At 43.5% G+C, this 275,680-nt stretch overlaps 29 protein-coding genes, 3 long non-coding RNA genes, 1 other non-coding gene and 1 pseudogene across 59 annotated transcripts; 17 read left to right on the forward strand and 17 right to left on the reverse strand.

The window, feature by feature from the left end:
- The first annotated feature begins 589 nt into the window (after positions 1-589).
- On the forward strand, positions 590-10,755 carry LOC100845902 (dymeclin). Of its 2 annotated transcripts, XM_003569882.4 has the most exons (18): positions 593-1,009; positions 2,474-2,713; positions 2,876-2,939; positions 3,051-3,180; positions 3,282-3,423; positions 3,776-4,033; positions 4,113-4,197; positions 4,627-4,729; positions 7,152-7,277; positions 7,359-7,472; positions 7,661-7,779; positions 7,857-7,944; positions 8,031-8,123; positions 8,205-8,294; positions 8,404-8,523; positions 8,919-9,010; positions 9,426-9,480; positions 10,349-10,755. In XM_003569882.4, the coding sequence occupies exons 1-18, from the start codon at positions 814-816 to the stop codon at positions 10,376-10,378; spliced, it is 2,145 nt and encodes a 714-aa protein (XP_003569930.1). In that variant the 5' UTR covers positions 593-813; the 3' UTR covers positions 10,379-10,755. The 2 variants fall into 2 exon arrangements, with proteins under 2 accessions (XP_010232409.1, XP_003569930.1); XM_010234107.3 differs by lacking the exon at positions 8,919-9,010 and having other exon boundaries at positions 590-1,009.
- A 7,048-nt stretch (positions 10,756-17,803) lies between these two features.
- LOC100839601 (subtilisin-like protease SBT1.4) lies at positions 17,804-20,458 on the forward strand. The gene has a single exon (XM_010234109.3). It carries the CDS (start codon positions 17,817-17,819, stop codon positions 20,262-20,264), a length of 2,448 nt encoding a protein of 815 aa, XP_010232411.1. The 5' UTR covers positions 17,804-17,816; the 3' UTR covers positions 20,265-20,458.
- A 70-nt stretch (positions 20,459-20,528) lies between these two features.
- Positions 20,529-25,883, reverse strand: LOC100846207. Of its 3 annotated transcripts, none has more exons than XM_003569883.4 (15): positions 25,590-25,883; positions 25,394-25,471; positions 25,192-25,278; positions 24,924-25,091; positions 24,768-24,836; positions 24,532-24,658; positions 24,161-24,233; positions 23,921-24,037; positions 23,481-23,600; positions 22,681-22,699; positions 22,349-22,427; positions 21,747-22,066; positions 21,329-21,444; positions 21,161-21,254; positions 20,529-20,782 (listed from the first exon to the last, which is right to left on the reverse strand). In XM_003569883.4, exons 1-15 carry the CDS (start codon positions 25,881-25,883, stop codon positions 20,726-20,728), a joined length of 1,818 nt encoding a protein of 605 aa, XP_003569931.2. In that variant the 3' UTR covers positions 20,529-20,725. The 3 variants fall into 3 exon arrangements, with proteins under 3 accessions (XP_003569931.2, XP_010232410.2, XP_024313966.1); XM_010234108.3 differs by having other exon boundaries at positions 20,562-20,782; positions 21,747-22,063; XM_024458198.1 differs by lacking the exon at positions 20,529-20,782 and having other exon boundaries at positions 21,329-21,389.
- Positions 25,884-30,080: 4,197 nt separating this feature from the next.
- Positions 30,081-33,160, forward strand: LOC112270547. 2 transcript variants are annotated; one of them, XM_024458195.1, is made up of 4 exons: positions 30,081-30,236; positions 30,313-30,390; positions 30,511-30,720; positions 31,097-33,160. In XM_024458195.1, exons 1-4 carry the CDS (start codon positions 30,206-30,208, stop codon positions 32,992-32,994), a joined length of 2,217 nt encoding a protein of 738 aa, XP_024313963.1. In that variant the 5' UTR covers positions 30,081-30,205; the 3' UTR covers positions 32,995-33,160. The 2 variants fall into 2 exon arrangements, with proteins under 2 accessions (XP_024313963.1, XP_024313964.1); XM_024458196.1 differs by having other exon boundaries at positions 30,319-30,390.
- Positions 33,161-34,338: 1,178 nt separating this feature from the next.
- Positions 34,339-36,193, forward strand: LOC112270548. The gene is made up of 2 exons (XM_024458199.1): positions 34,339-34,440; positions 34,539-36,193. Exons 1-2 carry the CDS (start codon positions 34,392-34,394, stop codon positions 35,474-35,476), a joined length of 987 nt encoding a protein of 328 aa, XP_024313967.1. The 5' UTR covers positions 34,339-34,391; the 3' UTR covers positions 35,477-36,193.
- A 1,540-nt stretch (positions 36,194-37,733) lies between these two features.
- LOC112270549 lies at positions 37,734-38,953 on the reverse strand. The gene is made up of 2 exons (XR_002962789.1): positions 38,357-38,953; positions 37,734-38,191 (listed from the first exon to the last, which is right to left on the reverse strand). It is a non-coding gene; the product is annotated as an uncharacterized LOC112270549 (long non-coding RNA).
- Positions 38,954-40,673: 1,720 nt separating this feature from the next.
- LOC100846508 (alpha-mannosidase I MNS4) lies at positions 40,674-52,556 on the forward strand. Of its 2 annotated transcripts, none has more exons than XM_010234110.3 (17): positions 40,674-40,961; positions 42,124-42,243; positions 42,368-42,406; positions 42,706-42,792; positions 43,203-43,293; positions 46,867-46,922; positions 47,394-47,466; positions 48,175-48,284; positions 48,669-48,719; positions 48,900-48,988; positions 49,242-49,323; positions 49,406-49,519; positions 49,784-49,863; positions 50,206-50,341; positions 50,910-50,980; positions 51,061-51,298; positions 51,778-52,556. In XM_010234110.3, exons 1-17 carry the CDS (start codon positions 40,833-40,835, stop codon positions 52,180-52,182), a joined length of 1,971 nt encoding a protein of 656 aa, XP_010232412.1. In that variant the 5' UTR covers positions 40,674-40,832; the 3' UTR covers positions 52,183-52,556. The 2 variants fall into 2 exon arrangements, with proteins under 2 accessions (XP_010232412.1, XP_003569932.1); XM_003569884.4 differs by having other exon boundaries at positions 40,675-40,961; positions 42,337-42,429.
- Positions 52,557-52,579: 23 nt separating this feature from the next.
- On the reverse strand, positions 52,580-53,411 carry LOC100846816 (photosystem II reaction center W protein, chloroplastic). Its single transcript, XM_003569885.3, has 2 exons — positions 53,239-53,411; positions 52,580-53,124 (listed from the first exon to the last, which is right to left on the reverse strand). The coding sequence occupies exons 1-2, from the start codon at positions 53,309-53,311 to the stop codon at positions 52,802-52,804; spliced, it is 396 nt and encodes a 131-aa protein (XP_003569933.1). The 5' UTR covers positions 53,312-53,411; the 3' UTR covers positions 52,580-52,801.
- Positions 53,412-55,736: 2,325 nt separating this feature from the next.
- LOC100839909 lies at positions 55,737-58,729 on the reverse strand. Its single transcript, XM_003567119.3, has 8 exons — positions 58,687-58,729; positions 57,876-58,099; positions 57,380-57,438; positions 57,073-57,306; positions 56,862-56,994; positions 56,398-56,744; positions 56,154-56,295; positions 55,737-56,081 (listed from the first exon to the last, which is right to left on the reverse strand). Exons 1-8 carry the CDS (start codon positions 58,703-58,705, stop codon positions 55,833-55,835), a joined length of 1,407 nt encoding a protein of 468 aa, XP_003567167.2. The 5' UTR covers positions 58,706-58,729; the 3' UTR covers positions 55,737-55,832.
- A 2,038-nt stretch (positions 58,730-60,767) lies between these two features.
- Positions 60,768-67,177, reverse strand: LOC100821007. 2 transcript variants are annotated; one of them, XM_003569886.4, is made up of 7 exons: positions 66,858-67,177; positions 65,169-65,525; positions 64,660-64,785; positions 62,494-64,576; positions 61,685-61,800; positions 61,458-61,549; positions 60,768-61,153 (listed from the first exon to the last, which is right to left on the reverse strand). In XM_003569886.4, exons 2-7 carry the CDS (start codon positions 65,491-65,493, stop codon positions 61,016-61,018), a joined length of 2,880 nt encoding a protein of 959 aa, XP_003569934.1. In that variant the 5' UTR covers positions 65,494-65,525; positions 66,858-67,177; the 3' UTR covers positions 60,768-61,015. The 2 variants fall into 2 exon arrangements, with proteins under 2 accessions (XP_003569934.1, XP_010232414.1); XM_010234112.3 differs by lacking the exon at positions 65,169-65,525.
- MIR5182 (microRNA MIR5182) lies at positions 66,181-66,395 on the reverse strand. The gene has a single exon (NR_126930.1). It is a non-coding gene; the product is annotated as a microRNA MIR5182 (primary transcript).
- Positions 67,178-71,905: 4,728 nt separating the features above from the next.
- On the forward strand, positions 71,906-76,536 carry LOC100821308 (probable myosin-binding protein 6). 3 transcript variants are annotated; one of them, XM_010234113.3, is made up of 6 exons: positions 71,906-72,254; positions 73,065-74,138; positions 74,223-74,390; positions 74,474-74,623; positions 74,710-74,874; positions 74,947-76,536. In XM_010234113.3, the coding sequence occupies exons 2-6, from the start codon at positions 73,151-73,153 to the stop codon at positions 76,182-76,184; spliced, it is 2,709 nt and encodes a 902-aa protein (XP_010232415.1). In that variant the 5' UTR covers positions 71,906-72,254; positions 73,065-73,150; the 3' UTR covers positions 76,185-76,536. The 3 variants fall into 3 exon arrangements, with proteins under 3 accessions (XP_010232415.1, XP_003569935.1, XP_010232416.1); XM_003569887.4 differs by lacking the exon at positions 74,474-74,623 and having other exon boundaries at positions 71,907-72,254; XM_010234114.3 differs by lacking the exons at positions 74,223-74,390; positions 74,474-74,623 and having other exon boundaries at positions 71,908-72,254.
- Positions 76,537-76,685: 149 nt separating this feature from the next.
- On the reverse strand, positions 76,686-89,472 carry LOC100840211 (TNF receptor-associated factor homolog 1b). 4 transcript variants are annotated; one of them, XM_024459014.1, is made up of 14 exons: positions 89,331-89,472; positions 88,510-88,740; positions 86,919-87,030; positions 85,443-85,531; positions 85,291-85,359; positions 85,090-85,219; positions 84,410-84,568; positions 83,515-83,878; positions 82,519-82,625; positions 81,912-82,062; positions 80,193-80,587; positions 79,917-80,106; positions 79,404-79,454; positions 76,686-78,748 (listed from the first exon to the last, which is right to left on the reverse strand). In XM_024459014.1, the coding sequence occupies exons 2-14, from the start codon at positions 88,673-88,675 to the stop codon at positions 76,955-76,957; spliced, it is 3,777 nt and encodes a 1,258-aa protein (XP_024314782.1). In that variant the 5' UTR covers positions 88,676-88,740; positions 89,331-89,472; the 3' UTR covers positions 76,686-76,954. The 4 variants fall into 4 exon arrangements, with proteins under 4 accessions (XP_024314782.1, XP_024314781.1, XP_010232417.1 ...); XM_024459013.1 differs by lacking the exon at positions 89,331-89,472 and adding an exon at positions 89,142-89,315; XM_010234115.3 differs by lacking the exons at positions 79,404-79,454; positions 89,331-89,472 and adding an exon at positions 89,142-89,314.
- A 5,209-nt stretch (positions 89,473-94,681) lies between these two features.
- Positions 94,682-98,881, reverse strand: LOC100821608 (cytokinin dehydrogenase 5). The gene is made up of 5 exons (XM_003569888.3): positions 98,089-98,881; positions 97,880-98,007; positions 96,766-97,035; positions 96,058-96,323; positions 94,682-95,236 (listed from the first exon to the last, which is right to left on the reverse strand). Exons 1-5 carry the CDS (start codon positions 98,726-98,728, stop codon positions 94,891-94,893), a joined length of 1,650 nt encoding a protein of 549 aa, XP_003569936.1. The 5' UTR covers positions 98,729-98,881; the 3' UTR covers positions 94,682-94,890.
- Positions 98,882-111,660: 12,779 nt separating this feature from the next.
- Positions 111,661-114,754, reverse strand: LOC100840519 (jacalin-related lectin 3). Its single transcript, XM_003567120.4, has 6 exons — positions 114,301-114,754; positions 113,548-113,730; positions 113,198-113,440; positions 112,802-113,125; positions 112,475-112,690; positions 111,661-112,375 (listed from the first exon to the last, which is right to left on the reverse strand). Exons 1-6 carry the CDS (start codon positions 114,301-114,303, stop codon positions 112,025-112,027), a joined length of 1,320 nt encoding a protein of 439 aa, XP_003567168.1. The 5' UTR covers positions 114,304-114,754; the 3' UTR covers positions 111,661-112,024.
- Positions 114,755-114,904: 150 nt separating this feature from the next.
- On the reverse strand, positions 114,905-119,135 carry LOC100821925 (glucose-induced degradation protein 8 homolog). Of its 3 annotated transcripts, none has more exons than XM_010234117.3 (7): positions 118,964-119,135; positions 117,592-117,733; positions 116,541-116,688; positions 116,388-116,463; positions 115,707-115,818; positions 115,525-115,616; positions 114,905-115,248 (listed from the first exon to the last, which is right to left on the reverse strand). In XM_010234117.3, exons 1-7 carry the CDS (start codon positions 118,997-118,999, stop codon positions 115,231-115,233), a joined length of 624 nt encoding a protein of 207 aa, XP_010232419.1. In that variant the 5' UTR covers positions 119,000-119,135; the 3' UTR covers positions 114,905-115,230. The 3 variants fall into 3 exon arrangements, with proteins under 3 accessions (XP_010232419.1, XP_003569937.1, XP_024315499.1); XM_003569889.4 differs by having other exon boundaries at positions 114,905-115,275; positions 118,964-119,134; XM_024459731.1 differs by lacking the exon at positions 118,964-119,135 and having other exon boundaries at positions 114,905-115,275; positions 116,541-116,701; positions 117,592-117,714.
- A 2,421-nt stretch (positions 119,136-121,556) lies between these two features.
- Positions 121,557-132,370, forward strand: LOC100840819. Its single transcript, XM_014899696.2, has 16 exons — positions 121,557-122,728; positions 122,997-123,128; positions 123,209-123,339; positions 123,441-123,651; positions 123,739-123,985; positions 124,100-124,250; positions 124,338-124,639; positions 125,040-125,170; positions 126,549-126,607; positions 127,598-128,519; positions 128,855-128,971; positions 129,823-129,935; positions 130,434-130,638; positions 130,748-130,985; positions 131,433-131,583; positions 131,670-132,370. Exons 1-16 carry the CDS (start codon positions 121,813-121,815, stop codon positions 132,027-132,029), a joined length of 4,386 nt encoding a protein of 1,461 aa, XP_014755182.2. The 5' UTR covers positions 121,557-121,812; the 3' UTR covers positions 132,030-132,370.
- A 68-nt stretch (positions 132,371-132,438) lies between these two features.
- On the reverse strand, positions 132,439-136,637 carry LOC100841429 (WD repeat-containing protein 13). Its single transcript, XM_003567123.4, has 12 exons — positions 136,330-136,637; positions 136,116-136,222; positions 135,817-135,877; positions 135,566-135,710; positions 135,316-135,453; positions 134,515-134,654; positions 134,311-134,358; positions 133,948-134,058; positions 133,689-133,867; positions 133,489-133,610; positions 132,958-133,034; positions 132,439-132,875 (listed from the first exon to the last, which is right to left on the reverse strand). The coding sequence occupies exons 1-12, from the start codon at positions 136,525-136,527 to the stop codon at positions 132,765-132,767; spliced, it is 1,437 nt and encodes a 478-aa protein (XP_003567171.1). The 5' UTR covers positions 136,528-136,637; the 3' UTR covers positions 132,439-132,764.
- A 2,197-nt stretch (positions 136,638-138,834) lies between these two features.
- On the reverse strand, positions 138,835-139,558 carry LOC104583335 (extensin-like). The gene is made up of 2 exons (XM_010235218.1): positions 139,474-139,558; positions 138,835-139,280 (listed from the first exon to the last, which is right to left on the reverse strand). The coding sequence occupies exons 1-2, from the start codon at positions 139,556-139,558 to the stop codon at positions 138,835-138,837; spliced, it is 531 nt and encodes a 176-aa protein (XP_010233520.1).
- A 1,375-nt stretch (positions 139,559-140,933) lies between these two features.
- LOC100843855 (red chlorophyll catabolite reductase) lies at positions 140,934-148,918 on the reverse strand. Of its 4 annotated transcripts, none has more exons than XM_024459740.1 (3): positions 148,400-148,918; positions 147,468-148,103; positions 140,934-141,396 (listed from the first exon to the last, which is right to left on the reverse strand). In XM_024459740.1, exons 1-2 carry the CDS (start codon positions 148,772-148,774, stop codon positions 147,474-147,476), a joined length of 1,005 nt encoding a protein of 334 aa, XP_024315508.1. In that variant the 5' UTR covers positions 148,775-148,918; the 3' UTR covers positions 140,934-141,396; positions 147,468-147,473. The 4 variants fall into 4 exon arrangements, with proteins under 4 accessions (XP_024315508.1, XP_014755212.1, XP_003564341.1 ...); XM_014899726.2 differs by lacking the exon at positions 140,934-141,396 and adding an exon at positions 142,576-143,317; XM_003567124.4 differs by lacking the exon at positions 140,934-141,396 and adding an exon at positions 144,336-144,473 and having other exon boundaries at positions 148,400-148,917.
- A 3,354-nt stretch (positions 148,919-152,272) lies between these two features.
- On the reverse strand, positions 152,273-157,464 carry LOC100844155 (purple acid phosphatase 2). Of its 2 annotated transcripts, XM_010234119.3 has the most exons (9): positions 157,307-157,464; positions 156,925-157,192; positions 154,521-154,721; positions 154,324-154,435; positions 153,938-154,164; positions 153,617-153,755; positions 153,187-153,407; positions 152,749-152,870; positions 152,273-152,670 (listed from the first exon to the last, which is right to left on the reverse strand). In XM_010234119.3, exons 2-9 carry the CDS (start codon positions 157,108-157,110, stop codon positions 152,472-152,474), a joined length of 1,407 nt encoding a protein of 468 aa, XP_010232421.1. In that variant the 5' UTR covers positions 157,111-157,192; positions 157,307-157,464; the 3' UTR covers positions 152,273-152,471. The 2 variants fall into 2 exon arrangements, with proteins under 2 accessions (XP_010232421.1, XP_003564342.1); XM_003564294.4 differs by having other exon boundaries at positions 156,925-157,455.
- Positions 157,465-160,747: 3,283 nt separating this feature from the next.
- LOC100844447 lies at positions 160,748-163,900 on the reverse strand. Its single transcript, XM_003564295.4, has 4 exons — positions 163,516-163,900; positions 163,312-163,422; positions 162,347-162,415; positions 160,748-161,154 (listed from the first exon to the last, which is right to left on the reverse strand). The coding sequence occupies exons 1-4, from the start codon at positions 163,762-163,764 to the stop codon at positions 161,101-161,103; spliced, it is 483 nt and encodes a 160-aa protein (XP_003564343.1). The 5' UTR covers positions 163,765-163,900; the 3' UTR covers positions 160,748-161,100.
- A 3,481-nt stretch (positions 163,901-167,381) lies between these two features.
- LOC100844755 (conserved oligomeric Golgi complex subunit 1) lies at positions 167,382-173,930 on the forward strand. The gene is made up of 6 exons (XM_003564296.4): positions 167,382-169,686; positions 170,180-170,374; positions 171,118-171,422; positions 171,524-171,709; positions 172,441-172,618; positions 173,093-173,930. Exons 1-6 carry the CDS (start codon positions 167,473-167,475, stop codon positions 173,234-173,236), a joined length of 3,222 nt encoding a protein of 1,073 aa, XP_003564344.1. The 5' UTR covers positions 167,382-167,472; the 3' UTR covers positions 173,237-173,930.
- Positions 173,931-180,786: 6,856 nt separating this feature from the next.
- LOC100845063 (aspartic proteinase-like protein 2) lies at positions 180,787-186,430 on the forward strand. Its single transcript, XM_003564297.4, has 10 exons — positions 180,787-181,334; positions 182,762-182,891; positions 183,024-183,283; positions 183,963-184,190; positions 184,620-184,782; positions 184,901-184,974; positions 185,057-185,153; positions 185,262-185,322; positions 185,874-185,945; positions 186,062-186,430. The coding sequence occupies exons 1-10, from the start codon at positions 181,075-181,077 to the stop codon at positions 186,235-186,237; spliced, it is 1,521 nt and encodes a 506-aa protein (XP_003564345.1). The 5' UTR covers positions 180,787-181,074; the 3' UTR covers positions 186,238-186,430.
- Positions 186,431-187,899: 1,469 nt separating this feature from the next.
- On the forward strand, positions 187,900-195,286 carry LOC100842034 (exonuclease 1). Its single transcript, XM_003567125.3, has 14 exons — positions 187,900-188,245; positions 188,931-189,050; positions 189,291-189,414; positions 189,537-189,674; positions 189,846-190,055; positions 190,677-190,849; positions 191,103-191,175; positions 191,744-191,870; positions 192,230-192,582; positions 192,665-192,716; positions 192,851-193,140; positions 193,247-193,295; positions 193,798-194,005; positions 194,147-195,286. Exons 1-14 carry the CDS (start codon positions 188,085-188,087, stop codon positions 194,748-194,750), a joined length of 2,682 nt encoding a protein of 893 aa, XP_003567173.1. The 5' UTR covers positions 187,900-188,084; the 3' UTR covers positions 194,751-195,286.
- Positions 195,287-195,415: 129 nt separating this feature from the next.
- On the forward strand, positions 195,416-196,821 carry LOC104582879 (uncharacterized protein At1g27050). Its single transcript, XM_010234120.3, has 2 exons — positions 195,416-195,869; positions 196,462-196,821. The coding sequence occupies exons 1-2, from the start codon at positions 195,507-195,509 to the stop codon at positions 196,636-196,638; spliced, it is 540 nt and encodes a 179-aa protein (XP_010232422.1). The 5' UTR covers positions 195,416-195,506; the 3' UTR covers positions 196,639-196,821.
- Positions 196,822-196,961: 140 nt separating this feature from the next.
- Positions 196,962-218,890, reverse strand: LOC100842336 (inositol hexakisphosphate and diphosphoinositol-pentakisphosphate kinase VIP1). 2 transcript variants are annotated; one of them, XM_014899260.2, is made up of 31 exons: positions 218,634-218,890; positions 218,430-218,489; positions 217,762-217,808; positions 217,211-217,294; positions 216,546-216,609; positions 215,225-215,378; positions 214,212-214,282; positions 213,476-213,580; positions 211,225-211,317; positions 211,012-211,086; positions 210,146-210,240; positions 209,840-210,046; positions 209,668-209,767; positions 209,508-209,578; positions 208,930-209,038; positions 208,119-208,277; positions 206,655-206,697; positions 205,791-205,873; positions 203,800-203,862; positions 203,649-203,723; positions 203,133-203,255; positions 202,224-202,462; positions 202,071-202,115; positions 201,306-201,372; positions 200,814-200,885; positions 200,358-200,596; positions 200,224-200,281; positions 199,837-200,004; positions 199,050-199,124; positions 198,746-198,964; positions 196,962-197,519 (listed from the first exon to the last, which is right to left on the reverse strand). In XM_014899260.2, exons 1-31 carry the CDS (start codon positions 218,703-218,705, stop codon positions 197,499-197,501), a joined length of 3,156 nt encoding a protein of 1,051 aa, XP_014754746.1. In that variant the 5' UTR covers positions 218,706-218,890; the 3' UTR covers positions 196,962-197,498. The 2 variants fall into 2 exon arrangements, with proteins under 2 accessions (XP_014754746.1, XP_003567174.2); XM_003567126.3 differs by having other exon boundaries at positions 208,930-209,008; positions 218,634-218,889.
- On the forward strand, positions 198,748-200,848 carry LOC112270787. The gene is made up of 2 exons (XR_002963139.1): positions 198,748-198,872; positions 200,561-200,848. It is a non-coding gene; the product is annotated as an uncharacterized LOC112270787 (long non-coding RNA).
- Positions 218,891-221,172: 2,282 nt separating the features above from the next.
- LOC100845672 (ultraviolet-B receptor UVR8) lies at positions 221,173-225,267 on the reverse strand. The gene is made up of 8 exons (XM_003564299.4): positions 225,011-225,267; positions 224,070-224,225; positions 223,681-223,839; positions 222,972-223,133; positions 222,759-222,890; positions 222,569-222,682; positions 221,657-221,755; positions 221,173-221,570 (listed from the first exon to the last, which is right to left on the reverse strand). The coding sequence occupies exons 1-8, from the start codon at positions 225,213-225,215 to the stop codon at positions 221,395-221,397; spliced, it is 1,203 nt and encodes a 400-aa protein (XP_003564347.1). The 5' UTR covers positions 225,216-225,267; the 3' UTR covers positions 221,173-221,394.
- Positions 225,268-231,448: 6,181 nt separating this feature from the next.
- Positions 231,449-232,727, forward strand: LOC100845978. The gene is made up of 3 exons (XR_730930.3): positions 231,449-231,685; positions 232,104-232,191; positions 232,284-232,727. It is a non-coding gene; the product is annotated as an uncharacterized LOC100845978 (long non-coding RNA).
- A 2,183-nt stretch (positions 232,728-234,910) lies between these two features.
- Positions 234,911-237,843, forward strand: LOC100842645. Of its 2 annotated transcripts, none has more exons than XM_014898836.2 (6): positions 234,911-235,367; positions 235,469-235,538; positions 235,663-235,814; positions 235,903-236,356; positions 236,477-236,581; positions 237,313-237,843. In XM_014898836.2, the coding sequence occupies exons 1-6, from the start codon at positions 235,220-235,222 to the stop codon at positions 237,512-237,514; spliced, it is 1,131 nt and encodes a 376-aa protein (XP_014754322.1). In that variant the 5' UTR covers positions 234,911-235,219; the 3' UTR covers positions 237,515-237,843. The 2 variants fall into 2 exon arrangements, with proteins under 2 accessions (XP_014754322.1, XP_014754323.1); XM_014898837.2 differs by having other exon boundaries at positions 236,480-236,581.
- Positions 237,844-254,386: 16,543 nt separating this feature from the next.
- LOC100843257 lies at positions 254,387-255,304 on the forward strand (annotated as a pseudogene).
- Positions 255,305-255,756: 452 nt separating this feature from the next.
- On the forward strand, positions 255,757-261,864 carry LOC100846586 (vacuole membrane protein KMS1). The gene is made up of 8 exons (XM_003564302.4): positions 255,757-256,128; positions 257,898-258,109; positions 258,247-258,325; positions 259,218-259,520; positions 260,035-260,192; positions 260,484-260,600; positions 260,959-261,144; positions 261,239-261,864. The coding sequence occupies exons 1-8, from the start codon at positions 256,044-256,046 to the stop codon at positions 261,416-261,418; spliced, it is 1,320 nt and encodes a 439-aa protein (XP_003564350.1). The 5' UTR covers positions 255,757-256,043; the 3' UTR covers positions 261,419-261,864.
- Positions 261,865-262,860: 996 nt separating this feature from the next.
- Positions 262,861-275,669, forward strand: LOC100846895 (insulin-degrading enzyme-like 1, peroxisomal). Of its 8 annotated transcripts, XM_003564303.4 has the most exons (26): positions 262,861-263,262; positions 263,425-263,500; positions 265,625-265,692; positions 266,382-266,473; positions 266,601-266,674; positions 267,131-267,174; positions 267,479-267,530; positions 268,012-268,131; positions 268,209-268,321; positions 268,412-268,574; positions 268,702-268,794; positions 268,915-269,000; positions 269,493-269,579; positions 269,809-269,912; positions 270,608-270,710; positions 270,806-270,901; positions 271,032-271,221; positions 271,350-271,411; positions 271,596-271,700; positions 272,615-272,816; positions 272,912-273,120; positions 274,152-274,276; positions 274,395-274,446; positions 274,525-274,611; positions 274,826-274,948; positions 275,127-275,669. In XM_003564303.4, the coding sequence occupies exons 1-26, from the start codon at positions 263,140-263,142 to the stop codon at positions 275,379-275,381; spliced, it is 2,904 nt and encodes a 967-aa protein (XP_003564351.1). In that variant the 5' UTR covers positions 262,861-263,139; the 3' UTR covers positions 275,382-275,669. The 8 variants fall into 8 exon arrangements, with proteins under 8 accessions (XP_003564351.1, XP_014754910.1, XP_010232429.1 ...); XM_014899424.2 differs by lacking the exon at positions 266,382-266,473 and having other exon boundaries at positions 262,862-263,262; XM_010234127.3 differs by lacking the exon at positions 265,625-265,692 and having other exon boundaries at positions 262,862-263,262.
- Positions 275,670-275,680: the final 11 nt, after the last annotated feature.

Below are 275,680 nucleotides of genomic sequence, written 5' to 3' on the forward strand. Positions count from 1 at the left end.
AAGACAAAATAAGAAAAATAGACAAATTGTTGCCTGACTTTCCTCTCCTACTTCTCGTATCTACATTGCCTGTAAACATGATTCAAATATATAAACAATTTGAATCAACCTGCTGGAGCTGCATGTTTACATATATAAATATAAATAAAGGGGTGGAGGGAGTAAACAAATATTTTGGTTAGGTTTAGGGCTGCTGAACTTATTAATCCATCGAAATCCCATGCAAGAAACAAAAGCAATCTAACGGATACAGAACGGACGAAGTCAAAGGTGGTGAGGTGCACGGCCAAGAATCCGGTGGAGAGGCGCCCGAACAAGATTGGAGCCAAGCGAGTGCCGAAGTGCGACACGGCCCAAGCGGCCGTCCTCGTCGTCATCTGACCTGAACGCGACTATGCAAGTCGCCCACCCCGTTCCCTTCTCCCTATCGCGAATGCTCCACCACCAAACCACCATTTCTTCCACCGACGGCAGGCAACCCAGCAACAACGACAGCACCCGCGAGAACCCAGAAAAGACCACATAGCCCCTGCCGTTCCTTCCTAACCCGAACGCATACCACTGGGCAATTTAGTCCTTCCCCATCAAAACCTCTCAAACGCACCGCCGAACTCAACCGGCTAGTCGCATCCGCTCCTCCTCCTCCCTCCCTCCCCTCTCCTCTCCTACCTTCCGCCCGAAGTCTCCACGCTTTCCGTCCATTTAAAACCTTCGCTTCGTCTCGACTCCACTTGGCCATTTTCCCTCGCCAAATCTCCGCGCGCGTCAAACCCTAGGGGTCCTGCTGACTCCCACGCGCCCCCTCCAGATCCAATGGGAGCGGCGCCGTCGACGCCGAGGCTTGGCGAGGTGGGCGCCGCGCCGCCGGGCGCGGCGGAGCAGATGTTCGCGGCGCTGGTCGGCGACAAGGCCTACCCGATCTCCTCCGAGTTCTGGAAGCAGCTGTTCGAGCTGCCCCTCACCCTGCAGTGGCCGCGGGAGCGCGTGCTGCAGGCGTGCCACGCGTTCGGTGAGGACGACTCGAGATCCGCGCCCCCCCCCCGCCGTTGCTCTGATCGCTTCCGTTTCCCCCCTCTTGCTGTTGCTTCGGATAATGATTATTTTCGTTTTACGAGTTTTGATATGTGTGGGAAATGCGGATCATATGAGCTCTGCGTTTGCGGTCGTGGGTCGCAACTCGCACCTCCGAGGGTTTATGTAGCGCTTTGAGGTGAGAGAGCGAGATTGACGTGGTATTCTGGCACTTTTGGCGCGTTTATTGTGTCGTTGGGATGTTTCGGGTGTTGATTTCTGTCGATTGCAAGCTGCATTGATGCTTAGGATGGGAAATTGGGAATTTAGGGGGTATTCAGTTGCCGTTCTTGAGAATTTGATGGGCCCCCTTGGTAGAATGGCCATGGCAACAAGGCATAAGTTTACATGCGTTCCCAAAGAAGGTTGACTGAGCTTACTGTGTTGCTAATGCACAGTGTTTGTCCCTGATTTGTTTTGATGGAGTATACTGGACTACTTTGGTGGACAAGAGAATAAAACGCCATTTACCTTTTCAATTAATTAAGAAAGAGGGACCAAGTGATATCTCGAGTGGTACTGTGACTAATGTCGCTGCTACGGGCTGGGCGCCTCATTGAAAAGAGCCGAGGGGCTTCTCCCCCTTATGTCATTCAGTTAGGTTGCTTGGGAGAAGTAAGAATTGGAGTGAGGATTGGACTGATATGAGTGAAGGATGTATGGTGCTAATCCATAATTTTATGGAAGGTTGCAATATTGACTCTATTGTACGATCACTTGATTTTGGAGTTCAACTACCAGGTGCAGCGTTGAACGCGTGTGAAATTAGGGACTTGGTACTTTTGTCCTTTATGTGTCACCAGTGAGGGACCTAATTGATGCTCTAGGCTCTAGCCGATTGGTCTGTGTGGTGGAATCGATGATGTTCTTTCAACTCTTTCTGGTTGGTTAAGTGGGGGTATGGTTGAGCTTACCTTTTTCTTTAATGATTATGATCATCTAGGGATACTCAGCGTTAGTTTTTCCAGATTTTTATATGACTTGCTTTGCATGAATAACAAAAAAAATCAGATTTTCCTGACATTTGCATGAGATAGTCTATTGTTTTAATCTCTGACCACAAGGTACTTTCATATGTACTGTTAGCAGTTATCATAGAACTAGTGCTGTTCTGCAACATTATCTTCTATACTGTAATAAGAGAGAACACATACGTGATACCAAGAATTAGATGATATCGTGACACCAAAATTAATCTATCATGTGCCATAATAAAAATATTTGACAACAGCAATACAAAATTAATGTATCACACGACATAATTGCAAGCTCATGTTATTGAAGCCACTTTCAGGATGTAAATATTTTACTAAATTATATCAGTTGTATACTTGATGCTCCAAATGTTTTTGCAGATTGTTTATGGTTAGTGTGAAGGTCTGACTGTCTTTGTTATGTGCAGCCCAGAACAACTACAATACGAAGCATCTCACAAAGATCTTGATCCATTTGGTTTGGTGTTTGCAAGAGTGCACGTCAGCTTCTTCAGTGTCTTATGGCGTTTATAGAAAGGCCATCAATGCTGCCTATATATCATCCATATTTCTCAAGTTTATTATTGAGAACGCCAAGGCAGATAATTGGCAAGAGCTATGCCTTCACATTGACAAGGATGAGAAGGGGCTGGAGAATTTTCCTTCTGGTAAATGATTATTCAAATTTCCAAATGTGGCTTGTGCATGTCTGATATGCAAAACATGAGAATGCACTACACCAGTCTTGAACTGTTCTATTGTTCTCATGAAAATCGTGTGTTAACTTTAAGCAACTCTAATCATATTTTGTGCTTGCCTGCTCTTTGTAGATCAAACAGTGGAGTATTTTCTGATGAAAGGGGTGCTGAACTACATTGGTAGTGTAGATGTAAGGTATCTTGATGGATGACTTGTATCTATTTAGGTTTTCCCTATTTATGTTATTTTCCCCATTTGCATCTCACTGCATTTGCATCTCATTGTTTTACCATGTTTTGTATGTAGCCCAGAGTCGTGCTACCTACATCATGAGCTTCTAAACTTGATGTTAGTTCTTATGTCGACTCAGTTATGTTCTGGACCATCTCCAGAACCAAAAGATGTGCATCCTTTTATTGATGCAGCTATGCTTCAGGTAAAAATGATATCTGTTAATGCTTTATGTATGGTGGTTTATTTACAGATATATTGATTTAAACTTAGTAAGTGATTTCATTCCACATCTTTATTCTTCAGGAGAGTACCACAGTGGGCTCTGTAGTTCAAAAGTTACTTCTAAATTTCGTGAGACGACCACAGATTCCTTTAAATGGTTCACACCCTGTTTTCTCTGATAATGGTGGGCCTGGTGTTCTGCAACGAGTTGGCTCAGCAGCTGGTAATGCGGTTTAGTTCTTTCCGCATCAAATCCATCCTAGTTACTGTATTATCTTCATGATTCACATCATGTCAATTGATTCGTTGATGTCATGTCAATGTGCTAAACATTTTCATCTTGTACGTTCAGTTTTCATTTAGAATGCTTTTATGGATTGTTATTATTATCTACTATGCTGGTTAAAAATCTGACATTTTATATATGTTAGATGATGCCAGGCCATTTTACACCTTTTCTATGACCCATCATAATATCTTACTTATGAAGTTGTCATATAGACGTGACTCATGTTCCCTACTAAGGAAATGTTTCAATTACAAAAAATCTTGACTTAATTAAGCTGGTTTTGCAGCAAATTTGGTACTGCTGCCATATTATACTTTCAACTATCTTGTAAATGCAAGTGCTGAAGGGGCAACAAGTCAATTGGCAGATAACAGTTTGCTTGTTCTGCTTATTCTGATTCACTACCGAAAGTGCATTTCAATGACCGAGTCCATTCCAATCGACAATATCTACATGAGCGATTCAAATACCAATATTAAGGATGCGCCATCTTTTCATGAGAACCCTTATTGCAAGGCATTAAATAATGCCAAGGACATTCAATGTAAGATGCATCTGCACTACAGAGAAACTATGTCACTTGTATAAATCACTAACTGTGACATAGATGAATTATGCTGCAGTTGATCGTGCTGATGTTGAGGGAAATGCTCAAAATGGACCTGTTGTCAGGTTGTCTTTTGCGTCGCTGTTTGATGCTCTCGGCACGTAAGTAACACATCATGCTAATTCATGCATATGCTCATGTTTTTGTTCATTAGATTCTTGCAATTGCACCAATTGTTTCTTGCCATTCACCGAAAACTAGAAGATTGTTTCCTTTTTCCTCACAAATGGAAGTGTAGCAATGAGTTTGGTCATCTGTAGATTATGGTTTACACTGAACACTGCACTTATGTTATCTAAAGAAACACTAAACCCCACTCCAGATGGACTCAGGTATCAGGCTTTGATGATTAAAAATGAGAATGCGCTGCAGAATATTTTGAAAGCGATGTTTGGAATTAGATATTCTGGCATCTTCCGTGGGCCCATTATCTAGGACCTGTCATTTTTAGTCAAGGGCTCAACCTCAAGCATTATGTATAAAAGGAGCTTAGTGGTGTATTTCGTTTGTTTTTTCCACTATACATGCAGATGCTTAAAAGACGAGAGCTCAGTTTTGTTGCTCTATTCTTTGGTCCATGGGAATTGCGACTTTCAGGAGTATGTTCTGGTTCGAACAGACTTGGATACTTTGGTATGTTTCTCGTAACAATGTTTGCAACCCTTCTTGTTAGACGATGTTGGCATTTAATATTTGGACAGAATGTGCTTTGGATTAATTAGTAACATCTGCACCATGACTTGTTTTTCATCCCTACGCCTTCATAAATTAGCTTATTGTGTCACTTTGTAAAACAGATACGTAAACCTGTGACTCCACTCAGTCAGCATCATGGTTTTTAAAACGGTACGGTGAGCTGTGGCGACTGACCCCTTTCACAATATTATACTCCCTCCTTTTCACAAAGAATGGCACCCGCACATTTTGAGATTTTAATTTGACCAACAGTAAGACTAATAATGTGACGATACATGCTACAAAAATTATATCATTGAATTCGTATTTCAAAAACGTTTCCAACAGTATAAAATTATAACATATAATGTACATATTATTGGTCTAAGCATTGGTCAAAGTTTGACTTCGAAATGCATGCGAGCCCTTTGTGAAAATGAGGGAGTAACACTTATGGCGCGTGGCGAGACGACTTCATAGACACATATGAACTTAGTATGGCAGTCAAATTAAATCACAATACCAACTTAGTATGATGGCAGATTGAATCACATCATACACCCACTACCAAATTATGTCACAACACACTACTTAGTAAGTGTATAACCCCATGCAGATACATAGTAAATAGCCACAGAAAGTCTCGATCTCACACAAAATGGAAAGAAAAAACAAAAATAAATGAAAGACATAGGATGCTGCAAAGAACAGCCCGTGAACTCTTCCTAGTTGTAAAGTCTCAGGGCATGTTTGATTTCTAGACGAAGCAAGCCTTACCAAAAAATTGGTGCGCCCACAACTTTAGGCCACCGTTTGGATCTCGACGATAATTTGGTGAGCCAATCCTTGCCCGAGCATGCCTGTGCTTTTTTCACCAACTTGCGGGCGAGTTCAGGGCGTTGAAATCCTCCACCAAATAATTGGCAGCCCGTTTTCTCCTCTCATTCTCCTCTAATAACCTTCCGCTAATTCCTCCTCTCTGCTATCTTTCCCGTTTCTATTCAATGATGGAGGCCAGAGGCAGTCATCGGCTTGGCGGCCGGGGGTGATGGATGGGCACAAAAACGGAATCAGAGGAACTCCAGGAACACGGTGCTGGCATCGGCTTGTCCGGCTGTGCACATTACAGCCAGTGGAGGCGGTGGCCGACGGCGACATTGCGGTGAATGGCGCTACGGGTTCCAAAACCCAAAATCGATTTATGGGAATTGTAGATTATGTGTCGAGTTCAGATGCCTAAGGAATTCGTTTATACCTTGCCGGAAACAGAGAAATCGATGCGGTGGGCGTTGGCCGGAGTTGGAGAACTCGTCGAAATTCCTACACCGTGATCAATGGAACTCTAAATTGATGGAGGCGTACTGCTCCTAGTGGTTTGGAGATGCTCCAGTGCGAGGGAATTTGGTGCAGGTTATGCATGCTTCAGTGCTCTGAGTTGATTGAGGTGCTCATGAAGCCATGCTTCCTTTTCTGCTCGTTTGGGAACTGGAAGTTTGCAGAGACCATTCTTCGATGAAATAGTTGAACAGATGTAGATCTGCTTGCCCAGATTGTAAGGTAAATGATTTAAACCAAATAGAGGTCTAATCATTTTGCAAAGAATTGGTATTCTGCCATTTTTCTGACCCTCACCCCGTGCCTTTCCAGAGATAGGATGCCTTTCGAGAACAGAGAGAGATCAGCTCGAGGGGATGGAGAGGAGAAGCTGAAGGGGAGGTGGAAGAGGAATATCTGGTGTTGAGGGGGGGCGAGCGTTCCCGTGCTCACGCAGATCTGGAGGCGATGGAGCTTGGAGCAGCAGAAGTGCTCTCCCCTACGCATTCATGGGAGAAGCAGGAGTGTGACTGCTTTTCCCTCCCGCCTGCTGTTCCCTCCCGCCTTCTGCACATGCTGCTTTTCCCTCCGTGCACCTTGCTTTTCCTTCCCTCGCCCGCTGCTTTTTCCTTCCCGAGCGTGCCTTCTGCTCTGCTGTGGCGTCGCGTTTTCTCTGTGGCAGAGCTCGATTCATCGAGACGACGACTTAGCTAACTATCGTGAGGCTAGATGCAATGGCCTGGTGGGGCGCCATGACATTCATTATGGCGACGATATCTCGATGTATTAAAAACCATGGTCAGCGTGACAAACAGAAACTAAATTCTGTATTTAAATAGTAAATAGTAAATAGATAATAAAAGAGAGAAGTGATAACTAAGGTAATAAGCAAACAGACACTTGTGTAAGGTTGCCTTTGACAACATTTATTAGAAACTAATAAGCAAACAGACACTTGTGTTAGGTAACATTGCCTTTGACTATGTTTATTAGAAACCTCGGCCTGAGTTGTTTTTTCTCCCAAATATTAGAGTATTTTGAATTCTAATAGTTTGTCTGTTGACAGCTGATGCCTATCTTGGAAATGCTTTACAATGCATCAAGGAAGACTTCCAATCAGATCTACATGTTGTTGATAATTCTCCTGATACTGAGTCAAGACTCAACCTTCAATGCTAGTGTGCACAAATTGGTAAAAGAACTAACTAACTATTACTGTAGTTTATTACTTTATTTAATGGAAATTTGTTGACTATTTTATTTATACTTTTAGGTGCTTCCTAGCGTTCCTTGGTACCAGGAGCGCCTCATGCACCAAACATCTCTGGGATCTTTGATGGTTGTGATACTAATTCGAACCATCAAGTACAACCTCTCCAAGCTGCGAGTACGTATCAGAATCTTTGTTATTCCAGGGAACTTGACACATGTTGCGCTATATTATTGATCTTACCTCATTAGAAGTTTCCTTTTGCTTCTTACTGTTATCTAAGGACCAATTCTACAGTACACCACATGCCAGCTAACTACTTTTGGCTCATAACTGGCCAATGACAAGCTTATCTATACTCACAGGATGTCTACCTTCACACAAACTGTCTCGCTATTCTAGCAAACATGGGCCCTCATGTGCATAGGCTGAGCGCATATGCATCTCAAAGGCTGGTTAGCCTCTTCGACATGCTTTCTCGCAAGTATGCTAGCTCAATCTACCTCTGTTTATTATAATTGTTTACACCTAAAGCTAATTTGTCATTTTGCTTATATGCAGGTATGCCAAATTAGCTGAGTTAAAAAATGACAAGGCTTCAAAAATTATATCCGATCAAATTGAACCAGACAACATCTCAGATGATACGGTACTCTCTACAATTATTGTATTTCATAAATACCATCTTTGTTTGTGTTTCCTGTTTTATTCGTAAATAGTGGTTTACTTTTGCAGTCAACAGAGCTTCACATATACACTGACTTCTTAAGAATTGTTCTGGAAATCGTCAACGCAATCCTTACGTATGCACTGCCCAGAAATCCTGAGGTGTGTTAGTTACTAATGCAGTCTAGTAGTTTACCTGATAGGCAGAACAGTACTGCATCGATCTAACATCTTATTTAACAGGTTGTGTATGCTATTTTGCACCGGCAAGAGGTTTTTCAGCCCTTTAAGAACCATCCACGTTTCAATGAATTGCTTGAGAATATATACACAGTTTGTGCTTTCTTTTTGACTTTATGATCTCATCAGACTACGCAACATGATAATTGTTTTGTCCTTTCCAGATTCTGAACACATGATATCTTATGAATTTGTCTGTTAGGTATTGGATTTCTTCAATAGCCGGATGGACATGCAACAGTTAGATGGGGAATGGTCTGTGGACAAAGTTCTTGAGCTCATTAACAAAAATTGCCGTTCATGGCGTGGAGAAGGAATGAAGGTGAGACTTGTATTGTGACATCACTGCAACCATATTTGATACTTCCTCTGTTCCTAAATATAAGAGTTCTAGCTTTGTCCTAAGTCAAACTTTTTAAAGTTAGACCAAGTCTGTAGAAAAAATATACTAATATCTATAATATCAATTAAGTATACTATGAAGATATATATCATGGCCGGATTTAAGAAAACTAATTTAGAGTTGTAGAAGTTGGTGTGTTTTCCTATAGCATGGTCACACTTTGAGAAAGTCTGACTTGGACAAAGCTAGAACATCTTGTATTTAGGAATGGAGGAATTCGATCTTATTGTTGGTTTACATTTTTCATGCTCTACGCCTAAAAGTTCCTCTGGAAGTCAGAGCAGCAAAATAATATTGAATTACACATTTTTCAGATGTTTACGCAGTTACGATTTACATATGAGCAAGAAAGTCATCCTGAGGAATTCTTTATTCCATATGCATGGCGGCTTATCCTATCACGGGGGTAAATATTTCATATTCGATTATCACATATAAGATGCAATCATTATAATATGCAAGTGATGTAGATGAAGATGTCCCATAGCATGCAGCTAGTGATGCCCATGGTGATGCCACAGAAGTGCCTCAGAACCGTTCATTTTGATTTATAACATGTTTATCCACATGCTTGTCGTAAACTTTCACATGTTTCCATGCAATTGCCTAGTTTAGCCCATTTAAATGCTGGCTTTGTCCTCGTTCTGGAACGAAATTGAAATCAAAGTATAATCAAAATTTTCCCATCTTTGTTGCCAACTAGAGTCATTATTTTACCATGGACAAGTGTGGTTACCTATTTCAAAATCGAAACTAAACACCCCTTTTGTTTATGTCCTATATTTAGCAGATTTCCCCTAACTGTTTCCTGCATTTAGCAGATTTTCTTTCAATCCTGGTGCCATAAATTTGTTCCCTGTGGAGATTCATGTTGATGTAAGTTGCTCTCTGTTTGCTAAAAGTACAGGCTTATGCTTAGGTCTCAGTTTCAGCACAGTATTCAGAACATCAAAGAGTAACTATTAGATATTACATACTCCCTCCGTCCCTAAATGCTTGTCGTGGTTTTAGTGCAAATTTACACTAAAACCAAAGTAAAATACACCACTAGTCCATGAACTCGACAAAAATGAACACTTTAGTCCACGAACTCGGAAAACGCACACTTAAACCCTTAAATTGGGACTACAATGTCACTTTAGTCCAAAAATGGTTCGACGAGGCTTAAACACGCCACGTGGCCGCCACGTCGGCTTCGGCCAGGACCGCAGACTGCTAGTCGATTTTCTCAGGGTTTTTTTTTTGGCAAAATAACCATGCTGAGCCGCCCGCGAGGGGCAAGGCGGCCGCGCCCAGACGGGGATCCTGGGCCCTTGAGAACCACGGCGTTGCCGCCGCCGCCTCGCCTAAGGTTGCTGTCAAGTCCACAACGCTCAATTTTGACGAGAGAACGCTGGTGAAGGAGCTGCCGAAGCCGACATGGTGACCACGTGGCGTGTTTAATCCTCGCCGAACCATTTTTGTACTAAAGTGACACACTAGTTCCAGTTCAGGGGTTTAAGTGTGTGGTTTCGAGTTCGTGGACTAAAGTGTTCATTTTTGCTGAGTTCATGGACTAGTGGTGTATTTTACTCCTAAAACCACGACAAGTATTTAGGAACGGAGCGAGTACATGTTATGATGTTGAACATCCTTTTTGGTGTTTCTGACAACAGTTTACCCTTAAGCCTTAAGAATTCTTAGCGCAACCACCAATTTAGTGTGTTTTTGTTTAATAACGTTTCTGTCTGCCAAAATGAATCAGGATGCACAACCGGGTGAACAAAAAGTTTAGGGACAATCTGGAACCGTTGGGGTTCTGACAAGTGACACCAACACAGAAATATTTGACCTGTTTCATAGGTTGTGGCGAAGAGCTCGTTGTATATAGGCGGCATATACCAGATAATCAAAGTGTATTCTCATTCTTTTTGTGTTAATATTTCCATTGTCCCATGATGTAATGCGACAAGATAGGGGTGGGGGAAATTGCAAGGGATTGTATCTGGTTAAAAATGGGTAGAGTGTAGGATATCATAGACAATTCTTTCATAAGTTATTGCTGGACTTCAAGCTGAAGGTCTCTGCTGTCTATTGTACTGACAGTCTTAGGCTGTGTTTGGCATTGAGGTGGATTATGATAATCCAGCTTTTCCAACCGGCTTTTGGCTATTTTCGTGTTTGGCTAACCAACTTTTTACTCATTTCGTTTGTATTTTTCATCAACAGATTATAAAATAAGTTCAGCGTAGCTCAACAATGCCAAACTAAGCCTTACCCGTAGAAGAATCGTGAGCCCCCTACAGGCTACATGATCACAGGTTTTTTAGGGGAAAACTGTGCTTAGGTTATTAAAGATTTACAATCAGACATTTTTTAGATGGAAGAGTGAAGGTAGAGATGAAGTCTCGGTGCTCCACCTGTGCCCTGTTATCCAGGAGGCTATAAGATCATATTTGAGTGAAGCCAGGAGGTACTGGAAGGTTGGATGTCCTCAGCATTCTCGGTTCCTTTCTTTCCAAATATTCCAGTCTCAAAGCCATGATTTCTTGAAAGAGGGGGACTCTGCAATGTTCTACTGGCACTCAATCATAGCCAACATGTCATCAGAGTTACTCCCCATGGATAACAAGCATCGTGCGCTGAAGCTGCAACGGAAGAAGAGGTGCATAATGGTTTCATCCACGGTCATTTGACAGAGGAGGCAACTGAAATCATTCCATTCTAGTCGCTTTAGCATGTCTCAAGTGCTCAGTCTATGAATCAGCATGAGCCAACAAAGGCTTTGTGCATCATTGCGCTTTTGGTTTTCCAAATCGCTTAGATAAAGCGAGGGGTCTCCATCTTTCTAAAGCAGAACTCAGAATTTGTTTAGGCGCTCCCCAAATATAGCTCCACTGATAAGGTGGATACTGCCGGCTGTAGTAGTTGACTTCCATGAGGTGAGCAAGTTCAGAGCTAGCTTCAGTAGAAAGAGGAAATTAAGATTATGGGGTTGGTCCTCTAAAAGCTACGAAACGAAATGTCTTCACATTTTTTTTTGACAGGAGAAATGTCTTCATTTTCAGCGAAGGAAAAGACACTGGCCACCTGAACTTCCAAAGGTTCTCCCATCCAGAGTCTTTTAAAGGAGATGGTATCCCTGGTCATGACCGAACATTGCGAGAGCCGAGACACCTCTGAAAATGTCGCTGAGGTTCATGATGTCCCACCAGAATGATCAGCACGCTGCAATCTTATGCGTGGCTTGGTCCTGGTAGTATCAGTGCCAAACATTTCTTACCCAAGGGATATCTTCCTAGACTTCCTTGTTGGCAAACCAAACCTTGGTTCTGTATATGCATGTTGCTTATGCCTAGACCGTACAAACCATGTCCGAGGCAAGAGTTGGTGTTCTCCCCACTGACTCGTCGCTCGATCAATAATTCAATATTGATCACAGATGCTATACATATATTGATCACTAGGATATGATCTTTCCAGGGAGCTGCAAAACGTGCACATCCTATACGTTAATACGTACGTGATCACAGATTGCAGACGAGACTCTTCTTCCTGTTTTTATTGCCTCCTCATTTCCTTTAATTTTTTGAGAGCGGTGAGAGAGATAGCAAAGAGCGAAACACATAGTGTCTGTGCACGTGACCAGAGAGTATTTGGGTTCATCTTGGTTGCCGGCATGCTCTCGTGTTACGTCTGGGCAGTCTCGTGAAAGTGAAATAAGTTGCCTATATGGAACTTCCAATCGTTCTCTTCGTTTTTAACAAAAAAGGTACTCCGGAGTAAATATTCGTTTAATACGTTCTGAATTTCCTGTACAGGAGAGGGAGGAACACTGCTTCACCCGAACTTCCTGTCTCAACCACGCCAAACGTCATGGTGACTCCCACTGATTTACACCCACGATGTTTGCCAACCACGTGTCCCCGTCTATTTCTTAATCTTTTTGCAATCACGTAAAGGCTATGTTAATCTATCTGCTTCACACCATCGCTTTTAATTACTCCCCCCTCCCCTTCATCTCTCTCCCCCTCTGGTCTCGCCCATGGGCCCCCCATGCCTCGCGGCCATGGGGAGCAGCCCAGATGCGGAGGAGAAGGAGGAGGAGTAGCGGATGAAGGAGGCTAGATCTCCACTTGCTCTCTCGCGGCTGGCCACCACCATCACGACCAACCTCCACCTCCATCTCGAGTACTTCTCCCCCAATTCATGGTACCATGACGGAGACTAGATCTTATTGTTTTGCTTTTGGATATTGTGGTTTCTTCTTGAATTGAGTGCACATGCAAGAAGAAATGTGCAGACATTTTCAGGATACCTAGTGCTTTGGGTAGAGTCTAAAATTTGTTTGATCTATGTACTGTTATTTGTTTCTAAAAAAATTCTAATGTACGCAATTAGATAAACATGTAGTGTGGGTATATGACGAGATACTAAGTTTTGTCGAGTGCTCGTACTAATGTACTTACAGAGGAGGTACTAAATATTTGCCTGGATAGATGCTTGTATTGTGTTTCTTTCTTGGTACATGAGGTTGATGTATAGAGTTTTAATATTTTGATGAGGTACCATCATGTACTCTCATTAGTACCGATGAGTGAATTGATAAACGAGCAATGTACTGTCGTTTGGTGCACATGTATCTGACGCACTGTAATATGTACTGGCGAGTAAATTTAGTACAAAAGAACCAAGTGCCCCTATAAATTACATGTACAAAAGAAACAAAATATATTAGGCAAAAATTGAGAAAGAAAATGTGAGTGGTAAAGAAAAACTCAATGCGTGATGCATAGGGAGAGAGAGAGAAGATAGGAAAAATACAAAAGGTTGTCAGGTGGTCACATCCAAAAAGAACGGAGAGAAGCCACACAGGCAATGCTTTTTTTTGCTAATCATCTCTCTCTAATATAGGATAAAGTATCGTCTCTCTTTGTGAAACATGTGGTTGCTATGATGGGGCCCCGGTAGATACCATGGGGTGGAGTGTGTGTGTGTTGGGGGGGGTGTTATAGCCTACGTTTTATCTAGACCACGCATCGCCTTGCGTTACATTACGCATGGGACGCTGTAGCACATATAAGTTGTGAAGCAAATTTGAATCCACATGCAGGCTACTGTTTTCCCTCTACTTTTTTTTCGTCCGCCATCGTGGATCAGATTTAGAGCATTGACATCTCTATCTTTGACAAGACAATTTGCATTTTTGTATGACTTTTATTAAGGAAATTATTTATGTGAATTTTTACTTCTTGAAATAGTTATAGCGTGTTATTTGGTTTCGTTAAGACAAGACTTTTAGTAATAACTTTATTAATATGCAATTTATATGGTAGGAAACCAAAATTATTAGCAAGAACTTTTGAGAACGAATCCGTTGATATAAATTTCATGTCTTAAAAACACATATTAATAGAGTAATTCTTGATCAAAACTTTGTCTTAACAAAACCAAATACACCGAACATTTATGAAAATGATGGAATATATAACATCACTAGGGTTCCATATAGCCTCAATGGGGAGGAAAATACAAGCCTAGCCACAATCATTGTCATGTTGATGTACACATCCGACGTTTCTTATATTCGATGTCATTAATTAAGACATCAGACTGACAAGCCAACCACCAAAACGTGAGTCATGAGTAGCTCTCATTATCATAGAAATACGACAAGAGGATTGGAAAAGACTGTGCATGCATGAGACCTTTAATTCTCAGCAGCTAGATAGCTAGACCTCATTTTCCATAGCTACAGGCCTGCAGCCCCAACAGATGTACAATCTCTTTTCCAATCAGTGGTGATGTTACATGTAGTTAGTGGCGATGCTATATATATGCAACCTAGTTTCCATAGATCATACATAATTAAAAATCTACAACTGCCTGAGGTTGACTCGTATCGTTTTGTACACACATACCTATGCATGACGCTGAAAAATCATTAGTTTCTTTAAGATTTATACTGATTAGTATATATTAACAAAAAAGTACACGTGTGAAGTAGAAAAAATAATTGATCATGCATGTCGAAAACAAATGGAGTGATCTTTTAAAGAAAGACCAGTACAACATGCACACGTGTGCATGCACGCACGTACGCATACATGAGTTGTGGGGTGGAAGATTGATTAAGTATGGTATTATATATGATATTATTTGGTCATCAAAGATACATAGTCCTATATATTTAGTTTGAAAGATACAGTCTCTAGAACGAAACCCCAAAAGAACGGTGGAAGGTTCTGACTGATTTTTACTCCATTTCGGTTTGATTATGCAGCTCAGACACTCCATTTCTTTGGGGTGTGCCGTGGTGTCAGTGTTGGAACAATTTCGTAACTCCTTAGGTGATTGGAAAGTCATGACTCAAATATTCACCCCAAAGACCGGATCCTAGACTTTACATGACACGGTCTACCCTGATGAAGGAAATGGACCGGTAGGAGCAATTTCTGACACGAGCGAGTCATGCATGTGCTACATTATTAGCCTGCTCACAGATCAATAATAAATCATAAAACCAACACAAAAGTTGATCAATCAACTGTGCAAAAACGGATCTAAAAAATATCAGCCACGCCGCAAATATCACCATATGCAATCTAACCGTACCTGCAACTACGCGGTCATGCTCTAATACCAATGGTAGGTCATAGATATATTTTCAACATCTTCATTGTAGCACATTCTTGTTTCACACCTTAATAAAGTCAATTATGCAGTGCTGCCACCTGCCACATCTAAAACAAAGTTAACATGGTCTTGATTTGACTACCACTTAATCATCAATTCATTTTCATGCATATAAATTGATCAGTACATGCTAAATATTATTTAGTTTATTATGGGCTGTACAATGTCGCATGTGTAGAGATATAAAATATGCAAATCTCAATGAACGATTTGACAATAGATAGTACGGCGTTATAGCCCACCGGTGGTAAAAAATTCCACTTGGAAATTTGGAGCTTTGAGTATTCATTGACACGTACATGTCCGTCGACATATATATTCAAGGTCCTATTTTTTTAAAAGATGTCAATTAGTACCTAAACTTCGAAAAAATGCACATTCATATCTAATATTTTTTATTCTGATATTGATTCTGACGGAGGATGAAGAGATTGTCAGCACATATCTAGTACTTCTCAGCACAGAGGGAAATGCAAGCCCAGGCCGCACTCATTGACACTTGCACGTTCGTCAACATCCTTATATTCAAGGTCATTAAGACATTAAGACATCAAAACCGACAAGCCACCCACTAAGAAAAACGTGGGTCATAACTCATGAGTGCATGATCAACAATAACAACAATAATAGATAGCTCTCACGATCATAGATATGAGGAGGATTGGAAACGAGTGTGCATGCAACCTTCCATTAATTCTCAGCAGCTAGCTAGCTAGACCTCATTTTCCATATCAATGCAGCATGCAGCCCCAGTACCAACAGATATACGATCTCTTCTCCAATCAGTGGTGATGCTACATGCAACCTTCCATTGCGCATACTCCCTCCATTCCATAATATAAGGCGTCCACGTATTTCGAGGTGCAACTTTGACCATCAATTAGACTAACAAAATGTGAATTATGTGTTATAAAAATTATACCACTAGAATTATATCTGAAAGAAGTTTCGGACGGTATAATTTTTATAATACATAATTCACATTTCGTTGGTTTAATTGGTGGTCAAAGCAAAATTTTGAAATGCGTGCTTGTCTTATATCGTGGAACGGAGGGAGTACATAATTAAGAATCTACAGCTACCAGAGGTGGACCGGTCTCGTATTTTACATACACGCATACCGGCGCACGACGCATGAAAAATCGTTAGTATCTTACAATATATACTCCCTCCATACCATATTAAGTGACTCAAATTAGCTCAAACATGGATGTATCTATGTCTAAAAAGCGTCTAAATACATGTAATAGAAAGTCACTTAATATGGGACAGAGAGAGTACTGATTAGTAAAATTAACACAAAAGTATACATGTGAAGTAGGGAAAAAAAATAGCATGCATGCCGAATACAAAAAGGAAGTTTTGTTTAAAAGAAAAGACCGATCACAAATTACAACCGTTTGCTACATACATAGCATCCACTAGTTGGTTAGGAATTCAAGTTTATTACTCCCTCCGTCCCATATTTAGGCAAATCTGAGTCACTTGATATGGGATTGAGGGAGTATCTCGTGATGGTTGTTAAGCCATGGATCTCATCCACATGATTCCAACTGAAACTAGTTAATCAAAGTCTTTTGCAGACAACATGACATGTTTAAACTGGATCGAATAGGACGAAAAAAACTTTAACATCTGGCCGCGAATAGACTGACAAAGGATAACACATAGATGAGTATGATCAAGAATAATATCATTGGGTCGATTGTATTGATATGGCTTCCAATCTGTGTTGTATGTGATGACAATATACTCTTTCCGTTTCATAATTCTTGTCGAAATATTACATGTATCTAAACGTTTTTTAAGAATAGATATGTCTATTTTTGAAAAAATTTAAGACAAGAAATCTGGAACGGAGGAAGTATGTCTTAAGTGACACGGTCTACCCCACCGACAGAAATCGACCAGTATAAATAATTTGTGTCACGACCAAGTCACACCATGTATGACAACTTGACAAGGGTTTACGTGGCACGGTCTACCCCAATAGTGAAAAATTGACTGGTAGAAGTAATTTGTGTCACGATCAAGTCATGCGTGTGCCACATTCCACGCTCCTAGTTTCCCAAAAATGGACGTTTATAAAAAATGGATCATAAAATCGATGCAAAAATTGGTGAAATCAACCATATAAAAACCAAATCAAAAAATTGTTTGACCAAGGAAAACAGTACTAGATCCAATCTCCTAGTTCCTCTGTTCCTAAACATAAGATGTTCTAGGTTTGTCCTAAGTCAAACTTATTTAAGTTTGACAAAGTTTATAGAAAACTCTACCAGCATCTATAACTTCAAATTAGTTTTTTGTAGAAGGACTAGCAGCAATAAATTAAATCGAACAGGCCAAATCGTATACATGTAAAGAAAACAATGTCATCTGTTGGTTAATGATCAGTGGTGCTAGTCATCAGCTTCTTCAAGAAATTCATCTAAAAAAAGCTTCTTCAAAAAATTGCTAGTCATTACCAACAACAAACGCTAGTCTGCTTTGCTTCATGCCGTTGCTTCATTCTTTGTCCGATCCTAGCTATATATATGCCACCTATGTCTCCCAACTCAATCAGTCTCACTGCTAGAGCTCAAAGCAGAAACCACAGCGCAATGGACAACCGCAGACCATCCGTAATAGTCATGTTCGGCTGCTTGCTTGCCGTGGCCGCGGCGACGCCGACCGTAGAGCTGGAACTGGAAGCACCACCGGACGGGGCCAATATCTCTACCTACATCGTGCACGTCGCCAACTCCCATGCGCCGCGCTCCACGCTAAGCGCAGCCCGCCTCACCAGCGTCTACACCTCCTTCCTACGTGACGCCCTCCCCCCGCACATCAGCGAGCCCGCGCCGAGCATCCTTTACGCCTACGCGCACGCCATGACGGGCTTCGCGGCGCGTCTCACGGAGCGCCAGGCCGCGCACCTGGAGACCCAGCCCTCCGTCCTCCGCGTCACCCCCGACAAGCTCTACGAGCTCCAAACCACACTGTCACCCACCTTCCTCGGCCTCACGCCATCCTCGCCGCTCATGGCCGCGTCGAACGGTGCCACGGACGTGGTGATCGCCGTCCTGGACACTGGCATCTACCCCAAGGACCGTGCGTCCTTCTACCCGTCGGTGAATTTGCCTCCTCCAGCAAGGTTCCGAGGAGGCTGTGTCTCTACCCCCAATTTCGACGCCGCCGCCTACTGCAACAGCAAGCTCGTGGGCGCCAAGTTCTTCACTAAAGGGTCCACGGCTTGGTGCTCTGAGGCGTCGCCGCTCGACGTCAACGGCCACGGCACCCACTGTGCCTCCATTGCCGCCGGTTCCCCGGTCCCAAACGCCAACCTCTTCGGCTACGCCACGGGCACCGCCCAGGGTGCAGCCCCGGGTGCGCGCATTGCCTCCTACAAGGTATGCACGGGCTGCGCGGCTAAATCCACGTGCCCGTCGTCCGACGTACTGGCGGGTTTGAATGAGGCCATCGCCGACAAAGTTGACGTCATATCCCTCTCTCTTGGTGGTCAACATCCAAATCTGTACGATGATCTCACGGCCGTCGGTGCATTCAGTGCCGTCCGTGAAGGCATACCTGTGATCGCTGCCGGCGGGAATTCTGGTCCTGACAGGGCCACCCTATACAACGTCGCGCCATGGTTCTTGACCGTTGGCGCATCCAACATGAACCGTGAGTTCAGGGCACCCGTCAAACTCGGCAACGGAAAAACCTTCCGTGGGGTCTCGCTTTACGACGTCAACAGTGATCCATCATATGATGGTACCAAGATGAAGCCGCTAGTCTATGGCCTCGATGTCGGCTCTGACGGGTGCATGGCTGGGAAACTTGACCCCATCAAAGTCGCCGGCAAAATCGTCGTGTGCAGCCCAGGTGTCAACCTAGACACGGAAAAAGGTGCTGCCGTCAAGCAAGCCGGTGGTGTTGGTGCCATAATCGCAAGTGGCGTCAATTACGGCGAGTATGTCAAGGCCGAAGCCCACGTCCTCCCAGCCGTGTCGGTCACGTTCGCGGATGCCATAGAGATCGCAAAATACTCCCAGACTCCAAACCCAGTCGCGACAATCTCCTCCTTCAGCAGCTTCACCGGACAGCTAAGTCTGTCTCCCCCCAGGGTCGCGGCGTTCTCCAGCCGCGGGCCGAACCACCTCGCCCCGGAGATCCTCAAGCCCGACGTGGTCGCGCCCGGCGTCGAAATCCTCGCCGCGTGGACAGGCGAGCGAGCGCCTTCGCAAGTCGTCACCGACACGAGGCGTGTCAAGTTCAACGTCCTGTCCGGTACGTCCATGGCCTGCCCACACGTGAGCGGCATCGCCGCTATGCTCAAGGCGGCGCGGTCAGCGTGGAGCCCAGCGGCGATCAAGTCAGCCCTGATGACGACGGCCTACAACATGGACAGATCCGGCGGCGCCATCAAGGACACAAACACCAGCATGGAAGCCGGGCCGTTCGACCTTGGCGCCGGCCATGTCGACCCCAACAGCGCCCTCGACCCGGGCCTAGTGTTCGACGCCGGCGAAGACGACTACATCTCCTTCCTGTGTGCTCTAGGCTACACGCCCCGGCAGATCGCCATATTCACAAAGGCCAGCCCGGTGGTGGACGTCTGCTCGAAGCACAAGGGCGCCTCAGTGGGTGACCTCAACTACCCAGCCTTCTCGGTGGCGTTCAAGTCATACACGGACAAGGTCACGCAGCGCCGCGTGGTGCGCAACGTCGGGAGCAACGTGAATGCGGTGTACACGATCAGCCGTCGTGGCCCCGTCGGGAACGTGGGAGTCACCGTGACGCCCGATAGATTGGTGTTCGACGCGCAGCACCAGACACGGGAGTACACGGTCACCTTCTCGACGCTGAACCCGAGCGTCAAGTCCACGGAGGAGCACGGTGCCCTCGTGTGGTCCGACGGGAAGCACGAGGTGGCCAGCCCCATGGTCTTCACCTGGCCGGCTCCCAAGCCGGGTCCCAAACCTGCCGTGGCTGCGATGTGAGTGTGAGCCGCACCCATGCATCTCCTAGTTCTTGTTGTCATATACGTATCATGTATTCATAAGGTTTGTGCGCCTAGTGCCGTGTGCAACCATGCTGCGGAAACTATATGTATTGTACTACGTGAATAAGGTGCATGTCGCCAAACCTATATCATACGTGAATAAGAACTGTGTGGATTATTTGTTCGACCGTTTTTCTGGTTGTTGTTATCAGTCAAATCTTTGTTTCTTTTTACCGTGGGATCGTGTTGTTGCCTGTATTGATGATTGACAAAATACTCGCGTTGTGTTGGAAGCTCAATGAATCCTCAGATCCCATTCGAAACTGCAAGTTCTGAACATCAAGCTTTGACCACCCAACGAACCAGAGCAAGAGAATTTCGAATACAACGCCAGGCACTACTACTACACGCTGCGTACCAGCTCCATGACGCATGGTCCATATACACGTCCGTAGCACATTAGCTCGGCCGGACAACATGCACCCTCAGATATTGGTCCAGCACATTCTGGAATACCTACATCAGAAAGAAAAGAAAAAACATTCCGAAGGAGATTAGTTGGTATTAGCAAAAAAAAAAAGAGTAAACCTAAATTTATTTACTGTACATAACAATTTTGATGCCAGTTCGCACTATTATAAGCCAAATTTACAGCCATGTAAGCAAATTCAGTATGATACCAGTAAAAGCAGAGCATGCCTCCTATGAAGAGAAAGGAAGGCAGCGCTAGCTAGTTAATTCCATGAAACGTTGGGAATTTGGGTTGATGAAGGAACAAAATAAGCTGGTACATTCTAAATGTATTGTTTCTCCAGTCACAAATCTAAATACAAAACATATTGATTTTTCACTGTTCTACCTTATAAAATGGACAATTTCCTGAAACATAAGTACCTGAAAAGAAAATGACTCCTTCCTATTGAGAAGTGCATCCATTGCAGCATAGTGATCATCGAACGCACTGTAGAATATCTTGTAGAACTCAGTCCTGAATCATACCAGTCAACAGTTAGAAGTGTAAGTACAGACTGCATTAAGAAAATGACATGAGAAGCCACTAACTGTTCTTCTCTCGTGGTTCGTTGATCCATCTCATCAAACTTCCTAGTCAGCATCTCTGCTCCTGTTGGTCCAAGTATGTTGAGGATTAAAGCTTCTAATGTCCGTGGGAAAGTATGCTGAAGAGCATGGAAATTTAAGGGTCCTCAGAAGAAGAAAAAAGAGAACAAAAACATGGTTCGGTGCTGAATAACCCAGATGCTGAAAAGATTATAAACCATAATGGTTGTGTGTATGTTAATCCAAGCACAGTGATGAAGGTTTTGTGCATGTTACTTATATATTGTGCATAAAAGCATGCGCAACTTTTTTGCTACTTCTTTTTCACAGATGAGGTTCCAAAAGTACCAACACAGTTTGATTGGGAAAGAGGGGAATGCTATGGTATCAGTTGATTAAATTTTAAATACATGGTACATACCGCCATTGCTAGTAGCATACTCCGCAATTCAAGTGGTTCAACTGGCAAAATGATTTTTGCAACAGGATCTTTCTCCAAGAGAGATGAATCATCTTTTGCAGTCTTGTTTCTTTCATTGTCTTGGATGGAAAATGCATCCTGCGATGTGGATTCTGCTATGTCATTTTGGCCAACCGCTTCAATACTGTCATGAACCAATGACATGAGTTCATAAAGCGCTTGGAGAGTGCAGGGTTCCAAAGATTGCAATGGTGAATCTTTCTTCTCGGATGTACCAGAATTGTTAACCTGGTTGAGCAAATTGAATTGCTGGGAGCCTGCTAAATGATTAACAGAACGTCTTGAATCTTGATTGTTTGAGAATCAAAAGGGCACTAGATTCAAATAAAAATGACGAAAATAAAATGAAGGGGTAAGATTGCTTTGTTCCTAAATGGATACAATGTCAGAAGAGAGGAGCAAGCAGTTCATATAACACTATAAAGTTTCATCAACTGCCAATAAATTTTTGGAGAGCACTTCATTGTATCACTGAATATAATTAAAAATAAGAAATATTACAGAAAGCTTCAGGTGCCTCTAAAGTGGCATAAATTACTGACCTCTCGATTCTTCATCTGTAGGCTGAAAATTAGCGCTGCCTTTTGAATGCCTAAAGGAACCCTTTTGCACTACTTTGTTCTGGCTCGTGAAAGAGGAACAAAGTTACTACACAAGTTGTTCATCTGAGAACTCGAGGAGAAAAGACATTGCTAACTAGCGCATGCAAAGACGACAACTCATCAAAAGTTTATAAGCCCAGATTAGGGCAAGGAGCCAAGGAGAGAGCAGGTGCATACTAGAAACCAATACCGTAGCCATAGTATTTTAAAACAATGAAATGAAATTCTTGTCCTATCAAGATTAAAAAAAAACAGAGAGTACTTGGACATACCATCTCCTTATCCACCAATCTTCACTACAAATCATTTTAGATGTAGACACCACACCAGCGAGATAGTGCCAAAAGAAGTGAGAAACCAGTCAGATATTGGATAAAAATAGGTACTGAAAAACAAAAAATAAAACAGAAACTAGGCATCAGAAAACGAAACATTCTAGATGTCCTTAAGTAAAGTGACGTATAGTGTAAATTGCTGCTGCAGCTGAAACGAGGAATTTGGTACTGATTAAACTGAAAATATTTGTACGGAATTTTATTAGTGTACCGCATGAACCAAGGATTTGGGTGGCCAGCAATTTCATCAATATCCTTCCAAATGTAAAGTCAATCCAGGATCTGATGCCTCATGATATTGAATTACATCCTATTTACAAGGGATAGCACCCATTGAACATGAACCCATTGTTTACAGCACCATTAGCACTTCATCTTATGGGTTTCTAGACTTTCAATTTTTTCTAATATCCTATTATTATCACTAGACACTAGTGCCTTGAAGAGATGAGCATCCTCTACAAATTGAGGATTAAATGGAAGCAGCTTCTCATCCATACATGATATGAAAAAACTGAAATGTCAATTATGCTTGTGTTGTCCCCCATGTTACTACCTACTTAATACACAATTACACATGTGCAGCATGATGCTTACTTGCTTAAGACTAGCATTGGCAAACTGACGAGAACTAGGAACTACATCACATTCCACTTAAATACACTACAGACAATCAATCTGGGGAAAGTGCAATACATATTAAAGGAAATGTGTATGACTAAAATGTAATAAAATACCTCCTCAGGATTCGGCGCAGATAGTAAGCATCCATATGTTCTAACATTTCAGTCATTATTTTTGACCTCCACCAAAAGTTAATTGCTATGGTCAAATCATCACTGTCAACTTGGTGGTACCTGTTTAAATTAACTCTTAAAGCGTAAGCTGTATCAATTATCCTACAGTTGGTTTTGTTGGAGAATAATTAACACACAAAAAAACAAAGAAACAAAGCTTGCTATGCAGGCAACACATGAACTTGCATGTATATTGGGTGTATTAAAACCAAATCACCATTTTTTATTTAGTAGGATGGGAAAAAAGGTCAGCTTCAAGACGCAGATTTAAGATGGCTTGTTATCTTTTCTAGCACCAATCAGAATTTCCAAAATTGATATGTTCATTAAACAGAATGAAGTACAATATAAATTAGTTCAAAAAATAAATAAAGAAGTACCATCCTTCAGGTATGAAAAGAGCATCACCACAACTTAGGATGACTCTTTCAGAATATTCCTTCATGTAATTTGCTCTTGTGTAGCTTGAATAGTCTGGTTCCTCGATGCTGACACAACTGCCAAGAAAGGTGGGGGACATCAGAGGAAAGCATTTCGGATCTGCTAAATTTCGATTATTCAAGTGAACTGAATAAATGAAAATAGCTCCTGTGGGGAGCTACTATTCAAGAGGTTTTTACCTATGGTTGGAGGCCTCTCCATATACAGGCATTGGATACAAAAAAGGTGATGCTGAAGGAGACCACAAAGTAACTGTACCAAATTTTCAGGAGAAATAAATAACTTAGGTTTCTCTAGAAAATCATCATGGGCGCTCAAAAATCAATATGCCAAACAGCTACAAGGATAAGGATCTTTTATAATGTGATAAAGTCATGAAGTTAAAGTTGAAAAAAAATCAAAGGAGCAGCAATAGAAGCCTTGCAGTAAAATGAACATATTCCTATGTTGCTGCCAAAGACATTACCAACACATGGAACTCGAAGAACTTGCAAATTAACATCCAAAAGGACACCCGACCATAATACACTGCTTAAAACATGAAAGGCACCTTTTTTGCATCCAGCAACCACGCAGAGAAGATTATGGTGGGGATCATAATGGGTACTTGATCTCATGTGAGCTCTACTCATCCAAAAGTTTATTGACGAAATAGACTTTCCTTTCAGAAATAGAGGCTGCATACATTAAGAGGAAACAAATTAACGGAAGAATCAACTCGAATATGAAGCTTAAAAGTCATAAAAGGAGATGCTTTAAATGAAAGAAAAAAAAGTTAAGCCAGACCTCCTGAATATCCTCTTTTAAAACTTCTAATGGGCATCTCTCTTTGTTTTCAGTGTTCATAACTGATACCTGGTGTAGGTAAGATTTATGTTATGGTAAATAAATGACAGTTTAACACACACCATGTTGTTAGAAGGGTGCAAAACGTAAACTTGCCTGTGCTAAATAGAGTTGCTGAGAATCCTGTGAGTTGGCTGAACACATTTCCTCTGAACAAGTTGGATCCTTCACAATACCCTTATCTTTGGAAGAGTCACTAGCAGCCTTTAGATGCTCGAGGTAAGATTTGCACGAGTGAATGAATGTAGAGAATGGGATAGCCACCTTCATGGAGAAACAACATACTTAGCGTCAGCGCCCCAATGTGAATGGAGCAATGACATAGCTACAACTTCCAAGCAGTAAAATGGGAGTGAAAACTAACCCTCTCATGGCTTCTGAGATCCCCATAGAACACGTGCCCAGTGCTGGACATCATGGCTTCCACGGGAACATCAGGTCCCACCTTCTCCTGAAGAACGACCAGGGAAATATTTGCATCGGCGACAGCAAGGTGGAAAGAACAAGGATATGCGTATTTCCGTTGTCTCATCTTATGAATTGGATATAGGGGGGTTGATCCGAACCAGCAAGTAGTCGAGGCCGCCGTTGAGAGGATCCCACCGAGAGGAGGCCGCTGACCCCTTAAGCACGCCGCGGAATACCTATATTGGGGGCTTCCCCGAACGAGAAAGCACGGGAACACATGACGAATCGATGGGGGCAAAAGGAGGGGGGCAAGGAAGGAAGTAGACGAGAGCTTCGAGAAGTTGGAGGAGTTACGGCGGGGACGTTCTTGGGCTCGACGGCGGCTGCGAACTCCTCCGAAGACGGCGGCGACAAGAAGCAGGCGACGCGGAGGCCGGCGTCCAGCCGCGCGCCCACGAATCCGCCGTCTTCCTCGCCTTGCATTGTTTCGCCGTTTGCGAGCAGAAAGCAGTTCGGCTGAAGACTGAAGTGCGGAAAGGCCCGCAGAGGCCAGAGGCAACGCATCGGTGGGCCTTGCCTCTCGTTGTCCAAGTAAACCTCGTACCAGGCCCATGGGCCAAGAAAATTATCCATTCTTATTTTTTTCATATGTACTCCGTAACTTGTAACCTCGCACCAGGCAACACCGCACAGATTGCGAGAGAGAATGATGGCGGCGCCTAGGGCATAGTAGAGAGAATAAGAGATGATGGCCAAGTGTACGTAGAATGGGAGATGGAAGAAAGCGCCTCGATGCCTTTCTTCTGTGAGCCTGCTGAGCGAGAGAGATGGCCAAACATGCCAAGTTGATGGGTCATCGAGTCAGGGTTACTGGGCCAATTTTGCACTTGGTCTTTATTTATTTATTTACAGCAGGTTTCATCCGTTAATTCTTATTGCATCAAAGAGTCCACATATTATATAATAAAATGCATCAGAGGTCCTAATTCTTTCGTAAAGGTCTCAAGTTGGTCCTAATTTTTTGAAACTGCACGTTTGAGTCCCAATTGTTTCATAAGTGATTCATCACAGGTCTTACGGTGGTTTGGACGCGTGACTTCTGCCGACGTGGCTATTTGGGCCCAAATGTCAGGTGCCAAGATGGACTTTTTTTTTTTGCAAAAAAACCACTGCCTCCTTCCTTGCTCTTCCACGTGCCCCCTCTCCTCTCCTTCCTATCTCCCCGAAGCTCTCTCCCCCTCTGCTCTTCTCCTCCCCAAGCCATGAACTCCGGCGAGCTCCTCTCGCCGCTCTGTCCCGCCCTCGCGTTCTACGCAGCCCCAAGTAGATCCAACGCACCACACCGCGCCCTACTCTGCAGTTCTAGACAGCCGCGTGCGCCCGAGAAGCCTCACGCCGCTCGTCTTCCCAAAGTCCAGTGGAAAAGCGCTACCATCTTTGATCCGCGCAACCACGGCCTCCATCACCCTTCCGCCTTCACCGAGAGCACCGTAGCGCCGCCGCACGTCCTCTGGTGCGCTCACCCGAGTCTCCTGCGCCCTGCATCTCCCCCGCATCGAACACCCCGCCGGCCGCCTCCAGTTCGCAGCAACGGATCCGTGACGTCCTTGGCGCCATCCGGCTCCTCGTGTTGGAGCGCACATCACGAGCCCCCTAGAGCGCGACCTCAACCACCGGAAGCTTCTTCATGCTGCCTTCTTCTCCGAGCACACCGAGATCCGCCGCTCGCTGTCCCTGCTCATGGTGGCCAGCACCCGGTGAGCGAGCTTCAATTCGACACCAGGATGCTATTGCGGGGGGTCATGAGCACGAGGTGGTGGAACTTGGCGGCGGAACCGGGCGAGGCGAGGTCGTCGGCGAATGCATGGACGGTCGGGGTGAGCGCGACGGCGAGGGTGGAGAGGGATGGGGAGAGGGGGCAGGGTATGGGGGAGTGGAAGAGGCAGAAGATGGGGGTATCGGAGCATGAAGGGCACGAGCCAGCCGCGGCGCGGGACGCTGAGGAAGCGGCGGCAGCGGCGGAGCACGCTGAGCAGGAGGAAGCGGCGCGTCTTGGAGATTAGCAGGGGAGGAACTTGCGGGCGAAGCAGAGACAGTTGGCCTGGGACGCGTGGCGGTCCAGCGCCGGGCAGCGGACCAGCTTCGGCAACGGGAGGGGCCTCGCTCTCGCTGCCGTTGTTGGCGCCGTTGTGGAGCAGCGGATGGCACGGGGAAGAGGAGGAGAATGAGGTGGGGCTCAAAGGTGAGAAGAAATGAAGGGGCGGGGGTTATTTGCAAAAAAACATTCCATGTTGGCACCTGACGAGTGGGCCCTAATAGTCACATGGGCACTAGGCACGTGCTAGAACCACCATAGGACCCGTGATGAACCACTTATGAAACAATTAAGACTAAAATATGCAGTTTCAAAGATTTAGGACTAACTTGATACATTTGCGAAAAAATTAGGACCTCCGGTGCATTTTACTCTTAAAATATTAACTGGGCGACCCATCGGGTATCCATGGGTATAAACCTATACCCATACCCTACCCATCACTAATCGCGCGAGTCATCGGGTATACACATGGGCGTAAACGTCGACCCATATCCAACCCACTTGGGTCGGATATCCGCGGGCGAGTTGACACATTTAATACTTGCCGACCATATAAGACGGAGTCTAGCCGCCACGCAGAGACAGGACTACGAGCAGTTAGATAGCCGAGAGGCCAACGACGTCAAGTCGTCTGAACTGACCACAAGCCAGATCCGCCTAACAACTCGATCAAATAATTGGAAAAAATTTACACGTGCACTGCCAGTTTATTAATTAGGCTTGATTTAATCTAATATTGATAAACTCCTTCAGAAAGTAAGGAAAATCAGAATAGACATACTCGACAAAATAATCAAATGTTTATACTCATAAACGAACATCGAGTTGCCAAAACATAAATTTGTTGCCGCTTCTAACTCTTTGTTTTAATGGCTGAAGTGAGATAGTGGAGAGAACTAAAAAAATTAAGTGATTCCGTCTCAAAACTTCTTTGACCGAGTGATGTTATATAATTTTCAGAAGGAAGTGTATTGTTTTATTTTGAGAGATTAAAGTATAGAGACACAATCTTCGGAAGAAATCTTTTTTAAAGGGATATTTGGAGATCGTTACAGAAGAACGAAGAGAGGTTTTGATGCATGTTTTGAATGTATCATTTTATTTTGTTGTTTCGTTGCAACGCACGGACATTTCAGTCACTTTAAATATATTTGTGTATTATTTCTAAGATACCCAAAAAAGGACTATATGAAGCAGCGATTCAACAACTCGATTTGTAAGAAGTTGTACGTTCAACGATGTCATTGTTTCTACTCTTTAGGATCGGATTATCACTTTATCAGAGATCTTTGTTGGTATGGTAGCGTTTGTTCAATCTGTATAACGTTACCTTACACCATCTCTGCTTGATCAACAAGTTCACCCATCTAGGAGCTGAGCCGCGGCCTTGAGCGAAAGCTACCTCACGCACGCCATATCTCACGCTCCTCCGGCAGCGCTGGCCTTGAAGGCTTGAACCCCAAATTTTCTTCACCATTTTGTAACAAACTTTATTTTGGGAATTTCATGAACATATCATCTTTTTCAAGGATGCATCCCATATTCACTTAGGTGCATGAACCTGCTCAGTCCACATCTCAACAGGGAATTCTAAATCAATTCGTGTGAAACTTTCTTTTCCTACTCACAACATCGCAGGGGTATGATCAGAAGGTTAGAGAAAGGAGCTCTAAGATTAGGGTTTACAAGAACCAGTCAACAACTACATGACCCAAAGCTGGCCACACATAAACATAGATTTTCTAGGCTTAGTGAGGTGGGCCGTGGACGCCATGCACTTCCACTCTGTCCAGGGAACAAACAACTCACAAGGCCCTGTGAGAGTCTCGGCAGCAACAAAAAGGGAGGTGTAGGCCATGATTACACGGAAAAACTTAACAAGACCAAATGCTCATGTCCCCCTCCAACTCAACTGGATCCACACTTTAGATCCAAAAAAAAAAGTACAGGACATAGTGCTTGAAAAAGAAAGCCCTGAGACAAGGAGCATGACTCACTCGAGTAGGCTAGAATATATAAACATGCGCCGAAAGCTTGACTGGTTGAAAGAAATGCAGCTCTAGCCCGTTATATTTTGTTTATAAGGCAAATCCAGGATATATGTTCCCCACACCGAGGTTTTAATCCACCAAAAAAATTGAATTTCTATGGAAGGACATAACTACTACTCGTATAACAGAATGAAAATAAATTATCATCTCAGTAGACGTACATATTTGTCTTAAACTGTAAGTGACAGCCTTCATATTTGACGAGCACATCCATTCCTGAGAACAGATTGACATATAAATGGTTAAAATCATGCAGCCAAAATACAAAGCACATAGTGTACATATTTTCTTGTATCAGCCAAAGCTTAGAGCCATCAAACCATGACTCAGTTTGACTCATATGGTATTCGTGGATGCATCTTGTATGCAGAGGCAGGGGTAATAAAAGCTTCCATTTTATAACAAAATTTATGATATTCGTGGAGAAGTGTTCGGGACTTGTACTGCATTGCAGAAAACAACTCCGGTCATTGATGAAAGATGTAATTCAGTGATCGCTGACCCACATGACCAGGCCTTCCAAGTTCCCTCGGCTCTTCTTCAATGACAAGAGCAAACAATGACCCAGAATGCATGTGTGTTCCTATGATGTGCTCCTTGGATTACAAATATTGGGAGGCTCACAGGAAACCTGTGCTGTCTTGTTGCACCCTTTCTAGCTAATATTGAAGTGGCCACCACCACGACAGTGTGTACTGCTCACCTGCACCTCCCGATGTCTTTTAGTAGCCAATAATTCTGTTTCAGATTGGGCCTGACCTGACTTAAATCTGATTGGTCTTAGTACTTAAAGAGCTTGAGCTAAGAGTAAGTGGTAAGAGATGGGAAACAACAACGTTACCGGTCAACAAGGTATGCATCTTGCTAAACATTTATGTTATCTATTGAGTCTAAATATTTGGGTGACTAGCTTCATATGCAATTCTAGTATCAGAGGAAAGTGCTAAGGGCTTCGAGGAAACCATAGATGGTACGGATTGGTTACCTGGGCTCGACAACATAAACGGTTAGAAAAGTATTGCTGTTAGCATACAAGTTAATTTGTAGTTACAATTTAGTGCAATTTAATTTGGAGTCGAATCACCACCATAAAGCTATAGTTACTCATTTGTATGAATATGTTTAGATAAGGAGAAGGATCACAGGGAGTATGCAGATGTGTCAGAGTCCTTAAAGGGCACCATCATCTCTAATGGTGGAGGTGAACAAATGGCTTTAGATCAAAGCAATTTGTCTACCAAGAACAAAGACTTGGATGAAAAGAACAGGTGCTCACATCAGGATCACACATCAATGCAAGATGATGATCAAAATATTAACTTGCCTACAGAACAAGGTTAGTTCAGCCTTCTGATTTGGTTCCTAGCTAGCTTGTTTTGTTGTCTTTTTACCGTTATTGTTTTATTGTCTCCAAACAATCTTTTTTTTATGTGCTTAAATATAAGTCATTTAAGAAGCATGATTTACTATGAAATGCCCATATGTAGTGCTCCAGTATGAAATATAAATATAAATAATGTGGATTTCTTTTCTGAAGAAAGTAACGGGGATTTCAGTAAGAGTGCTATGTAGATGCTAGCTACCAATCGTGGTACTTACCTGCTTCACGAAAGTACATTACACTTCAATGACCAACTATGGTTGAACTTAAAAATATATAACTAATGCTCAACATATAAGTTGTTCTAATAGAAGCAAGCAATCTGTCACAGGTGATGAAACACAAGAGGACAACGAAACTGAAACAACCACAAATTCTACAGAAAAATATATTCATGTCAGCACCACAATTGAGGATATGGCAAGCAGCAAGGATACTTCACCATCTAATGAGAAACTCAAACAACTTGTACATGAAACTGCAGAGGGAAGTGAACAAAGCACCTTAGCAAATCCCCACAGGTTGTTACAAGAAAATATTGAAGGTCCGCCAGGAGATGAGAAGGAATCTTGGAGTCAAGAAGTTGCAGTGATGTGTGGTAATCTACCAGCAGATACAGTTGAAAGCCTACAAGAAACAAAAATTGGGGTGTCAACAGTAGATAATCTATTGACACCATGGCCAATACAAGGAGAAAGTACATCACTAACTGAATCAATTATCAGTGGTTATCTTGATGCTGAGACTAAGGAGATTGTCATCAAAGATGAACCTGGAGAAAGAGATAATTCATCGTATGTGCGAGCAGAAGATGGCACCAACCAAGAAAAGTCCAAGAAACATAATGCTGGAATACCAGAAGAGAAGCAAGCAATCTGTGAAATGAGAAAAAGCTGTGAAACTATAACATCAGAGACTGTGATTGAAATGCTAGAAGAAGACAAGAAGATCCATGGATTAGAAAATCATGAGGAAGAATTTCCAAAATGTAGTGCATTTGGTGCTCTCGATATTGGTCAAGTTGTTTCCATATTTCAGTCATCTTTAACAGATCCAAGTGCAACGAATGGCAAAGAATTTCAGAATCATGAACTAAAGAAGAGTATAGCTGCCACAGGACAGATGACAGATTCTGTAAGTGCAAGAATGGAGCACAATTTAATTGAAAAAACAAACACAGAGCAAGATGGAACAGTTGACAAAGCTGCTGTAGTGAAGAATCTAGCAGAAGATCTTGAGCCAAGTAAGAAATTTGATGGTGTCCCTGACCTTGTCAGCCTTCTTGAGGTCAATGGAAAAGATTTTACAAGCTTATACCCACCTTTATCTGACCCTTTTCCTATTTTGAATGAAGAAAAGGTACAAAAAGATGTCATGGCAGAAGAATTAGCTGTACCTATGACTGCATCTGCTCTTCAGTTAGTACAAGATTCAGTCAAGAAGGGATATATGAAACATGATAGCTCAGATAACAATGAAGCCAAGACTACAGATACACAAGATACTGTGAACATCTCACAATGTGCTGAGCCACAACAGATACTGCTTGAAGAACCTGAAGTAGTCAAATTTGAGGACAGTGAGACCCTTAGCATTTGCACGAAGTTGTACAGATCAACAACAGGTTTAACCTCTTGCAGGGAATACAACATGGAGAGAGAAGGAGCGTATGCTACAGCCGAGTGTTTTACTTCTGAATCTAGTCAAGAGAAAGTCACAGGGACTGCAGGCTTTACTCCTGAATCCAAACAAATGAAAGTCATCACACATGCTGACAAGGCTACTGAGGAATGGTGCTTGTTTCAGAAACCATCTCTAGGAAGAGCTGCCAGTGAAGAGATTCCATTACTTCAAAATGCAGAAAACTTCAATTCTTTAAGCTATTCTAGTGAACAACATATCAAAGTTGCAGAGGACATCCCCATGAAAGACATCACTCTGATGCAATCCAAAGATGAAGCCGAGGAAGAACCAGAGAATAGTCCACTGTTGGGCCCCAGGGAGCCATCAGAAGGAACCTTCAGAGCACTAAATCACTCTGCAAGAAACAATAAACCTCTTACTAGCTTAATGACGGAGGACCAGGTTGGTACATTGCCTCTATTGAAGGAACAAGAACACGTTCAAAAGAAAATCACCACAGTTAGTTCTCCCAGAAGCAAGGAAAGAAAGAAGTCACAATCTTCCATTTTTGCCAGTTGCATTTGTTGCGCCTCAAATACAAACTGAAGCATCACTCCATGTGCTTTATTTTTCTTAATTTTACTGCTTGAGTGGTTTGTTCTAAAGGTTTGATGCTTGAGTATGCTTGGTGAAGAGTGTCCTGCAGTTGTCGGAATATTTCAGGTACCACAACTTGTATTTCATCAAAAGTTTTGAATTGTCTTTGGCTTTACATTAGTGTATCTGGTGAGACCACGAGAGCAATGAATACCTTGGAGTTTACATGGGCAATGGATGCATAGTGTTGCAAAGGGTTGTCAAGTTACAAACATCATTTGCATACTGCACCGTGACACTAAATGACTCCACGATCACTTTTCTATACCCAAACAAAGACACGTATTGCATGCCAGAAACTTCCAATCATCAAAAACAGGTTAAGTTAATCAATTTATTATTTTGTTGACATAATCACATTAAATTGATTATTTCAAGTACATCCTTAAAATATAGAAAGAAACAGAGCTGTCCCTTTCAAGATAATCCAAACCAAATTTCCAATATGGGAATCAAACCTGGACATCTCATGGTAGTTAGTAGAACAAAATAGTTAGCCACTGAACATGGTATCAGATGATAACCTTATTCCAAAGCAGTTTTCAAACCAAAGTGAAACAAGGGAATTTCCCAAACATGTTGTTTATGCTAGCCAAAAATTAGTACCCCATTCCATTTGTTATCGAAAATTCTGAAGCTTAAAATAATTATTGCTCAAATTCACACACTGAACAAAACCATGTTTCACATTTAAAATAATAAAAATAAAAATATATGTAATTGTCACAAAATGATGTGTTAAAGAATGATCTATTATATCCAGGGGCGGAGCCAGGCCCGGTGCTACCGGTGCTGTAGCACCGGCCTGGCAAGGATGCTCACAAGAGGTTTTGACAAGTATTTAGTTCATAAGTATGTCAAATCCACAATTATAGCACCATTAGTCCCATCGTAGCACCATTCTTTTCCGGTTTCTGGCTCCGCCACTGATTATATCTATTGTCAATGTTCACGATAAAATACCAAAAGTGTTTTTACTAAACACTACAAATATCAGACAACATAAGAACTATTGATTTAACAAGTTATGGACGCCCAACCTTTCGCCCTTTACGTCAAGCTCACTTCGAAACTCTCTTCGGACATCATACATCTGGTTAATGTTTATGGTCCCTGTTCTGAGCCTAACAGATCTGCCTTCATCAATTGGTTGCTTGCTTTGGAGATCGATGATCAGGAGAATTGGTTGTTACTTGGTGATTTTAATTTCTACCGGTCCTTGGAGGATAGGAATAAAGAAGGTGGTAACATTCAGGACATACTCACTTTCAACAATGTGATTGGTGCGTTGGAGCTTGTGGAAATTCCTCTCATCGGAAGGATGTTCACTTGGAGCAATATGCAGGATGACCCGCTCCTTGAAAAGGTGGATTGGTTCTTTGGTTCTAGCGCTTGGTACTTGAACTTCCCTAATACTTCGGCTCATGCGCTATCTAAATACACTTCTGACCACACCCCTTGTTTGATTTCTGTTGGCACCTCGATCCCCAAAGCTTCAATATTTAGATTCGAGAATTTTTGGGTCAATCATCCCGGCTTCTTTGAAGTTGTGCAATCTATTTGGAATGCTCCTTGTCATGCGTCTTCAAGTGTGAGTGTCATCTCCAAGAAGCTCAAGCGGCTTAGAAAATGCCTCAAATCCTGGAGCAAGAAGTTATCGCGCATTGAGCTTCTAATCAGGAAAAGTTCTGCTGTTGTTTCCCTTCTGGACAGATTAGAAGAGTGCAGACCTCTCACCTCGGTTGAGAGCAATTTCAGAGGAATAATGAAGAGGCATATCATCAGACTTCTATCCCATAAGACTGAATATTGGAGAAAAAGATGCACCATCAGATGGGTCATTTTCGGGGATGAAAATTCCAGGTTTTTTCACTCTGTTGCCACTAGGAATCATAAGAGGAATGCTATCCCTCAGCTCAGAGATGCTGCTGGTAACCTGGCTGATAGTCACTCAGATAAGGCTGCTATTCTTTGGTCAGTCTTTAAGTCTAGAATGGGTTCCTCCTTTTCTTTGAGTATGCATTTCGATCTGTCTCAACTCTTCCGAAGGTCCCATGGTCTGAATGAACTCTGTGCTCCTTTCACAGAGGAAGAGATTGATAAAATTGTGATGGATATGCCCAATGATAGAGCCCCTGGACCGGATGGCTTCAATGGTCTTTTTATGAAGAAATGTTGGCATATTATCAAATGGGATTATTACAAACTCTGCAATGATTTCTTCAATGGTCTCATTGACATTAAAGGAATTAATTCTTCTTTCATTACCTTAGTGCCTAAGGTCCACTGCCCGAAGACTGTTAATGACTTCCGCCCCATATCTCTTCTCAATTCTTGCCTTAAGCTAATCACCTTCAGAAGCTTATCCTTCAGCTCATACACCCCAATCAATATGGTTTCATCAAAGGGCGCTCTATTCAGGACTGCTTAGCTTGGGCTTTCGAGTACCTCCATCAGCGTAAGCAGTCCAGGAAGGAAATTGTGGTTCTCAAGCTTGATTTTGCAAAGGCTTTTGACACGATCGAGCACGATGCTATCCTCCAGGTGCTTCATCATATGGGCTTCAATGAAAAGTGATCGGCTGGATGAAATCTATTCTTTCTTCTGGCACTTCTGCGGTCCTTCTTAATGGCGTTCTTGGGAAATTCTTTCATTGCAAGTGTGGAGTTCGGCAAGGCGATCCTCTCTCGCCCCTTCTCTTTGTCCTTGGGCTGAACTCCTGCAGGTCGTTATCAACAAGGGCTGCGACTTGGGTTTGTTCAACCTCCCCCTGCAGACACATGATCCAAATTTCCCAGTTATTCAGTACGCGGATGACACTTTGATCATTCTTGAAGCCTCTGGTCGTCAACTCCTCTGCCTCAAGGGACTTTTGGAGACCTTCGGTCAAGCTATGGGCCTTAGGGTCAATTATGCTAAATCTTGCTTAGTCCCCATCAACACCTCTCGCGAAAAGGCAGAGCACCTTGCGGGTGTTCTTGGATGTCAAGTTGGGAGTTTTCCTTTCACTTACCTGGGTCTTCCCCTTGGCATTGTCAAACCTAATCTGCAGCATTTTATGCCTTTGATTGACTATATCGACCGTCGATTAGCTATTTGTTCGTCGGCTCTTTCTTTTGGGGGAAGACTGCAGGTGGTCAATTCAGTTCTTTCGGCTCTTCCTACTTATACAATGGGAGTTCTTTCCCTCCCTGAGGGTACTAAGGCGGCAATCGAGAAGAGATTAAAAATCTGCTTACGGCAAAAGTCTGAATTTACTGGCCGCTGCAAAGCTCTTGGTAGATGGGACTTGGTTTGTCTGCCTAAGTTCAAAGGAGGGCTGGGTATCATGAATCTTACTGCCTTCAATGACGCTCTTCTTCTGAAGCATTTGTATAAGTTTTTCAATAGACAAAACCTCCCGTGGGTTCAGCTCATCTGGCACTCTTACTATGCCGGCCTGGTGCCACATGCTCTAGGCACTAGAGGCTCCTTTTGGTGGCGGGATATCATGAAGTTAGAGGGGAAGTTCAGAGATTTTGCTAAAGTGATTCTTGGGGATGGTGGATCTGTTCGCTTCTGGGAGGACGATTGGGGCCATGGTGTTCTGGCTTCTCGGTTTTCAAGATGTTATTCGTTCTTCAAGGACAGAAACCTCGCGGTCAAGAATGTTGTTGATTCGGATAATCTCCTCTCGCTTCTTCATCTGCCAGTTTCTGTCCAAGCTTTTAATGAGTTACGTGAGGTGCAGGGTATCATCTATGCCACTAACTTGGATGCATCGATTCCTGACGCCTGGAGATGCGCCGGGGGGAGTTCTTCCTTTTCTTCCCAGAAATATTATGCTTCCTGTTTTGATGGTCTTCAATCTGATCTGGTCATGGGTTGGGTTTGGAAGAGCAAGTGTGTTCTGAAACTTAAAGTATTTGCTTGGCTCCTGCTCAACGATAAGCTCAACACTTTTGCAATGATGAACAGAAGACATTGTAACAGATCTGACAATTCTTCTTGTAAGCTCTGTCTTCTGAACGTGTTGGAGGATTGTGACCATCTCTTCTTTACGTGCCCTTTTAGCGTCTCTTGCTGGGGCAGTTTGGATATCTATTGGGACATGTCAATGGACATTAGGGATAGAGTTAGGGCTGCCAAAGCTTCTTTCAGTGGTCCTAGTTTCATCATGATTTTCCTTTGTGCAGCCTGGCACATTTGGAAGCAGAGGAATAGCTTTATCTTTGATAGGTCTCCTCCCTCCTTGTCTAGTTGGTTTGCAGGTTTCAAGCAAGAGCTGTTCCTGTTGAGTCATAGAATTAAGGAGAACCATAGGTCCATCTTGTTGGCCTGGTTGTAGTCTCTTGTCATTCCTTCTTAGTGTGAGGTAGTCTGTCGCTTGTTGGTTCAGTTCGTTGGTGTGTCCTTGTGTTGGGGGGGTTCTCCCCCCTGTATATCTGTACATTCTGTTTTTTTCTATTAATAAAATTATACTGTCGGAGTCTCTCCTACAGTTTTACTTCAAAAAACAAATTACCTATCTGGATTTATCCTGCAGAGAGAACATTATTATGCAAGATTTATTTATAGGCATGTAAGGCAATCAAGCAAGTTTTTCTAAAGCAACTTACAGGAGGAGTTTCTCCTCTTCTCGGTACGTCGACAACTTGACACTCAACAATCTTGGCAAGTCGACAGGTCCTCCTAACAAATTAAAGGAGTAGCTGCAAGCCCAGACCTTTTATCAACAAAATGACATTGCACATGCAAAATTGTGCAGAATACATCAATGTTTCTACCAAAAGCACGGAGGGAGCTAGCTTCATATTTTCACCGAACATTGACAATTCGCATGTCCAGAATGCAAGGCCATTCACATGGTTTAATCAACGTAATGCATGACTGCATGTCGAGAAGGCCACTTAATTCATCATGAAAAAAAAAGATAAATCGAAATGAGTTTTTTGGAGTAACACCCTGAGCCTTTAGAATAGTTAGCAATTGCTATCATGGAAGCATTTTTCATCAGGTAAGAGTTCCTTGCAACCGAAAAATATAGCTCAGCATTAGAGGAAATCAATCAGCATTAGAGCATAACTGATTTCCTATGGTTATTTTCAGCTATCCCAATTTTCCAGGTCATTCGCATAAATGACAAATAAGCCATATATGGTCACCTCTGCAATTGAAACGAAAGTGTCAGCGACGTCGTATCAAAGGCTGCAAAGGAAAATGATCGAGAGTACCGGTCTTGATGTATAAACAGAAAAACACATCACTAATTAGTTAAGTGAGTCAAATTGTATGAAATGTGCCTTTGAACCAGTGAATGGAGAATACAAACCATTGTGTAACTCTTAACACATTGCCATTGCCTTACTCGACGTCGTCGACCCATCTGGCCTCCTCTTCGTCTGCCCAGGCACAGTATTGTCGATAAGATAATAACTATCCTCCTGCCGGCGACCGACGTCAACCGTTCCTTAGGCCTTCGAGACCACATCCCCCTGCCTCGCGCCCAAGGGGCGCCAGACGCTTCCATGTGGCCGGCATCACCCCCGAACTTCCACTTCCTGGGCTGGGCCCCCTCGTGGGGCGGCGCCTCCCCTACGGTCGACCTCGCCCTCGCCTGGATGCCGTGCCAACAGCCGCCATCGCAGCCGAGTAATGGCGAATCTGCGCCTGTGCGCCGTTGGCATCAAACACGGTGACAGAAATGATGAAGGCGAAGAACTGAAGATGACTGGCCGGATGAGAAAGGAGTGTGGTGCTTTGAGATCCGCGATGGTATATCGCCAATTGTAAAAAAAACATTACAGCAAAGACCTCTTTCTCAAATAGGTTACATCTTGAATCAGAAGAGGGACAAATGATACTAGGGGGACAATCAACCCATATAGAAGGTTTAGAAAACTTGGCCAGATTAGCAAGCTCGTCAGCAACCAAGTTCGTCTGCTCCTAACAATGTTCGCCAAAAGTTAAACAATTATGCTATATCTAAGGCGACTCAGAAATAACTATTTCTAAGTCAATGCTAACAACCGTCTGATCAAATCATTGAGATTTGTGTAGGATTGATGTAAGTATAAATGATGAGAAAATATTCGGATGTCTATGATTGTTGATTGAGAAATAACTATTTTTAAGTCAACCGAGAAATAGACTAGGGTTTTCTTTTCTAAAGGAAATTAAAAGAATGTTGTACAATGTTTTCTTTTCAAAAGGAAAGAGAAAACACAAAAATATAAAAAAATGAAGTTGTAAACCAAATGATCGAAAAACAGCACAAACTAGATGTTTGTATTCCTATGAAATCATAGAAAACCAAACGTATCCCAATGCATGCAACAGTATTTCTAATGATTAATTCATGTGAACCAAACAATGCTACATTACTCATTACCATGGAATGGTTGTTCCTCTAGTTTTCCTACCCAAATCCTTTGTTCGAAATAGAGCATAAATCTTCATTGCACAAGGCAAATATTACGAAATAAATAAAATTATATGATGATATTCATGTAACCATGTATCTACTATATTGCATATTTTGAAGTCAAAATTGATCAACGAGCAACAAAGACAAATCCAAAAATTAAATGTAATTCCTCTGACCCATATTTCTTGTCACATATTTAGTCCAAAGTTACACTAAATCAACGACAAGTAATATGGGTCAGAGTGAGTACTAAATTTGCTCGATTTGGATTTGCATTTGGTACAATTTGCAGCAGAATTTGTCATTTTAATCAATGATCTAATTTGTAAATGTATTTGAAGTTCGGAAAGATAGATTTTTTTCTTGAGAAACCTGTAACTTTATTCAAACACGAGAACTATTACAGGTACAATGCTTTGGATCATAGACTTTAGAAACTAGAAGGTAACTTCTATAATTAAGAATTACAATGAAATTTCTTAAAGCAATCTTCTCCGTGATTTCATACTTTGCAACATAAAATTCTGCTGAGGCTTCAGCATAGAGACTGCAATCAGATTGTAGCAGCAACAACGTTACTGGTATCCCTGCACGAACTTGACTACCTTCAAAGGTTTCGAAAAGCCTCTTGAGTCGCTCATCCAAAAAGATGAGAAACCATGAGCTACTTGGGCCGGGGATGATCCCCTAAACGTGCAGGTCGTCGAAACGCAAGATCTTCATCAGAACGCCAGAGAAGTATTCCAAAATTACAAAAGATAAAACCAACAAAAGCACCATGACAACTAACAAAAACTCAACAGATAATACGTATAAACGTATCTGCGAGTACACAAACACAAGATCGGGTACACTAAACTCACGGGGATTAAAAATCTCTGGCTCCGCAGCAACGTCCGTTGAGGCACCACCACAACAGAGGAAGAACCAGGGTACCTTTATTCGCGACGGCATCGCAATCTCTGCCATTGTGTTGTCGATCAGAACCAAACAATTGAAATATGCAAACACTCTGAATAATGTTAGGAGAAACCGAGGTTTCCCCCCACCTCCCCACGCCAAGACGGCGGCCGGAGGTGAGGGAAACGCTAACTTGAATGGTGACGGCGGCGGCACAGCTCTCGTGGAGACAACAGAAGCGATCGATCTGTCAAAGCTATGTAGGTTGTTCGGAAAGATAGATGGATACCGTGCTTTATACCGGAGAAGTTTTATTGGGTTTTCTTTGTGTGGCGAGACACGTCTCCTTGAATCGTGTTTGTACGCTGGAGCCTGGAAGCAAGAAATTTGGAACCCCTTTGATCCTATCCCTGCCTCCCGGCTCCCGCACACCCCTGGTCTCTCGGGCTCGTCCCAGCTCAGAGCCCCAGACCCGAACACGATGCGGCTGCGGCGCCAAGGCTCCCCCCTCCTATGCCTATCCGCGGCCCTCCTCGCGGTCGCCCTGCTCACCGGCGCCGCCGTAGCCGATGGCGTCACGCCCTCCGAGGCGCGCCGGCTACGGGACGAGGTATCCCCGCCCCTCAGATCCGCCACTCCTAGCTGCAGTTTCTTCAGCTTAATACGTAGTAGCTAGTTCCATAATTCTGCTTCCGCCGAGTGTGGTACACTTCGGCTCGATGCGAGTTGCTGAGTGGTGTCGTTTTCTTCAGTTCGATTGCAAGCAACGGTGCAGTGCTTGCTGTGCGAGTTGGTACTGTAATCTGGTGTTTGGCTCATCGGATCGATCAGTTTACTTGGTTTCACTGGTTAGAAGCAGTTTACAAGGTGGTCGGATTGACTTTCGAGAATTCAATACTTGGAGCATTTGGTTTCTCATGCCTAGCGTGAGATGATCATAAGGCATTATTAGTGTTCCTGTTGGAGCGCATCTGTTTGATTCATGGATGCTTCTGGCGGTTTTACTGAAAGTTTCCATTTATTTTACTTCTAATTGTCGATTATGCTTGTGGGGAATGTGTACTATCCAGGGTTATTTTAGTGGAAAAAAACTACCACAGCGCAGGTTTGAATTTGGCATTTTCGTTAGTTATAAGATTGCGTTAGCAGAGCTACTGCCTCGGACTTGAAGCAACTATTATTGATGTTGAGGTGGCAATCCCCATGAGGGGTAAGAGTCATCCCTAAATGGAATCTAAAATGCCTACGAAGGCATTTGGTGAACATTTGCTGTTGAATTGGCTTATACTGAATCATTTTGGGCTCAACTTGATAATGCTGTTTTTGAGGATCAGATTTGGGGCCATTGTATGGCTTTTCAAAGGTAGATATATATGTTTTCTTTCTATAGGGCTGTTCCGAGGCATGCCTCATTGTCTGAAGTCACCAACTTTGCTTTCTTTTCTCCGAATTTCTCATACTATTTTTTCTTCTTAAAATTAGCTTTTGATGAAGCATTTATCAAGCAAGAGTCTTGTTTGGTCCACATTTTGGTGATGTTCTTGATGGTAGGATAAAATAAGCGAGACAACACATGCCGTGTGTGAACTCAATAAGAAATCATGTTTGTAACATAGCCTTGGCTTGACTGACAGCAGTGGCAATAAACACTCCTAATCTACAAATGGCTTAAGAACAGGCTTGTCGACTTGTTAATGCTCCCTCTTAACATAATTTGTGTTTAGATGCTAAAGATACACTGATACAGTAGTATATGCCCATCATTTATGTAGGTGAAAGATATGTTCTATCATGCATTTGATGGGTACATGCAACATGCTTTTCCACTTGATGAACTGCGACCATTGAGTTGCAAAGGAGAAGACTCCCTTGGTGGTTATGCACTTACTCTTGTAAGAAATCAAGCAACCTATTCCTCATATATATTTTTAACATATGTTACCTTAGTGGATTATCATCATTTATGAGTAAACTTTATTGAACAGATTGACTCTTTGGATACCTTGGCTTTACTAGGTGATAAGGAGAAATTTGGTGCTGGTGTGGAGTGGGTTGGTAAGAACGTCCGCTTTGATATTGTAAGTAAACATGTGTGATATTTAGTGAATCTCGTTTCACCAATTACAAATCTAATTAATGTTAACCCATATCTGCTGTGTAGATACGTCACCAATTCATGATATTTGATCTTTTTCTACTTCTACTTAGTGAACTTGTTGTATTTGTCTGAAGGTTAATGTGTACAATTCAGAATGCTTTCTTCGGTTACAGCATTTATGAGTCAGTTTATTAACAATTGATTGTTGTTTAGAGCGCTCACCATTTGTGTAATCATTTTTCCTCTGTGCATGCAGAACAAAACCGTTTCAGTTTTTGAAACCAATATTCGTATCCTTGGGGGTCTGTTATCAGCTCACTTGATTGCCAGTGATTATGCCACCGTATGTCTGATTAATCCTATCTCATTTTTGGTGTGATATTTATTTATTTGTATTTATTTCTTGGTAACAGTATTTTTAGTATGAAATGAAAAGTATGTACTAATAGATATTGCTGCAAACTGTGAATTGAATACTAAAGTACGACTTGAAAATCTGACTGAAGCAGCAGCCGCGCTGCAAAGCTGATCTTGTTCTGTAAGACCATCTTAATATATGCATACCTAGTTACCTACTATTGACACCATTGTTAGCGTGTCTGTGGCTTTGCATGGGCACATGGTTTGCAAGTGCTACTATCTTGTAATGTATATCTGAATTAGTTTTGATTAATTGAAGTTTATTTTTCTGGTAAAATTTGAAGTTTTTTATGGTTCAAGTGTTCAGTATTTGATTTAGCTTCTCATTGACAGGGTATGAGAATCCAATCTTACGATGACCAGTTGCTTCATTTGGCTGTTGACTTAGCCCAGAGGTTGTTACCTGCATTTGACACTCCTACAGGTTCAGTACTTTCTCTATTTGTAAAATTTTGGAGTGGGTTATGTTATATCACACCACTATGTCAGACATCTTGATCCCTTTATTTAAACTGTTCATGCAACATAACTATGTTCACGTTTTGGAGGTGGTGGTACTAGACCTAGTTGCAGGGGAAATCATGTTTCATCACACACACTCTCAGTTTGCAATATCTTGGCCACCTGAGTTTGCCAGCTGTTGTCTTTGCCACTGGAAACCTGTGCTACTGATGTCCAATTCCACTTTTGATGGCCAGAGCAAGGTTTTTGAATCGCGGAGTTGAGTCAGACTAGTTGGCAACTAGTCATGACTCGTGACCAATCGACCCGAGTCGAGCACACCAGTCATGAGGGGATTTAGGAAGGCCGGCTACAGGTTTCAAGTCATCTAGTGTATTGTTTGTACTATTTGCAGCGGGCCTTACGCATAAGCATACAACAAAGAAATAATTTGTATTGATGCAAAACAAATAATTTGTGTTAGGAGTGATTATATCTTGTAAGAATCGAAGATAGATGAGCAGAATCAGTACATCAAGAGTCAAGACAGAGCAGAAGCAGAAGGAGGAGCAGATTACCAAGCATCAGTCCAAACTGCAAAGCAGAGCATACCAGAGGCAGACGGAGCAGAGGAAAACAGACAGAGGCAGAAGAGTCAAGTACTTGAGTTACTGACATGGGGTGGGAGGCCCTGGCGCTGGTTAGGGGTGGCAGTGGTAACAGGCAGAGGTGGATGAGGCACTCGTTGGAGAGATGGAGATATGCAGATGTGGAAGCGGAGAAGGCAGAAAGGGCATCTCCAAGGGTGAGCCCCCATTTGTCCTCCCCATTTGTCCATTTGAGGGGTCTTTGGACAAATGGGGGTGGGCAAAATATCAAGTTGTCCAATGGTAACCCCCCATTTATCTCTTCATGAGTCTTTGACATGTGGGCCAAGAAGACAAGTGGACAAGTTTTGGATGAGTTTTGCACAAATGGGAACTCCCCATATTCTCCCCAAATTTGGGGAAGAAATGGGGGGTGTGGACCACTTTTGGACAAATGGGGGTTCCCATTGGGTTCTGTATTTGGCTCATGAATCCCCATATATACAGATTTGGACAAATGGGGAGAATTTGGGGGTTTCCCTTGGAGATGCCCTTGGCCCATATGGACAGAGTATCTCTAGCCGCGCCCCCCATTTGGCGTCCGGCGCAGCCGTTTTTTAGGCCGTTTGGGGGGGGGGGGGGGGTGTCGGCGGACTTTTGTTTTAGGGTTCCGCCATAATCCAGCCGCGCCCCCAATACCAACTCCCCCAAAAATTGAATTTCGGCAAAATTTAAATGAAGTACGTGAAATTTAACTAAACTCGATGAAATTTAATTAAACATAAAGTTTTTTATTACATAATTCTAAAATAAATAAAAACGGCCGCCTAGTCGAGGTCACTGAAGTAGGCGAGGTAGGCCTCGTCGAAGTTGTCAGAGTCGATGTTGATCGGCTCCACCTTCACCTCCGGCGCCGGCCTCTTCCCCGCCTTCTTCTTCTCGGCCTCCTCCCTCGCCGCCTCCTTGGCGCTCCACGCCTCGGCCTCGGCATCCGTCATGGCGAGGCCGAGGCGTTTTGCCTCCTTGGCCTCGCGCTGGCTGGTGCGCTCCGCTGCCCGCTGGCCCGAGAAGTCCTCGGGGTCGCCGTCCTGGCGCCATTCGAGCGCCAAGCGCTTGTAATCTGGCGCCGGCGCCCACTCCGGCTCCGGCTTTGGCGCCGGAACAGGCGAAGATGACTGCGAGGCAAGCACCGCCGCCACGGAGCGCCCGCGACAGAACTGGCGCCGGCCGTCGATGTTGAAGCGGCCTGGCGGCGGGCGCTCGCCTTGGCCCTCATAGCGGGCGATGTCGATGGCGTGCCGGTCGGCGAAGAACGGCGCCCAGTTCGACCCGGTGGCGCGGTTCCACCCAGGGTCCTAATGGCCGGGATATGAGGAGGCAAGGCAACGGCCGGATTTCAAAAGGTGGGCTCTTAATGGCCTGACCAGTCGCCTATCCGACGAGACAACATGCACGCCTAAAAAGACATGCCAACAGTGTGGCGTGCCTTATCTTCACACAGTTAGCGAGGCAACTCGCAGAGCAAGTGTGACATGTGACATAAATGCCGGTGAGGTCTTAACTTCTCGCGTAGCTCGAGTTTGGCAAGAAAGCCTCAATTCGAGTTGGAAATGCTCCACCGACTAGCAAATGTCGGCAGTTGTAAATTCTGGTTAGGAGTGAGATCGAAGTTCTACCGGCATAAGGTAAAGGTGAATCCGTCTTAGCGCCAAGTGGTTATTTGTTTCGGAAACTGTCGTGGCCCGACATCAATTCCTGCCAGACCGCAACAACGTCGGGGACTAGTGTCGGGGGAATGACCCCGGGTAGGGTCATGGCGACATACAACTGCCGAGTTAGCAAAAGCCGGGCCGGCATATGAAAATAGGCCGGCACTCGTAAGCCGACTTCTAACAGGCCGACACATATAAGGTATGTCGGCATCACTACTTTGTCTTATGCAAATGCAAGATGGGCAGAGGCTGTCTTATCTCGGCTGGAGCCGGGATATGCCAACGGTCATATCCCGGTCCTTCGGTCAAAAGTAAAGTTGTGTCCCTTCAATCACGGAAAAGCAACCGGCGCTCACGTCGCCATGCCGGACGACTGCACAGTGACGCGCCGTAGAAGGACGATGACCAAGCCGGAGCATAGCTACAGTGCGCGCCACGTCACTGTACTTAAAGTACAAAGCTGCATTGTCCCCTCCCGGACAATCCGGAGGGGACCACAGGCAGTACCCGACGGGCCCGGGAACGTGGCTACAGTGGCGAGCTGCCCCACCTGGCAGGGAGACACCTGTGATACTATAAAAGTATAAATAGAGACCCAAGCCCTCCATAGAGAGGGGTTCCCAGATTGAAGTCTTAGCTAGTTCTTCTTCTTCCTCTCAACACAGCTCAAGGAGCACCATTGTAACTCTTGTACACCTCAAGCAATACAACTCAAGGCAGGAGTAGGAGCTTTACCTCAGCTAGAGGGCTCCGAACTTTACTTTTGTGTGTTCTTTACTTTTGTGCGTTGTTTCACTGCGCCATCCCTCCTCCGGATCCTCCATCGTCCATCGGCCCCAACTCAAGCCATCCTATGGCATCTGCCGTGATTCCACCACGACAATCGTTGTTTCAGACTTTAAGCATTAATCTGATTGCTGATATACTGCATCATTGAATTTCATCGTGTGAGGAAAGATTTATGTAGGAAAGGTGGTTTGCAAAGTGGAAATTACAAAAGATCATCTGTTGGAACTTGTGGGCACTGGAACCATTTCGCACTCTTTAGTCTGGAGCATATATGTGCTGGATGTTGTCCATTATCATAGATAATGTGCTTACCTATGTCCCTTCATTGATTGTGTTGGAATTTTCTGTTGCCTGATGTTAACATTTTGAACAGAAAAGGCACTCTTCTAGCTTGTATTGTGTTCTGATTTCCTACTGTAGTGCAATGTACCTTGTACTTGTGCCTAACTAGTGCTACTTAACTTGTAGGTATTCCATTTGGATCTGTTAATTTATTGTATGGTGTCGACGATGATGAAAGCAAGGCAAGCTTCTTCTGTTGGCTCTAAAGTTTTGCAAACAGAAGGTCCAGACACATGTTAATTATTGATAATGTAGAGATTAGCTGAGAGGTCCCATGTGCTCGTGCAGTATTGTTTCAGTAACTTTGGGATGATTTTCCTTGAAATATTGCACTGATTTTGTAACCACTAAAAATAGTACTCTCTCCGATTCTTGTCGTGGTTTTAGTTCAAATTTGTACTAAAACCACGACAAGAATTTAGGATCGGAGGGAGTATCTCGTTGGCATATAAATTTCTGTATCACTTAAAATTTTCTTCTGCTGATGTAGATTATTTTGTAAGACATATCATCACATCTGTCCCTAATTTCCCATATTCATGATTGGTAATCAGTACAAGTAGTTTTTTCAAACTTCACAATTTGTACCTGCCTATTGAAAGGACATAAACAGTTTATGAGATTTGGTGCTGAAACTCTGGATGTTACTCCAGATAACATCGACAGCTGGTGGTGGCACTTTGGCATTGGAATTTGGTATCTTAAGTCGATTGACTAATAACACTGGTTAGTATTGGCAATATAATTATTGTTGCACTCTTTTCTTGTAGGCCTCTGTATCTTGTTGTGTATGTTTCTTACATTAAGATGGCAAACCTGTAGGAATCTAGTAACTCGTATTAATTTCATGTTGGTAGTATGGCATACTGCATGCAACCAGTAATTAGTTACAGCTCTAGGAAAGTAGCTTACCTATCTAGCAGCAATCCCCACCAATCATTGTTTCCTCCCTTTCGCAAGGACAAAAAATTAACTTGTATGGTTTGTGATTATATTGTTTTTTCAGAGAACATGTGGATACTTTGCACACATTTTCGTTACATGGTTCGCGATTATCATAACTGAGTAATTCCGAAATCTTAGCATGCATTTGTAGTCTTAAATTGAATCATGATATCAGGAAAAGAATTAGGGATGTATGTGTTCAGCATTCAGTTTTAGCTGTTTAGAACAAAAAAAATACTGTATGATTGTATATCATGAACTACGAACATATTGTCATTTGGAGGTAAATAAAATATGGTTAAGATAATATGTCCTTCTTAGTCTGTATTCTGATTTTTCTTATTGTTGCCTTCTGTTATTTATTTACATTAGTTTTGTTCATTTTGTCATTATAGATGGCGATGCCATCCAATGACCATTTGTACTTACTATTAGTGTGTTGTATACTTGTATCATTCATTGTTAAATTTGGTACTCTTCTCATGGCAGTTTTTGAGGAAGTTACAAAAAATGCAGTGCGTGGGATATGGTCACGCAGGTCGAAACTCAACCTTGTTGGTGCCCATATAAATGTCTTTACTGGTGAATGGACACAGAAGGTATTAACCATTCTCATCTCAGTGATAGTTATCGAACTACTGAATGTATCAGGCCTAGCATTTGTATAGGCATGCAGCATTGTCGGAGACAAGTTTCACGTCTACATAGCCACCCTTGGTTCTACAGTAGTATTTTATTAAATTGATATATGAGTATATGACTGGTCCTTCAGTAGACTGTAAGGATGTTCGTTCTGCCATTGTATCATCACTTTTTGCTTCTTGAGTAACTGTGCTAACAAGTACACCAATGTAATTACCATTACATGATACAGAAATCTTCCTAATGTGCTTTTAACTTTGTTCTTCTCTGTAATCTTTAGTTTTGTTGGTGATATTCCATGGCTACCATAAACTTGTTAGTTAAACTTCCCCTCGTTGCAGGATGCTGGAATCGGCACAAGCATCGACTCATTCTATGAATATCTTCTGAAGGTATCCAGAACAGTAAATCAAATGTTTTTGGGGAACAGTACTATACCATCGAATTGAATATAATTCATTTATCAAATGGTCTTTGATACATGTTTGTCATAGAGCATAAACAAAACTAGGCTCATCATTTTTCTTGACCTTTCCATATTATGTATTTTAACAAAATTTTCATATCAACAGGCATATTTATTGTTCGGAGACGAGGAGTACTTGTATATATTTCAAGAGGCTTACAAAGCTGCCATGCACTATCTCCATCTTGATCCTTGGTAAAAATCCTATTTTTGTTTTTGTTCTCTGGTAAATATCTTATTCAACCTACTGCTGAATTACAGTAGGCCTGTCATGTTTGAGGACATATCTAGTTCGCAAGGTCGTGTTATTTAGAGGTCGAAAGTTGGAATTAATATGCATTGACACGTTAATGTGGAGCAACTTTATCTGTATTTATATATCAGATAGTTTATCTGCTTCCGGTTGAACATTAAATTTTGAAATATAATTTCTAAAATTCCATCCTAGGTATGTCGAGGTAAATATGAATACTGGAGTGACCGTTTGGCCACTATTCAATAGTCTGCAGGCATTCTGGCCAGGACTTCAGGTTTGGATTCGTCATATATCAGAAAGTATACTAACTCTGCAACACATACTTTAGATGATTGCTTATGCTTCTTAGATTTAAGGTTTTAGCTGGAGATGTTGATCCTGCCATTCGAACACACGCTGCCTTCTTCAGCGTCTGGAAAAAATATGGGTTCACTCCAGAAGGATTTAATCTTGCTACCTCCACTGTTCAGGTAACAGAACAATTTTTGTACCTTCTATGGGTTAATACATTTGTTTGGTCCTCAAACCTTCAGACACTGCAAGCCTTTAACTTCAGTGGAATGGAATTATCAACACTGAAAGACATATAATGCCCTTAGCATAATTGTATGAGTTGGTGAAGGGTTAATTGTTCTCTCTTCTTTATGAGTTTGTGGCACAGAGTTAGAAGTACAGATGATGGTATTTGCCACCTAATTAAATTTAGTAATCTCACCATTTACTATGTTTCATAGAATGGACAAAGGAGCTATCCGCTGCGGCCTGAGTTGATTGAAAGCACGTATTGGCTATTCAAGGCTACCAGAGACTATAAGTACGTCTTTCTTTACGAAGTGAAGATTAATCCTGTAGATGCAGCTGCTCTCATCAATAAAAAAGATGGGAGACTTGAGTGAGGCTTTTGCATATATTGGCTTTTTATGGATGCTGATGTGAATAATAGAAGTCTCCACCTTTGATAGTATTGATGGTTGAGCCAGTTCATGTCTAGCTACAAGTGCAAAACCATCACTTCATTACCACGAAAAGAATTGCAGGATCTAATACCTCTAACTGATACCTGCAAGCTATAAATCATTTTTAGTCAATTTTATTGTACTTGTGTGAATGGTACTTCCCCCCCTATAATATGTTTTGCCTTCCATATTTATCACAGGTACCTTGATGTTGGAAGGGATATACTAGCAAGCCTTCAATATGGTGCTAGATGTCCTTGCGGGTACTGCCACATATCAGATGTGGAAACTCACAAGCAGGATGACCACATGGAGAGTTTTTTCCTTGCAGAAACGGTGAGTGATTCTATATCAAAATATGCAGTATATTCTTTGGTGATAAAATGCTGTCATGCTCATAATGTTTTTTGTGGACTACATACGACATTAACATGTGCTGGTAAAAATGCATATAATTACCTAGTATACGAGTTCTAATCATTTAGTCATTTGTCTTGTAGTCTACTAACACGAGAGTGAACTGTAAAACCTTATAACAATCTCTTCTCATAAATCCTAATATTATGAATAGATTTAGGTTCTGACAAGAAATATAATCATTTACCTCATGTATCCTAAATCTTATGTGGATGTTATATTTTCTCGAGTTAACCTCTGAGTATGACAGTAGTCCGCTACTAAACATTTACAGTCTGATCTTGTAGGATATCTTAAGCTATTAAACTAAGAGTGAACTGGAAATCCTTAAAACAAAATTTCCTGAATCCAAAAAATGTATCAGTAGGTTTAGCTTTTGACCTGAATTTAAAAACAACAATTACATACTCCATGCCTGCATCTTATATTTCTTCCAAGTTATCCTCTACCAGTTAAATCAAATTATCTAACTACCAGCACATTGCAGGTCAAATATCTCTGGCTTCTTTTTGATTTAGCCGTAGGCCCTGATAACATTGTTGAAAATGGGCCTTACAAGTAAGTATGATACTGTGGATTCGGTAAGTTCAGTTGCTTATGACCTAACAATCCAACTTACTGTGTATCCTTGACTGCAGATACATATTTAGCACAGAAGGCCATTTGTTACCTGCTACTCCTGAGATAGCGTTGGTAGATGAGCACTGCTCTTATTTTGGAGCATTCTGTAATGGCAGTACAGACCGTGGCTACAGTAAGAGTGATAGTTCTAGTAAGCACCAAAGTGCGAACAACACTCAGTTTGATGACAGACAAACTGCTTCCAGTAAATATTCAATGTCCAATGTTTTGTTTACAACAAGAGGTTACATTAAGGTATGCTCTACTGCATTTCTGATTAGCAATTTTCTTAAGCAATGCGTATCTCTACCTTAAAGAAAGGAATTGGGATGATTATTGTATTATGTTGCCTAAAGTGATCATTTTTGAGAAGATATTAACTGTTAACATGGATTATATAAAATGGTTTTGTTAGCACCCCTCACATTTTTGCCAATCCTTAATGGAAGGTCGGAGGGGTTGACAACGGTGCAACTTAAGACTTTTTCTTAGTTAGAAGTGTCATGCATGCTTTATGTCAACCTTATGCCTGTGTTGGTTATGTAAATTAAGATGAGTGACTTGATTTTTCTGTTTATAGTACTACTATTGTATATTGATAATATGAATACCATATTTACTAAGAGGATCTTCTATGTCTTTATGACTTTGATCGTCTAACACAGACACATTGGTTGGAAGGTGCATCCTTTATTGTTAGTCTTTTTCCTGACCTAAATGCATAATTTTGTTAGGGAGTTTGTCCTGGATTGACTCATGCACAGAAACTTGGCATATCGTTCTACGATGAAGGTGATAACTCCGTGGAACAGAACTCTAAAAGTCCCGAGAACCCTGATGAATCTCATGTGGTCGAATCCAGTGTCCACGCTCAATCAAGTGCTGTTATATTGATGTCTCATCATGTCACGAGCCAACCCGATGAACCTTTGAAGACAAAGTTGATAAATTGGCATCATGAAACTATTGTGGTAACTGCTGATTCTGATCCCATGAGGACTGATGCTACCGGTGGCTTGTCTGAAGGAAGCACTGAAGAACTTTCTGAGGAAACCATAAGCATCTCTGAACAGACAGAAGTCACTGAAGAAGATATTGCTTCTCAGGACATTCAACCGAATGAAGATAGTACGAGTTGACCCCTAGACCATGTAGGCACCAATTCTTTGACTTTACTGGAGCACCTTCATGCATGATCAGAGCTGTCCGTTTTACACTACACAATGTGCCCGGAAGCAAGCGACAATGAGCCAGGTCGGTCAATCAGTATCTAACCCCTGCTTGAGTTGGGAATCGATGGTTGTAATGGGGGTCGTTCTGGAGTCGGTATTTACCACAGGAAACCCGATGGCAAAGGAACTAAAGAATAAGCATTCATTAATTTATTCTGTTTGTAGCAATTAGATAGGCAATTGAATGGTTTCAATCGAATAGCAGATGTGAAGTTTTGTATACTAGAAGCAAACAAAGAACTATATGGGCATATGGCCAACTAGGTGCATGCAACATACTATTGCAAATCAGAAACAACTCGGCTGAAAACTCGAACCTGTGCTTGAAATTGTCCTTTACCGTTTCAATCCGATTAACTGCTAGATGCACGATACATATCCAGGGATGCAAGCACTTCATCTGACCGCCTAAACATTTCTCAGAATGGAAACACTTAAATACAAATATCCATGTCTGGAATTACATCACACCAATCATCGCCATGCTCACACGGGGATTATTACATGGGAACGAGGAAGGCTAGCTTTAGAGCGAGAGGCCACCGGACTCCTCGTCCTCGTCGAGGCCAGAGGTGTAGACAGTGTAGAGGGACCAGATGAGGCCGAAGACACCCAGGAGGATCCACCCCAGCAGGTTGTTGCTCAGGCCGAGGCTCAGCCCGGTGCCCTCCGTGGACATCCGGTCGTCCACGAGCGCCAGCGCCGGCGCCGCGGACGCGGTCACCGCGCCCGCCGCCGCGAGCAGGGACGCGCCGGCGCCGCGCACGCTGGTGGTCGGGGTCGCCTCCTTGGCGTCCTTGGAGTAGCTGCACCTCACCCTCTCGCTCCTCGCCCTCAGCTGTGGCAGCCCTGCATGATCAATTGACAGTGTTTTTCTTTACTTCTTTATGCTCCCAGCTCAGCCATTGCGCATCGGCGTCCGTGCAAATGAAACACAGTTGTTACTCTGTGAAAGGCACGTACCTAGAGCCTGCGGCCGGGTGGTCACGGCACGGGCGACGACGGTGGTCGCCGCGGCGGCGCTGATGGTGGCCATTGTTGTTGTTGTGCTTTGCTCTGCCGGTGCTGGAGAGTGTGTCTGACTCAGGTCTGGGCTCGCGTGTGCCGGTCCGCCGGGGTTTCCCTTTTAAGGCGATATGCGAAAATATCGAGAATAAGGGAGGCTGCAAATCGTTTAGCGCCACATGGATTGGGTGAGGCACGGGATAGGCTATCCTGCATCCATGGTCTATCTGTTCCTGGCCAATCGGCTTGTGCCATATGGACCCCGCCGATTCTCTGATGAAAATAAGTGGACGTCTGCCCAGCGACTTTGGTTTAGTTCAGTGGTACTAGTAATTCCAGCGAGAAAATCGCAGCCTCGAAGGCCGTCTGACGGTTAAATTCAGTAGTCCTTCTCTTTATTAAAGGGTCGCGGTAGGGATCGGCGATATTTTCAGCTGTCCGGCGTCCGATCTACATAAAGACGAAATCTTGTCCATTTCGATATCGTAATGTCAAATTTTAGTATGCGGCATTCGGCACGATAGTCGCGGGCTGCGGCAGAATAGCTTTAGTAGACGTTTACCATAAAAACGAATATTCATTTTAAAGTAAAGGTTTACGGGATCTATTACATCGCAGCCCGCGTGATACCAACCTGCTTTTGCATTTTAGCGCATATTTATGACTTTTGGACAACAAAATCTTAATAGAATAACAATATAAATCAAATTCATGAATGTGCAAACATCACGTGATACAACAATAATAGTACAAATCCAAATAAATTAACAAATAATGAATGTCCCGCACCATGAAGGGGAACCGACGGCCGGAGCGAGCTTCGCAGGAATTCGGGTCGAACAAGTCAGGGTCCGAAAAGGCAGCGGCGGCTGCTCCCACGACGGCGCGGACGAATACAACGGCTACTGCGACGGTGCGGCTGAATTGGAGCTGCGCTCCGGATCCATGATGGCCGCGAGCTCGAATCAACTCAAGGCGAAAGAGACTCGACGAGCCGTGAGCTCCCAGTGGTGCTGGATGGGCGCGGCAGAAGGCAAAAGACCTTGTGCTAACGCGGAATCGAAGGCGATGGTGGGAGGCGACGGGGGCGGGGACAGGTGGAAGCGTGGGACCGAAACTTCGGCGCACCAAGGGTTTCCAAGCAAATGTGGTTTACCGAGAAATTCCGCGCAGAAACTTACCGTGGTGGGAAGGTTTTTTTATGGGGAGTTTTTAGAAGGTTCTCGTAAATACGAGGGATTCACTTGGGTCGTTTTTCCTACCAAATCCATAAAACCAACATTTATTCTAAGGACCGGGTCTATATCAGGGATCTGCTAAAGAGATGCTGTAAAGAAGAGAACGACTACGGCTCAGTCGACGCCGTTTCTCAGTCGGGGAGTATTACGTATGTTCCGTCTACTCGATCGATCGATCGATGGACTGTACGCGTGCATGTGCATCTCCGGCCGAGACCCATCCATGCAATCGATCAGCCGTACAGTAAGCATGCATTAGTCCATGTACAAGCTGTACCAACTCACAACGCATAAAAAGGAAAACTCTAGCGCTAATATTAAGCAAGCTTCACACCCATGTACAAGTCGGGTCGGTTCTCCACGACGCACACCCATGTACCTGAAACTTAATTTTCTGTTAAAAAAAACTTGAAACATGTGAAACTTAATTTCAACTGCAATTTTCAAAAACACCTGAAATTAAGTTAAATTGATTTTCAGGTGCAAATTTAACTTAATTTCAGGTGCAATTTTTTCGGCTAGTATCATATTAAAAAATTACAGATGAAACATTTTATAGTTGCACCCATTTTGCATCTGAAAATTTTTAGAAGTTAGCATGTAATTAACCCTAACTACTCGCTCTAAACACTAGAGTTGTGTATGGAAAAAAGGAATACAAAAATAGAAGTCACCATGAAAACAAAAGGCAAGTCAAAGGAAAACAAAAAAAATAAAACAAACGAAGCAAATGAAAAAATGTAAACAGAAAACATTTTTTAAATTAGAGTTGTATATAAAGACAAGAAAAATCAAGAGATAAAAAAATATAAAAGAAAAAACCAAAACGAGTCCGTTAGGATTTGAACATGGAACCACTAGGCTCTACCCAACACACACAAGACCACCACTAGACCAATCCATCAACACTGTTGTGGTACAGCTGTTAGGCTACATATACTCTTCTTAAACGCCCGCACGGATCTTGTCCGGTCTGACAGCTTAGAACATCGACTGAGAAAACCAATTTTTCAGGCGACTGAGGATTAGCAATTTCGAAAGAACAATCTTTACCAGTGGCAAACCTTTTTCCTTTTCTGCGTTGAAATTAAAGACGCTGGTGATGTAACTAAGAAACTAGGAAGCACTAGCGAGAAAGGATCACAGCCCATCGATTTGATGGATCCATCTCTTATTCCGTAGTCCGTACTACAACTTGTCAATTTAATTACAGCTAGTTCACCAAATGTACGTACCAAAATAAAACCCCTGAGAAGTCGTGATGATCGATCTCAAACACAGCAACTCGATCGCGCGCGTGTGGGTATGCGGGGGCTACGGCGACGGGAAGCAGGCCTCGCTGTCGAGGATGGCGGCCTTGAGCTCCCGCTGTATGGACGCCCGCAGCGGCGACGCCACCAGGTCCTCCCATACGGACCCCGCGCCGCCCGTGGGGTGCCCGTCCGGGTACAGCTCGTGCACGCAGTCCGCTTCCTCGTTGATCCTGCTCACCCGGTCCAGCAGCTCGATCTCCTCCACGTCCACCAGCAGCCTGCTGCAGCTCCCGTCCTTCCACCCTATCAACTGCATGCACGGGAGCGCAAATTAACCAATCTCTCTAGCTAGCTAGCTTTAGATCGGCAGCTTAATTTTTACCTTGGCGGCGCCGATGGCGTTGGTGCTGTAGAGCCTGGCATTGTCGACGAGGTCGCAGTACTTCCGGAATGCCCCGGCGAACCGCTTGTGGGACTTGAGCTGCGAGTTCACCCGCACGGCTCTTCCGGAGATGATGGCTCGCCTGCACGCACGTCCCACACACATATATAGTCGAATTGAATGGCCCGTGTCAGATGTGTACGTGCGTGCGTGCTTGATTAATTGTTTCCAAGTTGAGTAGTACCTGATCCCCCTGACGACGGCGAGGTAGGCGTCGCAGATGATGCCGACGAGCTCGATGCGGTAGGGCTTGGTGGCCCTGGCGCCGACCGCGCCGTGCTGCTGCTCGTGCTCGTGCTCGGCCTCGGCCTCCTCCACGGGCTCCCAGTACTGCTCCGTGGTGGCCCCGTCGGCGCCGACCTTGTAGCCGACCCCCATGCGGTACCGCTGCCGGTGCACGGCCCGCGCCATGGCCACCGTCTGCAGCACGAACGGCTCCCACGACAGCGTCCCGTCCATGATCACGTCCCGCCCCTCGTTCAGCGCCGTCACCAGCAGCGACGCCGCCGCGTCCGTCGACGACTGGTGCACCTGCAAGAAATGCGTGCACCCGGGCACCCGGCCGCGCCGTGTCGTGTCACTCGACTTATGTTGTGTACAGACTGCAAACACAAGAGAGTTCTTTTGACAGTGCAGCACGGGACGTACCAGCTCGGCGGTCTGCAGCATGTCGTTGTGGTGGCCGCGGGAGCTGATGGCCTGGTAGATCACGTCCGACTCCTTGAACGCGTCGGCCTCCACCACCACCGCGTTCGCCGACGCGCCGGAGGACCAGAACACCCTGTGCACGCACACATTCCCATCAGTGTTCAACGAGCTTGATTCTGCTGGGATCGACGTACTCCGGAGGACGACTCACTCCTTCATGATCTGTTTGAGCACGGTGCTCTTGCCGGCGCCCATGCCGCCGCCCATGAGCAGCAACACGGGGCTGCGGTCGCTGTGCGCCGCCGGAACCATCACGTCCGTGAGAGGGCTGTGCGGCTGGTTCTCGTGGCAGCAGCTTACCCCGATCACCTTCAGCTCCTCCATCAGCGTCGAGAAGAGCCGAGTCACCTTCAGCTCCCTCGTCACCCTCTCGAACCTCATCTTCCTGCAGAATATGTAGTGCCGGATCGGGGATCAGCGAATAGTCGTCATTTTGTAGTACAAGTCAAAATGGTCACCTGGTGGCCTCCAATACCATGCTCTTGAGCTTTCTTCTAGGTTGCTCTGCTGTTAGAACCTGATCGATTAAGCAAGTTCCCATATGTGAATGACAAAGGCAGCAAGACGCGTCAGCTGTTTCAAAATAAACGTCTGCACGAACAAACGACGCAAGTTTTTCGTGAACCTAACTTAGGTGGTCTGATTCCTTGTGGTGGAACCAGCCCACCCAGATTTAAATACTAAATTTGACATGAGTGTCACATTTTCTTGGGTTATTTCAGGATTTAACCGGCGCTATGCTTTCAGTGATAGGTGACGTACCCGTCAGCAGCGAGACGTCTGAGGTGACCTCGTCAATTTCTCAAAATTTGCCGGCTCAGTCTTTCGGAGGTGCTCGTAGGGATAGGACGTGCGTGTGTGCGTTCATAGGGGTGAGTGTACGCGCGTGTTGTGAGCGTTTGCGTTTATACTGTGTTTCTAAAAAAACAAAAACAAACGCAAGTTTTTAGTTACCTGCGTGATTACTTGAGTCGCACATTTCCAGTGGAAGGAGAAGTAGCCGAGTATGCATCTGTCCAGCTCCTCGATGAACTTCACGAGCAGGGCGTCTGGGTTCATGTTGTTATGGAAGAAGGCGAGAAGATTTTGCTCGTAGCCCTCGCTCTTCTTCAGGTAATAGTAAGCCATTGTACAGAGGTGGGGGCACTCGTTCGGATCGTCGAACCCGATCTGCTTTGCTGAATTGAGCAAGAGATGGAGATAAATGCAGAAACCGGTTTCAATCATTCTTCTTGGTTACATTGCTTGTATTGCTCGGAATGAAAAGTGATGTACAATCCCCTTAAGAAAAAAAGAGTGATGTACAAAATTGATGTACTCCAGTATAAATGTGTTTAACGAAACGGCTGTAAGATGAACCGTTAAATTACGTCTGCGAAATGTTAAGATAAAACAGGTCAATCTGCAGAGAAATTGCTGAAACGCAGAGATCCGTTCATCAAATCGGAGATATCAGTTCTGACTACACGTTGCAATGCATCAAAATGATATTTTAGTTGTACTGCACATGCTACGTTTCCATTCTGATTTTCAGAAAAAATAAATCATACTGTATTAAATAAACTGCGCGCGTTTGTCTCGCTGAATAAGAATGCTCGTAAAACTCAATTCGTCGTCACAGTTGGCCTGAATTGAAAACAACGACGAGTACATTGGCCTCCGATAACGCAATTCGGAACCTATTCCTTTCGTTTTATAATTTATACATGTAATATTTTAACAAGAATTATTTATGTGTAGCCAGGAAGAATATAAAATAACGTACCGACGTAGTGCGAGAACATCTCGATCTCGTGGGCGTGGGGCGCCACCAGCCGCGGCACCACGGCCGCCACGTCATCCTTCATCTTCCTCTAATTAGCGCCTCGGACTCGATCGGTCTTTCCCCGTCCGGCCGGCCGGAACAATAACGGCGCAGAGCAGCTGCCCATGCAATGTGTGCATCGACGCGGCCTTGGGCGAAGAACAAGTGAACAACTCGATTCGATTGGGGGAAGGGCAGGGCGAGACGGAGAGTCCGGGAGATCCAAGGTGTGCGGAGGTGGAAACGGATGCATGCATGCATGCAGGCGGGCCGTGGTTAGTACTGAAAGGAAAACGTATGTAATCATGGACTAATGGCCCTTTTTTTATTTGGGGAAAATCGAATTTCTCAGTCGATCGAATTTCTCAGTGTGTCTGCTGTGCCCGTGTGTGTGCATGTGCGTGTGTGTGCGCGCGCGCGGGTGTGTCTGCGTGTGTGTCTGGGTGGGGGTGCCCGTGTGTGTGCATGGTGTGGGTGTGCGTGGATTCCCGTGTTTGTGCATTTGTGTGTGTGCGTGGGTGCCCGTGTGTGTTGGTTTTGTTTGTAGGTAGCCTAGTTTTTGTTTTTTTTGTTTTTCTTGTTGAATTCATTAATAACAACAGGTTTCGGATTATCAAATTTTAAACCTTGCACGTGAAACTTTATGCGCGATTTTAAAAAATTGCAAGTGAAATTTTATGCCTGATTTTAAAAATTGCACGAGCAATTTTATGTCTGATTTTAAAACTTGCACGTGAATTTTGCGTGATTCCAGTTGCACGTGAAATTTTGTACACGATTCTAAAAATTGCACGTGTTTGTGCGCGATTTTAAAAATTACACTTGAAATTTTATCCGCGATTCTAATTGCACGTCAAAATTTGTGGGCAATTCAAAAAATGGCACGCGAATTTTGTGTGTGTCTTAAAATTGCACGTGAAATTTTATCCACGATTCTAATTGCACGTGAATTTGTGCACGATTCAAAATTTTGTGCACAATCCTAAAAATTTGCACCTGAAATTTTATGCACGATTATAAAAGGATAATGAAAACAAAAAATATCAAGAGACAAAAAACAAAGTATAAATAAGAAAAGAAAATAATAAAGAAGAAAAAACAAATGGAAGAAAAAAAAATGAAAAAAAAAACGACGGCGGCCACAGGACTCAAACTTACAACCTCATGAATCCGACAAAGGACTCCGCTGATAGCCACAGAACCAATTAGTTGGTACTACTCTAGTGGAATTATTATGTTATATATACAGTGATCTATCTCAGATCGACTGAGAAATATCAATTCTCAGGCGACTGAGGACTAGCAATTCTCTTTTTATTTTTCAAAAAAGAAGGAATACCCGCGGCCTCTGCAGGACTAATGGTGTCACCTCAAGCGCTTGCTCTGGAGTTCTGCTTGCGACGCTGTGGTATGTGGTTCCAGGATTTCAATTAAGTTTGTTAAAGTAGTGTGGTTTTATGAAAATTTTAGAACCTTTGACCATATGCTTAAACTCTTTTCTTTAAAATAAAAATAAAAACAGGTTGAGAGTTTTTTCCTTTTAGAATACACCAAAATTGGTGTATCACTATCATCAGTTAAAGAAGATGTTGCAGAGCAGCTACATGTCCATTACGGGCCGGGATTAGAAAGCGAAATTAAGTGTTGTCTCTCCACTCTACTCTACGCAGCCCGGGATACACCCGAAACCAGCTCTAATCGCTCGGATGATGCAGTCTCACTGTCGAGAGTTTCCTTGTAGTTAAGTTGAGACATCATGAGTCCACGGTATTTATTTTTATGCGTCTTTTTCTGACAAAAATTAACTTCAATTGTTTTTCCTTTCTATCAGAACATCTGGTTTATTTTGAAATGCAAAGTCAAACAGAAAAAAGGACAATCGCCCTTCACTTGAAATATTGTGATTTTCCGATTTTTCTGCTTTGGTTAGATCATACCGTATGAGGAATGACACTGCTGAATACTCCCTCCATTCCATAATTCTTGTCTCAAGTTTTACCAAAAAGTGTCTAAATACATGTAATATTTCGACAAGAATCATGAAACCGAGGGAGTACTTAACATACATCTTATTTTAGGGAAGTATAGTTAACAGTTTTTTGTACCATTCTGTTAGTAGCTTCCTGTTCACCTATAGGATTTTCATACAATAGTCGATCCCATCGTAATAAAACCATGTATTATTACAGGTTTACAACCTCATTCTGTCAATATACCAAGGATGGTGAATCTATCACTACACCAAGGACGGTGAAAATAGAACACAGAAACCACATCCAGATTACTGCCATCAGGTGTCGTTGTGCTGACCCGTTCTATTTTGAGGATGAAGTAGCTCTCTTTCTCTTAGCTTCTTGCTAAGTTCTTCGTTCGATGGTAGCTTCCAGCCACCCTTCATGGCAGCAGACCACCATGCCTTCAACTCATCCTAAAAAATATAACGAAATCAGTCATCTCCATAAATAGCTCCAGCTGATGGACTAGACCAAAACAAATTTATATTAGTGGGGACTGTAAATAAGGACTGTAGAAAATCAGGGTAGAACCTGAAGGCCTCTACCAAACTAAAGTGCACATTGGCATCTGAATCTGCAATAGTAGCAGGACACCTTTGATATTGAAAATAAGACCGCTATTTTTTTTTTGACAAAGTTAAACCTCGAAATGCATGGGCGCCATTCTTTGAGAAACAGATAGCAGAACTGATAAGAGTACTGCTTTTTGCACATTACCTCATGGAATTCATGGTTGGATACAAAGCGAGAATCTACTTGGCAAGTTGAATTCCTGATTGTTACAGAGAGGCGATTCCTATCCAGTGCTCCTGTAAGAGAAATCCATATTACTACATGTCACATTTCAGATATTCTTTACTTTCTAAGAAAATATATTGTCACTATGCAACCTGGGCAATTTATTCAGCCAATCGCTAAAGTACACATAATTGTACAGTAATTACCATTTATCCTGGCGACATGGTATCCGGTGCCACCCAATGCTTCCTCCCATTTACCAAATCGTAGACGCAAGAAAAAGCCATCTAAAGTAGTGTGCCTGACTGGTGACGTCAACCATCTGTCAAGGATCACCAATGTAAATAACAGAGCAAACATCAATTCTTAGAATCTTCCCAATTTAAGCACAACTTTCCAGTCAGAAACACGAGATATCCTTCTGCACATCAATAGGATCAACGGATAAAACTCCAGAACCCGCTCATAGTATACGAAGTAGTACTCCCTCCGTCCCATATTAAGTGACTCAATTTGTTCAAATATGGGCGTATCTATGTACTAAAATATGTCTAGATACATGCAATAGAAAGTCACTTAACATGGGATGGAGGGAGTATTAAATTAGAGAAAATGTGGCAATTATATTTGAGAAGTTATAGCAGTTGAAAGGCAAATGTATCAGCTATGATAGCCCTCCAAAATATAAATAGATGTATGATGTTACTATTTTCTATCAGTATAGATAAAGCAGATGCAGTTTGGCATACGTCCTTTAGCTAATAAGATGAGTCCTCCCAGTAATTTTCTATGGTACAGTCAAATCTAAGAACTTCCAGGTAGCAGAGAAGAGCAGACAACCCATACAAAGCTATATGCCATAGTCCAATGAAATCTTCGTTCACATGTGTGCCCACCTTACATAGATAACATGTCATGCAATCCCTGAATGCAGCCATGCATGCCACAGATAGAAGGTACAAAGATAAAATGCTGAAAGGAATTCAGAGGTGGTTCAAAAAATCCAGTAGAGTACCTTATGATATCCGAGCGAGACAAACGAAGCCTCTCCAAGGCTCCAAAAACAGCACTTGATCGATCATATTCATCGCTGGACATAATACCATAAGGAACAATTTGCTTGTTATCTGGCAGACTCTCCATGGAATTTGACAGCACCTCCTTAATTTTTACTCCTCTTCTCTGAACATATTCAGCAGATGTGTTGGCCTCTAAATTGTCATGAGGAGCTGCAGCCTTTCCAGCCATACTCCCTCCACAATGCTGACGATCACCTCCAGACAAGAATTTTACTCTTACTTCCTCGTCACTGCCAGTACATAATTGTCCTTTACCTTTGTCACCTAACCACAAAACTAGCTTTCCATCTCCACTCGACGATTTTTGGGTTTCATGCCTCGCCTCTTGTACATCATGACCACTGTAACTAACAACAAAAGGACTCTTTCCATGATTACACTCTTTAGATATTGTTTGATCACATGAGTTACCCAACCTTACTGCTGAGGTCTTTGCATGTCTAAGTGCATCCAATCTCTTCGCAAGAATGGAAGCCATTGTTTCTGACTGCTTATTTTCCTCTGGAGGAATTGCTGGACATTTGCTACTGGTTGTCCCATTGTCACTTCCTGTGCTAGTATAGTATTGTGAATTATTGAATTCCTTCTCCACGCTAAAATTCTGCTGCGATGAACAATACAACTTATCAGCTGCACCTTTTGGATTGACAGCACAAAAATCACTTTTTATGTTGCACGGTGTTGCATCTGTCAACTTCATTGATGTTTTTGGCAAAAGACGACTTACCCACAAGCTTTCTCTGAAACCACCTTTATTTCCCACTGAAGCTTTCAAAGAACCGGCATGGGCCTCATTTTGTTTTTCTTCAAGAGATCTAGAACATGATTTACTAGAGTTGGGCATCATCAAGTTCCTTCCGGCTCTCAAAGGGAAAACTCCAATTTGATTTTGAAAATTCCCTCTACCACCACCAAAGTCCATTAGAAGGCTGTCAGCAGCTAAGGTCTCAGTAGGCACGTCAAGAGTTTTTCTGCTCGTGCCGATTTGTTTGCCAAGCATAGAATTGCTGTCATTTAAAGCAAGTGCTACTCTGTCAGCTTCATGCTCAGTGCATTTTTTTTCCGATTGGTGACAAGTATCTGTTGAAGTTATCATGACATTATGACGATAAAGAGATTGAAAAAGAGAATTGAAGCCAACAGACTGCACAGGAACGCTGCTGTTGTTTTGAAGTGGCCCAGACTGTTCTGCAAATTCATGAACTGTAGACACTGAAAACTTCTGATCAAGTGAAACATCAGTGGTACTTTTATCAAATACAGTTAACCCATTAGTGAGAGATGACACCCAGTTAAAGAAAGAGCTACCATTTCTTTGCAAAAATCCTGAGCAAGAGCTCTCATTGAATTCCCTTCTACATCTTTTAGTTCGGGAAGACATCTCGGCAATCGAGCATTGTGCATGCTCTCGCTTTTGAGCTTTCATACTTTGGCAGCTCTCCATACTCTCATTGCTATCATCGCCCTCTTTGATGTTGCTGACACAGTTGCTCTGATCATGCATAACCTTTTCTTTGCCCTTCTCGAGCTTTGTAGGATTAACACCAGATGATGACTCATATCTTGCAGCAGAATTAACACCGGATGCTGACTCACATCTGGAAACAGGATTACCACCAGATGCTGACCCACATCGGCCAAGAACAGGCTCATCCATATGGTTTTCCTGCATAACATGATATTGGTGACTATCATTATGGTTTTCCTGCACAATCCGATCCTGGTGATTACCATGATGGTTTTCCTGCATAACCTGATCTTGGTGATTATCATTTTCTTTACCTAGAAAACCTGCCAACTTGCCAGCGACCTTTTCTGCATTACCAAATTTCTCAAAGGATGAAGCTGACTGTGCATTCATTGCATTGTTTGGCAAAACATAGTCCTTCTGACTAATTGCCTTTACTAATCGAGCTCGCCAGGCATTATCTGCCCAAGGTCTTTCATTATGGACAGTTGTTGCACAGTACACCTGTTTTTCTGAAATACTAGGTATAACACCTTTTCTGGAAGCCGAACCTGTAAAATACCATGCTAAATTATTTATTGTTGGGAACAAAAAAAAGGGCTTAGAGTTGATTAGCCTAAAGATGGTATATTACCGTCAGAAACATCCTTGCAGCATCTTGTGGGACAACTACCCACTTCCCCTTTATCTGCATTATATACAAAGCAGCTTTGAGACACTTCTTTCCCTTTGTTCATCACACTGATCCCTCCACAGCATTCTACAAGCATTAATCACGAAATAAGACAAGGTGATCACCAAGGAAATGACCGTCAGATGATAAAAGTATAATATTAATTGGGGCTCCTTTTTTATTTGGACGGGTACCCAGCTATCAAAGACATGGTAGATGGAAAAAACTGTGAAAAAATTAATGTAACAGATGATTGGTAAAATATTTCCTTGGGAAAAGCATTAATTTAACTACATTTCGTAGATTTTAAACTTGAACCCGTTATGTTCATACAGTTTGGTCTCTTCTGGCTAAACAGCTAAAAGGACCAAAAATTGTTGCTAAATGCAGATATCTATGCCAAAAGCCAAGCATCAGCGTTTCTGAACTACTCGAAGTCACTGAATTGGATTTGTGTCTTTTAAACTTACTTGAATCTTGTTCCTGTGATCTTACAGAAGTAGATTGTTGCGCATCAAGGTTTCGTATTCTATTTGGACTAGCCATGGATAGTCTCACTGAACTGTCACAACGAGTCCGTGGCTGTGATGGCATTTCTCCTGCATCTGCTATGGTGGCATCTATGTTATCACCACTCTTCCCGCGACCGCTACTTTGCTGAGGCGAAGATATCACTATGTTCAAAGTATCTGCATTCCAGCGAAGAGAAGCTTTTCTTGTGCTTAGGCTGGACGCTGCAATTTTAATGCTCAGACCATCATCCGGAGACCACACCAGCTCAGACAGAGGGCACATGCCGGATATTTTGATTGCATTTACACCTGCACCTGAATATCCACCATAGGCCTTCAGAAGACTATAAGATAAGAGGATGTTTGCAAGGAATATAACAACTCTGCTTGTGTTCACTAGAGCATATCAAATAGGACTGTTTTCAAATATTAAAAAGAGAAAGATCCATGTGTGAAAAATAACAGGAAAGCAAGATAGCTAGTAATTTAAACCTTCAAAATCAAGAATAACGTGTTCCATCTGCTCTCAAACACATGACATTCTAACCACCAAATTTTGTTCCTGAACACATGTTATTCTACGATTTTGAGACATTGGATATAATCTGATGTCATTTATTATTATATGGTTACAGTAAGGTTTAGTTTGTCATTGCTGATATGTGTTGCGCTGAACTTATTTCATAATATATTGTGAAAAAAATATACATGAAAACAGGAATAGTTAGCCAAACAATAAAATAGACAAAAGCGGATATGATAAATGGGATTATGAGAATTCACCACAATACCAAGCGCAGCATAAGTCAGTAACACACATCACACGGGAGTATTTAGTGACCTAATATCTAATGAACAAGTCGTGATGTGGACTCTCCCTCCCTGCATCTCGGTTATGTGGAAAATATTAAATGTCATCTCGGAGGGAATACACTCTACATATAGGGCTTCTATTTTACATGTGACTAAGGTAGTACCTCGGTACGGATATATAAGGCATGCACGTGTTCCAAGATCATCAATTTAACCAACAAAATATGTATTATATTACACAAAAAAGTACATCATTAGATTTGTAGTCAAATGAACTTTTGAATTATTTTGCTAGTTACATCGATGATCTTGGAACACACACGTGCCTTATAAATCCGGACGGAGGTAATACATGCTTAGGGGGTGCCTATTATGAAAAATCCTAAACTAAGGCTCTTGTTGCATCGACTGGACTGATAAGGAAGTTGTAGCCCCCAAGAACTTCCAAGGTTTATATCACCATTACAAGAAGCAAACTATTGCTAATGAATCAGATGCAGATATCTATATCTTTCTGGTGTGTGTGTTTTCCAACAAAAGAGCAAATATTCCCCTGTTTCCCCAATCATCACTTCAACAAGAAAAAAATACTTGGGGTCCTAGCTAGGATCCCAGTCGAATCCATACATGGATCATGACACACAAGGCAACACACAACTCACCTAAATTAGAAGAAGAAGAAAAATACATTTGCTGTTTGTGGTTCATAGAAAACGAAAAGGTTAACATGAAAGCGGAATAATAAACAACATAAAGGACGGTATCACCAACAAAAGCAACATGGATAAATAAATAAAAAGTACAGAAACAGCGATCGCTGATGCAACAGCCGACCTCTGGGAGCAGCGAACCACTAGCATCTCATCTCACTGCAATGCTCCCCGCGCTGCCCACGAACGGTCGGTCCTCGGAAAAACAACACACGCGCCGGCGCGCATCCGAACAACACCACGCAGACGCAGGCGAAGCTAGGAGGGGGGTGGAGGAGGAAGAGGGATTTAACAGCAGGCGTAGAGCAGCACGGCGGCGGAGGTGGTGCTAAGGCCTGCAGCTACAGTAGCACCTACAGCTCCTAGATGGGTGGAACGGAGAATTTTGGGTCGGGAGCGGGTCTAGGAGGGCAGCATTCGCCGCACGGTGGTGGGCAGGGAGATGCCTTTGTTTGTGTTGTGTGTGCGGTGCATGCGGCGGAGGAGCGCCGGAACGGGAGGCGGAGGTTGCGCCACGTAGAGGACGCCTGGGACACATGATTGGTTCGGTTGCTTTGCCTTGGCTTCCCCCTTCTCTCCTCCCTCTGCTCCTCGGGCCCCCACTGGTTGGCTGCGGGAATCGAGACGCGCCGTCAAGCCACCGGGGCACCGGGCTGGAAGAAGAGAACGACGACTGCCGCCCGATGAGGCCGTGGTAGGGCAAGGGCAGCGGCCCCCCGCCTGTAGGTGACAGCCTGACAGCAATGGAGATAATGCAGTGCAGGTCCGAAAGTGAACAGTAGACACGAGAAGATAAGTGGAATCTCGTCCGTCCCCGTCAAAGAAAAAGCGGAATATCTTTGCTTTTCCAGAGGACAGATTAACGACGTGCCACTAAATAAAGCTGTATTCACTGCATACAACCGAGCATCATATTCTTTTCGGAAAAACATCCCCCTCAACTTCTCAAGAGACAGGAAGGCCCGGCCAGAAGCCTAGCGTCCCAGGCTGGGCCCGGGCCTCATTGTTCCGCTGAAGCCAGGCCCGATATTGATTAAAATCAATATTTTTTCGTAAGAAAATATTAATTTTATTTTTTATCCTGAAAATAATTGTGCTGTAGTAAAATAAAACCCTTATATGAACTGGACCGTAAATTCTACGTGGCGACGACCAAATCAACATTTCGCTAACACAAGTCAAGACGCTTACGTGGCACGGTCAATCCCACGTGGCAAAAAAAGACTAGTCAACGAGTCAAGTCTCTCATGCCATGGTCAAAGAGTCAAATGAGCTTGAGTGGGGGGCAAGAAATGTAAGAGGAAGGGGCCTTTAATCCATGGTGGACCATGGACCAAGCTCTACCTTTCTCACATGGTGCACACAAAAGATATGGACCAAAGAAGCTACTTTTACCACTTTGCCCCCACTTTTCTCTCTCCCTCAAGGATAGCCATGGTCATTTGTCATGAACCCCTAAGGTATAAATACCCTCCCATGGGGGCATGTATCATTCACTCTCAACTTGAATAAACTCAAAGGAAGAGGGGTAGAGCCACTTGCAAAGCTCTAGTTTTGAGATCCGGGAAGACGCGTTCGGCCCGGACTCAGTTCCGAGAGTATCCTAACCTCGATACTTGGAAAGACGCTTTCGGTCCAAGTACGAGGCGGCCCCGACGAACCTCTCGCCAAAAAGCGTCTTGGGAAGATCCGCTCGGCCCAAGCCCTCGGCTAACAACCCTCTCGAAGCCTTTCCTAACATAGGATTAAGTCGCACCCGCAGGGTCGACCGAACCTATTCAAAAAATATCGACGTGTCAACTTGTCCAAGTGTACGGCGACCTTTGCTATAAGGCCGGCGTACACGCTCTACATTTATACCCGTACTTGTGCCATCAAGCATTGGCACTCCTTACTCTAATTGTTGTCGAGAACAACAACAAATTGTTTTTAATATTATAAAGACATTTTTTTGCCTCCTGGTGGGCCTGTGCTTGGGGTTTTCTCACTGGCTTTACGAAGCTCGGCCCTATTGAAATCATGTATTCTTCTAAAAAACAGGAATCATGTACTATAGTACGCTATGAAATAAAAGGGGCCCTATTTCTATTCAAAAATCCAGAACTTCATTGTGACATATTTTGACGACATAGAAGGTTCCAAACCGCTTGTTGGCTTTTCCAAACGATCCAGCACACGATCTCCGTGTATGCACATCCCAACCTAGTCATATACAAACTCGCGGCACGATTTCATTTTTCCAATGTAAACTCGCTTGACCAGAACGCACAAACATGAACGTAGCATATTGAGATTGACCATAACCCTCTTGTTTTTTTTATGAGTTTGTGATGACCTACATAGCCTGCACAAACAACAACTTAACTTCCTAAGGAAACTCTGATATGAATCTTGGAACTATTCAACAAACCTACTTACACTACTCCGACACAAGTAGGGTTGTTTGGTTCTTGGCAAAATTTGCCCTACCAAAAAATTGCAACTTATACTATTTTGGCATTTGTTTGGTTGCCAAAAAAATATTGCTAACTTCTTAATGTCTCCCTTTACAAAACTTGACAACTTTTTGGCAAACCATGGGCCGACAAATCCTTACCAATAATTCGGCTAACCAATAGTTGACAAAAAGTGTTAAGACACAAATAGTCAAGAACCAAATAGCCCCTAAGTTCCAACATGTGGAACCAGAAGGCACCCTCGAATACATGGGATGGAACAATGCCTTAGGCTTGGTTGGTGGAGTTTCTATGTAGGCACTGTTGAAGATTAAAAAAAGGACCCGAAACAAATGGAGCTGAAGAAGAGAATGTTCGACCAATTCCTAAGTTCTCGAGTTCTACATCTGAGAGGCAAACTCACCACAAAGGTTGTAGATACATCATATATGAATTATAGACATAAAAAATAGTCAAGTGATGATTATTAATGTAGTCATCGCTACAAAGTATCATGGGCTGAAACAACACAGCACCGGAGCCAATGGGTTGGCTGATCTTATGGCGGCTCCCTCGGTGTCGAGAATCCATCCAGGATTATGTCTTACATCGATCGTGCAAACAAGTGTTGCGTGAAGAGTATAGAGGTCGAGGGTGACTGAAGGATACCATGTGCAACTTTGGAGACACATCGTATTATAAATATGCCCTAGCCAAGCCACTGTGATGTGGGGTGGTGGTGAAAACCTACCTCTCCTTTGGGAATAATATGGAGTAAGTTGGAATCCTAATCATACCCTAGAAGAAATCTTGTTCTGTAGTAAAGTTGTGAGTCATCTTTCTCCAATAGCTGGTTGGAGATAATTACAAGAAATCGGCTTCTGACATGGTTCTCTCCAATCGAGATAGCGTGGAATGACTATTTATGTTTGCTCAACCTCATTATCAATGGCTTTCGTACATCCTCTCTTCGGGAGGAGTAGGGCAGGGGGAGGGGGCTTTCATCGTGTTGTTTAACACAGTAAGACTGTAGTTATGTGTCATGGCTGGCAAATGACAATAATCCTACTCCAAACCTCTATCATGAGTTGAATGGTTCCGAGTTGATCAGACATAGTTATCAAACTATATCTATGGTTTTGTCAATGAAACCGGAGAGATTCCCTTTAAAAAAACATGGTTATCCATCACCAGAGGGAAGGAGCAGAGGAGCCTATCCGTCCTTTTCCTACCGCCTGTGGCCGCCTCACTACAATCAACTAAACAATTGCTCCGACTAGTAAAATACTCTTAGCTTGCAACGGGCCACCACACTCTCTCCTGCAAATGTACGATGACGAAACTATGTAGAAATCGACATGAATGCTCAAAGTCAATAGAATTTGTGTCACTACGAAGAATATATCCCACACAAACAAGATAATCTTATTATTATGCACACGATGTCTCTTTCACTTTGACTACATGTGCTCGCAAAAACTTGATCATAAATAAAAAAAATAGAAAATGTTGCGCTACCCCATGACTATAGGTGGCCAATTGATCGGGCCAAACAACCCGTGAGCCCGCGGGGCCAAAAAGCATGGAACTAAACAGGTTGTGTTGGCCCGCAAGTCTGGATCTCAAGCCTACGTGCCGGTGCGGTGCGGCACGGCCCATTTAACTTTTTTCAATTTGTTACACAGGCAACCCATGTCATTCTCGATCTGGCGGCCCACTCTGCCACTTCCCTCATTCGTTGCGGGCCTGCCCCCTCCCCAACTACTCCCGACCTGGCGGCCCAGTGCCTGTTCTTCCCTTCTCCCTATCTACATCCAGGACCACCAGTAGGCAGGAGCTAGATCTCCCCAATTCCCCAATCCCATTGATCTGGACGACGAAGCCCCTTCCTCGTCCCTGATCTGGTAGTGGTGCACTGCACGGTCTTGTGGTGGTACAACACGCTTGGTGGCGAAGCACGTGTACGCGGCGCACGGGGGGGGGGGGGGGGGCCGGATCGGAACTTCTGGCAGGGAGAGGATGGATGGATGGATCGTATCAGGAATGCTCACCGCTAACCGCCTGGAGATGCCATCGTGACGTGGCCGTCTGGAGGATTCCCTCGCAAGTTGCAACGGGGATGGATCCCGACCTGTTCCACGGCCGCGCGGGAAACGAGCTAGGGCACAGTGGCCTCGGGCGCGGAGGAGGGAAAGAGAATCGGGACAGGACGAGCGCACACGATGTTGACGCGGGAAACGAGCTAGGGCACGGTGGCCTCGGGCGCGGAGGAGGGAAAGAGAATTGGGGCGAGACGGGCGCACACGATGTTGACGTACGACCGGCGACGCAAGACAGACGTTCTGTTTTCGTTTTCTTGTTAGGGTGCGTGGGACGGCCGGAACAAACGTTTCGTTTTTTACGATTTTTTCCGGTGGCATATGAAGCGTAATTTCGGTGAAGTAACATATCGCCGCGACCGTACTATCACCACCAACTCCAATTTAATATATTGATATAAAAATAATTGACTCCTAATCCAGCGTAGACCCGGTCAAACCACTAAACGACCTTGCTTTAAACCGTCAAAAAAAAACTCGCTTTGAACATGGATCAGCCTCAGCAATCTATGCAGCAGACAGTGGGCCCGGCCTGGTCATCCGCGAGCGTGAACAATCCCGGTCAGACCAGTCTATTATTGATTTCTCCATTCACATCAAGACGTCATTTTCTGCGGGCCAAGCTAATAAGCTCAACCACCGCACGCCTTTCGGCTGGCTCGTCCTCGGGTCGCTGTCCGGCCAGCGGAGATCGGCCGGCTCCTCTCGCTTTTGGTAGGCCGCCTCCACCTCCACCGGCCACCGGCCACCGGCCACCGCCGCCACTCACTTGCTCCCGCTTTCGGTTTTGGCTCGTTTCTACGGATGGGAATATATTGTTCCGCTGCCACCTTTCATTTGTTTTTGCTCCTCCAAGCTGCTACTGCTAGCCTAGCCAGCAGCCCCTTTTGGTGTCCGTTCCTGACGAATCCGCCCATCATACCGCGATCGTAGATCGGCGGATCTCCCCCGGCGTGCGCGCTCGCTAATTCTCCGATCGAACGCAAGGTTCTGATTATATCCTTTCTTTGCCTTTTTCCTGTCCTGGATAACTCGTGATCTGAGCTTAATTAGCTTGTTGGGACAGTTCCGTTGTCTATGCTTCTTTTATGAGATTCTTGCTCGATTATGTGATCATCCTAGTAATCTCGTGGGGTGCTTGATTTTGTGGGGATGGTAGAATTTCACCCCAGATTTCAGGGAAAGAGGGGACTCTTGTTACTCCATAATGGTTATCCCGATATGCTGAATAGAATAGTGCTAGCTTGCTTTGGGTTTTCTTGCCCGATTTTGTTGCGCTGTTGGCAGGGTTTGTTTGGTGAGCTTTGGACAAATTTCAACTTACACCTGGGATCACTCATCCTGCATAACCGTGCTCATGCTTATTGGATTCCTCCCCCTTTTTTTGTCATTTTCGTTTGGTTTCTGTTCATGTGGATGCCCTTTTCAGACTAATTATTTCAACATTCTCATGGTCCTGGGTATCTGCCAGTTGCTAGTTAGCAATTATGGTTGGTGCAGGACACTTTCTTTTCTGTTACTTATAGTGCTTTTCCAACCTGGTGTTCGGGCTTCCTGTCTTTTCTCCAGCTAAGCTTGGGTTTAGTTCGCCAAACCTGTATATATCTCTGCAATAACACTGCCATCATTATTTCTCGTTCATCTTCTCAATGATAGCTTAAAGGCGTACTGATCTGGTGTCTCTAGGCTATGGCTCCAATGAAATTATGTTAATTCTATGACTTGGCAGATTTTTTTTATTAAATATAACAGTGAACTCACACTTTGTTGATTTAACTTTGCTTCGACTCCTTGTAGCAATCCTACTTCAAAGTCAACCACCTTTGACCAATATAAATAGCTTTGGAGCAACTGCTGTGAAGACTTGAGTATATTACTAGACCATGGGGACAAGAATGACAATCCCACAGCGATTACCAGTGGCACTGTCCTCGGCATTCCTCGAGTGGATCTTGATGCTGCTGCTATTCATTGATGCAGTTTATTCCTTCCTGGTCACCAAATTTGCCCGTCTCTGCAAATTACCTGTACCTTGCCCATTCTGCTCAAGACTAGATCATGTTCTGGGTAACGAGGAACCATGCTTCTATAGGGAATTGATCTGCAAAACTCATAAGTCAGAGATCTCATCTTTGGCCTTCTGCCGCCTCCACCAGAAACTTGCAGGTGTGGAAAGTATGTGCGAAGGATGCAGCAGTAGCTCACTTGCTGCAGACGAGAAGCCAAACAACGATGATAACACAGATGAACCCAAGGACGCTGGCGATGCATTTGATAGTAATCGAGGAGATAATGATGTAATTCATTCCCCTCTTACTAGAATTTGTTCATGTTGTGCGGAGAGATTTGAACAACGGAGCATATCGCTGTTTTCTCGAAAGATTGGAGAACTAAAACCTGCTGAACCTGCTAACTCACCTATGATTTGCACAGATTATTCTGTATCAGGTCGGCTGGATGAATCTTTGGAAGCCAAAGACATTTACCACCAGAGTGATCATACATCTCATGAGAGATACAGTGGTCTACAGACGACATCTGACTCCAAGGTCGAGGTTCCTTGTGCTGATGATGGCAGTCATTCACACCCTCATGAAGCCTATGATATGGAAACTGACTTGCTGGTAGATTCAGTTGTTGAGAAACCAGTTCTTCCATGCCCTGAGGTGATCAAGTCATCTCAAGGGAATGTGCAGAAAGAAGACAAAGTTACTTACACCGGTGATATATCTTCAGCATATCCTGTTCTGGATGATCATGATCCTGACAATGTGATTAGTGCGAGTGAAATGGAAGCAAAGCACAGGTCACCTGAAAGACGGGCATCACTGCATGACCCCCCAATTGCTATTGAAGAGTTGTGTTTAGAAGGTAAATTCAATTTCCCAGACAGGGATAACTCACCCACTTCTTTTCAGTTGACGCATCTATAATATGGCATATACAATTGTGCAGATGCCACAATTCCCCAAATTCCAGTTGTATCAATTGGTGTGTTGCCTAAAATTATTGGTGAAACTGAAACATGTGTGAGGAAGAGTGAAAGAAGCGTTGATCCATATATATCTCAACTCGCAATACCAGAACAACACTATGCTTTTTCAGGGGACAAAAACATAAAAGGTAAGATATCTTGATTATAATTCATAACCAAATGAGAATGGCATCAGGTTTCTGTTCTTCTAAAACACATGAAACATTGTTAGATAATCTGGAAGAAGCTTGCGGTTCAGAAATCACTGTTATATCAAGTGGTGTGTTTCACCAGAGAAGCGCATTAACTAATGATCTAGATACAAGTGAACCAGTAGACCAGGACTCCCAACATAGTGCTTCAGAAGATAGATATCTAAAAGGTTTCTTAGTTTTGACTATTTTACTGTAGCATTCTTGTACCATATTTTGCTGGACCTCAGTATTTTTGTTATGTTTTCTCTTTCAGATAATGTCGGGGATAACCACGTTTTACAGGTTAGTGCCGACTTAGAAACTCTTGTTGAAGTTGAAGGTCATCCTAAGGAAGCTGAACCCATTGGTGATACAGGAATGCATGTACTGACATCTCAAGACCCTTCCAATGCAGATTTCGAAGATATGATAACAAAAGGTTTGTTACTTTGTAAATTCTATCCAGAACAATGATTAAAATGTTGTCCTTATGTTTAACCATTTTGCTTAGATTTTACGGAAGAGGCTCATATTCCCCCTGTAGCTGCTAGATCAAGTGGTGAAGTATCTCAGGGTCTTGATGCTATTGAGGAAAATCCCCAAACAAGCGAAACCATTGATGAAAGAAGACCATCTCTTAGCACTCAGATTAGCATGAACGAAGCCTACAATCTTGCCATTGGTATCAAGGGTAGCTTGCCATCCCCTACCTTGACAGATGTGATTCTTGGGAAGGGCTCTTGTTCTAGTGTAAATGAAGAATTAAGGCTACTACTATCACAGCTCTCAGCTTCCAGGGGGCTTGAGGCAACTTGGGTTGACCCGGGCCCTAGTCCACGGGCATATGGGCGTGGTGATGATTTGATAGTGCAGAACATAACAAAAAGAATTTCGATCGAGAGAAATGTTTCTGGTTTGGAATCGCTAGATGGAAGCATCATTAGTGAGATGGAAGGGGAAAGCACCATCGACCGGTTGAGACGACAGATTGATCTAGACAGGAAGTCCATACACCTTCTCTGCAGGGAGCTGGAAGAAGAGAGGAATGCTGCAGCGATTGCTGCGAGTCAAGCATTGGCCATGATCACCAGGCTTCAGGATGAGAAGGCAGCAATGCAGATGGAAGCTTCGCATTACCAGCGGATGATGGACGAGCAAGCAGAGTACGATAGCCAAGCTCTTGTGGAAGCCAACGAGCTGCTTGCTCAAAGAGAACAACAAGTAGAGGAATTGGAAGCTGAGCTTGAAAACTACAGGACAAAGTTTGGAGATGGAGGACCAACAGAGAAACAAGACACTCAAGTTCCCTTAAAAGAACAAAACACAACTACATCGTTCCTTGAACATGAGAGGTCATACATAGCAGAATGTTTAAGGAAACTGGAGCACAAACTTCAGTTGTACTCCAACAGTACTTTTACAGATCTATCAAATTCAGATGCTATAGAGTACGACCTTTCCGACAAAATGCTCGACACTCTACAATGTCAAAAGAGCTCAAGGGAGACACGAGATCCCGTTCCCTTGGTCAAGGAAAGTCAGTCACCAACAATGAATGGGGAGATTGATGTATCCACATTTCAAGAGGAAATCTCCAACTTGCATAAAAGATTGAAGACACTAGAAGGAGACCGCGACTTTCTTGAGCACAGCATAAACTCCCTTCGGAATGGCAAAGAAGGTGTATTGTTCATAAGGGAAATTGCCTGCAACCTCAGACAACTAAGAGGGATTGCAATTGACAGATAGCACGCTCCCACTTGGTTTTTATCTGTTCATGCAAAACATCTTTGTGCAGCAAATTATCACCTACCTTGTACATTCCATATTTCTGTACCCTCTGAAATCGTTGTTAGGCTGCCACACACCAAGCTTTGTTTTTAACTAACGGAAAATTTACACACAAAAATACTTGTAAGCATGAAAGGCAGAACGTACTTGTAGGCAGAGCTCTATGTTTTTTTATTAGAGGAGTGGGTTTGTTTTACATATTGAGATGGTAGTGACAAAATACCAAGTGGTCGTCTCTTTATTATTCTTTCGACAAACAAGTGATACATACTTGAGAAATATACATGTATAACCTGGTTGAGTTGTGACATCTGCGGTATCTTCCAATTTTCATTACATTTTCATTACCTTTGGGTCCAGTTATCCAACACGGTGCTGCAAAATCTCATCACTTCCTTTCCTGTATTCCTAACAGCTCTCTGCCCATAACAAAAATCCAAAGCACATCTAGCTTTAGCATTGCAAGCAAAATCTAAAAATTTCCCATAATGGGGGATGGGGTAGCCATACAACCTGCACGGTTGACATGTTAGCTGCAGTTCCCAACACCAAAAAAATAGCAAAAAAGATAGTCAAGGAAACACAGCAGCACTCAACATGCAATAGAACAGACTAACCACGGCAATTTACATGATGAACCTTTCTTTTGCCCTTTTCAAATGAGAAATTACAAATCAAAGGCCATGGCGAACCTTCGACCTGGCATTATTCTGGATTGTGTACATGCATTACCATTGCCCGTTGGCACGGCGATAGAGGTATTCCTCATTCACCCTCCCACTCGCATGATTGGTGTAATCTCCTACCTGCTGTGGAAATGCATTCGGGTTAACTCCAGGATGCACCATTGGATTAGGATAGCTATAAAGCCAAGGCTTAGATGAAACAGAGTCCACCCTTCCATTGGAATAAGCGTCCGATGTGGAAAAATGTCCCTCTCTCAGCCTGTGTAGAGCATTCATCCTGTCATAAGCCCCCAGGTAACCCTCGTCATAGTAATGGTCGGTTAGGTTCAACCGGCCAGAACTACTTAAAGAAGCCATGTCAGCCTCTGCTAAGTTGCCTCTTGGAGAAAATGGCAAGCCAAATGTACGGTATTCCTGGAGGGGAGATTGTGCCATGCTCACATTGCTTTGTTCCTCCTCAAGTAAGTCGTTGATTATATCAAGATGCGGAAATTCTTCACCCACTGAACCCTGCAGCTGATGATGTGAGACCAAATTTGTAGGGATATCCCTCTGGAACCGCCTATGTGGAATTCCCCCAAACCTGCCTTCTTCTGTCTTACTGTTGCTTGTTGGATGATAAGAATTATCATTCCAAGGGTGTATGCGTGCATCAGCATTGATTATCTGTTGGTATGGAGTAGAGGCACCATCCCTCCACATGTGTTTGCTAGCATCACCGCCACCTTTCCACGGGTGCCAATTATCAAGAACTTCCAACTTGCCCAGCCCAGACATGAATCCTTGATTACCAGGTAACTGGACATTCCGTCCAAGAGGAGGCACCATAACAGATGTTGCCGATGGATATGTTGATAGTGGTTGCGAAAGTGCATTGCTTTGGCCTAGAGAAGATGAGTTATCAACACTTGACAAGGTCGTATCAAGATTACCCTTACCGATCATGGCATTTCGGTAGGTCTGTGGTACATAACTTGGGACAGGGGAGGAGGGCTCAATGCGGGATTGTCTAGACACACTCAGCGAACGTGACAGCAATGGGGGAACTTGAACTGCAGATGTAGGTGTTAAAGTTGCTCTTGGTGCCTGGAACAGAGGAGCACTTGAAGGCCTTGATGCTGAAGTTGGAGTTTGTGGAACAGAAGAGACAGCAGTCCTTTTAGAAACAATACTTTTTCGAGCTTCTGAATTAGACTGTGATACCGCGTTAACTGGCACAACCTTATCAACCTGAGGTGCAGGTGATTTTGGCAGAGCTGGAATAGCTTTAGCAACTCTTTCAACCTGTGGTGCAGGTGACCTTGGAGGAGCTGTGATAGCTTTAGTAGCCTTGTCAGCCTGACATTTAGATGATTTGGGGGGAGCTGGAATAGCATTAGTGGCCTTAGCAACCCGTGGTGCAGGTGATTCAGGGGGAGCTTGGGTAGCTTTATTAACCAGTAGCAAGCTTGAAGGAAGTGTAGCAGCTTTATCAACTGGCAGCAATCTTGAGGTGACTGGAGTAGCTCCATCAACTTTCAGGTTCGAACTTGACACATGTTCTTTGGACAAGACTGGTTCAGCCTTACTTGGAGTGGGAGCGACAATAGGTCCAGATTCTGTGCTTCTGGTGGTGTTTGGCGCTGCTGGAGTGACTCCATTGGCACCATTGGTGTCTACAGGTAGGGACTTAGGAGGCCGTGCACACATACTTGCATCAGAACTAGTTACTGGGGGTCGCACTGGGCTCTTCACAACATTATGGATCTTTTCCAAAGAGCTTGATGAGGATGCTGCGTCAGCTGCTGCTTTCTTTTCCAAATGAGCCTTGAGTAGTTTCCTGCCCTCAACTTCCTTCTGAAACATGCACGAATGAAAATAGACTAATCAACATTTTAGCACGCAAAAACAAATAAATAAACAAGTGAACAGATAGTTGACCAATTGAAATGTTACAAACCAATTTTGGTTAATATTTACTAAATTGTTATAATGCTAATATGAAATGAGTAGCAAAATATTAGACGAAATTCTAATTCGCGAAGTGAATCCCAACAAAGCATTCCTCCATCTTTCTAATTGAAGACCAACATTTGAAGTCAGATCCTTAAACTTAAACCAAACTTTGTGTTTAGTTCCAATAACAAGCTAAATCAATCCCCGTAACTGTTGTTTCCTCCTGCAGCAGGTTGATTTTATTAGAATGCTCACCACTAGATTTCTTATACTCCCTCCGTCCCATATTAAGTGACTTTCTATTACATGTATCTAGACGCTTTTTAGGCATAGATACATCCATATTTGGACAAATTTGAGTCACTTAATATGGGACGGAGGGAGTATTAGTGGTCTGTTGAATAAAACTTCATGTCCTGTGAAATTCTGTAACTTTTTAGTGACATGAGCACCTACTAGTTTTGTTTGAAGATCTGGAGGCAGTCCATGCTATCTCTATCCATACAGCAAAAGGAGGACAAATTCCAAGAGTACTACAAGCCTAGGTAACACATACCCCGCAATATAATAGCAACAGCAGTTCCGGTGTTTGCTGCTGCATTGAATTCTGTAGCAATTTAACTCCGAACCAATAGTTAGTCACAGCAAAACTACTACTCCAGATAACAGAAGTACTCCCTCCGTTACATGATATAAAGCATATTAAGTCTCGTTAAGACAAGGCTTTGACCAAGAATTACTCTTTTAATACGTGGCTTGTAAGATATGAAACCACAACAATTATTACGTACTTTGATAAGGAATCTAGCAATACTAATTTCATGTTATATAAACGAAATCTTAACATAGTAATTTGTGGTCAAAGCCTTGTCTTGATGAAGCCTTATATGCCTTTTCAAATAGAACGGAGGGAGTACAAATTTATCATTAATAACCATCGTTTAATTCAAAAGTAAGGATAACGATCAAATTCTTGAGATGACCGTTTTCACAGCTAGGATGAGGCCAATGAATAATAAAAAACTGATCGGAAAGCCAAGCTCAATACTATATGAAAGAGTAACCTGACCTCATGTAGACGTTGCCCAAGCTTCTCAAGCCTATCTTTTAAGGTGAGTATAACAGTCTCCTGGTCAAGCTTTGGAGCCGGTCCACAGTCCGATGCATTGCGGTCTGAACTGGCAGTGCTTGAGGGAAGATCATCCTCATCTTCGGCATTGTTCATGCTGCTTGTGGCCCTGCTGCGCTGAGTTCTCCCTCTGTACATGGATTAAATTAAAGACGTTCTAGATGGCATGCAAATAGAAATGGTACAAACTTAACCCGAGACAAAGTGCTAACCAACCTATTAGGTGATACCAAGGTAGTTCTTTTGCCTTTTATAATGTTCATAGTACCAGATTCCGATGAACATGACAATGAGTTGTTCTCCGTAACAGAGTTCTTCAGAGTGTGGACATTTTCCGTCTCAATGCCAACATCATTCATTGCATTCACAGGTTGTGAAATTTTGTCACCTACATTAGTTTGACATACCTCAACTATCCCATCTAAATTGTCTGATACATCTGAAGCACCTTCCTCGGAGGTATCAACTTTCATGGCTACTTGTCCTGCCTGCTTAGAATCATCCATATCCTGAATTGTGCATTCATCTTCATCCTTCTCAGGAAAATTTGAATCAGATTTTTCGCCTCTATCCTTATCTTTAACCTTCCGATTGTTCTTCTTTTGTTTGGCCTAAAATTGGTAATTCAAGATTGTGTAAGTAAGAGAGTCCAACACTGCGTAAACACTCAAAACAAATTAAGCTTAATATATCATAGTACTCTGAACAGTGATACTGACGTGCAACACATCCAGCAATATGCACATTACCATGCACATGATAACTGACTGAACAGTAAGACAGCTCACTTGCTATGTTGACTATGAAGTGGTACTCCCTCCGGTTCGGTATACAAGGCACATCCAAAAAACGCTATAACCAAGGAGAACTAAGTGAGTGTTCGACACGTATAAACCATACCTCTCCTTCATGCATTGGCTGGTCAAAAGCGTGGCTGAATGTGCATTGGCTCGTTTGGTTTAATCTATTTCTTTTTTTGAACGGGGATTTAATCTAATTAATTTCAGCATGGATGGGAGATTGGGATTTCGAGATTTTGGAGATAGGCTTTGTATAACTGGAGGGAGTGAAGTATAGTAATGGAACGATAAAATGAATAAAAATCACCAACAGACTAGCTGATCGGAGATGCTAATTCCTATCCTAATAACTTGTTCACCACAAGAACAACTACCATCAACAACTTGATTATCTCAACAAAAGGCACAAGAATATCAAAAGTAAACAATACTTGTAGCATCAAGAGGTCATTAAAACTAGAAAGGAGTTACTAGTCAAACTGTGACATTCAAGTTTAGGTTCAGCAAAGCAGTTTGCACTTGATCTATTATGCATGAGTTGATGCCAGAATTCAGATGTCCTTACGGGCTACGGAGGTTTAAGGCCATTAGCTCATAATGCACAATGACGATTTAATGATTTTTAAAAAGGGAAATAGTATGAATGTATGATGCCAGAATGAAGCGGTGAGATTTAGAACAGAAATCAGGACAGCTTGTTTTTTCAGTTCAATATTCAAGTGAGTAAATCTGTTGATTTGGAACAGTTCCCACCCACCACAATACACTACTGGACGCTCATCAGTAACAGGGCAGAAAATGAGAATGAGAGCTCAACCAAAGCTCAGAACTCTGGAAATTTGACAGGCATCAAGCCAATCAAACGAGTGTACAGTAGACATTAGTCAATACTCGATAAGAAGAATCATCAAGAAAACCCTAGAAGCAAATTCTCTTCCAATATACTCCAGCAGTTAAACATTTCGCTAGTTCGCCATGTTCAAGTAAAAACCAAAGGAAAGCTATCATCATATCACCCTGCTAGCTAACAGCATCCAGCTACAGGTCATTTAATGCAAGGATATGTTTTTTAACAATTTCAATGCAACAAATTAAAAGAGAGGGAGGATGTGCTGAACCGCATCAAGAATGTGACCTGTTTTTTCTTTGCACGCTTCTCCTTATCAGTGGTACTGCTACGCCTCCCCTTCATCTCATTTTCAAGGAGCCCAGCTTCTTCCTCTTCACGAATAAGCTCCTCTTGCCTCTTCAAAGCAACAGCTTCTTGATAAGCGACCTCAATCCCACTAACATAAGCAATAGGAAACATGTGAGTTATCTAGTACAAATATCAAATGTATCAGACAACGCCAGTACGCCATTATATTTCTAACTTCTAAGCAGAACTGAGGGACAAGCTCAAAATTGGTGTAAAAAATCACTTGTTCAGTTTTCTAAGATATATTCGAAAGGTACACGCTTCAATTCAAAACAGCAGGAAAACATTGAAAAAATGTGAGATACGCAGTTATGTAAAAATCTTAAATACAGGGACCACATGAATCATCTGATTGATCAAGGACTGAACAGAACCACATGAATCATCTGATTGATCACGGACTGAACAGAAAATGGACTAAAAATTCCAAAAAGAAAGAGTGGAGGACACAGTCGAGGCCATAAATGTTGGCCAAATTAATAATATATCGACCCAGTAAACTAATCACACAGAGGTAACAAGATGAAATAAATAAATAATTTACCTAAATATATGAGAGAGAACAAATGTTTCAAGTATCTTCTGACTGAACTCAGTTAGGCGCTTTTCTTCATGCTCAATTGAGACTTTAACTTCTCCAGAACTACCATCCTAGAAAAATGATAATAACGAAAAGTGAGCAGCACAACAATAATCATACTGCAGAAAAATAATCATAATGCTTGCAACCACCAGACTTTAAGAATTCAAGACTACTAATAATCATACTGCAGAAAAACTGAGCCTAATATTGTAGTAATAATAAGATATATTGGTATCCCTGAAAAAAAAAAGTAAGAATATATTGGGTACGTAGTCTCTGCTAGGAGTCTAGGAGTGATATAAAAGAATCCAAGAAGGACCTAGCTATTGCAACCTGAGGTTCTAGCATGATAGTTCAAATGTACGAGGCTATAAATTCTTTATGCTGATCCCTCACCAGATGGGTTACCATGGGATATCAACATAAGCTAGCCTAGGCAACCATGCAAGAAGCTAAATGATATACAAGCTAGCAAATAAAACCATGCAAGAACTATGAATGGCAGTAAAAGCAGAGGCACTTGGTGATAATCTTTTTTTTAAAACAAAGACCGCTGATTGCAGCTTGAATTTATCTGGCCAGGTAAACCAAATTACAGAATAAGATCAACTAGCATTTATATAGGTCATCCAATGGTTCTGTTTGGTCCAAAAATATTCAATGATTCTGTGACCAGTTTCAACCAGGAGCATCCATCAAAAATGGCAAATTCAAGAAAATGAAAACTCTGCAATAGGAAGCTTTATTATTCAAAACACAACAATCCAATAGAAACAATTAAGAAGGATGTAAATATGAAAATAATTAAGTTAAATAATTGAAGGAACTGGGAGATATGAAAAGGAGCTCGATATAGGACACAGACCAGACAAGTTTTTAGCCAGGATAAGTTAATTCCTATCAAGATGACCAAACAAAAGAAATATTAATGTACAGTAAATCATATACCAATACTACCTTAGTGCGACTCTGGGAGCATTTGTCATCCTTTGGAGACAGCGGTTGACAAGGCAGGGGTTCTAAAGCTGCCCTCTCAAGCAAAGCTAGGACATCGCCAGATAAAACAAACATGTCCATATCAACATGGATCATAGACGTTGACAACTCCTCTGAGTCCATTAATCTTCCTCTACCGTTCATCCCCTTGCTCTGGTGCTCGAGTGCCTTCAATCCTGTATGCAGGGAGTCCATAACTAATGTTGAAGTTACTTCTTTCTCTACAAAGAAATGCTTCACAATTATTTTCAATACAATGTCGCTCTTCTCTCTGGACATGCGACGTCTTGTGCTTGGGTCAATTGCAAGCCAGAAAGCACGGAAACTGCAACAGCAAGAAAAACATGCATTATAATTAAAATTACACATGCGCCCTCCGGTCCAAAATATAAGTATGAACTTTGTTGACCATCAAACTTTCTAAAGTTTGACCAAACTTTTAACAAAAGATATTAACATCTTCTATACAAAATCAATACACTATGCAAGCAAATTTCATGATGGATCTAGTGATCTTTATTTAGCACTGCAGTTGTTGATAAAAAATTCACAAACTTGGTCAAACTTTAGAAAGCTTGACTTAAGAGTTCAGACAAAATTTATACACCTTATATTTTGGAAGATATTAACATCTACTGTACCAAATCAATAGTATGCAAACAAATTTCAAGATGGATCTAGTGATCTTCATTTAGCACTGTAGCTGTTGATAAAAAAAAAAATCTATGAACTTGGTGTCAAACCTTAGAAAGTTTTACTTCAGACAATATTTATACGCCTTATATTTTGGACCATGGGGAGTATTTCTGCTGTTTAAGGGTCACGTCATATGGCATTCAAAAACTAATTGACTAACCTGGACCATCCCATTTTATCCTCAATGAGCTTGGTAAGTTTATTTCTGCGTTCTTCAACAAAGCGCCGGTAAATTTGCTCTATATTTGTCATATAGACACGGAGTAATTCTCGGCGATATGGGCGATTAAGGCAACGAAAAGGGCGGTCAACTTTCTCCCTCCAATATTGAAATAAGACAGAAAAAAAAGTTACATAAGGTCTTTGCAACCAATTAATGAGAATTAAGTACAATGAAGAATATAGACAATGAGCAAAGTATAGTTCTCAAATATATCCAAATAACCGAGTGCATAATAGGTCGTGCACATTGACACACTGAAGACAGAAAAAGCTCAATTTTAAACAACATAAGAGTGAAATAACGGCCTCAACATAAGAACGAACGCTGGATATTGCAATCAGAAACTGTCCAAAGAAGGTTTCCTCATACATGAGCAATGTGCACATCTTGCAACAGGATAAAATTAGGATATACAGGATCACAAATGTAAGCTTTAAGATTGGAATTATCTAGGAAAGCATAAAATACTAACAAAATACCTAATCTCAAGTGCATAGTATGAACAATCAAATTAAAAGAGTTTCCATACTACAGAAGCAATGGAGATTATCTTTAATAATAGGGAGCCTAAGTGCAGTAAAAATCTTTGAATTAACAATTGTGAAAATCAATACTACCTAATAACTTGAACTTGAGCTATGATTTCAAGAACATCATCAACAAGAAAACCATCTTGAATCTTTGACAACTCCATGAACTTCTTCCATCCCCAGTCATGCTCCTTTTTCCAGAATTTGTGCAAGGTGTCTGAAAAAGGTACTTGGTTAACCTCTATTGTCTGTTTATCTCAAAAGGGAAAAACTGTCAATTGATTTTACCGGAATATTTAACTTTCTTAGGATCAAGATTGCCCACAGCTATGGTGAACTGTGCAAACTGGCTCCATCCTGAAAGTGTCAAGGGAATGATTAAAAAAAATACTTTGAGGACAAGAGATTATTTATGCAACATGTTATCACTGAAACCAAACCTGGGAGGTGTTTGTCATGATCTGCGACACATAGAAACAATGACAAGTGATTGGAGACATCACATCCTTGAGGGTAAACTAGAATATACCTGCAAAAAGGAACAACTGCAGATGGGAAAGGTGCCAAACAAATGATAATAAAATAGCATGTCATGAGGGAGAAAAGGCTAGTTTACAACTTCGCATTGACTAACTATCTCAGGGGCCTTGGAAGTATGAAAAGAACTACGACCTCCATTTCTGAATTAAGAAGTCCTAGTTTTGTCCTAAGTCAAACTTTTAAAAGTTTGACGAAATTTATAGAAAAACCTACTAACGTCTACAATATCAAATAAGTATACCGTGAAAAAAAATATCATAATAGTTTAAATAAAACTAATTTAGAGTTATGGATGTTGATAGATTTTCCTATAAACTTGGTCAAACTTACGAAGTCTGACTTAGGACAAAGATAGGACTTCTTATATACTCCCTCTGTTTCTTAAATTAAGGCCTATATTGTTTGCTTTGACCGAGCCTTTGACCAAGAATTAGTCTATTAATATATAATTTTTGTGTAATAAAATTGATAACATTGTATTCATATTCACAAATACTTGTTTGTAGTTATGATTTGTATCACATAAGTCACACGTCGATAGAGTAATCTTTGGTCAAAGGCTCGGTCAAAGAAAACAATATACATCCTAATTTAAGGAACGGAGGGAGTATTTAGGAACGGAGGAAGTAGAATACAGAAGAAAATTATAGAAAATAAATTTGGCCAGCTAGCACTCTATAAGCACCGACCTGCCTTTGGAAGAGGTGAAATAAAATGAACAACACTCGTTAAATGCTCATTTGAATTCAAAAATAGTTGCACTGATAGTAGGTTAGGCCCATTGATTAATGCATCAATCAGCAGTGCCTAATGTTAGCAAAGATGGTACCAACTCAAAGAAATTGATCAAACAGAAACTACTTGATATACAGGACAGCTTTGACATCTTACAGAGATATTCAAGTTATGTACGGCAAGTTGGCCCAGTTCCATATAGGGACACAAAGCTTTCTTTTCAGGATCCAGAAAACAGCATGTGTAAAATTGAAGTGAACAATCTAGCATCATGCTGAAACATGATAAAGACTAACCCAGCTGTTGAACAATTAAATTTGCATATATTAGGAATGTCCACGTGCATTTACCACTAACAACGATGGCACTAGAGTTCAACACCATTATGAAAAGATTCTCTTACTTGCAACACTGCCGAACAAAATGGAGAAAGACATGAGCTGGAAAGCATAGTAATACCAGCAATCATTCATACATGATAGGCTAAAGGGAATGCTGGTCAATCTATAATGGCACATAACACAGAATACTAAACCAGACACATTTTGATGTAGGTTCATCACTGGACCAAAATAAACGGAAGCAGAAAAGAGAAAGGACAGAACACCATCATTTCAGATAATTATCATTGGGCACCCTACCACTTAAAACCACCAGCTTCAAATGGTTCACTTTTCATTTCTCTCTTCTTCTCCTTTGAAAAGTTTTTGATTTTCCAGGTATGTCCTCCGAATAAATTTGAAGGACCGGGTCCTGAGATAATAACAGTCAGAGATTAGCAAAATGAAACGGACCACAATTACCACTGAACTAAGTACTATCATAAGTTCCAGAGAAAAAGAAAAACACATGTTAATTTGGAAAAGCTGACCAGTCAATATACTGTCATGATCTGCCCTGAAACAAGTGCCAGGTTTAGTTCTTCAATTAAATCAACCATAAATGATGATACAAAAATATAAAAGTAGCCACACACATGGTTAGTGTGCACTTTTCAATTCAAAACTGTACGAATCAAAACAACAGAATGAAGAATTACATTCTACAAGGATAAGTTTTAAATAATCAAATTGTACAGGGTCATGGGCAAACAATGCCTTGGAATTAAGTTTACATTGCAAGCTTTTGAAAGCGTTGAAAATGCAGCACATTGCACAGACCTAGAAATATTACGACTACTGCAAATATCCACTTGGGTGTAACTGTGCATGTGCACATGCAGTACATATGATGAACCTAAAATTACATCAACTACCGCGTTAGTTACTTCTGGTTGCAACAGTGCAAGTGCCCATGTGTTAATAATTTCCGGACAAAACATTATGTATATTATAGACCAGCCAATAATACCATACAAAATCCATATGGCTACAGTTCTCTGCTATTTCAAGGTGTAAAAGCAATCTCCATGTTCTAATGAAAGAGTGGCCACTTAAATATCAGTGTTCATGGATTAGAGAATGCATGCATGTAGTATTGTACAAAGATCCTTAAGTTGGAGAGTATATAAAGTAACCCAAACAGCCAAAGCATTTCAGACCACTTAAGTCCTCACCCAAGATTAAGCCGAATCACCAATAAGGTTAATAACCTAACCCAGCAAAATTGATTCTGTTTTAACTGTTAACCCAGCTAAACCATCTAGCCAAACAGTATTTTATATACTAACTACCTTCACTGTCAAACACAAATTGTGTGCTAACTTAGTTATTTTAACCCCTACAAAAACACAACCTTAAAAGCAGAGATAGTACAGGAACCCAAAGCCAAAGGCGCGATACTCGGAAGAAGAATTGTATTGACTGTGGCATATATTCAACATTTTAATGTGTACCAAAGAAACAGATTATAGGAGTAAGTAAACCAATCAAGTTTATTTTGGTATCGCTTTCTCCAGAAAACACATCAAAGAAATGGCCTTCTATTTATTTTGTATTGGGTTGCTAATACTGAACGATTTTTCTTATCTAGTCCTTTCACATCTTCATATGATTTCTGCTTGGAATATGAATAACACTCAGCAACCATAATTACTCTCCAGCACTCGTCTACCAGCCTCATATATTTGAGTATAACATTTGTCCTTGAAAGAAACTACTGCTAGCACTTAGTTAAGGAAAGGCTATCTGTTTTTTGTTTCTGCAAAGGCCATTTAACTTGAGCACTACTGATATCTTTGGCCTTAGCTTATAATAATAAACATCACATTAGACAAAGAACGTATTTGCGCACCTGGATCATCATCTTCGCCATCAGTGTCCCAAAAAGGAGGAGATGTAGAAGGGCTATCATTATCTACCTGGTCACAGGCTCGCCATTCAGACAGGGAATCACCGGACACACTGTGATCCTCATCTCCCAACTCAGTAGTGCTTCCAGCAGAATCATCAGTTAACATGGCCCCAGAATTCACCAACTTGGCCAATTCGAGAGTCAGCTGGGCAGCGTGGACTGAACTTAGAGCTGCAACAGAAACAGTAGAAGGATGAATATATGCTGAATTCAAACACTCCTCATTCCTCAAAACGACAAATTCTAACGAAATGTGAATGCTAAACCATCAAAGCTCCTGCTAAAGCGAAAGCACCCCGTTGGGGCACCCCCCATGGAATTCCAATGACAGATAGACAGGTGAAGCTATAAGCAGGTAGGGGAAACCTAACACGTCTTCCCACCAGCAAACGTAGAATTTATTTTCACAGTTGGCAATCCCCAATCGCGACCAAACAGGTCGGAACCTAACCCTCAAACCCTAGTCCCCAGTCCCCACGAGCACCCGCCGCTGGCATCGCAACTGCGCCCCGGCGACCGGTGGGCGTGGGGCACCCGATCCAGTGGCCTGTGGGGAGAGCCTAGGTGTTCACCTGCGTCGGCAACGGCAACGGCAACGGCAACTGAACACAACGGCGGACAGAGTCAGAGAGAGCTGCGGCGGCGGCGAGACGAAATGGGCAGACAAACAGGGGAGAGAGCGAGAGAGAAAAGGGGCGAGAATATTTGTTTCGGGGAATTTATACTAGCCACGAGAGATGAGATGTGTGATGAGCTTTTACCCTCCTCGCAATCACAAAGGCAAGGTCCGATACTCTCTTTTCTGACCCGAGAGATGCGCGCACCCGTGCGGCGAACCACGCGTCGGTGGGGAATTTTGGGGACCGAGCCGCAAATCGGAGGTGCACACAGTCGCGCGGATCTGCTCGAATGGGTATCACATAAACGCAAAGATAAGCCTAAATCACGTGCATCAAACGACAGTCACGAAGACGAGTGTAGATCACATTTATCGAACGACACCGATGTAAAGCGTAGATCACGTTTATGTTCGCGTTGAGTAGTACCCACACAAGAAACATTAAACTTCTGAATCACATACGAGGGAATTGCAACTAGCGATTTGAAGAATTCCCATCTACGATTCGCTTATCTTGAACTTAAATTATTCAAATCGAACTTACCTTTTTTGTTTGCGTAGACGTAATATCGATGGGAGCCACGTGTGGAGCCGCCACGCGAAGTCGATAACACCTCGAACCAATTTGACCGGCGACGGACCTCGTCGGAGGAACGCCGAAGCGACCCCATCATAGACGCTCCGATGGATCCAAAGGGTAGCGGCGGCGGGGGCTCAAACCCTAGATGCAGGGGAGAGAGACAGTCGATGTGATCGGTGGGGGCGGGGGGGGGGGGGAGATGTGTTCGGGTGCAAGGAGGGGTCGAGGTCGGCAGTGGCATTCAAGACGTAATTTCGACGCAAAGGAAGGGTGTTTGTTTAAACTAGAAAATGAGCGTGTGGCTGACGAGGTGAGAAGTTCGTCTGATAGGATTGGGGGTTATTTTGGGGACTGAGCAGCAAAACAAAGGTGCCCGCGGTATATGTGTGCACTGGGCTCGCTGGTCATCGAATTTCCCTTTTTCAGATATTACTAGTCATCGGATTTATTTTTGAGATTCACATTTAATATGTTACAAACAAAAAAACGAAAAGTTGTGCACGTTAGTCTCAATCTACTTGCATGTGTATCGCACGGACATGAAGATAAACCTAAACCAATTTATCAGACAATCACGAAGACAAGTGGGGATCACGTTTGTCGGACTAACATGGATATAATTGTACATTTACGTTAGCATTGAGTAGAAGTGAAAGCCAAAGGACCTAAACAAGCAAATTGAACTTCTAAATCACATAGAAGAGGCAATTGCAACCAATGGTTTGAAGAAGTCCCAAAAACGATTCACATATCGTGAACTTAAGTGTAAAACTTTTTGTGTTTTCGTAGAGGTAATATCGATAGGACTCATGACATGAAGTTGGTAACACATTTGGCCGATTTGACTGATGATGGGCCGCATGAAAGAAACACTGAAGCGCCCCCATCAAAGGTGTTCCGAGACGCGTGACATTCATTGGATATCTTGAGTATTCTTGCAACCAACGCTTGAAACTTTAGTATATCTTGTTGAATTTCTATCGCAGCATGTGTTATTTCAAGGTCCTGGAGATTTTGGTGGGCGAGATCTAGATCTAGCCATGGCATCGAACGAGAAATGTAATGGTGTGCAGGAGGATATGATTTGTTGTTAGAGCTAAATTGAGCACGATAGAAGCGACTGTGCTATAGATTGTGTTTAGGAGGGAGGAGGGTTGCTTAATGCAGAAGAATTAAACAGAGTGTGAGGGAAGGGATTGAATGGGTTCACATGAGGTTTGTCCAGATGGGCATGGTATAAACAGAGCAAAACGTAACTGAAGATGGGAACGGAGGATGGTTCGCTCGGAAGACCACAAATACCCTTTCGTGACATTTCTTAGCATATACAGATAACGAAAATATGTGTGAAAGATTGAGGAATATTATTAATTTAATGCATCTGCAAATAGGCACATGTGGTTCTTCATTGAAAGTGCATAGACAATTACAGTAAAACGATGCATTGCATTTCTTCCTTTTCTATAAGGTGTAATCCATTTTTAAACGTTATTCATCATGCCCACAATTATGCTAATACGATTAATTGGACTGGTTAAGAAAGCCAAAGCCAGATCATCCAACAAGCAAACGGACATGTTACCAATTTAGGATACAATGGGAAAAAAAATACAAGCTACGAATAGGGAGGAAGTAAGTGTGAATTTGCAATGCGTACTTTCAAAAAAGTACACACCGCGTGACAAGGTAAAGAAATACAGTTTTGGTTGAAACAAATGGCCATGTGTGTATGTTGTAGAATCATTTGTAGAACACATATTGCCAACAATCCACTTTTTATATGTGTGTACGACACACTAGTTTATCATATCTTACGTCTTATCTCATGATGTGAATTTTTCTGTATTTGTAAATAAAAAGTTGAAGTGTGTTTTTGTGTGTGTACATAAAAGACAATTTTGTGGTATGCATGTGTTATAAAATAATGTGTGCAGCACATTTTTTGGAATGTACAACGCAAGCCTTCTCATATTTCACTTTCAAGCAACACCATTGTTTCATTAGGCACCAGAATAACATGGAGATTAGGTGTTACCTTTCCATACTTTGAGCATGCCTTGTATAGCACAATCAACTTGACAAGATCATTGTGATTCTGATTTGGTTAATCGGAATGGGTTTGTTTACTTGAATATCTCATGTTATCACCTATGTGCATATGAGACGGGGGAACCTGCCATCACCACGAGCACCAACTCGTAAATGGTAAAGATTGGTGAGACTGTTTTTTAGCTCTCGAGTTCCATAAAGCTATTTATTAAAAAAATTCAAAAGATTATTATAAGTTTCAAAAATCCTAAAAGTTATTTATAAATTCGCATAAGAATGTTTACACCTAAATTCTTATTAAGAATAATGTGTCGTGTGAGTTGCAAAAGAAAAGACAAACATGAGGAGGTACAGTTGATAAGTAGTACATCCGGTGTAGATTCACATTTATCTCTTCCATTTAGCCTACAAATTAAAGTGTTTCCATCCAAACTTTACATATACGTAGTATCCATTTATATGTATATGTAGATATTTTTTGAAAAAAAATGATACTTGCAAATATAATTTTTGGAATTTTCACAATTTCAGACTTGTGTAGATGCACACATTTATCTTTTTAATTTAGCCCACAAATAAAAGTATATATTTTATTTTTGAAAGTTTACAGATATGTCATATACATTTATTCATATGTATATGTGGATTTTTTTGGCACTTCCAATTATGAGTTTTCAACACGATTCCAGGTTCACTAGAGCCCGAGCTCTAAAAGCAATAGATAGCTCATCTTTACAAAATTGCCTTTTGAGCTTGGAGCCTTAAATTGCCAATTTTGTCTGAACCATATGTCTATCTTTTGATCAAAGCTTGGAGAACACTGTCATGAGCGGTCCGAGTAAACTTTTTAAAAAGTGTTAATTTGATACGCACCATTGCAAAATCAGCCTATTTGAGAAACGTCACTGCAATTTTGCAACTTAAAAAAAATTCAAATTTGATGACTAGATTAATGTTACGATGTTGCAAGATCGCAATGGCGTTTCTCGAATAGGCTAATTTTGCAATGGCGTATGTCAAATTAACCTTTTAAAAAGTAAGTTAGGGGTGTTCCAAAACGGTTTCAACTGAAACAGTCGTGAATTTTTTTCTATATTGTACAGATTTTGTCCCGGTGGTTGGAGCTAACAAAGGGAAATAAAATTAGGCCAAACCTTTTTTTTTCTAGCGAAACTAAGACAGACCTGAACGTTTTTCCATGATTTGTATCCAGACCGATTTTGAAACCACTAAAATGTGCTGTTGAAGTGCTGGAGCAGCCCGTGGGCCTCTTGGTTGGGCTGTACGGCGATAACTGCACGAGGGACATAGCTCATCCAGCTTGCTAGCATGGGCCCGTGGCCTGTCTGACTGCCACTGACTTCCACCCTTTGGGTGTGCGTTGCGATCATCCTCGGGACGCGAGGAATCGAGATTTCTAATGGATGGATGGATGAATTGCACAAGGTTTTTATCCAAGCGTAACCCCTTCCAATTCTTCCTGTAGATGCATCATGTGTGTGCAGTGATCTACTTTTGGAGAGTTACAGGTACCAACCATACGAGTTCATATCTTAGTTTCTCTGTCACTGCACTCACCAACCCCGAAGCAGCGCTTCCGGCAGAAGCTGCCACGTGGTGTTGGGCCGACTCACCATATTTATTATATTTTATTACTGGATGGTACGATCAATGGTGCATGGTATTGTTCAATGTATATGGTATTGGTACATGGTTTTAGTCAATGAAATATGATACGAGTATATTTTATTGGTATATAATATAAGATGCCACATGTCAGCACATGACTAGTTGCATGCAGCACATGGTTGATGCCATATACAAAAATAATATTGGGGGCAGCCTTTGCAGACTCCGCTGCATAACGGAGCCGGTACAAAAGAGTTTCCGTCGCCGGTTCTTCAAGGTTTCAGTCATCAATCACAACCACCATCCGACTAGTGCAGCATCAAACATCAGAATGACGCTACCTAATTAACAAGGATCGCACCACAAGTCCGGGGGGAAAGCATGAGCACCCCCTTTCGTTCACTTACGACGGAATCGCATTATACCTGGATGCATTGCCACATGATATGTAGCTTCAGGTATAGATTAATAGATCGGGCGAACGTCTTGTTCTTGGCTCGTCAGATTTGGAAGCCCCCTGTGTCATTCGTGCTCCCCTAGCAGTACGGCCCGCGGCTCCTGGAGATATCAAGCAGCCAACCGAAGATATCAAAATGGAATGCGTGGCTGGACGGCATGCATGCACGTACGTACGTGCGTCAAGGACTGAAAAAGATGAGGCCCGCCGCGGTCTACACGGTCTGGTTTCTGAAACGACACATTTGCGGCTGGAGGGAGGACCACGGCGCCGGTGCGCGGTGGAGGATTGGATGAACCTGGCCGCGTTAGTTCGTTCGTGCGTGCGTCCTCTGCGCGGCCAAAGTCGTCCTTGTCTGGCACCAGATTGCGTGGCCTTTGGCATTTATGTGTCATCTTCCCATTATGCCCCACCGATGCTTAGGAGTGGGCCATCTCATGTTTCGCTTGGAGCCATGGCCACTTTTCTCAAACGGCTCTCCGTGGCCACTTGCCTGCATGTGTGTGTAGCTGCATGAATTCTTATCTCTAGGGATATTGATATTGCAATGTCACTGATCGGTTGCCTGATTGACGAAATATCGCATGAACTCCATCGGCCAATGATCAGCGGTTCTTGTACAGAGTTGTAGCACAGGGTCGTGTAGTAGTACAGCTTAGGAGTAGCATGCTTGCAGCAAAAAGGAAGTACTGCAGCTTATTAGCTTCGGTGCATCGTGTGATTCACTTGCACGCAGGAGCTTATATCACTTGCACGCACACACCAACCGACGAAAACCTGGAGGCTGGAACTGATTTTTACCAGCAAAATGATCTGCATATATCTAGTTGCATGAACAGGACGACACATCCTCTTCCTCTGTACATAACGAACCAATTGGGGTAAGTTAAAGTAGCTATACATGGTCAAACTAACTAATCTTCCTATTTCGCCAATTACATACTCCTAGCTAGCTAGCTACATATAGCTATTTTAGTCGTGGCCTTCTCAAGAATCGGACAAGAGAGGCGGCGGGGAGCCGGCCGGCGTGAAGATCCCCTGCCCGGTGGCCAGCATGGCCCTCGGGTCGAACTCGGCCTTGAGCCGCGCGAACCGCGCCCATCTCTTGGCGCCGAAATGGGCCTCCCACTCGGGCTCCGCCTTGTGGTTCGCCAAGTACTGCCTGGCCTCGATCCCGGCTTCCGCGCAGAAGTCAAGGATCTGCCGGTTCTGCCGCGCCAGCGCCTCGAGGCTCTTCGACGGGTCGTCCACGCCCGGCACCGCCGACCGCAGGAACGCCACCAGGTAGAACACGTCCTCGTCCGGGGTCACCACCGAACTCCTCGGGTCCCACCTGCACGATCCAAAGTAAACCGATCAGTATTTTTTACAAGCAACAGCAGATCATCAGATCGGCTCGAAAGGGTTGGAAGTGCAGCGTAGGAAAAGCAACAGTTTTCAGTAAAGAGATAGGGGCGCCGCTCGCTAGCTGCTGCTGATTCTGATGCGTCGTCCCTTTTTGGGTTAAGCATGTGAAAAGCGACAACGCATCGGGCATTCGGCCACTAACCACAAAAGGGGGATAGCAAAACAAATTTCTGACTGTGCCGTCCGTTCCCGTCGTGCTTTGGAAAGAAAAAGAAAAAGAAAAAGGCTTAAAATAACCGGTCGGCGCAGGCCGGAGAACTGATGTCCGGTTAATTGCTGGCATTGGCATGGCGCCACTGAAGCCAGAGAGAATTAGAAATTCAGGAAATAGGCTGTGTCACCCAAGTGCGCGGTATGTCTGCAGCCATTCAACAATCACCAGATCCCGGCGAAAGGCGATGGCAATCCGGAAACTAATTAAGCAAGCAATAGTCTAGTATTGTTCGCGTGGCACCACTCATGCTACAATGAGTGGCCACCTGTGCTGTGCTGTGTCGAATGCAGGTGAGATCGGTTGTTTCGGGAGGACGGCGCCCGCCCTGGAACGTGAGCGGCTCGTGCGCGCGCGCGCGCGTGCTGTCGCATGTGCAAATGGCGGGTGGAAGGGCGGTGATGAGCCGCCCTTGCGTGGACGGTGACGAGCCGGTCAACTGGAGCCCGAGCACGAACAGGTAGTAGGATACAGCTGCTAGGTTGACTTAAACTGTTCCCTTCGAACAAATTAACAATATTGGCAGGTTGACTTACTTGTGCTTGTTCATGGGGTAGATGAGGATGGGCCCGCCGGAGGTGCGGCTGCCGAGGATGCCGCGGAAGACGGCGCGGTCGAAGTCGGCGATGCGGGACGCCGGCACGAAGAGGTTCAGCCACGGGTGCGGCACCTCCCACATCCCCTTGCCGCGCAGCTTCAGCTCCGCCTTGTGCACGCGGTCCAGGAAGTCCACGTACGGCAGGTCCGTGGTGAACACGGTGCCCGGCATGAAACTCAGCTCGCCCAGCAGAGCATCCACCTCCTGCAAAATTAATGGACAAAGCCAGTTTTAGTACAATTCAGATTTAATTAATTAAACCAAGTGTGGTTGGTTAAAAAAAATTAGTGCGTGCTTCGCTAACGACGGAATGAAGATCTCGGAGTACGTATGGCAAGATCTATGTATCCAGTTTGCTCTGCATGTGGGTGTCACCAATCACCATATACTAAATCAACAGGTCATACAGCGCCTCCCCTCCAATATACTACTACGGGCTAAACCGCCCGTAATTAAAATGAAAACATTAGCCCAATGATTGGCTAGGGGCCCTGAACAGCAGCAATACTAAACTCCTAGTAGGAATTAAGAAGGGCATTAAGAAATGTAAGTACTACCATCGACATAAACAAATGGGGCGGTCAGGGAGGCGGCAGTATTATTGATTCGATCAGGAAAGGCGGCGGCGACAGATAGACTGACAGACCTGATCAACATTCCCAGCGGTGGAGGCGTCGTAGTTCTTGGTGACCTCGAGGCAGTAGAGCACGCCGGTGTGGTGCTTGAGCGAGCTGAGCTTGACCGGGTTCTGCGGCGAGAAGAAGGAAGATCTCCAGTTGTTGATGAGACCCTCGGCGGCCACCACGAAGCCCTCCACGTAGTCGAACCGCCGCCGGCCGCCGTGCTGGGAGATGAGCTTCTCCTGGTCCGCCGTGAACTCGGTGAAGTTGGAGTAGAGCGCCCGGATCCAGCGAACCTATAGAAAACAAACGACCGTGCGCGTAATAATTAGACCAGCCGCCCGGACGTCGTGCTCAAGAGGAAATCAGCTTGTATAGATCGCAGCCTGATTAACTAAACGTGGATTAGTCAGCTAGTTAAGCTGCACGGGAGAATAAAATCTTGTGAAAGATCGCGCGACCTAAACAAAATACAAGACGACCACCAAATTCGGTCAGCAGGGACAAATTGGTTGATCGATCGATCCCAACCAACCTGGGCGACCGGACCACACCTGATCGACCCGACACACAAAACTAATATCTTATCGCCAGACTTTTCCTGGGGTTTAGCGAGACTTTGAAAGTTTGAACACAAGACTGTCAACGGAAAAAGGAATTTACATACGTGTCGTACAGGCTGCAGCTCCGTAAGTTCGATCGGCCGGCTATAATTAGCAAACACGTTTTGGGCTTCCTATCGGTATCTTTATCGGGGGTTGACGTGTGGTTAATTTCCGTACCTAACAATGGGTCGCGCGCTTAACTTTCCCCCTCTCGCAAATTAGCGGCATGCCTGCCACTTGCACGGCTGGTGTTTAGTTCCCCATTGGGCCACTAGTTGGGCGGTGACACACAAAAGAACAAGAAGGATATCGCGTCCCCTCCGCCGCGCGCCTCGCCACACGGAAAGGCGCACGAGGCTATTCCATCTTCTACTAGCTAGCTCGCACAGGCAGCGGCAGGTGGATTAACGGCATCAGCTAATTAAACAAAGAATTCAGGGGAGGAGCGGGCCGGGGGAGTAAAGAATAGAAGAATTGATGCGTGTATGCGTATGGGGAGGGGAAGGGGAGGGAGGATGCATGGGCAGTGTGTTACCCTCCGGGGAGCAGGCTCGAGGGCGATGCGCGCCCGCGTGATGATCCCGAGCTGCCCCAGCCCGCCGAGCGCGCCAAAGAAGAGGTCCGGGTTCTTCGCCGCCGAGCACGTCACGGCCTCTCCTTTCCCTGCCATGGATAGGGTCGATCAGTACCCGCAACGGCCGGAGAACGCGCGTAACTGATCACTGGTTAAGCTCACGCACGTACCGGTGACGATGTCGAGCTCGTAGACATTACTGATCTGGGGCCCGTGGTGGAAAGCCTGGCCGCTGATGCCGGCGTTGGAGAGGGTGCCGCCCACGGACAGGTAGAGGTAGTCCGTCCAGGAGCGCGGCGCGAGCCCGCCGTGCGCCAGCGTCCAGTTGAGCACGTCGATCCACAGCTCGCCGCCCCACACGTCCACGTAGTGCCCGCCCAGCGCCGCCGAGTACACGGGCAATGCCCGCGCCTGCGAGTTCCTCCTCCTCCCATGGACGTCGTCGGCCGCGCGCCACCCGTGGCTCATGTCCACGACGACGCCGCCTGGCACCTGCGCTTGCCCGCTGATGGAATGGCCGTGGCCGCGGGCCGAGACGCGGATGCCGCTGGCGGACTCGTACGCCGCACGGACCAGCGACGCCACGTCGTCGGTGCCGCGCGGGTGGTACACGGCCAGGGGCTCGCCCCGGGTGAAGCCGCCGAAGTCACGGGACGCCTCCTGGATGTCGGCCGGGTCGACGCTTAGCCGGCCGCCGCCCACGGTTCCGCCGCCGAGCTGCAGCAGCTCGGCTGGCGGCTCCAGCGGCAGCCCGACGGTCGAGATGAGGCAGTAGATTTGGAACACCATGAACACAAGGCATCGCGCCATTGCCACTGCAACTAATTTCTCTGCCTATCAGTGATCTCTCGGTTTGGTAGTGCGATTCCTTGGCCTCGTTATGAGTAGCTGCTATGCACTTGAAGAAGAAGAAGAGGGAGGAAGGGATGAGAGGAGCTGTGTGATGCGTTGCGCTGAGCGGGAGGCTGGTATTTATAGAGAGAGGGCGGTGATGGAATGTTTGGGCTTAGACAAAGTGAGAAAGGGGGGAGACCGAGGAGGATAGGAGAGAGAAAATCGGAAGATGGGAAGGAAGAGGATTGATTGACATGCCGCGGGCGGGAGCAGAACACGACCGATGGGGCCGCCCAAAGGATTAAACAACTCCCGGAGGCGCGTCACGACTCATGCACCATCTTCTCGTCTTAATTTCTGTGTCAGATTAGTGGATCGTGTGGCCGCCCAAATATTGGGCTTGCACTTGCACAGACCCAACTGGACAACTCTGGTATCCTCCTGGTACTACTATACTCCCAAACAAAAAGGACATGGAATGTATGTGGAGAACAGAGTCCCCTGTTCAGAGCTTCTCTCTCTCTCTCTTTTTGACAGCAAAAATCCCCCTTTTATTCATTCATAATTAGAGTTACATCTTTCACAAGAAAGGGATTATGCTCGGAGGAGGGAGGTGAAACCAAGAGGAGGGCAGGGATGATTTAGCTAAATCCGCTAGCTCATGAGCCACCTTGTTCGCTTTCCTTGGACAGTGTCTGAAGGTGATCTTCACAAAATCTGAGCACCGAACAGTCATCGAAAATATTAGTACTCCTAGCTATAGCTTGTTTCGCTTTGATCTGAATTCTAAAATGAAAAGTGATCCTGGTTTTTCATCCTGCGCGCCATGTGCGGTGAACTTTGGCGTGGAATTCTTTAGGCTTGCTGGAAGAAGGAATGCGCAATCTTATGGAAGCTCTAGCTTGGCTTTGAGGGGAGATCAACGCTGAACCAAAAGAAAGATGATCCCCTTCCGTATCTTGACCGGCTTTTAAGGGTGCGGACACCCTCTCATGAGTCTCCCATCTCACTGCCGCTCGACGCATATGCAGCAGATGGTGAGAATCTACGGCAGCGCCAACCTTTAAAACCAGAATCCCAATCAAACACCCCGCCTAAAGTACACATATCCGCCAGCTTTCTGATCAGGCATTTACCAAAGTACGCGCTGCCCAAATATCTTCAATAAAGAAGGCGCAGGTGCTACTGTAGCTGCAGATGTCCACGAGATATGGATTCAGTGTTATACAAATCAAAGGCACATATACTCTGATTAGGCGCAGGTGCTACTGTAGCTTTCTGATCAGGACCATACGCTGGCCGCTGGTACTGTTCTCCCACGTCGGCCAAGCGTATCTAGGCTGCAATGCTGATGGCTGCGTGCGTAGCTGTAGTTCCCATCCTAGCTAGGCTGTATAGTAGCAGTAGTACCTGATGGCAAAGAAGGAGGAGGGGGAAATCGTTAAAGCGTCGCGGGCGTCCACGTGACTGATTGCACAGGATCGCACGAAGATACGCTGATTTATTTTGCTTTCTGCTCGTCTCGGACGTACAGGAAATTTCCAGCGGCCATGGTTTTCGAGACGCGAGGACATGGTTTTACGCTTTGGGATGATGAGCATGTGAGGCCTCACAACGCACCGCCACCGGTGGCAGGTCTAGAACTCCTACTCCCTCCTAGCACACCTCCTAGTCCTAGCACTAGCTTCTTGACGATCCACGGTAACGTACGTAAAGAGGATGAGCTAGTGTGTCCGGCCGCCTTCCCACGCGTGTGCGAAATCTGTGAGATCGGCTGGTCGAGTTTTGTCGACAAGAATTATGCTAACTGGGATACACGCGAAAACCTGCCCCCACGTCACATCACTATTAAAACCATTTCTTAACGGGGGAAAAGACCAGCACTACAAATCTAGAAAGTTTTTTCTCAAAGATTTCTGCAAATTTTCATTCAAAATAAAATTTTATGTATCCAAATTAAAAGATCAAACTTAGACTATGACGATAGTAAACGCACAAGAAATGTTTTATTTTCTTTGTTGAAAAAATAAAAAGTTTATCCAAGACCTTTTTGATCTGTGAGATTTTAAAACGAATGAACAACGGAAACAAAGAATTCCAAATGTTATGACATCATATTTTCTAAAGGAATAGAATACAAACAAAAAAAGCAAGACAAGTTGTTTTATTGTGGCGCAAGGAAAACACGGATATTTCCATTGTGGATTAAGAGCATGGCATAGTTGTAATAGAAGTAAAAAAACTCTAAACGCTTATTTGATTCAAATGATTTTCGTAAGATATTCGGCGGATTTGATCCTTAGCTCTTTCGTTTTCTAGTGTGGGTTATTTGATTTGCAGAATTGAATCATGTAGGACATTTCCTATAGATTCATTTGCACTGTAATATGGAACTTCCATCAACTGTGACCTATTGGACGGAATCATATGTTTTTTTATGTGGAACCGAACAAACCATGATGCAAAGAAAATTCTATAGGAATCAAGTGGACATGACATTGCAACGCTGGATTTTTTGTATTCAAGTGTTTCTCTAGTCATGCGAATCAAAAGAGGCTCTACGAAGTTGGATTCAATTGATTTTTTTTCCTTTGCAATTGAGTGCATGGTAGAATATATGAAACATTCTTATGAGATCTAGTCCTACAAATAAAACCAGCTTCATAGGAAAAGTTCAACTTCTAATTAATCCTGCATAATTCCTTTGGAGTTCCTTTGAATCAAGGAACCTACCGTGATATGTTTAATCCCACTACATACAATTTTTGATGAACATTGAGAAAAGATTTAGAATATTTTAGGTGGTTTTTATATTTCTCTCTCCGTCCAACACACATGGCGTTCTAGATATGGATGTGGTTTTCAATATCCTGTTTTTATTGTTATTACTTGTGTAATTTTCACTTTCAACCCACTAAGTGTGCAAAATTGACACAAAAATACCCCCATCCTAAACCACTTTATACACCACCACACCCCAGACTTGTCAATTCGTGCCAACCTGACATACTGAGGCCACAAGTCAGGCTCAGCTGACCGATTAGTGCATGCCACGCCGAGTACCTACAGGTGCAGGGTGTTTTCCAATTACCAGTGATTGAACCGTATGTCTAATATGTTTCCTGTTCAGACTGCAGATTTATGGATGGGGGTACAAAGTGATCATTTTTTAAAATGGGATACTTTATGCTAATTTTGGACGCTCGGAGGGTACAAAGTGGAATTTACTCTTATTCTTTATATGCACATCAGTAAAAAAATGTATATGTTTTAAAACTTCTTTCATGAAAAATGGGGTAAGTTTTTAGTTAGTTGTGAAGGGTGGAGACGTCTAACCAATGTTTAAAATTTCGTTCTGGACAAATTTCGGTACCTACTAAATGACCGAGATTTCAGGATTTTTTTTTTCATTTCAGTGTTTAAATTTCACCATAATTTATCAAAATGACAACATAACATAAACGGTGAGCTAAATCAAAACGACTAATGTGCGATAATGGTGAGCTCACAAAATAGACGGATCACGTCTTGGCAGCGAGCATCAGCGACACGAGCAAAATATAGTGGTCAGACAGCATCATTAAGCCATTAATTGCCGTGTTCCTGCAAAGACTAAATTGATCCCATCCCATCCCTGCTATAGGCTACCGCAAACTACTTGGTGCTGTGAGCAAAGGACCACTCGAACGATCGTCCACCCGACCAGCTAGCAGCAAACGAACACATACTCGACGGTCGACAAGCTGACGACCTACTACCCGATTATGCAGTGTGCTCGCGTGGTCCAGGCCTGCCCAGATTGGGGCGTTTGCGTGGCGAGCGAGACCGGATCCCCCGGATTCGCCATCGATCGAGATCCGTAGATCCGTGCGCGATTCGTCCGGGGAATTGTTCGCTCTTTGTCGATTGCACGTGATGTGCCCGCCCCGCTGCGCCCCAAGCATGCATATATACGTGCGTCGCTCCGCCTGGCGCCGAGAGTTAATGCGCTCGCCTCTTCAGGAATTTCAGAAGAATTTGCAAGAACTTGAATCACACGGACAGTCGAATTACTGCACGAATGTGAAAGCAGCATGAAAGATGCACAAAAGTTTGCGTCCAACCGATAACACGAGAAAAAAGAATGATTACTCGGATTTGTTAAGAAAATGGCGAGGATGCTAGTACTCTCTCGGTCCCATATTAACTGACTTTCTATTACATATATGTAGACACTTTTTAGACATAGATACATTCATATTTGGGCGAATTTTAGTAAGTTAATATAGGACGGAAGGAGTAGCTGTTAGTATTAGTACTCAAAGCTCCGCCAGTGCTGTTCCTAAATATAAGTTGTTTTACTTTTTTTAGTACAATAAGTATACCATGTACATATTACGACGGATTTAGTAGTGTATATTCTCAGTCGCATAAGAAATAGTTATTTCTTAGTCGACAATCTTAGCCAACCAATGAAGATTTTCTAATCCATCAGACATATATTAATATTACACGAATCTCGATGATTGAGTCAAAAGGTTGCTATCATCAACTAAAAAATAATTATTTCTCAGTCGTTTAAGAAATAGCAAAACCGTAAAAATAATACGGAATATATGTTAGCAAATTTTATTATAAACTTGGACAAAACCTTAACACGTTTGAGTCAAAATTAACAAAGTTAGAACATTTTATATTGAAAAACGGAGAAATAATATATATTTCGTGACATTTTTATGGTGAATCTGGTGGTACGCACCGCCTCCTTAATGGAAGAACGTCATCTGAGGTGTCACTCAATTATGGCAGTACGTTAGCACGTACCTCCACTACATCTTTGACAACACACTACAGCGATGACGACGATGTCGAGGCCGAAGAAGCACATACGCAGCTCTTGGTCGACCGTGCGAGATCCTACCGGCCGCTCACGCCGATGCTCGCCGTACGTGCTTCCGGTCCGGTCCAGCACAATTATCATGCATGCATGGTGGACAATATTGAAAACGGTCCCTCCCCTCGCGCTAGCAGCTGTACGTTTAGTACGTATCTATGGACATTGGTCTTGATTACTACGGAGTAAATGTTTGATTGGTACACGTACATGCATGGTTTGTACTGGCCATAAATGACCATCTCCCGTGTCTAAAATGCAATCGTTCCCATAAGGCCATACATAACCTATCTCGTGGCAGACTGCCAAAAGCAAAACGTACCTAAAAGTGTTCACTCCATCGGCCTCTTCCCGCTAGTGGGGATCGACTGACTAGTTTTTCTATTTTTTTCAAACGATCTCGCAATCGGTTTTTTTTTTTTCGAAAGCGGCAGCAGCGATTCAATTAATTAAGAGTTGGAATTTACAGAAACGCTTTCGCGCAGAAAAAAAAATGAGTACAGAAGGAGAACATCAAGAAGAGAGAAGACTAGAGAGGCTAGAGCGACTAAAAGAAATTAGAAGTAAGCATAAAGGAATTTAGAGGGGGGATTTTATTCATTATAGTCTTAGGACACCCTTTAGATCGGCAGCTTGGCAAAGCCTCACTTCATCAAGATTGCATCGGCGATTTTCGTGGGGATCATCGCGGTAGCATTGAAGACATGGTTATTTCTTTCAATCCAGATGAACCACCAAGAGATCATAGACTTGCGATCGGCTTTCATTGTCGAAATAACGGAATAGGAGATCGACTGACAAGTTGATCTATATATCACTGCGAATGTGTCGTGCCATGACTCATGCATGCGTGCATGCTGATAGGCATGGACGGCTGCATGCACGAGAGGATCGATATGGGAGATGGATTTGGTCCACGCATAAATATACGAGACATGACATGCCATGACTCGAGTTGAGTCATGACTGACGTATAGCCTGCAGCATGATGCCGCGGCGCCGATCTCTTTGCTGAAATGCTCCGCCAAGGACGTCACCGCGCGCGTATATATGGCCGGCCAGAACCGCACCCACATTTGATCGGGCAGATCCAAGGGTGAGTCGAGCATTTTTAGCGCCTCCACGGACGTCGATCGGCCCGGGTGGCATGCAGCTAGCCTTGAAACATTCGCATCACCCTGGGAACAAACGATTGTCACGCATGCCGTTAATGAAAACCGATTCGCTGATATCACCATATATATCGTTTCGGGCCTGGCTATTTGGTTTCTTGCTCCAACTTGGGCGTCACGGTTTTCGGCGCCTAGCTTGCTCCGATCCGGTCGTTTTTAATTTGCTAGTAGTAATGCCATTTCCCCCCTTCGTGTATGCTGTCGCGCGGCTGGAACTTTACTGCGCCATGTGTACGTGTTTTGGATATATGCGTATGCGCGGCTGCAGATACACGGAAACTAGGGTACACAAATGTCTAGATTTTAGTCTACGAATTGACCCACTCACGAGCGCCCGGTTGGATGGAGGCATGGAGCTCTCGGAACATGTACAGTACCAACCGCTGGACCATAATCGCGTGCCAAAATTCTGCTAGAATCACTGTTCGATCGCAAACACTGTTGTAGCTGCAGGAGATCGATCTGGATAATGCGCCAACCAGACAAGTACACTGTCCCCTCGTTCCACGCATACTGTTCTGTATACCGGACCGGTCGAGCTATAGCTGCTGAAAAGCGCGCGTACATCGGAAATGGAATAACTACTCCTGCTGCCCATTTCCACGGTGCATGATAGTTACTGCAAGATATGCTACTACGACAGGAGAAACACTGACCGATCTGATCTTTCTTTTTCCTTTTTTTTTTCTCTTCTCTGGAGGGCATCGTGTTGTATTTTCTGATGATGGTACACACTTCAATCGTTTTCGGGGAGATCTTTGGGAGTGATATGCCATGAATGCGAGATTTGGTTGGCCAGTGCTTTTGCGTGGCCTAATTTTAAAAGCTCCTACGCAGTGCAAGCCCCTCCCGGTCCAGGCCTCTCGGTGTTGCATGACTGTATTTGTGAGTCTGTGGGTACATAAATGGTTTGCTCAACCAAGCAGGGGAAGGAACACCTTGCTCTGGTAACATAAGAAAAACTTAGTCTAGATTCTAGAAAACGACTTCTTTCGTTGTTTAGTTTTCTTTTGGTAGGTATTAGTGCCGCCATTGTTTTCTTTTTCTTCTGAAAAGAGTACTGCCGCCATATTGGTGTATACTGTCACTGGTGCATCCTAACCTTTACACATTTCGTACAATATATTAAGTTGCTACATATCCCTATCCCATACGTGCGATATGCCGGGATGATTTGCAGTTGGGGTTACGTACGAAAGATTGTGGAATGTAGCAACTCAATATTGTACTAGCAACATATTGATCTACACGAGTACGCACGTAATAACTGTACATACCTGGGAACTGAGATATCCTCGTCCGTCCGGCCAGCTCATGTGATGCCATGCACTACGGAACAAATTAAGCAACAACCAGCGAGCAAAAGAACAATGCATCACTGTAGTCGGACCATCTCCTAGCTAACTAATGCAAGAACCACGTGCAGAGAACAAGTCCAAGGAAGCTCGAGCTTTAACAATCCACCTACCTGCATGCTTGAACATCCGATTCATGCTTGCTCCAGAATCTGAATAAAGATGTTGTGTTCTCACACCAATTTGGGACCCCCTTCCTAATGACGTCCGATCTAATTAAATGGAGTAGTTGCGCTAGTTAGCTAACGGCCAGCTAGCTTTGTGATCTTGGTTTGCATGCGTGTTGATAACTGCTAATTAAGCGTAATTGACTAGCATGTTTTGACCAAATTGCAAAAAGGTTACAAGAATTGTGCTTTTTGCTGTCACGACTGGGGTCGTCGCAAGTCCACGACCGTATCATTTTGTTTTTCCAAGTCAAAGATTTCATAGCTTTAAGATACCCAAAAAAACTAGTGAAAGAGTCCACACGCTGGTCTTCGGCCCGCTCCCCCTCTGCGTACGTGGAAGGCTGCTCGTTGACCTGTAGTCAACGCTCATGCAGACATGCGTCACTCGCAACTTTTGCATATACCCTGCCAGCCAGACCACCAGAAACACCAACGTCGTCGTTACTTTTTGGCCCCCGCGGTCGATCGATTAATTCCTTGATCATGCTGACTCCAAAGCGGTTCGTTCTGTGCAAGTGAGTAGGAGTATAAGCGACAGCAGCTAGCTGCTGGCCGACGTTGATACTCGGGCCGATGGGCCGGTGCCAAATTAACCGGCCGGCTTCACGGAACGGTAGCTAGCTGACCGTATTTCTGTGGTTTGGGATCAAGCGTGATCTCGCGCCGGATCGGACCAAGCAAGCTTGGGGCTCCACCGCTGCGCCGGCCACCACCGTACCCGATGCCGATAAGACCGTCGCGTCAAAAGCTTCCATCGGTCAATTACCAATCCTGATCGTTTTGATCAGCCGGCCGGCATGGATGCATGGAGCACTGCGCGGACACCAAAAGATAGCGTGGCATTCAGCCTGGCATCTATCCTGCTATGCATCTAGAGAGTTCAGGATCTATCTAGAGTAGTCACGCGTACGCTGGCACCTCGATCGATCAGGCCACTTGATACCAACATTGGTCTCGCATCGCATGCAAGGGAGGGACCAAATCCCGGGAAAAAGAGCTTTTGCACGGAAGATTTGGTCTACCCCAGCTCGATCGCAATTGCAGGATTCTCGTCACATGCATATGCTAGCTGCCTGCTACCAAAGGTAGTAAGTGCCGCCGCTGCCTTTGGGAGACGACCGATCTGATCATCAGGTACGTACCTGCCGAGATAGATCGATGGATAGGCAGACAGGCCGCATCGTATCCATTAATTGGCCACGAGAGAATAGAGATCGATAATGTGTATCGATGTGTGCGTGACAGCGTGAAGTGTGCGTGTTGTACCCCGTGCATCGCTGCATGCATGCCTATCCAATGGATGTGTACAATCTGGTGTTACCTCAAAAGACAGGATCAAGGAGCATGAGCTAATGGCAGATGATGCGATCATCCGTGAAAAATGTGGGCGAGATACGATATCATTGTCGATCTCTTCGCATGCACCAGGGTGTGGCTGCTTTGTTTGCTTTCGTCGGAGGCCTTATCTGATCTCTGCCCATTTCGGGAGCACAAGTACAGTTCCTGACAGGGGTTCCTCGATCCAGTTTGCAGGACCCGTCTTTGTCTCGTGCTACGCCGAAAGCTCATAGTGTAGTCTGTGCGGAATGTATGGTCTATGTTCCACGTTAAAAGCTTGCAAGCTCAACATGCAATGTGTTCACATCGTCAAGTTGATATCCACTAATCACAACGTGCAAAATGTCCACATCATCAAGTTGATATATTTTGATATGGACCGTCAAAATGAACTGCTAGTGAGGCTGCAGCATACGTAGGAACCAAGAGCAATCAATAGTTTGGAGTTCCGAGTATGGACCAAGGAAGATACGTCAGGAGCAAGAGATCTTGTCCCAAAAGCGACAGCTGAGACGTGTCCGCTTGTGTGGCTGCGATCCCGTGCATCACCACAGAGTCGAGCCAGGTCGCTTCTCCAAGGCGGCGACAGGCAGGCGCGCGGCATGCATGCATGCGTGCGTGCTTTCCTAGGGCGCTCAATCTCGCCGCAACAACGACGCACGCCACGTACGTACGCGTAATCTCAAGGGCACGCGCGTCTCACGCCATCCCCATCCCCGCAACAAAAGCCGTCAGCTGCAAGCGAGAGCGATGTCCCGGCCGCGCGCATGCACGAACCCGGCCAGTTCCCGATTGGCGCCACGGAAAGATGGGAACTGAAAAAAGTCGGGTAAAAGACGCGTACATGTTTCTTTTTTCTTTTTCTCTCCGTATCGAGGGCATCGATGGAGCCATCGCGCATTGGATCGGTCATCCATTAACAGAACCTAAGCCAGCCAGTCAGTGGCCCGGGATGGTGGAACTGGAACTAACGAGAGACCGACTGGCAAGTGATCGTCTTTGATTCAGTGGATGGTCGAGTTTTGTCTTGGACGCGCGTACTCGTTTAGCTGGATAAGTGATCTTAGCGTCTTTGTAATTAAAGACATCTCGTCGCAAAGTGGTGTAGCGGAGCCTGAATTAAAGCTGCTGTTGTACCGCAGAAAAGATGTGGAATTAGCCTAACATTCCACGACTCGGCGACATGCATGTGTCATGTGTGTGCTATATGTGTAGCGCGTGCCGCACTTTTCGATCCGGAGCATACATGTGGAGAGTTTGGAACTTGGGATTCGGGGATCATAGCTGGAGTCTATGCCGACTTGCCAACTTCATATGTTGACATCAACAGTCAATTTCACTTCAGGCTTCATATCCGCCGATCAAAATATTGACCATGGGTTTCTAAAAAAAAAAATTTGGTCATGGGAAATATTCCACTGAAACTACACCTACAGTGAAAATTCAGGAGTAAATTTTACGGAACACACTTTTTGTGGCAGCTGTCTCACAAAATCACGGTTGTTTGAAATAGTCTCACAAAACACAACTTTTGGGGCAGCTGATTTCAGAAAACCCTAATCTCGATAATTAAGCTGATTGATGACGTTTTCGATAACCCGGGGCCACCGGCCAGATGCCACGTCATCTTCCCCAAGTTTTTCGACGTCCGTTTTCAATGCCACGTTAGTTTCTACCCCACTCAAGACAGCACTGTCGCTAGAGCAAAGGCAGCTGACGTGGCGTCAAAAACGGGCATCGAAAACGGGTCAGAGAAGATGACGTGGCATTTGATTGGTGGCCCCGCGTTGTCGGAAACACCATCAACTAGCTTAATTATCGAGATTAGGGTTTTCTGAGACCAGCTGCCCCAAAAGTTGTGGTTTTGTGAGACTATTACAAACAATCATGATTTTGTGAGACATCTGCCACAAAAAGTGTGGTTCTGTGAAATTTACTCAAAATTTAGCTCCATGAGAATCATGTATAGAAGTGTGTGGCACTTATCTACTCCCTTCAAATAAGATGTTCTAACTTTGTTTCAAATCAAATTTCTCAAAATTTTGACCAAATTTATATATAAAAAAACTAGGGTTAATTTGATATGTTCCGCTGTAATTTTGGCGAATTCGAAAAATACCACTGGAATTCCCATCCTTTGACCCATTGCATAACAACATTTACAATTCTACATTAGCTTTATTAAATAAATCATGCTATATATTTTTACATACTTATTTGATATTATAGTATTTGTATATATATTTTTCTATAAACCTGATCAAATTTTAGAGATTTGACTTAGGATAAAAATAGAACATCTTATATTTAGCAACGGAGCTAGTGCAATTTTTCTTTGTAAGAACAATGGCGATGTTGGTCTCTCTACCTGTACTTCATTCCACAAAAATAATTACTGTAACCATCTTAAATTCTTAATTGCCTCACACCACACTTCCATATAGCAGTTCAATGTTTTTGACACAAAGATATCGTTCATTCTGACATGATTAAACATGTATCACATCAAGAGGAACTTAATTTTTGGATAGGGCATTATCTGAGGGAGTTGAGGTGCGCAGAAACTGCACAGAGAGAACGCATCCGACAGGGACACAATCCTTGCAAATTCCTTTTGCCTTTCTGGGTTCTCTGCTATTGTCCTCAAAAGCACCACATGAGAATGATCAGAATCTTATCTTCAGGAACGTTCGTATTGGCGAGCCTTATTACTAATGCACACACCGGCCAAATCACCGGCCTTGTTAGTTAAAAACACAAGGGGAGCACATCACTTGCTCATCTGTCGCCTCTGATTCATGGAACTTAGGTTTATCTTGTTCTGCCAGATTAGCAAATTCATTCACCTTTTCGGGATCTCAGTCTGGAGTGAGCCACTTGCATCTACAATATGTGCTACTTGGCTGTACCTTGTTCGTGAACAGGCCACTTGCAATTTGCAAAGACACTTGATTGTTCTCGATCTCAACCACTACCCCCATTTTGGTGTTCTGAATCTCTGTAGCTTAGATGACAACATCCTATCCAAATTAGCATCTTTTGTTTTTGACGTTCGTCCACCAGGTTGGGTTGAAAGGATTGAAGCAATATGGCATTAAGTAACGGCGAGCACAAGACAGCACTTTCTGAAAACAGACGCATGTTGGGCCTTGTGTTGTGCCTTACGTTTCTAGTACTCTTCTCTGAGATCAGAAACAGAGACTCATGGCTACCACGTTCGATGTCGAGGTTGTCGTCCAGCAATTCAACGATGGAATGGAGTTAAAAGGATACAAATGCACAACGAGACTGGTAATCGTTGTCAGATCGATATGCAACTAACCTTTTCAATTTTATATATTCCGCGGCAGGCTAATCTAGAATGCGTTTGATTTCCCTGAAAGCCGACTAGAGAAAATTTCACAAGATTTTGGGGCACATTAGACGTTGGCCGACTGATAAATTTTCAGCCCTCCGATTTTGTTGAAGCCACGATCCTGGCACATCTGATCTTTATAGGGAAAAAAACTCCGCGTGCAACATCGCTGAATTCTTCTACTCCGTATTTTGCCAGTCCATAAAAATCATCCAAAAAAATGTAGGATTCAAAACATGCATATGCAAAAAAAGAAGAAGGTAAGAACCAAATCTCATTCCGTTGCAGCAAAAAAGCTAAGAACACGCAACATGAAAGCCAACACATGCAACATACGGAAAGTAGGGGTGGACATCGAGCCAACTTGACTCAACTCGCCCTTCAATTACGCCGCCTTCATGGAGTCCTGAGAGTGTGAAAGACTCCTCGGCATTAGGAGTTGTATCTTATTCAGAAGCGCTAGAAAAGAAAGGCTATAAAAACACACATGTCTGGTTGAACAAGTTATGCGCGGACATCTCCAATTAACGGGGTGCATCAAGAGCTCATGGGATTCCTTTGGTCTGATCACCAGCTCAGTAGGGACAATACGGGTTCAATGTGACGTGGTATGGATAAAATGAGAAAAAAAAATAGTCTCATACAGTGAAAAATCACTATCCATCCTGATTTTGTTTTCCCCCTCATGTCAAATACAGTTCAGTTTGAATTTGAAATTTTACACACATATATGTATATAATCATTTCCTCTATGCAATGCTATTCTTCTATAGAAATTTTTCAAAACTTCTGTAGTAGTTTTCATGGAGTAATCACCGGATACTCCACCCGATTAAATACCTAAAAACGTTACAATTTTTGCTGGGTTTTGCAGCACAGGGAGATGAAACTCGACAGCAAATCTGCCTCGAAAACACTCTCCTGCAAACTGAACCTGTCCCTCAATCGGAGCACACACAACTTGCTCCTCCCAAACTCGGCTTCAGTACATCCCGTACGTGAAGCGAAATCAAAAGAGATACTTGGAGACGTAGTACTTGGTGGTGGTATTGTTAGTCTTGGGATTAAAGCTGGAACCATTCTTGTGACTCGAACTGACAGTGTTCCTGTCTCCCAGCCAGTGCTGCATGTGCACCCCGATGGCGTCCAGGTACATGCCGCTCCGGCCGTGGAAGCCGACCACCTTCCCTTTCGTCGTGGCAGAGGTGAAGTACGTCCCCATCTCGTCGCCGAACGGCCCGTACTTGCCCCGGCTACTGACGACGGTGATCGATCTCAGAACTCTGGGCCCTTCCCCTGCGCAGGTGTTGTAGTAGCCGTATATGCACGTCAGGACCTCGTGTGGGTAGTCCAGCTTAATCTGCACATGGTATCAGTAATAATCAGTAAAAGCTTAATCTGCACATGGAACATATGCTTCTAATGTGGACTGACAGGCGATGTTATCAGCTCTGCTCACCCTGTGTGTGATCTGACCGCCGTTGCCGTGCCTGGTAGACCAGATGGACTGCCCGCTTCTGTCGTACTCGATCTGTATGGAGCCGATGAAATCGGTTCTGGTGATGTACATCTGCTTCACCCCTGTGTAGACGCCATCGTCCCATGGCTTGCCCCCGTCCCCGCCCCATGGCCCTGGCCCTACCGGTATCGGCTCTTTCACCACGCCATATGTAACCTACAACGAGATCAATTTTACAGTTTCAGACACACCCTTGCCTGAATCACACTATACTGAATTCGCGCAATCGCGCATCAGTATTCCCAATAACACACTTCAGTTAATTACCTCGTCTCCGATTTCCCTCATTGGCAATGCGAGCATGTCACCCAACGGGCCCGTGTCGGCGGCTTTCTGTGAGAGCACCTTCCCTTCCAGAACATGGACCCCGATGCTGTCTATGTACCACCCTCCCCTGCCATGGAACCCCACGATCCTTCCTTCCGTCAGGCAGCTGGAGAAGAAGGTGCCGTGCTCGTCCCCGAACGGCCCATGGTTCTTCTTCGTCGTGTGGAACATGATGGATTTGATCACCGTTGGACCCATGATCATCGCCGGGCCAAAGTGCCCCGTGACGTGGGTCAAGATCTCCGATGGGAAGTCGAATATGATCTGCCAAAACAAAATATCCATGTCACTGAAACTGAAACTATGGAGCTCAAAGCCTGAAATTTGTGTTGTTACCTTCTCCGTTTTTGCCGCCCCACTGGAGCCTCGCTTGTCTCCCCATATCGCCTGCCCGTTTCGGTCGTAGAGCACCTTCATGGAAGATATCCCAAGCCCTCGCGTGATATGGATCTGCCTGACGCCGGTGTATATGCCGTCGTCGAATATAGTGCCGCCGGTGCCACCCCAGGGGCCAAACCTCACAGGAGTGCTTATTGTCATGGTCCCATTGTCCGAGATGAAGCTAGGAAATGACACCATCTGCAAAGCAAGATCGATATTAATTCATCAATTGGAAATCTAATCGCAGTTTTATCACTGAGAAAGATGTAGATTACGGAGTGCAAGGTTTAGTTTGCCTTGCTTACCCTGTTAGAGATGGTTGCACTGTGTGATGGATTAGGGTTCTGTTCCTTTGCAAGAACCATTTCATACCCTACATTTCCATCCGCGTATTTATGGCCGTTTCTGTCAACAGATCTCGTTATGCTTCGGAGCGCCGACGGAGCATTGGAAGGATTTGGGTTCTTCCCGTTTAAGCATCCAAAGCTCTGTTGAACGTGAACAAGTTAAACTTTTGTCCGTAATAAGAACAAGGTGATATGAATTGAATTTCACAATCATGCTGCATCAAAGCAACACATTTTTTTTCTTTTAATTTAGCACTCGGACCAACTCAACATTCCATGAAGGATACGAGGATGTATGGATATGCGTTTTTGACGCTTTTCTTACAAGTTGGAATGACAGTCAGGTTGGACGAGATTGAGCAATAGATATGTGATTTACGCATCATACTCTTAAGGAAATTACCTTTTGCAGGATACTCCTACTGCTTTTTTTCTGCGAACATGCTGGATAGTACTAGTTCATACTACTCTTTAGCAAGCCATTTGATACCATAAATCGCAACCTAGTAAACCCCTCCGAGTTTAACCAGCCAAGTGAATATTATTTCGAAGATGTAGCAAGTGAACATGGCAGTATTTTCTGAACAATTCTAGAACACTGAAGACTCTGTCATGCAATTGATTATTGTTCGTATGTCTTCTAAAACAAGTAACAGAAAGAAAATAGCAGAACCATGCAGATAAATACATGAACAATCAGCAAGAAGGTACCATGTTCGCTGTCCAAAACTTCCAAGCAAAGCCCGAACACCTGACGGAGAGAACTTTGATTGTACCAACTAGCTAGCTAAGTTCACGAGAACCACTAACATGTCTATTTATAGCAGAACCATGAGGCTGGAGGCCAGAGAAAAGAGCAAGCCGTAGTATATATCTATCGCAATCCACAAGCTGGCAGCACCAGCATTGTTAACGGCTGAAGAAACACGAGAGCTACGGCCTATGGGCAAGAACTCGATTCGCTGACCTTGGTGATCGCCAGTGAATTGCCGGACCCGTTCACCAGTGGCCAGTAAAGGACGCCGGAAAAGGGACGATTTCTTGCGAACCGCTAGCACCATGTCACCTTTCTTGATTTCCCGTCAACTTTGCATAATTCATGACGTCAACGACGGAAAACTGCTCCTTTATTTGATTCCCGTGCAAACTTTTCGGCTCTTTGTTTAGTTTCTCCCTTTCTCTTCAGCCCACTGAAGTGCTGAAGAGAGAAGCGTAGAAAGAACAACGCAAATGCTCTGACGTGCATCTTCTGAGCCCGTCCAAATTCGCATCACGCCAACCAAAGGAACGTGGCACCAGGAACATACAGAGCACGGGAAGCAAATTGACTTAAACTAGGCACTCCGGGCGAACATGCAGAAAATACCTAAACGTTCTGATATGTACAATCCTTTAACGACTGTCTAAGGGTAAAAAGAAGATCAACTAGGGAAAGAAGATACAACATCCCTCTTCGAAGGTACAACTGTCACGGATGATAAAGTCAGGTCACTGCAGAAGGCGGTTCTCTCAATATGTGCATCTCGTTGTTCTCTCTAACGGAGCATTGTATAAATTAAGGTGTTGTTTTCCGCTCTTGGGAGAGCACAGGAGTCCAAAGGCCTGGAGGTGGAACCTTTCTGAAGGTTGATTGGGTGCACCTTACTTGTTCAGAAAGGCCTTCAAAGAAAACGGTGGGTAAGAATCCTGCTCCAAGAGTTTGAAATGTCATATATGCATCATGATGAACGCCAATACTTAAATCTCAATTCAAGTGGATCATGACTTGCAGAAAATAAGTACAAGCACTCATCTCAATTAAAAATAATATAGGAATATTTTGAAAATAAAAATAGATATGATGAAAAGGGGAAGTTTTCAGCAAGTTGTGTTACAGCAATATAGAATTATGACTGCTAATGAGACTAGCAAAGACATCATCAGGAGAAATATTACCTTGCCAACTTCCTGTTGTAGGTATTGTCTAACCACAGTAGACTGCTGTATCACTCTCTCCAATGATGAATATGCTGGTAGATTAGCATTTGCTTTCATTGAACACGAGATAAAGATGGCAATCAGATCATAATGATATCAGATAATGATACAAGAGCTAAAGAGAGTATCTTAGAACATACCAAGAATAGCCCGATTCAAGCTATCTGCAACATTCTGCCTGTACTCTGGGCTTAGTAGATGAAACATAGGTGACTTCTCAGGCTCTTCATAAGCTAGGAGGGCCATAAAGTCCTACATAACAAAAGTAGGATATCCATAGTCCTTTCATGCACAAGATCGACGAAATAATCAAAACACGTCACCATGTCCCCACATTATCTGTCATGTTCAAGAGGTTATATGTATTTAACTGGTTGAATAATGCTTCCTACTTCAACAACATCCAACCCATGTTGTGTTTACTAAATTTACAAAATCCAGCACCCAGTATCGGTGATGACAATAATAGGTGAGTGTCAGCACAAAAAGAAAATATTTTTTTATTGATAAGAGCACAGATCAAAACTAATTTCAATGCAAGTATCATGTAACGGTTGGATCTGATGTATTTATTAAACATAATAAAGCACAAGATAGTCCAGCGAACTGAATCAAAGTTGTAGACATCAATCAGAATCCACAAAACTACAACAGTGGGCAAATTTGAGGAGGCATGGTACCAGTATTGCTTTGCAACCATATCCTTCTGTACCAGTACATTCATATATGATACGCGGTGGGCAATCAAGTTCCTTATACTGTATGGACTGAAAATGAGACTTAAAAGGTGTCTAATAAAGCTAGGGTTAAGAAAAATGTACCTCTAATTTCACAACATACTTGGGCACTTTCCCAAATGGTGTCAACCTTTTCTGGCCAAACTCAAGAGCTTCTGTGCTGTCAGTACAAAACAGACGGATTAATCAAACCATGTAACAGACTTTCCCTCCTCCAAAATAAATTTTGGTAGTTACCATTTTCTGGAACGAACTAGCTCAATGAAGTGAAGACTTAAAAGATCAAAATGTAAATCCATATCATTCTCTAGCAAGTTGGGTGCCAACTCTTCTGTCAGTTCTATTGCCTTCAGGGAATCCCCTTCCAACACAAAATTTAAAATTGCTGAAAGAAAATCCTAACAAAGCGTTAGAATAGAGGTGCAAATAGCTGGTGCATGCACACACATGGGAATGTAAATGGTCATTTCCAATAGCTGGCATATTTTATACTGCGAAGGGCTCATGATAGATGAGCTCGGATACATTTAAGATATATTTGTATCACAACTAGCATATGAATGGAACTATTGAAGAAACAAGAAGAATAAACGAAGGTTACCATTGAAGACAAGAGCTATACTTAAAGTATCCCCAAAATAAAAATAAAAATAAAAATGAAAATGAAAAAAAGGAATTGTCTTCAGCTTCAGGTTTATTTAGCAGGTTAATGTGATATGGTAAACATAATCCATAGGCTAAGAATGCACAGTAGAGCTTGCATTTGTAACAGTATGCAACAGAAATCACATCCAACCACTAGTGAGGAAGTATAAATGAAAGTGAACAATAATTGCACCCCTATTGCCTACATGTAGATATCCCACCGGCTAGATAAAGCACTATTCCATACTTCCAGTCACCAATTGACTTAGCAAGAGTATTTTGATTACCTAAACTACTGATTAGTGATTCTAGTACACACCGTTTTTATAAAACAAAAAAAAGGACATCTGTAGTTAACATATACTCCCTCCGTCCCAAAATAAGCGACTTAGATTTGTATAGATTCTTTTACAAGTCCACGTCACTTATTTTGGTACGGAGGGAGTACTTGTAATTGAAAGCTTTGAAGAAATATAATTATACAAGGATGGAATGGGGAAGTGGAGTATTTGTAAACCAGAAATACAGGAAAAAAATACAGATGTACATAGAAGTTCTTAAATATGCAATTTAAGAATACACATCCTGACATCCCTGAACAAGGCCAACAAAAAGATTGAAGTATTGAGCTGCAGATAAATACCTTTACGCTTATCAACATCCACGGTATAATCAACAGGTAACTTCTGCCCAGTGCTGGATAGGAAGGTCTCTGCAGTCTCCTTAAAACAGTTGTGCATAAGATAAGATAGCACAACATCGCGAACATCAGTATCGCTGACGGACTGCAGTTGGAAGAAAACTTTAATGTCAATAGCATATTCAATAACATATTATTAGAAAATGCAAGTACTAGTACCATCCGCCTCAATGTGGTAATAAGCACTTTCCTTAATTGATTATGACAAATCCGATACGACTCCGTTCTCACTTCAGCGCATTTATTGTCCATGCAAACAGCAAGATACTAACGGTTCTCTCGTAACTAGTAGTTTCCGAATTTCCACTTGAAGTGCATGATATATTTTATAAAAGCATGCTAGGTTGCTTGTAAAATATGCTTCTGTGCAGATTGTGTACCAAAGATCATCCATGGAAATGATGATTACAATGGTTGGGTGGCACTGGCACAAGAAAAAGAGAGGTTCTTTAACAGACCCATTTACCAGTTGAGATAAATTTCACAAATTTCAACATCCACAGTACAAGCACAGGACAACAATGGTTGGGTGGCACTGGCAAGGATAAATTTCAATTTCAGGCCAATGAATCGAAACCCTTCCTATTGATGGAACGAAACGCAAAGCTTTTGAGTTTTCTTGTGAGAAAAGAAGGATAAATTTCAATTCAGGCCAATGAATCGAAAAACTCTTCTTTCCATCAAAATGATTGGAACGCAAAGCTTTTGCGCTTTCTCGAGAAAAAAAGGATAAAATTTAATTTCAGGCCAGCTATAGGATCCAGGTAATTAACTTGGCACTAGGGTTTCACCCAAGCTGATAGCACACAGATTCATGGAAAAACATACTAGCATGTCGCTAACCGCCATAGGACAGCGCCATCCCATTAATTCCGCTATATCTTGTCGACAAAGATCCAATCTCTTTTCATTACAGAACCACACAGTTGACAAAATCCAAATTTTCTTTGCACCTACAAGCCACCTTATCGGCTAATTACAATATGCGCCCCCCCCCCCCTGCCCCCCTACCGCAAACAACCTCATCGACAATCTTTTCTCACTCAAAACCCTAGCATGAGCGGATCCCAGTCCATGAACTCCGGTAATCGAAGGAACCATCCCACTCTCCGTAGATGAATCCAGTGAGTACTCCAGACGAATTCGCACACGGTAGGCATAAATTCACAAGAGCCATACAATGTCAGCACCAATCCCATCCATCTCCCCCCACCTTCAATAGCAAAACGGATTCGCGAGCGAACCTAATACTACCAAAAACTAAGGAAGTAATACCAGTATCGGAAAGAATAGGGCGCGTGGAGAGTGAACGTACGACGTTCTCGTAGAGGCGGGGATCCAGTTCCATCATAGCGGAGGAGAGGAGGTCGTCGCCGGACGCGAGCGGTGGAGTGGGGAGGCTGGCGCTGCCTACCGCCGGGGGAGCCGAAGATTCCCGAAGGTAGGGTTTTTATTTTTATTTTTTTGTTTTGACCTTTTTTGTCTGGCTTCTTTTCCGGGTTATACGGCCCCTGGTTATGAGGCGTGACGGGACAGCTGATGACACTTTTACTTCTTGGTTAATGGTTAACAAGGTTAAGGTTGCCTGGAGAGAGACGTTTGGTTAAGTTTCACCGCCAAAACTCTGCAGCCAGCGGCGCCCTCGTCGGCTCACGGTCGCCCCTATGTGTGTGTATCTGTTCAACAGGCGGGAGGGAATCGGTGATGCCCAAAGATCGAACATATTCTCCAATCTCCGGATGATCTTATGATCTTGCTACGCTTTTCCGAATTGCTCATACTTTTATCTTTTTGTATCAGTGCTAGTCAGTGAAGCAGATAAAGGCAACACACAAGAGACGGGGGCAGAGAGTGTCAAGAGCGTTGGGGTTTAAGGGGCGATATCTAAAGAGATGAATATATATGTGCCGTTGGATGAAGAAGTTGAGTGTTGATGATAGATAATATCGACTACTGGTTAGTCTCTTTCAACTTTGCTATAAATCCCACAACTTTATTATGCCCTTAGAATGGTTTCATGAACTTTTTATATGCCTTTGCCATCCAACTCTCATGTTGACTATTTCCACAATGGTCATCTTACTTGAATTGCTTCCCAAGCATATTACTAAGTCTGCATGAATTGATGCATGCCAGAATATTAAACATTTTATTAGATAAAAGTTGGTCGGATATTTTAGAATTTCAAATACATTCTTGTGTACACATTTTTCAATGAAATGAAACTAACTACAAAAAATATGCAAAATACCGAAGCGAGCACAAGCTTTTGAGGTGTTTTATTTTACATGCTAGAGGGTATGAAACCATTTTCAGAATATTTATGATTAGTAGTTTGCCATATAAACATATTTGAATCACGACAAAATCAAACACCCATGAGCAATTTTGTCGTTTTGTTTTGGAAGTAGCAATTTTGTCTTTTCACACCTCTATAACCCTTGAGAGTTTTTGTGGTACCCTGATACTCCTTCTACGAGATGAGAGTACCAACATGATCTAGCCCCACGTCTGTGTGGGTAATTTTTATTTATAATGTAGGGGTAACAGAGACTTTTATCCTTAATCTTCGTCTCCAATCGATATATCTCCACCCAACATAATACACACCACCGGTGGTGTCATGTTCAAGATCACGAGGATGCACCGCAACCGTCTCCTTCAATATCGTGTTTTGTCTTCCACGAAGGCCTCTAGTCCATGATGCAGTTTCGTCAGCGAACACCATCATAGTCACTTTATATTGCGAACAACGATTAAATTGTCCACGAGAACAACTCGAATAAAGTTTGTGGGGTCATGAATCTAAACAAGTGTAAATGAGCAACATGGTTGCTTTCCCCAGATTGGAATTATTGGAAACAATTAATTCTCACTTGATATCAATATTCGAATTAGAAATTATCACTCACTCCTTTCCTGAATGTAAGAAGTCCAAACTTTGTCTTAAGTCAAATTTCATAAACTTTGACCAAGTTCATATACAAATTTACCAACATCTGCAACTGTAAATTAGTTTTATTAAATCTACTAAATCTATATATTTGCATAGTATACTTATTTAGCATTCTACATGTCAATACAATTTTCTATAAACTTGACCAAACTTTAAGAGATTCGACTTAGGACAAAGATATGACTTGCTATATTTAGAAACAAAGGTAGTATTGTTCGGTTATATACTTCACTAATATTTACTCTCTCCGATCCATAAAAAGTGTCTCATTTTGTACTAAGTTAGTACAAATTTTTGTACTAGGTGGATGACACTTTTTAGAATTGGTTGGATTATTTTATTTATTTATTTACTCCTCCGCATATTAAATGATTTTTTTATTACATGTATTTAGATTTTTTTTGAGGAACACAGTACAAACACAGACGCTCACAACACGCGAGTACACTCACCCCTATGAATGCACACACGCACGCCCTACCCTTATGAGCATCTCAGAAAGACTGAGCCGGCAGATCTTGAGAGATTGATGAAGTCACCGCTGGCGTCTCTCGTTGTTGATGGTTACGTCACCTACTACTCAAAGGATATCGCCGGTTAATTCCTGGAATAATCCAGGAAATGTGACACCCATATGTCAAGTCTAGGACTTGAACCTGAGTGGGCTGGTTCCACCACATGGAACCAAGCGTTCACTATTTAGATGTTTTTATGCATAGTTACATTCATATTTTGATAAATTTGAGTCACTTAATATGACATACAATATGAGACATGCTAATACTGCATAATTCATTCATATCTAGCATGAGTAAGCTTTGATCCAGGGCTACGGACTGACCATCTTTACACGAAGATATCAGGCCAGTCTGTACGTGCCCGGCCCGGCCGCGAAGGAGTACGGAGTACTTTAGTGGAAGACGAAAATGGAGGGTCTGGCCATGCGGTCGCCGGCCGATCCCATCCGCAGTTCCGCACGCGTAGTCCCCCTGTTCTCCTTCTGTCCATCTCCGTCCGACGGCGACGTGTCTAAACCGTGCCTGCGACGAAGTGACGACACACGCGACACGGCAAAGGCCAAGAAGACCGAGTCATACTAACCAGAGTCCCTCGAAAAAGAAAGCAAAAATCGGCTTGACTATCGTCCATCGTGCACGCTAAGTACGCCTGTCCATCGCGATCCATCCATCACGCGCGCGCCATTCGCCATGCAGCAGTCCCTGAATGCGAAGCATTTCTCCCCGGCGCCGCCCCTCGTGCTCCTCCTCCTCCTCCTGGCCGCGGCAAGCATCCCTGCATCCCACGCGGGGGTAAACTGCGGCAGCAGCTCACAGCCATCCCCGGCTGCGTCCGCTTCTTCTCCCTCCCCATCACCCGCACCCGCACCGACGAATTCCAACAGCAGCAGCAGCAGCGCGTTCCGGACCAACCTCCTGACGCTCCTCGACGCGCTCCCACGAGCCGCGGCGGCCACGGGGTTCGCCTCCCTGTCCACCCCGGGCACCGGCCCCGACCGCGCCTTCGTCCGCGGCCTCTGCCGCGGCGACTCCACCCCGTCCGAGTGCCTCTCGAACCTTCAATCCGCCGCCCGTGACATCGCCGGCCGCTGCCCGTCCTCCAGCCGGAGCGCGGGCGGCTGGTACGAGAAGTGCTACATCACCTACGCCGACACCAACGACACGGCAGCCTACGAGCAGCTCATCAGAGCCCTGGTCGTCGACGCCCGCAGGGTGTCCGACCCGGACGGCTACGAGGAGACGTACTACGCGCTGATGGACCGCCTCGTGGCCCGGGCGGCCAGCACCGGCGGCAACGGCTCGGCGCGGACGTTCTTCGCGACGGGGGAGGCGGAGTACGCACGAGGCGAGCCCGACGGGACCATGTACGGGCTCGTCCAGTGCATGAGGGACCGCAGCGCCGTGGAGTGCCAGCGGTGCCTGCGGGCGATTGTGCCGTGGCTGCCTTTGTGCTGCCGGGGACAAAGCGGAGGGGTGGCGCAGAACTTCAACTGCCACCTGCGGATCCAGATATACACCTACTACGACGTGGCGCTCGACGCGCCGCCTCCGGCTTCTCCGTCACTGCCGGAACTCCCTTCGCCGTCGCCTGCCGGAGACAGACAAGGTGAGTATTGGCCCCGCACAATTCCGGAGACCGGACCGTGGACTCGTTGAGTCGGAATCGTACGTTGTCTTCGCTCGCAGAATTTTCGTTGCACGGGAACACGGTCATGCACCGAGCGCGTTTCCGTCTTTACTTTGGCCACCTTTTCGCGAAAATTAACCGTTAGAATTCGGAGTCCAGAATGGTCGGGTTATATACTGCTGTCGCCATCATCATGATCGATGCGGATGCTGAACTGGTGTTAATTCGCGTAAAAACATGCATGCAGGAAAGAGGAGATCGGGACATGTCATCCTCACAGCTACCCTGCTTCCAGTTGGAACACTCCTCTTCCTAGCCGCCGTGCTCGTTTGTGTTTACCTGCAGAGGAGAAGGGTCAAGGCGAACACTGAACCACGAGGTACTACATCATACAGTACTTATCACCTGCCCATGATAGACGGTGATCATCCGTTGTATTCATTCAAGCACATGTTACAGATGATACTAGAGATGAGGACACCACGTACGTCCATCCGGAACAATTTACTCTGCCGTTGCTGAGGGCCGCGACGGGTAACTTCGCGGCAGAAAACAAGCTGGGAGAGGGGGGTTTCGGGCAAGTTTTCAAGGTAATTATTACGATTAATTAAGCATCCACTAATTTATTTTTCTGGTGACATGCTATGTTTTCTGCTAGCTGCTGTATACATGCTTCTGTTACGATTGACAGGGTAAACTGCCGGATGGGCAAGCGATAGCAGTGAAAAGGCTGTCCAAGAGCTCCTCGCAGGGGTTCCACGAGCTGAAAAATGAGCTAGTGCTCGCCGCCAAGCTAAGGCACAGGAACCTCGTGCACCTTCTCGGGGTGTGCTTGGAGGAGCAGGAGAAGCTGGTCGTGTACGAGTATCTGCCAAACAGGAGCCTCGACACCGTCCTTTTCGGTACGTTCCACTACGCACATGGAGTATACCTTATCACCACGGTCTTTTCTCTATTTGCAAGTCCAACTCAAGAGGCGTGACACGCAGATAATGGGCGACGGCGGCGGCGGCATGGCCTGGACTGGGGGAAAAGGCACGCAATCATCCGCGGGATTGCTCGCGGCCTGCAGTATCTGCACGTGGATTCGCGGCTGAGGGTCATCCACCGAGACCTGAAGCCGAGCAACGTGTTGCTGGACGAGAGCATGAACCCCAAGATCTCGGATTTCGGGCTGGCTCGAGCGTTCCGGGGAGACCAGTCCAGAGACGTGACCAGGCGAGCAGCTGGTACCCTGTAAGGCCTCTCGTACTACCGGATCGATTTATACCCTTCTTTCGACAGTGAACAGGCTGCTTAGCTATCTTTTGAGTTTGTGACTAGAAGAATCTGTGATGTATGTGCGTGCAGGGGTTACATGGCGCCGGAGTACGCGTACTGTGGGCACGTCTCCACGAAGTCGGACATCTTCAGCTTCGGAGTCATCCTGCTGGAGATCGTGACGGGTCGGAGGAACAACAGCCCGAGCCAAGACACCAACACCAAAAACTTGCTAAGCGATGTAAAGCACCAGCACCAGCATCGCACAATTGAAATCCTCAACAAAAAAAAAATCCGTGATTTATAGTCCTAACGATCTCAACTGCAGGTGTGGGAGAAGTGGAGGGCGGGATCAGTGGCGGAGATAGCGGACGCGTCGCTTGGCGATCTGTACCCGCGGGCCGAGATGCTCCGCTGCGTGCACGTCGGGCTCCTCTGTGTCCAGAAGGAACCGGCGCTCAGGCCCGACGCGTCGGAGGTCGTGCTGATTCTGCACAGCCAGTCGACGTCGCTGCAGGTGCCCTCCAGGCCGGCGTTCTATTCCGGCACCACCGTCAGCGGCGTCGCCTCGCGTGTTGGTACTGCAAACGTTTCGGTGAACGGTGTGACCATGTCAGAGTTTGAAGGCAGGTAGGCACGTATATAGGATAGAACATGGTCGGAGTAATTACGATGTTACGCAAACACCTCCCAATACTTTAGTTTAGAAAAGGGTACTCTCGCGTATTAATTGTGCTAATTGAGTATCAGTTGGCTAATTAAATGGTTTTCTAAAAGCTCAGCTGTGATCCAAATACAGAGTATGTTTGATTTATGCCCAAAGTTAAGGGGAGGCTAATGGGTGGATTGGCCCCCAGATCAAAGGTGGCGGACCAATTCCGACAACCCATTTTTTTAATCTTAACTTTTAATTTTTCGAGCTTTTAAGTTTTGGACGTATACTTTTTATTCCAAGGATTGTAGGTTTTTATTTTTCAACTTTTCATTTTTATATATTTATTTTGAACTTTTCATTTTTGGCCAAAAAAAGAAAACAACTAACCTGGAGCGGGCGGCAGCGAGGATCGGACGGCCGGATCCGGAGGTGCCAAGGAAGGACGCGGAGCGGCCGGGTCGGCGTCGGCGGGGCGCGGTGCGAGGCAGTGGCGGCGGCGGCCGCAGGCACGAGGGGGAGGAGGGAGGAGGAGCAGCCGCGACGGGGGTGGGGGAGGGAGGAGGAGCAGTCGCGGAGGGGGAGACTGGATCGGGCAGATCCTCTCTTAGAGGAGGATTTCGTCCACCCGTTAGCCAAATAATATAATATAATATCTAATTTGGCTATTAGTAGCAGCAGATACCGAAATCTATGTGAACAGAAGCCGCCACTCCTCTTCCTTTTTTTCTCGAACACGCCAAGCGGCGTGTCATTTTTATTAAGAAGAAGGCCCAAGAAGCACAAGTACGGACCGGCAACAAAAATAGCCAAAGGCTCAAAGAAAATAAAAAAAGAACCGAAACAAAAAGGAAAACGCCTTTGGCAACCATACAAGGATAGATTAGGCTGCACCTCCACAACATCGGGGGGACGCGCATGAAGAGGGAGATGGTCTAGCGCCCGTGCGCCAGCGGCATGCCACAAGTCCACCTCCACAAAGATGTCCTCGATGAGTCGAGCAACATCCGGGGAAGCTCCTTCGAAAATGCAAGCATTCTGGAGCTTCCAAATCCGCCAAAGAGAGAGAGGTTGAAGAGCGACCGAGCAGCTTTCACCTTGCCACGGAGTCTACGGGCCCCAGTCGAGAGCCAGCTGATGAGGTCCTCCGAGGGGGGAGGCAGGCAACACAGCGCCCCGGCTCTGGTCAATACCGCATGGAGGACCGACTTCGTGAAAACACAATCCATGAGGAGATTGGCCATGGTTTCTGGCTCCAGATCGCACAGAGGGCAACGCACGTTGAAGGGGAGATTATGGCGTTCCAGGCGGTCCGCCATCCAACAACGGTTCGTGCAGGCAAGCCACACCCAGATCCGACATTTCAGCGGGGTCCAACAGCGCTAGATCTGTGACCAAGGTGGAAAAGTCGGACGGTCCTCGAAGAAGTGAAGAACGGCAGATGTGGTGGAGTAGACCCCACTCTCCACTCCTCTTCCTTAGAAAATACATCTAGAGTTCCACCTCCGACGGTAGATCGCCAGCCTTCTCCTTCTTCATCGGCTTCGCCGGTGTGTGTGTGTGTTAAAAGGCAATGATCTATTGGTGGGAGCTGTAGTTTTTCTCGTCTAGAGGCTTGATAAGTCTTCGTTTGTTAGGAATCGGCGGCGGCGAAATGATGGCGGCTCCGTTAGTGTGGAATAAGTTCTTCCAGCCTCGATGGTGCCTCGTACCATCGGGAGGCGAGTGGAAAATGGTGTGGTCCTCACGGAGGCGGCGCTAGCTTGCTTCCGGCCTCCAATTTTCCTCAAGCTTGTCTGTCACGCCAGCATAGATTCCTATTGTCTCCTCTTGGGGCGGCAAGTTCAGGATTTCTTGTCTTGCATGTGAGGTGAGATCGGGTGTCAGGTTCTTCGGATGGATTCAAAGTTTTGATGCTCGAGGACTTCCTTGATGTCATCGACAAGGTCAGGAATGCTTCGCTAGAGGAACGGCGACAACGGCACGTGATCTGCTCGTTCTAGCTGTGGTTATCAAGTGGTTCAGAAATCTCAATGTAATATTTATTATGTTTAAGACGCTTTGTACTTCATGGTGAACTGTTGTCATAGATCTGTTTCTTTTCCAAAAAAATAACAACCAAAATCTATGGAAATAATCAAATAAATTCAATTCGTGAGGCGCTGCATTCCTGATCTGCTATCAACCTCACGCCATCCAGCATAAATTCTTTGGTAAATTCTACCGGAGATTTGCACATGTGCACCGGTAGAAAGTTCAACTTACAACGGCATTGCTTGGTTGTGTGTTCCGTAGTCAGATTTTTTACTTTCGCGGAACATATAATCCCAGCTTCGGACGCCTTGCGAATTTGCAGTGGCGGTCCGTTGTACTTGTGTACGCGACCATCCGTATGCCCGCATTCCACAGCGGAAGGGAAGCACCGGTCGTTTCCGACCACACTCACGGTAAAGACGCGCTGCGAGCTATAGGAGAAGTGACCAACGTTCCACGGGAGCGACGCGAGGGGGAAAACCGGATGCGCCGGCCGTTACACGGCACGCGATGCACGGTGCAGCAATAGCACGGCAGCCTCGTAGCTCGGGCGAGCTGCGATGATAGGTGGAGAAGTCCCGGTCTCGTACAGTTTTTCTCCACAAGAGGCCAAGGCCCCAAAAAAGTCACGCTCGTTAAGGCAAGGGAACGCTGTATATCTCAACCACACGAGGGTCCCACATACAACATGATAGAGCCGCTACCCATCATCGAGCACGCACACTGTATTATAAGGCAAGGGAACGCTGTATATCTCAACCACACGAGTGTCCCACATACAACATGATACAGCCGCTACCCATCATCGAGCACGCACGCTGGCTAATACAGTACGTAGTAGTATCCGGAATTCCGGATTCGGGAGTGACCAGTTCCACTTGCGCGCGCTCGTCGGAACATAGCCTCCCATCGCCATGCCGTCCCTGATGGTGATCACGTCCCCAGGCCCAGCGCCGCCCCTCGTGCTCCTCCTCTTCCTCGCCGCAAGCTTTGTCGCTTCCCAAGCGGGGGTAAACTGCGGCGACGACTCGCCTGCCCCAGCACCAGCACCGACGACGTCCAACAGTACCACCACCAACAACAGCAGCGCGTACCGCGCCAACCTCCTGGCGCTCCTGGACGCCCTCCCGCGTGCCGCGGCGCCCACGGGGTTCGCCTCTCTGTCCCTGGGCGCCGGCCGCGACGACCGCGCCTTCGTCCGGGGCATCTGCCGCGGGGACTCCACCGCGTCCGAGTGCCTCGCCAACCTGCAAGACGCCGTCCGCGACTTCAGCGGGCGGTGCTCCTCCAGCCGGCGCGCGGCAGCGTGGTACGACAAGTGCTGCATCACCTACGCCGACACCAACGCCACGACTAATACTGGCTCGGACGACCTGGAGGCGCGCTTGGGCGAGGTGCTCTACGACGGCCGCAGAGTGGCCGATCCGGATAACTACGAGCAGACGTACTACGCGCTGATGAAGCGCCTGGTGGCGCGGGCGGCCAACAACGTCGGTGGCAACGGCAACGGATCGGCGCGGACATCCATGTTCGCCACCGGGGAGGCGGAGTACACCCGCAGCGACCCCAACAGGACCATGTACGGCCTCGTGCAGTGCATGAGGGACCTCAGCGCCGCGGACTGCGACCGGTGCCTGCGGGAGTCCGTGCCGCAGCTGCCGAGGTGCTGCTGGGGATATCAGGGAGGAGTGGTGCGCAACTTCAACTGCCACCTGCGGGTTCAGATATATACCTACTACGACCTGGCGCTCGACGCGCCGCCTCCCGCTGCCGCGCCAATAACCACGTCTGTCCCCTCGCCGTCCTCCGCCGGAGAAACCCGCGGTGAGTATAACTGGATTGCTGATGCTGATGGCTCTCTACCGCGGAAGCCGAGCGAGCAGCAGCTCCGTGCAAGATTGAGGAGCTGCTTACACAAAATAAATCGGATTTTGTTTAACCACCGGTGCTTGTGTTTTATAGCACAGATACTTAATTAGACACCCATAGTTGGAAAATAAGCACCGGTGTTTAAGAATAAACCGCTTTTTTTCTTAAGCACTCTCCTTAAACACCTGCGTTGAACATGCTCTAATCATCGATTACCTTGTGCAATGAGCAAAGTGATAACCAATTAATGCTGATGGTGAACTGGTCATAAGCCCCTTCAAAACATGCAGGAAACAGGAGCATCCTTGCAGTTGCCATTTCAATTGGAACACTACTCGTCCTAGCCGTCGTACTTGTTTGCGTTCTCCGGCAGAGGAGAAGGATCGAGGAGAACGAGGAATCACAAGGTATGTTATACTTCATCCGTTTCAAAATATAGGATGCACAACTTTTGTTGATCGTCAATTTTTTTTTAAATTTGACTAACCTCGTAAAAAAAAGGACTCACAGGGAATAGACAACCCCTGGTATTTCTTTTATAAGAAGTAGAACTTCTCACGCAAGTCCTGAAAAACCCCGAACCTCAGTCCCACCCATACAAAGCGGCATCGCACCCGTGTGAGACTGGACCTAACCTTAGATCCGTGCTTTGGTATGGAACAAACGAGGAGATTTTTTTAACCCCGACTTGAAATTCGCTCGGCCTACGAGTTAAACCCAAGACCCCAGGATTCCACAAGGGCCCCTAACCACAGGCTAGGCACCCTTCCACGACCTTGTACAAATAATATCAACATCTTCTATCCAAATCAAAATCATTATATCCATCGTGAAATATATTTGTATAATATCTTAATTTGACACTATATATGTTGAATTTCTTTTGTGCCATAAGAATGGTAAAGTTCAACGGTCAACAAAAGTTATGTATCTTATATTTTGGAAAAAAAAAAGTATGTCTCACACATAGCACAGGCAGGGGTCAAGGTGAACAAGAGAATTCGCTGCACATCATACTTGCTCATGACCGTAGTATCCATGGCCATAGCATGTGACTGTGCATGATGTTGACTGTTGACTTGTTGAGTAGGAAATGTCAATGATTTTCTTTAGCAAGTTTCATAGTCATAGATGTAAGAAGCATCGTAGGCAACCAAATAGATAGTCATGGCATCTTTGACCTAGTCCAATCATCTGCTAGGTAGTTGTCTTAGTGAAAATCTTAACTGATACTAGTTGAATTGTGTATTCCTTGTAGATAATGCAGGGGAGGGCATGAACTATATTAGTCTGCATGTGTTAAGAACCGCAACATCCAATTTTTCTATACAAAATAAACTGGGAGAGGGAGGATTCGGAGAGGTTTTTAAGGTACTTACTCTTTCACTATTGACCACTCCCCCTGTTCTTATCTATAAGATATTCTAGTTGTGTCAAACTGTTTAAAGTTCGATAAAGTTTTATAAAAAATGTACTTATATCTACCAATATCAAATAAACATGCTACATATATGGATATATCTGTCATGACATACTTAATAAAACTGAATTTAGAGTTCTAGTCTGTAGATCTTCTTTTTATATAAACTTGGTCAAACTTTAACGAATTTGACTTTAGTCAAAAACAGAATGACTATATTGTTTTGAATATTTTATTTACTGGAAGTTATATTGATCTAATTGTTACATCGAGAAATCCCACAAGGGTTCACCCTCTCCCCGCAAAAAGAAAAGAGAGTTCACCCTCGGCATCTACATTAAAAAAGACACAGCCGACAAAAGTATAAAATACAAATCCATGCTAACAATACCAGAGGCAACACTTTGATGAGTTATTTTAACCGAAAGGAAACTTGCTTCCACACTTAGGGTGAATTGCAAGATGGACAGGTAATAGCCGTCAAAAGGCTGTCGAAGAACTCTGCTCAAGGGTTCGAGGAGCTGAAAAATGAGCTAGTGTTAGCTAACAGTCTCAAGCACAAGAATCTGGTGCAGCTTCTTGGCGTTTGCTTGCAAGAGAAACTGTTGGTGTACGAATACATGCCTAATGGAAGCCTAGACGCTGCCCTTTTCGGTAATTCAATTCACCTAACTCATTTCAAACTGCTAAACTTTCATACAGCTATGCAGCACAGTTTTGTATATTCTGTTGTTATATGGATTCCTTCTGTTGTATGCAGCAGATTCGGAGAAGGCATACCAACTGGATTGGACGAAAAGACACGCGATCATCTGTGGGATCGCTCGAGGTCTACTGTATCTCCACGAGGAGTCTCGTTTAAAAGTTATACACCGTGATCTGAAGCCAAGCAACGTCTTACTGGACCTGGATATGAACCCCAAGATCTCAGACTTTGGTCTGTCCAGGGCTTTCCGTGGAGATGAATCGATCGACATAACAAAAAGGCCTGTCGGTACGCTGTAAGTCTCTGCTTGTGTATACGTACTCTCTTCGTTTCTAAATACGTATAAGAAGTCATAGTTTTGTCCTAAGTTAAACTTCTTCAAGTTTGACCAAGTTTATAAAAAAACTACGACCTCCGATCCATATTGACTGTCGAAATATTACATGTATCTAGACGTCTTTTAGGCATAAATACATCCATATTTGGATAAATTTGAGACAACTAATATGGATCGGAGAGAGTACCAACATTTACAACTCCAAACACCTAGAGTAGATCTTTCTATAAACTTGATCAAACTTGAAGAAGTTGACTTAGGACAAAAATATGACTTCTTATATTTAGGAACGTAAGACTATTTGAAATTTGAATTTGATTGATATGAAATGAAACACCCAGAACCCTAGTTTATTAGCAAAGCAACCACTAACGGATCGGAGTGTTTATTTTGGAACTACTGCAGTGGATACATGTCTCCAGAGTATGCATACTGTGGGCACGTCTCTACCAAGTCAGACATGTACAGTTTCGGGGTCATAGTTCTAGAGATGGTGACCAGGCGGCGGAACAATAGGTCATTCGAAAATGCAGCCTCCGGATTTCTGCTGAGCTACGTAAGATCAGCACACATATATCTACGTAACTTACCTACCATATCTGTCGCGCCGCATTAGCTGCAATGTACTGTATCTTTTTGCAGGTATGGGAGAAGTGGAACGCAGGTTCCATGGAAGAGGCGGTCGACCCTGCCCTGGAAGGACGCTATCCCGAAAGCGAGGCGCTCAACTGCGTGCAGATCGGGCTGCTATGCGTCCAGGAGAACCCCGGCGCCAGGCCGGACGCGTCGGAGGTGGTTCTGATGCTCGACAGCCTGAGCCACTCCACGTCCTCCATGCGGGTACCCTCGAGGCCGGCCTTCTGCTTCGCGCAAAGCGGCGTTGCCTCGGCGGGGAGAGGAAATCAGGTGTTCGATTACCAGGGTGCTGCGGCCAACGGCCGCCAGCTGCCTGCCCCAGTTTCAGAAAACGGCGTGACAACTTCCGACCTCCAGCCTAGATAGAACAGAGGCATCCGGCGATGGCGATAAATCGGACTCACTGCCTTCTTTTTTCTTAGTGCTTTTGTTTTATAGGACTCCCTGTTAATTTACTCATCTAACTGTTGGTTGCGCTTTGGTACAACGGTTACAACATGACAAGACTATAGAGAATGGCGTGGAACAAGAACAACTGTAGTGGCAATAAGTCACTTGTATCCTGCGAGTTGCTTAGTGACAGTATGTTTGTGTTTTCTTTGTTTAATACTGGGTTTTTTTATCTGTGTAATAAACGTTGTAATAAACATGGGCTCTGTGCATCCGTTGATGCAGACGTCGCAAGAAATAAAGCTTTCATTTTCTCATAAAAAAAATCTTAACTGCGCAGGCTGATGACACGCCTGTGAACAGATAGTAATATGGTCGAGCACAATTGTTTCATCAATTGGATTTGGAAGATCCAATACTGTTTCCGCTATACCTTTCAACATTGAACAACAAAATCAATATAACTGGGGCCAAAATCATGAAATGATACAGGATACACCCAACAAAAAAAAAAGATTTACACTCCACTGGGAGACCTATACTTCCGTAAATAAAATTGAAGGCCGGATCATGTTCTTTGCCCGAGCCTTGTGGTATGTTACAAACAACATGATGGAAGGTACAATATGCGTACACGGTGCCTCTGTTCGGACCATGTATCAGCCTCTACAATTGATGTATACAAGCATCGTTGGGATGTAGAGTCCCTCTCTAATTACTTTTTGCTCTTTTCCATACAATGACTGTGCCGTCCGAATCAGACGAGGCCAACAAATTCTCCCCATGATTCCAGGCCACTCCATGTACTGGAGAGCCATGTCCCTTGAGGAATGTAAAGGGTTTTATTAGCACCTCAACTTGTAATCAAAGTTTAAGATGTGGCATAGAGGAACACTAAACGTACCTGCAGTTTATTTACACATGAACTTTTTGGCCGTGCCAAATCGTAGAAGTAAACATTTGAATCCCCACTGCCAGTAACTTCATATTCAGAAGAAATTCAAGTCAGCCACATATTTTATTGTAGAAGTTCAGGACTGCATTATAGAAGAATAGAAGATAGACAAAAAGAAATCGAACTACATGGTGTCTTCATTCTGTTTTTCAGAACTACATGGTGGCTTTATTCTTCAAAGAGCTTGTTTTAGAAGTTCAACTGTACAGCCTAAACAAATTAATAACAAAGCTTGCTCAGAGAACTTGGAATCAAGTGTCAACTGTGATTGTCTTGCTACTTCATTGAACGAAAATTGAGGCTCACTGTTTGTAAATATTAGATGGTAAACAATAACTAATGAGAGGCAATAGAAAGTGCAGCAGTACTTGAGTGCAAACTGTTGGGAGCAATTCGACCCTGGAATCTGGAATTCTGGATTGCCAGCAGCTTAAGTTTCAGTGAACCCATAGGCAACAAGTACAAATGGTTCCAACTCACCTATGAATTCCCCCTTTTCAAGCGAAAGAAGTGGACAGAAAGAAGCACGGATACTCTGCACTGGCGAGGCCAACTTTAGAGAGCATATGACAGTCAAGTATCCATGGGCATTTGTTGCAATGCTGAAATGCCAATAATAAGATACTAGTGAGATAAAAGTGTAAGGCACCACAGGATAGGCAAGTAATAAACTAGCACACCTGAAAAAATAGAGGTTTCCATCTTGAGCACAAGATAGAAGTACAGGACAACGTGCTACCAGAGAAAAGGTGCGGTACTGGATGGTCGTGATCAAAGATTTGGTCTTACAACTCTTGTTCTTATGAGTTCTAGATAATGACCCTGTGTGAGAGTTCACACTAACAGTATATATGTAACCCTGCACATTCGAAGCACCAACTGAATATTATGAACTTTTAAAATACATATGATTGCTCAGCAAACTAAATTATAGTATACCTGCGCATCACCAGCAAAAATAAGCTGACCAGTGTGATCAATATCCAAAGCTGTAACCGCGTTATCAAAGGTGAGTTTGCTGATTACTCTCCCAGTGCTAAAATTGATTGCCTAGATTAGGAAGAGAAATGGGTCACTTGGCCATAAAAGGAAAGGAAAGAAAATGCTTCTGATTACATAAGTTCACATGATTTTATATTATTTAATGGGAGCAAGGTAAACCATCTTCATTGAAATAAAGACCAGAACAAACAAACATCCCTTTTCCATTATTATATTGCACAACAGAACATTGATCAGAGGATCAGGCAACAAGCAACATATGCGAAAGAGAACTACTGTATAACAGGCCAGGATTTTTACATTGATTTCCCTGTTTGCATTGCCAACTAACAGCAAATTATTATTCACCTGCAGTAAAGTTGAAATAAAAAAGTCAATATATCATAACTTATGCTGATTATCATACAGAGAATTATTATCTTATTAGCACTGCAGATGCAGATAAAGAGCATAAAGAAGAAAGAAGTATATCAATCTTGGTTTTCCTGCTATGTTTGGACTTACAGGATGAAAGCAGATGCATAGCTGGGAAGAAACTCCATATACAACCCTGATACAAGTGCCTTTAGAGATCTCCCATACTCTCATAGTTTTATCCATGGAGCATGAAGCTATGTACTGGTTATTAGATGAAAAATCAAAATCTGTAATGCAGTTAGAATTTGAAAACCACAAGATACTAGATAACAATGAAGGGATAGACAACAAAATGCAGCTTAAATTGACCAAGCTTCATTTGTATTCATGAAATAACATACAATAAGATAAGCCTTTCGAGTCTTGCACCCTTTCTAGTTATCACAAACCCAAATTCAGTTAATTATCTATATTACTTCTGTGGATAACAAATATATAATCTCAGTACTATGGGTTTCCCTCCCGATCAGTGTGGCAGGTATATTTATATCCAGAAACTACAACGAAATGAACCAGTGCGACTGCTAAACAGGGTGACAGCAATAGGACACAAAAGCTTGGGCATGTGTAGCAAGCCTTTATTAACTTGTGAAAGAGTTATGGAGTTATTTTTCTACCTGGCTCAGGCAATTAGTTTTTTTTTATAGTAAGGCAAGGTGCTGAATTAGACACCAGAAACACCAGGAGATAGTCCCTCTAGAAATGCAATGCTTGATACCAGGTACATGGTTCGATGCAGATTTTATACGCATGGGAACAGATCCTACTAGATAAGGCATCAGTTTTCCTAGTGCTCGGAATCCACTAAATTGTGACAAATGAAGTACCGAAGGTAGATATGCAAACAAACAAAAAAAATACTTTACAAACACAAATAAGCAGTCTAACCTGTAATATCTTTAGAATGCCCTATTAATTTTTGAAGAACAGATGGTGGGTCAGAAACCTGGCAAACCGTCAAACTGCCATCTGCTGAACCATAAGCAAGCAGATCTGAATTGGCACGGCCAAATTTCAATATTGTAACTGCCAAAAGTAAAATCAAAAGTGCATGAGTATAATATTCAAATAACTTGCATGATAAAACACCATCTTTTGTAGAGAAGAAATTGTATAGCATGACCATGAGCAAAATAACCTGATGCTTTGCAGTTGTCAAAAATGCAATGCATTCCCACAAACGAGTATGCAGGTTCAGCAAATCTGACATGGCGCTCAGAATCACTCTGCTTTGAGCTGACGCTTGCGGTCCGGCTTAAAATCCCACTATTACTTCTGAGGTCCTGCGGCAAAAATGTTACATCAGACTCCACAGCAGCATGTGTAGACACGGTTCTTCAGGGACAAAAGTATCCACATAAGGTTCATAACAAATCTAAAAGGACAAACCCGAAGAGAACTCCAGCTGTCTGCTTCAGAAAATGTAGAATGTCCAGGAAACCACCTCCCACTGGTTAATCAGAACGCCTAAGATGTTAGATTTCAGATTTCATAAATCATAGCACAGTAGCACAATACATGCTCAAAGGATTGGGCTCCAGAGGAAACTGGTGCGGAAGCACAAGCAACCTCACAATGAATTTAATCAGAGCAGCGCACAAACTTAGCAACATTTTGTCCCCATTCTGTCTTAGGTACGGGCATGGCAGGCGATGAGGCAAATAGCAATTAGAGGCGCGAGGCGTCACCTGTTGCCGGGCGTGCTGTGGGCACTGCTGGAGGCGGCGCCGCCATCGAGACGGCGAAGGAGGAAGTTGCGGTAGGCGACGTAGCCCTTGCCGTTGCACCGCCAGTCCTGCAGCATCCCTCACCAATCCATTCAATCATCCATTTCCCCACAGCGAAAAACAAACATAATATCATTGGCAGTAAGACACTACCGAGGGGTCTAAGAGCGCGTACCATGCGGTGCTGAAGTGCGGAAGGAGACTTGCGGCGGAGGAGGAGGCGGCGAAGGGCGGCGTAGTCGGGGTCCGGACGGGAGGAGGAGGGGATCGGGGGCTGGAGGACGCAGCTGAGGAAGTCGGGATCCGTGGGCCGGGACGGGGTGGGGGACGCCGACACTGGGGTCGAGGCGGAGGCGGCGGAGTCGTCGGCCATTTTCGCAGCCGCCCGCGTGCGTGCCGCCGTGCCGGTGACTGGCGCGCCCCCGGGGAAGAGATCACAGAGAGCTCGGATCTCGGGAGAGCGTACGGGGATGAGCTGGCAAAGTTTTTTTTTAACTTCTTTTTTCTATTTTTCTTGTCCGTGCGCACGACGGTCGCCGGAGGTTCGTGCTTTTGTCCAAAACCTTTTCTGCGACGATTTTTCTGACGAGGTTGCATAATTTGGAGCAACAGAGCACCTGATAATGTATCATGTGCTCCTAGCTTCTTTTGGAAACGTATGACACATGACTTTTATTGTTTGTCAAACTTTAACACAAAATACTAACATGCACACGGTCTAATGAAGATACTAAATTTTTTATCAAAAGAGGCTGCCCCCGGTTTCATTAAAGGAAATCATAATGTCTTTTACAATGAAGATACTAAATTGTTATCGTTGTTAGTTCAAATTTGAACTGAAACAATGACAAGAATTTAGGATCAGAAGAAGTACTGTCTATTAATTGTAGTTGGTGATGATGGTGGTCGGCGGTCGGTCGTAGGTCTTTTCGTTGAAATTACGAGGGATATGCTCCCGAAGAAAAACCCAACGCATCCTTGAAGCTTGCAATCTGAACTCTTTCTCAGCACGTGACTTGTCTCCTGCACTCACATCCAAACTCCTCCCCTGCGCCCAATCCCCTCTCCATGCCCCCCCCCCTTCCCAGGCCACGGCGCCCTAGCCACTCTCTCGCGTCAAATCTGTTTGGTGGGGGGGAAAGAGGTTGGGATCCATCCCCGTCGTGCCATCTCAGCAACCCCATGTGCCAATGCAGTTCCGGTTGCCCGCAGCCGCGTCGCGTTCGGTGGTGGCAGGTGTGACGCCCGAGCAACCTCCTTGAGGAGTTCCTATATCACCGCAGCCTCAGCCAAGGTATAGAAGTTATTTTGTGTATATGAGCTTTGACTGGAGGGTGATTAGACTGAAGTTCCAACTATTGTCGTGTCCATAATTTTGGCCGGTATCTCTGATAAAATTTGAAGCTCATGCCTGATCAGTCATGTTACTAGGGTTTCATACGCAGGTTCAAGTATTTTGTGCACTTATTTGCCAATATGATGGGATATGCTCTGTGAATGGTGAGGTGCTGGCAAGTTAGCAAACTTATTGGAGGAAGAAAAGCATATTATTTTGTTGCCTGAGCATGTTATCTGAATGCACGCATTTCTTTTAGTCATCCATGTTGATTAGGATATTCCTTTTTGGTAAATTATGCACTCAAGATTATTTTTTCTAAAATTAACATTCAAGCAGTTAATTAATTAAGAAAAAAATTAAACAAGTTTTACAAGCAGTTATAGATTTAATCATTGGTTAGTAGCTTCAAATGTTGCCATTTTGGTTGCATGAAGCCGTGTGCCAAGGGTTAGAGCATCTGGATGACAAGTGGAGCCCATGCTTCAGTGAGCCATATTTTTTTTTGTTTCCTTTTTCTCCTTGAGGTTCGCCGTGGAAGCTTAGAAGGGTTGTGGCAGATTCTACTGCCATACTAACTCATGCGAGTTTAAACAGATGTCAAAGTGGTTAGCATAGGAAATTTTAACGATAACGATTTTTCAATGGCGACTTGCACACAAGTAATTAAGCTCCTTCTTTGCAATCAAAGACATTATTTTGTTCTCTCCACGCTATGAACTCTCTGAACATGGACTATTTATTTGATCTCTTCAGATGTCAATTACGGCACGCATCCTGAAAAATCCAAAGTAATTAATGCTGACATTTTTATTCTTTAGGGCCATACAAGAACTCTCTAGGTAAAATATATTCCATGTAAATCATAGGGTGCGGCGATATCTCAGACACCTAATTTTTAAGGAAAGACCTTAAATCTCAGTCGACTCATCAGTATCGTTGGATTAAGATCTGAGTGTCATCTCCACTTCTTACTCTCTCAAATGTTGCCGTTGGATTAAAACCCAATGGCCAAATTAACAAGTCGACTTATCTCTGACTAAAAGACAAAGCGACTTCTCAATAAGCTCGTTTAAATTATTTGATACTCTCTGCGATCCATATTAATTGTCGTTGGATTGGAGGGAGCATTTTTTTGAGAAATCATAGTACAAAAACGCATACATTCACAAACACGCACGCACACAAATCGTACCCGATTTAAATTGTTGGATATATAGATAGATGTGTCTCGATCATAGAATCTAACGAGTAAACTTTGGCTAATAAAAACTCTGGGCTAATTAAATTATTCTGCACCCATGCAGATCGGCATCGGTTGTCTTGCTGGCTGATGAGTCTTCTTCACTGGATGGAGCAGGTGGATTGGTCCTCACCGTGGTGAGGACCCGCCGGGTAGGGGTTGTAGCCGTACTGATACCCGGACGACCCGCCCTCCGTCGTCGAGTACGAGTCATAGTGCGGCGGCAGCGAGGGCGCCGCGTACTGTGGATGATCAAACGGCGGCGGCTGGTAGTACTGTGGAGGCGGCGGCTGCTGGTAGTACTGCGGAGGAGGCGGCCACATGGGCTGCGGGTAGTACTGTCGAGGAAGACCGGGCGTCAGCTGGGACGGCGCTGCCGGCGGAGGATGAGAAGAGCTTTGAGTTGGCGCCGGCTGCTCCGGTTCGGGCACGATGGTGACGGCCTTTTTCATCAAGCTCTCGAGCACCGACCTGAGCGTCTCCGCGTCGGCCGAGCCCCAGACCACCACCAACCCAGAGTTCACAGACGCCTCCACCCTCTCCACGCCTGCAAATTAAAGACATAGATTATCAGTATCAACCACGCATGTATAATACTCTGCTATATATATAGATATAGTCATCACTGATTAAAATGCATGCATGCATGCAAATTTGCATGCTATACAAATACAATGCATGCACGGGTTGATTGATATATCAGCTGGTAGGAATGACCGATGACACGTAATTAAGCGTACCACCGACGTAATTCATCAGGCCCTTCCGGATCTTCTTGGCGGAGCGTTCGTTGCGCACGTCCATCTTGAGGGTCACCCGCGCCATTGCTCCGCCGCACGTGCTGCTCTCGCGATCGTCCTGACCGATTCGATCGAGGACCTGACGTGTTATTGCGGTATCTATATGCGCATATATTGTACGTGCACGTGTTTATACATGGACAGGAGGTCGGGAAAATTAGGTAGCTGATCGGGCAAGCGATGGAAGAGGATATCGCTATATCCCTCTCCTCGTCAGATCATTGTTCTAGATTTTGCAGTGCGGTCTAGATTAATCGTCACATGCATGATAAAAGGAAAAAAAGAAAATCCGATCGAGTACGTACTCGAAACACCAATCGGTACTTGGGTAAAAATCCAATCGCTGATATGCTTATGTATAGAGGATGTCAATAAAAAAAATTCTTATTCGTACTATGGAAACTTTTTTTAGGAAATGTAGTATACATGGAAACTGGAAACCAAAGTATTGGTAAACTGCACTATTTTATCCTACGGATAAGAGACACTGTAGTTTTGACAAACTACAACATTTTTGTAGTATCGGGAATACAAGGACCTCTTTGGTGCCGTTGTTAATTTCTGCTAATCCACCTACGGACACCTCTGTGTGCACACCGCTGACCCGTCTCCAGCCCAGACGGGGCCGCGCCGCCGGAGGCACATCGCCAGCACCACCAGATCCCCTTCGGAGATGCGGGAGAGACTGGTCATGCTCGGGGAGCTCGGCGAGAGTCTTCGCCATGAATCAGCCTCAGGCCAGCGGCAACGACGACGACCGGCAAAGTACTCAGAAGATTAAAATACAAGGTACAGTATACAATAAAAATTCATGTATTGGTGAATGTCAGGAAATGTACACGAGGGGTCGAGGAGGGGGAGCTACGAGTAGGCAAATAATCTTCACCGTCGATCACTGAATGTGCAAATTATAACGGCTATGTACAGATATAATAATTAAAAATAAATAAATGAAATATTTGGATACAAGTACACATATATAACCTTGAGTCCGTGAATGCCATCTCATGAAGAGGACCCACCAAGATATTGCTTGTATCCAAATATTGTTTTAGTGAATTGCGATGAATAATCGGCAGGTGTCGCAAAGGGCCACCAAGATGCGAGTGCGGGATTGATCCAACAACAAGTGCTTGGTCGCTTTGGCTAGCAACGAATCAAGCATAACCATGAAAGGAATCTCCATTACGAGAAAAGAGGAGGAAAAAAGCCATCATGTCCATACGTACCTATAGGCATTAATCGCCATAGGAAAAAAAACACAAAATTATATAGCGAGTATACCCGCGCAAATGCGTCGTTTACCCGGCTAGCAAGCACCATGGACTAGAAAAGGAATTAGCCTGGCTTACAGGCTAGATGATATGTCTATGAGTGTATCAGATGAAAAGCCATGCCAACAAGCACCTTCAGGCTAGATGATATGCGCACCCAAATGCATGACCACGATCGCAACTCAATACCTGAAGTCGATTCTCGCCGTCGGCTGCCAAAAGCAGCATCAACACCAAAAACAACATGATGAAACAAGAGATATTTCGTATCGAACGTCAACTATAAAAAAGTCATACAACCCAATGATTGGCCTCGTAGATACAAATTGTGACGGATAAAAATTAACGGTTACTAAACATAAATACAAAATGAATCTATTAGTAAAACAAAAATATAAATAAAAAATATATTGTTTCACTATACAAGTCTAGCTACACAATCAAGATTATGAATCGTGAGGTTCCCTTTAATGCACGTTGTTCTTTTTCAGAAAGTCCTTAGGTTAATCTTGATCCAGCTGTTGCTCTTACTCCTCTCCTCAACCTCAAGAGCAGAGCTATGCAAAGGAAAGGTAATACTCCCTCCGTCCTGAAATAAGTGACGTGAGGGAGGAGTAATAAAAAAAGTACAACTGCAGAAATTTGTCTTTTGGACTGAAGTTGCAAGTGAAAAACTGTAACTGGACTTCATTGTAGAGAAAGTACCAAAGAAGACCTGACTACCCGAAAAACAAAGTAACAAAGAAGACTCTGCCACTGTGGTTATTAATGCTCGCAAAGTAAGTGCATGGTTATTAAAAGTTCATATTGTAGAGTACATAAGAGTCAGGAGAGCATTGCAGCATTGGCTCGAAGCGGTGAGTGTCTCGTCAGTTAGAAACATTTTGCAATTCTTCAGATTTTTACTCATGTAATGTTATAGCACGCTTGAAGCTGTTGTTGCCCATACTGAAATTGTTGTTGAACAGTTTGACCCACACTACCTCTTCGGCCACAACCTTCTTTGCTGTAGGCCTTGCAGAGTGCATAGAAGTAAAATGAGCTGTCATTTGCAATGTTTAAAAATAATGACTTTGAGATTTTAGTTTGACATCTTCAACTAATTGACGGTTTGTTTGTTGTCCGTTGCAACGCACGGGCATTTGACTAGTTTTCATAGTATGTCGGTTTGAAAATGTACATGTTGATATTCTTTGCTTAAGTTTGATCAAACTTTAGAAAATTTGGCAAACAACAAAAGTTATATGTCCTGCATTTTGAAACAGAGGGAGTATTAAGCATGTTGGCAACCAATTATACACAAGTAAAAGAGAGAATGAAAATATTGCAATTCTCGGTAAACTTGTATGTGTAAGCTAGTGTCGAGAGGAACCAAGTACACTAGCAGAGGTCGACTTTGTCGTAGTAGTGCATACTGGAGACGGCAGATGTCATGGGATCCTCTAGAGGTATAGGGCGGCTAGTCTCCCACGCACTCGCCCGACGCCCCCAATTGTGACATCAAACATGGCCTCGGTCCCCGAGGCCTGAACAAAGTTAGTATTGTGCGTGCACACGAAGGCAAGTCTAATCCACGTTGTTCGTTTTCTCCATACAGAGCTTTGAGCATAGCTTTTAGCCATTCTCGCTGCCTTCCGTCCCTTTATAGTAAAACATGTACACGTCTTTAGATTCAATTTTGATCACTAACTAGACATGATATATAATTTATGCACCATAAAGATTATATCATTTGGTTTGTATTCGAAAAAGGTTAGCAATGATATCATGTTTATGCCACATTATCCACATATTGCTGGTGTAATTTACTGACAACGCCATTTTTGGTACAAACGTGCAAACTATTCACGTGCACCGCTAGATCTCAAATGTGTGGTGCAGCTCAAAGGTGTGAACCAAAAGTCAAAATACCTACTTAAACATGTTTCTCACATAACTCTTGTCTCAGTAACCCATACTTGCACTGGATACACCTTATGTTTCGACCCGGAAGTCAACTTTTAACTCCAGAGAACTCAACTCCCAACCATCATCGTGTGAATATTCAACCAAAAATCGCGAAAGTAAAAAAAAGTTTGGAATTGCCTCCGCCTTCTCTGGCGTCGTTGATGCAGCCAATCTGGGGAGATGGCAAGGCGGTTGGCACCCGCAACGGCTGAAGAGGTGTCAACGGCCCACGAAGGTGTGGATGTCGCCTCGCCCGCACCACCAGGCCCACGCCGCCGAGGCCGCACACACCACAGGCGCCCGGTTCGCTCCTTGTGCATGGCGCGAAATTCCACAGCCACGCCGCAGTCGAGCGCCAGACCCACGGCCACTAGCCCACACTAACCACCGGAGTTCAGGGGGTGCCACCACAGAGTCACAGACAGACTACCCGTCTACCCGCATGCTTCGGAGACGGGCCAACTGTGGCGAGGAGTAGACGGAGGGAGGCCAGCTGGGCCGTGGTCGCTTCCCAGCCTCTCAGGTGTCAGGTCGCCCAGGGAGAGCGACATTGGAGGGGTTCTCTGAACAATGATACTCTTTTAGTTCCTCAAGAATAGTTGAAGAAGAAAAGTCTGAAAGGATATATTGTTTGCTTCTATATGATCAATGGACACGTAGAGAAGAAAAACAAGGAGTGAGAGCGAAAGGAGCGTGTAGCTCCAAGGACTCTTGCCCAACCTCTGTGCCAAACAACATTGCAGATCATCGAATGTGAGGTCTCAACAGTCGCTTTCTGCTACTGAAGATGATGGCACACACTGCTTACTGCTTTGACAAGCAACAGGCTTGCGATTAGCTGCAAAAGGAAGAGGCTGAGACACCTAGATGTGTAGAGACGCAAGCGACACCAGACAAGAAACCACACAAGTGCAGCTTGATTAGACACACGGATTGACAGAAAGATGGTAACATCGGACAAATTTATCGATGCAACATTCCAATTCAACTGTTCTGAGTCTGAGGAGATGAGATGCCGTCTAGGAACAGTTCTTCTAAATGACTTTTTACTCACACACTTGGCGATCGTGGTCCATATATCCGGTCCATATATCCTGAATGTTACGACTATTCTACCCCAAAGGCCTTCCGAATTTCAGCAATGACTCGGCTAGACACATCAGGATCAAACATCCTTGGCAAATTTGCAGTCAGATCGACCTCGATTGATTTTAACCTTACGATTCGGTCCCTTCTCAGCATGCTGTCTCTCTCGCCCTCTTCCATTTCCAAGGCCTGATCAGCACAACTATTAAGCCAGGTTTGAAGAACCCCCTTCGCAACCGACGCCAGTCGACCACGCACTATGTCTTCCAGGACATCCTCTCCACCTTGCCCACAGTCAATGGTGACCAGTATTGCTGTTGGTGAAAATGCACTGCGCACGAAGAGCGATGGTGATCTGTATGGACGGGTTTGTGGCAATTCTTCAATGCTTTCGCGTTGCTTGTCCAGCTGAGTATTTTCATAGTACTTCTCGATGTATTCTGGGTGGAGCGCAAGATCTTTCCGTGGAAACAGGTCCAGGACGACAACCATTAAAGTTGGGCTGCCTTGTATTAACTCCAAGAGGAAATGTGGTGCATCCGTTGAGGCATTTAGGAAAATAAGAATAGATGTAATGTCGATCGCACCAGTTGGTACTTTGCAGTGAAGTGAGGACTGCAACATGAAATCAATCTGTAGACGAGAAACAACACTTTTCAACTGTAGTTGTTGTTCCTTGAAAAAAATGATATTTTCTACTGTTATTGATCATAACTAAGGAGTAAGTAACATAAAGTAAGTTTTTGTCAGTTTCAGAAAAGAAAGCAAGTTTTTAGCAGTGAGTCTATGTTCTCATGATTCCAGAGCCATTGTTTATTTTGGCCACTGCGTTGGCAATCTCAGATGGAGCTGTAAGGTTGTACAATACAATACTATAGCATAACCGTTTGACTCCCAAGGTTTCACAACACTAAAAGTGGATTGAGTTGACAATTGCTAATTCAGCATTATCAATTTACTCTTAATACTTCGAACCTGTGCTTCTAGAAGCGTGCCAGGCCACCCTGCTAGGAAATAAGTGATCCTTCCGAAGCAATTGTTCTGTTTCATACAGTTTGGACAAATTGGCTCGGCCTTTGACAGAGCATAGCTCTCTTTGGCGCAGTCGAGAGCTACCGTTACTAGTATGCTTTCATGGAGAACTACTCCGACTCTATTCTGATGGCCTGTCCCTGTGTGTTACCACTTACAAGTGAGCTGTACTTCCTAATTGGCCGATTTCTATTTGCGTGCTGAATACTTTTCTTCCTTGTAAGAGGTTGAGTGTGTTTTGTCAATGAGTTTTCCTTGCAAAACGATACCACTGGCTTCTAGTAGTACCACTTGTGTTTGCAAAAGGAAATTATGCATAAGGCCATTTTTCCCTGTTTGGAATGGATGTAGCTTTTGTGGGGGTCATGGTTGAACTAATACCGACCAATCTACGAAAATTATATCCATTGATGACAACGCAAGTGTTGGAGAAACTACCGATGAGCCAGGCGCGCCGCGGCGCACGTCCAGCGAGCCGACGGCACTCCCGGTGCCGTTGCGGAACTCGGCGACGTCGACAGGCACAGCCGAAGGCAGTAGCCGCGTGCCCAGCCGCGCCTCCACCTCGGCTGAGAGGTCCTGCGCTACCTCCCGGTGCGCCAGGGCCGGCATGCGCGCCGAATCGGCCTCCCGCGCCGCGGGGGCAGACGCGCGCACAGTGTTCGACGTTTTGCCCCTGAGCGGAGGAGCCGCGCGTGGTAGCGGGAGCGTGCCGGGCCGGAGGTGGGAGAGTGTACGGACTGCTAATACGGAGACAGAGCGCGGGGCAGGGGCGGTCGCCGGCGGCGAGCGGAAGTAGTGATCTGGTCGGAGCATGGCCCGCGATAGCTGTTGATGCGTGGACGAAAATGGATGTTCAATGGGACGGGGGAAGGGAGATGTGAAGTAGCCAAGTAGGATGTTGATCCATGCCACTGGATAACAACCAAACTTGTTATATACAGGGGTCTCCTCTTGTAAAGAAACGCAAACACTTCAAACTTCAAAGATGCCAATCTCCAGAAGCAAGCGTCATTGTAGAGTACGAAAGCCGGAAAACAGCCATGCCGAGTACTTTTTCTCTGGCCGTAAAATGCAAGGCGCTCCACAAGTGTTAAAAAATTGCATGGTATTAAAAAATTGCATGGTATCAAGGTCCAGAGGTGCTTCCTGGTGCGGTAAGCACTCCGGACGTGCTTCTCACCTTCATGTGTAAACGAAAAAAAAAATGCTTTTTAGAGGGCTAGAAGTACCCAAAAACTGAAGCAGAACTCCAAACAAACAGTGCAACACTTGACTAAATTAGTATTGTACTATTTTTTTCGAAAAGAAGGAAAGCCTTAGGCTTCTGCGTCGATCAATTATTAAACATCATTCAAAGTATACGTATCATAGTTTAGAAAAGATAATGATGCAATAGAATGAAAGGAAAAAATCAAGTTCCTTCCAGCCTAAGACCGGTGCGCCATCTAAACCGGCTGAAACAGTTAGTTATATCTATTGCTAGCAAGTAGGATGTAAGTAAAGTGAAAACCTGTAGGGTTTTTTTAACATATAAAATAAAAATAAATGACAAAACATTTGATCTGGTGTAATCTTTCGTTTTCTTTGAATTTTTTTGGGAATATTCTCTTTCTGGAGGAGCTAGTATTGTTGTTTCTTTGTTTTTGTTTCAGACGTTGGTAAAGGAAAAAAAATTCCTTCAAAACCTTTTTACTATCCACTTGTTCAAACAGGTCTAATTGAACAGTCGACTCAAGCACCTACTATATTCAACGCCTAGGGTTTCAGATTTTTTTTTACTGAAACCAACACTAGAAGTATGTTTGTTTGTTTTTGGATTTGGGATCAATACTGGCACTCGGTATGACTTAATAGGTCATTTGACTTTATGTGATTGACATGCGGACCATTTGCGCATGATCCACATGTCGGTCTTCCCGGAGAGTAATAGGAAAGCATGTACTCCCTCTGATTCTAAATTCTTGACTTAAATTTGCTCAAATATGAATGTATCTATTCTTAAAAAGCGTCTAAATACATGTAATATTTCGACAAAAATTTAGAATCGGGGAGTAACTTTTTTTTTCGAACCCAAAGTAAGCTTGACTTGAGTAATTAGAGTCGACGCCGGTTAGCACGTACTAGCATGCAGCAAACGTGGAGTAGCACTCTCCGTTGGTCATTTCAATCGGGTTCAATTTTTTTTTTCGAGAAAATCAGGTTCAATGTAGAGTTGTTGGATTGCGTTGTGTTGAACTTTTTTATGATTTAATTTGAAAATAAGAAAAGTTAATTAGCCAAACGGAAAATAAGTAAAAGCTTGATTATCATCACCTAAAGACAAACTCAAGTACTCACACTCGGACAGCAAATTTTAGCTTAATTGTTTGGTGGTCACATGTACGCGTCTAGAAAAGGTGCACCGGGTGAGACGCTGCACCAAGCGTCTAGAAAAGGCATCGACGCAGATGATCAAGCACTAAAAAAGAACCGATTTTTTTCCTTTCCAAGCACCGGCCGGGCGATCCCGCTGTGGCAAAAAGGCCCAGAATTTTTTATGCCGTTCTAGTGCCATATATGGCTCTAAGACCTAAACTGGAAACAGAGTAGTACCTCGATCTAGCGCCCTGTGAACGCCTTGCCGATCTCGGCGACGACCCTGCTGGAGACATCGGCGTCGAACATCCTAGGCAGGTTAGCCGACAAATTGAGCTCCACCGACGTAGTCGAGATCATCTTGTCCCTCGCCACCATCCTCTCCCTCTCCTCATCCCACATCATCCCCATGTCCGCCCCCGCGCCGGCGCAATGCTCGAGCCAGACGCCGAGGACCTCCCTGGCGGACTCCGCGATCTGGCCGCGCACGATCCCGTCGAGCGGCGCGGCCGCCCCTTGCTCGCCGCACTGCACGTCGACGACGACCGCCGTGGGCGACCAGAGGCTCCGCACGAGCAGCGACGGCGAGACGTACGGCCGGGCCTGCGGCAGCGCCTCGATGGCCCCGCGGTGGGCGTCGACGCCCGTGCCCTCGTAGTACCTGGCGATGTAGTCCGGGTGCAGCGGGAGGTCCCGGCGCGGGAAGAGGTCGAGGAGCACGACCAGCGACGCCGGGCCGCCCTGGATTAGCTCCATCAGGAAGTGCGGCGCGTCGGTGGCGCCGTTGAGGAAGACGATCAGCGAGGTGATGTCGATGGCCCCTCTGCCGCCCGGGAGGTCCCGGTGGAACCACGCCTCCAGCATGAAGTCGATCTGCGGTTCATGAGAAAAGGAAATCAAACAATTGAGCAACGTACGTACTGGAAAAGTGCAGACGTTCCCTGTTGTTGACTAGTACAAGTTGTACTCCTTTCGGACCTTCTCGCGTAGCTGTTTGAAGGCCACATGCTGGTTACGAGTTACGACTCGTCAAAGCGAGACTGTACCAACAATATGCGGAATTTTCTTTCTGGTGATCTTGATCCTTATTTCATTGAGTATAGATTTTAAGTGAGAAACAAAAGTGACCGAGAATCCCAGGTGTTTCGCCTTTCGCGCGCAGTACGTACCGACGAGCCGGGCGTGCCGCGGCGGACGTCGACGGAGCCGAGGGCGTCGCCAGCGGCGTTGCGGAAGTCCGTGACGTCCGCGGGCACCTCGGACGGCATCAGCCGATCGCCGAGACGCGCCTCGGACTCGCCCGCCAGAGCCAGCATCACCTCGCGGTGCGCGAGCGGGGGCATGCGCGCCACCGCTTCCTCCCGCCGGCTCAGGCTCGCGGCCACCACCGACGACGACTTGCGCATGCTCATCTGTGCATCAAGACTACGGTGCAGGCGCCGATGACGGCGTGGAGCCGCGTTGTTGATGGAGAACGGCGCCGGCCTCGGCGAGCAGAAGCGGACGAGGCGGAAGTCGCCGGGTCTGCACGGGGCGGGAAGCATGTCCGTGTGTTAGCGCGATCGAGAGGGCCGGGGTGTGCGGGGTGTATGTAGACAGGAGGGAGGTGCAGCGACGTGTGGAACCCGCTCAAGCTCGTAGCGACGGAGAGAGCGCCAGCAATGCGCCGTTCGATCTTGGTGTATATTCGCGCACACGAGCTGGACTTGGTGCTTTCGTCGTGATTTGGCGTCTCGCAGACTGCCAACGCGTGAACGCACCCGTGTACGACGAGTGAGCGGAGCCCGTTAATTTTCGTGATTGGTCACCTCGTACCAAGAAAAAAAGGACTAGCTGCTATTGGATGTGCTACAGTTGTTCGGCTATCACTCACGGGCAAATGGAATTGAAGACCACTAACGATGTCTTCCACCGCTGATGGTCAGTGGCGTAACCGTTTGCAGTGACAGCCAGATGACGTGCCTACCGAAACACCGCTGACGGATGTGAACTTCACTCGTCAGAAGTATACACAGTGACCTGTTTTTGACATGCGGCTCTGTGAAGTATACTATGATTACGAAGATATATAAATCCGACTTATATACGAAGATATATAAAATCGACTTAATCGTTAAAGTAATAGCCATGACTAAACTAATCCAAGTATCGACAAATAATCATATAAAAGCTTGATCTTACATTATGATTTATTACTACTCCCTCCCTCCGGCCGGAATTACTTTGTCACTGATTTACAGGGACTAATTAAATTCTCATGCGTTGCTACAAATAAAACAAATTAGATTGCTCGCTATCTTACTGGCAAAATGTATCATTGATTTGAGAGTGAATTCCATTTCTTACCCTCTCTTTCAAATGTTTTGATACAATCTACCCGTATTTAAGGAAATTTTCAAAACCTTTGCCGCTGATTACCTCTTTTAGTAGATTTTCCCAAATCCCACGTTTTAGACAGGCGGTGCCAACTTTTCAGGCTTATGTGGCATGCCATGCTGGCCTTCGGTGTCGAACCGGCCCGGTTCTGCCCGGTTCATGTCCGACTTGACCTGGGCTTCATTTGGGTGGGGACACGATCGCACGAAGCCACCAACAGAGCCAGCGGGACCTCGCTCGTTTCGGGTTTTTGGTCTTTTTCCTTGTTGATTCATCGATGGAGAACCAGTTTTACGGTTTGTCTCGCAAGGGGCATGACCCCGGCCATGGTGCGTTCAATGATCTTAGGTTCTCATCGTTTGAAGTGGGCGATTCATGCGGCTTTTCAAAATTTCTAAGGTTAGTTCAGCTTGTGCAAGCATGATATTCTACAATTTTGTCAACGAATACGTAGAAAAGAATCAAGATGCTAAGGATGGATCAAGAGAAGTTTACTTCAAAAGACTACAATGAAGCTTTTAATTTTGTTGAGTATCTTTGTTATTTGTGTTTGTTCATATATCGATCTTTTGTACTTTGCCTCTTGAATCAATAAATCTAGATTGTTGCTTAAAAAAAAAGCCAGCGGTACCTCGCTCGTGTCGAACGGTTTTGGCATTCGCGGCTCTCCCGGCGACGCAAGCGGATCGATCGCCGTGGTCACAGGCGACGTGATTGCCGAATCTCCTCCACCTTCTTCTCCTGCTCTATTCATTCCGGCAGCATCCAGCAACAAGTTAGAGAGAACTCCCCGGGCGCTGTTATCACCCACAGAGGAATAGCTCGAGCTAGCAACGCCCTACCATGCAAAATAGATCAACCACATTATGCACAGCAGCACGAATTAAGCAATGGACAACCCAAAATCCAAATGATACACCTCGGTGCTCTCTATCTCCGTGATCACAATCCCCAAATCACGAATGAAACCCCCAATACCAAATGGAAAGGAGAAGGAACTGGAAAGGGGGCTGATGAACGTACCATCGAACAGACGGCGAGCTTCGAACGCCACCGGAAGCCGCACTTTCCCTTCCTCCGAGACCAGCCGCCACCGACGCCGCCTGGCCTAACCCAACGGAGAAATATGGAAAGACGACCGAGAGCACTCCCTTCCTCCATCGCCAGCCGCCGACGGCCGCTGCTGGCCGCCGCCGCCTAACATCCTAAGCCGAGCGCGAGATATGGAGAGAACGATTCCGTTGCTCGTCCAGGTGCGGTCGAGATTCTCGTCCGCCGGAAGCTAGTTCGCCCATCTCGAACCGGATGAACCGGCACGCGCCGTCCTGAACTGGACCGAACCGGCCGGTTTGACTGCGAAGGTCAGCGTGGCATGCCACCTCAGGCCGAAAAGTGGGCCCCACGAGTCAGAAAACGTGAGATTTTGGGAAAATTGTTAAAAGGCGTAATTTCTTGCAAAGTTTTGCTTAAATGGGTATAATTTTTGAAATTCCCTTAAATGGGGTATATTGTGTCGAAAAATTGAAAAGAGGGGGTAAAAACTGGAATTTACTCTTGATTTGATATTTTCTAAAAATATAGCAATCCATATCTGTACGAGCCCAGAGAGTTTAAAGATGTACGAAAGAAGCTTCTGGTCATGCTAGTTCTTCTTAGAGGAAATTACACTCTAGGTCCATTAACTCTTAGTCCATAAACTTGCAAATTGCACATGTCTAACCCTAAACTTGGCTCGCTCGCACAAATCCGGTCCAAATCACGTTTTTGCCCCGATCACCGATGACGTGGCATCCGGTGTGGACTTCGGGGATTTTCGCGGGGGTGTTTTTGCAAGTTTCTTTTGCAGATCCCTCCCTGCCTCAAGTTTCTTTATTTCTCAGGTCCAGTGGAACCCAGCCCTGTTAAATATTGCAGATTACCCCTTCTGTACTCTGCTTTTTTCGTTCCTCGCTCCCTGCCTCCTCATGTTCCACCCGACGAACTCGAGGCGGCAACTGTCGGGATCGTCGGTGACGGGAAGTGCTCCAACTGTAGGTGATGCAGCACTTGTCGTACCAGCCGGCCGCACTCCGGCTGGCGGCGCACATGCCGCGGAAGTCGCGGGCGGCCACTCGCAGGTTCGCGAGGCACTCGGCCGGCGTGGAATCGCCGCGGCAGAGGCCCCGGACGAAGGCGGTGTCGTTGCCGGTGCCCAGGGACAGGGAGGCGAAGCCCGTGGGCGCCGCGTCCTGGGGGAGGGCGTTGAGGAGCGCCAGGAGGTTGGCGCGGAACGTGCTGCTGTTGTTGGTGGTGGTGTTGGACGTCGTCGGCGGCGGTGCTGGGGAGGGGGAAGAAGCTGCAGGGGATCCGTCGCCGCACTTTACCCCCGCTTGGGAAGCTGCGAAGCTTGCCATGAGGAGGAGGAGCACGAGCGCTGGCGCTAGGGACGCCATGGCGGGCGATGGCTCTGTTTCGACTTTGGACGAGCGCGCGCATCTGGTCACTAGAGATACTATTGCTGTGCTCCTAGTCCTCGATGTTTGATTGCACTGGCTACTCGATGGCTAACAGGAGTAGCCGTGCTCGATGGGTAGCCTAGGTGGGAGTGGACACTCGTGTGGTTGAGCTGCAGCGTTTGATTGCACTAGCGTGACTTTACCGTTTGGGTCTTTGGCCTCTCGCGGACAAAAATCTTACTACATCGGGACTCTGGACTTTCCTTCGACAAATTATGATTGAATACATGGATCGAGGTTCAGCCACTCGACCATACTTACGATCTACACCTGAACATTTTTACACCATGCTGGAGGGGTTTTTTATTCACGAGGAAGCGCGTGGGACATTTCGTTCTTTCTTTTTCACATTCACCATGCCATGCCGTCATCACCGCGAGTCGTCCAAGGAATCGTCCGTGGGCATCCAGTACCTGTTGGTGAACCACAGCGAGTCGGCCGCCACGGCGCTGCCGTCCTGGTTGCGGTGCCACGCGTAGTAAGCGTGCGTCCGGTTCTTGATGTCCAGGATGGCGTGCCCGAAGCTTGCCTCCCTGAACGCCGAGTACCTCGGCTGCGGCTCCGACATGCTGCATCCCACAAACAATTAAGGCCACAGATGAATTCGACCACGACAGGATGCAGGGGAGGGGGTCTGTCAGTCTTACTTGGTGGCCAGCCCTTCCTGGTTTCCTCCGTCACCGATGGTGATGTAGACCGGAGCGGATTGGTCTGGTATCGGAGAGCATAGGCCGTTTATGATGTTGTATGCAACATTTGATATCCTATGCTGCAATCAGATAATAAAGTTCTACGTCAGGAGCTGAAGGTGCAAAAGTACTTCAATGGGTCAAAAAAAATCTGAATCTTTTTACACTTATAAGCGTGACAACGAGATAGTATTTGTGTACTGAAACACAAAGAAATGCACCGAAAACAGTTCGAATTTCACAGGAGACTGAATTCGACAAAACAATCAGCATCCTAGGCAGTTTCGAAAGAATAACCAAGACAGTAGAAAAGTAGAAATAGCAAGCATGACATGATTGAATTTGATTTGTAAAGTGTTTTTTTTTTCGTGCGGGAGAGATGATTTGTCCACTTACTGTCCTTTCGTAGGCATGGACATGTCCTGCAAACACAACATCAACTTTGTACTTCACAAACCATGGCTCATACATCACTCTCATGCTTTCACCCTCCATGTAATGGTAGTTGTAGCTGTTGTACCATGGAGCATGCATCAGAACAATCAGCCATGGAGTTTCGCTCCTGTTGACCTTGGGGAACTCAGCTTCAAGCCACTTGTACTGAGGAGTATATTTTCCTGGGTAGGAAGCAACAGACCTGTCAGGTTACCTCAATTTTTTGGTACTGGCTATGAGCAAATACGCCGTTGTAAAATCTCTTTTCAAAAGCAAACAAAAAATGTATTCTTCTTTTCTTCAGAAACTGTCTTACATCGCATGACAATAAATTGTGACAATTCTTTTTCTTGAATGTTCTGAAACGCAGAGTCGAGAGAACATAACATACCATATGCTGAATATGATGCCAGGACAATGACATAAGCAGAGGCTCTTTTGATAGAATACCAGTAAGGTGCCGTGCTACCTGAAGCCTTATAAGGGGTGGGATATCTGTTGCTGTATGGCTTGAATGGCTTTGTTTCACCCTGCAAACACGTGCAACATTCTATTCAAATATGCATAATTATATGAACTTTAAATGTAGCACTATGTAATTCAATTATAGCCCGGCTAAATTGTTTAGCAGTTTGTACATCTATTTGAGCTGTAAATGCGTCCACTGAAACAGAACGAAATGCGAATGAGGTATGAGATAGTACTATCTTACAAGTTCAGGAGCAAAATCTATCTCATGGTTTCCAGCTGTCCAGATCCAAGGCTGGTATGCAAGATTCCGTTCTACAAATCTTGCCCATGTATCCCACCTCACATTATCATGATATGGGTAGTTATCTGCATACGAAAGGTCCCCGACAAAAAGCACAGCCTGCGCTTTTGAATTGGACTCGTAATGAGCAAGCGTGACATTTGAATCGAAGCTCTGACCAAGATCACCTAAACACAATAGTAAAATTCTCAGCAATATTACTCACAGGTCACAAGAATATGTGGTGAATATGCATTCTGATAATGAGATAGCATATATGAATACACAGTTCTTCCTAAGTACAGACATGAGCGTGTAAGCTATGTCTTGAGCAAACTTGGTGGTACCTATCAGACCAAATGTGTATGGAACATCTGGGCCACTTTTCGGAGGGGTCCTGAACCAAAACTTCCTCAGTGTCTGTTCAGTCCCAACAGCATAGTAATACTTAGTATCAAACTGCAACAAAAGTCATAATTAAGCCTTGAATTAAAGCTTCAACCTTCACAAAATACAAGCATTAAATTTCTGATGAGCTGATAACCTCCAAGTTTTTTACTGTAGAATGATGAATGTATCCTGAGGTATAGTTGTAGAATGTATACTGAGTGTGCTTGCCCTTTGCGGAACAGTTGAGATTATCTTGTGAAGTCCCGTAAAGCACTGTGCTTGATCCAGGCTCGATTGTTGTCACCCATGAGATTATCATGGCTGTACCATCATGGTTTCCTTGTGTGATGTGAACCTTTTACAGCACTGTACAAATCAGTATGAAAGTGCAGAATACAACACAATACGTCCACAGTTGCACACGTCTTTCGTACTGTTCGTTTATTCCAACAGCAATACTAAGTAATTCTATGGAATAAGACATAATTGACATCAACATCATGGAAAAGGAATCATATTATTAAATTCAATGGACTAAGATTAAGTAAGATGCAAAATGGTTCTTATCATGGAAAAGGCAGCATAGTATTTAATTCTATGGAGTAAGACTAACTTAACGGGCAAACACAAATATATGATGTCAGACTAGCCCAAAAGCTGGTGATACCTTTAGAACTGAGTAAACTAAGAGTGGCATCAAAACCATTACACTTTAATCCAAAAGCACTGATTTGTGATGTGAAATTTGTGGGCTGGCACTAAGCAAGTGTTGGAAGTGGCTAAAAGGCAGAACATATAATTTGGAGCCGCTGAAATAAAGAGAGAAGACCCGCAACCTACCATACCCATCCATAGAGTCCACTGAAAATCTGCTATGCAATCATCAGACTAATTGGGATCTGTTAAACGTTTCAAGAACATAGCATAGGCTAATGAAACACTAAAAGTGATTGCAGTTATAAATGATTTCCACTATGTTTCCATGGAGAAGGTGGCTTCCTTTTTATTGAAGTTTCCACATGATATATTGACCCAGGCAGCCAAAATTTGTAAAATGCACAATTAAGGAATTGAAAATTGAACTTGTTCCAGGGCCACTGTGCCAGCACCCAAACATACATAAAGGAAATAGAAGAATTCTACCAATTTTCAAATAAACATAAAGCCCATGGTCATGAAAAAGTGATACAAACTAAAAATCATGAAATCTGACTTAGAGGAGGAAAATATATGTATACTAAAAAAGCAATCAACCCAAAGTTTTGGAACCATACAGAAGGACCTTTGCTTGTATCATAGTACAAGACAAGTAGGAGTAACAGCTTTGTAACTCTTGCATGTAAACATCTAAGAAAGAGCTCTTTTACGGTACCCCGAGTTTAACATGGATCGTTCATTTGTCCTGATCTAGTGGCCCGTATGATTTGGTACTCCATTGCTAATCCTACGGAGTACCGAGTTGAAAACGGATGGAGTGCCCTGATTTGGAGGGCAAAGTAGTAATCTCGTCAGTGTATTTTGTGCCTAAAAAAACTGAATCGTTGCTTTCAATAATAAAAATCATGCTTTGACCTAACCCACCCAGCCACCGCCGGCAGAGAAGATGAAGGATGCGCTGGATGGAGCAGCAACCGACCTCTCCGACCCTGGTCGTACGGCTGAAGCCATTGTTGTAGTACCGAGGTCACCTAAGTCCTAACACCGACAACCGTTGCGTGCCCCTTTTGCGGGAGGAGCCGCCGCCACCCACCCATAGAAATCTGGGCTGATTCAGCCTGTTTGCTCTGGTTGATTCGTTGGTCATCTCGATCTTGCTCTGCGTGCGTGACTGTGAACAAATTCAGTTCAATTGCCCATATGTTGATGGATTATTTGCCCCGTGGATGCGATTGATCTGTAGGGAATCATTGGCATTCTAACATGCATTGATTCAGCTAATTTGATTCCTTAATCATATGAGCTAGTTAGGCTCCCTAGCTATAGCTTTGAACAAATCCGCAGGACCTTCGTCGTTCAGTCCATGGCGACAAGGGATGAGACGGTTGTATTAACAGGGATTACCGGAGTAGTTTAAGATGGGGTATTACTACTAAATTAATTAGCAAAAGATAATGACTAAAATACCCTTTAGAATGGACGTCCAGGTTTACTTGGTACTCCCAACTCTAACTTCGGAGTACCAGGGTACCGTAAAAATTACCCTAAGAAAACTACCGCATGTAACAGGCCACGTTCTAGGACTAGCATGAGTAGAGAATGGGAAACACATTTCATGGAAGTGTGTACACATGAGTTCACAACAACTGCAGGCATTAAAAACCACATGGTGGCCATGAAAATACTAGTACTACTAACATTTATAAGGATTGAACAATCCATAATATCCTCATCCCGTGCTGCAATTACCACTAGTAAACTCTCGACCAACGCCAGGTACGGTATCACGTCAATCCCATTATCCCAGGCAAGTACTACTGTATAAGATACTAAGCCTAAACGCAAAGGAATCAACGAGGTACAAATGGAAGGATACAAAATCATCGGCAGTCCACGATTACCTGCTGCGGCGCATTGTGGCCGGCCGGAGGGCGGAAGACGTCGGCGTCGAGCGGCATGTCGATGGCGTGGCCGAGCTGCCGCTGGTACTCGCTGGTCTGGCCGGCGTGGCCGCCAGGGCACGCGACGCCCAGCAGCAGGACGGCGCAGGCGACCGCCACCGCGCCGATTCGATTCACCGGCCCCATTTTCGCGGGGCCAAGGGCTCCGCCTTCTCCTTCTGTTCCGTGCTCTGCTACTTGGTTTCTTTGCCGTGGCTTCTTGGAGGTTCTACTCGGAGGACGGAAATGGGATCGCTTGTTTTGATATCGTGATTTATATAAATCGGTTGATGGGTCAAAGCAACAAGGAGAGGCAGACGGAGGGGGAATCGAATATGCTCACCCGAGGTGCCAAGAAATAAATCGGAGATGGCGATGGAGAGGATTGATTACTTCATGGTTTGAACTTTGAACACGCACGCAGGTACTAGGAGGGACCGAGGGAGGAAGGAGTAGCAGTGATATAGGGAGCGGAGTGGTGGGGTTTCGTTGGGACTGGAGACGGCCAAGTGGGACGGATTTGGGAGGGGACAAGATCACAAGGGAGCTGGGAGTAGCCAGGGACCAGGGACCTTTAATTAATTTTAATTTTTCATATTTTTTTAAAGGGCAAAGAAGCATCGAATAATTGTCTTTGTATTCTTAATTCAGGGATTATCAATTGTTCAGCAGATTAATCTGTAATCTTAGAGGGATGGGACACATGTTAGAAATAGCAACTGTGAGATGTTGCAGCAATGCGATTCGGCATCACAAACACAATGCCATTGGCTCTACAAAGGAAGGATCAAGACATTGTGAAGTCAACCAAAAGTTCCTTGAATGATCTAAGGAGAAATAGAAAGAAATATGTCCTAGCTGAAGCATATGCATTTTTGTGACAAGCATGAAATTACCAAGTTGGAAATTAGAGAACAATACGTGCAGTAGCTATCAGAGACGAAGGGGAACGGAGTTGTTGGTAGTGTTGATCGAGAGACAAAAGAAGCAAGGAGAAACCGCGGTGGAGGGGCGGGAGAGGAATGGTGAGGTTCACCAATGCCAACAACATTGACAAAAGCAGCATGGCAGCTCAAGATCAAGGAGAGATCGATTATGTCAAAAAGCGTTTAGGAAAGGGAGGGATACAAACCTTAAAACTAGGGGGCATTCACAAAAAGTGCAGCAGACACTGTGCATCATGTGTAAAGTGTAGTAAACACTCGGTAATAAGTGTATCAGGCTACAATTCAAGTCGCCATAGACATTCAAATATGATGGCGAAAAGTGTGGTACGCATTATAGGCATCAGGTTAAAAGTGTAGTAAACACTCAATAATAAGTATATCATGTCAGGATTCAAGTTGCCATAGACATTAAAATAAGATGGCAAAAAGTGTGGTACACATTATAGCATCAGGTGAAAAAGTGTAGTAAACACTCAGTAATAAGTGTATCAGACTATGATTCAGGTCACCATAGACATTCAAATAAGATGGCGAAAAGTGCAGTACACATTATAACCATTAGGTTAAAAGTGTAGTAAAACACTCGATAATAAGTTTATCATGCCAGGATTCAAGTTGCCATAGACATTTAAATAAGATGGCAAAAGGTGAAGTACACATTATAGCCATCAGGTGAAAAGTGTAGTAAACACTCAGTAATAAGTGTATCATGGCAAGATTCAAGTCACCATAGACATTCAAATAAGATGGCAAAAAAGTGTGGTACACATTATAGGCATCAGGTGAAAAAGTGTAGTAAACACTCGATAATAACTAATAAGTGTATCATGCTACGATTCAAGTCACCATAGACATTCAAATAAGATGGCAAAAAGTGTGGTACACATTATAGGCATCAGGTGAAGAGTGTAGTAAACACTCGCTAATAAGTGTATCAGGCCACGATTCAAGTCGCCAGTCGCCATATACATTCAAATAAGATGGCGAAAAATGCGGTACACATTATAGGCATCAGGTTAAAAGTGTAGTAAACACTCGATAATAAGTGTATCATGCCAGGAATCAAGTTGCAATAGACATTCAAATAAGATTGCAAAAAATGCGCATTATAGACATCAGATGAAAAGTGTAGTAAACACTCGGTAATAAGTGTATCGTGCCACGATTCAAGTCGCCATAGACATTCAAATAATATGGCAAAAAAAGTGTGGTACACATTATATGCATCAGGTGAAAAGGTGTAATAACACTAGATAATAACTATTAAGTGTATCATGATATAACTATTAAGTGTATCATGATAGGATTCAAGTCGACATAGACATTCAAATAAGATAGCAAAAAGTGTGGTACGCATTATAGGCATCAGGTGAAAAGTGTAGTAAACACTCGGTAATAAGTGTATCATGTTAGGATTCAAGTCGTCACAGACATTCAAATAAGATGACAAAAAATATGTTACACATTATAGGCATCAAGTGAAAAGTGTAGTAAACACTCGGTAACAAGTGTATCATGCCAAGAAAATGCAATAGATGAGAGCAAAAGAGTGTGTACTCAACCGTCCATAAGTACAACACATAACAGACGGAAAATGTAGGACGCATTAGAAAAAAAAGTCGAACATACATCAATAAAAAAATGTGATATACAATTAATAGTGTGAAAATGCAATACACATTTGTGAACCCATGGAAGTAGAAAAACAGTGTACTGAAGAAATAAATAAATCATATATACACTAGATAGATTAATCAGTAGTGTCCGAGAAAATGCAATACACTTTTGTGAACCGTGGAAGTAGAAAAACAGTGCACTGAAGAAAGAAAGAAATCATATATACACTAGATAGATTAATCAGTAGTGTCCATCGACCTCATACAAGTAAAAGTGATAAGATTTCACCAAAAATTTACATTTTATATGTTTGCCCGATATGAGAGGGCATCTTAGATCCGAAACGTGGGATCACCAGTTCACCACCCGTAGACCAAAACAGTCTTGTGTATGCGTGTGCGTATAATACAACTTGTCCCGCTTGCAGAGTCTTCGCTTCCATCGCGCGGGCGGCAAGTGGGAGAGAGCCGCGTGCGCACGCCCCACAGGGAGTAATCTCATTCTGCGACCTCTCCGGAGTTCCAAAACGAGGATATGCTGCTGAGATACGCCGGTGCGGTACCCATTTGTTGTCTACTAGCATGGTCCCGAGCCGGCGTGCACAGAAGACGGAACGCACCACAAGTGACGGTCCACCGGACCACATGGATCGGGCACGATCATGACTAGGACCGTCGTGCTTCTTCGGCATGTGGCATCATGGCGTGTTTTCGCATCCATAGAAAGAAACTGAGCTCTACAAATGGGAAACTACAACGGGACTTTAATTAGTTCCAAGGCAGGTATGCCCATTTGAGATCGATCGATGTCTGGGTGAAGCTTTCCCGTGGTGTTCCGTGCGTAGGAGGAGCATCGCTCCTTGGAAGTATGATCTAGATGGACTAAACTCGCGTGACCAGCCAGTGGCATGCTATCTGATTCAACCCATAACTTCAGCCATTCCCCTTGTTTGCCCTGTTTCATAAGCAAACGATTCCAGGCTTGTATTGCTCTACGTGTCGCAGTCCGACAATCCAACACGGGACCTCCAATCGGAGGATTACGCACACGCTTTAGCCACATGAGAAATACCAAGAGCAGACTCCGCGGATATTTTGTGGGTTGAAGAAACCTAGCACTCGCCAACGGTACCCCGCAATCGCATCCCCACTGGATTGCGACTTGCTAGTGCGAACTCAAAGAAATCCAGATAAGAGTTCACCACCTCATAGAACATAGGATAACAAGAACAAATGGTGATTTGTAGGATCATTTTTTTCGTTCTCTTGCCAACTCAGTATTGTATTCAACGAGTCATGAATATAACAAATGCATTACATGTTGATGAGGATTTATCTTGGTGCGAACTGAGGGCAAGGTCCACACAGAGTTTACTGTCGAAGTTACTTGCTAACCATTGATGTGTTCCCGATGCCATATCTCCGTTCCATCAAGTGATGCAACTCAAGATACTCAAGAATGATGTTTCTGTCCGTGGACCTTTTAAGTTGGCATGTTTATGGTCTTGTAACTTCATCAAGCACTGCGGGTACAACATCAGCTAGGTACTGGAAGGAACAACTCTGGCATGCGCCTACTTGTGTGCCATAGAAGAAGAGTCCATGACACTGCATGACTTGTCCATGAACTGCAAAATGGGTACAAGAAACTTTGACATTAGTATTTGATGAAGAAGCATGTCAAAAGCAACAAATAGATCATACATGTGCATGTTACTTCTGAAGCTAATGTACAATGTGGATGTCACAATAAAGATTTGGTAGGCAGTATACCGACAGAAAAGGTGTATTGTTTAAATAGGCAGCAAAATTATTTAAAAGGTAAGAGGTAAGATTAGAGTTAAGAGATTGGATAAGTATCCTTTTGAATTATTATTACTTAGGGGGTTAAGTCATCCTATATATGCAGCACCACATATATAAAATACCAAACATGCAATTAAGAAAGATAATCAATCTATCATCTCTCTCACTCGACCTACCGAACCTATATTCAACTTTCCAATCCCATACGCTCTGTAGCGGTCATCTTCATGGCGGTAGTTACTTTAGTTCTTCCGCCAAAGAGGACTAGGAAGTGCATAAACCAGAAACGGCGTGGATTATGGTTGGCTGAATCTACTATGGGCGTTAGTTTCAATGGTTAGGATGTCTACACTGATCAAACACCAACACCTTCTTTTTAAGGACATGGCTCGGTCATTACACACTGGATCCACCGATCCAGTATCTAGAGGACTAGAGCCCACTGAGAATTCCTAATAGCGACAAGAAAACATATATTTAAGAGAGAAGTTCAGGAGAACATTGCACAGGCTGTCATGCATGTATATAAACTAATTCGTCATAATAGGTCAACACATTAAGAATCAAACCACCAAGTTTTCCATCTTTCATTGTGGAACAGGAAACTACCGGATGCTTAGGTGTTTATTTGACCATCTCTCAGTAACAGACATAGGAGACTGTTGTACTCTCAATATTCTAGGGCCAACTAAGTGCCCCTTAGGTATGACCAGTGTAGACAATGGTTGTTTCGATCTTCTTGAACTAATGGGCCCAAGAATAATATTGCCAGTAGTGCCAAGAGACTCCAACATCGTTTACAGCTACATATCCATCTTCAAGAGCGCAGTATAAAAAAAGTTTCAAGATGGCTATGTAACAAGTCTTACTACACAGACAATACACTCGACCGAAGTCCCTTCTTGAAGGCTCCGGTCATGTTGCAAATTAAGTTGTATTCACAGACTCAAGTTTGGTTGAAGACATTTCACGACTCAACAGAACTGGAAAGAAAGTCGCAAGATAAAGTTGTACCTTCTTCATGGAATGTAATTCCCGGCCAAATGGTTCCAAGAACTTCATCTCTATATCAAGGGGCCAAACCTACATTGGAATAAAAATATATAGTAAATCTCAAATGAGCAAATGGATTTGAGTGTCTAGTTGAGACTTTAGTTGTAACAACAATTGGCATCATACAGATACTGTGGGAGTGCAGAAACAACAAGGTATACATGCATAAAAGCCATGAACTTCATGTGTATAGCAAGAGTACCGTACAGGTCACAGCCACAGCTAACTGAAGTACTCACTCACCAAAGTGTGAAAGCCAATTTATTTAGTAATCAATTAAAAGCTTCAAGTAATCATCAAAAGGATGAAACAAAATATAGTATCAGAGTCATCGTAAACTTTAACATAAACATAAGTACCATGAGATGCATGTCAAGAATGAATCTCAAACCAATGTAATCATCCCCAGTGATTTCTATTATTTGATATAAATGATACTGTAAAATATGAACCATAAAATGACAAGTTGCCAATCATCACCAGTAGGTATAGGCTAGTTTTCCAGCCAAAGCAACGGATTCCTAGTTCTGTGAATACTTTGTGACAAGTATTTTTTTTCTTGTAATTAGTGTGACTATGAAATCGACAAGATCAACCAACACAACCTGGGCCAATAGCAAAGCTTAGCACAATCAATAACGAACGATCATTAATGAGATCAACCGTAAGCACCAAAATATCCATCCATGAGGAGCGAAAGTACCCAATAACGATGCAGAATTGGGCGGTACAATCTAATCATGATGCAGAATTGGGCGACACAATCCGATCGCGATGCAGAATTGGGCGGAACTACTAAGAAATCATGTGAAGATCGACTCACAAACTACATCCCAACATTCAATAACTAATATCTACATCGATAACGCATGCATAACGATTGGGTTACAATTAACATGCTGCGAGAGAAACAGATGGATTTGTACCTTGAGCCCCAGAAGCCGCAGCGGCGCGTGCTGGCCAGGCACGATGCACTCTGGCCCAGCTGCCTCTGCCACCGCCTCCATGGCCAGCCCTACTCCTATCGGATCCGGATGCTGCGGAGCGAGATCAAAATTAGTCCTCCCGCACCTAACCACCGGATCAATCAAACCAACCCGGAATTGAACCAAGCCGGGCCGCAAGGTTACCTTCATAAGGGCGAGGGCGTAGGCGGAGGAGTGGTCCTGGGGTACCCGGAGCACGGGGGCGTGGTGGATGCGCGGGACGGGGCGGATTCCGGCGGAGCCGGTCGCCGCGACGCGCCACGGCGCGTCGTCGCCCGCGAGGTGCGGCCGCTTGGAGGCGGCGGCCGTGGGCGAGACGGACGAGGCCGCGGCGGCGGCGGGGGCGGCGGGTAGAGCCGCGGGCGAGGAGGTGGTGGTGGTGAGGGACGCCATCGGGGGGAGGGAGGAAGCAGGGGAGGCTCCGGTCCGGAGAGGATAAGGGGGGAGGGAGGACGAGACGAGGCCCGTTCCGTTTGCGTGTTTGGCTCGCTCGCGTGTGGGGAGCGACGCGAAAGACCCGATGGGACGGTGGGGGATCTTTTATACAACGTGGGGGGTAAAACTCGGGTTTGTCGGCCCCCGCCCGAGCCGACGCGGTGGCTTCCGGTTCTCCGAAGTGGGGCGGGCGCTGGTGGGCGGGTGGTTCGATTCGGTCCTGCGTTGATGACGTGTGGGCCAGGGGTTGTGTTGGGAAATCCGGAGATGTTTTTTTTTGGGGGAATAAATCCGGAGATGTTTCGTGGAAGAAGAAAGAGGAGTTTGAGTTGGCTTGGGACGTCGTCTGGTGAGGAATGAATCTATCGTCTTAATCCAAGATTGATGGTCAAACTATTAACGCTGGAGTGTTAGTTACGGAGTACGGAGTACGAAGTATGTTTTTTTACATCAAAGTAACCTTTAAACTTCAAGTAAGGTTACGTCACTAACGAGGGAAGCATTTAGCAAAATAAGGGGGATTATCTATCCAGACTGCCCATGAGAAAAACAACCAATGCCGTGTGCAGATTTGTTGGATTTTTTCGGACAGTGTTCAAATTTGATGTGCACAAACTCTCTAAGCAGGTGATAACAACCATCGTATAGAGCTTGAGTTACCATTGTCCGTCTTGATAAAAAAGCATTGTCAGAGTTTACTGTCACTCTTCACACTTGAACAGCCAACGCTTTGAGCAGAGCAACCGGCCATGGAATAGTGCCCGAGCTTTGGTAGCCTCTACATCCAAATTCAAAGCAAGCAGGTGACCATTTGATGTTATGAATTGTCGCTTATCATCGCGCAATATTGCACCAGTGCCCCCACCATATCCAGCGAATCCTCTGAGAAGGTAGCATCATTATCGAGTTTAACATCCCCAACAGAGGATTCGACCAACCACCGCGCCATATTCCCCAATTATTTGTTGCAGCAGCAAAAATTTACCGCCAAGACACTGATTACAAAAGCTAATGGTTGGAGTGTATGCACTGTATGCACTTGTTTGTGGCACAATGATCTACTCCAACAAAGGTGCAGACGCATTTTTCTCGGCAAGCTCAGCATAGTTTTTTATATGCTTCAAACTGGCATCTATTGATTCCTATATAATCACATGTTACCACTTTGGATTGAACGGGTCGAATCAAATGCTAAATTTAGCACATAATGGGATAATAGTGAGTAAATGAGTCCGGAGAATTAAACACCAAACACACAGCCAAGTTGATCTTTTGCCATACTAAAACTCAACAAACTAATTACCGTATTTTCACTTAATACTAACATTGACACCAAGACATACTTGGATAGTTGGACACCTGCGATAGGGCATAAAAGTTTATGGTATCAAACGAGTTTTCATATTTCTTGACCATGTTTGTTAGAAAAGTGTACCGGAGAAAATTAGTTGCCTGTTTTCAAGTTTTCCTAAATAGTATATGCTAATGTTACATCTAACATTATGATAGACTATGATAATCCTTTCCAATTGTCGCTCGGTATTTCCAATTTTCACTCGGTACGGTTTTCCATAGGCATATGGAGATTTTTCCTTTTGTAACTTGCTCCTTGGATATAATTGTGTAAATAACCGTGAGTGTAAAACATTTTGCTTCCTATTTCTCTAGTGGTGGATCCAAATAGGACAACTGACTTGTGGGCTCCCCTCGAAGTAAGACCAATGTACTTCTAAAACTCACAACTGTTGTCTAGGTCATGTTTAACACTAGTTCTATGTGGACTCGGATCAATATCATATCATATCATATGAATTTCAGAACTTCTCAATTCATATGAATTTTTCCATGAAGGTTCTTCGGATTCAAGGAACAAGACTACGAAATACTTATAGATGGCGCCGTATCCTATGAATCCGGCCTCATTCTGTATCCGTGCATCCGATGCATTATAACCGGCCGATTCTAATCTTGTGTGTCTGTTTAGTCTTAAGAAATCTTGCAATTAGGTGCCCGCTTCCAGCCCTCTAACTTTGCAAACCACTCCTAAAGGCTTTTGGCAGGAATCAATCGCCATGTCTTCTCCCGCAAAAAGCTCGTTGGTTCTCTCCACGTCCACGATGCTCACCGTCGCCGTCGCCCCGGAGCAATCGCCGTGCCCTGTCCAGATCTTTGACCAGACCAGCGCCCGTCCGTCTTCTCGTTGGGGCTTGACTCCAAGGCCGCCGCCGGCTGCAACGTCTTGCAAAATCCTTACAAGAAACACATCAGACTAGCAGCATCAGAACATCATGCATTACTTAAAAAACACCTCAATTCCCAGTAAGATTCTAAGAAGGCATTAAGAATTTGTTTCTATCTGAAATTTCCTTTCACGTGCAACAACTTACGGTCATTTGTCATTCTGAACTCACATGCCAGACACACACACATCCAAAAAACAGTATTGCAGTCCACAAGTAACAATTGGGAGGAGGTCAATTTGCAAGCACTGGATACATAAACAAGAACAAGGAAAATTCAGGGATGTGGTTGTTGCTGCTCTGCAAGGGACGTTGGGCTATGCTCACGCATGTCTGTAGCAAGCCGGCTTCGTCAGGTGGAAGGGCAATGGAGGAGTCTGGTTTGTGAAGTCGAAGTGGTAGTAACGTTGCGGCCGGCAGCGGCCTTGGCGTCAGGCCCAGCGAGAAGGCGGACGGGAGCGGGTCTGGCCAGAGATCTGGATAGGGCGCGACGATCGCTCTGGGGCGACGGCGACTGATGGATCGCTCCGAGGCGACAGCGACGGCAATGCTGAGTGTGGGGACGAAGGCGAGCACCGTGGAGAGAACCAGAGAGATCTTTGCGGGAGAAGACATGGATTGATTCCTGCCAAAAGCGTTTAGGAGTGGTTTGCAAAATTAGATGGCTGTAAGCGGACGTCTAATTGCAAGATTTCCTAAGACTAATCAAACACACACGATTAGAATCAGCCGGTTCTAATGTATCGGATGCACGGGTCCAGAATGAGGCCGGATACATTAGATACGACGCCGTTATAGATTGTATTTCTACACGTTAATTTCATATAGGACTTCTAACACTCATGTTTTTTATATCTTAAAATTCACCCAAAATCCTGTGGAGCATCCAAGTAGATAAGTCCAATTTGATTGAATGGGATTTTTTTAGTATTAGGGTCGTTAAGGTTTTTCCTCCTACAATGCTAGTTTGTTTCAGAGTACGGAGTGGGGGAATTCGATGCTTCGATGCCTTTAGAATGTGACGTTTCTTTAACAAGACTTTAGGATGAAGCCAAAAACTTCACGAGACGACCTCGGTATCCTGAAACTGCTTCAGAAATCAGAAACGTCAAAGCTTCAAACGAGCAGCTCACCGGAACAAAGACACCCACCTCACCCACTGACAACCTGCCCCACAATTCTCCGACTCGCCAACATAAACCAAGGTCGCTCCCAGCACCTGGTCCACCATGTCCTAGCTCACTTACATTAAGGCCCCACAGACCTAACGCGCCACCGGTCCACCTGCACCCTCCCAAAGCCCACACTGCTAACTGAAACGAACGTGCATCTTCTTCCAGTAAGCAAATCTCCCTCCCACCCTCACCTCCTGAATCCCGATCCCCTCCTGGATCTCGCCGTGCGTTCGAAGGCAAGCGCGGCCACGATGCCCGCCGCGGCCGCTTCCGGCGGCGGCGTGGCCGACGCCGAGGATCTGTTCCGCACCAAGCGCATCGCGGAGATCCGCGCGGCGGAGAGCGCCACCCGCCGCGAGATCTCCGCCAAGGAGGAGGAGCTCCGGCAGCTCGTCGGCCGAAGCTACCGCGACCTCCTCGACTCCGCCGACTCCATCCTCCTCATCAAGCAGTCCTCCGACTCCATATCCGACAACCTCTCCCGCGTCTCCGAGTCCCTCTCGTCGCTCTCGCCGCCCCCCGAGGCCCCAAGTGCCAGCGCCAACGCCGCCTCGCCCTCCCCGTCCGGCGGGCGCGCGCGGCTATACGCCGCCGCGGCACGGGCCAAGTACCTGGTCGACACGCCCGAGCACATCTGGGGGCGGCTCGACGAGGGTATGCTCTTGGAGGCCGCGGGGCGGTACATGCGAGCGCAGGTCGTGCACCGCTTGCTCTCTCGCGACGCCGCGGCGGCAGCGCGGTTCCCGCTGCTCGCGCACCAGGCGCAGCTAGTGGAGGCGTTCCGGCCCCAGATCGCGCAGCGCGCGCGCGAACGCCTCGCCGACCGCCGCCTTCCTGTAGCCGCCCACGCGGACGCGCTCGCAGCTGCAGCCGCAATCGATGCGCCTTCGCTCGCCCCGTCCCAGGCGCTCCTCCTCCTGCTCTCCTCCCGCCGCACCTGGATCTCCCAAGCTCTAGCCGCGCTAGCCTCGGATCCCTCCTCCTACACCTCCGTGCTCTGCGATGTCGCGCGGATCGTTCGGGTCACCCTGGGCCATGTCGGGCAATTATTTGTGCCTGCACTCACCGACTTGCCGCTGTTCTACAAGACAGTGCTTGAGTCGCCTCCTCCTGCTCAACTGTTCGGTGGCATTCCAGACCCTGACGAGGAGACACGATTGTGGAGAGAACACTGGGATCGGCTTGAGGCTACCATGGTGCTACTTGAGACAGAGGCCGTGGCGCGGACCTGTACAGATTGGCTTAAGGAATGTTGTGATGAAATCTTTGGTGTGATTGCTGGTGCTCAAAGACTAGTTGATGCCATTGAGAGTGGGGAGGGTCTTGGCTCGGTGCAAAAGCTCATGCGTGAGGCACTAGATGAGAGGAAAGGACTGGAAGGGAGTTTGGAGCAGTGGCTTAAGAGTGTATTTGGATCAGAGATTGAGTCACCATGGGATCAAATCCGTGGGTTAATCTTAAAGGAAGGGAAGGATATTTTTGAGGACTGGGTGGAGGAAGCATTTGTGCGACGGATGAAAGACATTGTGCATTCTGAATTTGATAGCTTGGGTGGCAGTGTTAATGTGATGGAATCGATGGAGGCTATTGGTGCCAATGCTGATCCAAAGGATGCTGGTGATTTCCTGTTGTATATGCGGAAAGCGTCGACTGGTGGCAGCGTATGGTTCTCAGAATCTAAGATCAAGAAAGGTGGAATTTTGGCACACCTGAAACCGATTGCTGATGAGAATGACTTCCATAGCTGCCTAACATCATATTTTGGCCCAGAAGTTAGTCGTATCAAGAATGCAATTGACAACAAATGCAAGAGTATTCTGGAGGACCTGTTAAGCTTTGTTGAGTCACACAATTCAGTGCCCAGATTGAAGGAATTAGTGCCATACCTCCAGGAGAAATGCTATAGGACCATCTCAGAAATACTGAACAAATTAGAAGCAGAGCTCGGAAAGCTCTCTGCTTCATTGGGAACCCAAAGGAAGGATAACAGCATACCTGCCGCACCCATTATTGTGGAGAGGTCCCTCTTCATTGGCCGCCTCTTGTTTGCGTTGCGATATCATTCAAGTCATGTACCCCTGATACTAAGCTCCCCAAGGCAGTGGCTAAAGGATTCTGGTGGTGCAGCATTTGCCAGGTTATCATCACCCACGCCAAGACATTCAAGAACATCTTTTGATTCTTCAATGCCTTTTGCCCCCAGGAGGCACACATTAGACAGCCCTAGCAGTCCTGGAAGGCAATTTTCTGACAGCCCCAGAAGACCTATCGCTTCTGCTGCTGCTTCCTTGTTTGGTGCTGATGATAGCTCCAATCCCAGACTTGATGAACTCAATAAGACTTTAAAGGCACTATGCATTACAGCTCACACTTTGTGGATAACATGGGTGTCTACTGAATTATCAGACCTTCTTTCATACGCTCTTAATAGTGATGATTCATTATCCTCATCAACTGCTTTAAGGGTACACCCTCAGCATCCTTACATTTTCATTTCTGTTCTAAACCATTCGATCTTTCTTACTATATACCGCTCTGTTGTATTCAGTTCTGGCTTGTCATGCAATTCAAATTATTATTGGGGGAAATTTAGCTAGGTTGCCTGTAATAATTATGCGGCTTATTGGACATGACTGAACAGATAGGAGAAATTTTGTCTTCGGTTAAGAACCATTGTCATATTTGCAGAGGCTATTGGACAAGGGTGGCCATACTGTGAGGAGTTTGGTTCTGCCTTGTCAGTGGAACCAAAATTCTAGACACTAATAAATATTCTGACTGTACTTGGAATGGATTCTTCTTCTATTCAGGGATTACATTCGTTTAGAAGATTTCAGCATCACTATTGTTCTGTGAAGCTATTTTAATGCAAAGAGAAACATCTTTTCTTGACTATATATTTACATGCATATATGGAGTGCTTGTTATTTTGATTACATGGTATGGTTGCCTTGTCAGGGATGGGAAGTTACAGTCATCAAGCAAGAGCAACCCACCGACGGCCCCTTGGAGATGCAAATAGCTCTCCCATCAATGCCTTCGCTATACATTATATCATTTCTTTACCAAGCATGTCTGGAGATTCATAAAATTGGAGGGCACGTCCTGGACAAAATTATATTGCATAACTTTGCGTGGGACTTACTACAGAAGGTATGTTTGTAATTAACAATTTATCCAGATGCATAGCACTGGGATGTTGTTCTGATAATTCATTACTTCTAGCGACGAACCTGAGACTTCTTCAGGTTACTTGTAACTAAGCTGTTCTATCATGCACCTGCTTAAAAAACAAGTAACTTGTACTTGTATTTGTTAGAACTGATTATTGAGTTTTATAACTACTTTTCCCAATTATTTTCTTGGCCCGGAAGCTAAGCATGGCATATCTTGAAGCTCACATAGATACTTTTCATGCCATAATGATATCAACACAGTACTTTTTAAGAAGCAATCCCAAAGCCTTCCATCAACCATTCATTACTATAACATATACTAATTGTTAAATTTTTACAATTTAATAAAGGTCTAATTTCATCTGATTCCCCAATGATCAAGCTTTATTTGGTTGGTCACTGTGATCTCTACTATAGAAACTTGTGTACCTAGACTGATCCCTCAATACTAAACAAATAGTATATTGACTATCTAATATCATGAACTTATTTTGATTTGGTGCCTTATTTTGAACTGACATCAATATTTCAATGACGAGATGTGGGGACGTAATTGGTACCTGATTTTTATCCAATTAATATTGTTTTTATATATTGTTATCCATGTATTTGTATTAACACCTTTCCATCTCTAGCTGTATTGGTGAAGTTTGGGTATGAAAAATGCAGTATACGATTAAAGCCAATGTTGATTGGACCTAACTTCTTAAACTTTTGTAGGTTATCAAAATCTACAAAAACTTTTTGGTCTCTATCGAGTTAGGCAACTCACAGGTTTCAGAAAAAGGAGTTCTGCAAATACTGCTAGATTTGCGTTTCATTGGTGATGTACTATCAGGAGGCAAAAATTCTTCCTCCAACCCTTCTGAAACACAGATAAAACAGGACTCTTCACCAAGCACCATGGCTAAGACTTCCTTCAGGAGAAAACAATCACAATTCCAGGCAGATTCAGCTACCATAGAGCAAACAAATAAGTTGATCGATCAATTTTCACAGAGACTGGATCCAATAGACTGGGCTACGTAAGTAATTTCTCAGTTCTACATCGTTACACATGATCGAAAGACTAGAAAACCTTGCTCAGTAATCTTCCCAAATGAAACATATGCCTTGCTTGAAACAGGTACGAATCTTACTTGTGGGAGAATGAGAAGCAGTCTTACAAGCGTTGCGTTGTTCTTTTCGGTTTCCTTGTTCAACTGAATCACATGTATACTGGGACAGTACAAAAGTTACCAACAAAATCAAATACAGATTCAAATATTATGAGGTGCTCTCAGATTCCAAGATTCAAGTACCTACCAATCAGGTAATAATTATTCTGTCTAAACTGTAAACATACAATTGTTAGTTGCATGATCCATGTTTTAGTGTTGTTATTTTTTGACAAGGTCATGGTGTTATTATCCTTAAAATATCTGATGGTATGTAGAATTAGTAATAGTTAATTTCAATGCCTATATGCTAGAGTGTCGTTAAGACTTCTATTGTTGTTAAGAATGTCGGCATGTGAAATTAGTGATAGTTAATTTCGATGCCTATATGCTAGAGTGTCGTTAACACTTCTATTGTTGTTAAGAATGTCACATGGGGTTACTGAACTGTGTTGGTAGAAACTGCTTTCAATAGCAATCTGCAAAAAACTAGTCTGCTAAAAATTAATAGCAGACATTGGTATGGTATGTACCTGCTGCCTGATGTTCCTCTCACATGGAGTCACATATGCATGTTGTAAATCATTACTTCATGGCAAAATTAAGTAGATATTGGGTAGTCACATAATCCCTTGGATGAAATTAAGTACTTGACAAAACACACATGATTCATTGTCAAAGATATGTTTCCAATATCTCCCTTCTGCCTGTAGGATTGCTTAATGGTTCTTCCTAGCTATAGGTTTTTCATTGTTGGTTTGGGTCCTTGCGGTGGGACCGTGGGGGTTCCTCTTTTGCCCTGCGAGGATTGTTTGTGATGAACAAAGATACTAGTCCTTAGGTTCAAAGTTGTAACTGCTTCTTGTTCACCGTTTCCACTTTGTAGTGCCCCAGCTCTATCATCAAGAACACCCAAATCATCACTACAGTCACCATCTGATGATTCAACATCTCGAAGCCCTTGGAAATCATATTCAAATGGAGAAAGATCTACTTCATCAGAATATGATAACGATGCAAGTCTTGGAAGTGCTGCTCCATTGCTCAAATCGTTTGTTACTCAGGTAAGTAGTGCCGACCATATGTTCATTACTTTATTTATTCCTCCCCTGCAGAAGCTCAAGTTAAAATAGCCAATGATGATGCGTGGCATTGGAACTCCTAAATGTAGTCTCATATGTCAATACTCATTCTGCTTGGCTAAAGATCTTTCTGAATAATCATGTAGGAAGTAACATAGAGTTAATTCAACTAAACACGGCAGGTTGATTATGGACAGCAAATGGATTTGTTTCTTGACTTACACTAGTACATACGATTTGTACCAAGTCAACTGAGTCTTATCTGTATGGTTGAATTCCGTTAGTCAGTTTGGTAGGCGAATCGAAAAGATGCTGTATTTAGTTCTTTTCGTAGTCAAATTAAGACGTTTCGTCATCTCCTTTTAATGAAGTCCGTTGACTTAATTGAGATATGAATTTCTGCCTAATGAAATAGAGATCTTCTGCTAAACATATCCATGCTATGTCTTTTATCAGGTTGGGAGCAAATTTGGGGAGAACACATCGAGATGGGGGTCCATGCTCTCTGATGGCCAAGTTGGTAAGCTCAGTGACATTCTTCCTGGACCAGCAGCTGGGTTCTTCTCATCTTTCACATCTGGGGTCCGATATGATTCATAGTCAAAGTACCGTTAAGGCTTTAACCTTAAGCCTTCAATCGATAACCTCTATACATCAAACGGAAATGCATGTGTCACCAAGGTAACAGCAGCACTCCAGATCGGTGAGATTGGTCACTGGTAATCTCTTGCTTACAGAGTGATGCCAGGTAGTTGGCGCTGCAATGCTCAGCACTTCCTACCATGCCTCTTGCATTTTTATTTGAACGGTGGGCACTTGAGGATAAGCTCAAGCAGATCTGATGGTGCTCGAGATATGCTCATCTATAGTCAATTGAAATCGAAGAAGTGGCGATACTAGGAAATCAGATGTTTTTGAACGTGTTTACAAGGTATTTAGGAGAAAGCAAGTGCAACTTGATGCTGATATTAGTTCACTTTTTGGGGGTGATCTGGATCACACTGGCCTCTTGAATTCCTGAAAAGAATTTTGGAGTCCACTCTTTCTTTTTTCTTTCTTTGGTTCGGTGGTTCTGCAGGGTGTTACGTTCGAACAGTGCTGAAGCTGCAGCGGTTGTGGTATCCAAAGCGTGGTAAGTTTTGATGTGTAGTTGTGTACACTGCAAATAGCAATAAAGCGTGTATTTATTTTCCCCTTGAAACTACAGCATGGCCGTTCTTTCTATGTACTGTACAATTTTATGCCTTTGTACAATCTTTTCCTTGCCTCGTGTGGCCTTTCTTTCTCTCTACAATTTTATGCCTTTGTACAATTTTTTATTGCCTCACGTTTTTGTTCTCTGCACAATCTTATTCCCTTGTACAACTAGTTCTTGCCTAACTGAACGCCAGAACGTTTTTCTTCACGCCGAATGACAACATTAATAATGTTCTTACCACGCAAAAAGCATGGGTTAGGGCAAGAATTGAAATCTGTTGGCATCACGGCGTTGTGCCGGTGGATGGGACGTTGCTTTCGTGCGGCGTGATTGCTGCCTGTGTCATGGCCCGCCCGTCTGCTGCTGTGACGAATTGCAAAAGTTTCGCACCGGAAAAAGGCTTCGCCCTTTTCCTTGCCCTTGACGTATGCGGCAATCAGCGGACCCACGGCGCACACGGACGGCGAACCACGATCTACTCGTTCCAGCTGGTCGAAAATGAGTGATATCTGCATATCGCAACGAGCAACACTGGTCTTAACTTGTGTTCATTCCCCCTCGCAATCTCAATTGAAGAGAGCGTCCTAATCTCCACAGGAGCTCCGCCAAAAGCTTGTAGATCTTCGAGAAGATCCATCCATTGTTACACGCGACTGATTCGACGTCGTACCCACCGTACCCCGGGCATCTTTATCATCATGGATCTCATCCAGCAAGTCTAGGCTGGCTAGCTGAATGCTACAGTACTAGCTGATCACACACCTGGATTAAGCAGCAGTTAGACGGTTGGGCGAATGGCTCTGAAAGCTCGACATGGGACGAATCAGTTTCGCCTCGCCATCTCCCAGGTGGAATATGACCGGAGGTCCGTCCAGGCGGCGTAGCACGACCGCGAGTCACGATGAAGTTATTTGACCTTCTGGACGAGTATTACGTCGTGCATCCGTGCCCTGATTAATTTCCTGAAGAAAAACGAGGAGAAGATGAATTCGTACCCCAAACCACCCGTACGTGCAGGCAGGCTGCCGCTGCAGCACACTGCAAATTTTCAGGCTCCGCTAGTCGTCTCTAGAAAGTGGAATCGCCGTACGTGCATGCCCAAATTAAGGAAAAGAGCGTCCCGCTTGTGCGAATGCCAGAGGCGATCCCACGGCCGGTTTTCCTCTATGGTGGGATCCGATCGAAGCACTTTCATAGACTCATTAGGGCATATTCAATAGACACAGGTACCACAGCTGATACTAAGACGAGAGAGAGAAACAATTCACATCTTAAGTAACAAGTGCTCCAACCGAAGATTACTTTGCATGTTACTAAACACCAAAATATAATATTAAATGTTGCATGTGTGTCAGGCTAGGGAATAGGATGAGAGAGCGTGGTTGTGTGTGCGCCGGCAATATGGCGGGTCCCTTTTAGGTAGCAGCGAGCAGGCCTCCAATAGCTTTTTCAGGCTGGCCAGAGTGGGCTGGTCTGGGAGTAACAAAGGTGATAACTAAAATGTCAACTAAGTAATTTGGATGATGTTGCATGTTATGAGTGAGGAAAAAGAGGGTTGGGGTAATTAGATATGTTATCACAAATAAATGAGTCTATAAAGCTAAGATATAATGAGTCTATAAAGCTAATAAATGAACATTTTATGTTATCACAAATATGTTACTACCCACTATTGAAGTAGTAACATAGACTAGTAACATATACATGTTACTAACTTATGTTAACCCCCACTATGACCAGCCTCAGTCGGTACGAGTGCGTTGGTACTGGTGTTGGTATCGTTTCTGGAAGATGTAACCGTTTCATCTCATTTCTTCAACTTTTGAGTCCATGTCACCAAATTGCTGGCGTGGCATACCACTAGTACCTGCTTACGTGTACCTGCTTAGTGTAGAAACTGGAAAGGTTCTGTGGTAGTTGTTGTGTGGACTGTGGTTGATAGCTGTTCTGGCCACGGGAGCGGCTTCGGCGCAAGCTCCCAGCTGTTTTGTCTATTTCCCTCGACCGGTAGCTCTGGATCAGGATCCTGCGTTCCCTTTTGAGGACCTGGAAGATCCATCCATTGCCTGCCTAGTCACCACAGGGGAAGCAAATCACAGTCAAATTAGCCTGTGGTGTACTGGTGCTGGGAGTGGCTTTTGCTGTCGTTCAGAAGGGATGGCAAGGCACTATAAGGCAGGCACTCTTTCTGAAGAACAAAAGGGTGTGCAACGTTGCAACTGGCAGTAGACTAGCAGCGTGTCCATATCCGTGAATTAGTCCATATTCACGGATTATTTTTCACAAAGAAGTCTGTTCCCACCTGATGTTTGCCCCTTGACAACAGGGCAATCAGCAAGGGTTACCAGGTCAGTAGAGACATAAAAGGCTGCGCACACAAGTTCAGTGCACAAGATCCCCATTCATAGGTTCAAATGGTCTAATTGCTAGGCGCAGAATTTTTATACTGCTACACTTTCTCACCAAACAAGATCCAGCATTGAACATGTGCAGATGATCCTTTGCCGGTCTCCGAATTCGCAGCACACCTTTGAAAATTGCCGTACGAAAGTACTCCAACGAGTACTACTACAACTAGCCACTTGAGATTTTATCTTTTTCTCCCCAATCTCTGTCTCTCGGTGGTGGCCGGAGTGAGACACCTTTTGCTCGGTGATTGGTCTCGGGCGCCCTGATGGGCTCCGGTTTTTGTGTTAAAGCAGCAGTGATAGGTCTCAATCTCTCGCCAGGTTTATTTTGGGCATCTCTCCTTTTCCAAACCGGTGACCCCCCTCCCCTGAGGTTGCTTAACGCCAAAGCTAGTTGTTTTACGTGGGGTGTTTGTGTGAGTATAGTTGCTAGCGGTAGGACTGTCTAGTTTTTTTCGTTGTCAGTAAAAGAGTTTTGGTGACCTTGTTGATGCAATAAGCTCAGTGTTTGGTGAATGATTCTCGTGGAAAACATCAGCCAAATGGCAGCACAGTTTTTTTTGTCTCTTGCAGATATCTAAGTGTTTTTACCTGAATTTATGTAAAATTTATATGAAACTCGTGAGTTTACGTCGGTGTTTCACTGCTGTTTAAATTGTCTGCAGTATAGCAGACTGCTTCTTTGTCCCCTTGAGTTTCGGTCAGTATGGTTCTTTCTTGGAAGTTGCTTCATCATTATTGGAAAACGATGCTTTTGGATATACCGATCGAAGGTGCATTCAAATAGTAGTAGAAGGAAAAATAAGGTGATGGATTCAAAACAGTAAATGGTTAACTTTGTGCGCCCTACAGCTCTCTCAAATAGAGCGCTTCATCTCACGAGAGAAAAATATATATAATAATGATGAAAAGCATATGTGATGAAAAAAACGACTGAAGAAAATAACAAGGGAGTTCAACAAGTGTTGAACAATGCCTTGTCAGAAAACAAGTGTTGAACAAGTTACAAGTAGTATTGCCAGCATCAGCTAGTTAACTTGTTTGACTAGAGAATAGAGATCAACAGTTGTTGAACTATATATGATCATGTTCCTAGCCTTACCAGTTTGATCTCTCCAACAATTAATAGACACTCTCTTGATTGAACTGATCAATAATTCCTTTGCCACTTGATCATGATCAAGAATAATATCTGTATTTATTGGAGCTAAAAGCATTCGTTATTCTTTTGGTGCTAAAAGCATTCGTTATTCTTTTGGTGCTAAAACCATTCGTTAGACCAGTAATCCGATCATGGATACTAAGGCACTGCATGATTAATTCTTAGACCAGTAATCCCATCATGGATACTAGGCACTGCATGATTAATTCTTACAATGACTTTCTTTTTATGTCTGGACCAGTACTTGATCACCATCATGATTTCATGATAGACTAGTAACACGGTACCTAAAGGGAGGAAAAATCTCCGAAATGGGATGTGGAATGCTGTACCACACAATAAACAACATTTTGGCTAAAAGGAAGAGATAAATCAAAAGATTCGAGTCTTTTTTGTCAACTCTGTATCATAACCAACTTGACACTAAACAAATGAACCAAAGGCAGGGAAATTTTTGAATTAAAGCAGCTCTACCAAAGTCAGGGCATTAGCAATAGTATCATGTTAAGAGCATGTCCGGCCACATTTGCCGATGCAGCAGGGGAACTTGCGTTGGCGGCAACAGAGGCAGAACACAGAGAGAGAGAGAGAGAGAGAGAGAGAGAGAGAGAGAGCGCACATGTTTGTTTCCGTGTAGCACAACCGGTTGCTTTGCCCGTTCACCTGGCCATCCTTCTCTGCCTTGATTATGCTACGGTTGTTGGCGTTTGGTGTTTTTCCTTTCTCCGGCTAGTACGGCACCGGACACAAGAAATGGAAAGCTTTGTGGGAACCATTTGGCACCTTTTCGTGATCAGATTCTTGACACTTCATAGACCACCATTAGTTGTTTGCTTGGTCACTAACCACGTCTGTGGTCACCCCCAGAAAGATAACACATCCCAGCACTCGCCAGGAGCGGAGGATTTCCATATATAGGTGGTACTCTATATTTGAATTGTTACCTGGTAATTTTTTGCTAGAGTACAAACAGGCTGGACGGGTACTACAAATTGCCTCGAGGGTAAAGAGATAGAGAGATGTATTGGTATTGGTGATAAACCAAATGCGGCCAAAAGACTATCTACCCATACAGTTCCAGGAGAGGGAGTACACATTTGGTGCAGGAAATATTTTGGGACAGGAGCACACGGCACCCGGCACACAGCAGCGTACTCTCACTGCATACGCGTGCATGCAAAATCAGTCGCCCAAATGGCAAAAGCTGACAACGACACACCCCTTTGCTACAGCTAGAGCCACGCGGGGCAACGATCTCCGGCTCATTTCAGCCTGAACACGCTCAGCGAATCGCGCAACGACGACGGCATGCCACCGGTTATACCTGCCTAGAAGAAGATACGTACGGTACCTACCCCCATCCAAAGGGCGACATGGCCAAGTCGTTGGTTTGACGTCAAAGGTTTGTTTGTTTTATCATTGGAGGGGGACAACATTCCCAGCTCATGCAGAGAAATTTCTCCCCCCAATCATTCATGCACATTTCATATTTTTGGTGCTTGTCTCATTCTTGTTGGTGAAGACAGGGTTCAATAATTCGATCAATATTTTTTTTAAAGCTAGCTAGCTTGTCAAGCCGTCTAGGAAGATTATTGGTCCAACCACAATTTTGAGGTATGTAAGTAGGTTGCAGCTGTTGCCCTGCTAGGCTTTAGTGCTGATGAGAGGGAATGTGTATCTGGGGACGTATCGATCATGCGAATGTAGGCTAAGTTTTCAATTTCTTGTAAGTTTTGGCATTGACACTTAGAAGTTCTGAAAGAAACTCTAATAATTATTAGCAATATTTAGCAAAATGAGACAACTGTATCGACGGGTACATACACGCTCTAGCAATAAACTTGTTTTTGAGTTCAAATACGGTGATGGATGGAGAGCGCGAGGAGACGGGGGAGTGAACTACAAGATCCCACACAAGGTCTCCAAGACTTGGTAAAATTTTGATCCAAGGATATGGCAAAGAGGGAAATATGTATTGCTCTCCCAAAAATCAACCTCACAAATGAATTATGAACATTGACAGTCTTTAAAATGTAACTTTGGACATGATTTCTTAATACAATGTAACTTTTTTTTCTAGAATACTATTATAATGTAACTAAACCCAGTAAAATAATTATTTATGAAAGTGTTCTTTACATTGGTGGTCAAGTTTGCATCCGGGACCTAGGATGTCTATGGACTATGGAGCAAAGAGGATGTGCATTAATCAGTTGCCCTATACGCAGTTTACCTTTATTCATTGTAGTACGTTGACCCTTCCATGGCACCTTGCAAGGAAAAAAAGTTGTGCCTCACAAATGGGACTTGACACTTAAGAGAGTATTATTATGTTCATGACTTTTTTTAATGCATATACTTCCTCCGTCCAACAAAAAATGTCTCAACTTTAACTAAATTTGAATGTATCTATACACTAAGTCATGTCTAGATACATCCAAATTTTAACAAACTTGAGACATCTTTTGTTCGAAGGCGGGAGTAGTACTTCTTTCCTATAATTTAGATTATTTTAACTTTAGGTGTGAATTGTTTTACGGAATTTGCAAATTTCTCAAAACCTATAACATTTCCACAGGATTTCAGATTTAATAACCAAAACTATTGTGAGTGATAGTTTCAAATTGTGATTTAACTTGAACCATTTCAACACGGACAGAATAATCCATTGTATATTATTAAAACTATGCAAGATTATTGTATGGAAGCAAGTGCTCTCTCCGTTCCATAATTCTGGGCAAATTTGAGACAATGATCTTTTTTCCCAGAAGAGACAAGGGTTTATGGACGAAGGGAGTATTTCAGTAATTGTTTTAGGCCTTTTGTGTCAATGCCAAATGACAACCAATTCTCATTTTCTAGGTACTTACCAATTCACATTTGCTTTGACCAATAGTAGCCGATGGTAGGTGTTTTTGGACTACACTTACCATTGGCTTGACTAAACTTACCATCGGCTACTATTGTTCAAATCGATCACATTTGGCAACCTTTGCATGACAATCAAAAGAAAATTGTTAGACAATACTCCCCCTTTTAGCGTATCGAGGTAATCACAATCTGGGTCCCCTCCTTTTTTTTTTGGTAGGGCACAATCCGGCTCATATGACATGCACAACAATTATTGTTGGATATTGCAGCATATCATCCATCATGTCCAGAGAAAGAAACTCATAGTGAAGGAAGAATTGAATGCAACTAGTATAATCCACCAGTTTAACATAATTTAGCAGCCCATCTTTGAATGAACCAAACCCATCACTTTGGTCAATGGCAGAGAAAGGAAACCAAAGATGGGGGAAGAGGAAAAGGAGGCAACGAAGGCCAAAGAGGAAAGGCAGAAAAAACGTTGCCCACCCTATAAAGCGGTGGAACAGAAGAGAGGCGCGCGCACACAGAACAGAGCCCACACGTATACCATCCTCTCTTCCCACTTTACCCCCCTGCATTTGTCGTATTTTATAGGACAGGGCTGGGAGAAGGGGTTTTACGTGCGACGGCTGGACTTGGTAGCCGTCCCGGGCCCTTGAGCGCAAAAAGGACCGAAACTGCTACGCGCACACGCGCAGCCGCCGCGCGCCTACGAGTTGTGCGCTCTCCCTTCGCCTCGCCGCGTCGGGGGAGCTGAGCTGAGGTGGGGGAGAACTCCGCAGCGGCTAGCTCTTGCCCGATGAGGCCGCCGGAGGTGTCTCTTGCCGCGGCTTTCGTGGCCGTGGCGGCGCTCCTTGCTGGGGCGGCCGCCGCGGCGCCGTTCCCGGCGGCGCTGACGCTGGAGCGCGCGCTGCCGCACAAGGGGGTGCCCGTGGAGCACCTCAAGGAGCGGGACGGGGCGCATCATGCGAGGAGGAGGGGGCTGCTCGGAGGGGCGCCCGCCGTCGCCGGCGTGGTGGACTTCCCCGTGGAAGGCTCAGCCAACCCGTACATGGTCGGGTGGGTGAGCTGCTTCGCTTTTTTCTCGTGTGGTAGTTCCGTTTGGTTGGTTGGTCGTGTGTGATCGGTGGAAACAGTTGAAAATTCGGACTTGTTTTGATTTGTTTTTTACAAGTTTATTGCTGTGGGCGTTGAGCTGAAATTGTTTGCTTTGCTTGGCGGATTGATCATGATCTGTTAGATTTTTTGTCCGTTATGGTGTACCAGGAAAGTTAGTTCCTTTTGGATAATGAATAGCAATTTGGTTGCCTGAATGCTTAAATTCGTCCTGTTTCTCATCTAAAGCCACAACCACTAAAATGTGGATATTGGTTAGTGGGAGAATTTGTCTTCTGGTTGTATTGCGTACGTTCTGCAGAGTTCGTAGTTACTTCTAACAAACTTCCGGTTATGTTTGTTCACAAACGTTTGCCACTTTTTAGCTGAATTGTTGCTTCGAATGGCCGAGGCTTGTTTTCCTTCCTTCCTTTTGATTTGTTTTCATTGTCAATTTAATGCGATTATTCTGTCAAATTTGCTCAAATCATTGTGCATTAAATGGAACTCCACATTACATTGTTCTGCCCGTTTGTTTGTCCATGCACATTGGGAGCCCAATTCTGATGCATTTCCTTGTAAGGAAAACAACTCTCTTTCTCACGCTTTGCTGCTCTTAGGCCGTACGTCTCCAGATTTTTTTGCTGTTGCCGATGACAGTTTCTGCTCAGTTGCTTTTGCTTAGGGACAACTCCTTCTGCGTAAGCTGCAGTATGGGAGCTCCCTCTCTGATATACCTTATGCAAGGACAATAAGTTTGTTAGTTCAGTAAGGTGTAGAGACCGAGTTATTTACACAGATATTAAAAACGTTGCAGAAGCCAACTAAAGCTGACAATAATTAATAAGATGGAGTTTGCACCGCTGGAAATAGATATATGGAACTATCCCAAATGTTTGGCACAAAAATTGCCATGCATGGCCTATTATTTTTTACAGAATGTTAGTAGTTTAAAATGGCAATCTAATGAAAAACTAGCATTTCAATTCTAAGGTAAAAATCCAGGCACACAAATGCGCGGGTCACCCCACTAGTTCCAGATTATAATAGGAGTCATATTTAAGTGCCATAGACCCTCGCCACTATCCGCTGTGATTGATGAATTCCCTTTAGACAGTTTAATATCATGAGTTTAATTCATGACCAAAATGTATAGTCATATTTCTTTTGGTCAATCCTCAAATCGTTTATAATGCAAAATTCAATTTGTTCTTCAATTTTACCACTGTGATGTGATTGATCAACATCCGTTTTGACATTATCTTGTCATCATTTCATTTTTTATTCGCAACTGCGCTTGTTGTTATTTTAAATCAGAAGGATGCATCTTTTCTATACATAATGTAATACACTCTTTTCTAGTTAATGTATTCTAAAGTTTGAATTTACAGGCTCTATTTTACACGTGTGAAATTGGGGAACCCTGCGAAGGAGTACTTTGTCCAAATTGACACCGGCAGTGACATCCTGTGGGTTGCTTGCAGCCCTTGCACAGGTTGTCCGACATCAAGTGGGCTCAATGTGAGACAATCATTCTCCTGTGTCTTATCCATCTCTTTAGAAATACATATATCTTCATAATAGTTTATCTCCCTTGAGATCCGATTATCTGTAAGCTCCTTCTAATGGATCGCTACATGGTTTGTTTCTCAGATCCAGTTGGAGTTCTTCAACCCTGATTCTTCATCAACATCATCCAGGATACCATGCTCGGATGATAGGTGTACAGCTGCCCTCCAAACAGGGGAAGCAGTCTGCCAAAGCTCAGATTCCCCAAGCAGCCCATGTGGTTACACTTTTACTTATGGTGATGGAAGTGGCACATCAGGGTTTTATGTGTCTGACACTATGTACTTCGACACCGTCATGGGAAATGAGCAGACTGCCAATTCTTCTGCATCCGTCGTTTTTGGGTACAATTTCCCTGGAGTTCTATGTTCTAAAATTTCCCCCATCAGATAATGAAAAATCTACCATTAATAATGGATGACCATTTACTTAGGGCACGGATACCATTAGAAACCTAGCTAGAGTGGTGCAACAACCATGCAAGGTAAGACGTTGACATGATGTTGGTCCTCAATAATGTGGTGAACCATTTCCATGTTGCCGCTTTGCACAAGTGTGGATAAAGTTAGATCATTTTGCTGATTGCGTTAGCAGATGATGATTCTAGTGGCAACAAAATTCCTGTGTTGAAACCAGCTGGTTGATAGTTCTAATGCAAGCATAATTCTTTTCCTTGTTCACATCCAAGAGAACATGAAAATGTCAGTTCACATCACGGTCCTGCTGAACTAATGTTGAAATGGTCATATTGCTCTCCTTTTCATTCTCTAGCAAAAAGTTGTTGGCATATCTGTACATCCTTTGATGTTTGCTGGTTAAATAGCTATCTCTGACATGTATCATCATGTTGATGGCCTCGACACAATCTTTCCATCCTCAGACTGGAGTTTTTAGTGATAGGAGTCTACAATGTTGTGCTGATCATCTTAGTTTAGTTAAGCTGTGTGTTGGTATGAAGTTTCACTATACATTTTGGTTACATAAGCATTTTTTTCCCGTTGTTGTAACATTTTGTTTAAACAGATGTAGCAACTCGCAGTCGGGGGATCTGATGAAGACAGATAGGGCAGTCGATGGGATTTTTGGGTTTGGACAGCATCAGCTGTCTGTGGTTTCACAATTGTACTCTCTTGGAGTATCTCCAAAGACATTTTCTCATTGCTTGAAAGGTTCAGACAATGGTGGTGGCATTCTTGTTCTTGGTGAAATTGTGGAGCCAGGATTAGTATTTACTCCACTCGTTCCATCGCAGTAAGTTTCTTTTTCTGGAATTACTTCTCAGTGTGAACTTGGGACGGAGCCAGGAATTCGACATGAGGTGGGATTAAGGGGGAGAAATTAGAGACGTCACCTATTTTTAAGTGATTTTTAATAAGCTGATTAGTAACTATTAAGTAAAATGAAATTTCTTAGTAAGTATAGAAGGATGAAATATCATGGTTGCAAATAATAACAATTTCTGTCATTGATTTTTTAGTCTTTTTAATATTTCTGAAATGCTTGTTATGTTAGTTTTATTTTTACATCTTCGATTTCCCGATATCATGTCTGTGTGGTGAGAGGCTAACAATATTGCTGCCTTTTGTTTCGTGAAGTATAGACTATCATTTCTGGTAACAATAAACTATGGACCATTTGATACTAAAACACTGTTTATGTGTTATGTTTAATGAAATGTAGGCCTCATTACAACTTGAATCTGGAGAGCATTGCTGTTAGTGGTCAAAAGCTACCCATTGATTCATCCTTGTTTGCAACATCAAATACACAAGGAACAATTGTGGATTCAGGGACAACATTGGTATACCTTGTAGACGGAGCCTATGATCCGTTTATTAATGCGGTAAACTCCATATGGCATACTTCATCTTTTTTTTTGTGGAGCAACTAATATGTGATCAACTTGCATTTGTTAAATAATTTAAGATGCGATTATTAGTTCTAATGATACATAAGTGCAGATAGCTGCTGCCGTCTCTCCATCTGTACGCTCTGTTGTCAGCAAGGGGATCCAATGTTTTGTTACAACCAGCAGGTTTTCTTCTTTCTAAGGAAATTAACAGCGCCTGCCATTCGGATGCTGAATTACTTACAAATGATTTTTGCTTCTCTACCAGTGTTGACTCGTCATTTCCAACAGCGACACTATATTTTAAGGGTGGTGTTTCGATGACAGTGAAGCCGGAGAACTACCTTTTGCAGCAGGGTTCTGTTGTACGTGCATAAGCTTTTTTATGCTAAGTTTCATTGCAAATGACCATCTTCTTTACTGCTTATGGCTCACTTGTCTCAGATATAATAATATTGCATTATGGTTTGCAGGACAACAATGTGTTGTGGTGCATTGGCTGGCAAAGGAGCCAGGGAATCACTATACTTGGAGGTATAAATTGCACATCTAGCTATTATATTTTAAGGCTGTAAATGTCATGGATGTTTGAAATAAGCTAGCTCTTCAACAGAAATTTCAATAGTTGCACCAATATCTTTATCTTTACCTGATGTTCGTCTACGTGGTACCAACCATCCGATTTGCTACAGATGGCTGGGATTCAGATGGGGTTGCTCACCACCCACTTAAATCTGCTTGCACAAACACTCCAATCTATCTTGCATTTCCAGATTCCCGAACAGACCTAAAAAATTCAGTAGATTGATTAGTCAGTGTCAATTTATAGTATGATTTTTTAGTGAGTAACAACGCATGGGTACGCACATATATACAATAAACTATTTATACTTTGGGAGAATGATATGAACACTGACTATTTATCTCATGAAAACATTGACTGGCCATTAACTCCTGTGCACTAGCTCCACATTGTAGTAGTGAAAACATTGTCTGTCCAGTAAAATTCCTAAGCATGATGTAGTGACCATCTGTCAAGCCCGGTTTGAGTTTTCTTGCTAACTATTTGCTTCCCTTTTTTGCAGATCTTGTTTTGAAGGATAAGATATTCGTGTATGACTTGGCCAATATGCGCATGGGCTGGGCGGATTATGACTGTAAGCTTGAACCCCTCCCTACCTTTGTGATTTCGGTCATCAGTTCTCCTACTTTGTAAACCAGGCTGATGTAAAATTCAGTACTAACTAACAATGTCCTCCTCCCCTCTTGCCAGGTTCATTGTCGGTCAATGTGACCTCCTCGTCAGGGAAGAACCAGTATGTGAACACGGGGCAGTTCGACGTCAACGGGTCGCCGCTGCCATTGTACCGAAGTTGCCTAGTACCTACAGGGGTCGCCGTCATCCTTGTGCATATGCTCATTTTTGGCATGCTCCCCAGCAGTAGATAGCAGACGGCCTAACCGACCTGACATTGCAGTTCTATATCATATCTCTCCATTCTTTGTAAGCTAGCGGGGGATGCAAAGCCCTGTCCTGCGAGCGAATGAGCCGCAATGGCACGCGTGAGCATTCTTGCTGTACATACAAACAAACAGGGAGAAAAAGGAGAAAAGAAAAATAGGGTTCATTCTTCATGGAACACACGGCCTCTCTGAGTCGCTTCTTGGTTCTTCTCGATTCCATTGCCTCTCTCGCAGTCGCAGGGGTGTGCTCGGCGAGCCCTCTGCTGCGTGGCTGTACCGTGCTCTGAAATGTGCACGTTTGGACCTATGAACCGTTGTCCTCGAATTCCTTTACACCTGAGGCGAATCGTGCTCGTGCATCTGGACTCTGGAGAGCCGAACAGTGATGCAATGCTGCCTGCCAGTCGGCCAGTCGGCCACAACCTCCAAATCCGAAGGAAAACGAAGAGATATGGATGGACGCCATGACCGTGGCATGTCACGGCGCCGTCGGTGAATGGAATGCGCAGGTCGAAAATGTGTTTCTTCATTCTTGCGACTGAGATCACCTTGTTGCTGGCGACTTGTCCAGCATTGTACTGTAATGGAATGCAACGTGTGTTCCATATAAACAAAATCTGTGAAATTTTTCCACGGAAGGGTTGTCCACTCCGCTGCATATGCGAAAAAATAATAATAATTCAGACAAACATTTTGTTTCAACTTACCACCGAAAACTCTCAATTTGTCTATAGTAAAGACCCATCAACGAGTTGTTACAATGACTTGTTACTAAGTCAAAGAAGTAACATATGATTGTGAGAGGGTGGAGCCCACAAGATGAGCTTGTACTCCCTCCGTCCTTTTTTTTCGTAGGCATAAATTTAATAGCACAAGTACCAAGACAACTTGTTGTTTCTCCGTTGAATTGGTTGGAGCTGCATGCAAGCTTCATTTCTTTGGTCAGAAGAAGGCTGCTCTGGGTCCATTTGATAAATGCGCCTGGTAAAACCGGACAGCATCCAGAAAAGTACGCCTCCTAACGACGGACGGGCAGAGGGAATAAGTAACAATGGTATCTTGAATAGACAAAATATATGTTACAACGTCTTGGTGGTACGTGCAAGCTATTTTTTTCCTGGTGGAGTAACCGTTACTTTCTTTTCACTCATCATTTACCCTTTGCATTATCCAAATGGTTATGTGTCATGGTCTTAGTAACCGTTTAGACGGACCTTGTGAGATGCCCTTATGAATTGCCTCGGGACTTTATCCGGCATAGACCCTTAGTAACAAAAAGGCAAGACTGGCCGAATGCTCATAAAACATCATTTTGGCATTAGAAAATATCAAGTATTAAATTTTGATCTCCTTGTTTTATTCCTATCTTTTCTATGAATATTGTAATTATCTCGGCATTAGAAAATATCAAATACAACCTCTGATTCATATTAATTGTCTCAAATTTGTCAAATAAGAATGTATCTATACCTAAAAAATGTATAGATACATGTAATATTCGGACAATTAATATGTATTGGAGGGAGTAGTATATTTTGGTGTCGGTGTCAGGCCGGGACGCTCATACGGTCATACACTCATACCCCAGGTCTATCCGTGAATACAGTATACACACATCTATCAACAACGAATAGAAAAAAGAAAAGAATTGGCCAAACTCTTGTCTACACCGGCATTTCCCTCCTTCCGTCCTTCTGCTTCCCGCCCTCTCACCTCCCCCCTTCCCTAGAAAGGCCAAGAAAACCCGCAGCATTCCACGGGGGGAAGGGAGAGAGGGAGGGAGAGAGAGAGAGAGAGTAGAGTAGAGAGAGGCGGCGGCGGCGGCGTCGGTAATGGGGATCCAGGGTTTGCTTCCGCAGCTGAAGTCTATCATGGCGCCCATCGGGGTGGAAGACCTGAGGGGGCAGACGGTGGCCGTCGACACTTACTCCTGGCTCCATAAGGGCGCCCTCTCCTGCAGCGACCGCCTCTGCAAGGGCATCCCGACCACCAGGTTCCGCCCCGGCTCCCCTTTCTTGGACCCAGGGAAGAGAGTTCTGACCCCAATAGGTTTCTTGCTCCCTCCCCCCCAACTGCTGAAACCTAATCGACGGATCCAGGAAATTAATTTCTTTGCAGTCGATTTCATTCCCAATCTTTTAGCGTATCTATAGCCTCACGAAGTAGTGAGCCCACCAGCATGATTGCTTGGTCCAGCCAGGGTTTTTTTGATTGGTTTTGTGGCTTGAATCCCAATTGATGAATCCTGTCCCAGATGAAGGATAAATGGGGGCCCTTGTTTATGTCGTCTCAGTATTGCTGAAAGGAGATTCATTTGTTCTGTTTTAGCCCTAAAAACGTAGTTCTTTATCTGCTATGGTGCCAAGATTTAATCTATGTTCAGGTTAAGATCAAAATACATATTTTGGCAAAATCTGGTCCTGCTTTAGTTCCAAGAATTAACAATTTCAATTCATGAAAATTTTGTTGGAAATGGTCCACGCACAAAAAGTTTTATAAATATAACAATGACATTGCTGGCTTTTGTACTGGAATATCTTCCTATGCAGTTGAAATGCGCCTGTCATGGAATCATCATGCAGACGGCCTTTGAGTTAAACTGCAATCCTCTATGGCTATCACGTTTGGAGTGCAGCACCATAAACTCACTGCAATTTCCCCCCTTGAATTTTAACCAGGCATATTGAGTACTGCATGCATAGGGTTAACTTGCTGCGACACCACGGTGTGAAGCCAATTCTCGTATTTGATGGAGGCTTTCTGCCAATGAAGAGCGAGCAAGAGATCAAACGAGCAAGGTGTGTTTCTTTTTAGATCTTCAGAAATAGCCTGACATGTTTTAGCTGCTAATGTGCATTTGCATTACCCTGCATATGGGTTATTGTTATGGCCATATCGGGTTTTCTACCTACGTAATGCAGTTGTAATATTACTACCTAATGGTAGGCTGTTTAAGGGGTGCTAAAACTATTATGGACTTCTGGTGCATTTTATTTTCATTTTACGAGTTACTGGACGCTAAGTATGCCATCATTCAGGTCACGAAAGGAAAACCTTGAGCGTGCCAGGGAACACGAAGCAGCTGGGAATTCACGTGGTGCTTTTGAGAGTTACCAGAAAGCTGTTGACATTACGCCAAGAATTGCTTCTGAACTGATCCAGGTACAGGTGTAGATTCATCTAATGTTACCAATTGGTTACCACCTATTGAAAGTAATTGCTAAAAAGAATGAGAATATTTGGTTTGACTTGTGTAATTATTTGTTTTAAAATATGCAATGCAGGTACTGAAGCAAGAAAATGTTAGCTATATTGTTGCGCCTTACGAAGCAGATGCGCAAATGACATTTTTATCTGTAAACAAACTTGTTGATGCCGTAATTACCGAGGATTCTGATTTGATACCATTTGGCTGTTCTAGAGTAAGCACATTGTTACTACCCTTTTTTCTGCCCTCAACATCTTCTGTAATATTATCATCACTCAAGTCAGATAGACTTCATATCATGTTGTACAGTTGGAGAAATCCTCCTCCCTCTCTGAGAACATTACTTGTATTCTCTAATCTTTATGTGTCTTATTGGAATGCACAGATTATTTTCAAGATGGACAAATTTGGGCAAGGTGTTGAATTCCAGATTATGCGATTAGAACAAAACAGGGAGCTTGACTTTAATGGATTCACAAAACAAATGTTACTAGAGATGTGCATTCTAAGTGGCTGTGACTATCTTCCGTCGTTGCCAGGAATGGGTGTGAAACGAGCTCATGCACTGATTCAAAAGCTTAAGAGTCATGAGAAGGTGAACCCTGTCTTATTTGTGTCTGTTTCACATTCTACCTTCACTGTTTCACTAAACCAACCAGAAAACATGTGTGAGATGGCCCTCCTACCAGACAGGCTAGACCTAAGGAAAAGACAGATATGCATTCTGTTCAAGCAGAATAAATAGTTCTAGAAATGGCTTCATGAGTCAAAAGAAAAATATATTGGTCCAACTTTTTTCAGGCACAAACCCTATGGTACAAATCATTAGCTAATTACCTGTGTGTTGCTATGGGAAAAACAAAGAGGACTAAACAAAGCCATCAGTAATGCCAACTGTAGCATATGCAACACGGCCATTCGTTTGCTTTTATATTAGTGCACTTGCAGGTAATATGTCCCAATTTTCATAGGAAATATGACCACTATCTCAGCCATTTGCAACGGATCTAACGGCTCAGATCAGGAGGGCGAGAGGAGGTGAATGGTCTGCTGCAACCAATTGGCATCTTTACAGGAGCAGAGATTTTTGTTTAAATTGTCACGCAACTAAATGATCAATAACTTGGTAGCCTTTATTGTGACTGTGTGCTTCTAACTTTACAATTTTAAAACTACTCAGCAATTTAATGCTATTTATTTATGCTTTGAGTTGCAGGTAATCAAGCACCTGAGGTACAGTTCTGTTTCTGTTCCACCTCAATATGAAGAGAACTTCAAGAAGGCAATAAGGGCATTTCAGTTCCAAAGGGTTTATGATCCTGCAACAGAAGATATTGTTCATCTGTCTGGCATTCCTCATGACTTCAGTGAAGACGACTTTTTGGGCCCATATCCTTGCCAAACGCATATTTATATAGTTGGATAGTGTATACATACAGTATTATAACCTGTTGTTTTATACACTATAGATGGATTTTTTCCTTAATCAGTCATTCTTTCTAATTGCCATTGCATATAGGTGAGTTTAGAAATAAGCTAAGGACCTTTTTATGGCACCATATCTCAGTAATTCCAAATTGTTTTACCCCCCAGGAGAAACTCTGCTTTCGTGCACTAGAGTATTTCCTTAATTTGTTTATACATGGTTACCACAGGCTGTCGTTAAAGGTATTGCTCTAGGAGACATTGATCCGCTCTCGAAGGAACCATTTGAGGTACTAATCTGTTACCCTTTGGTGTTAGCTCTTGTCACCCTTGTTTTTGCGCAAGAACATTTTCTATTTATGTATATTAATGTGAAAGTTATGGTTGTTTTCCCTCTCAAATTCTTTACTAACTGATCATTTTAATTTGCTGGTGCCTTGTTCCTCCAAATGTAATTTCACCCCACTTTGCTGTTGAGCCTAGTACATGTTCAGACACGCATCGGCTGAAAAAAAATGATATAGTTACATAAATACATGCAGGCTTTTTTGGAAATATTTATTGAATAAGTCTCAGTATATTATCATAAGCCCAGTGCAGAAGATATAAAAGGGGGAAATGGCAAGAATATTTGTTTTACCATGGAGTAGATACATCATACATGTAGTCTTGGTTTTATGTTCCTTCTTTTAGCATGTCTTACCAAACGTTCTACTTTGGTATCACTTGTTATCAAAGATTACCAGCATCGCACTTAGTTATAATGCAGGGCGTGCAAAGTACCAACATGTATTCATGTCTTTTTTCTTGGTTCTCTTGTTAAGATTGTCATCTGCCTTATGTATACATACCTTGCAGGCCAAAATTCAGTGCAGTGCATCTGCTGTAGATAAAGTTTATCCAATCAGAGAGTCTATTATTCCTTCAAACGGAAAGAAGAGGCTAGATTTGCCTGTGCAGAAGAACATATTGACAAATTACTTCTGTATCCTCTCAGCGCATCGTAATTTATTCAAGAAAACTTTGCACGTATTCAGTGAACTCCTAGCTGCATGTATATAACGAATTTACAGTTATGGAAGTCAGGCAGTGCCTTGGGATAGAATATTTACTTTCTCGGTCCCCAAACCTGTTTTATATTTGCATCGAGATGCAAATCTTTTGTGTTTCTTGAACCCCCCCTGTTTTAGATAATTTTTGAACAGTTTCCCCACCTCACCACCCCAAATATTCAGAACAAATTACAGTATGCTATCAGTGTCCACCAACTTTTTCCTTGGCTTATTTTGCAGCACTCATACACAATATTTAACTGTCCATCGTATTATCCTTGACTTCTAAAAGGCTTAGCATCGCTTGAGGCAAAACGGAAGTTCAGGGCGCCTAAGGTTACACCTAAGCAACAACTATTGAATGGATCTTCTTTGCCCAGTCCTCTGGCTGAAGACTCTGCCACCTCTGATTCCATTGAAGACACTAGCTTGCCAACAAATAACATTCAAGCCTCTCAGAGTAGCTCTGAGCATTTTAGCTCTGAACCTCCTAAAGATGATTCAATTAACGCCTCTCAACATAGTACTGAGCCTTTCAGCTGTGACTTCCCTCGGAATGATTCAGCCAGTGCTTCACCCCATTGTAGTTCTTATGATGTTGGCAGCGATCCTCCTTTTGAGGACCCATACATTGAAGACAGAGAGGTATTTCTTATCACTTTAGTGCCTAAACATGTCCGATGCTCTCCTAGTCCTACCTTCCTCATGTGTTGCTTTTCTTATTCAGGTTGAGATCAACTATTGCAACGTTGCAATACCAGGAAGTCCTTTGTTAGAGCGTAAGATCTCTAATTTGTGTAGTTGATGCATGACTTAATTTATAAAAATCATATGATAGTTTGTCTATTTTATGCAAAGTCAAAAGAATCTTTAGATTGATATCAATAGTTATACGTATTTTTTCTGTCTCTAGGAACATTGCCTGGGATAGCTGATCCATTATTACTTTCACATGACATGGAGCCATCCAGACCAGTTCCGCATTATGCTGAAAGCAATGTGGTCCCTACTAATAGGACTATTACTGTAAGGAGTTCATACTTCAGGAAAGATAAGAGGGTTTACACAAATCAAGGAGAAGACCAGTTAGATGATGAAGATAACCGTGAGACTGGTACTTGCACTCTTTCTGGAGATCAATTGAGGAACCCTGGAGGTATAGTGAAGAGAAGAAAACATTGGGATCCCCAAAATTTTGAAGATGTAAGTGGTCGTTTAAATTGCTATTTATCATTACATGGTAGCTACTAGCTAGTAGTTTCTACGGTAGTATTATACATTGCTGGTATTAAGTATGCTGTTTGTGCAGGAAGCATTGCAGCCAACTAGTACACATGAAAGTGCACCAGTTGATGAAGGTAATATAACTCCACCTTGTTTTTATTGTGGTTGTTTCTTCTCGTTGAAAAGCTGGACACTTTTTCTTGTTCCATTGTTATGTAGTAAGATGTATTAAGGACTGCAAGAAACATCAGCCTCTGTTTGTCTTTCGCTTGTTACTATGCATGCAATTTGGCAGGATATTTCATGGCTTCTTCATGCTTGCGAGTGTTGTGCATATTTTTCTAATATTTGGCAGCTTGACTATCATTTTGAAGTTTTCACAATTTGTTAATAAATTACTGTTAGCCCCAATCAATAATGTTCAGAACTTCGAGACATCCAACCATGCTTAAAACCAATTCAGCCAAGCTTACTGCTCCAGATCCAGTCTTGGTTGCCTCTCGATCTTCATCATCCATGCAATTCTTCCTGTATTCTCTCTTAATTATGTCCCATAAATAACCATTTTTATTACCGTAGTATCTGTCTTGGCTCTTTAGAGGGAGATCACGTGGATAATGTCTGAAATTGTTGCAGACTGTGATGCTGATTCCCCTGGTGGCATCAGCACAAATTCTGAAGGCAGATTTGGATGCAATGTTGCCCATGTGAATACATACAGTGGCATTGCGGAGAAATCAATGGACAAGTTTGCTGCGCTGATATCATCATTCAAAAATGCAGGCTCCCGTGCAAGTGGCCTTCGTGCTCCTCTAAAGGATGTGAAGAATACCCTGTCTGTGAGGTATGCAGCTTTAGAAATTTGAAGCACACACCCCTAAAAAAAGAAAGTTTGAAGTACATGAGTATACACCGTTTACTTATCAGAATCATAAGTGACCTAGTTTTGTGCATGAATGAATACATAACAGCTATTCTGTTACAGATCAATTCTCAGACCTCCGGAAAAGAACCTCAAATGCATGGCTAAGAAGACTGCCAGAGCTCATGGTGCACAAAGCAGATTCACAAGGGACGCTCCAAACATAGCAGATGGTCCTCCTGATCTGAGCACATTTGCATACAGACCTATAAAAACTGCTGCTGTTTGCCCTGATCAGGGGAAGATCACCAATAATGCTGCAGATCCTGCTGCCAGCCCTCCTGGTCTGAGAGCATTTGAGTTTGCACCCGCAAGACCTACTGTCAGTTATCCTGATAAGAGAAAAAATGCTCGTGAAGCAGTGGGTACTGCTCCCTGCCCTCCTGATGTGAGCACTTTTGCATACACATCCGCGACTACTGATAATCTCTCTGACCACAGCAAATTCTCCAACACAGCCATAAGAACTGCCGACAGTCCTCCTGATCTGAGTACATTTGAATACACACCACTTCACCGGAGCAAATTCTCTATTACGGCTGCAAGAACTGCTGACAGTCCTGATCTGAGCAAATTTGCATATAAACCAATGAAACGTGTGGCCAGATATTCTGGTGGGAGCAGATTAGCAGCTTCTGCGCGAACATCTCGAGGCCGATTCACATAAAACTGCCAAAGCACCTGTCAGCCTTCCTGATCAGAGCATGTTTGCTATGCACCAATAGCTTCTACTACTTTTCCTGAGATACCTTTCCTATTCCGTTCTGAGAAAACTCAGATCCAACAAATGCTGTCGTCAGCGCCCCTGAATCCCAGAGGAGCCCCCGACACAAATTACCCCTTTTGGCGTGAAAGTGGATGCATGAATGAAGATGACTGACATACTGAGACTGGAAGGCAGTTGGTAGCTGCAGGGGCTCGCGAGTTGATAGTTCATGCAAATGCAGGCTGAAGCATGTATAGTCTGAAGGGGAAGGTAGCTGGCATGGCAGCAGTTGCCCATCATTTCAGTTTTCATAGTCCACCGTGTGTGTACATGCTCATTTTTGTTCTCTTATGAGGGTACTGTTCTTTGTCAGTTCCTGATCAAGACAATGAAACAGTTGGAGAATATGTTGTATTGTGTACTGGTGATGCCTGCAAATTTTGTGTGTGGGTATAACACGTATATTTGGAATGTATGTGTTAACTTCTCATCTTTCATCCATTGTCTATTAAGACAGATAAACCTTAAGTTGAAAAAGAGTCAAATACGGAACATTATGGAGTACTGCTAATCCCTTAGCAAAAGGTTTATCTTTTGAGTAAAAGACTAGGGAAAACAACACTGCAGGAGCGACCAGCCGTACAAACGAACCCACACAAGCCTGAACTCTGAAGCACCAGTCCACCACCACCCCCCAATCTGCACACTCCTCGAATCATGAATCGCCGCCCACGCCGCAGAGGCAAGCGCGGGCGCACGAGCCCAGACCCCCCGGCCCCGGCTAAGCGCCGTCGTGGCCCGCTGGAGCTAGCGTCCGGCGAGCTCGAGGCCCCTCCAGCTCCGGTGCCGGCGCCGGCTGCGGCCCCGCAGCCGTCGTTAGTGATGGTCGCAGGGCTGCCGCCCGGGTGCGGAGTCATAGAGCTCAAGTCGCGGCTGCAGGCATACGGCCCCATCGCGCGGACCCGTATAGACGCCGCCGCGGCCACCGGATACGTCACCTTCCGTTCCGCCGCCGACGCCATGACCGCCATTGCCGCTTCCCTCGACCCCGAGGGCGGCATCACCATCGCATCGAAGAAGGTACGGCGATTTGTTCATTGAGGCGTGATGTTGGAGTTGCTGGATTCAGTAGGAAGGGAGCTAAAATTGTGCTTGATTCATCCAAATGCTAACTTGCCGAATACATATATCAAATGCGGTGAAGGCTCGAGCTTTATTAGGTTTATTACTTGGTGTCGGCGGAGTAGATTTTGACGGTAAAGGTGCAAACCAGCTATTTGATGTTAAACGTACGAAATTCGCCAGCCTAGTTCAGATTAGGCATTGGTTTCATTACTTTTAGGTTCATATATCTGATGTTGGTGGCTGATAGCTCATTTAGGCATGTGAAATGCTAATCTGGTTATTTATTTTATCATTCACTTTTTTGTCGAGATCTGCAAGGTTGGATTAGTACTGCGATATGCAATCGTTTTAATCTGTTAGCAACCGCATGAGAATGTGGATTATATTCTCTTTATCTTGGCTTCCTCCAATCAGATTGTTGCAAACTTTGTTGCCGGGTTCCTGTCAAGCAAACTGTTGTGTTTGTCAAATGTTTACTACTGTACTGTTTTACTTTGTTTGCTAACTTTTGGTACTCAAATTGTTATTTCTTTTGTTTGATATACAGGTTTTAGTTGTACAGGCAAGTGAGGCGCCAAATAACTCAAAAAACGTAGTTCCATCTGAACCAGCTGATGCGACGGACAATGGTGCAAGTGATACTTCAGCCATCCCAAGATCCAGAGTAGCTCCAGAAGTGATCCACAAAGCGCGAGAAATAGTTGCTTATGATGATCTGTTCTGATAGGCAGCCTTCCTATAGGTAAGGGAGGAATTAGCTTGGTCTTGTACAATGCTAGGATCTTTATCTGTGTAACTATAATCTATGAGTAGATCTCAGTGTTGCGTCGTATTTCTTGACAATTTCCTTTCTCCAGCATGCACTATGTGAGGGTTTTTCATTGAATTAAATTGCTATCTTTTACAAGGAGTGTTGCCATTCAAATTGGCTATTGTATGTAATTACGCAACAAGCTGGGCAAGCTTTCTTTGCCAACTGGTATACTGCGCTAAAGAAAAGAAATCATTTGAACCACTACAGATAACTGGGTAGTTACATTTGTACTATAAACAGAATACTGTATTCTTAGGCCCAGTGGTAGAGCTTCAACTCAAAATCAAAATATGTTTACATGCAACACTCTACTTTCACCTGAAAGACTCTGAAAAATAGCGTTCTTGGTCCACACATAAACAAGCAAAATTTATCTTGTAAATCGTTCTAAAGGCAAACCAACAGATTTTAAAGGCTACACCAATCTGGCTTCCATGTATACGCTGGAAAAAAGGCTTTCCAAGAACTGAGTTTGTACACAGCTTTAACCTATTATTTACACATTACACTATCGGCCAAACGAGTTTTGTGTGGTTCCTCCTGCATCATGATGTCTTCGGACCTTGCCACATATGCAGCACTTAACAGTGACTGTCATTACCTCATCATGGTAATCGTTGAGTGCTTTATGAACCTCATCTGTTGGTAAACCATTTACTTCCTTTCAGCAAGCAATAATGGAATATGATGACTGAGAAAACATTGCAGCTCAACTGGGGGATTCTGTGCTGTTCTTGAAGATATTTTTGTCTTCCTTTTTGGCAAACTACTCAGCATGCTTGACTATGTTGCTACAGAGAAATAAAGTAAAAATAAATGAAGGAAATCCCAAGTAATAAAGTGCATGTTGGTAGGATGAACAAAATTAATTCTAGGCCAGTCTCACCACAGGTTAAATACAAGATATAGGCAGATTACATCATTTGTTCAAAGAGGAGAACAATCTGACTGCACAAGAAGGGGCCTGAGGAGGCGGGTACATAGCATGGTTGCAGTTTTACTATATATGACTAGTTGATTGCTGATAGAAGTAATCGGTGTTCTACTAATTTCTGATGATTGATTGTTCGAATAAGCAATTAGCCTTGTAACGTTATCTGATTGGTGACAACTTGACATATATTTAATCCCGTCTACAGGGACATGCATTGACACTAGTCATCTTTTAATTCCATAGTAAATCTACATAATTGTAAATTTGACATATCCATAGCATGTCCATATATCCAGCTGTACAATTAATTAGTTGTGGATTAAAAAAAGAAGTATACACCAAGATCAGTTATGTTCCGGGTGAAAGATTTGGTCGCATTATTGCTGAAGCTAGCTATAGGTTCACTATATTAAGTAGAGAAAGGGAAAATAAATGAAATTGTAAAGTTGAGTGAAGAACAAATAGCCATTTATATAACTTTAACTTATTTTTAATACATTTTTATTAGTGACCTCCAAATAAGAATTGGAAAACTTTTTTTTTTGAGGAAATTTTTTGTTTCCTCAAAAAAAAAAGTTATCCAATTTGGGCCTGTTTAGCCAGACCAACAACTGTAGCATGGAATAACAACAGTGCCATGCCATGGGTAAGTCTAGCGACAATTTGGCAGCGCTATTGGTCATCATGTCCACTCGGATGGTTTTTTCCATGTCTAATCAGTGTTCCAATACGCTATCAAACTGTGGCAAAATGCTAGTGGTCAGCTGAAGGGAAATCATTGCCATCAAGTTGAAATCTTCCTACTCATTTATGAGGCTCAAAGACCAGCATGTTATGGCACAAATGTATGCACTAAGGTTCTTATTGGGTTATGTCTGACAAGAATAAATATGTCAAAGGAATACTGGTTCATGCATTGCATCAAATGAAAGGAATGAGAATGAAAGAAAAAGGCCCGTGAAAAGAAGTTTGTATCCATAAAGGCTTCCTTTATACAGAAAAAAAAACTAGATGGCTGCTTTTTTTTGTAACACAGATGGCTGCTAGCAGTGTTCAACAATAGGAATAGGGATAGAGATTAACCAATCTTGCTCCTTGCAACTCAATATCCTCGCAGAAGCGGACAGCCAAACATTGAGAAGGAGTAGCTGGGGGAAAATCTTCAGCTGGCATTGCAAACGGACGGATCATCGTATCAAATTTGTCTAAGGTGAGATATGAACCAACTTCTTGCAATTTCTCTGGCTCCATGAGTTGAATTGTGTGATCGTCAAGTAGAAACGGATCTTTTTCATGTGCACTCTGCTTGGGGAAATTTGAAGAAACATGTGATTTGAATATTATTGCATTCAGTAAGAAATGATTCACTTTAATCAATCAAAATCACCTCTAAGCAGCTTATATCTGCGCCACGACTAAATGTCATCTCTATACGGAACCTTTTTGGATCTTCCAAAGGCATCTGCAATAGTTTAGCCATTGAAAACAAATCAGCATTGCTTCATGTTAGATATGTCTTCTGTAATGTCCTAGTTCCAGAAAATCATTTTCAACTTTATGGTAGTAAAAGCCTTAAAGTTCTAGGACAGAATCACAATATCATTCATTTACACAATTCCCATGGAATAGTTATTGCATGTTGTTCTCAATTAGTGTAATTATATTGGTGCAGCTACATTGTAACGGATGCAGTGCCATCACTGAACTACTGAACTTATATAAGTAGACTGTTGGTGTCATTTTCTTTCTACTAGTGTTCAAGGGGATTTCAGGGTTACATTCACAGAAATAGATACTGAATGTTCCCCCAAAATCAAGATGCTTCAATCAAATCTGAAACTGATGTAGAAGATAGCTGCATTTTCCTATTGGTGATTTATATGTTTTCCTTGCATGATGATCACAAGTCAAATTTCTAACTTGTTTATGTCACGAAATGGAAGCTATTTGCTGATGGGTTCCACAAATTTTCGATCAATTTGGTAGCAATTGCATCAAGTAGCAGTGAAGAAAGCAAATGTATTACAGTATTTAATAGTGCTTTTTTTTCTAAAAAGGAAAGAGAGACAGGAATAATTGGATTTGTTTGTTTTTCTTTGTTAAAGTTACAACTAGGACTAGAAAAGGTACGAGGATCCATACACTGATACACGTGGCTAAGAATTTTTTGATACCTCTGTATTCTCGAACATACGCAACACAATGTAACTCATGTAGTCAAGTTCCTTTGTTCTAAATAGATGATCTAGAGCATTTTTGCAGATAAGACTCTCTTCTCCATTCAGAGACTCGTCCAAGTAGCAGTATCGAAGTACGTTCATTAGGGAATGTATATGTGATTCCTGGAAAGGAAAAGAAAAATCCCGAGTCATGCTTGCGAGGGAGAAGAAAAAGTTAACAAGGAAAATTACTCCAGGATACATGATTATTTTAAGAATATAAAAGGAGAGCATGCTCAATATCTTTGACATTGCAGTGTGATGTTACCATAACACAGGAAAGCACAAATCAACAAAATATCTTGCAGGGAAGAAATAAAAGTTCAAGATCATCTATCATACCGATGTAAAATAGAGCCTTGTTCGAACGCGTCTCTCAGGTTCCATCACATTTGCATATCTGTATAAAAGTATTCGCATATCTATTTGTATCATTCAAAAGTCAAAACAACTGGAATTCTTAGTGAGTTGCTTACTTTGGATCTAAGCAATATTTAGTTTCTTTATGGGATTCTATATCAATTGACTTCTCGTTGGTGCTAGATATTTCAAAATCTTCCTTCCTAACACCATCGTAGTAAGACCTCTCCTTCCGTTTTGTACAAGATATTATTGTTGGGTCATGACATGTACTAGATTCAGCAGCGACAATGGTGATCTCTCGTCTGGTGTTGTGCAGGTCAATTAGAATCTTGCCCAACAAACGGCGCGCTATCTGCAGAAATGGACAGAAGAGATGGACTGTGATTATTTGACCAGAAAACAGAAGGGGCAAAAAACCTAGACTCTAGTGGTAGCAGTAGAACTTTATTTTCATCATCCTTCCTGAGTAATCTTATTTACGAAAAATACTACATAATGTACAATTGAACATACAAGATAAGACTCATAGGAAAATCCCAAGTTACTGAATTAATTTACAAGCCTTGTACCTTTGAACCTATTTTGAGTTTTTGTTTTGGATTTATCCCATACTCGTTTGGAATGACACCATCAGCTAGCAACTGAGTGGAAGAGTAACATAGAAAAATAGTTAGACATATTGGATAGAAATGGGATCAAGAAATAGCATTGGAATGAGGAAGCATCAAATTCGCCAGAGTAAATTTCTTGAAACTACACTTTTGTCAAACTATCAAAAAACTACACTTAATATTTTGTTTCGCAAAATCATACTTTTTCTTTGTGTTACACGGCTTCACAGAAATCACAGTTTCTTTTTGAACTGTAAGAGATCAAGAGTTTGTAAAAATAATTGAACTGCAAGAGTCTGTTTAAAGTTTCCCGATCAACAGTTGGTAATACATCAATTCTGTTAGACATGACTACTAACAATTGTAAGGCCAAGGTCACACAATTCATCAGTATACAGAAGAATCTGTATATCTGTCATATTTTGAGGATAAGAAATATGTCCGCTTTACCTGAGATATTTTGAAGAGATCATTCAAACCCTTAAGATTAAGATGTGAGTTATGCAGAAGGTCATACCTGTGATAGACAATATTATTAGAGAAAATGAGTAATGACAGATGAGCATAAAGATGAAGATGATATGCAGAAATCAACTGCCAGCTTCTACCGAAGCATCATAGATTTTCAATAATCACAAGAAGCATTGAATAGAAGAGAGGAAAGATGAAGAGGGTAGCAGGGTGAGCTATTTCCTTCTCGTTGCAATACCTCCATTTGAACTTTGAATTGACCCACCAGTGCAACAGATATAGCACCAAGCAAGGGACAATCACACTTGCGGGTAAATTTAGGTCATTTTGGGACTTTGAAAGTCAAAGAATTTTCTGTAAGATGATCAGAAACTTAAAGTCCTATGACCTTTTTGGTAAGGAGAAAACTTTAAGTAACTCATTTTGTCTAAGTAGGCCTATTGGTTATTGCTGATTATGGAAATACAGGCAGTGTGAAACACCAAAAACAGCTGGCCATGGTTTTTATCAAGACTCCTATTTGATCTCTATCAGAAAAGGTCACAGCTGTTTGGGGAATTTGGTTGGAAGAGGAACATTGAAAACTATGTTGTGGCTAGTTTTCAGGAAAGACAACTCTGAATGGATTTGGCAGTAATAATTCGTGGAGATCTTACAGAAGAGTATGATGCAACATATATTCAGCTCTTTTGTAAAGAGAAACAAAAACAGAACTAAGAATCTGGTGGGGGTACTGTTACGTACTTGCAAGAGTCATATAAATCAGGAATTTGTGTAGTGTCGAAGCGCCTGCATTATAGTGAGAGTTTTGACAATGGTTACACTAGGCTGCATTTCCTTCAGAGAACTTCCAAGCAGCAAAGCACTCGACAAGAATGTTAAAGCTGGGAAACATACCTTTTCCTTTCATTGTAGAGATCCCTCTCTAGTTTCTTCCAACGGGCAAACATCAGAAGGAAGCTTTCGCTGCCACAAGGCAATCCAGCGGCGATGCGGTCCATGTCAATTGCTGTTCTCCATAGTGCTTTCGCTTGATCATAAGGATGATTAGGTGAGTCACCATCTGTTGCAACCTCCTCATTTTCGTCATCCGAAAGCAACTTCACTTGGGCAGTTATTTCTTTTGTTAACTGAGCCTGAACAGACAAGGTCAACTTAGTTACCATCATTATAATGGACACACTTATTTTAAGGAATACGTCCTTTCTTCAGCAAAGTCCCTTTTCCCATGGCCTGATGGCCAATCGCTAGCCAACACATGGGCACATGGGTCCAAAGTTTGTTGAACACTTGAACATGTTGACGTATAACAAATGGAAGGTAATTGCGGCATGCTCTGTACAATTGCAGTTGACTCACTCCCGATGAAAGAGGGACATTAAGAGAACTTGCACCAGTTTTTTTTTGGGGTGGGGGGGGGGGGGGGGAGGGGGAAGCCTTTTCCTGACTGAAGCAAGAGTTCTTATTTTCAAGGGGTAATAAATTCCCACAGAACCATGAACTTTCAAATACTCCCTCCATTCCATAATATAAGGCACACACGCATTTCAAGATTTTGCTTTGACCACCAATTAGACCAACAAAATGTGAATTATATATTATAAAAAATTATACCGTCGGAGACTTCTTTCAAAAATGAATCGAGTGGTATAATTTTTATAACACATAATTCACATTTTGTTAGTCTAATTGATGGTCAAAGTTGGACCTCGAAATGCGTGGGCGCCTTATATTATGGAATGGAGGGAGTATACAAAATCAATATATAATTGTAGGGAAATGAAAGAAGATATCTAATTCATATACCAAATCTGATAGAAGTTGAGCAGCATTTGTAGACACTCCAGCCCCATCGACCATCCATGGAAATTCCACAGGTTCATTACCATTTGCAACTTTTGAAGAGATGATAATATCATGCAACTGAGCCTGCAGAGAATGGGTATTTTAGAAAAAATGGACCAAGACTCAACATGAAATGCTCATTTGTGAGTAAAATACATACAAGACCATGAGCACACAATGATAGTCCCTCTGGCTTATCTTTTCTCATGCGAAGGATTATCCATAGATGGTTCCATTTCTTTCTCCAACACTCTAGTTGTTTCACTTCTTTGAATTTTGAAAATCATGTCACACTGCCTGTAATTTTCTCTCTACAATTTCTCTATTGACACCACTGGATTGTTGGGTATCATGTGTTCTACTGTATAGTACTATAGTCTATCTAAATCATGGTTATTTTGGTTCCCTTGGCAAACTAATTTCAAGTTTCAAACTATCACTTATATATGAGTTATGATAATGGTATTTGAAGCATACCTTAGCTTCATTGATCTCAGCAGTACCATCCTGAAGTCCATCAAGCATAGATGAGTCCTTACTGACAAGTGAAACCTGGAGATAGCAAAATCCAGTGAATTGCAATTATGGCTTTGCTTCAAGTGACATATATCATTGAAGAGGAACAGACCAGGATTGGTGTTAGCTCCCCCTCCAAATCAAGAAGACCTTTTGCAAAAGCCGCGGCAGACATCTATAATAAACAGTTAGCAAATATGTAAGCAAACAATCCAAAATTACCATACAAGCAGAATGACACACCACAGTAAAAACTGGAAACCCCAGCTCCTTCGGAGATTGGGGAGTGTCTCGATCCCCAAAACAGTTGGGTACAACGGAGCAACCTTATCACTGCATTACAGATCAACAATTTATAATAGGATAACACTAAGGCCCCTCCCAACACTCAATGGTGGACCGTATCTTAGGCATGCCACATAAAAATAATTGACATGGAGGGCCTAATTAATGAGGGAAGAGAGAGGGTTGTATCTTACACAAAATATGGCTCTTAGCAGAGAACCCAACAAAAGTTATGTTTTCTCTCTCACACAAACCTATTAAATACTCCCTCCATTCCACAAAACAACTCATATAATTTTTTCTCATTTGTTCCACACTACACCTCATTTGTTCCACAAGACATTTTGGCAAGCCAAGTTACCTTGACAAAACGTCTTATAAATAGAAACAGAAGGAGCAACTACTCCCTCTGTTCCATAATTCTTGTCGAAATATTACATGTATCCAGACGCTTTTTAGGAATAGATAAATCCATTTATGGGCAAATTTGAGACAAGAATTATAGAACGGAGGAAGTATTTGGCAAGCCAAATATCAAGAAATCCAATGGTTGCAAAGGAACCACAAGAAGTTCAAAGGAAAATGGGGGCACAATGACAAGCAGAAACATAGTGGACATGAGAAGGATAAAGGTCATTTTAAGAAAAATAGATGCATCTACGAGATGGTCCCATGTGTATCCTATCCAGAAGGAACCGTTCTTTTGCCAAATTAATTGCTCAATTTATCAAATTAAGAGCAAAAATACTGAATGCGGTATAAATCCATTGGAATGGATAGTGCTGCTAAATTCACTTCACGGGCATTTAATGATTACTACCTGGCTTTATGCATTAATGTGAAACATTCAGAACCTTATGAAAATACTCAGAAGTCAGGATGCTTTAGTTGAATCTCTTAGCAAGAGAGTCAAATTATCTGCACGACCACTCCTATGGAATTGTAATTTACCAACATCTGGTTGGTTACACGCTGCATTAAACGCCGTCATAATGCTTCCCCGTCAAAGTTTGTACATGGAAAACAACCGGGTATTTCCCATCTGCAACAATTCGGTTCCGTTGTTTATGTGCTGGTAACACCACTCCAATGCAAAATTGAGGATCTATTTGGGCATAATTCTCAGTCAATCATACAGTAACTCTAACCCCGACTCTCTCTCCCTGTTATTGACTGGACCTCGCCCACCTGTTGAGCACCCCTAATAACCTAAGATCTAATCTAGCCCCCCTTAATTTCCTAGGACGTCACAAAAACATACACCAAACAAGCATTTATTAATAGTTTAATTAGAAGACTTGCTAGTAAATAATGAATCCAGTCCTATGGGGATTTCTTTTTCCCCAAATGATGTACATGGTACCATATTCGTAATGCAGATGTAACTAAATTTGCCACTTCTTCAACAGGAAATCATTTAATAAACCCAGAATAAGAAAAGTTATGACGTGAAAGGGAGACTCTTCGATCTATATGTCAGTATCAATTGATATGGACCATGGTTCAGAAAACCACTGCCAACTCTGAGCAGCCACAGGTTCTGGTTACTCATGGGTTTTGACATTTTGAAGAGAATATGCATGACTGTATGATCATCCGATCTTGCAAAAAAGACTTCTTTCCATAAACTGGCCAAAAAACAGCTGCTTTATCAGAACTGGTCTGCTGGCGGTTTTGGTTCCCTTTCCGGACTCCTAAATCCTGGTATGGACCATGATATACCATTCAAAAACAGAAGAGGGAAACTGTTTACATTTTATTTTTTATTTTTTTTACCTTTGATAACCCAAGATTACAAGAAGAGATACTACCATTTACCTGAACACGGCCTTCATCTGAACTATATATTTTTAGATCATGCCTATATGTACTGTGCAGACGAAGCAATCCTGGTCCTTCACCTAAATGAACCAAAGTCACACAAATTAACACAACAGCCACAAGTGCCCACAACACCAAAGGAATAGAAAACAATGGTGCTGGCATTTAACGAAATGAAGATCATGAGATCATCATGTTTCTTGTGCTTTTAGGTGTTAACAAAAGACTTGGAGAGTTGAAGATACTGTTTTAATGAAGTACCGAAGTCAACAGAAATAATAACTGGATTAACAAAAGCAAAAGAAAAACGGACATGAGGGTAACATAAATCAAGAATGGGTATTAGAGGAATCAAGAGTTTGGTCTACATGGCGAGAGCGCAACAGCAAGGTCTTCGAATAGGAATCCAACCACATAGTGTCTGTTAGATGGGTTCAAAGAGGAATCTGAGCGTTGGGCACTTGCCTTCAGTCATTGGTAGAATGATCCCCCATGAGATTTTAGGCTTTAATCTGTGTTGTTTTGGTTTCCCTGTGGGGTTTTTTTTCTTTTTGAAAAAATTCTTTCATGGAGAATGGGAATGAGACAATCATTTGAATGAAATGATAACCAAAAAAATCAGCAGACCTTTCCGTTATGGTAAGTAAACCAACTGAACCTAACCAGATCAGAACTACCATTATTTTAGCTGGCATTATTTCGGTTCAGTTATGGTCTTGATCACAAATTGGTAACCATAGACGTACACTGAAGGTGAAATAGTGAAATCAGCAAAAATTCGCTTTAGCGAAGACTGGACTAAGATGGATAGATTATGGATAGATACAGCTTGATGAAGCAAATGAGTTTATCAAGGCGTACTTGGGTACATATTATTTCTGAAATATCTTCCCAACTCTTCTGCCTGCACAAAAAATTTGAAAATTATATATGAAAAATGCATGACAAGAATTTACACACATGAACCAACAGGTAGTCAGGCAAGCAAAATTTATTTTTATTCGAACAATGTAATCGGGCACAACATGAAGTTCAATAGAAACCAAAAAATAACAACTACCATATTTACAAAGTAATAAGCTGAATATTTGCTGGGTAGCTGGATGGCAAGGCTAAGATTTCACACTAGACTTGCTGGCGGTCGTCCCGGCCGGGTCAGGAAGCGGCATACCATGCGGGACTCGCTGTCAGACATATGCTGGATCACAGACATCAGGACCTCAGGGGTGCCCTCGGCTCACTGGCTCTGTGGCAGTACATTCAGGTCTGGCTCGCGGTGCAGTATCCAGCTTTTGGACTAGCCAGACTCCATGATGTGGAGTTGGATGGCGGACAGCCAGTTCTCTTCCAAATCCAGTTATAAGCTCATCTTCCAGGGAGAACTAGTATCGGGCTATTGTAAATTGAACTTGAAATCCTGGGCTCCACAGTGGGTGAAAATTTTCATCTGGCTGGCCTGCGAGGAGAGATGCTGCACAGCAGAGAGGTTGGCGAGACACGGCCTGCAACATGGCCCGAGGTGTTTGCTACGTGACCAGTCAATGGAGACCATGGAACACCTCGTGGTCAGCGGCCCCTTCTCGCGCACCCTCTGGCAAGAGGTGCCCGTGTGGATCCGGTCCACTGCGCCTCCCCCCATTGTTGGAGACGTGTTCATGGATTGGTGGCACGCAGCTGTCCAGTCCTCCCCGACCGCCTGGGACGGAACCCAGGATTCAGTTATAGGGGGGCAGACAAAAAACCTAGGAGATTGGAGGGGGCAACTGAGCATAGATCCTAGCAAATTTACAATTTTTACTCTCAAATAAATCTACCCCCCCCCCCCCCCCTCTCATAGATCTGTCCCTGCCGGTTGAAGGGCACCTCATTGCTCATGGCACTACGTGCAACCAGACATCGTTAGCCTACTTGACACAATCAAGGCAGGGTGCAGGCATGGCAGTGCGGCTCGGCCGCTCGGGTCAATGTTCACTACTCCTGGCAGTGCTTAGCACTTCAATGTAGTGTTGTAATTCCTAGGTGTCTGCCCTTTCCTGAGATTGTGCATAGCTCTTCTATCAATGCATCAAGACGCAATTCTTTTGGGTTTCTCAAAAGAATAAGTTGAATATTTGCATGCTGAGATGTGAAATAGCTAAGTTAACCCTAAAAAGAGTAAGAAACCAATCAACTAGTGCACAACTGCATAACATCCTTCATACCCAAAAATCATACGAGATGACACATAATATCTTAGGGAGTTCCACTGGCAAGGTACCCATTATGCTTATGAAACAATGACTCAAGGAAAATATTAGAAACTTGAACATGTGAAGTAATGTCAACCTGTTTTCTTCCTGCATGGGTTAGAACACCACCATACTTAAGAATCATTAGGGCTTCGATTGGAAACTCCTCCTCTCCTTGTCCACTACTTTTAGGAATACATACCCAGTTTGATGGTTTTAGCTGTACTTTCCTATAGATACCTGAAAAATGTCCACCCTGAAGGCCATAGGGAACTAATATTTAATGGATGCAAAAATTATTGTATTCGTAAAATTAATAGTACCCAAGGACATAAAAATGTGCAGAATGCATGTAATAAGCAAAAGATACACATATTCTAGATTTCTAGGCAATACCTCTCTATCATATTCCTATACGCTGCAGCACAAGTGAGTTATCAGGACAAAAAGGTATGGATAAAGAACATTAGCAAGGGCAAAAAAAATGGTCAAGATGAATCTAGCCTCATAAATGACATAAGTTATGTGGAAATGTGACCCCATGAATCTAAGCCTCGCTGATGAGTAATGACACAAGTCCTTTGATATGGTTTGTCAAGATGAATCGAGCCTTATTGATGATATTATTAGTTCTATGGAAAATGTGACTTACTAGTGATAGCTTTTGGTTCTCCAAGGTTTATGTTCAACTACAATTCGACAAGACTGACCAAGTCAGGGAAAACACGTGACTACCACCCCGAAGATGGAGCAACGTGGTCCAGTGGCATGTCATACTTTCTCATAAAACAACTTACTCTGCACTATGATCTTTGTTCTTGTGTTCAAGGTAAACCAGATATAGAAAGCGATGCCATTTAAGAAATTATGAAGATCAAGCCTTCTACATACTTGATCAACTATATTACCTCTTCAAGAACTGCTCTAACTTGACGTAGTTTCTCTGCATGCTCAACTTCAGCATCACTATCACTTTCACGGCCAGATCTGAAGTTCATAGTAAATTTTGCATCTTTACTGAGGACATGCAAGAGAAATAAAGTGATCTATGCTTCAAAGATGAGAACAATAAGGCATTAGCATTAGAGCATTATGACAGTCAAATGCTGAGAAACCTACTTAAGGTGTCGTTTGGGCTCTGCTTGGGAGTGGATGACTTCTTGAAAGCACTTTGACATGATATTTTCTGTAAGTTATATTTTATGAAATATGGCAGCTAGTAAAATTATCCAATACAATGCCAAAATGCGGCATAATATGGTAGTCCCTGTTATCATGCAAAATTTGATGATGATGTGCCACACAGGATCTTAACAAGTACCCTAATTGCATTTCTACAGAACGAATAACATTAAGTACCAATTGGACAAAAAGCAGTAAGAATAGGAACAACTTAAGGATAGATACGTAGTGGGCTTTAGTGATAGCAATTAGCAAGCTCCACAAACCATAAAAGTAGCACAACCTTGAGGTTCCAGAAAGTTACCTAGCGCGTGGAACAAGAATTCTTGTTGCATCTAACAAATCCTGCAGCTGCAAGGCACTTTTAAGCTTTGCCTGCACAATAATGAGATAACATTTGTCAAGCAGAAAAAATACGAAGGCTGCGAATAAAACCAAATAAAATTAACTTAGTTTTTTCACACCTCTGCGTGGGCCTTTCCACCATTGTATTTCAGCATCAATTCAAGAAGCTTTTCTTGAGTCACTTTCAGCTTCACCTTCTGCTTTGGTGTGCGATCCCCACTTGCATAATTTGAAGTATCAGAAAGCAGTTTTATGCTCATAAATTTTGAGAATATTGATGATTATCCTTACTGGCGTATAACAGCTATGACGCAGCGCAACTCTTCTGATTGCGCGGGTATGCCCACAGTTCGCCTTTCTCGACCTCCTGCAGCATCTGATGGTTGCACTGGCTCACTGATTTTCCATGGGAGATTAGCAGGAATGGTAGATGAAATATGTGGAGCTTTCTCATCAAGAAACATTTTCCTCAGAATGCATGCAGCATCATCATAGTACCTGAAGTAATGAAAGCAGTCACCGTCTAAATAAGATGCCAAGCATTCTAATGCAGGAAAAAGTTACAATAGTCGCCATTGTTACAAAGAATATGCTTACTTATATGAGCTTTTCACGAAACTCCAGCCATTCACATCACATACATAAGATTTTGCCTCCCCCAGGTCACACCTTAGAAGATCAAAGCCACATACCTAGACAAAACAGGGGAATTCAGATAGCTTGGATCTCGAACTCCGTTCATTTGGAGATTGGCTCAAGCAATGACAAGCAGAGTTTTGATTCTAAATCCTCATCTAGTTAACTGATTAATTTCAACCATAAAAAATCATAAGAGAAGAGCACTTACTCAAGGAAATCCTTCAATTTCCGTGGATATGGTTTGATCTTATTCATCAACAAGGTCTACTGTGCCAATTGGAGTAAATAACTAGCTAACCTGGACCTTATCGGAGTTTACCATTTAAAGAGTCAAGGTCTAGTGCTCAAACAAGTTCTTATATGTAGAAACAGGCTTGACCTATGTCCTACTCCCTTGTGGCCGGTTCAAGATTGACCCTGAGTGATACTAAATTTGGACTGAGATAAACCTACTTGAGTTGAGCATGTTTCCACCACACAATCCATGGATGTGTCAGAATAAAGTTCTTCTTTTAGAATGATTAAAGAAAGGTAATTAAGCTAGGCCTGTTCTGAGTTTCTGACTGAGTCGCGGTCATCTCGCCAAAAAAGACCTACTCTGTCACTGCAATCGACTGACCTCCGCAATCAATTGATATTTCACAACTAACAAATTAAGCTAGGCCTGTTCTGAGTTTCAATGCCTGTATCCAATTAGTCCAGTGGTACCCAACATTACAACACCCCATAAGTAGAAGATAAGAGATATATACAAAATTTCTGAAGTAGTGCATACTCCCATCATAGTACAAAAAGAGTAATAGCTAAAAATTATTTTGATTTACCGCTTGTCTGAAGGCTTGGCAAACATTCCATGCGATTTGTTTCTCAGTAGGGGTCAATAAAACAGGATAACGCACCTTCAAGCAAGATACCAAATACATTATAATGTTGTCACATAACCTAGAGAAAACAGCAAACGAAGGAAGAAGAAAATGTAAAACACTGAAGTCTAATTGACAGGATGTGGTGAATCCTAATGAGGCAAGGAAGGTTACCTCTTTTCCATCAGAATTTCGCATGACAACCCCATCTACAACTGGGGATTTACGAGCTTCAGCGTGTGCATATCCTGGCCCAACCGTATAAACCTATAACATAAAGCTCCCATTCTATCACTGCATTGCTTAGAATAAAATGTATCCATTAGTACCAGACAGCTAGAGAAGTACCGTGTTTCCTAGAAAATCCTGACAGGATCAGCAAATTACCTAAAATAAGGACTTTGACTAGAGGAACATTTGTGCTGTTACTTCAATTAATATAGCTATGTTTATAACAGAACATATATTTATAACCTTCATTCCTGATACCAGATAGGCACCAATACACTATACATGGCACTACATGTATTCGATCAAGGGAAGCACATGAAGTTGGCTATACTGAATACACAATGGTAACTATGGACAAGGAAATTTATATAGGTTTGAAATATGTCGCCATGAGCTGAACCACCCCTAGATCCAGCATCAATTCGTACTTTGAGATTTACATATTTTTCATCTTCACTGCAGCGCGATCCCATTTCACCCCTTAATAAAGAACGTTCTGATAACACTGTGGTAAGATCCCTAGGTGGTGGGGCTGTCAACCAGGGCTCAAACCCTGGTTCTCACAAATAAAGGCCCCTCGCTGGGTTTGTTTCCCGCGCCGCCGCAGTGGGTGGAGCCAGCGTTTGGGGCCTTTCCTCGGCCTAATAGAAAAGCCTTCTAGATTTCTTCCCCTAAGGGTCGAGTTTTTTTTTTATTTCACCCTTTAATAAATCGAATTCCACAGTGCTGTCGTGTCTACTCAGTGTGGTCTGGATTTGACTATAAATCTATTGTTAATTCATTTTTAGTGCCTAGCATGCATAGAAATGGATTAGACAAGCGGATTAGTTCAGCGGAGACTGTTGCATAGTATAGACATAAAATATGTGAATCTCAAAGCACAAACTCATGGTGGACAGTTCGGCTACATAGCTCACGGGGAGTATAAAATCCTTATTCTTATATATAGATATATTTGCATGGAAAGGTGGAAACTACTCGCATTGGTATGCTCAAAACCCAGACGCTGAAGTCTCAAGGATTGTCATGAAGGGGTAATCTATAGCTCTCCATGATCAGTACATGGATGACATAAAACAAGAATGGTTACGATCTTAGTGACCACATAGTGCTCATAACCTCTCTGCAATAAGTTTTATAACATGCCTATTATAGATTAAATCTACAGTACTACCCACACAAAAAAAGATTAAATCTACAGTAAACCAAGAACTCAAGGGATGAGTGCCCACTGCTCAGTAACTCAAGAAGCCTATGAAGGACCAAATCTGACTGGGCCTGTTGTGTATGATCGCGTTGTTGCTTAATTTCTTTACAATGAAATCTGGGGCAGTCTTTCTATAATTTAATTGGGCCAAAACCATCTTGTTTCCATCCACAAACCATCATAATGAAGATAAACTTTCTTCAGATCACAGATTCCAGGGACAATGTGAACCCTTTTGGCAATTCTACAGATATTCTAGGCTCCTTATTTTGAGACAATCACCAGGGGAAATAGGATCCACACATGAATATATTACTCAAAACGGAAAAGGTTAGGGATTACAAGATCACACTTTAAGCGTGAGGATAGGTATTTCCACCAAGACTGGACGGCCACCTTGTCACAGTGCTTCCTGGACCTGTGAGCCCAAAGCTTAAGGTCCGAGATGATGTTCCTTAAGGTTGCAACACTATGATAAATAGGGTTCCGAAAGATCTTTGCACTCCAAGCACTTCCAATTTTCCAAAGCACGATAAGAGCAATGTAGGGCCATATCGAGCCGTCCATCTTTTGCATCATGTCAGCATTCCAGATTGTATCGATGGAGTTAGGAGCTTGGATACCAATGCGCTGCCAAATCCAAGAGGAGCGCGGGTAGGTCATAAATAAGTGAAGGCCATCTTCTATCGGGTGACCACAGCGGGGGGACGGGATGGGTCGTTGGCAACAGATTTGTGCACCCGGTTGCCCCTGGAGTTTACGACATGGTTTTTTTTACACTCAAGTAAATTACAGAGTTTATGACATGTGTTGCTTGCATGCTGTGATGGCCACACATGTTGATGAATGTATCTTCTTATTCAAGAATCTAAAGTATAATTACTTGTCATCAACCCCCCTCCCCCCCCCCCCCCCCCTCATTTATCAAGCGGGAGCAAAATTAAGTAAAAGATAAATGTAATAAATCCAAAGTTTGTCAGTAATCACCTTGACATCTGTTCCCCCCGTAGGCATGAACTCCTCATAGATGTAGGATCCATCTCGCCTCACCTTCCTAACATCTGGATAGAATTCACTAGATCTATTGCCAACCTATGCATAAATATTTGGAGGAATTTACATCTGGTCCGTGCAATTTTGGGGGCTCATACAAGAAGAAATGGACTTTAAGAACACACATTACCACTATTTGATGAAGAAAAAACATTTAACAAATTCATGTATATGTGTAATCTATGGAATTAGAGACCTGCTTCATAAAATAAAAAAACAAGATATCGTTCAACCATATGAAGCAAAGAAATCAACAGTTATGCATTTCGTACTACATCGCACACAAAGACGGTAGTTCATTGCAGTGCTCCTAAACTATGCAAGAGTGTCAGCAAGGAAGACTGAAAGTATCAGTTCAGCAACAAAACAGATGAGTGTTAGAACATATAAAGCAGATCATGTGCACATCTGTTAGTTAATTATAACTAATATTGTGTTACAGTAGGCTTCTTTGTGTTTTTCCCGGCTGTAGCCTATTTCAGGCTTGCAGTTGCACACAACTATTTCCATCCTATGAATACAATGAGGTGAGATGCTTCTTTTGTTTTTTTATAGAAGGAAAAAGTATTACGAATTAACTGCTATTGTCGGATTTTCTTGAACATAAATAACCTGAATGCAAATTTCAAACCAAGAAATTTGTGTGCAATTAAGCGTGTCAAAAAATTACCTTGCGGAACAGTTCTTTCATTCCTCCACCAGCATAGCTAGGATAGTATATCATTATATTATGGTCGTCTCCTTCATAAAACAAAATAATCAGGGGCAGAAGATATCTATTCTAATGTCAAAAAAAGAAGTACAAAATTGGTGACTAGCAGCCAGCCAGCCACAAGACCAACAGTTTGGCGATAAAATTGCAGTATTGCACTACATTGGAATACTCATGGAGTGCACCGACATTGACTAAGTAGCAAACAAAAAAGATCTGGACGTCCAGAATTCATTACAGAACAATTAGGCAGTTATTAAGCGTAAGCTTTTCACAGAAAATGGAAGTAAAGACTCAGTACACTCAAACACACAATTTAGCAGGATAACCTGCCAACAGCAACAATTTAAATACCATGCCATCAATAAAAGGTGAACACATCATCCATCAAACTAATATGTAATTTAAATACCATGCCACCAACAATATCTGGACTCTGGAAACACACAAAGATGCATTTGTGTTTGCTTGTATTTCATTCTGTCTTCTCTAACTTTTTCCTGGTTTCTTCTCTGAATTTTCTAAACTTGTCTCAGTAATACAAAAATATGCTAGATCATCCCCTATCTTTCTCTTCGAAAGTTAAAAGCATGCACATTACTGCATGCCAATTAGAGACCTGACGATATGCTCAATAAAAACTTCCACTATCCTAAGAAAGTGGTTAAGAGATTGTGTGCCCTGGGGTGTATATTTGTATGCTTAGTTTCAATCCATGCAAGATTTTTGGGCTGCAAGTTGTACTCTGCTATCTGAGCTGGGCTTTGCCTTTTCTTTAGTTAGTTTACAGAAAGCATTCACACTGCACTCAAGCCTTAGTCTTCTAAGGCCTAGTGCACATATTCTAGTATTTTGGCAGGCATGTACTGGGTTGAAAGAAATGAACAGTTGTATTCTTAGTGCAAGGTGAAGAAGGAAACAACAAATGGTGGAAGAACAAACTACCCAACTTATTAATCAAGAGCTGTTACCATCGATGGGTTTCTCCACAAAAGGCTTGCAAAAGCGTTTTCCATGAATCTCAATAAAATCATCTTGCTCGGCGAAGTAGTTTAACTCTTGATTGGGATGCTCTCTTCTGACGACAGCATAAGTAGGAACTGGAACTCCGAACAATTTAAGGTGCTAAACAAATAAAACAGAAATATGAACATTTTGGATCAAGAGAATATATGTTCAAATACAAGGTGATAAAGCCTTCATGTAAAAGGCTGCAGTTAGAGTGCATCGAGTTTTTCTATAAGAATTAAGAACAAAGACTACTTGTTCTCCAGAGCATTGTAGAATGTTAAACTGCTGAGTTACACTGATGTATCAGGAAGTCAAAAGGAAGAACTGTTGCAGGCCAAGCATTTTTTGAAATACACAAAATGGTATAGCCAAGTAGATAATAGATGTATCGTGCCTGCAGATTAAGATCACAACATTTCCATAGTGTAATGGGGAAAAATATAAAGCATTGGTGTAAACTTCACATCATCTAGACGATTTTCTTCAAATACAGAATGACACGCATTTGTATGCTTGTTCAAGAAAAAATGGTTGGCATTCAACACAAACACAATTATGTAGGCGAAGTTCCGATGTTTCAGAACAGAAGTGAAACATACTGTGGATGTAGGAAATAAAAGTGAGTTTTCATTGCAAGCCAGGAATACATATCTCTGAGCAGACCAAATCCTCAAACATGGCTATCTCGTTGGTCCAATTTGCCCCAAAAAAATAAGTGCATTTATAGTTTTGAACAACTACATTTACTGGGGAAAAGAACATATTTTTATGAATAGTGCCATTTGGCAATATCCAATACTGTTAACTATTGAAATTAACATATTCATTAATTGACTGTGGCGAAAAGAACTGAAGTCATAATTTTCAAGTAAATTTTAGACTTATAAGTTATAAGGTTCACCACCACCTGTCCAGAGACGATTTTGATACGATCTTTTAGTGCACATTCAATTCAGAAAAAATCTATCTTGTGAAAAAGAGGAGTTCTAGCTTTCAGTTTTGAAGGAGTTTAATCTGTCATCCCTATGATAACTAGCAAGAAATAATCCAGCTTTGAAGCATCTACTATAGAAAAAAGTACTCCCTCCGACCCATATTATTTGTCTCAAATTTGCCCAAATATGGATGCATCTATGTTTAAAAAGCGTCTAGATACATGTAATATTTCAACAAGTAATATGGGTCGGAGGGAGTAACTCATTTTAGCTCCAAAGGGAAATTGACGACTGAAATAAATATATCTGAAATGTACGAACTGCCAGTTTGTTGTGATATGAATACCTCATATACTTTGCTGCGGTCGTGAAACAGGTATTGCGGGTCCAACTCATTGACCAAAAAAGGCCTAAATAACAATATTTAGAAAATGTTTCAAAATTAGATCAGAAAACACCTTCAAATTCAAACTAGTACTATAACTTCTATTGAAGGTGTATTCTTGAAACAAAACGACTTAAGATCAAAGTGTGATGTACTTGCGCATATTCAAGCAGAAACACAAATAAAACAAGTTTCGAGTATGCAGATTTGCAGCACAAGGAATGAACTCAGAGGATAAAGGATCTGTATGATTTGCGGTACCTTTTTCTACTGTTTGGTTATGGGAAAAGGGAATAGAGGAGCTCAAATCTACGAACATGACTAGATTTTACGAAATGTTGTTGTGGAGAAAATAGTTTTGATAGCCATATTAGTCATGGGCAAATTCAAGAGCGAAAAGGAAAGAGTGTCTTTCGGTGATGACAAGGAATCCATACAGAAGCCACACATATATGTTCATTCTTAGAAAATGTTTGACATGTCAGGAAAGCATATTGCGGAGCTATGAAAATTTGACGGAATCCTTGCACGATTATCTTATGTATATTTACAGCGAGTCCTTCGAAAAATAGATTCAGTTCCAAAAAAGAGCTTTGGAAATGCATGAGATAGAGAAAGCATTCAACCTGCGTAAAACAGCATATTTCTCTGCCTTTTCTAGAGGATACCCAGCTGAATAGAAGGCGATTAGACAGTCACACAAAGGCCAACTGCCAAAAAGCAAGAGCGGTTAGTATAATATTACCAGAATTTGAATTTTGGATGGTTTCACGAAACAAAATGCTGAATAGAAGGAGATTAGACAGGTTTGATGGCTAAATAACATTAGATAACAGCTGTCGTTATTAGAGAAAACAAAGTTTACATCTTCTAAGAAGTGCATGGACGATGGAAATTTAGCACCATTATACAAAATTCTAAGAATTATAATTCACCCATAGATATTTCCAGTCACACCCATAAGTAATAAAAGTGGATATGACACAGCAGTAGTTAGTTAACCTATTTATCCTAAACTCATGCTTCAAGTGTAGGCCAGCATGATCCACTAGTCATGTTTGGTATATCTATACAGTAAAATTTAGACTGCCTATACTCGCTTTCATTTTTCATGAATATTTGATGATGATGAATTTATATTACGTGAAAACTTGCCCTTCACATTTATCAGGTATACCTTTCAATGGGATCTTCCAGAATTACCTTGTCACCAAAAATTATAATCTGCATACATAAATCATGTATATTATTTCCATAGTCTTGATGATCAGGACAACAATTTGAGTAATTTATCATGCTAACCAACTAGTTTTTAACATTTGAACAGAAAAGTGGTAAAAAGAATATAATTGAAGGCATCGGTCTAACGGCTTAAAAGGCATATGCCATCAGCACTATAAAAAGGTTCAGCTTCTTCACAAAGGTTGTAGGGGGACACTCCACACAGAAGGGTTCAAATCTTTGTGCTCACATTTGCACAAACGGACTAGCGCATGTGGTGTGTGTACATGTATGTGTCTACTCTGTAACTCCCAATTACTGGGAGTAGGTATAGCATGTGGCAACTGGCAACAGATTGGTAGATAACATAATTACGTTCTTCCTCCTTCTCATTATATAAACATTCGGATTTTTCTACGATTATAAACTTCAATTTGTGTCTGTACAACATTTATAGACTCAGAATGAGGCAAGTGGCAACAGATTTGTAGATAACATAAGTACAAGGTTCTTCCTTTGTATATGCACAGGGGTGTCATACCGAATTAATTAACAATAGTACAAAACACAGATTGATAATCCGCGCAAAGACCAGAAGAACGACATAGCATTTCCGAGCGATACCTCGAACTCCCCGAACGCGTGCAGCCTCTCAAGAATCTGCTCCATGGGGGAACAAGACACCTGACAAGAAAAAATCCAACAGGAAGAAACAAACAGCAGAAGCACTCAGATAATCTGATCGCACCACAAGAACCACCCCCACATTGCGGTCAAACCAAAGAAACGCAATCCACAAGAACTCGCAATTTCTCCCAAAACTCCCACCTTCTTCTCCATGACGCAGACACCAATCTTGATCTTGCCTCCACCCTCGCTCCCATCATTCTGTCGTTCCATCCGCTAGCTCCGCTTCTGTTGGAAGAAGAGATTACAACAGAAAAGGGGGTGTTTGTTTCTCGAACACTTTGCTCCTACAGGACCGGAATCTTGGGGTCTTTATGCTTTATGGGGAAGGGGACTATGGGAGGGGGACTAGGGAGTGAACGCAACCGTCAAAAGAGGGGTTGTGACTTGTGAGCAGCGACCACTGTGCGGTGAGACTGAGGCTTTTCGACTTGTTTGTTTATGTTTTTTTAATAGCTGTAAAACATTCAGTCATTGATCAGACGCTCAAAAATAATCAGTCATTTTTTTTTGCGGGGAAAAAATAATCAGTCATTGACCGGACATTAGCAGTGAATTCGTCAATCTCTCCGTACCACGAGTAGAAGCTAATGTAGGACATTAAACACCAAGAAAAAAAAGGCATTGAAAATATATCTAATAGACAAGCTCGTTAAAACAGAAACATTTTGTAAAGAATGATCTGATTTGGACACTTTGTTTAAGAGTAACACCTTCTTGACTGTTCAAAAACAACTTTTTAAGATGCTGACATTGTCTTATTATAAAGAGTAGGTCTTTATAATAACGGTGGTATACGGGATTCATATCCTCTAACGTTCAGTTTGACATTGTTAAACTATGTTACGCTGAACTTATTTTATAATCTAATGTGGAAAAATACACACGAGAACAAGGAGAAGTTGGTTAGCCAAACACAAAAACAAGCAAAACTTGGTTGGAAAATCTGGATTATCATAATCCACCTCGATGCCAAACTCACCCTAAACGTTGCTTTTTAATGTCACATTGCTAAATTATCGATGTACTAAGTTACAAGTCTTACATTTCTCTATTTTATTAGTTATTGCATTGGCATTTTATGTTTTAATTGGTGAGGGTTACAACCAGTAACTGTGAGTTTGGGAGAAAAGGCCACAAACAGCCACTAAGGGCCTGATTACATGTTGTACTAAAGGCACTAATGGCCTGATTACATGTTGCACTAAGAGCACTAATGTCCTGAATATATGCTGTACTTAATGCACTAACTATAGGGGGAAACAACTATGTGCATTCTGCAACTGGTTGCCTAACAGTAACATTGATTTTCGGATGAATAGTCTGGATTAAGCAATGTTAGGACGTGAAAAATGCAAAGCAAATGTTAAAACATGTGAATGTTCAAGAGGGTGTTATGACCCAAAAAAAATAGTATTTAAAAAGTACCATAGATAAACGTGTTCAATTTGATCATACAAAGTGAATGTGCACTCATTTGAATTTTAGTAATTTCATTTCAGATTTGCTCAGCTTTCTATTTTGTTTTTTTTGTCTTTATTTAACCCACGTCACCGCAAGAAAGAGGGGCGGGGGTATCATCAAACTAGGTGCCTCTCCGATTCACATGATCACATCAGTCTAAAAACGTAAGAATAGAAATAGAAAAGTGTACAATTAGACGTCATATCACGTTGAGTTTTACAGAAATTAAGAACACATCAACAAGTAATAGAAACTGTTACTTGCATCTGGATAATTTGATATAAACTTTCACGGAGGACTTGGTGACTGTAGAAGCAAAGATAATTCCATAATATTCGACTCAATGAAAAGTTTCTTCTGAGTTTTCTTTTTCTTTCTCTATGGACTGTTGGAATTCAAGTGTTTTATCCCGGAGCACTGAACGTCGTGAGTTTGCAGTTGCAGTTGATCACTTGATGATCCCATTGTTCCAAGTAAACAACCCATAGCGTTCTCCTAAATTGAAGGCGCCCTACCCATCGGATGTTCTTCAGGTTCTAAAAGTAGTCACCGGAAAGGTGAGAAATTCGACATACTTTGAGCTACCTCAAATCCATGGTTAACACAAAGATCTTCAGCATTTTTTAGGCGAGTGAAACAGCCGCTAAATAAATAAAGACCAAAGTGGGAATATTTCGAGAACATTCAGCTAGACCCCGGAATATCCCAGCAAATGCTCCCATGGGAAGAGCATCCCAAGTTAGGCGAAACTGGCTTCTGCACCCCTGATCTAAAGGATGTTGTTCCCGTCGCCGTCGACATCGAGACTGTCGCGGTAGCATCCAACCGGAATATCCCAAACGTCCGTCTTGGGGAGCGTCCGTACTATACTCTATGTAGACTGGATACAATGTGTAGGCTTTTTTGTCGTTGAATTGGACCTTTGGTATACTTTAGAAGTCGTGCGACCAACCAATCAACCAACAACGCCTTTGTACATGGTTGGACTTTACAATCGAAAGGCCTTAGTTTCGGTTATCTATGGTGTCATCTTTCCCTGGGTATTATTTTATTTTCTTTCGGCTGGAACCAGATGCGTCACTATTGTATCACATCACCAATACAGAATATGGTTCTACGCGATAATGAATAGCCACAGAACAGTATTAGCATCTTTTATTTATTTTTCCACTTGTATCAATAGTTTATTTTTATTTTTGAAGGGAACTTTTATCAATAGTTGAGGAGTCCAAATCCCCCAAGTGTACAAACACTTTGCTACACTAAGCCGAGTCATACCCAGCCCAGCAAGTGATCCAGCCCATACAAATCGTTCCAATTCTGTTGTGCACCCCGTTCACTCTCCAACGGCATCAGAACTTCAGAAGACAGTATCTATTGTTTATCATGGTCACAAACTGAGTGGAAATGAAACGGAAATATGGTACAACAGGAGTAATTAATCCGAGTTCACCGCTACAGTAAATCCACTCCCACAATAGACGCCGAGTGAAGCAGAAGAACATGAGCTCTTATCACCTAGATTTACTCTCCGAGGAACCACCTGATCAGAAGCATCTCCCAAACCCAGTTGGCCATGCTCTCCCCAGCCCCAAGTGAACACCGCTCCTTTATCTGAGAAAAGATGTAAGAGCAATTAGCCCGGTTCCTCCAGAACTTATCCATGTGGCCATTTTTCAGCTTTGGGGGTAAGTTTTTACCTGTTACCAAAGCGGAATGTTCAGTGCCGGCTGCTATTTGTACCACCTGTTCTCCATGAACAGAGGGGACCTTAACTAAATTTGACAATGAAGATGATTCTGCATGTCATGAAGATCATTTCAGACGGTGTTGAAAGTGCAAATGCAACATGGTCACCAGACGGAACAAATTGGATCTATTTTAAGGAGAGAAACATCATTGCAATTTAAATATGGACATAGAAAATTAAAAGGCTTTCTCAAAGCTGGGGCATATATTCAAGATGTGCAGTGTGCGCTATTTAAAATCTGTAACATGCAGAATTTTTTCTATGATTTTATTTGGGCAGACAGGGCGTTGCTGGAATGACATCGACAGGGATTCACCACAGAGTATGGCCTTCTTTGGCTGTTGTATTTTGCTTTTGAGCCACCAGGGTACACTTTACATGTGATAGGTTGGTGTAGAAAATAATCTTTTTGAGCTTATTGCTAAGGAAATAAAAATTACCCGGGTATCCGTACACTCCCAAAGCTTAAAGCAGCTCTGTCCCACTGCTGAGTGCAAAACTATATATTTGCACCATGTTTTTTGCACAGTTCACAAATGGTCATATTTTCCCATGAGTTCTTGCAGGTTCCCATGTACATGTGTAATATTTTGCTCATTTTTAATACATAAAGTGTATTTTTGCCATAAAGGTATGGACGCAACTAGCTGCAGACTGGCAGATTTTATTCTAGTAGAAAGCTATCATTTTGTGTGAATGCTTTGATATTCTCAATATGTTTCAGAATTCAAACAGGATGTTCAACAGCTTGGCAGTATTTACCAGATGAATGTACATTGCACACCACATTACTCGCTAGGTACTGGTCCCCCAAAAAACATAATCCAAATACGATATAATAATCAAACATTGTAAGGAGTACCATGAAGATTACTGCTTGATGCAGTGGGATTGAATTGATGTGCCGTTGCATTTTCTAACACAGGGGTCTCACGCTTCTGATGGCGGTATGCACCAATGGTGTATAGTTCACCCCCTGCAATAGAAGATGTCAACCCTTACAATAACAGTTCCAGAAAATATAGGTCAATTAAAATGAAACAACTGTGTACCAGATAAAAGTAATGCATGATGCCATCCTAATGCCACTTGAGAAATACTCAAAGAAGGAAAGACTGCCTGAGGTTGTTCGTCGTCATGTTCTCCAACTAATGCTCTTCCCCAGATATACAACTGACCAGATTCTGTTACATGCAATGAAAGGGAAATTATGCGAAGTACCAATAGAAAAAGAGAGTTGGTACCTACAGATTTGCAAGGCTTACCATCCAATGCAGCACTATGATCCCCATTGGCATATAAATTCACTATCTTGCGGTTTGGAAAACCATCAATTAATCTAGGAATATTATGTAACTTTTGGTTCTTACAAACGGATTTACCAACTTGTCCTCGTCTTGCTGAGCCAAATCCATAGATGGAATTATCTGGAAGAAGATTAAGCATGTCATATATTTGTAACACAGATAGGCGGTATTTGATTCTGCCATAGATAAGAGATGTTTAGGTCCATAAACTCCCAGCTGCCTGGCAAAAAAATCCCGCAATTGTGATCTAACATCTTTTCCTAACTTTATTTACAATTTTTTCTTCTCGTGACATTTTATTCCATTCAGGAAGTTAGAACTTTAGTGAAGGTACAAGTGGTTCCTTTTAGATCTTGAGTGTTGCCTAGGATTAGAAATATTACTGACTAAGTTGTAAAGGTGCCCGGATGGTAAATTTGTATTGTTTCATGAACATGCAATTTGCTAACGATAAGATTTCGATAACAGTTTGTCATAATTTTACTTAACACCAGGAAAGGTATAAATAATTATTTTTAGATCTTGGCTGTTGCCTAGGCTTAGAAAGATTACTGACCAAGTTGTTCCTGAAAAAGGTACCCAGGTAAATTTGTTTTGTTAATTTCTTGGCATGCAATTTGCTACAAATTAAGGTGTCAGTATAACAGTTTGTCATAATTTTACTTACCTTTCAACAGGACAAGAGAATGGCGCATCCCAAATGCAAGCTTCTCAACATGCTTTGTGGTAAAGGATGACACTTCAAACGGCAAGTTCCTTGACTGATTATCACCAGTGCCAAGTTGTCCAAATGAGCCATCTCCACACATGAAGAGTTGTCCAGAATCTGAAAAGAACAACTAGAAACATCACAGCAAAGCTCATCAGTAACGTTTTTTTTCTTTTCAAAGACATCAGTAAGACAGTAATGATTCACTCTCCAAACAAAATGAGCCAATAGCTCAAGACCAAACCAAAAGATGGAATGGACTGATAAAAAAAAGAATATTCCAATGATCAAACATGAAGACCACAATGGAAGTTAAAAGTAAGAGGATGGTTTAAGAATTTCGAGACCTGTAGCGAATCCAGAATGGTTCCAACCAGCAGACACGCAGGTTACTGTATAGTTTTTAAAGAACGTAACAAGCATTGGAGTAGGGATGTTCTCTACATTCCCATGACCAAGTTGACCATGTGTACCTCTGCCCCAAGAAAATACTTCGCCATCACCTGAAATGTTGAGTAAAACTTTTTCAAAACACTAATGCATATTGCTCTGGTCAGAAATCAATCAGGGGAAAATGGCATCTGATGCACAGACTCATTTCTTGACTGGCTGATGGAAATGGGACAACAATGTTGCCAACAAAATGTTGGCTTCCAAGTGAACAACTAATCAACAATGAACAAAGTCTCTTGAAAATTAAAATTGCATGATCTGAAAAATGGCAGGCGAGATCATCATAATCACAATGTGGAAGCTTAATCATTCATTGCTGAACATGGAATGTGGAGCCTCGAATGAAGAGCCAACTTATTCAATCAATACAATGGCATTGCGATGATAGAAGATACTCTTGCATAACAAAGTCATATCAGGGAAAGAACACTTTTGAAACTGTGCTCTAGAAACTCTGTTCCTACCAAGCAGCATGGCTGTCCTACACATCCTGAACATATGCAAGTTCCAGCACAAAAAAGTTGGTTCGGGTTGTCCAGACAAGACACTGAATCAATAACCTAGAAGTAGCTGAGTGTACTAGAAAGGAAGCCTGGAATACCATTTGAGCTCTGTGAATCTCTGCTACTATGGTTACCAAAACCACCACATTGTGCATGAAATCCTTCCAATCTAAGTATCTATAGTCGAATTCAGCTTCGTAGTGATAAGAGAGCCATATAATCACTACTACGCCATAACCAATTATGGGAACCAAGAAGCCGTGAAAAGCTGGACTGACCAAATACTATAAAGAAGGAACCTGTTAAGGTGGGATGTTTCAAGCGGAGCGTACTTGTGAGGGCTATGGCGTGAGCGCCGCCGCCGGCGACGAAGGAGACGCGACCGCGGCAGCGAGGGGGGAGAAGAAGCGGATGCGGGAGGTGGTGGTCCTCTAGACCGCCGCTCCCGAGCTGCCCGTCCGTGCCCGCGCCCCAGGTCCACGCCCACGCCGCCTCCTCCCTCTCCTCTTCCGCCGCCGCGGGCGCAGCCTTCTCCATGGCTCCCGTGTCGGATCGATCCAGAGGTGACGACTATTTTCGTCCAGGAAACTATGACAGGTGGGCCGGAGCGAAAAAAATAGCTGAAAATAAACTATGACAGGTGGGCCCGAGTCGATAGAAATTTACTATAGTACATGGATAATGGATGTGTGGCCAATGAAAATGCCAGTTTACTGACATGCACACGGACCGAATAATGCAAATGCAAAATATCAAGCTCCCGTTCGTGATCAACTTGTCTATGCGATGAACACGGAAGGACAATTCCCCTCATTGGACGATCATGAAGGTGATAGGGACTACGATAAGATTTTACATATAATCGAAGGATCATTTCAGAAAATGTATTCCATGTCCAACCATAGCCGCTTGGAGAGCCAAGTTTCTAGACATCATATCTCGACCCAACCATCTATATGATCATTATGATTACTAAACAAAGCTGCTCTAGCCTTAACACAACACCCACCCACTCGTGTGCCGCAATGTGTAGCCGTCAGATCTCAATCCAACCATCCAAAGCAGCGTCGTGATTGCTACATAAACCCGCTCAAACCCTAACATGACCCACGCACACACCGCATGCTGCCTACGCATAGCCCTCAGATCTCGATCCAACTATGCAGATGAGCATCGTGATTGCTATATAAACCCGCTCAATTCCTAACACGAATCGATACCCACCTTATTCACAGCCACACATTACCAACCTCTTGCGGTGACCTCCTCCTTTTCATCTTCATCCATCCTTGCGTGCTTCCGGAGAATATCTTCTTCGATCTCCGGTAAGCTTGTTGTTGCCGTTGTCTCCGGCGACAGATGCCAAGCTTCTTCTTCTCACTAGTTTCTCCAAAACGTGTTGTGAAGTGTTTGTTTAAACATGGGCATTCAATGGACACGCTAGAGCGTGGATGAAGTGTGTTGGTGCATGCAGCACATCTAGTGACGGCGGGTGACATGACTAGAGTCAATCCACCACATGTGGCCGTGATTTCGCGACCTCGCACCGATGGCGAGGAAGATAGACTGGGGTTATAGTGCCGTCACATGGTAATAATTTCTACCTTATATTTTTCACAGACGTGTGATGTGAATTGTGAGTGTGACAAACGCAAAATACCAAACCCCATTTGTCATCAACTTGGAAGTGTGATGAACGCAAACAGCCAATCCATCTGGTCGGACTGTCCTAAAGGCGATACGAACTAGGATAAGTTTTCAATTAATCCAAGGATTATTCTAGAAATACGTATTCCATGCCCATCCGTAGCCACTCCAAAAAGATTCTAACATAGCCGACTTTCTAGCTATAACCATCCAGATGAGCATCGCGATTGCTATACAAACTCGTCCAAACCCCAAAACAACCCACACCCACCTCGGGCGCCGCCATGCATAGCCATCAGATCTCGATCCAACCATGTAGATGAGCATCATGATTGCTATATAAACCCGCTCAAACCCTAACGCGGCCCCCACAAACATCGGATGCTGCTAGCGCATAGCCATCAGATCTCGATCCTACCATCTAGATGAGCATGATGATTGCTATATAAACCCGCACAATTCCTAACACGAACCGACACCCACCCTATGAGCTGCCGCAGATTACCAACCTCTTGCGGTGCCCTCCTCCTTTTCTTCTTCCTCCATCCTTGCATGCTCCCGTAGAATATCTTCTTCGATCTCCGATAAGCTTGTTGGTGCCGTTGTCTCCGGCGATGGATGCCAAGCTTCTTCTTCCCACTAGTTTCTACAAAACGTGTTGTGAGTGTTTGTTTAAACATGGGAATTCAATGGAGACGCTAGAGCGTGGATGAAGTTTGTTGGTGTATGCAGCACATCTAGCGACGGTGGGGGACATGATTAGAGTCAATCCGCCACATGCGGCCATGATTTCGCGACCTCGCACTGATGGCGAGGAAGATGGATTGGGGTTATTGCGCCATCACATGGCAATAGTTTCTACCTTATATTTTTCGCGGATGTGTGATGTGAATTGTGAGTGTGAAAAACGCAAAATACCAAGCCCCATTCGTCATCAACTTGGAAGTGTGATGAACGCAAAATGCCAATCCATCTGGTCGGACGGTACTGAAGGTGATACGAATTAGGATAAGTTTTCAATTAATCCAAGGATTATTTTAGAAATAGGTATTCCATGCCCATCTGTAGCCACTCCAAAAAGATTCTAGCAGTGTCTACTTTCTAGCTATAACCATCTAGATGAGCATCGTAATTGCTATACAAACCCGTTCAAACCCCAAAACAACCCACACCCACCTCGCAGGCCGCCATGCATAGCCATCAGATCTTGATCCAACCATCTAGATGAGCATCGATGGTTGCTATATAAACTCGCACAAACCCCAACGCGGCTCCCCAGAAACATCGCGTGCTGCTAGCGCATAGCCATCATATCTCAATCCTACCATCTAGATGAGCATGATGATTGCTATATAAACCCGCTCAATTCCTAATACGAACCGACACCCACCCTACGCGCCGCCGCATATTACCAACGTCTTGCGGCGTCCTCCTTCTTTTCGTCTTCTTCCATCCTTGTGTGATCCCGGAGAATATCTTCTTCGATCTTCGGTAAGCTTGTTGATGCCATTGTCTCCGGCGACGAATGCCAAGCTTCTTCTTCCGACTAGTTTCTCCAAAATGTGTTGTGAAGTGTTTGTTTAAACAGGGGCATTCAATGGAGATGCTAGAGCGCGGATGAAGTGTGTTGGTGTATGCAACACATCTAGTGACGGCGGGGGACATGACTAGAGTCAATCCGGCACATGCGGCCATGATTTCGCGACCTCACACCGATGGCGAGGATGATGGATTGGGGTTATAATGCCGTCACATCGTAATATTTTCTACCTTATATTTTTCGCGGACGTGTGATATGAATTGTGAGTGTGGCAAACGCAAATACCAAGCCCCATTTATCATCAACATGGAAGTGTGATGAACGCAAAATGCCAATCCATCTGGTCGGACGGTCCTGAAGGCGATACGAACTAGGATAAGTTTTCAATTAATCCAAAGATTATTTTAGAAATATGTATTCCATGACCATCCGTAGCCACTCCAAAAAGATTCTAACTGAGCCCCATTTGTCATCGACTTGGAAGTGTGATGAACGCAAAATGCCAATCCATCTGGTCGGACGGTCCTGAAGACGATACGAACTAGGATGAGTTTTCAATTAATCCAAGGATTATTTTAGAAAATATGTATTCCATGCCCATCTGTAGCCAGTCCAAAAAGATTCTTGTAGAGCCAACTTTCTAGCTATAACCATCTAGATGAGCATCGTGATTGCTATACAAACTCGTCCAAACCCTAAGACAACCCACACTGCACCCACCTCGCGCGCCGCTATGCATAGCCATCAGATCTCGATCCAACCATCTAGATTAGCATCATGATTGCTATATAAACCCTCACAAACCCTAACGCGACATCCACAAACATCGCGTGCTGCTAGCGCATAGCCTTCAGATTTTGATCGAATCATCTAGATGATCATTGTAAATGATATATAAAGCCGCCCAATTCCTAACACGAACCGACACCCACCCCGCATGCCGCCGCACATCACGAACCTCTTGCAGTGCTCAACTCTTTTCGTCTTCCTCCATCCTTGCATGCTCCCGAGCGATGGATTCCAAGCTTCTTGTTCCCTTTGGTTTCTCCAAACTGTGTTGTGAAGTGCTTGTTTAAACAAGGGCACTTGTTGGAGATTCTACAGCGTGGATGAAGTGTGGTGTTGTATGTAGCACACCTGATGACTGGGGGGGGGGGGGCGTGACTAGAGTCAATCCACCACAAGCAACCATGATTTCGCGACCTCACAACGATGGCGAGAAAGATGGATTGGGGTTATAGCGCCATCACACGGTCATAATTTTTGCCTTATATTTTTCTGCGGACATGTGATGTGAATTGTGAGTGTGACAAACGAAAAATACCAAGCCCCGCTCGTAATCGACTTGGGAGTGTGATGAACGCAAAATGCCAATCCCCCTGATCGGATGGTCCAGGAGGCGATAGGGGCTAGGATAAGATTTCCAAATAATCCAACTATTGCTTTAGAAAAATGTATTTCCATAGACACTCCAAAAAGATTCCAGCAGAGACGATTTTCTAGTCGTCAGATCTCGACCCAACCATCTATATTAGCATCCTGGCTATACAAACCCTAACACAATCCACACCCACCCCGCGCACCGCCACACATAGCCGTCAGATCTCGATCCAACCATATAGATGAGTATCTTGATTGTTATATAAACCCGCCCAAATCCTAACACGACCCAGACACACCTCGCGGTCCCAACGCATAGCTATCTGACCTAAATCCTACCATCTATGTGAGCATCGTGATTGCTATATAAACCTGCTCAATTCCTAACACGAACCGACACACACCCCGTGCACCACCGCAGATTACCAACCTCTTGTGGTGCTCTCCTACTTTTCGTCTTGCTCCATCCTTGTGTGCTCCGAATGAATCGACTGATGCCAAATTTCCTGTTCCCTCTAGTTTCTCCAAAGCATGTTGTGAAGTGTTTGTTTAAACAGGGGCATCTGATGGAGATGCTAGAGCATGGATGAAATGTGTTGCGTATGAAGCATATCTGGTGAGGCTGGGGCCTGAGTAGAGTCAATCCGCCTCACGCGACCATGATTTTGTGACCTCACATGGTTGACATGCTAGATTTGAGAGACAACAAATTTCAATACAATATTTCTGGTTGATGTGTTAGATCCGACAACCGACAAGTTTCGATAAAATATTTGCGGTTGACGTGCTAGATCTGAGAACCAACTAGTTTCACAGACACATTCTCGTACTAGCAGCACTTGAGCCCATAGCCTGCCAGACCACAAATATGAATTGTGTGAGACCCATAATTAACTCCCTCCGTTCCTTAAATTAGGGCGTACGTTGTTTTCTTTGACCAAGCGTTTGACCAAAGATTACTCCATCTACGTGTGACTTATGTGACACAAATCATAACTATAAATAAGTACTTTTGAATACGAATACAACGATATCAATTTTCTTTCATTTTTTTTATTAATAGACTAATTCTTGGTCAAAGGCTCGGTCAAAGAAAACAATACAAGCCTTAATTTAAGGAACAAAGGGAGTATATTTTATGATTTTGAATTAGTTTTACCTAAACTATCATTTTTTTTCCTATTGTACTATATTGACGTACTATATTTATTAATACTATATTTATTAATACTATATTTATTAATTCTGAATAAGTTCCCTCCACCTTCCCCAAAGAAGAAAAATCGTTCATATTGCAAATGGTTCATGTTCCCCACGTCTTCGGTATTGTTGTTGGATCACATCTAATGACAGCGGAGGCTGTGACTAGAGTCAATCCGCTGCATGCGAGCATGATTTCGCGGCCCTGGCGGCGATGAGATGGATTGGAGTTATAGCGCTGTTGTACGGTAATAATGTTTACTTTATTTTGCATTTGCAAATTCTTTTGTACGTCTCGATAAAATATTTGTGATTGACATGCTATAGATTTGAGAGCCAACAAGTTTCAATAGATATTTGTGATTGATGTGTTAGATTCGAAACCCGACAAGTTCCTACAGAATATTTGTGGTTGTGCTAGATTCAAGAACCAATAAGTGTCACGGACACGTTCTCGTCTAGCAGTACTGAACCTGTAACCTGCGAAACCACCAATATGAATTGTGTGAGACCCGTAATTATATATGAGATCTCATTATATATATTTCATGACTCTAAATTAGTTTTTACTAGAACTATCATTATTATTATTTTCTAGTATACTTATTTGATATCATAGTTATTACTATTCAATATTTATCAAATCCGAATAAATTCCCTCCACCTCCCTCGAAGAAGAAGAAGAATCGTTCACATTGCAAAAGGTTTATATTCTCCACGTCTTCGACTTATGCTGTTCACACTACAACGTCGCGCATGAACATTCTCTGCTATAAGTTTCGAGTTAGCACCAGCTGATCTGACCTAATCTAATTGTAAAGAGCGATTGCAAGCACAGTTACAGTCTTCATGCATGATCGAATGCCTTGAAGATTAAGACAGGAACATTAATCTTAAAAAAAGGCACAAAGGAAAGCGAAGAGATAACGAGGGAGAGCTTTATTCGTTTCCTCCGTTGCAACCTTCCATCAAAGATGAGCTTCCTGCGGACAGCGGCACGCGGCAGAATGTTTTCGACGCTTTAAGCACCGCAAAAAGTGCAGTCCACTACTCATATAAGCATACTATACTCCACTTTGCAGTTTGCAGCTGCTATTTATTCGCAAGACCAGCAACATATATATCTTTGATCTCCTCTACGGTACACAGCAGATTCATCCGAACTAGAAGAACCGAAGCCGCCGGCCAGTGATCAACATGAGTGACCGCAGGTACGGGTACTCGTACCCACAGAACCAAGGTAATTAATTAACTGGGCAACGATTGTGTGTTAGTTACATTTTTTCCTTCCTTTTCTCCTTGTATGTTCATGCATGGAATTAATGGGAAACACATACTTATTGTATGCGGGTGTGTGTGTGTGTGTTTTGCATTTATTTTTTCATTTTCTCGTTGTATGTTCATGCATGGAATTAATGGGAAACACATACTTATTGTATGCGGGTGTGTGTGTTAGTTACATTTTTTTTCCTTCCTTTTCTCCTTGAATGTTCATGCATGGAATTGATGGGGAAACACATAGTACTTATTGTATGCGGGTGTGTGTGTTAGTTACATTTTTTTTCCTTCCTTTTCTCCTTGAATGTTCATGCATGGAATTAATGGGAAACACATATACTCTTTTTTTGCGGATAATGGGAAACACATGCTACATGCAGGGTATGGGTACTACAACGGACCGCCGGTGATGGCGCCGCCGCAGTACGCCCCGCCGCCGAGACGGCAGCCGGGGTTCCTCGAAGGATGGTAAGCCATATGCACATAAAGGTTCTTCTTTCCTCCGCAGTACTAGTTCTGAGCTGATATAACGTGCTCTGTTCTTACCCTGCAAAGAACAGCCTTGCTGCTCTGTGCTGCTGCTGCCTGGTCGACGAGTGCTGCTGCGACCCATCTGTCATATTTGTGACCTGATCGATCCATCGATACACACGTACGTGCGTCCCCGGATGCTCTGATGAACAATAATCCGGCGACCCCAGCTATATGTTGGTGCGTGCTCGTGTGTGTGCTACACACATATATATGTTGTATCCTATACTCCAGATCACAGTAGCAATATTGGGTACAGGTCCCCAGGACGAGACAGACGCTCATCAGCCCAGGGGAAACTGATGCGCCGCCGTGCCGAACACGTTCTTCTTGGCTTCTTGTGCTACACACATATGCTGTGCGCCCGTTGTAGCTTCTTATTATGCATGCATGTATGTACGTATGTATAATCTAAGTGTACGAATAAGATCGTGCGAAAAGAAGTGGGCACTAGTATACAGTTCCGGCCTCTATACCTACTCATGCCGTATGTCGTCTCCCTGGATTTTTACCAAAATCACGTAACCAGACAAACAAATCTTCCCAAGGAAATGTGCACCGGCGCTAAGTCAGAAGTGAGCACCGTGATGTAACGCAACGCATGCCGCTCCAAAATTGAGCGCACCGAGTCAAGGACCGAAGAGAAGCGCGGAAAGAGAGGCAGGCCGCCCAGCCGGCCCGGCAGCATGTATAACGGCCGGCCATGCACGAAGCGAAGAGGCGGGCTATAGGCGGAGGCAATTTCAGAGCAAACGGTGGGCAAGGATTACGCGGGGAACGGTGGCGCTGAATCAATTCCATCGAGACGCGAGAGAGGGTGCAGTGGCCGTGCCTCGGCGTGTGGGGGCTGTTAACCTGAACGAGACGCGGGTGCGGGCATGGGCCCCTTCCTACTCCGACCGAACGAGACGCGCAATATATAGCCGCTCGTTAGAGTAGACCCTTCGGCGTAGGCTGGGCCAAGAAAGGCCCAGTCAGTTCTAGCCAATCCCACCGAACATAGAGCCATCGGCTGACTTGGGCGTTGGGCCATTCTGTTGCTCCCCCGCCGCTTTCTCCTCCCATGGGCGCGGGAGCAGATCGAGTGTGCATCCCGTGCCCCCCCTCAAAAGAAAAAGAGTGTGCATCCCGTATATATATGGAAAATACTTTTTTTGAGCTGATCATCCGGATATACTCATATATACATTAGCTTTGTACCTCGCTGTTCCGCAAGAAATAAGACACTTTGCACCTCGCTGCTCCGCAAGAAATAAAACACGATACACGTAAGTTTGGAAAACTCGCAATCTCTTATCTGATACATTTTGTAAACTTTAGTACTGTATGAACATACAGATATAAAGCCAATAAAATTGTCCAATTGAGTTTTCTTCAAGAAGAAAACAACACAAAAGAGTGTCGGCTTATTGGAGTAATTGAGTTTTCAAAAAAATGAAATACTAAAAGAAACGAAAAGAGAAGAAAAGAGGGTCTAAAACTGACACTAGAGGTTGAGGTGTACACAATGTTACCTAGTCACTACGGCCTGGCTCCTACGGAGTACTGTAGGACGTATAAAAGAACCTAGAAAGTGACGTTGCAGTGCACCGTAAAGCTGTTGCAACCGTCGGCATCAACATGTACGAACTAACACGTTAGGTAAGACGGACATTAACTTGATTAAGATACACAAAGTCCTAACGAAAAAACAATATAAGAATAGGAGACTAAATCAGACTTGTTTTTATGCTGGGAGTGCGTACCGTAGCAAGCCTGTGAGGAGTAGTATACAAATGACGCTGTCGTGTGATGAGCGGCCAAACATAGTTTGTCCTTTGGTTCTGACCAGCCTCTGCTAGGTAGAGAAAAGTAGTCGACAAATGGCAGGCTTGCGACCAAGCTTACATCCTTCCACAACAGTCGGTAGCAGAAACAGAGGCTCCTTCAGAAGAGAACGCATTTTTGATGAAGTATGGCTTGAAATATGGAACCTCTGAAGATAACAACGGTGCCCGCTAAATGCTGTTAACACCATTATTCTTGCTGAACCGAAGAAGGTGATTAGGTCACTGTTGTCGATGGAGCTTCAGAACGTGGAGTAACTACTTCTTCCGTCTCACAATATGAGACGCGCACGCATACCTAGATCGTCAATTTAGCTAACTAGATATAAATTAAATAATTAAAAATTTATATCATTAGAAAGTTCTTTAGATAATGAATCTAATGATGTATTTTTTGTTAAGAAACATACATATTTAATTAGTAAAATTGAGAAATCTAAGAATGCGTGCGCGTCTCGTATTATGGAAGGGAGGGAGGGAGTAAGAGTCTGGAGTCTGGACTCTGGAGTCAAGAAACAACGGAAGTAGATAACGGCCCGCCCCGAAGAAACTGCAACAACGAACTTGCTAATAAATTATATTTATCGACTGTGGCTACACAACCTTCTTGTTTAGGGGAAAAGAATAACTCGATTCCAAAGTTTACCAAGCCCGTTCTAGGCTGGCGATTAGCTCATTATTCTATTCTACAAAAGAAAGAGCTCATTATTCCTTTCTTATTTGTACGACTACGAGGTGGGCCATCACATCGATCACCAGAATGTCGATCCAGTCATCAAGTGCCTCCTGATATAAATACTAGTTTCCCCCATCCGAGCACAGACACACACAATTCACGCGCCGTGCGCCGTATTGTAAAATCCTCGGTCGCAAGAGAGATTCCCGAACCTAAACTACCTCAGGCCTGCGACTCTAATAATATCTTCATTTCTCGAATTGGTGCACGCCGGCCGACCTCCCACTCTTTTCTTTCTTTTTCGACACATAACAAATGTTGCGGAAGATCGATCAGTCACAGGGCCTCATCAGTGATCCCTCGTAGGCATCTTAAATACTGGCAGGGTAGATCTTGGGTAGCGTTGGTGGTATCGCACTCCTTTGTTCCTTTTGCGTTGTCTTCGTCGACGGAGACGGCCGGCATGGACACGCACAAGGCGGGTGGCGGCGGGGGCGCCGGCGAGGTGCGGAGGATCAACGTGGTGTATTTCTTGAGCCGCGGCGGCAGGACGGACCACCCGCACCTCTTCCGCGTCAGCCACCTCCACCGCGCCGGCGTGCGCCTCCGCGGTACGCGCCTTTTCTTATTCTTCTTCTCCGGCAGATCCATTGCGCATGCAGCTCATTGCAATAATATGGGCGTATCGTTGTTGGTTGGTTTGTTTGTTCAGATGTGAAGAGGTGGCTGTCGGAGGTGCGCGGCAAGGACATGCCGGAGAATTTCTCATGGTCTTACAAAAGGTACGAACAAAATCGATCGAGGTGCCATCGTTCTTGCCCTTGACTTCCATTTCCATTTTCATTTCTCGGTAGTTGTTAATAATCTCACATTGATTTGTTGCCTGATGGCTTATGATCCGCACAGGAAGTACAAGGCTGGGTATGTCTGGCAGGACCTGATGGACGATGACCTCGTGACGCCAATCTCCGACAACGAGTACGTGCTCAAGGGCTGCGACGTGCGGGGAACCCCTCCTCCTCCTCCTGGTGCCGACGCACCGAAAGCTTCATCTTTAGGTGATTGTCGATGCGTTTTTTTGTCGACTTCTTTTCTTGCAGTTTCGACGAGACTAGGGGTTAAAAGTTCGAGAAATTTTGTTTGTAGCAGGCGAGAAGAAACTGAACAGAAAGGACGAGAAGGCCCATAAGGTTGCGTGCGATCAGAAGCAGGTTCAGGAGGCGACGCCAATACGCTCCGACGACAACGAGAGCTTCCCCAAGCCGCCGATCGACCAGGATTCGCCCGGCGGACCACCGTTCAGGATCGTTTTGCCGCAGGAGCGAAAGCGGCGGCAAGAAACGGGGAGAGCGGTCGCCGATCATCGGCAGGCGGTGGTGCCAGCGCGGGCGGCGGCGCCGGGCGGCAAGAAGCGGCCCGTGGGGCGGGCGCGGAGGATGAGCGTGGCGCGGGCGCTCCACAGCATCCTGACGTGCGGCGCGGCCGACGCCGACGACGCCGCGCTCCGGCCCGTCGTCCCGCGGCGAGGCGCCGTGGACGGCGACGACGACGACTGGACGGGCACCCCCGTGTGTCCCGGCATCGACGGCTGCGGCATCCAGTGAGTAAAGTGCACAACATAAGAGTAACTCACACATCGCCATCCAACGGTTTCTGGAGCTATGACGAGATCATCGTTATTTAACCGTGGCTTCTTCGTTGTTTAATCTGTTCGTGAAAGCAGCGCGAGCAGGAAGCCCACCAGGCCGCGAAGAGGCGGGAAAGACAAGGCGAAGCGGGAAGGCGTCGTTGCGGCGCACAAGCCGGCAAGCCTGCCGCGTTGCTCGTAAGCATCCGTAGACTCGCTCTCGTTTCGTCTGTGTGCCGTCCGTTGTCTGTTCTGACCGGTTCTCGTGCTCGGTTAAGTTCGGTACGGCGGTTCTGTCGCTTGGGTTTGGGCTGGGTCTTCGCGCGCGACATGTCCACCGGTACTGTCCGCCCGGGACGGCCGTGGGACACGAGAGTTTCGATTTATTTATTTTTTGGACCAAACACGAGAGTTTCGAATTCATGCTTCTGTTTCCATCGCATCTTTTTTTTTTGAGCGAGTTTCCAGCGCATCTTTAATAAGTTCAGAGAGAATATAATACCAGTACTAAGAGTAATAAGTTAGAGAGGTCAAACCGTCAAACTATTCGTGCAACCATTGTTTTTTGTTAGATTACGTGCAAATAGATTAGTCCTGAAAATGACGTCTAAGCTTATGACTGAAGGCGTGTTGGCGAGCCTTGAGCTGGGCTAGGCCCAGCGCCACGTAAATAGTGTGCTGGTTTGATTGGGCCGGTCACCCACCAATTCTAAAACCACTACAAGGCCCGGTCCAGGTAAACGTCAGCATAAAAGTACAGAAACAAGTTGAGCCTGAAATACTACCTCTCAAAAAAAAAGTTGAGCCTGAAATTCAGGGGGCGGAGCATTTTATCTGGCGCTCTTTTATAATCTCTTGTTTTGCTCGAACAATATTGTTGGCACGTCGCTAGTACTGACACAACCTGTAATGATCTCGACAACCTGCAGGCAGTGCGGGAAGGAGTTCAAACCGCAGGAGCTGCACTCGCACATGCAGTCGTGCAGGGGCTTCAGGGAGAGGATGAGGAATAGCGCCAGCACGCGGGTCGGCGTGGACAGGAGCCGGAGGAACTCCACCGCGAGGAGGGCAGACGACCACTCCTCCTTCCCGGAGCGGCCGACCACCGCGTTCCTCCTCACGGAGTCGTGATCGATCTCTTCTTCAACTTGGTCGGTGTCACCAGATGTAGATTTGAATGATCCTTGGGTTGCGTACTTACATTAATTCGACCTCGGAATTGTTTAGCTTGACAGTAGAAAACAACGGTTTGGAGATATTCCTTCAGCTTGCTTTTGATCTTGTTTCGATGATCAAACCGTTTGAATTGAATCACTAGTGTAGATCGTCAATTCGCAGGTCCACTTATGCATCGTTCTCTTACCTCAATTCGATCAGGTAGGTCTTGTTTGGCATTAGAATTTCTCCAGTGTTTGTAGAGCGTCTCAAAAAATTCAATAACAGTAGAAATCGTAAGACTTTGCTTGGCACTAGTGTGAATTCCCTTCCTTCCTAAAACATTAGTATGCAAAGTGTTTTTAATTGATGAAAAAAGAGATGTTTTATGGAGAAATCTAGGGATTATCCATGTAATCCATGCCTACTAAACGACTTATTGGGGTTTCTAGTATTTTTGAATTTGAAGAGGTTAATATTCTACAAACACTAGAAACACATTAGTTCCAACCAAGTCCTAAATGAGCCGTTTGATAGGCATTGATTGTTGAGAATAATCCCTAAATTTCCACCACAAAACATCTCACTTTTGGATTAATCTCAGCAATTGAAAATAATCCCTAAATTTCTTATACTGGTGTTTTGGGATGGAAGGCGGCGTGAGATTATTAGGTGAATACACAATTCCCTCAAATATCAAATCCACTTGTAACTAAAAATACACTAGAGCTAAACAACGCGTTTTCAGCGAGCCATTATTAATGCTAGTAAAACTCGGTCCTATTAGTTATTGCCCAAAAAATAAATTCGTGGATTCTTCAAATGTTCACGGTACTGCGGCAAAATCTAGTCAACGACAATAAAACTACAATGTTAGAATATATTTTTCATCGATATGCTATTATTGTTTGTCGAAGAGAAACACCAAAAGAGTTTCCTGCTACATAAACTAAACTAATAAACTAAAGTGAAAAAACGAGAGAAAGAAATGGAATTACAAAGTGTCTATTCAATCTCACAATTGTGGTGCATTTTCTAGTGAAAGTTCACTTTCATCATGTTTGTAAATTTGTGACAGTGTTTACGCAATTTGAAATTGTGTGCCACATTTTATTCCTAACTTGTTACATTGTGTCAAGGTTTATCTCTTTAACCTTTTCTTCCGGCCGGCTGGGCATCCTAGCCACAGCGGGTTTACGCTTCCGAGTTGGAATCCTAGCCACCGGTCACGTCGGTTTGACATATGGGCCTAGCCCTTGGGACCAAAAGAACCGTTAAATGGGATAAACATTGGCATGACATGTACCAAATTTCAAGTTTATTTTGCTTTAATTAACTCATCCGTAAGTCGAATCAGCTGGTGAGAAAATTTGGAGAATATTGGACTCATAATGAGTCAACCAAAGTTTGACAGTGAATTTTTTTCTTTTGGATACTTTTTTTCTTTTGGATACGGACACCCGTTAAGACTTAAGACCATGTAGTAATTGACAAGAGCGTCGTCCAAGCAAGAGGCCGGCCGAGGACATCGAATCATCGATGATAACTATATAAACCAGTTGGCAGTTGCACATGGTAGTTCCCAACCCACCAAATCAGAAACAACAACAACAGCTAATTGTTCTGAACCATCAATCATCCATCTGCATGCTAATCATAGCATAGACTAAAAACAGCCTGTGAAAGCAGCAGCTCCAGCAACGAATTCTCGTTTCCAAGGCTAGCTGCTAAGTTTCTTAAATAAAGCAGAGCGCGCGATTGAGCGAAGCCATCTGCTAATCTCGGACCTATATATACACGACCCGTCCCAGCTCTTGCTCACCATCCCAAAGCACACATCTGCTTACCAGCTAGCTTCTTCTTTGCCCACACATCATCTCTCAACAAATTCCCAGTTGAGCATCGACCAAGAAGCTAGCTAGAAGAAATGGCGGCCACCCTCAAGCTTAGGATCCTCGCCGCGGCCGCGGCCGCCGCCATCGTGGCCTCGTCTCTGGTCGGCGTGGCCACGGCTGCCGATGCGCCGGCCGCGCCCCCATCCACCGGAGGCGCTGCCGCGACTGGCCCAGTCTTCGCCGTCGGCACGCTCGCCGCCGCCGCCGTTGGGTACCTCTTCTGCTGAGCTGCATGTCGCCGCGTGCGTATCGTACTTGCGTCCGCTGGCTGGACGTACCAGCGGTCGTATTCCCGCCTTAGCTACTGTTTTAATTGAGCGCTATGCCGTATCGTTGTCGTTGGTTATATGTTTGATCTGATCGGTTGACGTACGCATTGTACTCGACTACTCGGCGACTTGTGTTCACAGCTATGTATCAATTTCTTTCTCATTATATATACAGAGCCTATATATTCGTTCAATTCACTGCAAAAATGATTATGACGTTGTCGACGGTACATGTTAAACCTTTCTTATCTAACATAATCATACATGCCGTGCTGGCGCTGTATGAATTTACCGAAAAGGTTAGCTAAAAGCTTAAAACCAAATCGATGAGAGAAAACAGGGAAGACAGACAGTTTCTTGGGGGGACTGGCCAGTGGCTATGCCGGAGCAATCCGTTTATTTTCAGGTTGCGGACGGGCGAGTACGTAGTTGTTCTGTTACATACTTGATTGGTCGATCAAGTCACGCCGTTTTAACAATTGATGATCGCTTGAGGAACAGTTCTTTCAGTTATCTAGAAAGTTTGGCACCTCATCGAAGTACGGATTTCTCATTAAATTTCGGGGGAAATCAACCAATTTCAAATTTGACATTTGAAAAGTTTGGCGATAATTATTTGCAAAGTGGCCCTTTTTTTAGGATCAATCGCAAAGTGGCTAATCAAAGGTTTCAAACACAAGAGGCCTAACCAATGCGTAAAGAGGCCAGCCACCACTTCTATAGGCGAGGATCTGCAACGGATGATTTTCAAGTTAGGCCCAAAAGTTTGTTGCCCAAATTGAAATATCTCGCCACTCATCAAAATTCGTCGGTTTTTCATGAACTTTGGCCAAAAAATTGTTATCAGACACTACCGTGACTGTCAACTTCCTCTCCTTCCAGCCCTAGCCCTAGGCCTATTTCACTCGCCAGGCTCCGTAATTAGCAAGAAAAGTTTTAACTACATGTGTAAAGGTATCTAATACTTTTTTTTAATCTAAACGCCCACGGCTTTTATTCGATAGACGAAAACAAACCTGATCGAACAGCCTCAATCTGAAAACCAGGGACATCCGTATAGAGAAGAAACGACCTATCTAAGGAGAGAGCGGCACAAGCCCAAGCACGCGCCACCTTATTAGCAGTTATTCTAGCAAACGATAATTTGAAATCCTGAAAGGAGGAGACCCACAACTTCGTCTTCCTGATAATCTGACCACCTGCAGTCTTATTCTCAACCTTGCTATCCATGGATTATCTCTTTCTGTTGGTTTGTGCGGAATGGGAGCAGAAAAATGAAGCAAAGGACGGACGAGGAGTTATCTGAATCAGTGCTGCTTACCGCTCAGGTCTCGAAGTGGCAATTCTTGCCCAACAGCAGCTAACTATGCCCCTCAAGGGCATGTACAATTTGTATTAGTGATGTCACACACGTAGAACGGTAGAATGATTGCTGAATCGGTGTTGAAATACACGGCTTAAACTTTTGGATAAGCTGGTTCGTTAAACGCAATATTTTACTCAGAGCCAACAGGTCTCGAGAGTTACACTTTTGTTTCATATTTGGGCCCAAGAGAAAATTTCATGAATGTAAGAAATTTACTCTATCGCTAATTGCCTCATTGAGGTGACATTGTTTTTTTTTGTGCGGCAGCGACATCTGTTGAACCAAAATTGCATGGATATTACCAAGAAAGATTTGTGCACCTCGATGCCGGATGGCTCAACTCAATTTTTTACCTCGGAAATCCTACAAACTCATTGAGAACGCGGCCCCATGTTCTTTTCCGAGAAAGATGAGTACATCGCATCCGATCTGTATCTCTAACCTCTGGCTGCTCTGGTTGTCACAGGGTTCGTAACAGAGATGTGATGTTGAGAGCTGAGATCAAGAGTTCTTCGTGCGCGCGCACACACACGATTTAACACAAGACTGTCGCCTAGGTAGAGGTGTCAGGTGTGTCAGATCGCCGGTAGAACATGCAAATTTCAGTGGAATAAGCAGAAATCGTATGAATTTAATACCGTCACTGTATACACATGATCAACCACTACAAACCTCGAACCGAGAAATGAATCAGACCCCAAACACTCACGAAACAAACACAAATCCCAAACGAACAAGCGTCTGTCCGCGCACCGCGCGGGCCATGTGCACGCCTAGCAGAAGAGGTAGCCGAAGGCCGCGGCGGCGACCGAGACGGCGGCGAAGGCCGGAGCGGCACCGGTGGCGCCGGACGCGGGCGCCGGGGCGGGCCCGTCGGCCGCGGAAGCCGTGCCGACCAGAGACGAGGCGACGACCACGGCGACGGCGGCCGCGGCGAGGATCTTGGCCTTCAACTGCGCTGCCATCTTCCTTGACTAGCTTCTTTGCTTGCTCGAGGAGGCGAGAAGCTGGAAGAAGCCTTGGAGCTAGTAAATTTGTTGCTGTTGATGCCGGTGGGGATGCTTTCGATGGATGAGCAATGGGGAAGGGGAAGGCGTGCTTATATGCAGCTGCGGGGGGAGGTTGCGGTTAGGCCGGCCTGCCTCTGCCTGCCTAATATTAAGCTGGCGAACGGGAGGACGGCCGGCTGTCGCGAGGCTGGCAATGGCTCATCACGCGCGCGTGAATGATTTCCGGCGCCGGTGTGGGATTGGTTGCGGGCCCCGTCGCTGCGCTGGATCAGCGGCGAATCATTTGTGCGGCAGCCGGCAATGGCACATGGTGGGCAACTACTGTACCGTGCTGTACGCTCTGGCAGTCTGGCTTCCGCGGGCGGCAGCACAAAACTGTGGGAGATTTTTTTAGAGGAAAAAAACTGTGGGAAATTGATATGCCTAGTTTTATTTTTTATTTTTTGAGAAATTGATATGCCTACTTTTCTGCCACATTTGTATATAGCTGCTATGGCACGAAAGCAAGGCAAACCTGCCAACTGAAAATATCCACAAGAGCATGTTCTGTTCTCCAAATTAACAGTATACCTTCTACCTCTACCACTGGTGTGTTTGACCTCAAACCCATCTTTACCATTCCATAGGACATCACACCATGCAGTCAGCTTGATACTCACTTTCAGTTTCTTGAAAATGTTGGGACATATTATCCCATGCCACTTCTCACATTTGGCCCTTTGCTCTTGAATTCTAATCATCATTTTGCATCTGAATTTCTCAAGCATGGATATGATTGGATAAAACCTTGAATCTACTATTGCATGGTTGAAAGACTCACAGAGATTATTATCCACCGAGTCGCACTTAGATCCAACAGCAAAGAAAGCTCTGGCCCAATGCTTGGGTTCTGTCTTCATTATGTCTTTAGCACCTTCAGGCGTTTCTAGGGCTAATTTGGCTTTGTGGTACATGAAATCTTCCCTGTTACCAGCCTTTGCAATGGTCCAGAATTTCTTTTGCCATGCATGATCTCTATATTTTTTCCTCCAATTTGCATAGATGTGCCTAGCACACATTTTATGTTCTGCCCTTGGCAAATAATCTTTCACAATGTTGATTAGGCCCTTCTGTTGATTTGAACCGAAAACCCAATCAACGCCATTGTCATTAATCTCCAAGTCTTTGATCAGCAGACCAAGAAACCATAGCCAATTCTCTGTGGTTTCTTGCTCAACCACTGCCCAAGCCACTGGATACATCTGGTTATTGGCATCCCTGCCAATAGCACAAATAAGTTCACCCTGGCATGCTCCTTTGAAGAAACACCCATCTAATCCAATAACTCTCCTGCAACCAGCCTTAAAACCTGTTTTCAGAACATCAAAGCATACATAGAACCTCTGAAAAATGTGCTCATCCCTATTACTTGGATCTAACATCACTGCAACAGTTGTACCAGGGTTGCTCCTAAGTAGTTCCAGTTGGTAATCAAACACTTTAGTGTACTCCCCTTTCATCCCTGCAAACATCTTCTCCATTACTATTTTCTTTGCAGCTTTACATTTTGAAGAAGTGACATCAGCAAACATCTCTTGCAACACTGTTGTCTTCATGCTATCAATCTTCCAAGTAGGATTTGCCATAAGGAAGTTCTCATACCTCTTTGCAATGACCTTCACAGTCACTAACTTATTATCCCTGTTCTGTGCACAATGGTGCTCATCCATGTAGGTAATGACTTGAAACCTGCTACATCTACTCCTCTTTGCTGCATAGATGAGCCATGGACAGCCAGGCCAACCACATTTTGCCCTAACTTTGTCCTCTTCTGATTTCAAGAACACTATACTCCTTTTGGTGACAAGACCGTATTTCTGCAATGCTTTTCTCATCTGTTGTTTGCTGCTGAAAACCATTGACAAACTGAAGTGTGGCACATCAGATTTGTTGTTATATCTTGGGTACTTACTCTTTCTTCTCACAAAGTGGTCATCTCCTCCATCGGTATCATCATCATAAGAATAATGTTCTTCCTCTGAATCAAATTCAGCTTCCATGACCACCTCTTCTGCATTGGCAACCAAATCAATTGGCACTGTTGCACTGGACCCAGATGCAACCAATCTCTGAGATGATCTAATTCTCTTCTTGTACATCCTTGCATGCTTTCTTAGCTCCACTATTTCTGAATTTTCATCACTGTCATCACTAAGTGGTTGGTACTCACTATCCTCGCTGCTGCTATCACTGTCCTCTACATCTGCTGCCAATTCTTCTTGTACTACAGTAGGAGCTGCTGCAACATTCTGGACTGGTGGCACCGCATCTGAAACCTGAACCTGACTAGATCCAGTGATCACAGATATTGCCAGTTGTGAACTACTTACATCCAATGCATGTCCTCTTACTCCTCTCTCTTTCTCTGCCGCATGTTGACTCTTCTTTGATGGGCTTCTGAAAACCTGTATAATCACCCCATCATCATTTGGCACTAACACCTTATCATTGGCTTCTGTCAGATCAATAACCTCCACAGCTCCATTTGAATCTGCAGTAAGGACAGAATTAGGCTCTAGGAAATCGTCAATTTCTTCACTGCTATGGAACTCACCGCTTTCCTTATCCCCCTCTTTATAATTGCTACCACTATCCGTGCTAGAGTCTGGCTCATTTGTATTACACTCCACAAAGATATCAGCAACTCCTCTGTCTGTTATGTTCTGAGACATCCTTAAGCAACCAGTGTCATCATACAAGAACATCAAACCATCATTCAGTTCTTTTCCAGGAAGAAGCCAATGTATTTTCATGTTCTCATTCAGTGTTAGATGATCAGCAAGGTGCCCTTTCAACTCTGGAAATGACACTTTGTCGCGCTCAATCACGGACAATGCTTCATCCCCACCCACATAATCCAGTCGTGGTCCTATGCGGACGAACTCTCCACCAAAATGAAATCGCACATTCAACACCTCCGCGGGATCCATTCAAACAAAGTCGCCTACAACGCAAACGAATACCAGTTCAGAACCGTCTCTAATACCCATCTGATGCACTTAAATATCTAGTAATCAACAGCGAAATAAGCCCTAATCTGTGCCTCCCAAACCCCAATTTTATTGGTATAAAATCCAAAAATCTCAAGATGGTTGTAATAGAACACGACTCAACCAGGAGCATGTAGGGCACCTACTTTTCGTTCGCTTCAGCGTCGATCGTCTTGAATCCACCGCGATCATCTGCCGGTCGCCATTGCCGCCTCACGTGTTTTGGGAGGAAGAGCAACAGTCGCGGGAGAGAGAACGGAGATGGAAACGAGGAGTTAGGTATCTTTACACGGGCTGAAGGTACGAAACGGGCCGCCATTTTACTAAAGCCCATCTAAAATCCCGTCCTAATGAGCTGAATCAGCAATCCCGGCGCCGCGTGATCAAATTCGGTCGACCAAACAGTTTAATCCGGGATTAAGGGGTTAAACGACCGGGATTACATAGGTTAGGGGCCGAAAATCAGGGATTAGTAGGTTGGGGTTCAAATCAAATGACCTCTACAAGGTTAAGGTTCAAAATAGACTTTTCTCTTTTTTTTTCAGAGTCACTTCAGTCTGGCAGCTCCAAGGGTGTTCCGCTGCCCGTTTGCGGTGCCACGAATGAAATTACCTTATTACTCCTCCGTTCCTTAATTTTTGTCTCAAATTTGTCCAAAAAATGATGTATTTATTTCTAAAAAATGTCTAGATATACGTAATATTTCGACAAGAATTATGAAACGGAGGAAGTAATTAATTAGATTTCATCATTGAGAGGTCACATGTTTTTAGCTACAGATCAGTCGACACGCTCAGCCATCGGACCTTAGTCCAACGGCATCATGTGAGAGAGAAGTGAGAGGAGATGACATCCAGATCGTAATCAAACAGTTCTGATCTGTCGAATATGATTTAAAGATTTTACTTGAAAAAACAGATGTGTGATTTATAGCACACTCTAGTTAATTAGCCATTTCTTTTATCTTTGTCATTTCTACTGAGTTAAAATTAGTTAATTAAAAGTAGAGATAGTGAGATTGACACTTGTCAAATCCCAGACATAAAGGAAGTGAAAATGGATGTACAATTCTTCCACATGGGTTCAAGGCCTCACGCATGCGCATATAAGTTGTTATTTATATTTATACTGCAGAAATACAAGCACGGAGTAGGCAAGCGGAGCTTGACAATTGTTCATTTCTGTTGTCCAACGGCTAGCATTTGGCAACTCTCCATCTCCTAAACCCGATTAATTAATGGGCTAATTGATTCAAGCACATATTTTTTGAGAGGAAATTATTCAAGCACATAAAGGGTGTAGTCAAGCTGGGCTCGACAATTGTCCATTCGTGTTGTCAAATGACTGGCATTTGGCAACTGCCCTTTCCTAAACTAGATAATACCGCGCGCGTTGCTGCGGGATATTGTAGCGATGTATAAAAAAGTACATTGTAAATTATATACTATGTTATTCATCCAATTATATGTTTATTTATTGAAAACTATGGTTTGAGATTTGCTACGTTTTGTAGTCAGGAAGGATGATTGTTACATGTATTTTTTTTTTCATTTTGATGTATTGAATTGTGAAATAAAACGGACCAGATGGAAAAATTCATGTGATGTATGTACATGAAACTCCATCTTGGCTCCCTTCTTTTAAAGTTTTCAGTTGTTTCATAGTATCACTGAGTTTTTGGATCGCCTCATTATACGTCTTGCATGCCTCACTGTGTTGATAAGTAGAAGGTGGTAGTATATACTCCATATTCCTCATTTGCATGCTGGACAAAAAACCGTATATGATCAAGAGAGTTGTGTATGAAAATGAGAAAGATATTAATGAAGCTTAATATTTTCGATGACTTCATCCATCTTCTGGACAAATTCTTCTGGGAGAAAGAATTAGTTTCATATTTGACCCTCAAATCTGATGATAAAATTTATTTGAAGGAAACAAATCAAAATCAAGTCAACACTTATGATTAAAGATTTTGAAAAGTCATTTCACACTTGCACGCACTGTCTCTCACCGGATGTGGCAGTCTGGGTGGTAGCGGCGGCAACAACAGTGGCGAGCACCAACTACCCGCGCACCCGACCAATTGCATCTACTTGCCGCACCACCAGACCCGTGCACCCGACCAATTGCATCCACTTGCGGCACCACCAGGTCCGTACGGCGTCGGCGCGGATGGCGGCACATCTGGTTGGAGGAGCCGCAACAGCCGCCAACGCACTGACACTGGACCTGGCGAGTCGCAATCTCTCTCTGAGACCCGTCCACCAACCTCCGGCCACTGCATGAGCCTGCGTCTCCTCGTTGTTGGCCTTCCTCCGCCCTCCTCGACCCCGTCCGGGCCCCCATGTGATCCATCTCCTTTATTGTTCCGCATGGGCTCAGATCTTCCTATCAGTGGAAATTAGGAAAGGGCTTTGAGAGAGGATGGTAAGGGGCACGAGATGACGCGATCATAAGTTGGTTTTATATACCACGGAGATAGATCGAGAGTCGGATGCCAACAACCGGCATTCGGGGCGCGGCAGATGTAAATGTGAATTCAAGAGGGGAAACGGCTGATTGATTACCTGAATCGGTTCGTGTGTCAACGAAGATTAATTTGCCGTTGTTGGTTTTGCAAGAAACGTTAATTTGATGGGACCCTAGGAGGCTGCGACGGTTCATATGCTGCACAGCTTGGGTTCTTGAACTAACTCAGGAGGAAGACAACCGATCAGGGGCCTTCAGGCTGGGTTGGGCAGCATAGGCGATGGGCCAGGGAGAGGTTGAGGTGGTACATGGGCCTTCTGAGGGGAGAAAACAGGCCCCTCATAGAGAGCTAGATGAGCATGTGTATCGTCCGGAATCGAGGCGACAAACCTAACGTGCACCATAGGAACGATCGATCGAGGTGAATAGGGAATTAATCAATCGATTAAAATGCTGAGGTGGCATGCTGAGGTGGATAGGCTGCATGTTGAGAGAAATAGGTTAGTGGGGTTCTCCTACTTAGATATAGAAGATTTAGTTAGGGTGTGTTCAGAAGCAGTCTAGCTTCTAGCTTCCCAAAAATTTGATGTGGAGCAGTGCCGAACAGGCTAGCTCCAAGAAGCTAAATCTGCGAAGCTGACCTAGTTTCATGTATAAAAAGCGGAGTGACCCTTTTGGCGATTCACGGATCGGCAAACCGTGGAGCAGGGAGAAATTATGAACGAACTGCCACCGCCAAGTGAAAAACGATTCGCTCCTCTCTTTTCTTCCTCCCCTCGTTCAGTTGATACCCCAACGCCACATCCCAACACACCGGGAGGGCTCTCCGCCGCCGCACAACGTCGAGTCCATCCTCAGCTTCGGTCGCCGCCACACTAGCCCCGGCCCGAGGCGCTCCCACCACCGAAGCTTCTCCGCGCCCCCGCCTGCAACCCGGAGCAATTCAATTCCTCGGTGTCAACCTACCGCAGCTGTTTCGCTCCCACGATCGTGCGGCCACCGGGTCCTTGACCGCCTCCGGTTGCAGATCCGGCCGCTGGGTCCCCGGCCTCCACCAGTTGCAGATCCGGCCGCGGGGTCCCTGATCTCCTCCTCCCCGGCCTCCACCGGTTGCAGATCCGGCCGCGGGGTCTGTGACCTCCTCTTCCCTGACCTCCACCCGGTTGCAGCTCGTCGGACGCATCAAACCAACTGACCAATCAATTCAATTCCTCCTTTCTTGTTCTTGAATGAATCAATTTAATTCCTCCTTCCATGCACTTCAATCGATCTGAGGCCAATTGATGATTTGGGGGCAGGGATTTGCATTGCGGGGATTTTTTCTCTCTTAAGAATCATTCGCGTTGCATGGATTTTATTATTTCACGAGGCACCAACCACGAGCCCAGGATGGTATTGCTTAGCAGGCCAGCCCGACGAAAATGGGCTTTCGGCCCAGATGAACTCAGAGCAGTACCGAACGTTTTCTGCTCCGATTCAGACGCCAGAGTTGCTGCGGGAAGCTGGATCGAGGGAGTTTCATGAAGCTGGACCGTTTCCGAACGCTCCCTTAATGGGCTAATCTGCAACCAACCTAAATCCTTCGCGTGGATTTTGAATTTCCCCCAAACTAAGGTCCAGCTTTGACTACCAATGAAATCAAACTTACGGCCTAGATCTAGGGTGGGCAATCTTTTTCTATGGGCCGCATGACACACAGATAGCTACAGTACCTAACCGGCCCAAGACGAATTCAAAATTGGGTGTAGAATCGTGGGTTTATTACCTGAATTTTGCGTTCACGCGAGAACCTGAATCTTCTATGTTTAAATAGGAGCCTCTCACTTTTTATTTCTTCCAGTGTTCAAACATGCCACCTCATTAAGCCATGCATATCCTCTATATTTTGCAATCTATCAATTCAAATCATGTTACCTCATCAATTCAACCATATTATAAAAAAAGTTTTTCTCCTTTTATATATTATTTGTCACATATTTCTTACGCTTTATAGTTTTAAAATGTAAACTTGTATATTTTCCCATTAGTTAGTTAACTTAAGCATCTATTTATTCATTTGTTTTAACACGGTTCCGCAGAAACGTGCGGGCCATCATCTAGTTGTAGGAATCACTTGTATGGATATGCTTTTCTCGGTCGATTAGAATTTATTTGATTACAAATTTTTTACATAATTGTACTCATGATTCCTGATGCTAGTTTTGTATTTATTTCTTAATGTACAGTGCAAGATTCTTTCATTGAGAAATACAATACATACACTGACCCTCGCAAACAAGCGCGCACACACGTCCAGGGGCGGAGCCAGGATTTCGTCACGACTAGAGCTGTTGCTCCAAATTGCTAGAATTAGCAAGCAGGACCCAAGCCAAATCATGAAATCACCAAAATTACCAAAAGAAAAAACTTTACGCTCGGGCCTGTCTCCGCCTGTCCTATCATTATGGGCACTACGTTTTACAGCTCATGGGTACGTATCTAGATAAATACAAATACCAATGACAAGTCTAAAACTTGAAACTGGTTGGGGATTCACCTGGGCAAACCTTGGGCCGGGCCGGGTTTCGGGCCGGACTTCATAAAGCCCAACGGGAAAACCTCAAGCCCGAGCCCGGCCTGGCCCGAAGCCCGAAAAAAGGCCATTTCGACATTAAAATAATTATTTTTAGAACAATTAGATGATTTTTTATACCTATTTCTCCCAAAAATATACCAATTTTTAGTCATTGCTTTCGGGCCGAGCTTGGGACGGAAAGCGAAGCCCGGGCCCGGGCCGGTACCCCGGGCTTCGGGCCGGGCCACCCATGCCCAGGTATAGATTCATCACAAGAAGCCAAAACACCTGAGCTAATAGCTCATTAAACGCTTTCAAATGGTTTGAGTGCATAATGTGTTGCGTAAAATAAAATTTCATGGTAGGCCATGCCCGATAACAATGGTGCAGATTAGAAAGAGACTCTCGGACGAACGGTTATGAAAGAAGAAAAACAGCAAGCGGCAAGAGAAAGAAACGAGAACAGAGAGCAACAAATGCATCTTCCTTCCCAGACATTGGGTACGGTCAGTTCTTTGCACTAACATTGTACCCTCATGCGAGGGCAAACTAGAAGCAGACACATGCGCCCATCTGCCGGAACCAAACAACAACGAAAACACACAAAATGGCAATGACGACAGTTTCGAATAAGTTTAAGATCTTTTTTGTTCTGTCTCAAGTAACATCCAGCCATCCAGGTACAATCTTGACAGTGCGGCGCGTCAAAAGACTCAAAAGAGGGGTGCGCTCGAAGGAGCCCATCACCACACTCATCAGCCACCGCGATGCACAATTTGCAAACACAGCAACTTCAAATCAACTCTACCACTGGCCACTCGATATCTTTGTCCCAGCTGCAGCTCCAAAAGAGGCGCTGGATGGACGAAGGCCAGAGGGACCAAACAATATTGTAACTAACTCGATCCTATGAACATCAGGTGCGTATAAGCATATATACTACTTCACCTCCCATGGAGCCACGGCCACGGCCAACGCCGGCCGTTTCTTATTTTAGGGGGTGCCGCTGATCGAGGCGCTCTGGTACCTCCCGGGCCGGCCTCACCGCGTCAGCCTGAGCACCGTCGTGGGCGTCGGGGGCGGCAGGCCGTGGGACTCCACGAGGATCGACCACAGCACGTGCACGTCCTCGCATTGGCACGACTTCACGTCGTCGTACAGGATGTAGATCCCTCTCTCTGCAAACAACGGCAAAACCAAGGATCAATCCAACTGTCAATAAGCATCGTCGCGCAACATCGGGAATCCAATGAATTAACAGGAGGGAATGTATATATGCGATGGCATACTCTTCCGCTGCACTGTGTTCATTTGGCACCAGAGCTTCCGCAGCGGGGAGACGAGGGACCGGAGCCACCCCATGCTCTAGCTAAAGCAGTAAAGCTCGACCTGGCCGTCCTCTACCTCGCCTGCCTTTTATATCGCCACAAACGGGGGCCGAAATCCTGACGAGCATGTGAGGAAAACTAACTGCAGGTGGGTGTGGTGCGTGCGTATGTGAGAGTCGGATGGATGGGTAAAGTGACCGGAGGCTTCGGCTTGCTTTACACTTGGGTAAAACCTCGTGCACAGTTCTTCCTTCCTTTGTCAGTCACGAGAGTGGTGAGTGCTCTGCCTCCCCTGCCACACCAAACTCCCTTCCGATTCAATCAATCGATCAATCAATCATGCTGCCTCTGCCTGCGGCGGTGATCTCCGTACGGTGCGAGGTCGTTCTCGCGGATCTTCCCCAAGCGCTCGCGTTAGTGACACAGGTGGATTGAAGCTGCCGCGTGTACATGCGTGCGTACGCATGCGCCGTATTAAATTAGTTTCAGCACGAGACTTCGCACTGGTAATTTAATTAAGGGGGACTATAGATTAGAGAAGTAACCAACGTCGTTAATCATGCTGGAACAAAGCCATATGCAATAATTACCAGTACCAGGGTTAAGCTAGGACGCTTCTCCCTCAAGCTCCCCCTCCTTGGCATGCATGATGCTCGGTTGGACCAACGCGCGCAGGTGGGAAATACTGGGTAATTCCTTTAAGACACGCGTGAACTTCATGTCATCGGGGGGAACGAAAGCCTGCAGTTGTGCCGCCTGGAGTAGCTTTGTTTCTGAATTAGGCATGGTTAGAGAGGACCTTTCGGGATTTTTTTGTTTGAAGTCATGCGAGATTGAGAGATGGTGGTTTTCTACGTGGCTAATACAAAAATGTGCAAAATGTGTTTTGTTTGGTTCCGGCATATTATAATCACACCGGCCAAACCATGCATCAGACGTGGGATCCTGACATACCTTCCAAAAGTTTAGGAGCTGCTGCTCGAAGAAAACATGTGATTCTTACTGCTTATGACTACATTCCTGCTTTTCCGTGTGATACTCTCTTCGTTTATTTTTTTTACAACATTTTTTCTGTCACATCAGCTATGAATGCTCACACTTACGGCATCTTCGCTCCTTTTTTTTTTGAAAGCACAAACCCTCTTTATTTAATGGAAACCAAAGTTACATCATTAAGCAGAAGGGGGATTATGCAGGGGGAGGAGATGGCATCTTCGCTCCTTATTTTACAAATTTTGTGTTATAGAAATCCTAGGACGATTAAGATCCACTATGAGTGTTAAGATGAAACCCACGTTACAAACCTTTTTATAGGTAACCCAACTATCGTAGACGGCTACACTGTTTAACTACTTTATTTTACGGTTTGTTATATCTAAATTGCCTGATTTTTAGTTAAGAAAAGTTGGTTCCTCAGCCGGACGATGAAAAAAGAGTAAATGAGATCTACTAGATACTAATCCAACGACTCAGATTTGTCAATTTAGATTTAATTCTTTTGCTTAAAAGTCATGAGACTTAGATATAGCCACACCTTTATTTTATTCAGTTGTGATGTGGCCAAAATGCTACACGGATGAGCTTTAAGAATTATTTTTTTTCACTTGTATTCGAGCCGCAGCAGGGTTAACAAGTCGGGTTAATACCGACGTGGCATCCGACAAGTGGGAGCCACCTGTAAGAAATCAAGTCAAATCACCAAACCTACCAGTTTCGGCTGGTCAAGACAAACTGACTAGAAATGTGTGATTCTGCGTATGGTTTTGCGTTAACTGTGGTTCGGCGAAACAACTGTCCCAAAAAATGTTTTTCTTAATTTACTCTTTTTGTTCAATACTTCAATGATGAGAACACAATCTATAATTCTTGCAAGACAATAGATTGGTGTAGTCCAAACTAAGATTCTTATCGCTCTTCTTATGCCTTGAGCTCCTTTCTGTGATTATTTATACAACGAACTTTAGATGATGTATTTAACCAAAATAAATTCTTAGTTCTGTTGAAACAATTTTTACAAGCCATTTAATTAGTTCATATTCTTCATGTTCTTGCAATAACTAAAATAGTGTGTGCAAAGGAGAAATGTACTCAAACATATGGTATATGAAAATGGTGTATGCTTCGCTCGACTAGAGAAAAGTTCATGTATGCTGCATAATAGTCATGCGGTGAAACTATTAGGGCTTATTCGGTTTACAGGATTTTGAAATCATATGAATAGGAAAAGTAGAGGATTGAGATGTCATGGGCACTTCAATCCTTAGGAATTTTCCATGAGCTATCACCTAATGTGTAGAATCCTTTGGAATTAGGTCAATTTGGGGTAAATCCTTAGGAATCTATGATCTCATTACCCGTGAAACGAATGCTACACATAGGAAAATTTCCTGAGGGTTAAAATCCTGTGAAAATCCTCTGCATTTTCTACAAACCGAATGATTTGTAGTTGAATAAGGGGGCTTATAGTTTGAGAAAGCAGGAATTGAGACACAATTTTTGAATCACAGGGGCATTGGGCCCTTGCTGGTCCTCTGCCTCCTCAGTGCATGACGAGAGGAAACCAACAAGACACATTTGATTCTTCTCTGACCTATCCACATGTGCTTCATTCTAAACTTTTTCAGTTATTATGATAAATTAAAAAAGGATCTAGGTACCAAAGATGTAATCCGAATGTTAGGAAGAAGAGCGAGACAAACAAACAAATCACACATATGTCCTCATAGATGTGTGCGCCTAAAAAATAAGAGAATGACACGCACATGACTCCACACATCAAATGGATAAGGGAGTAGTTCATTTTCAACTCTGAACTTATACGGATCGTCTGAATCAAACCCTCATCTCCTAATTCCGTGATTTCGGACCCTGACCTACCTAATCCCGGTCTATTAACCTCTAACCAGAGATTAGCTGTTCATTTGCGCCAGGATTACTAACGTGGCATGTTAGGAGGGGATTCGGCCTTGCATGTGGCTCTCCGCTTGGCTCAAGACCGGCGGCTGGCCGCTGCTTCTATTCCCCGTGTGCGCCTCCTACCTGGCCCGACGCGCCCGTGGTGCTCACGCCGGCGCGGACGCTCCTGGCCGCCGCGGTGCTCGGGCTGGCCACGGGCACAGACGACTTCATCTACGCCTACAGGCTCCCCTGCATGCCCGTTTCCACGTCCGCCATCGTCATCTCCACGCAGCCCGCCTTCACCGTCTTCTTCGCGTTCCTCATCGTGCGGCTACGGCTTACGGCCAGACGGCCTTCTCCGCGAACGTCGTGGCGTTGCTCACCGTGGGCGCCATCGTGTTGGGCCTGCACGCCTCGTCCGACCGGCCCGCGGGGGTCACCAAGGGACAATCTTGGTTTGGCTTCATCCTCAGCCTTGGCAGGAGGCGGCCGGGAACTCACCTACACGCTCGTCCTGGAGATGCAACTCGTCATGGGATTCTGCGCCACCGCCTCCTGCACCATTGGCATGGTCGTCAGCAACAATTAATTAGGCCGTGAGGGACCCACATGCAGTGCCCAATCCCCTCCTAACACGTCAAGTTAGTAATCCCGGTGCAAACAAACAACTAATCTCGGGTCAGAGGGTTAATGGACCAGGATTAGATAGGTCACTGTCCGGAATCACAGGATTAGAAGGCGAGTGTTCGATTTAGACCATCCGTACAAGTTCAGATGGACTATTCTCGAAATAGCCAAAGAGACTGGTCCGTGAACGACAAATGGTCACCACCTGCGAAGACTAGTTAGTGACATCGCTAATCTCAAAACTGCACGATTCCAATGATGTATACACATTGTATAAGTGCATGGATGTGGTAATGTGTGTTTATGAGCGGCTCTATGATGTAACGGGTGTTTTTCTTGGATTTTCAATTTTCATACGAAGATCCATGTTTAGAACGACCGCCTGCTAAGTGCGTGAGCATATTCTCGTGAGATCGGATTGGAGTGACGACTTTGCAGAAAATTGACCCAACATGGGAGATCGAGATAAGAGCATCTTCCTTGTTTTTTTATTCCAGAGTATAAGCATTTTTCTACCAGCGCTCCATGCCTTGGAACGCCTTGCAAGCAACGACAAGTAGCAAGGCTCCCCATGTAGCGCACCCACCTCCTCGTGCACGTCTCCCGCTCACTTCCCACTCGGCGTGCAACCGACCACATCCACACGCACCGCTTCCCTCTTGACAGCGTGCCACTGACACATCGGACCCACCATGGGCCGTGCACATGGACCCCACGAGCAGAGCTCGTCTCCGCTCAGAACGCCTCCAAATTTCGCAGCGTTCGGGTCCGTCGAACACTCGCACCCGCAGCAACGGAAACAACGGCCTGCAGAGAACCCGGCCGGAGAAAATATAAAATCGAGCCGCGTGACGGGAACTACCACGACAGCACTTCGGCGCTCCGGCCCCCATCCAACCGCTGCCTCCCCGATCTCGGCGCCCGATCAGGCTCCTCTCCGACCGTCCTCCGAGTCCTTGCCTCCTTGGAGGAGCTTCGAGCCTGACCCGGGCGTCCCATGGTGGGTCCGATACATCGGGGCCGCGAGATCTAGGGTTTTCGAGCCGCGGTGGGAGCGATGGGGCGCCGGAAGATCACGACGGCGGCGGCGGCGGCGGCTCCTCCTCGGGGCTCGTCAAGGGCTGGGGACGGTGTCATATCAGGTGAGATCCGCGCCTTCCTCTTTCTGTGTGTGTTTTGGTAGCAATGCGTTGCCAGTTTTTTGGATCGAAGCTAGCTAGCTGCTACCGTAATCGTAATGGGCTCGTGTCGCTCTGATTGAGATTCGTGTCTGATGAGGGGGGTGAAATTTGGAAAGGGGCTGTTGTTGTCGAGTCCAGTTGGATTGGGAATACCAGCGGAGAGGAAATGCTAGACGTCGGTATTTGTCAGTGTTAGTAGGATGACAATTTGCTCGGATTCAAATGCGGATGTTAGGCTTGTGATTTGTTATTGTTTGGTGAGTGCGGCGTTTCAGTATGAAGCTATGCATTAGTCTCGTGCGCATGTGCTATAAGCCTGTAACTACAGTGATTTGAGGAATAAGGTAGAAATGTTAAGCCTGTATTCGGAAAGTTATCATTTGGTTTGGATTACCCAGTAATGCATGTATTTATGGGAAGCTAGCAGAGTCTGAGTGCATGTCCGTTTCCTTCCTTACGTGCTACATTAAGTTTGTATCTACGGTGAATCATTAATTCAGAATTGAGCAAATGGAATTCATTGTTCTAAAGGTGGGCGAGACCTCCTGCATTGCTGCTAGGTAGCATAGCGCCTTTTAGAGCACTAGAAGGTATGTCTGAGGAACTATTGCCCGTGTGTTCATAACTTCACATACTAATTGTCGTTTCTTAATTCATTGATGCCTAGTGTGGATTACTTGATAGCTGAGTTGGTTCTATATTCCACACCATTAACTTGTGTATAGCTTGGCTGCACTGCGGATGACTCTGTTTGTTACAACTCAAGCCAGAGAAAAGCTAATCAAGTCCCCCAGTACACTGGTTGTTTCATTGCATCTAATTTATTATACTCCCTCCATCCAGAAATAAGTGACGTGGATTTCATTGCATCTAATTTATTATACTCCCTCCCTCCGGACCACATCGCTTATTTTGGGACGGAGGGAGTACCATTTTAAAGGATCTTACTATTGTGACTGCTCCACTGCAGTCCTGAATCATTCGTCCTCATGCAGCAAATTAATTTCAGACTTTAACATCAGGTTGATTCATTTTCTGATGGTCATATGGATCACCTGTTTCTGATAAATAGGCCTTCTTCTGGCGTCCTTGCGTATATAATTTAGGGCGTGCTTGGTTTGCTGCCCTATTTGCCAATGCCAATGTTTTGGCAAGACAACATTTGGGAATGCAAAAAATGTTAATAGACACTCGTTATGCCAACAGAGAGAAAGACATGGGCAATTAGATGGGGCTTGCCATGCCAACAGAGAGAAAGACATGGGCAATTAGATGGGGCTTGCCAATGAGTTGGCTTCCATGCAATCAATAGCCAAAAAGTTTGGCATAACGAAATGTTGTCATTGGCAACCTGGGCAGCAAACGAAACAAGCTCCTAGTTTTTGGCTTAGCTAATTACTGGCTAGGCAAATACTGTTCTGTCTAGCTAATGAGGGAAACCATTTGCATTTTATACATCTCCTTTCTTTACTCAAAACCTGGCACCTTAGGTTCTTAGTATCTTCTACTCCATCCGTCGGTCCGTCCCATATTAAGTGGTGAAATATTTCATGTTTCTAGACGATACATCCATATTTGAGCAAATTTGAGTCACTTAATATGGGACGGAGGGAGTACGTTTCTACCTGATACATGTTGCTTTAATTAGGTCTCTCTTAGTGGCAAATCTTAACCAACTTTAAGTTGATATACTGTGTCTTTGTATCATAACTGTTTCTTTTTTTTTTCAGAAATTCGGGAGAAACATAAATTGGAATTGGAGAATTTGACGCTAACAAAGCATCCATTCAGGACATTGCACTTCTTCAACTTAGCTATGTTGCAATACTTCAAAAGATTAGCAACATATATCCTAAGTAAAGGTGCTTTGTTTGTTCTCCTAATTGTTTTGGTGGTAATTCCTGGAGTTACGCTTCTGGTTACAGATGGTCTGCACAAAAAGGTGTGCTACCTTACCTGCTACGTGAAACTTTATTTATCAAAGTTGTGTTGATATGAGTAAACTGATATAAATAACACTAGATAATGTACCTTGTAAACTAGTTGAGTGTTAATGTTTGTTTTCTGATCTCTATGCAGCATGTCCAGGAGTTCCTTAATTATGCTAGATTTGTGTTGTGGTGGGTTTCATTAGGCGTTGCCTCGTCAATTGGACTAGGTAAGTGTTATTAACATCTTTGAAGATCATGTAGTTCAATTACATATAGAAAAGTAAACACAAATGTAACATGTCTTTCATTATCAATCCTTTTTAGTCCTAAGTAGTTTCCCTTTTATAGTTTAATAACTATATAGTCAAGTAGGGCTCAAGCATGTCCCGAACATGAACTAGTCAGCTGGAAATATATTTGGAATATTTCTCACATCCTTATTGTTTGCTATTTCTCCAAGTTAATTTCTATGTTCATACAAGGTAAATATCAGCATCAAAATTTTGGAATATTAACCTTATTAGCCCTCGATCAAAATCTCAAAAAGCTCATACTAATCTCAAAAGGTTATATTCGGAGAGGAGAGCAAAAGTTTCAGCATTTCCAAGTTCTATTGTAGAAGTTAATCTGCCATTTTACATTGTTGGGTCTAAATTTTCACAATGATTAGTTCATGCACCAAGCCATCTTGAAGGGTGACTGCTGCATTACTGCATTATATACTATCATGCTTGTCCTCTTTTGCACCTAAAGAAGGACATTTTTACCGTATTCATATTTTTAGCAGAATCTGTGTAGTCAGAATTTCAGATGATATCATCACATCATTTAGGCAAACTGCTAAACTATTATTTGCTTAACTTAGAAATTTAGAAATGATAAAGCCAATATCATGTTTGGTCAGCAAGGTTCTGTTTGGTTTTTTTTTTTCATACTCTCACTTCACTTAATTAGCAGTTGTCTTGTGCTGTAGATGATAGGTTTGCCTTAATCATATGGCAAATTGCCAACACTTGTAGGAATGAAGCTTGCCAAGTGCTATTTGCCAAATAAGACTCTTGTTTGTCTGGGGCAAGGAGTTTGTTTTTTTGAAATTGATGATTAGTATTTGAAATGCAGGTTCGGGTTTGCATACATTTGTGCTTTATCTTGGGCCCCATATTGCTCTCTTCACTATCAAGGCCGTTCAATGTGGCCGAATTGATTTGAAGACCGCTCCATACGATACCATACAGCTTAAACAGGCACCATCATGGCTTGATAAGAAGTGTTCGGAATTTGGATCACCAATGTACCATGCATCAGATCATTCAGTGATGATCCCAGTCTTTGATTTACTCCCACAGGTTCAGTTGGAAGCTGTTCTTTGGGGTATCGGGACAGCACTGGGCGAGCTTCCTCCTTATTTTATATCACGAGCTGGTAATTGTGGAATGCATTTTATTCAGAAGAATGATGATATTCCATCTGATGCTTTTTACAGTTGTACAGTACTGTTCAGTTTATATGCAGATAATATTAGTTCTTTCTATTATATCCATTTACATTCTGACTTATGCCCATCCATAGCTACCTAAGTTCACCAGCTTCAGTAATACATTACAGTAATATTCTGCATGGTCCTCCTAAAAAAAGAAAATATTCTGCATGGTCTATTGTTTATTTTCCTCTCTTTTGAAAAATTTAAAACTCTGACCAATCTAGCAAAACAGTACTGGTTTCATTGTCATGTACTCACATGTTCTCAAACATGCTAGAGTTGATTATTTATGGGCTATAATTTAGTGGAATGGTCGAATATTAAATTCTGGAAAGAGATTTCTAGCAAAACATAGTTTGTGTGTTCTTGAAATCTGCAGAATGCAGAGTCTTCATTATTTTGAGGTTTATCTTTTTCAAGCTGTCCGTACTGAGTAAATGATGTCTCGTGTTGCAGCTCGTTTGTCAGGAAGTGAGATAGAAGCTGTTAAGGAGCTGGATGTTGCTCCGTCGACAGAAGATGGTCCAATAGCATCGACTCTGAATCGCACAAAACGCTGGCTTCTTTCTCACTCTCAGCATCTCAACTTCTTCACTATCTTGATACTTGCTTCGGTTAGTCTATGTCCTGTCTTACATCATGTCATGTGAATACCTTTAAGCAACAATTTCTTTACAAAAGAAAGTATATGTACTGTTTCTTGTTAGAATTTTGCTTTGAAAGTAGATCGTTCATGCAGCTTTTGCATATTTTGCTGGCTTCTACTCTATATTTTTCTACCTGATACCAAAAAAAAAAACCAACGGGACTTTTGTTATACAAAATTAACATGTAACTAGTTTCATGCAGTAAGACCCAATGGATATATAGTTTGCCATACAATTTATTCCCTTTTTCTTTACTAGGTTCCAAACCCGCTGTTTGACCTTGCTGGTATCATGTGTGGTCAATTTGGTATACCATTTTGGGAGTTCTTCTTTGCAACTTTGATTGGGAAGGCCATCATCAAGACTCATATTCAGGTTTGTCATCTATCCATTTCTTTATTTAAAATCTTGTGATGTTAATTTGCTTTTCTTTTGATACTACTCCCTCCGTTCCTAAATACTTGTCGCTCTTTTAGTGCAAACTTGTACTAAAACAACGACAAGTATTTAGAAACTGAGGGAGTACATAATTAGTTAATTTACTTGGTCTGTTAATGATTTGGTCTACTTGTCTGCTTTGAGCTTCCATAAGATAAATAGATAGATGATCATGTATTAATATCCATCATTTCAGAGTATTGTTTAGGTATTCCTTCTGTGAACCGGAATCCTGAAATAAATAGTTGCAGTCTCCCTGTACTAACACATCAATTTTACCTTCTCACTTCTGCAGACACTCTTTATCATCTCGTTATGCAACAACCAACTCTTGTATTTTATGGAAAAGGAATTAATCTGGATATTTGGCCATATTCCTGGGTTTTCTGCCACCCTGCCATCTGTTATCGCCAAACTCCACAGTGCCAAGGAGAAGTATTTATCACCACCGGTGTCAGTCTCACCATCCTCACAAATGGAGGTTGGTATTTTCAACCTTTTTTTGTCATTGATATTTTGTTCTTTTTTTTCTTTATTTGTTCATTGATATTTTTAACTATATATCATCCGTACAGGATAAACAGTGGAATTTCTCTTTCGCACTGGTCTGGAACACTGTAGTATGGCTTGTGCTTGTGAACTTCTTCGTTAAGATTGTCACATCAACGGCTCAGGATTATCGGAAAAGGCAGCAGGACGTAGAGATGGAACTCATTACTGATTCCTCGTCCTTGAATCATTCTAAAACTAACTAACAGGAAAATGGTTGTATTTATTTGGCTGCAAGTTGCGAATATTCTCCTCAGTAGCCTTAACGCCTGGCAAGGCCCTTTGCAGATGATACCAACGCTGGTAGAAGTTGTATTCTTCTGTACAGTGAGCAGAAACATGGGCTTCGCCAACCTGCCCCAAGTGATGGCTGCGACCTTTTGTCACCGAGCCTCCGCTGGCAGTTCCTTGAGGAGACCAAGCCTGTTATTTTTCAGAAGTCACATGGATGAACTTTAGGAATTGTTTGTTTAGCACGATTGCATTACTAAGATGTACGACAGATAGTACTTTTTACCTGCTCATTTTGGAAATACGATAGCCGCCAGGGCACCTGATAGGATTCAACGTTGATATGTTTTATTATCACGTTCACTAAGCAAATGCGAATTTGCAATTGGAGACAGCTATATCTAGTGGAGTTCTTTGGCTATGTTTTTCTTTCGCAAATAAAACTGATGGTATTAAAACTGCTTTTACTGCGTTTCAGCAGCACGTTTTTAATGGCTCTCCGGAATCGTGTCATAAGCTGGTGGTTCTTGTAAAGTTGTAGAGGCTGTTTGGTTGGAGTTGGACAACATGACTGACGAAATTTGCTGCCTGGTCAGGCGAGGTAGCAGCGTGCTCAGGCCACCGATTTTGCTGGCCTGGCTCAATCGCACGCTGCCTGGATGGATGCAAAAAACATCTTGCTGTCACATGTCCGGCTGACATCAAAGCCCGTAAAGGTCATCCCTGCTTGGCTCGTAGATTTGTCAAGCAGTTCAGTAAAGCTAACGCATCCGGAGCTTAAAAAATGGTTAGAGCTGCAGAGAAATTACACCTCGAGCGAAATGGTACGACTGATGAAGGAGCTGGAGGTGTGCACACTTGCCTTCTAGCAAAACGATTGTGACACACTAGTCTGCCGTTTAATAGGGTTGATAGAATACTCATATCAACAAGTATATTTTTTTTTCCAGAACCTGTCCGAAAAGCCGAGAGCAATTTGAGGATGGGTGCGACGGGGAAGTTTCTCCCGGGAAAGCACCACCAGTGACGCTGGGCGTTACATCGATCGAGTGTTGTCATGCAAAGGCGTGGACGAATAGTCGTGCCAAGTTTGTCCGAGTTAAGTCTAGCCAAAAAGAAGATAGCCCTTTCAAAAAGAGAGAGGCGAAGATAGCTACACTTCCCAGCGTGACTCCGAGTGGGGTCGTCGTGTACAATTCACACCACGATCTGCACGGCTGCACCTGCACTGTACTGCCACGAGAGGGGGCTCCACGCCTCCACCAAAAAATGTCATGTCTACTTGCGTCGATTTCCAGAACTCTAGAAGCACGAAACTAGCATACGCAGCCCGGCTAGCGACCGCCGAGGAGGTGTGGGGAAGTTCCTTTCGCCGTCGCGAGCACGTCGTCCTTCGCCGGTGGGAAAAAGTCTCTCGTCATCCCGCACCATCGCAACTCCGCAACAAACAGCTCCCATCCAAGGGCGGAGCCATCACTTGGGGCAGCTCACGCCTTTCTGCCTGCCCCTGCCTGCATACATTAGCGGTGACAGCAACGACAAAACATAGAATAGAAAAGCCCCACTAAGCTTAAGCCTTAAGCCTCCAATCCACGGTTGGAGATTGGAGCGCGTCCAAGCGGGGAGAGGGGAGTACAAGTGGAAGTCGGCAGCGGTGGTGCGGCGGGTCAAAGTCTAGACTCTTGAGCGAGTCGGTATGGCGGCGGCGGCGGGCAATGTGGAGTTCATCCGCGCGCGCAGCGACAAGCGGGAGTACCGCCGCGTGGTGCTCCCCAATTCGCTCGAGTGCCTCCTCATCAGGGACGCCGACACCGACAAGGTCCGTCCCGGCCGCTGCCGAACTCTCTCTCTCTCTCTCTCTCTCGTTCGTCTCTGCACAGCATGGCGGAGAACGGAGAATGCCCGCTGATTGATCGACGTTTCCTTCGCCTGATTCATTCGGTGTTGTTGTTGTTTCCCATCCATCTCTGTTTGTTCTCAGGCGGCGGCCTGTATGGAGGTCGGCGTGGGCTCGTTCAGCGACCCGGAGGGGCTCGAGGGCCTCGCGCACTTCCTCGGTGAGTTTCAGCTCCCTTCCTCTCCTCTCCTCGCCGTCGGACATCTCGCGAGCGCGAGCGTGGCGTCGCTTCCGGTTCGTTGCGTGTGCGCGTGATCTAACCACTGGATTCCTGGAGCGAGTATTTTCGGGCTAGATAGATAGTGGTTGGGTGGGGTGGGGATTGTTCATTGGGACAGCGGCCCCCAGCGCGGTACTCATGCTTTGCGAGCCGCTGCGGCTGCGCACCGCCATGAGATGAATCTCCTCTCGTCTCCCTTTTGGGATCCGGCTGGGGTCTCTAATTTTGTCTCGGTTGGAGGAATGCTTTGCTTGGTTACTTTTTCTCCTCCTTGGAAGGCGCTCTTCCGCTTTGGGATTTCCTTGGTCGCAATGATGATGTTGGAGATTTTGCTATCTAGTCAACGAATTTTCCTACATGTTGAATGAGTCATTGATTAGTTCGAGTGTCGCCGGAAGAGTTTTGACCGTCGGATCACGCCACTGACGGTTCAGGGTAAAGGTCTGATCAAAAGGTATAAGTACGATTTTTTTTCCCCAGCGTGATGAGTTCAGAACTTTCATGATTTACGGGCTGCACGTTTCCGGCCTATATTTTGCCTTCGTCTATAGCACATTCGTTTACTTCATTCATGATAGTAGCTTCTGAATGTTTCCGAAGTGGCCAGCCAAAATCATAAGTTTTTTCTTTGATCGTGTCGGTATAATTTTGCCTGCTCTGCTCAGTCTGTTTTTCTTTTTTGGGAATAACGCTTTGACTTAGTGATTTCATCGAGAAGTCTAATACTAGTAGTCGATTGGAACAACCGAATTTTTCTAGAATACCATGGCATGATTTGGGGATTAAAGTTTCCAGGGATTCTCAGGAACTATTTGAGGCAGCAACAAGAGTGGAATTGGGGAATGGAGAGGTTCGAACTTCTGGTCTGATCCATGGCTTCATGGTTGCCGGCCTAAAGTTCTTGCTCCACGGGTATTCGAGGCCACCAGGAGGCAGGCGGGGCTTACAGAGTTACAGTTGCTGAGGGGCTTGCCAACGCATGTTGGATCAGAGGGATTAACCCTAATCTGAGCAATGATGGCATCCAGGAATTTCTCCACCTCTGTGACGCTCTGGACAAGGTGGTGCTCCGAGAGGGACAGGATCGCTTCCGTTGGTCCTGGTATAGACGAAGGCGGGTGAGTACTCCGTTTGATCGGCGTTGTTTGAGAGAAGAGTGGAGATGGCGGGATCTGACTTGATTTGGGATTCCAACGGTCTGATTCGATGCAAATTTTTTTATGGCTTGCATGCCGGACAAGGTGCTGGACTGCTGATCGCCTGGAGTGGCGAGGGTTTGATCATCCGGATCACTGCCCGTTATGTGAGCGGGCGCAGGGCAAGTCTGGTGGAAGATTCTATGTGCTTGGGGCGCAATTCAGTGGTTACCGGATGTGGAGTCATCCTTGTCGGATTGGTGGGAGAATGTTCGCCACTGACAGTTCAGGGTAAAGGTCTGATCAAAAGGTGTTACGATTTATTTTTCCCGCGTGATAAGTTGAGAACTTTCATGATTTACGGTCTGCAAATTTTCAGCCTATGTTTTGCCTTCGTCCATTATAGCCGCTATAAATGTTTCCGAAGAGGCCAGCCAAAATCATAAGTTTTTTCTTTGATGATGTCAGTATAATTTAGTCTACTCTGCTCGACTGGCCCCATAGTTGCTGCCTAGTAGGATCCACGAGTCTGTTTTTACTTTTTTGAGAATAACGTTTTGACTTTATTGATTCATAAAAAAGTCAAATAGATTGGAACGACCGAATAAAAAATAAATAACAAAGATCTGCGATAAAACCAAAAGCTCCATCAAGTTTTTTTAAAGTCAAGGTCTTGGTTTTGTCTGGTGTGTGCATTCTGTCAGTAAGCGGGAACAACACAAAATAATTCTACTACTCAATACACATGTGGAGCAGTACCAATTTTTGTGCATGTGACAAGTAGTTGAGTGCAAAGTAAAGTAGTAAGCCATTTGGATGGAGGAAATGAGCACCAGATGAATGTTAGTTGCAATCAATTTTTTTTTCTCTTGAGCATTTTTTTCTCCATTCTGTTTTTGTCTTGATTTATTCGTGAACTTACTTGCAGAGCATATGCTCTTTTATGCCAGCGAGAAATACCCTGGAGAACAAGATTATACAAAATATATCTCAGAGGTACCTTCTATTAATCAACTCCAAGAAAACATTCAACCTCTTTTCATTTCTTCATATGTTTGCTTGCAAGTCTTACTTGCACTAAAATCCTCATACCCTGACACAACCATATCAGATTTGTAAGAATTTGACGCAGATGTAGGGTTCCTTGCATCATATATGCTGGGCAGTCAGAGAATAACACATAAGATAGGGAACATGCGAAAAAGAACTGTGTTAACGTGTGTAGGTGCTATTGGCACATCACAGCTGATATCAGTGCATTGCAATTAACATCATGCAAGGAATTCACAATTGTACTATAGCCCTCCCCTCCATTGTGATTGCCAAGTGCTGACATCTACTTGCTATGAACAGAGGTCATGCTTTTGGCTCAATTGTAGCCTTTCATGTTCTCAAGCGAAATACATCTAGCACTGAAGATAAAGTGCACACTCGCCAATATTCTACATTGTTGTGGTGCCATTACACGGAATGGTGAATGCTGTACAGAGAAGTAGCACAAATTTCCTGACTAGCAACAATTTTGTTTTTAAGTTTATAAAGGGGTACACCCCTTCTATGATTTTTATTTATGGGACCTAGTTCTTTTCGAACAGCTGAAATATTCTGTTTAATGCTTGGGAGTTACATACAGTGCACTTGCATTATATATTTTTTGAGTGTTTGGCATGTTGTGAAAATATCAGCATGGCGGTTCTTCCAATGCCTTCACATCCTCTGAGACAACGAATTTCTATTTTGATGTTAATGTGGACAATTTCGAAGAAGCCTTAGATAGGTAACTTTCTTGGTAGTATTCTGTTCAGTTGATGCTTGCACATTGAATAAGGTCGTGATATCTGTTCTGCAGATTTGCATGGTTCTTTACTGAATATTAAAATAAGGAGGTGATTTCTGTTGTGCAGATTTGCCCAGTTCTTCATTAAGCCACTGATGTCGCAGGATGCTGTGCTTAGAGAGATCAAGGCTGTTGATTCTGGTGGGCATTTGCTTTTATACATGGTGGTACTATCTTTTTTTTAGAAAATGGAAGCTTTATTACCTCCGGCCTCTGCATCTAGGAGTCATATGGCCTAAAGTCTTACATTATTTGTGACAATTTGAAAACACATGCCACCATCAAAAAGTGTGACAGGCCACACATGAAACCGATCTACATACTAAGTAACCTAGAGCTAGCACGCCACCCAAACCAGGACATAAACTCCCTGGTGATCCACTCTAGTCGCTTGGCGCCAAACTCCATCGGTTCCTTGTGCTGCACCTTTTGTAAGAATGCCCATAATCGCAGCCAATTTGTACATAAGAGAAACACCTGCATACAAGAATGCACTTTATGACAAAGCTTATGACAATCACTTTATGTTTACACTGTTTTATTTGAAGTAGTAAGAAACACATTAGTGGCTAACGTTGTTTTTCGTTGCCCTTACAGAACACAAGAAAAACTTGTTGTCGGATGGATGGAGAATGTATCAGGTACTTCAAAGTCTCAACCTTCGTATTTAGACACATCAGAATATTCTTCTGTTGCAACACTATGTGATATTATCATCAGATAATCGCTAAAGTAAAGGCTCTTTACTTACAATTACAAGGTGTGCTTCTGCTTCCATAATAAAAATATCTGGCACAAACTAAGCCCAACTTCTGGGCAGAATGCCATTTTACTTTCGTGTAAATCATATTTGGCATGATTTAAGACTGGTGTATCCTCAGAATAATCTGTTATATCGTTAGCCCTGCTGCACAGTTGCTTCAAACTTGAAATTTCTTTCTGCAGCTTGAAAAGCATTTGGCTTCAAAGGATCACCCTTACCATAAATTCAGTACTGGTAAGCAATTCTTGATGTTCAGACATTGCTAATAGCCTAATACTCATCCACCTAATTAGGATTGTTGTTTTGTATACTGGTGAGCATGCAAAACAACAGGAAGTTTCTGTTTTCCTGTGTTTCACCTCTAAATATATCTAGAAAAGGACTAATGTGTGACCGTCGGCGTGCGACCGATCCGGCACCATCCGATCATATGGCCTGCCCAGTATGCGATCATCTGGTCTGCCAGGATGCATCGGCATGCGGCGGATCCCACAGCTACTAGATGGTGGCGCCAAATTTCTTCCGTTCACAGTGCTCATTAGATTATAGGATATATCTATGAGATTCAGATATCACTTTTTTTAATTAACAAAAATAGAATGTTAAATTTGCTCATGCATACTTTTTAAATATCTAGTTGTGCATCCCTCATAAGAAATCTCCTTGTGGAATTTGCGTCTTATTTGCGTGAATTTCTGTCATTTATTTTTATCAGGAAGTTGGGAAACATTGGAAACTAAACCAAAAGAGAGGGGATTGGACATCAGACTTGAGCTTCTCAAGTTCTATGAGAACTATTCAGCGAATCTTATGCACCTTGTTGTTTATGGAAAGGGTAAATTACCCAGGCTAGTCAGTTTTGTCATAACTAAACGGCAAAACCTATTTGATACTGATAAAGTTATTTTGTAGAGAGTCTCGATTGTATTCAGAGCTTAGTGGAAAGCTTGTTTATTAACATAAAAAACACTGACCAGAGAAGCTTCAAATGTCCAAGTCAACCTCTTTCAGCAGAACATTTGCAGGTAACTTGAAACAACACCGACCACATCAAAGTGAATGTAAGAATGGCAAACGATACGTAATTTAGCGTGCTTTCTTTCTTTTTCATGAAGCTTCTCGTCAAAGCAATCCCAATAAGAGAAGGCGACTACCTAAAAATATCATGGCCAGTCACACCAAACATCCACTTTTACAAAGAAGGCCCTTGCCGCTATCTCAGTCATCTCGTTGGGCATGAAGGCGAGGGATCCATCTTCCATATTATAAAGGAATTAGGTAAGTTAAGTTCAACAGTATATTGTTGTGAATATTCTTTTTCTGGCATTATCTTCTCAAACACTGGTCATTCTTTAGTTTCTTTCTTGTGTCAACTTGTGCGTGATCTGTGACATGTCCAATTTAGGATGGGCCATGGACTTGGTGGCTGGCTCTGGCAGTGACAGCAATGAATATTCTTTTTTCTCAGTAGGCATGAGGCTCACTGATGCTGGTCATGGTGAGTTCCCACCCTCATTTTGTTCTCTTAGAATTGAAACGACTATTTCATTTTGTGATTTTAGGCACACATTTTGATATTATTTAGTAACCATCTGATGTGCACATACAATAATTTCAGAACACATGGAGGATATCATTGGGTTGGTCTTCAAATACCTCCACCTACTAAAAGAAGATGGAATCCATGAATGGATATTTAATGAGGTAATAGACAGATGCATCGTTTATCCAATTGTGGGTGCCTATTTCCTCTTATCAGTACAAAGTTGCCTAGTTCCTCCTAGGCAATCTATTGAGTTATGTTTATCTAATTTTTCTAATTATGTATAGATTTATTTGATTGATTATGCTTATTATATGTACTCCCTCTGATCCTAAATTCTTGTCTCAAATTTGTTTAAATATGGACGTATCTATTCTTAAAAAACGTCTAGATACATGTAATATTTCGTCAACAATTTAGGATCGGAGGTAGTATTTACTTACTTTGAATATCAACAACATTGAACCTGGACTCTATTGGGTTCTTTTAACAAAACAACCTCATTGGATGTTTTTTATTTCTCGAGAAAACGCAAAAGCATTGCATCTCAATGTATTGAAAAGGTGGAAGAGTATTTACAGGCCTAGAGAGGCCAAGTGTTTTTTACATGTAGTTAAATAAATTTACATGCTAACATGTTTATTATTTTCTAGCTTGCGTCGACAAATGAAACAGCATTCCACTATCAAGACAAAGTCCATCCGATCAGCTATGTGACCGGTACTGTCTCAGGCATGCGGGTATATTCTCTAGAGCTCATTACTTATTTCAGAACTTTCCTCATAATAAATAATTTGGAATCTAAATTCTGAAATCTTGGGGAGATGTTTGATTAATTACAATCTCATGTACCAACTCCTCTACGTCTAGAATTTCAGTGGCTGCAAAATATGTTGAACTGTAGCTTTTCTTTGTACTTCAGGAGTGTCTTCTTTCTTTTATTTGAAATACTTGTGAACTGGCTTGCAGTTGTTTCCACCAGAGGAATGGTTGGTTGGAGCATCATTGCCGTCGAAGTATGCGCCAAATAGAATAAATATGATTCTTGATGAGTTGTCATCTGAAAGAGTAAGGTATGTGTACACAGTTCAGATGGCAGCTCTGTGTTTCTTTTCTTTCTCAAAAACAGATTTTGCATTAGAACAATATGCTGAGAAGGCGTGAATTTCAAAAACTACAAATGTGGAAAAGACCTAAACAAAAACCCGAAATAGAAGAAAACTGGAACTGCAAAAACCAAGATAACCAAAATGTAAGAAGGCAAAGGACTAGATAGCTGGGATTTGTGGAGGCGAACGGCCTTTAGTTATGCTTCGTTGATGATGTCCTGTGTTGAGTTCAGCCTAACTCCATCGAAGATGCAGGCACAGTCGCGTGTTGTGCTGCAACCAAGGTTCTTGGCTGCAACCCATGCTCCTTGAAATGGTGAACCAGATTTGGGGCGAGAAGGGGAAGCCAATAAGGAGATTGTCTCATTGGCTTGGTCACATATGTGACAGCCTTGATTCTTTTTACTTCTATCTGCGTAATCTCATTTCATGTCGACATATAAATGCCTATATCTGGATGTCTGTCATTAGTAAATCATTAACTGATACCGGGACTCATCGATGAAGAACTATCATTGAACATGACCTAACTTCATATCTTACTGTTTTTCTAATAAGTTTATTTGTAAAATGATCCGCAGTTATGCACATAAATTAGCATACAAAGCTAAATTACATGCCTTACATTTTTCTCTGATGCAATATTTCTCTGTCTCTAGAATACTCTGCGAGTCTAAAATTTTTGAAGGAACTACGAACTGTGCTGAGCCCTGGTACAATACATCATATTCTGTTGAAAATGTCACTCCTCAAATGATACAGGTTTGGTTCACCCCTCCCACCCCCTTTCCCCCACCACACACACCGGTATCTCATCTTCCAAATTTAATTTCCCATCTTGTGCCTCTTTTTGGCAGCAATGGATTCAAAAGGCTCCTACTGAGAAGCTCCATCTCCCAAAGCCTAACATTTTCATCCCAAAGGATTTATCTCTTAAAGAAGTGTGCGACAAGGTAAAATTTAGAGGAACTTGTTTGTTTTGTGTTCACATCTTTCAGTTTGCACACTTTGCATGAATTTTTAAAAAAATTCAAATGTTCACATAATATATTGATTTTGATAAAGTTAGAACTGTTTCACCAGGTTAAGTTTCCAACAGTATTAAGGAAGACACCACTTTCACGGCTTTGGTATAAGCCCGACATGCTGTTCTTCACTCCGAAGGTTAACGTTATAATTGATTTCCACTGTCCACTGTCAAGCCACTCCCCTGAAGCAGCCGTATCTACAAGTCTCTTTGTTGATTTGTTAGTCGATTACTTGAATGCTTATGGTAAGTAATAATTCGGAAATTATGTGAATATTTGCATATTTTACAGTATTGAATGAATCCGTTGAGGGGTTGCTCCCTCCAACTTTAAGTCCAAATATACACTGACAATTAGATTCTGCCTTTTGCAGCTTATGACGCTCAAATTGCAGGTTTATTCTATTCGATATATCTTACTTCTACTGGATTTCAGGTTTTTAATTCAGTTACTACTTAATATGTTCCTTTCTGTTTCCTATGAGTGTTCCAGACAGCTAAATTGCTTTCTACTAGAAAAAATCTCCATGCTATCTGCTGCATTTTCATGCATTATGATGTTGCTGGTAGTCAGCCAATTTTGAATCAGAACTCAAACCCTTACCTTCCTATTTTTGAAGGTCGCCGTATGTGGTTACAATGACAAGATGAGAGTTCTACTGCATGCCATAATGAAACAAATAGCAACCTTTGAAGTTAAAGCAAACAGGTTTTCTGCCCTGAAGGTCAGTGGTGGATCCTTCTGTTTCCTTGCTAATTGTCATAATTTTGGTTCGGCATAATTATATATTTACTTGGTCTCTTTGTCATCTACGTTGTGTGGATCAACTTAAAGGACTGCAGAATTCACTTCAATCAAACTCTAGTCATCTATTTACTTGCAAAGTTGCAAACTAATAGATATATAAATTTTAAGTTGTGGACATGATATTGTTAGAACTAAAAGCATAAATGTTTCCACAACACTCTGGACATGATTGTTTGAAATTTATGGCAAACTTTTATCAAACATGTAATAGAGGGTTTAGACTACAGATTTATTTCCACAAGTACGGCAATCTAGATATTGCATAGAAAATCAAGAATTTCTTAAAGGTTCATACTCAACATTGTGTTTTATCGTCATGCAGTAATCTTAACGCTAATCTCAGTTCCCACCATTGTGCTTTCTCTTTGTTTATTTATTTATCACCTGTCAGCACATTATTTAAACAGCTAAATTTAGTCGTACTGTATGATATAACTTGTTTATAATGGTATAGTTGGTAATGCTCAGTGAGTAACACTTCATCAGGTACACTTTTAACCACATAAGTTTATGATAAAAACAATGTAGCCGTAACACTAGCAATCTATAGCATACAACTCCTTTTGGCCCAAACGGTAGCACATACGGGTTAACCTTTTGGGCGAAGTCAGTGTTGACTATGGAAGCTCAAACGAGGTGATATGCATAGCTTATCTCGTGTGGGGTTTGGCGTTATAATAATTTTTAGGGAGGGTGTTACAACAATTTATTCTCATGAAGGTTGATTTGAGATTGCAGAATATTATTGCTCTCTGGATTCTTAATCGGTGCCTTTGAAACTACTGTGAGGATTCCTTTCATGGCTAATTTTTTACCATCTTGTCATTACAGGAAACTTCTGTTAAGGATTATCAAAATTTTAACTTCAGCCAACCATATTCTCAAGCTTCATACTATCTCTCATTAATATTGGAAGAGACAAAATGGCCTTTGGTTGAGAAACTTCATGCTCTTTCTAAGCTCGAGTCAGATTCTCTTGCAAAGTTTGTGCCACACTTGCTATCAAAGACATATTTGGAATGCTACGTTCAAGGTTCGGTGAACTTTTATGTCAATAATCACCAAAATATATTTCCAGGACTGGACTGGACTTGAATCCCAGTTGTGCTTATTTAATTCATCTTGCAGGGAACATTGAACCAGGTGAGGCTGAGTCTATTGTCCAGGAAACTGAAGATACTATATTTAATACCCCCAATTCTGTATTCAAATCCATGTCCCCATCACAATATCTGGTTAAAAGGGTTATCATGCTTGAAAATGAGTTAAAATGCTACTACCAAATTGAGGGTTTAAATCAGAAGAATGAGAATTCATCAATTGTCCAATACATTCAGGTATAGGTTCCTCCTAAACTTTGATGCAGTGAATTAATGTTATCCAAGGTATTACTTGTCAGTGATCAGTACTTCTTATCTTTGTTGCAAAACTGATGGGCACCGCGCCTATTACTGGTAATGCTCAACCGAGTAGTAGTTGGAACAATGTGGGGAGCACTGTTTGCAGCTCTCCACTCAGTAGGGGACACTTCAAAACAATTGGAGATTTCTACTTTTTCCTACTTCAAACATTATTGTGAAATATTGACTTACATGCAAAATTAAAGCCAAGTCCTCCAATTGAAACATATTTAGATTTATAAGCTACACTAATCCCTAATGTGAAGTTCCTGAACAATCCCGGTGTTACCTATAGTATTGTACTAGGAAACCTTCTGCAAGAATTTCTGCATCCCTTGCACTGCATCATGTGTGGTTTGTTTAGTCCACTATAACCAAGTCACTCGGGACTAGATACATTTCGGCCAGGCCTAAACATGTAGACTTAAAGGAACTGCAAGTGTTGTGGTAAAATATTTCTCTTGCATCAATGGTTGATAGAAATCATCTTCTGGGATTTGCTCAGCTTCTGCAACTAGGATATACGAGACACTATGTGAGATGTCAGCATTACCCATTGCTACGCTCTAAACTGATTGCCAGGAATCGACTATATCGTCAATTTCTTAAAACAATCCATAAAAATGAGGTCAAGAAAGTACAAAGGTAAAACAATCCACCAAGTGATGCTCTAACCACTCAATAACACATCAGATTGATGTGATACAGTGATACCATTGAGCATGAGATTCTGATATTTACTGTATAAAATATGGCAACGTTTTTGTTCTGTTAACTTTCTTTAAAGGATTATAACATGCATTTAGGTGCGTGTTCGAGGAAACACGGAGCAAGCGTGTGTTCAGGGGAAAAATTGAGTTGCATATTGTCCTAAAGAAAACTGAAGAAATGTCCCATGTCAAGTGCATAATGTTCTATGAGGCGAAGCATGCCAGTTTACTAACTACTAAGCATATTTGAACATTCAGGTTCATCAGGATGCCGCCATTTCAAATATCAAACTTCAGTTGTTCTCTCTAATTGCTAGCCAGCCTGCTTTCAACCAGCTGCGGACTGTTGAGCAACTTGGGTATATAACATATCTTTCAACCAGGTATATGTTGATTTTGACGTTTTGACGTGTTTTACTTGTCCTTTCAAGAGAAACATGTAGATTTTATTTGCATTGGTCATTTACAATCCTACCTTACTAGTATATCCTAATCCATCAGATCTGATCGTGGAGTTCGGGCACTCGAGGTTGTTATTCAATCCACTGTAAAGGTACAGGCTCAAAGATATAGTAATAAGTACGGCAATTTTGCTGCTTTCTCCTACTAATCTTGTAATATGCAATCCTAGGATCCTTCGTACCTTGATGCTAGAATTGATGAATTCTTTAAGATCTTCGAAAGCAAAATCCATGAGTTGTCTGACAAGGATTTCAAGGTTTGTGGCTTCAGTTGGCACTTCAGAATTAATTGAAGTTCCAGGTTTTTCTAACTTAAATATGATGTACCATGTCAAATTTTCCATCTATTTTCGTAAGTACTTATGGTAGATTTGTTCCACATACCACATCAGGGCATCAGTTTCTTCTTCAAAACAAAAACTTTTTGGCATTAATGCAGCTCACTTTGACATTGACGTGTTCTTTTGACAGAGAAATGTCAAATCACTTATTGATTCGAAACTGGAGAAATTCAAAAACTTGTGGGAGGAATCTGGCTTCTACTGGGGAGAGATTGAATCCGGAGCTCTCAAGTTTGATAGGATTGAGTCAGAGGTAAGTGTTTTTCTTTCAGGCAACAATACATAACCGTGATTAAGAGGAAAATGCATAATTTTGAGGCAGACAAGAAAACAAAATACTCCCTCCGAAAGTTAAACACGTCGCTCTTCTTTCCAATGAAAGATGAAGGTTGTGTCACCGTGAGATAACTGACCTCAAAATAAATTTGCAGGTTGCTCTTCTAAGAGATCTCACGAAAGAAGAATTCATCGAATTCTTTGACCAGTACATAAAAGTTGATGCGCCTCAAAGGCGGACCATAAGCGTGCAGGTCTTCAGCGGCAACCATTCGGCAGAGTTTAAGAAGGCTATCACCGAAGCTGACCCACCCAAAACTTACCGGATTACCGACATATTCGGCTTCAAGCGATCAAGACCTCTGCACCCCTCGCTGAAGGCAGGTCCAGGCCGGGTCACAATGGACTAACAGCTCACAGCTATGCGCTGCTATACATTTTGTGTTTCCTGTAGTGTAGTATATAGCCTGCGCGCATGCATGAACTCAATTCTGATTTACACGACTGCACAATGCTATTCATCCTGTATGGCTGTATGGATCGAGTTACCACGTGTTGCCATTTTCAGAACAAATCTACCTGCAGTAGATAACCATATATACTTTTTTGTTTGTATGTATTTCTTCAGACAACTATACACACTATATGTACAATAGCTTTTTACGGTAACCGAAAATTAATTTGAACTGTCATGCAAATGATGCGTGTA

Source organism: Brachypodium distachyon, chromosome 2 (genome assembly GCF_000005505.3).
Source record: "Brachypodium distachyon strain Bd21 chromosome 2, Brachypodium_distachyon_v3.0, whole genome shotgun sequence".
In the NCBI taxonomy this organism is placed as follows: Eukaryota; Viridiplantae; Streptophyta; class Magnoliopsida; order Poales; family Poaceae; genus Brachypodium; species Brachypodium distachyon.

Excerpts from the sequence above, each read along its gene's own strand:
- LOC100845902 (XM_003569882.4), top strand. The coding sequence starts at position 814 with ATGGGAGCGGCGCCGTCGACGCCGAGGCTTGGCGAGGTGGGCGCCGCG. Across the intron at positions 4,730-7,151 it reads GAACAGACTTGGATACTTTG|CTGATGCCTATCTTGGAAAT; the intron begins GTATGTTTCTCG and ends GTCTGTTGACAG. Across the intron at positions 7,780-7,856 it reads TTCGACATGCTTTCTCGCAA|GTATGCCAAATTAGCTGAGT; the intron begins GTATGCTAGCTC and ends GCTTATATGCAG.
- LOC100839601 (XM_010234109.3), top strand. The coding sequence starts at position 17,817 with ATGCCACCTATGTCTCCCAACTCAATCAGTCTCACTGCTAGAGCTCAA.
- LOC100846207 (XM_003569883.4), bottom strand. The coding sequence starts at position 25,883 with ATGAAAAAAATAAGAATGGATAATTTTCTTGGCCCATGGGCCTGGTAC. Across the intron at positions 25,472-25,589 it reads AGCCCAAGAACGTCCCCGCC|GTATTCCGCGGCGTGCTTAA; the intron begins GTAACTCCTCCA and ends CCCCCAATATAG. Across the intron at positions 22,067-22,348 it reads TACAGATGAAGAATCGAGAG|CAGGCTCCCAGCAATTCAAT; the intron begins GTCAGTAATTTA and ends TTAATCATTTAG.
- LOC112270547 (XM_024458195.1), top strand. The coding sequence starts at position 30,206 with ATGGGAAACAACAACGTTACCGGTCAACAAG. Across the intron at positions 30,237-30,312 it reads CAACGTTACCGGTCAACAAG|TATCAGAGGAAAGTGCTAAG; the intron begins GTATGCATCTTG and ends ATGCAATTCTAG. Across the intron at positions 30,721-31,096 it reads TAACTTGCCTACAGAACAAG|GTGATGAAACACAAGAGGAC; the intron begins GTTAGTTCAGCC and ends AATCTGTCACAG.
- LOC112270548 (XM_024458199.1), top strand. The coding sequence starts at position 34,392 with ATGACCCGCTCCTTGAAAAGGTGGATTGGTTCTTTGGTTCTAGCGCTT. Across the intron at positions 34,441-34,538 it reads TTCTTTGGTTCTAGCGCTTG|CTTCAATATTTAGATTCGAG; the intron begins GTACTTGAACTT and ends CGATCCCCAAAG.
- LOC100846508 (XM_003569884.4), top strand. The coding sequence starts at position 40,833 with ATGCGGCTGCGGCGCCAAGGCTCCCCCCTCCTATGCCTATCCGCGGCC. Across the intron at positions 42,793-43,202 it reads TTGCCAGTGATTATGCCACC|GGTATGAGAATCCAATCTTA; the intron begins GTATGTCTGATT and ends TCTCATTGACAG. Across the intron at positions 51,299-51,777 it reads CAACAAGAGGTTACATTAAG|GGAGTTTGTCCTGGATTGAC; the intron begins GTATGCTCTACT and ends TAATTTTGTTAG.
- LOC100846816 (XM_003569885.3), bottom strand. The coding sequence starts at position 53,311 with ATGGCCACCATCAGCGCCGCCGCGGCGACCACCGTCGTCGCCCGTGCC. Across the intron at positions 53,125-53,238 it reads CACCCGGCCGCAGGCTCTAG|GGCTGCCACAGCTGAGGGCG; the intron begins GTACGTGCCTTT and ends TTGATCATGCAG.
- LOC100839909 (XM_003567119.3), bottom strand. Across the intron at positions 57,439-57,875 it reads CGACTCAAGTAATCACGCAG|GTTCTAACAGCAGAGCAACC; the intron begins GTAACTAAAAAC and ends TTAATCGATCAG. Across the intron at positions 57,307-57,379 it reads ATGGTATTGGAGGCCACCAG|GAAGATGAGGTTCGAGAGGG; the intron begins GTGACCATTTTG and ends CATATTCTGCAG.
- LOC100821007 (XM_003569886.4), bottom strand. The coding sequence starts at position 65,493 with ATGTGCCCTCTGTCTGAGCTGGTGTGGTCTCCGGATGATGGTCTGAGC. Across the intron at positions 64,577-64,659 it reads CTGCAAGGATGTTTCTGACG|GTTCGGCTTCCAGAAAAGGT; the intron begins GTAATATACCAT and ends GGTATTTTACAG. Across the intron at positions 61,550-61,684 it reads CCATGTCGCCAGGATAAATG|GAGCACTGGATAGGAATCGC; the intron begins GTAATTACTGTA and ends TTTCTCTTACAG.
- LOC100821308 (XM_010234113.3), top strand. The coding sequence starts at position 73,151 with ATGGGGACAAGAATGACAATCCCACAGCGATTACCAGTGGCACTGTCC. Across the intron at positions 74,391-74,473 it reads AGGGGACAAAAACATAAAAG|ATAATCTGGAAGAAGCTTGC; the intron begins GTAAGATATCTT and ends AAACATTGTTAG. Across the intron at positions 74,624-74,709 it reads AGAAGATAGATATCTAAAAG|ATAATGTCGGGGATAACCAC; the intron begins GTTTCTTAGTTT and ends TTTCTCTTTCAG.
- LOC100840211 (XM_024459014.1), bottom strand. The coding sequence starts at position 88,675 with ATGTTAACTGATGATTCTGCTGGAAGCACTACTGAGTTGGGAGATGAG. Across the intron at positions 85,220-85,290 it reads TAAGAAAGTTAAATATTCCG|ACACCTTGCACAAATTCTGG; the intron begins GTAAAATCAATT and ends TACCTTTTTCAG. Across the intron at positions 84,569-85,089 it reads GCTCAAGTTCAAGTTATTAG|GGAGAAAGTTGACCGCCCTT; the intron begins GTAGTATTGATT and ends TCAATATTGGAG.
- LOC100821608 (XM_003569888.3), bottom strand. The coding sequence starts at position 98,728 with ATGGCGCGATGCCTTGTGTTCATGGTGTTCCAAATCTACTGCCTCATC. Across the intron at positions 97,036-97,879 it reads TCGAGCCTGCTCCCCGGAGG|GTTCGCTGGATCCGGGCGCT; the intron begins GTAACACACTGC and ends TGTTTTCTATAG. Across the intron at positions 96,324-96,765 it reads CCGCTGGGAATGTTGATCAG|GAGGTGGATGCTCTGCTGGG; the intron begins GTCTGTCAGTCT and ends TTAATTTTGCAG.
- LOC100840519 (XM_003567120.4), bottom strand. Across the intron at positions 113,126-113,197 it reads GGGCGGCAAAAACGGAGAAG|ATCATATTCGACTTCCCATC; the intron begins GTAACAACACAA and ends TTGTTTTGGCAG. Across the intron at positions 112,691-112,801 it reads TGAGGGAAATCGGAGACGAG|GTTACATATGGCGTGGTGAA; the intron begins GTAATTAACTGA and ends ATCTCGTTGTAG.
- LOC100821925 (XM_003569889.4), bottom strand. The coding sequence starts at position 118,999 with ATGATGGAACTGGATCCCCGCCTCTACGAGAACGTC. Across the intron at positions 115,819-116,387 it reads AGTATGTTGTGAAATTAGAG|GACTTTATGGCCCTCCTAGC; the intron begins GTACATTTTTCT and ends TTTGTTATGTAG. Across the intron at positions 115,276-115,524 it reads TACAACAGGAAGTTGGCAAG|GATTCTTACCCACCGTTTTC; the intron begins GTAATATTTCTC and ends CTCTTGGAGCAG.
- LOC100840819 (XM_014899696.2), top strand. The coding sequence starts at position 121,813 with ATGCAGCAGTCCCTGAATGCGAAGCATTTCTCCCCGGCGCCGCCCCTC. Across the intron at positions 123,986-124,099 it reads AGGCGAGCAGCTGGTACCCT|GGGTTACATGGCGCCGGAGT; the intron begins GTAAGGCCTCTC and ends ATGTGCGTGCAG. Across the intron at positions 131,584-131,669 it reads CCGGATTTCTGCTGAGCTAC|GTATGGGAGAAGTGGAACGC; the intron begins GTAAGATCAGCA and ends ATCTTTTTGCAG.
- LOC100841429 (XM_003567123.4), bottom strand. The coding sequence starts at position 136,527 with ATGGCCGACGACTCCGCCGCCTCCGCCTCGACCCCAGTGTCGGCGTCC. Across the intron at positions 134,059-134,310 it reads ATGCAAACAGGGAAATCAAT|GCAATCAATTTTAGCACTGG; the intron begins GTAAAAATCCTG and ends TTCCTAATCTAG. Across the intron at positions 132,876-132,957 it reads CATGTGTAAATAAACTGCAG|GGACATGGCTCTCCAGTACA; the intron begins GTACGTTTAGTG and ends ACATTCCTCAAG.
- LOC104583335 (XM_010235218.1), bottom strand. The coding sequence starts at position 139,558 with ATGGCGCGGGTGACCCTCAAGATGGACGTGCGCAACGAACGCTCCGCC. Across the intron at positions 139,281-139,473 it reads CCTGATGAATTACGTCGGTG|GCGTGGAGAGGGTGGAGGCG; the intron begins GTACGCTTAATT and ends TTTAATTTGCAG.
- LOC100843855 (XM_024459740.1), bottom strand. The coding sequence starts at position 148,774 with ATGCTTCCCGCCCCGTGCAGACCCGGCGACTTCCGCCTCGTCCGCTTC. Across the intron at positions 148,104-148,399 it reads GCGGCACGCCCGGCTCGTCG|ATCGACTTCATGCTGGAGGC; the intron begins GTACGTACTGCG and ends CATGAACCGCAG.
- LOC100844155 (XM_010234119.3), bottom strand. The coding sequence starts at position 157,110 with ATGGGGCCGGTGAATCGAATCGGCGCGGTGGCGGTCGCCTGCGCCGTC. Across the intron at positions 154,722-156,924 it reads GCCACAATGCGCCGCAGCAG|GTTCACATCACACAAGGAAA; the intron begins GTAATCGTGGAC and ends GTGCTGTAAAAG. Across the intron at positions 153,756-153,937 it reads TAGATTTTGCTCCTGAACTT|GGTGAAACAAAGCCATTCAA; the intron begins GTAAGATAGTAC and ends ACGTGTTTGCAG.
- LOC100844447 (XM_003564295.4), bottom strand. The coding sequence starts at position 163,764 with ATGGCGTCCCTCACCACCACCACCTCCTCGCCCGCGGCTCTACCCGCC. Across the intron at positions 163,423-163,515 it reads ACGCCCTCGCCCTTATGAAG|CATCCGGATCCGATAGGAGT; the intron begins GTAACCTTGCGG and ends CTCGCTCCGCAG. Across the intron at positions 162,416-163,311 it reads TGCGGCTTCTGGGGCTCAAG|GTTTGGCCCCTTGATATAGA; the intron begins GTACAAATCCAT and ends ATTCCAATGTAG.
- LOC100844755 (XM_003564296.4), top strand. The coding sequence starts at position 167,473 with ATGCCCGCCGCGGCCGCTTCCGGCGGCGGCGTGGCCGACGCCGAGGAT. Across the intron at positions 169,687-170,179 it reads CCTCATCAACTGCTTTAAGG|GGATGGGAAGTTACAGTCAT; the intron begins GTACACCCTCAG and ends TTGCCTTGTCAG. Across the intron at positions 170,375-171,117 it reads CGTGGGACTTACTACAGAAG|GTTATCAAAATCTACAAAAA; the intron begins GTATGTTTGTAA and ends AAACTTTTGTAG.
- LOC100845063 (XM_003564297.4), top strand. The coding sequence starts at position 181,075 with ATGAGGCCGCCGGAGGTGTCTCTTGCCGCGGCTTTCGTGGCCGTGGCG. Across the intron at positions 181,335-182,761 it reads GCCAACCCGTACATGGTCGG|GCTCTATTTTACACGTGTGA; the intron begins GTGGGTGAGCTG and ends TTGAATTTACAG. Across the intron at positions 185,154-185,261 it reads TTTTGCAGCAGGGTTCTGTT|GACAACAATGTGTTGTGGTG; the intron begins GTACGTGCATAA and ends TATGGTTTGCAG.
- LOC100842034 (XM_003567125.3), top strand. The coding sequence starts at position 188,085 with ATGGGGATCCAGGGTTTGCTTCCGCAGCTGAAGTCTATCATGGCGCCC. Across the intron at positions 189,051-189,290 it reads CAAGAGATCAAACGAGCAAG|GTCACGAAAGGAAAACCTTG; the intron begins GTGTGTTTCTTT and ends GCCATCATTCAG. Across the intron at positions 192,717-192,850 it reads AGGAAGTCCTTTGTTAGAGC|GAACATTGCCTGGGATAGCT; the intron begins GTAAGATCTCTA and ends TTCTGTCTCTAG.
- LOC104582879 (XM_010234120.3), top strand. The coding sequence starts at position 195,507 with ATGAATCGCCGCCCACGCCGCAGAGGCAAGCGCGGGCGCACGAGCCCA. Across the intron at positions 195,870-196,461 it reads TCACCATCGCATCGAAGAAG|GTTTTAGTTGTACAGGCAAG; the intron begins GTACGGCGATTT and ends TTTGATATACAG.
- LOC100842336 (XM_014899260.2), bottom strand. The coding sequence starts at position 218,705 with ATGGAACGACAGAATGATGGGAGCGAGGGTGGAGGCAAGATCAAGATT. Across the intron at positions 217,295-217,761 it reads CTGGAAGATCCCATTGAAAG|TTGGCCTTTGTGTGACTGTC; the intron begins GTATACCTGATA and ends GCTTTTTGGCAG. Across the intron at positions 208,278-208,929 it reads TTAGAGCAGTTCTTGAAGAG|GGTGGACATTTTTCAGGTAT; the intron begins GTAATATAGTTG and ends TATGGCCTTCAG.
- LOC100845672 (XM_003564299.4), bottom strand. The coding sequence starts at position 225,215 with ATGGAGAAGGCTGCGCCCGCGGCGGCGGAAGAGGAGAGGGAGGAGGCG. Across the intron at positions 223,840-224,069 it reads CCATTCTGGATTCGCTACAG|ATTCTGGACAACTCTTCATG; the intron begins GTCTCGAAATTC and ends TGTTCTTTTCAG. Across the intron at positions 222,891-222,971 it reads TCATAGTGCTGCATTGGATG|AATCTGGTCAGTTGTATATC; the intron begins GTAAGCCTTGCA and ends TGCATGTAACAG.
- LOC100842645 (XM_014898836.2), top strand. The coding sequence starts at position 235,220 with ATGGACACGCACAAGGCGGGTGGCGGCGGGGGCGCCGGCGAGGTGCGG. Across the intron at positions 235,368-235,468 it reads CGCCGGCGTGCGCCTCCGCG|ATGTGAAGAGGTGGCTGTCG; the intron begins GTACGCGCCTTT and ends TTGTTTGTTCAG. Across the intron at positions 236,357-236,476 it reads ATCGACGGCTGCGGCATCCA|CAGCGCGAGCAGGAAGCCCA; the intron begins GTGAGTAAAGTG and ends TGTTCGTGAAAG.
- LOC100846586 (XM_003564302.4), top strand. The coding sequence starts at position 256,044 with ATGGGGCGCCGGAAGATCACGACGGCGGCGGCGGCGGCGGCTCCTCCT. Across the intron at positions 258,110-258,246 it reads CAGATGGTCTGCACAAAAAG|CATGTCCAGGAGTTCCTTAA; the intron begins GTGTGCTACCTT and ends ATCTCTATGCAG. Across the intron at positions 260,193-260,483 it reads CTATCTTGATACTTGCTTCG|GTTCCAAACCCGCTGTTTGA; the intron begins GTTAGTCTATGT and ends TTTCTTTACTAG.
- LOC100846895 (XM_024458511.1), top strand. The coding sequence starts at position 264,723 with ATGGCGGGATCTGACTTGATTTGGGATTCCAACGGTCTGATTCGATGC. Across the intron at positions 271,222-271,349 it reads CGATTACTTGAATGCTTATG|CTTATGACGCTCAAATTGCA; the intron begins GTAAGTAATAAT and ends TGCCTTTTGCAG. Across the intron at positions 274,949-275,126 it reads TTGATAGGATTGAGTCAGAG|GTTGCTCTTCTAAGAGATCT; the intron begins GTAAGTGTTTTT and ends ATAAATTTGCAG.